General features: G+C 36.4%; 2 protein-coding genes and 1 long non-coding RNA gene across 7 annotated transcripts; 1 reads left to right on the plus strand and 2 right to left on the minus strand.

The window, feature by feature from the left end:
- Nucleotides 1-19,509: 19,509 nt before the first annotated feature.
- On the minus strand, nucleotides 19,510-28,738 carry GJA1 (gap junction protein alpha 1). Its single transcript, XM_014876717.2, has 2 exons — nucleotides 28,580-28,738; nucleotides 19,510-22,612 (listed from the first exon to the last, which is right to left on the minus strand). The coding sequence occupies exon 2, from the start codon at nucleotides 22,594-22,596 to the stop codon at nucleotides 21,451-21,453; it is 1,146 nt and encodes a 381-aa protein (XP_014732203.1). The 5' UTR covers nucleotides 22,597-22,612; nucleotides 28,580-28,738; the 3' UTR covers nucleotides 19,510-21,450.
- A 40,072-nt stretch (nucleotides 28,739-68,810) lies between these two features.
- On the plus strand, nucleotides 68,811-142,928 carry TBC1D32 (TBC1 domain family member 32). Of its 5 annotated transcripts, none has more exons than XM_014876716.2 (34): nucleotides 68,811-68,879; nucleotides 71,039-71,193; nucleotides 74,481-74,642; nucleotides 75,789-75,966; nucleotides 76,598-76,669; nucleotides 77,825-77,950; nucleotides 78,824-78,902; nucleotides 79,069-79,169; nucleotides 79,256-79,317; nucleotides 79,825-79,969; nucleotides 80,670-80,729; nucleotides 82,482-82,581; nucleotides 82,802-82,939; nucleotides 84,261-84,353; nucleotides 84,600-84,742; nucleotides 85,439-85,563; nucleotides 86,515-86,716; nucleotides 89,920-90,002; nucleotides 91,623-91,761; nucleotides 92,271-92,358; nucleotides 93,807-93,925; nucleotides 94,559-94,675; nucleotides 98,017-98,105; nucleotides 108,296-108,418; nucleotides 109,684-109,792; nucleotides 110,634-110,727; nucleotides 119,140-119,265; nucleotides 125,805-125,888; nucleotides 134,345-134,414; nucleotides 135,246-135,361; nucleotides 136,232-136,386; nucleotides 137,824-137,964; nucleotides 139,765-139,953; nucleotides 142,223-142,928. In XM_014876716.2, the coding sequence occupies exons 1-34, from the start codon at nucleotides 68,811-68,813 to the stop codon at nucleotides 142,340-142,342; spliced, it is 3,972 nt and encodes a 1,323-aa protein (XP_014732202.2). In that variant the 3' UTR covers nucleotides 142,343-142,928. The 5 variants fall into 5 exon arrangements, with proteins under 5 accessions (XP_014732202.2, XP_088017997.1, XP_088017996.1 ...); XM_088161871.1 differs by having other exon boundaries at nucleotides 68,821-68,879; nucleotides 139,893-139,953; XM_088161870.1 differs by lacking the exon at nucleotides 68,811-68,879 and adding an exon at nucleotides 69,116-69,270 and having other exon boundaries at nucleotides 139,893-139,953.
- Nucleotides 142,929-159,179: 16,251 nt separating this feature from the next.
- On the minus strand, nucleotides 159,180-195,318 carry LOC148224388 (uncharacterized). Its single transcript, XR_015802507.1, has 3 exons — nucleotides 195,289-195,318; nucleotides 163,943-163,982; nucleotides 159,180-162,022 (listed from the first exon to the last, which is right to left on the minus strand). It is a non-coding gene; the product is annotated as an uncharacterized LOC148224388 (long non-coding RNA).
- Nucleotides 195,319-288,358: the final 93,040 nt, after the last annotated feature.

Genomic DNA, 288,358 nt, shown 5'->3' on the forward strand with positions numbered 1-288,358 from the left:
TCAGCCTTGCCTCAGTCCCTGGGAACATGATGGAGCAGCTGAACCTGGAGACCACTGTTGGGCATTCAAAGGACTAGAAGGTGATCAGGAATAGTCAGCATGGATTAACAAATGGCAAATCATGCTCAAACAACCTGATAGCCTTCTGTGATGAGGTGACTGCCATGGTAGACCAGTAGCTATTTTCTGCCTGGAAAAAGGCTTTTGCCACAGTCTCCCATTCTCCTACCAAATCTGATGAAGTATGGGCTAGCTGAGCAGACAGAGAGGTGAAAAATTCCTAAACTGCCAGACCCAGATGGTCATGACCAGTGGCATAAAGTCCAGTTGGAGGTTGGTAGCTAGTGGGGTACCCCAGGAGCCATGATTGGTTCTGATCCTATTTGACATCTTCATTAATTACCTGGATGATGTAGAAGAGTGTACCCCCAGCAAGTTTTCAGATAACTGGGGGAAATGGCTCATGAATGAGGGTCATAATGTCATCAAGAAGGTCCTCAAAAAGCTGGAAAAATAGATTGACAGGAACCTCTTCATTATTAAGGATCTAGAGCATCTCTGCTATAAGGAAAGGCTAAAGGAACTGGGAATTGTCAGCTTGGAGAATTCTCACAGAGTTCTTAATATATACATAAATATCTAAAGGGAAGATACAGAGAAGATGGAGATGAGTCTTTTCAGTGCTTCCCAGTGACAGAATCAGAGGCAAAGGGCCCACACTGAAACACAGTTTCCCCTGAACATCAGAAAACACTTTTTTCATTGTGAGGGTGACCAAGCACCAACACATGTTGCCCAAGAAAGCTTGTGAAGTTGCTATTAAGATCTAAACCAGTGACACAAGTTAGTTCATCTGTGGTAACAATCACAAGGTAAAATCCCAGGCCACATCTCCATGAAATTGAAAATCCAGTTTTAGGGTTCCTCATACTTGCCACATGGTCCATTGCACTGATTTGATATCAATTCACAATGCCAGATCAACCATGTTAAAAAATAATGACCAGTGAACTTCATGCTGATTCATTTACGATGTGCTGCCCTTCCTGTAGTACTCCGCAGACTTCTTGCTCTGCCTTAATCTGTCCTTTATGTCCAAAGGTCATTGTCCCTAAATGTCCCTACATCAGGTGATGGCTGCCAAGATGTGATTGCTCTTTTTATGCAGTGTCATCATGTGTAAAAGTGAAAACCATCTGTCTCTAATGCATGGCTAAATTACTTCAAACTTCAAAGGAAAGAAAACACCTTTCCTTTTACTATGGACAAGAGTCACAAATACCTTATACTTAAGGAATTCAACTTTTTAAGCATATAGGAATGGACTATTCATATCAAAGTGTATTAGATAAACATACTTGATACCAGAAAAGGGGGAAGATATTGATGAAAGGTCCCCTGCTACTTGTTTTCCACCAAATAAACATTTGGCTAGAACAATCATATGTTGGAAATCCTGGACAAGCAGAACAAAAACCTTTGTAAATAACAAATGTAGGTGGGAAATCTGGGTAACATTAAATGCAACATGGCATTAAAATGATGAATAAAACTAAACACAGACTATCCCTATATGTGGAAGTCAGAACATTAGCCATGTTTAGTTCTGTTCTGAGGACCCCAAATACTACAGCAGAAGAAACCTTGCACTGGAATACAATCATAAGAAGGATGCTTTCGAGACTGTTTGCTTCAGTACATTTTAAATGGATTTTGGAACCACTCCTAGGAAAGTTTTGTGAAGGTGGAACCTGCAGTTCTTGTCATAGCATATAACATATAATAAAAACAGTACTTAGTTACCTTAAATCAAGCTCAAAATACAGAGAATATATTCTAGCTTATTCTGTCTCTACTCTGGTTCCTCATCTCTAAATGGAAATAAATCCAGTTTGTTTCATAGCAGTCTGACAAAGATAAGCACTAATTAATTTTTTAAACTCTCAAATATCACCACAAACACCCCAGCAAAGTCTGTGAGAAAATTTATAATTCGTATTTTAGAAGGGAATGCAGTAAATAAGGCATCCAGCCATCTAGCCACACATTGAACAAGGAGAATGCAGCTTAGCATTGTTTGGCATGTTATGTGAGTGCAGCACATCAGGTACACTGAATCAGGCAAGAATCCTCTTAAAACGGATATATGAGAGCATAAATGGATTATTAGTGAACGTATAATCAAAGATCAAATTATCATGTATAAGTAAGATAAGTAATTCAGCCTTGTATCCTAGCATTAGTATGAAACTTGGCAGTCTTACTCATCTGCTTCTTTTAACATAGGTTTTGTTTTTAGTCGCTGACGCCACCACTCTTCTCCTCCAGAAAGTTCTTATTCCAAGAGTGTCCACCACAGTTCAAGAACTAACAACAAAAGGTAGAATGACCGGTTGAGCCTTACCTTTTACACTGCCAGAGCTCAAAAAGGTTTTAGCAAAGTTATCATAAGTATTTCTAGGAGTAGTAGAAAGGACTAGGCCAAGTTTAATCCCATGTTTTGTCCCTGTCATACCCTCTCTAAGTAACTTGAAAACAGGAGATAAGTTGTGAAAGGTTTCAGACCTTCAACTGAAGGAATCAGGCAGGTGGAAGAAAAGGTTGGGACTGGCTTGGGGAGCATTCATTCATCTACCACTCAGTCAATAATGAAAACCTCCTGATACTCCTCCCCACATATTTTGGGACAGAATGGCATCTGCTTTATTGGGTCAGGTTTCACTCAGTATATATTGGGAGGATTTAATTCCTACCTGTAACAAGAGGAAAAGTCAAGGGATAATAATTTGCAGTCATTTATCACACATGACCAACAGAAGTTGCAGCAGGCTCCAAATTCCTTGCCCTATGTCCCACCTTCCCCTCCTTGCGCCACTCTGTCTCCCCACAGATGGGAATCTCCCAGTTACACCACACCATGTCTTACTCTTGCCATCTTCAACAAGAAGCAGCCTTTGGCCTTCTTAATTTATAACAAGGAGATCTCTACTGTGAAGAATACTTACTAGGCTTCTTCCTATGTGATGATTTTCCACATTGAAATAAAATAGTGTACCATCAATTCACATAATCACTAAACCATGGAATCATGGAATCACAGCATCATGGAATGGTTGGGGTTGGAAAGGACCTTTGGTGATCATCTGGTTCAACTCCCTGCTAAAACAGGCTTACCTAGAACAGGTTTCACAAGGTCACGTCCTGGTGGGTTTTGAATATCTCCAGAGAAGGAGACTCCACAAACTTTCTGGACATCCTGTTCCAGTGCTCTGTCACCCTTGCATTCTTTTAGAAGCTGCCTCATATCTTGCAAATCCAAGCCAAGCCAAAAGCAACCACATGGAGTAGGCTTGGAATGATAAGGAAAGTAAAGAAAACTGGACTTTCCTTTAGAAGAATAGAACTCTTGGACTAATAGGTATTTAAAAAGTGTTTGCCAGCCTTTAGAAGAAGTTCATATGAACACACAGTCCTACCTTATTCTACACATAAAACTATTGTGCTGTTCTATAACTGCTGTCCCTGCTAAACACCAAGATTACAATATGTGTTTCTGTATAAGGTTTTATTTCATTGTGATATTTTCTAGATCATAAATTTTATAACTTAACATTCAACTTTTAAAAAATCAGAATGGCCACATATGTTCTCTTCCAAGGACTTGATCCAACAAAGATCTTTAAACACTTTACTAGTCTCATCATCTAAACTCCAACCTAAGACCAGAACACTTACAAGCATTGTGAAAAATAATGCCTCTGACAGACATGAAAATAAAATAAAAAATATAAATATATCATTGATATTAATACTAAGATAAAATGTCCATAGCAGGGATGGATTAGCCTGTCATGTCCTAGAGACTGGCACCCCTCCACCTGGGGGATCTGTGATGCTCTCTGCCCTTGGGTCAAGCAATGATATTTAAAAAAAAACACTGCAGATGCCTTACTATCCCCTTCATCCCTCTCATCATAGCCATCAAGCATCCTGCCCTGCTATCAGATTCAGTGTGAGTAGATTTTTTTTATCACAGAACAGACAGTGTAACTTCACGTATTAGGGCCAATAACAATGTCTCTGTTTATTTTAAAAGAACTTTGAAGCAGATATGAATACTTTCCTACACTTCAATCATTTAATGGGCTGTTTGGTCAAGATGAAAAACAGTAAAAGTCTGACTAATAATGGTACAATACTGAAAAGAAAGGGAGAAAAAAAAATACAAAGTAAAAATTTTCACAGCCCTTATAGCTTTAGCTATTGATATTTGTTCTCTTGAGTACTACATGTCCTCTAGAAAATACTGTATTTATTTCCATGACACTACAGGTGAAATACAGAGACAGAAGTGAAAAGAAAATCTTGTGAAAGACTTTTTTTTTTTTCAACATAAAAGTATATAACAAACTTGAGGTACAGAAACTGAGCAATTAGTCGCAAATGCTGTCTCAAAACTCTTCAACACCTGCCGGTCACCTGAGAAGCATGGTGTGATCAGGTTTTCTGTCTTGTACTTGACAGAGGTTTTATTGTTTCTTTGATCTGCTCCAGTCTGCAGGGAACAGTGTGATTAAGATATTACCTTTAGTGAACAGCTCTCCAAGTTACATGGCTCACCCTGGAAAAGCGTTCTGAGTGGCAGGAAGAAACAGTAGACTGTTTTGAATTTTTGTTATTGCTCTTTCTGTTTTCATAAGTAAAGCATTGTAAATAGTTAGTTGGCTGAATGGACTAAGTGTCTGCCAAAGGAGACACATGTCATTTATTATACATCCCGGAGACTACCATCTTTTACCACTGAACACACTGAAAATATTATGTATTATTTAAATATCCACATGATAAATAAGAGTGTTAAATTAATCTATTCTTTCACCAGCTCCAGCTCATATCATGGCCGTGTTCTGTGACCTGGGGAGCCAAAATTCATTTCTACTGATCACCATGTGGAAAAAAAAGAGGATAGTATTTTAAAGAGTCTAGGTCACCTAGATTATAGTACATGCATGTTGTACTCCAGAACCCACACTAAATCCTCTCTATACCATCACCTGGTACGCTAATAACAGAAGCAGGACTTGAAAACAGAAAAAAAAAAAGAAAACAAAAAACTATATCCAATACACACATAAATGATATAAAAACCTTCATGCATGTATATACATAGTCAATATAAATAGACGCATTTGCATACTCATGCACACTCTTATGATGAATGATCAGATGCAGATTCAATCACACAACTCAGCAACTTTCTAAAATAGACATATATAATTGTTTTACCTCATTAATATGCAACATTAAATGTTAAATTATATATTTTCCATATGGTCTTCCACAAAATCCCTTACAAATCATGCTGCTGATGTAACATTATCCCTTTCCATCCACTTTATCTCTTTCTATTTAGAGTTATATTTATGGGCATTGCTGATAAAGAGTTTTATGAAGAATGCACAGTGAATAATCTGTGGTAATGATTGTTGCTTGACTTAAAATAAAAAAGTAGCAGCCTTTTAAGGTCAACATCAGTTTCATGTTTGGATTGTTTCTGCTCTTTGGAAAGGTTTGGCATGTTTTAAATTACTAAGTAATGTGAAAATACATTACAAGCACAAGACTGTTGTCTACGTAAATATTTCATGAGTAGAGTCACACATCTTTGGTTAATAAGGTAACACAGATTCAAAGCTATTTATGTTGACTCATATTTTTAACATGAAGAATTTGAAAACAAGAAAATGTGACAAAGTTGATGAGGATCTAAGATACTGGCTTACAGACAGACTGTTTGTGTCTTGCATGACATGAGCAGCTCTTTTAACTTACTGAAAAGAGATGTAACACTGTCCATGTGAAATATATTAAATGTGTAACACAATGAGTCACCTAATGAACCTAAGATAAATAGGTATAATTCTTGGGTTTGCAGAGATGGAAGAAAAAGATCGTGGTAAGTTTTGCTTCCACTGATTCTCCCATGTGTCCATAACATCAAATAGAGAAGACAGCCCATTCGTCATAAAGTGTTCATGAATGTTCTCACTGTGAGGGTTACCAGTCTGACTGGAGAGTGAGTACAACTCATGGGTTCAGCCTGCAACAGCCATCCCCTTGGTACTCCCCAGTCTGCCTTCATTCATGGGCAGCATAAGGGCTTCCACAGTGCACTGCTCAGTTTGGACTAATTTGTTCTCTGCTCCGGTGCAGGTGGTCTTCCTCACTGCTCTTGTCTAATCTTCATTGTGCAAGACCAAACAAATGCAGCTCACACCATTGCACTGGCACTGTAGGAGAGTCCTACAGACCATGAAACCGGGAGATGTGGGATCAGTGATGTTGTTCAGGGGCTGAAATATGATGAGCTCTCTTCTGCAGAGCCCATCAGAGATGCAGCATGACAGCCTGCGGTTGGCAGGCTCCTGGAAGATGCCTTCCTCTGCATGCCTGCATCAAGTGAGATGAATGCTGTACCAGCCTTTCTTCTGGGCAGTGCCTCAGAAGTCTGTCTTGTGCAAGGGACTTGGAGGGTAACAAAACACATACAGACACTGCAGCTGGGTTCACAGAGCTGCCCAACAACAAACTCCTTCGTGTCGCTTCTGTGGAGGACAGTCTCTCAAGTTTATTGTAATGTAAACATTTCCATCAGCTGATCACAGATTTCATCACACCCATGAAGGCTTTGACTTTAAGTATCACCTGAACACTCTGGCCAAACAAATGCATGCCTTTGCTTAAATACTAGATCATATGGCCCAATTAATATGCATTTGAAGTGTTGTAACTCAGCTTGTTCCAGGGAGGTCCTCGGGCAGGATTCAGTTTTATTTTTTAATTGATCTCTTGCAGTTTTATTGCATTTAATAACTTTTTGGACAAAAAACATTTTATGTTCCACATATATTGTACATACTAAAGCAGGGTGAGAGCTGTTCAGAAGAAGCTGGTTCATAGTACTGACTGTTTCAGAGTGGCAAGTGTACAAAGGCAGATAATATTGATGTTTAGAAAAATCTGGCAGTCTGATTTACTAGAATATAAACCACAGGCTATCATGACATCATCCACAGCAGATCTAAAGGTTCCTATTCTTCTACTACTGGAGCCCATCTCTGAGTGTCCTCACTCTTGTACAGCTGGTACAAAACTGATTTGCCAATACTTGTGTGAACCTCAAGTAATTTTCCCAGCATTTCCTTACAGCCACAAAAGCAACTTTTCATGTGTGTGTTGGCATTTTCAAGACATTATCACAGAAATCTAACAGTTAAAACTGTATCTCTGGGGGCCCCTTCTAGCAAGCTCCATAGCTCATCCTCACCAAGACACACAGTGCTATTCTTAGAAGAACAGGAATGTGTGAAGGATGCTCATGGTGAATTTGAAAGAAGGTGGCTGTAAAGTAATGTTTCCATTCTAGAAGATATATCTAAACAAGAGTTATGGAGGGCCAAAAGTTTGGTGCAAATAAAAGACAATAATTTTTGTGAAAGTGTGTATGAGCCTGTAAAAAATGCATTTTCTTGAGAGATTATGGTACACCCTGTACAATATCCCTGTTGACCTGTTCCTAGGTAGATAAATCATACAGGAGTGAGGTATCTCAGTGTGCTGGGTGGCAGTATATGCTGCACAGAGCAGGTCAGAGCTGCCTAAGCAGTGGAACAATTTTCATTAAAGTTTAAGCAGTCAGTCTAAAATTAAGATAGGCATCCTCACACCCTCACCTCACGTGTGACTATTGCACCTGCACAAGACTGAAGGAGTAAGCACCCCCTGCAGCCATTGAAGATGAAGGTTGAAGATGAAAACAAAACAATCCAAACAAAAGCCTCAAGCCTTATGTTCACAGTTTGGTGCTGTTAAACCTCACATGGGAATGATCTGTTTCTGGGCTGCTAAAAAAAATCCCAAGAAATGAAGTTTATGATGTGTGAAATAATGCACATGGACAACACTCTCTTCCTCCAACTCCTCAAAATAACCCCCATGCTCCCCATGTAAACCAAACTGATCTTCCTTTCTGAGGCCACAGCCCAGTGAAGCCTCATACCTCCCACCCTTCATCCCCTCACTTTAATTTATGCAATAAATTATATGCAACCCGTGATATTTGGAAGCCACATCCTGCTGTAGGCAGGGCTGTCTGTACTTCCTAACACAATATTTGGGGATGACTCTGTTTCCAGAAAGTGGAGTCAATGTGCTGGACGTGGTTTAATTGGTGCCAGCGTTTTCTTATTAACAAGTGTCCTCTTTCTTCACTAGATGCACAAATGGTGATGGTCTGCAGGTTATAGCACCCTTATGCACTAAAGCTTTTTGTTTATATTGCTGCCTGATTAGAAAGGAAATAGTGTATGGTACCAGGGGATAATTCACATGAGCAAAGTTTCTTGCATGCATATGCAAAACTAAGGCTCCAGATGCGAAATGCATCTTTTTCTAATCCCTGAGCTATTCTCTGTGCTTATGTCTATATATACATTTCATGCTTACTACTTTTTATTACTTTTAAAACTTAAAAATAAAATTGACTGGAATTAATTTTGAGGATTGGCACCGATCCAGGACAATTCTTGTTTTAACTGAAACAGTTCGCCCACTGCTAATTTTAACACAAGTGATTTATTTTATTAACATGGATGCAACTGGCTAGCACACTCTCCCTTCCTACCAGGAAGTCTTGGAAGCCTAGCACAAAGGATCAGAAGCAGCTATGCCACAGATTTATGGAAATAATTGCTTTGTCTGTGAAAAGGCGTTTTTGAGAGATGACAAATTTTCATACTTGCCTTTGCTATCCGTGCAGGATGGAGGGACCTAAAAAACTTCATACTCCCAGATAACTGCAAGAAACTGACAGACACTGAGTTTAATTATCCCAAGTTCTTCATTCCCTTTAACTTCTGTGAGAATACAGAGGACCTGCCTCAATTACGGCAGATGATGAGAGTAAGCAATACACATTCAACTAGGAGCCAGAGGGAAAAAAGTGACGGTAAATTGCTATGTATATACAGCACAGCCATTGAAAGGCCTTTAACCTGTTTATCTTTCCTTAATAAAGTTTTTGCAATCTGTGAAAGAATGACTTTGTTATTCATCACCAAGCTTCAGCACATGACCCAGCTTTTGCTACCATTCAAGGAATGTAATTTAAACTAGATTTAGAATCCTCTGCATGGCCAAGAGTGATGCCCACTGGAATGTTCAGCTTATGTGGAGTTGTTTGGTTCAGTTTAAATAAATAAATAGCATTAAAATCTAATCATGGAAAATGTAGCTGTTAAAAATAGACTGAGGTAGCACTAACTCAAAGCCTTGAGAAAAGGTATGTGCAGGAGGGAGTCTGAGAGCCGATTCATCAAGTGCAAGAGCAACCAGACGACCAGCGCTGGCGAGCTTTCAGGCACGTAAGCATTGCCACCGACTCTCCCCACCCTGCAGCAGGAGTTCCCAGCTTGAGTTAGACCTGTTTCCTTCTCTTTGCACTTCAGCCACCTGCTTTCCCTCCAATCAGATTCTCCATGGAGATACAAGATTCTCATCGAGCTACCTGTGGTGAGCCTGGCACCCAGCATGAAAACCACCGTGCACAATATTTCTCCACCTCCAAAGCAGCTGTTTAAAAATGAAGCAATACTAGAAAGGATTCTATTTCTTAGTTTTGTTTGTAGCTTTTGATGCTGAGTTTTGTTTTCCCGTGCCAAAGTAAAACCTCAGCAAGCAAAAGATGCCATGAATCCAGATGGCAAAGACAGTTTCTCTCAAGTTGTTTCACCTTGTGTGGCTTTCTACTCACTTTCAGTCATCAGCCTTAAACATGAAACTGTTATCATTCTTGATTAAGACATGTAAATTAATCAGAGCATTTAACAAAAACAAACAAATAAACAAACAAACAAACAAAAGTAAGACATTTTACATATTGGGTTCCATGATCAGTTTGTGTTTCTGAGTATCTGTGAATTTTTACAAATGGAAAAGAATATTCCATCTAGTGCAACTTATTTTGGATTTTCCAAGATGCACCATGAGAACAGACAAGAGGCCTGGCCAAGGTGCATCAAGAGACCTTTAAAGCAGCCTGGAAGCCAACCAGGAGAGCTTATTCCAGACAGCAACTATGGCAAAGACCTAGCGATGCTTTTCTTAATGATTGTGATGTTTTTTCATTGCAACTTTCAGTGCAGCATTCCACTGAATTCCACTTTGATTTTTGCTCCTGAAAAACTAAATGCCTACGGAAAACACAAAACTTTCTGACCAGCTGTACTCAAGCATAGCAGGGCTTTTTGGTAGTTGAATTTCTGTCTCTATGCTTTGGACAGACAAATGATGGTGATTTCACTAAGTATGGCAGGAAAGATGCTCATCTGCCTACTTCACCTGCACTGCACAGAGAAAAGAAGAGAACAACTCATGCATCTGCTCCTAAATCACACGGTTATAGTGAGAGTTGGTTTAAATTATTACTGATTAGAACTGGCTTTATAATGCTGATATGCACATGAAATCTCTGCAGGAACTGACTGCTCAGTGGACCACATCTTCCTGCCCTGAGGACCTGGTGGACAGACCAGGGCAATGACTCTATCTGCTCTTCAAAGGTGAGCCTTCCCTATGTCTAAGATAAGCTTAGTTCTAATTTCCAGTAATCAGTAATCTCCTTTCCCTCAAACCTTATAATTTATCTATACAGGGCAGACAAGGGAAGAGAGCACAATTGACATTTTTTAGAAAGGAAATCCAACAGTAAAGGTCATTCAGTCACAGACTGGAGATTTCCTAAGTATTCTTCTAGTGATCTCTTTGTAGTCACTACTGGCTCAGATAAGTTTCAATTAATATGTTAAATATCATGTGTGACATCAGGTCACTACAACAAATTTTATAAATTTTGAATTTCATTCAAAACTTTAGAAAATGTGTATCAATTTTAAGTTTTTTTAGAAGTGAATACAGGAAGTGAAAAAAAATCTATGAGAAACATGTACATTTGTGATGAATGAATGTTCATTCACTTGTAAATTTATTAAAGAGCACAAGAATACACAGGTGCCAAAGAAATAATTTCTGACACTCTGATTCCAAAAAGCTGCAAAATGAATCCTCCTCCTTTGCCAAAAGCATCTAACCATCAACAATCCAACTACACAGTTTGCATGCTTCTGCAAATGCTCTATTTACATTTGATAGGGAATACATGAAAAGCTCACAGTTTGAAAATCTTCTCAGAATATGGCCCAGAGCAATGGAAAATAGGGCAAGAGGTGGCAGAGGTCAGATGGGATCAAAAAGTGCAATCAAAACCTAAGAGAAGAAACAGTGTGGATGAAAATGCTGGGCAGGTCTGCTGTGCACAGCAGCCTGGTGCTCTTCCCTGAGATTTCCTGTCCTTGAGCCAGCACCAGCCTGGGCCAGTGCCTGCTGGTGACTCAGCGCAGCAGGGTGGGACAGCTCCAGAAGCGTGGCAGCCACACTGCTGTGGTGCTCAGACCTGCTTAGTAACATCACCTTCTCTGTTGGACACACTGGATCAGCCACAGTGTCACTAGGATGTGGAAATACTGCCCCAAGCCCTAGGGCTGGCTGTGCCTCTGAATGGGTGTCCTGTGCTCAGAGATGCGGAGTGTACCTGGCCACTGAGTAGAGGTAAAACACAAGGGAGCAATGTCAGATAAATAATAAAAAAATAGTGCCAAACACAACTTCAACAGGGAATGACAGTGTGAAAGTGTACATATGGCTTTGAAAATGAGAAGTCTGAATCTGTAAAGAAAAAAAAAAAAAAGAAGGAGGATGAGTTTCCTCCTCATACTCTTGAAGTAGACATTTTCCCTACGAGTGGCTGAATACTGCCTGGCAGAATTGTGAAGCAAACCACATTTCTCTGCCAGGATATGTATTCATCATATGTTTCAAAAGAGTGCAGTCAGACCCAGAGAAACTCCATTAATTCCTGGAGACTCTTAAGCTCCGAGTTTCTCACCTCCAACACTTCCAACACTTTCCACACTGTAATCTTGAATTCAAAGTTCCTTTATTGTTGCACACGGGAAGATCACAGAACATCTACTTTAGTGCAACTCTTTCTTTTGAAACATCTATTTTCCGGCTGTCACCTTTTTTCCTACGCCACCTCTCATGTAGCTGTGCCTTGTCACTCCCTTTCCTTCCTCCTGCTCTGAGACCTGCAGCTCTACCACTGTAAAAATAGCTGGTGTGGAAGACTAACTTCTCTTGCTACAGAAATGAAACAGCTGTGATTGCTTGAAATCTGGAAGGACTACCCAAATCATTAATCTCACTGCTCTTCCCCAGCCCTTTTCCTTGTTTTGCTGCTTTTCAAAAATATTATTTCTTGTTTGAGGATTGGTGGATATTATAGTTGTTTTACAGTGGCTGTGTTGATGAAGCTGTACTGATACACCATGCGAGAGAGAAAAGGTAACTTTAGTAAGTACCTCTCATACTCTTGAGGTCATGTGCTGACTTTTCCTTAAGAAGACCAAGAGTAGCTAAAAATAAGCTGAATGTAACATACGCAGAGAATAGATTTCAATTAAAACTAATGGAATAAGCAGTAAAAATAAAAGCAAAGAATCTGAGTCCAAACCATCATTCAACAGTAAAACTCTCATTCTGACATATGGTTATGTTTATGGTTTTGTGTGATATTTAAATATAACAGGGAAGAACACCAAATTTTAAAAAAGAAACAGTGTTCTTTAAATGGAGCAAAAATCAAGGCATGTGAGTGCACGTATCCATTAACTGCATGGGAAGCAGAGCTGCTTCTGCCTGTCTAGTAACTCTGTCTGACCACAGCTTTTGAAAACTAGTCTCAAGATTATTCTTCATTTGACCATTAATATATACAATGATGTAAAATGGTGTCCTTTTGTCCTATGGAACCTTCCATAAGAAAAATGTAGTTGTAAAGGGTAAATAAAGCACATTAGGCAATAAAGTACATTAGGCTTTGTGCTGAGAAAATAAATACTAGGCAGTGTACAAGAGTGAGCAAATAAAAATTAGTAATATTCAGAGATACTGCAAACATCCTTTATACAAAAATGCTCTGTTCCTCTGCATTATTATTCTCACCAGTTTGAATAGACTCTTACTGCTTTTTCTTTTCTTCTCTTTTCTTAATGGTGTAGGTTTGGAAAAGGCTGTTTACAAATTTATTGGATGATAATCTCCAGCAAATGCCAAGCTGATTTAAAGAGCAAATACCTGGACATTGACAAGGACTTGTTGTAAGCTCACCGGAAATACTTTAAAAAATATTACGATATTAAAATTGTACTCAGCTGGACTGTCAATTGCCAATGGCGTACTCTAGAGAAATTGTTCCCCTGGAGTCTCACTGAAGTTTGTAAAAACCTATTTAATGTTATCTTGATTATGTCTGGATTCATCAAATCAAAATTTTTTAAATAAAAAAAATTTATATATTCTAGTTGCATGAAGATTCCATGCAATGAGATAATCTACCTGTGATCTTCTGCCAACTTGACTGAGACATAGTTCAAGGTAAAATGTGTTTAGAATGTGTTTAGAGATCTGAAGTAGTAGATTACCAGCAAAGAAAACATTCCTGTTTTCTTATCATAGGGAGACTGGCTTCCTGCTGGTTGTGGATCCTTCTCCTGTGTGAAGTGTTACAATATACTTGTTCAGCATTTTCAATTTCTTTTAGTAGTGATATGGAGGTTATGTATGGTCTCTGGGACTGTTCAGATTTCCTCTTTGACTCTCACAGTGGGTAGTGCTGGGTTTCATGCAGTATCGTCAGTGATGACTCCAGAGCAAACTAATTACATAGGGTTCTCAAAGGACTTTGAAGATGAAAGGCACTGTATCAGTGCAACTCCAAGTATTATTATTATTATTATTGTTTATATAGCATACATAACCATTAGTGGGAGCCTAGATATGAGTCCCTTTACGACTAAGGTGGGAGGAAGATTTGGACAAATTCCATGTCCTGACACTTTCACTGCACCTGGTTAAGGTAGATAACTAGAATTCTGAGTTCCTCTGCTGTCTTCCTTAATTGTTAAATAGTATGAAAAAGAAAGTGATCAAAATAAATGTGGGCTCCTGTGAGGTGAGATACAAAACTACTTCCTAAGCTGTCAGGCAAAACTTGTAGTAGTTAGCATTCATTCTAAATACATGAAATAGAAGACACACCGGCTTGTTAATGAATTTAATGGAGCATATTATTCTAAGAAATTTGAGTGGTCCCCAGCATATGACACAAGGAAAAAAATACTAATATGGAAAGCTTTTTTAGAACAAAACTCTAAATACCTGTGGCATCTGTGAATGCAGAAAAGAAGTGGGTGGTGAGAGAAGATGGCTTCATGAGAGGAATAAAGAAGATGATAGAAATTAAGACCAAATTACAGCACACAGTTTAAGGCTTTGTCAGAATGCAGGGACCCTTTCATACCTTTGTAGCTTGACTTTTCAGGACAAAGAAGGATGATTTACCAGCTTTCCTTGATTTTACAGGAAATCCTATCGGAAACAATCCAGACCCACTTTCTCTATCTGCATGGCCTTTGCCAGCACCAACTACCCTAGCATTGAGGGACTGAGCATTACAGTCCATTCAAAGTCCACAGAGCTGGAACAGCCAAAATGGAACCAGAAGTTCCTCAGAGATTATCCTAGACCTCAGCAAGTTACACAGGCTCATGGACTCATGGTTGGATCCTCTGTGTGCTTAAAAAAACATCCCTATAGGGACTTGAATAAAAGAAGGAACTAAGTAAAGCTCAGAGAAGAGTTTTCATCTCACATCACTCAACAGAAACTCCTTGTCCTAGAAGTATGCTAGGTCAGGCCAGGTAGGATTCTTGCCTGAGTAATACTTCTTTGCCTCCACACACAAAACCCAGGTGGCAATCTTACAGTTGGCTATATATTCAACTTGGAAACAGCTATGATGAGTCTTCCAAATATATGTCAGAGTACTCCCAGCGAAACACTTTGAAGTAGTGATGCATAGATAATTTTGCATATTCCCTTTGAATAGGGAAATTCAAAGTGTAAGCAGAGCCTGTGTTTTGAAGAAGCCTTCCTGTGGAGAGTGTCCTATTATATGTAAATACTACCGAGAATAGCATGCAAATATGGTCATTAGGGAAGGTCTGAACTTTTCCAGAACAACTTCAATTTTGAGCCAAGGTACTTCAGCCTTCAAAGTCAGCAAACTTTGTGACTCAGCAGAAGGTGAGACTGAAAAGGCCTGTTTCAGCAAGGACCAGTGAATTTCAGATGCTAAACTATCCAGAGGATTTTCTAATACCTTAAACTACTTTCCATGTTGCTCTCCTATTGAGTTAGTTGCAGACATGCAAAAGATAACTACTACCTATTCTCCGATTGCAATGTTTTGTTATCAACTGTGATTGCATTTATTTATGTATTTGGGACCACTTCTGTTTTCCAATATGGAATTTATACTATAAATGGGAAAAGAAGAAGGGGGACAAGGATGAAAAGACCCCACCCAAGCAAAGTTCCCAGAGAAACTGCTCAAGTGTTTGGGATATGAAAAACTTTCTAACAAGGATGAGGAGAAACAAAGTTAAGATTTCACTCCCCCGCTGCCTAACCCAGAAGAGCTATATGCATGTTATATATTACCTTGCACTCCCTTATGTAATCCTGCATAAATTTGACATGGACGTCATATAAATGTATTTAATCACATTTACAGAATTCATGTCTCTTAGTAAAAAACGCAAACATTTAGACTACTTTTCATAAATTTGCCTCTAGACCAAGTTACAGTAAAAAGACAGTGTGAGGAAATAGTATGATTACACATATTTAAATAGTCACCATCCAAGATTTCATAGCTTATACTCATCAGCTTTCCCCCTGCAGTTAAATAAATGAAAATTAAATGTCATAATATATCTTTCTGGGTCCAATCTGTTTATGTTTGATGTTGAAAAGAATTTTAACATTGATTTAAATGACTGAAATCCTGGAACTCATGTGAGCATTTTCTGTCAGTTCTAATGGGAAGCATGTCACTGTGGTCTAAGCTTGTTTCAAGGAGCAATTTAAATGTCTGAACATTTTCCCTTTTATACTGATCTAAGTTAACATGTCTCATTTTGTTGTGCAAATTTCCTCAACGCAGCAGCAGAGACTTTTTTAAGGCAGAGCCTACAATCCCCAAAAAGCCATTACTTTTCACCAATGATTCCCCTGGCTGTGTATTTACTAACCCAGTACAGGCTGTCCCAGATTCTCTGCCTCCAGCTCCCAGCACTCAGCTTCTCCAGCACATACAAGGAGTTAAAACAAGCAAAACAATCACTGTAAAAACATGCCTGCCTTTGTCCAAGGTGCTTTTGCATTTCAAATACCAGAAAGCTAGGAAGCCAGATTCAGCATTTTGGCTACCAGGCACAAAGAGTGATGGCAGCCATTTTAGAGGAGGCTGGTTTTACCACATTACTGACCAACTGGATCTATTTAAACTGTTTATATTCATGGTATCCATTGATAATGCTCAACATGTTTACATCCACATCATCTTCATAGGGTCTTTGGTAGAGCTCCAGGTTAGGAAGTATTTAAGATAAGTTTAAGGCAAGCGTTCTTTTTTTTTTCTTCTTCTTCTGTGTCTATCAAAATACCTTTTAAATAGGAACAGGAACAAATAAGCTCTTCCTGTTTCAATCTAGTGATGTGCTAGCATCATGTAATTTACTTCTGACACACTTTTCCAGGACTGGCAGAGTCTGGGTGTGAATATATCCTTGGGCACAGTCAAAAACACATCACTTAAGTCAGGGAAAGGCAGTCATCCCTTTGCAGAGCCGATTTTACAGCCCCATGTTTCTGGAGCCATTATGCTAGAATGAGTTAAAATAAAATGGAGGACACTCAAATAGTTTCATGCAACTGAGGCAGATAATACATCCAGGCAGTGATTCCTCAGACATGACTTATGTTTCTGACCTTATGGTCTATGTTGACAGTAGAAATGAAAGCAATGTAAGAAGTAGCTCTGTATCCTCAAAGGACTGTGTTTTTGTCAGAGAAACCCTCAAGGGCCATCCACCCCGCCTCTGTCATCTGAGTTCTTTGGTAGATCTAACTGCAAATGGCTGGAGAAGCATGATTTCTCATGAGCAGTATGAGAAGTTATAACATCTTCAAGGAGATTATGGCAAATCTGAGTATTTGATTAATACAGTGCATTAAAAAAATGTTTGTCAAGCTCAGTAGAACTCTCCATCCTGTTAGGTTTAGATTAGGGTTAAACAAAAGGGAAAAATTCTACAGGAGGAAGGTAAATTATTTTCTGCCCTATTTTATTTAAAATCTTGAAAAGGGAGCAGTGATAGTCATGGAGGAATTATAAGAAAAATTAAAAGTAATTCTGTCTCAGCAGAACAGAACAGACACCACCAAAACTGGAGGAGGTTTTGATCTGACATATTCAGAACTCTGGACTAAGTAGTCAAGGTAACTTCAGAACTCCTACAAAACTCCTACAACTGACTTGAAAAACTCTACTTCTTACATCACTTTCTTTTTTTTTTTCCCCTCTGTTTTAATCAATAACAAGCTGTAGAGAAACTTTGAGGGAAAGGCAGCATGGTGGTAGTGCACAGCTGAGCCAGTGTGCTACTGCTGAGTAGCACAGGAGTGCTGCAGACAGATGTGGGAGGTGTGGTTCTGGACCAGTGACACAAGTACATTGCTAAAAAATCATGGATTTCAGTGGGTGAGACAGGTACACTCCCATAATTTGTTCCGGTTCTCAAACTATTACTGCAGTTTCCACTTTAAATATGGAAACAGAATTTCTAAATTAGGAAATAACCTTCAGTGTGTGCTCACTGTATTTAAAACATCTTGAAATTACATGATATGCATATAGATTTTAGGCTGTCTGTAACTTTTCCTTCTAACTTTACTCTTTGAAAAGTTTTCAAATTACTGGCACAGGGTGGAGGCCTTAAGATGATTTGCCTTTTTTGCAAAATACTGCTACACAAAACACAAAACACAATTTTTAAATAATTAACAGGATGTGAATTTAGGTTTTATGTCTTTGTTTTTATTACCTTCAGAGATTGTATTTTTGCATATTTTCCAGTTTGAAGTCAATATCTAACATATCCTTCCACAAGGGCTGAGAAGTGTGCACTAGCATTGTATCACAGCTTATTTTGTGTCATCTGCAGACAAAGCAAATGCTGCTGCAGGGATGCACTGAGAGAAAAAGCATAAAGAGCTAAATGAATGGCATACAAAATTATGATGACTTTGAAGTGTATTTTAAATGCCGTTCACAGCAATAAATCTAAGTGGGAGAAATGTCTCTGGGAAGTCTTTACCCTACACATGCACACACATGCATTACCACCAAAAAAAATCACTGAGAGCCTTGGCACTGAAGCACTAAATTATTTCAGTTGTCCAAGACGCCCCATGAGACATACCTGACAATCAGTCTGTCTAGGAGACACTACATTTTATCTCAGGGTGAGCCCTTCTCTGAATGTTTCAGTGTCCACCTTTCCAAGGGCATGATCCTTACAAAATGATTGGAATGCCCTTCCATTTGTACAGACAAACTAGGACAAGCCAGCTTAAATATGACTCATTGTTATTATTTAAGAAAAACTTCAAGGAGTCATTACTTGTGCTGGTCCTCCTGTAGCATCTCTCAGAGCTGTAAATCCACTACCACTGTACTGCTTTTCCCCCATCTTTACTAATAAGAAGAGAAAGAATTCTGACTTAAAGTAACAAGCGAGTTTGAAAGTAAAAACTTTTATGATAACCACATGACCATTATATTTTGATTTTTCAAATAAAACAAGGATATGAACCACCTTAGATCTAGAGTTCAATCCTGAAAAGCCAAGCACTGTATGACTTTATTAGTGATGGGGATGCAAAGGGTGAAGAAAGAGAGGCAATATGCAAAATCCCAGCCTTATCAAAATCAGTGCATTTGTCGTATTGAGTTTGAAGAAATTAGGTTTTAATTTCAGAAATTGAAACTGACTATTACTTGAGCAATCTGATGGCATGGGGAAACGTAAACTAGATTAAATTATTTCATAATGTTAAACCTAAGCCATATATAAAAATTGCTTGAAAAATTATGTGACAATATTTTAGTACTATCATTTTTATAATAGTTTGCAAATAAATATACATTTTCTGAGACTCCTGGCAAGATTTGTTTATGCTGAACATTACTTTGTTTCAGGAGTGGCAGAGACAATGCTTGTTTTTCCAGTTGTTGTGAGGGTGTCTGAATGTGGCCCTGTGGAATTTCAGTTCAAAGAAAATCCAGATGGATTAAATAAAGAACGCTTCTGAAATGGAGAGTGACTGGGGAAAAAGCGAACAAGGCAGGAATGAGTTTGGATTATCAGACTGAAACTAAAGATATATATGGACATATGAAACAGTAAAAGACAATTAGAAAATGTATTTATACTAAATTAAAACTTTATTGACTAATGTTCTCCAGACAACATGATCTGACAAACTATGGTTGCATACATGCAATGAAGTTGAAGACAACAGTAGTTTAACATGGAATGTCAAACAAATTAATCTAATGTATTAAATGAAACAATTTATCTGTGTTACTGCAAAATGAAACCAAGCTATGTATTTCCTTGGTCAATCTGTGTTCAGCTAAGAGGCTATGCATTTGAAGAAACTGGTAGATTTCTTTAGCATATATTTCAAATAAATTAGTTAGAGTTGTACTCTTTAAAAATTCTTTCAACTTCACTTGCATTTCAAACATAACCTAACTGTAAACACTAAAGTTGCTAGAGCCATCTAGAAAGACCTAACCGTCAAACTCAGTGGACATTGCAGTTCAGTAAATGTGAATATTTAGAACAAGAAAAATACCAGTTACTGCAAAAGCCATTCAGGCATATTTTATTATTAATCCAGCACAAAGCACTTCTTCTAAGTTTCTCACATAAAAGACTAAAGCTTGCTTACAGTACTACATCTTCTATCATTCAAGCATCATTATTACCTATCAGGGAGATTGGCTAGATGACCTAAAGGGTCTTTCCCACTCCTACCTTCTAAAAAAGAAAATCATTCATGCCAGCAAGAACATGGTTCGCTACATTTTGGGCTTGATCCTGCAGATTTGTTGAGGCAAAACTCCCAATAGCTTTAAAGAGAGATTTTCCAGAGCAAGACATCCAGGATTAGGCCCTTTAGTTTTTTTTTTTTATTATTTATTTTTAAAAGAGCATCCATTTAGGATACATGGAAAATATTTTATAGAATTAAAAAAATATAACAACGTGTGCTTCACTTACATTGAAGGAACCAGAGAATGTAAACACCATAGTGGCCCACATCTTCACAACATCCATGAGAAAGTGTCAACTGCAAGTAACCTGTGTGCGTTTATTTCTCAGCCTATGTTTCTGAGGGTGTTTTGTGTATACCTTTGCCTCCACATCCACACACATACGTACACCCTTAGTACACATAAAGGTGTGATAAATTTCACTAAAGGCAGTTTCTTGCTTGTCTTGATGCTTAAATCTGCAAGTGGCAGCAAACTGTGTTTTATATAATACTAAAGAGACTCTATATAAGTAGCAGGACACAAGTATCGCTGTGGGCAACTGTGTCCTTGCTGGTTCCACATGCGTGGAGCCATCCCATTTACGCACATCACACAATACACCTGCATGAAGGGCTGGAAGAGCAGGTGACCAAACTATTTCTTGGTGGGCCATGCCTGAAATTTGAATTGAACGACTCTAAGACTGTAAATTGTCCTCACAGGAGCCTTCCAACAACCCAGAGGACCATGTAGGAAAGTTTACCTTCAAAGTGCACTTTCTAAGAATGGAATGTTCTTGACAGGGAAATGATCAGAGGCAATCCTGGACTTTTTTGCTTGTTGAATAGGAAAAAATGTTTTCATCTTCAGGTAGCACTTCACCCTGACAAATGTGAGTTCAGTTATTATTGGGTTTTAGTATTACAGAAGATTCTTTAGAAACAAACATGATAATACACACATACACATACACTCAGATATTTACAGCCTTTCTAGAAAAACAGCCCTTTACCTTAGTACTACCTTTTTTCCTTTTTTTTTAGCATTTAAATTCTTTAAACCAGCTACATTAAATATCAATGTGTACTGTACCACCCCACACCAACCCCACACCCCCCAAAGAACCAGCAAGTATTTTAAAAGTTTGTTTGCTTGTTTGTTTGCTTGTTTGTTTTGCTTTTTTTTTTTTTTCTTTTTTTAATGATTGTTAAAATCTCCTGCTTGAGACTGTTAAGTACCACCTCCACTGGAACAAGATCAGCACTGACGGCATCTTCCAACGCACGTCGTTTCGTAGTTGAGCAAGTACTGCATCAAGAAGCTTAGATCTCCAGGTCATCAGGTCGAGGCCTGCTGCTGGCTCGGCTGCTGGCTCTGCTGGGAGGCCTCTGGTCCACAATGGTGAGGGGCTGCAGCTCATGTCCTGATGCCAGTTTTTTCGTGTTCTGGTGCTCGTCGGAGAAGTCGAAGGGCTGGGCGTGCGAGTTGGAGATGGTGCTGCCAGCCTGCCCCATTCTGTTCTGCTCCGCACTGTAGTTGGCCCAGTTTTGCTCGCTGGCTTGCTTATTGTAGTTACGACAGGAGGAATTGTTCCTGTCTCCAGTAACAAGCTTGTAGCCTGGGGGAGACATGGGAGACAAGGGGGCGGTCGGTGACGAGCAGCCATTGTAATAAGCATATTTGGGGGAGCCACAGTCCTTGGAAGGGCTCATGGCACCGCTGTGGGAGTAGGGGTCGGTTTTCCCTTTCACACGATCCTTGACACCCTTGAAGAACACGTAAAAGAGCTCAATGATGTTCAAGGCAAGAGACACCAAGGACACCACCAGCATGAAGAGGATGAAGATGGTTTTCTCAGTTGGACGGGAGAGGAAGCAGTCCACTCGGTGAGGGCATGGGTCTCGCTCACAGGTGTAGATGGCATTCAGGCTAAACCCATAAATGTACCACTGTATCAGCAAGAAAGCCACCTCGAAGACAGATTTAAACAGGATGCTGATGATATAAGTACGGAGCAGTCCCCCACGCATCTTCACTTTGCCATGCTCTTCGATACCGTACTTGAATTTCTTAATTTCTATTTGCTTGAGATGCATATCCACATTCACACCATCGTTTGCGACTACCTTAAGCTCTTCTTCTCTTTTGTTCAGTTTCTCTTCTTTCCTCATAACATAGAACACATGTGCCAGGTACAAAAGGGTAGGTACAGACACAAATATGATCTGCAGAACCCAAAAGCGCACATGGGAGATAGGAAAAGACTTGTCATAGCAGACGTTCTCACAACCAGGCTGTTGAGTGTTACACCGGAATGCAGACTGCTCATCTCCCCAGGCAGATTCGACTGCTGTTCCCAATAGCAAGATTCGGAAAATGAAGAGGACAGACAGCCACACTTTCCCTCCTGCAGTAGAATAGGCTTGAACTTTGTCAAGAAGTTTTCCCAAGGCACTCCAATCACCCATCTTCACAGGATGCTAGCTAAACAAGGACACAAAGGAAAAAAATAGCAAAGGTTAGGTCAGAGTTTTAGTACCTTTGATGCACTAAATCACTGATCAATGCTAATAGAGCAGTGGTGTCAGCTTTGTGTAATTAATGTATTTTACACAATCTGAAGAGAAACTGGAGTTTTAGTTAGTCTGCAGTGAAGTGGGAAGTCAGGGAAACTGAAAAGAGAAAGGAACATATAATGTCTCAGAGCACAATTGAAAAAGTTCCAAATTTCACTCCAGTTTTCAGGAAGTCCATAACGCTCAGTGACCACTGTGGCTGACACAGCTTCCTTGATGGTAGCCTCAGTTCAATGACTGACACCAGCCTCAGGTGAAAAAGAGCTGTGACACACAGCTGAAGCAGGGTGTGGAACAAAGTAGTAGCACTGCCTAAATATGCTAGGAATATATGAAAGGTTTCTACATTTCAGTGTGGATTGATCATTCAATGTAATTTTAATGTTCACTCTTTCAGATACTAAAAAAGCAAACTACAGCATAACCTAAATACAATAGGTTACCTTAAATTAATATTAGGGTCACATACCTAAAATTCTACCTTTGCAAAATACACAGTTTTTCCTACTCAGCAATATTAAACTGAGCTCCTGCCTATCACTTCATAGCATGTAATACGTTTAAGAGTATAATTCCTAATGATGCCAAGTCAACTTGACAACTTCAGAAAAAGTGTTTGTCTAAATTGAGCTTATACATTAGTATTTGCATCAAAAAGATCAAAGAAACCATTCTTTACCTATAGTTCTATGAAGGAATGAAAACTAGTAAATACATGAAGCACAGCTAAGATCATGTTACATATTGGAGGAACTGGTTTCCTGTTTATCTGTGATTTGCTTAATTCATTGGAGTTTCAGGTTTGTGTTTGCATCTTTTTGTATTTAAATTCCATCTTTGTTTTGAAAGGAAAAGTTTTAGCAAGAAAAAAAAAGGTAAATATGCTCTGTTTGTAAGGTGACTCCTGGCTTGCAGTTTGCATTCCAAGTGTTGAACACTGCAAGTTTAGTTTCCTGACTTGAGTTTTAAAGCGTGCGTTTCTAGGACACAGACAGCCTCTCAGGATATCTGGAAATACACAGGATGAAAGAAATGAAATAGTTTGCTTGATGTTCTAGATTCCTAGGGAAAACGATTTTCACTATAGATTTTTATCAACTGGAGAATGGCAATCTTATAAAAACTTATATTTTAACTTGCCCGACATGAAAAAGCATGAAACCACATGAAACCAGGAACTTAAAAGGAAAAATAATCACGAAGTTTCCCTTTAAAAGGGAATGCTGCTGGGCATAGATATTTGTTCCATGGATGCTGAGTAATCCCTTCCTGGTATTAACAGTTTTGATAATGTCCAAATGATTTCCTCTCAACTGCATCATGGATATATTCCCTACTGAAGGTCATTTTATGAAGAACATGCACTTTTTGGATAATTCATAAAATAGGAAATTTTAGTACCAAGGAGACTTGCTTTCAAGAAGCAGTGAGTCGCTGGGAACACAAGATTATAAAGCTGGCAAACGCAAACATAACAATAGATGCCAAATAAAAACACACCATTCCTGCCACCGAGTCTGAGAGAGCAATGGGAGACGAGTATTTAAAGCACTCGTTCTGATAGCTCTGAGACACCAATTATCTTTAAAGCCCTGAAAAATATCTCAGGGCCATTTCCTCCATCTGCCTAAACAGCTGGCTCTGAAGTTCAGGCACTGCAGCCTGTTGACCCTTCCTCATGTAATTAGCTCTTCTCATGAATGAAGCCCCATCAAAGGATCAGGGCCATTTTAAAATTTTTAAAACTGGAAGCCTCTGCCGGCAGGAGCAGACAGAGCATATTTGTCTCTGACACATCTCCTCAGCCATCCTCAGCTTTCATCCTTCCCAGGAAAAGTGAATTTGTCTTTTTGGGCTGGAGCAGCAGAGAAGGAGTCAGGCAGAGAAGTGTGGAGGTCCGTGGAAAGGCTGGAATGAAATGTGACCACGTTCCTCCTCAGGCAGGGATTGTTAAAACAGAGAACAGCCTGTAACTATACAACACGTGAAGTTTGTTTTAAAGGCAAGCTATTTGTTCCATGTCCTAAAAGTGCAAGCGGACAGAAGGAGCCTTTTTCAAGTAACAGCTTCTTGATTTAATTAGTCAGTTTTCCAGTGACTAGAAACTATTGGGTTAACAGACTTTCCTCAGACTCAACGTACATTTTTACTGTCTAAATGTTATTTCAGATTGAAAGCCTGATTAAGAAAACAGAGGATATGTTATTTCTAGGCAGTTATGTGTTGTTTGTTTTCTAATTACACTCCTCTCTGGTTCATTAATGCAACATGATTTATTTCAGTTTTGACCTACTTAATCCCACACCTGCAATATTTGGAGAATTTACTACCTATTTTTTAATTTGCTTCAGCATGCAAAATTGCTAGGTTCCATTTGTGTCCGCTGGCAATATAAACTCCAGGAGGAAACATTCCATGCTTGAATTACTCATACATAGTTCTGAAAAGCAACTTTTTAAAAAAGAGATCAGTTACATGCTAGCCTTTGCCAGTGATAAAAAACCCCACATCAATTCAAAACATTGTACTGTTAATCAGATAACCTTGTGGTGGCACAAATATATTATTCCTTTTCTTAAGTGGATTCCATTGCTTTATGAAACACAGTACTTTGCTTTGTTGTAGAGAAAATTCATTCATCGGATCTAACTTGTTTACTTTCAGGGCACTGAAAGACCAGTTTTATTAACTGATTACAAATCTGTTTACCAGGTATAAAAAGAGGTTTTGTATCAAACAGGTACTTAGCTTTGTAAGTAGTTTGAAATGGTTGGCAGACAACCCTTAAAAATAGCTCTTTAGCCTTCTGGACTTTAGCTTGTTTTAAGACTTCCAAATTCTTTAAATGAGCCCACTGAATGACACAGGCTGGCCTATTCAATTGATACAAATTCAGTACTTCAGGAGTTGAAGGATATGGCTGATGATGAGCATGTGCATTCCTTGAGTTCCTATTGATATTAATACTTTACAGGATCATAACCTTCTCTGAGGCAGACTAATGCTGGCCTCGCATTAAAATATAGCAGTCCTTAAAAAATGGATTTCTTGCAGCTCCTACTGTGTGTGGGTAAAGGCAGGGGAAAAAAATACGTAGAGCAGCAGGAGATCTGACAGCATTCATCTTCATGGGTTTGGGATGACCACATATATAAGACATTTGATTTGTAAGCCACAATTAAGAAATTCTAGAACTATTTTTTATGGACAGCATTCATCATGTCATCTGGTTCATATTTTCCACAAAGAATAATGCAAACTCAGTGCTATGGTAATGTCCTAGGTCTGACTACAGTATTAGAAGGTCACATGCTAGAGGATGGAAGAGCAGCAAGGGTTAGAGTGGGTTCTAACATGGGATTGAAGTAATTGGGAAACAGGCCAAAGCTTTGGGTTTTGCAACTTTTTCTATCTTTTTTATTTGTGCTCAGACACACCTGTGCTCTGGACCCTGAACACAAATCAGGTTGAGCATTTCCCAAAAGTAACATCCGTTGCAGACAAAGCAACTGAGATGTCCCAAACTCATTGAATTTGGACTTTTTGGAACAGGAAAGGCTAGCTTTCCAAAATCTTATAAAAATAAGCAAATGCCTTGCAGACATTCCCTTGGGAAGGTATAGTTCATATACAGGTCTGCAGATGAGCTTCAGTTCATTTCATCCACCAGACTAGGGTTACACACAAAATGGTTGCAGTAAGTAGACTCTAAAGTGTCACAACCGTGGTTTTTCCTTTGTCTGCCAGTACTGCTGGTGGTCAGTCACTACCAGATCTACCCCATAGCCTCTGCCTTTCCCTTCTTGTACCCTTCACACCTAATTTAATTTTAAAGCATATTTGCAAAAGCAACTGTTGGCACTTTCTTAGACATTCTCTAGTCGTACAAGTCAGGTCTATCCTCTGTGTTAATGCTCAGATTCATCCCTCTCCTGACTCACTTTGGAATTAAGGGAAGGAACGCTGAATTCCCTGAGGGGCAGCAGGCCCTCTGATGCTCCTGCTTGAGGATCTTGAAATCTGAATGTCTAAATACAATAAATGGCACAAACAACAGCCCAGGTGCCTCTACATGAGACAAGTTCAGTGAGTAACATGGGAAGGAGATACCAGAGATTGGGGGGAAGAGAGCAATGTATCTAATGAAACAGATGCATTGCTCAATGTCCTCTAACCTTCCCCATACCCACAGGAATCCTTGGCCCTGGTTCATTGCAGAGACAAATAAAATTAATCTCTTGGGCTTGCATAATATGAGAGCTGAGATAACTTTAGAGTGTTGAATCTGTCTGTGCTCCTGTGCGTATAAGCATTCAGCTTTATGTTGCAAATCAAATCCCTTGTGCCCATCCCTCTCTTCCCTCTCCTCATCCCAGCCTGCTCCTTGCCTTTCTCCCATTCGAAAGCTTGTTAGGTATCGTGGGTCAGCGCCAATGTTTGGCTTTGAAGTTTCTGAAGGAAACACTTCAGTAAACATCCCAAAGACTAGAGGCTTAAATTCGGCCGCGTAGTGTGCTGTCCAGATGTTAAAAATGGCAGGATGAAAGCTTCATGCAAACTCCTCTAACTCGCTCCCTCTGTGCACACACACACACGCGCATACACGAGGACGTCAGGAAAAAGGTGTTCTTGTCCCATTTTTGTGCTCATTAACAGGCTTTTCGTCATAACTATCACTTACAAAAGTGAAAAAGAAATCCTCAGAGGAAATATGCTGCTGGATGAGGCTTGCTGGTTATCTCAAGGCAAAATATGAGGACACATATAAGGACACAATATTCTTATTCGTGTGTTACTCGATAAGATACTCTCTGCTTTGTCTGTCTTTCAGCTGAAGGCTCTTTTCTCTCCTTCCTCGTGCTGCTTTTTGACTACTGGCGAGCAGCAGGCAACAACTGCTACAAGAAATCACTCCAAGTCTCACAACATGAAAAAGTTTTTAGTTCTCCAAGAGATGCTACTCAAAGTATTTTTTCCTCTGCATTTTGACAATTAGGTCTCTGAGATATTATACAGGGAATGTGTCATATGGAGATTATGTACAGTCATTCCTAGACAACTTTCATTTATATCTACCCAAGACTTCCACAGACATTGCCAACGTGGTAAGGCATATCATGATATCCCACATTCCTTCTCTAAAATCCCTCACTGAGGTTGCTAAAACAGAGTAACTATATACAAACCAGGTTAAAAATCCATAACCCGTGTCTGGATTGTATCACATCTATTTTAAAAGAAAAAGGGAAAAAAACTTATCAGGAAGACCACGTGAAAGTCAGTAGCTCCAGCATTTAACAAGGCATCTAATTAAGAAGCTTGCTCTGCTCAAACTATCAGGCATCAATCAGGATTTCCATATGAAAGCAAAACGTGTGGGGAGGAATGGGACGCATCCAAGGCAAGGTCTCCCTGTTACTAGCTTCTGATGCAATTTTGGTACAGCAGGGGAGAGTGAAGCGCACCTCGGCTTTTTCTTTAAAGGAGCTGAGTTAGCCCAAAAGCTGCGGAGGGGAGAGATCTCTCGCAGCAGCAGCAGCAACAAATCTGCAGCCCGCTCTCAACTTCGCCGCAGTTCCTCCTTCGGCTGAACAAGGGTACAAGTTGTAAAAGTGTAGCACTTCTAGAAATGTATAGAAATGTGACAAAAGCAAGCAAAGAATTCCTCCAAGCTGGAACTCAGCACTTTAAGAGAATCTACGCTGTTTAGAGATGTGTGTTTTTAAACAAGTTCAACCCTCAACGCAATAACAGAATTTTTAAGGGGGGGGGGGGGGGGAGAAAAAGGAAAAAAAGAAAAGAAAAAAGAAGAAGTGTTTTCAGGGGAAAAAAAAAAGATACACAAAATGATGAAAAGGGAAAACTTTCAACTTACCCTTGCTGATCAGCAGTGAAAATGGATCAGAGTACTTCTTTGGAGGGTTAAACTAAAATGGAAGAGCACGTTCAGGCACTCAGACCTGTCTATTTAAACTTTAAAAGTCTACTGCTGCTTTGTATTTTTCATCCTTCCTTCCCCACTAATGAAAGAAAAGTGCTGATACCTCGTAAAAGTTTTTTCTAACTTGGAACACTGGGAGAGCTTTTAAGCTTTTAAGCTTTTTTCTACTCTCTGACTGTGCGAGAGGAGGGGAGAGGGAGGGGAGGCAGCCCGGGAGGAGGGGCGCGCTGCGGGCGGAGAGCGCCGAGCTGGGGGAGGAGGAGGGACAGGATTGAAGGCACAGCAAAAAAAAAAAAAAAAAAAAAAAAAAAAAAAGGACCAGCCCGAGGAAAGTCAGAGAGCATGGAAGCCCGCTCTTGCTGATGCAACAAAACAAATACACGGGCAGTCAGCAGCCGCCCCACAGCCCCCGGTCACTGGGGCACCTGGGTGGCACGGTGACCCGATCTGGGCTCGCCGGAGACAGAGGCAACAAGTTGGCTCCTGGTGTGCGCCAGGAGTTTCGCTGCAGGAAAAGCCAGAAATGCACTGAGAGGCAATGGGTAACCAGCGTGGACCTTCTGGATGCTGGGGCTGCTGTCTCCTAGCCACCACTCAGGAAAGGAAGCCCTCCCAAGCCCTCTCCACTTTTTCGTTGTGAACACCGCCTTGTTTACTGAGGCCAATTTCCTTTACGTGCACACATGAAAGTACACACCAGGAGCAGCGTGTTTATTTCCACGGGAGATACACATCACATATTTTTTTACTATTATTTGTGTGTGCATGTGTGCGTGTGTCTATCCCACGGGAGAAATGAAGAAATGATCTCACATTCCAGGAAACTCTTTCCAGGAAACTTCAGAAAATAAAGCACAGTACAGAGAATCAGGCTTCAATAGTGAGAAATGTTCTCGATAATTTTTGAACACATTCTACAGAATTAAAGCGTGCTTCAAAACTGATCTATGAAATTGGAACAAAACTAGTTTGGCTTTGCTCCTGCCTGGACCCTGGTTAAACACTCCTTGAAAAATGCCTTGTCTGTAGAAAAGAGATTAATTTATTTCTCTGTGTTAAGCTCCTCACACATGGAGCTCAAACATCATTAGGAATTGGTCTTGTCCTTGTTCACGTCATGGAGTATTAGCTGCTCCATGGGACTTCTTAAGAGCTTCTCTAGAAGCGTTCTTGGTCAGATAGCTCTCCGTGAAGTCTCACATTTTGTGTTGTACCAGGCTCACTTGGGTTTCAACTCTTATTATTCTCAAGAGCTATTTCTGGGCTCAGTAGCAGGGATATGTATTTTTTGCTCTTTGAAGGGGAGAAGTTCAGTAATGGGTAGGGAGCTATTCCTAGGTAAAGGTCGTCTTTACAGTTTATTTTTGAAATAATGAAAGTTATACTCTGCAACACAACCTAGGTATTACTGCTTATTTTTCACAGCTCTTCCCTAGTGTTTTTCACCCAGTTAAGTAAGAAAAGATCTTTGTAGAAATATACTCAGCAGGGAGCTTTGAAGTGAGGAGCTACCTCCTGGTTCTTGCTCTGGAGCAGTTAATAGCAGTCCACACTGCCTCCTGTTTGACAAAAAGAGCTAGTACACAACAATGCACACCTTCCATTCCCCTTCTTCCAGCTGCAGACGGAGACAATTGGTTCGCTCAGTTTCCTCTCTTTCCTTTGATAGTGGCTACTAGTTTGTTAGTTTAGACTTTTCTCCCCCTCCCCCTTGTTTTTACAGTTGTCCAAGACATATGGCAGAAAGAAACTTCATGTTTTCTGAAGGTAGTTTTCAGGTTGCCTTTTCTCATGACATTAAGGGAGAATTGGAGCTTTGTGCCTCACAGACCGTGGGTCCTTCTTCTTGAGAATGGATAAATTATAATATAGAAACCATAGCGTTTCACTGTCTTCATGACTGTGCCATTGACAGTGAGCAGAGTACACATAGGGCTCCTGCAATTGTCTGTAAAATACTTGTTATTCTGGAACAAAGTAGAAAACTGTCAATATGGCTATATGTCTCAATGTTGAGATATTGAGGACATCCTGGATGTTGTATATGTTGGTCCTGAAAACGTTGCCGCTTAGGAATGCAGAATTATGCCAGGAACAAACCCTTGAATTATAACATGCAAGAATACAAAGCTATCATTCCCTGTAAAAGCTTGCAGGATTACAAGATCACAGGGTCCAGCTTGCCTGATCTTGCATTTTCCCATTATCTTCCAGTATAAGCTTTGCAATTTTTCAAACATTATGATTTTGAAGGAAGAAGAAGTATTTCTCCACTGAAATAACAACAAAACTCCAGTATTTGTGAGAATCCCAGCAATCTTAAAACCTAGTTTGGAAAACTAAAATGTGTACATTAGCAACAAGGGAAGTACGGTTTTACAGCCATATTAAGCATAGAACTTGGTTTTGCTATGGCATTATCTACCTGCAAAAGGGAAATATTTGAAAGTCTCCACCACTGTATTGTGTATAATTAGGAAAAACTATTACCTGTCCTGGTAAGAATTACTCTGAAATGTCTCTTAGAGTTTGGAAATATATCTCCATGATCACATTTTACAGCCTATAACCAGAACATATTCAGCTTCAATGATCTACCATTTCACAAGGTTATGAGAAAATCTCACATTCGTTTGCCTTGCTATGGAAACAATTGTTTCAGATGGAACAAATATCTTCACACACAACCCCTCTTCAGCAGAAACTGTGTTCAACAGGAAAGCACAGGGGTGTCAGATGTGAAATATTTGCAAATCTGTTCATAATTATGCACTAAGAGAGGGGTAAGAAGATCACAGTTAGGTTTGAAATCATGCATTAACACAAGTGCAGCATTTTATTAAAAAACTTTTTTTTCCTCATATTTTTCCCTGCATAATATTTGAGCAACCTGATTCACTAGAAAAGCCCTAGTGAATATTTCATTTGGAAGGCCATCCAGTCTTTTGACCATTACCAAATCTCCCATGGATACCAGTGGGGTTCATGGTCTACTTCCAATTAAGCATGTCTGTAGTTTGTGGACCTCTTTAAATGAATCACATGCCTTCACTTGTTTTCAATTTGCTCGCAAAATTCCCTCCCCAGCACTTCCATGCACGGCACTGTCCTCGTCCTGTGCGATTTGGGAGAGGAATCCGCAGACCAAGTAACATGAGCTGAATATACAGTAAATGGAGATTAATATGCACAGGCAGTGCAGATTTTCTTGGGTGCTTTCAAGGTAGCTGTGCAATCCCCCACGTCCCTGGATGGCACGTAAGCTTTGGCAGGTTTTCACTGATATCCCTTCTCACACACTTGGCTTTGAAGACAAACTTGTGAATAATGCGTGGCCCTGCTTCATGCTCTATGGATGTAAATCTTTTCAGAACATCCAAGGAACAATAACAGTATTTCATGATTACCTAAGCACATAAATGTGCAGACTAATGCTTTTCTTTTTTTTTTTTTTTTTTTTTTTTACACCCAGTGGGTTTTTTTTTTTGCTTGTTTAAGGAATTTACGTCACGTAGAAATACAACTCAGCTTTGAAGTAGGTGACCACAGTGCTTGCACATTCTTTCAGTTGGGGTGACTGGGTTGGAGCCCATTGATGCACTCAGCACACGCTTGAGTCTGAGAAACACAGCCATACCCACCCCCTGCCCCAAGTTTCAAAGGGTCATTGCTTGTTCAAAACACACAGTTAAAGTTAATTGTCATCCTTCAGGGTGGTATCTTGGGTGGCACAGTGCATAGTCTATAAGCATATTTTCTGATAATTTTAAGGACAGTAATAATAAAAGGAGGACAATCACAAGACTGCCTCTTAGTGAGTTCACCTTCCATTCCTTGTTGAAACAGGTCTCTCAGATTCATGTAATTCAAAGCTAGATATTCCTCAGGGAAAAGGCAGTCTTAGTCAGCATAAGATAGATTCTGCTCTTACTGCCTGCAAAAGGAAATAATTGCTGCTTTAAAAGAGACCCTGCTGGAAAAAACAGCAGACTGAAGCACCCAAAATGAAGTGGGAGGTTCCCTATGATAGAGGCCATTGCATCAGAACCCACCCCAGGTAATGGCCATCATTCGCCAGAAATACATTGCACTGTTGTACAGTCATCTGTCTACAATCTCAGAGTATTTTATAAATATTATCATAGAAGAAGTTACGTTATAGTAACTTTTATGGACTTGGAAAGTTTGTCATGGAAAATATCAGCAGCTCTTCTGAGTCATAGACAGCTCATGTCTCAACCAAAATAAGAAGCAAAATTTCTTAATGCCAGGGTGAATCCTTTAAGCCCCAATTTTTTCTGATTTGTTCTCTAGTTGCATTTTGGAATATCAGCTAGCTGGACAAACAACTAAGTGTGAGTTTCTTTTTAAAATTTATGAGGATCACAGAGAAAGAAAATAAAGTGCTCAGAACTTGGGGTGATTGTTTCCTTTCTGTTTTTTGTGCTGGTCGGTACTTGCCACTTGATACCTCTAAGGTCTCACCACAGCTTCATGGAGATACTCAGCTTGCTCACTTTCACATGCTGTGTTTAGAAATATGAATTCACTCCTTTGTCACTGATGGAGAAAGGGAGAAGGACAATACATGAAGGCTCAGATGCTCTTCAGCTGTGCCAAGAAACTTCTAAACCTCATTAAAGACAGCTTAAACACCAGAAGAGTTGATCTGAAAAGGGTTTATCCCAAGATTGTGACTGATTCCAATCAATATATCCTCTGAACTAATTGCCCCTCCAGAAAGACACTAGAAAAGTATTCAAACAAAGATTGAAGTATGAGTTCAGAGATCCTTATGAATTTGGCTCCACCTTCTGTACACAGCGAAAATAAACATGAATTATATTGGATCTTGAATGCCAGGTAATCTTTGTCTTTATTTAATTTTTCATTGCACATTAAGAAATTCAGCAGTGAGATGGTATTACAGTATTTTGTGAGCTTTTGTTTCTCTCTATTCATGGTAGTGTGGCTTCCAAGCCCTTCAGTCCCAAGGGATGGGAGATTTTAAAAACAAATATGGTCATTTCATGTCTTCAAACCAGAGTAACATAGAGTAAAAGTAACACTGTCTTTCAGAAAACTGTCTTTATATTCTTCAGGAGGTCTGGAAATGATGGAATATATTAACAATCAAATAAAAGAAAATTTCAGGATATGTATTGACATTGTTTGCTATTTAGTCTTATGGGAAATCTCACAGAAGACAATAAATTTGCACACAAAAAATATTATCCAGCAATATAAATAAAGGTTCTACAACCAAACTTCAAAATAGCAATCTTCACAAATGAAAGAAAACCAGAGTAGGTAACCCCCCAAAATTAATACCCAGCTGAAAATACCTTTGTACCTTTATTGATTAAAATAATTCTTTAGCATATTAAAAAAAAATGCTGTGCAATAATCATTGGGCTTTGGATGTTTAGAATAAGTGAGCTGTTTTGACATAATTCTAATGCTTTTTTATCCAGGATTTACAAACAGAAACTGTTCCTTTCTATGGAAGTCTTAGAAATCTGGTAGAGATTGATGAGTTTTCCACATGTGGTTGAACGGAGGGATAGAAAGTTTGGCTACTTTCAGAGGAGCAAAGAGGAAATGGGTGAGCTTACTTCCCCTCAAGAAACCCTGCCTTTTCAATCTTGTTTTCAGAATATCCTCGAGTTTTATCCAATTTTGACTTTTGATCTTATTTAAATAATTCCAGATTCACCACCATTTGAGAAAATTTATTAATGAGAGGCACCGTGCTTTACAATATTTTTACATTTAGCTAGGCAATATCATTGGTTACAGCGAATTAAACTGAGCTGCTGCAGTATTTAAATAAGCATTGAAATCTATCTAAAAGGACTTTTTATCTAGAACATCAAAATGAATATTTTTTATTGCTAGCCTACACATTTATATTTAGAAAAAAAGTCCCTTTTTTGATCAATTCCTACATAGAAGGAAACTAGAATCATTATTTTATACACTTTCTTATTATGTCATGCATTAGAATAAAGTGTATTAATGATATTGTAGTTGTAACTGTTTGGGGTTTTTTTTATTCCTCAAAAGATTAGAGAATGCTTTTGGGAAGTTTTTTCCTGTAGATACAATTTTTTTTAGATTGACATGTGGCTTCATTCACATTTCACTGAGTGACTTTCCTCACTTACCTGAAGACAGATTACAATGGTCATTTATTTTAAATTCTTCTCCCCACATGACTGCCGAGGAAACAGAGGGTTTATCTTTCCTCTCACTTTAAGAGGGTTTTTGTCTGCAGAAAAGAGAAATTTAAAGTCAACTAAGAGAATGGGCCTGAAGCAGACTGTTTCAAAAAAATTCTGAAAATCAGAGGCAGAGTGAGTGAGATGTTCCTGGCTGAAAGGGAGAGGTGCACTCACTGGGTTTCTTGATAGCACCACAAGGGTGTTTGAGGACATGAACATTTCAAGGCTTCCCACTAATTTCTCCTACACCATTCTGTTGCCATTTGCTGTACAGCTGCATATATGTTGGACAGATTCACTTGAGGAGCATAACTGCTTCTTTCTTTTGGCAGCCTGCAGGATTAATGGTGTTGTGGACATGAAAGGGTCTGCAAAGGAATAAACGTCAAGAAATTCTACATAAAAGCAAAGTAAAAATTATTAATAGGGTTGACTGCTGGTAAAAACACAAATTGATTTAGAATATACTACTTATTAAGGGGTTCCCATAAGAACAGCTTTGGGAAAACAACTGGAAAATTAATCTACTAGAATTAGCAGTTTCTGTTATAAGATTTTCCCAGAAGGGGATCTTCTAGTATAATCCATGAGTCATTTTCTTAGGCAGTAAAGAACATGAGGTCCAGAAATCTGCTTTGAATTTAAATGTGTGTACATTCATTAATTTAATTTCTCAGAAACTTTTAGATTAACTGAACTGAAAAAGAAATGTAGTCAAGTTACACAGTATATCACTAATCTAATGGCATGTACAAATGATGCATAAAGAACATAAGAATTCCTGACTCCACAGTTTAGGCTGGGAATCACTCATTAGTTATTGCTAACACTGTTCAGCAAACACGAACATAGGTGCATAAGGGAAAACATCACATAAAAGATAATGATAGCTTTCACCTATTAAATTTCAATACAAAGTACATTGTATCAAAAGTATGCTAAAAGCATGTTCAATAATGTGAGAAAAATGAGTTGTAATGTACTGGGTATTAAACTAAGGGTTTTCTTTTGCATGTCAAATTTGAATAGTAAAACCCATCAGCTTTACAATTTTCTGAGGCTGTATTCAAAATAAACAACTCTCAATTACCTGCCCTAAAAACTGACACTGGCGCATTATCCAAAAACGTAGTTCTTGTATACTTGATCACAATAAAACTCCAAATGGGTACTAATAATCTCAGACTTTTCCATATGTACAAGTTATTTTTAGAAGATGGAAGGTAAGAATTAAATCAGTATTCTCACAACCAAGGTTATATCTGGCAAATTCTGTCTAAAATCTAAGTGAAAAATGGTAGACAACATCTGTAAGATGTTATCTCCCATGAAAAAAAACAGTCCTTATACAATAACATATTAATGGTGACATAGTGTAGTCAGCAGTGAGGATGAGAATGAATACAGAATTTAGGTCCTAGTACAGCCATGGAGAACTGAGGCACACAAGTCCTAATTTCTGGTCCAGCTGCCTTTCTTCCGTGGTTCCCAAGCTCTGGAAAAGCACATATTCCTGTGGTGCTCAACACACCCACAACCACCCCACACTGTGCTTCCCAGAGTGCCCTCCCATCCTTTCTCTGACCAGAAACCCCAAAATACCAGAGTGCTCCCACCTCCCTCCCCAGAAAGGCCCTGCTTCTCCCCATATCATCTGAAGCAGCCCAGGATGAGCTGCCATGTAGGGCTCCTTGCATCATCCTTTTCTTCCTTGGATGAGGCTGACTGTGATTCTGCTTCTGCTGCTGATGAAATTTTTGCTAATTATTTGGTGATCAGAACACTTGCTCCCAAAGTAGTAAACTTACTTATAAGCCCTGTAAAGTTCAAAACCATATCTTTAGCTTTCAAAGCCACTGCTCTAAATATAAAAACTGAGGACAACTGAAGGAAAACCAAGGCAATTCCTTTATTCCTGTTGAGAAAGCTACACTATTTTGCAAAAATATGACACTAGAGCTGTGGTGTAGCATTGGGCTTGCCTGTGCTGGATTTATGGTTGGACTCAATAAAGATCTCTTCCAACCTTAATAATTCTATGATGTTGGAACTAGATGATTTTTATGGTCCCTTCCAGCCCAAACCATTCAATGATTATGTGAAAAAGAATTAAAAATTTTAATAACATGAGAAATAATTGGGAAAAAATACATTTTTTTCTTAACATCTTTTTCAAAAATAGTCCTAAAAATGGGATAAGAATTCATAACACAGCGTTAACAAAAGTAAATTTATTTTGGTCAGTTTCAGGTGATCACAGCACAAAGTGGATAAAATCTACATGAACCTGAGAACCCCTCGGGCCACCCACTGCACACTGTTCTGTGGAAATTGTGAGTGACTACTACATTTTGGATGAACTTCTTTATTTGGATGAGCTTCTTTATTCACTGTTTATACTTCTCTGAGTAAATTCTTAAACCTGGAAAACAATCATGGGTATGAAGCCAGTTAAGCTGATATCTGTAGAAGATACTGCTGAAAATGTTTGCTGATAAAGGAAGATCCTGCTGATTAGCCAAGTGAGCCAGAAAAGAAGGGCTAATCTTGGGTACAGGACAGGGAAACACACTATAAACTGCATGTTAAATGCTAAACCAGAAGTAAAATCTCATTGGATTACTTCATGAATTACTATATAAAACACAGATCCTTTTATGAATTCATGTAAAGTGATACAGATGCACTTGCACAAATTTTTTGCTTTTCCAGGCCACATAAATAGCTCTTCGTTACCTCTTCAGCCTTTGTTCCCTGCCGTCAATACCACTTGATTTCAAGAAGGAATTCTACATCAAGAACAAATAGGGTCTCTACCAGCCTTTGAAATGGAAATGTAAAAGTCTCAGTGTGAAATTGTAAAAGTCCTTGATATGCAATCTGCTTGACCAGCAGACTGCATCTGAGAAGTGCATGTGTTGGGAACCCTGGTGCTATATACACCGCCATAAAACAGCTCACTCCTACCACTGGTCTCTGTTGTAACAACTCACCACGAGCTTTAAAATAAGTGTTCTGCTCTGATGGTGTAGATATGTGTAGATTTATTATAATACAGCCATCTGGGAATGAAGTATTTATTGCCTGTAATTATTCTGAATATTCATGAAATTTAGGTAAACACATTAAGGCAATAATATACACTTAAAAAATATGCATATATACATGTGAAACATCTTTTGGCTCCTTTATGAACTCCCAAGAGAAGGAGTGATAGGGAAAACCATATTACTTATTTTGTCCTATAAATTGTCCTGAGGAAGGTTTACTTCCATAAAACTATGAGTACTTACCAGTGTTTCCAACTTAGGGATGAAAAAAAAAAAAACTACAAAAGCATGAACAAAAATGATAACATCATTGCCTTCTTTTTTTTTTTCCTTGAAGATACTAAACATAGTCAGGAAAGAAGCCTAGGGAGGATCTTTGTGAATTAAATCCATAAAAGGGATCCTTACACTGCAGGACTGGTCAGTATTGGTCACACTGGTGGTCACCACAAACACAACCTATTCAAAGTCCTGCTCCAGCTTAGAAAGGTGCTTTCCTTACACAGGCTGAGGCACCAAGCAGGTTCATGCTCCGAAGACCAGCATGGCCCTCAGCAGTCACAGCAGGAAGCAATTAATGACGTCTCAGAAAATGAGGTGCCTCCAGACGTGGCAGTTGCTGACTTGGAGCTTCCAGGCTATTACAGCAGGAGAGAAAGGCCTAAAACATAATTCAGCATCAGAAACATTTAAACCAAAGATCTTTGACTTAATTCCAAATGTTACGCTGAGACATAATCTTTCTTTCTGTCCCTGTTAATTACCAGTTTTACAAGCAGCTCACGTTTCTAAGCAGCTCTGCAGACCAAGGTTGCAGAGAGATATTAAGACACAATTTTTGCATTGTGCCAAGAAGAATAACTGCTGCAGGGCAAAAAGCCCAAAGGACTGATCTGACATCCCAATCCTGACCAGGGTTTGAAGTTTCAGGGGCTAGAAAGAAGTATAATCTGCCAATACAGCAAATTAGCCCCGAAGACATTGAAGGACATAACATATGAATTTTTACATTCCCCCTATTCAGATTTGCCCTACATCTAAATATAAAAGAAGCTCTATACCTATAAAAAAATATACACAACGAAAGGATCGAATTAAAGAATTTAAAAAAAATTAAAAGGATTTTTTAAATGGCTATTTTGTGATACTGAATAATTTTAAGATGGAAATTTTGATTTATTTTACTTAAAACTCAGGTTTTGAATGAGCCCGCGTTTCCGGCGGGTGCCGCCAGGGGGCGGTGCGAGACAGGGGAGCGCGGCTGGTTTAGGGATGGCTGGGAACGGGGCAGGTTTGACAAACTGGTCAACAATACTTTGTTTGGTTCTGTTTTTCCCGTAAAAGCCAAGATAAGGAGAGCCAAGACAGGATGCTTGCTTGGCTATCTATCAGTTTGGACTATCTGCAACATCAATGCGCTTTCAACAAAGAGAGTACATCTCAGAAAGTTAGTCCTTGTTTTTAACTCGTATGTCAGGATTTCTGCATGTCACAGAATCATAGAATAAACTGAGTTGGAAGGGACCCTCAAGGATCACTGAGTCCAACTCCCGGCCCTATACAGGACATTCCAAGAGTCACCCCATGTGCCTGAGAGCATTGTCCAAACACATTTTTAACTCTGTCAGGCTTGGAGCTGTGAGCACTGCCCTGAGGAGTCTGTGTCAGTGCCCAGCCATCCTCTGGGTGAAAAATAATTTTCTAACATCCAACCTAAACCTCCCCTGACACACCTTGAATCCATTCTCTTCGGTCCTGCCGCTAGTCACCACAGAGAAGAGATCAGTGCCTGCCTTTTCTCTTTCCATCATGAGGAAGTTGCAACTGCAGTGAGGTCTCCAGGCTGAACAGACCAAGTGACCTTACCTTCTCCTCATATAGTTACCCTCAAGGATGCTATCTAATAGTTTAAGCTCTTTTTTACATTGTGGCACCCCAAACTGCACACAGGACTCGAGGTGAGACTGCCCCAGTGCAGAGCAGAGCAGGACAACCTTGCCTGGCTGGTGATGCTGTGCCTGATGCTCCCCACGACACATTTACCATTTACATGGTGTAGTGATTAGGCTACTACCCCAGCGTTTTCAAGGTCTATTAGTACAACTAATTAATTGTCATTAATTGTTTTCTTGGTTCTTTCCTGTCATTCATATTACTCTATTAAAATGTTCTGGTTCTTCTGGGAACAATATGTTGCATACTTTTGTCAATAAACCTACAACGCAAACATTTTTCATTAAAAGTGTCAGCCAGTTGCATAGAAAGTGAGTGATCACTTGTAATTGATTTGGTCAATTCCTTCTGGGAAATATGGTAGAGCAATTGTTTTAACAACAATTTCTATTCCAAAGACTGTATGTCAAGGCTTAATATTTTTCTCTGGAGATTATGTTTACCTGCAGAATAAAAGACTACTTAGATCATTTGAGATCTAATTATCTCTAGAAGCACTAAAATTCCTTTACAGGAAGTTAACAGAAAAAAATGTCAACTGGTAATGATACTTGAGAACATGTTCCCATCTGATGTCACTTCTATAAAGCTTGCTGAATGCATTTGGGAGAAAAAAGCCAAACCAAGCTCTAAGTGGTAATATGTGGAGTCACTGGTGGATGTAAGCAGCAGGAGTTTAAGTGTTTTGTTATTGGTCTTTACAGGATAATCAAAGTACAGGAGGCCCTCCACTTGTACTGTAGATACAAGCTAATGTTGCAGTAAATAAATTAACAAAAAGTCGAGAATTCCATTAAAAAGTTAACACTTCCATTAGTCTTAAGTTGGGGTAGCAGTCATGCAATAGTAAATTATAACCATAGTAAATATAATATCTAATTAATTTAGACAATTCATTTACATGATATTTCCAGGCACAGTTTGATAATTACAAAAGTATCCGTTGCTCAACACTATCCATTTAAATATTTACATTAATATATTTTAGGAATATCTTGGGAATGCTCCTGTAACACTTAAATCCAACTCTTTATTTCCAGCATGAGTTATTTGTAAACTACAGTTTGTGGTTGCTACATTGATTGACTTCTTAAACCCACAAAGGACCTTCCAGAATGTGTACTCTGCTTGTTCACCCCTAAAAAAAAGACATGTACACACCCATATTAATGTGTTTCTAATATCTGATTTTCAGAAAAAACCTTGATAATAAGACTTATCCGGTATGAAGGTCCTGAAGGAAATGTAGAAAACAGCATAAGATAGTAGACAAAACAGTGCAATCTAATCTCCAAGCCAGTAATACAAATAGAAGTTAAGGATAATAGTAAAGTTTGGGATTTTCTTGTTTGCCTGATTATTTGTTTTTCTTTTTTTTTTTTTTTTTTTTTTTTTTCAGGGAGGAAGAGAAAATACAGTATGTGAAAAGAAAAGGTAGAAAGATGGTCTTGAATGAAGGAAAATATTTTCCAACTGCCAGGGAGTGGAAACTTCCTTTTGTTCTCAGTCTTTGTATGGCTTGAGTTGTTTATAACTAACTTGGACACAAACCCTTAAAAGACAATTTTGAAACAGGAAAATCATAGGTGAGAGGACATACGAAAGCTATTTTCAGCTGTAAATCTTCTGATTTTGCATTTCAACTATTGGGGTCTTAATTTTATCAGGGAGACCTGACATGTAGTCATAGGAAAATGAAAGATGTCCTCTTCTTGTGTCCTTTTTGAAGGCTTTGAAGACCAGTCTCAATGAGGTGAATAGTATAAAGAGGTATCACCAAAGGCATGGGTGATTTTTAAATATCAAATCATAGAAGATGAAACTATCTGAAAAAGAAGCATAACACACAGAGATGAAAACTCCTTATTGAAAGCCCTACAGTGCACTATGGATATGCACAAACTTATTCAATATGGCTTCAGACATTTCTAGTAAACAGCCATCTCTTTAGAAAATATATTTGAGGATTTCCAGTAGCTGGAAGGAACCCTCAACATGGAGTTGCTCTTAACAATGGTGCATCCTTCAGAAGTGTGAGAGTTTTTTATGGGAGAAAAATGCATGTAGATCTGTACAAAAATAGTAATGGCACAAAAGAGATAGTGATGTGATTAATGCTTAAATATGGGTTATACTTCTATAAATATAATCTTATTTGTTCTTGAAACAACCAAATTGAGGCATTTGTTTTATTGTGATCATTACACTGACATAGATTTTTAGTTTGCCTTTTCAGTCTGGGTTTTTGTTTCTTGGTCTTTTTACTTTGTTTTCTATTTGCTCTCATAATGAGCAGTGTGCCCTGCTCAGTATTAAAAAAATTTCTGCATTAACAAAGAATTCAAAATCAGATTTAGTACTGAAATAACCTGGACTTTAAATCATGGCTCAGGGTGGAGCAAATAATTGATAAATGTAGGAAATGGGAATTATCTCAGTTGTAAGGGTATATTTGAAAGACAATTTCAAAAAGTACCTCATTTATGTGAGATTTAATATTTGAATAGACTCAGTAAGAAGTGTACCTTCATTATAAATTTTGTGGAAAGTTATGGAATGCACATGTGCAGCGCTGCAGCATTAGTGGTTTTGCTAGACCTTGCTCTAACTCATTTGGTTTTCTTTTTTCACCAGTTTTTGGAAACTGTTCTATCAAGCAGGGTTATATTTGACTCATACCCCCTCTGGCAATGTACTGAAGGAAGACATGGCTATGAAAGAGCCTGTATTAAAAGAAAGATTCAAATTTTTTCAGCATAAAACTTCTGTGGTACTCATTGTATCTAGTATATCAGTGATGGATAGCTAGCCTTAAAACTCACAATTAGAAAAATCAAAATAATTGACAAGCACATGCAAACTTTTATTTGGAGGTGAAAGGCAAATAAAATAACTGTTTGGGGACTGTGATTACTAAACATTACGATTTTCCAGTCTGCAAATCTCAGTGCCTCCTCCCAAAGCTGAAGGTCCACAAGTCTTCTAGTTATCCCCGATGTAACTTATTCTGTAGGTTAGCCCTTCCCGTGCTCCAGATTTATGAACCAGTAATTGTTTCCAAAGCTGCGCTTTTGCTCAGGTGAGTGCACTAATATGATTTGCCTAACAATCCACAGGTTCATATCTTCTTCCCATATCTTAGTACCAACAGTTCAAAATTTTTTTTCCACTTTCTGAGATCAAAATTCCCATTTTTGTGGAAACAGGGTTTTTCCTAGCAGTGATTCTCTATGTGGTTCTAGGATCTGGTTGCTTTACTCTCAACTTTTCCTCCAGTTGTAAAAACAAACACAGGCATATGAATTCCTGTCAGGTGGTTTCCAAAATAGCTTGGCTATTGAAGGATTAGCATTCAGTATATGTTACAGAGTGTTCTTTCATCCAAAACATAATTTGCCAAAAGACTTGAATTTTCTTTCTGTCTTGAATTGGCTGGTTTATGCATGTTTTTAATTTTGGAGTTTAACTACTAAAATTCTCAAGATTTGAATATGCTGAATTATTAAATTATGCTGCAGGGAAATGTAGTTTATTCATGGTCTGTCCATTTAAAAATACAATGTCAATTTTGTCAATGTTTTAAATAATTATTCATAGTGAGACCCAAATAGCCAGCTATTAATGTGAACAATTCTGTCATACTGAAATTAGGATATTGATGGCTGTGTATTTGTCAGAATGCAGAACAAAATTATATGAAACCATTTTTATACAAGGCACCTTCCCCTTCAGCAGGATTTTAGTTGAAGTTTTCTTCTATTATTTATTTGAATAGTGTAATAATCTCTGGCAGTGCAATTAAAAGGACAGATTGGACTGAATTCATATTGGAAGAATAGGATATATCACTTTCTGCTGCTGTAAAAATTCTGTTTAATTAGCACTGAAATTGGCAGCACTTACCTTTCTACCTAAATTACTGTAGCCAACTAAAATACAATGTTTCTATATCTGTAAAATGTTCAGTGTAACCAGGAAAGAGAAAGTTGTGCTTTAGGGTTTTCAGATTCTCCTACAGATGTAGCTGAATGCACTCACAAATAAAATCTTTACCAGTATCAAAGTAGCAGATTATGGAACTGGCAATAGTTTCAGATTTGTTTAAAGACAAGACAGCTATTCAATAATTAAGAGTTGAATCCATTACTTTCTTGTTCTGAAAACAAATCTGTTATTTTAGTGCTTGATGTGCTCAGTCGAGGCAGGCAGTGGTCTGTGTGTGTTTACATAACAGAAAGCAAGAGGAAGGCTCGCTAAGAACAGAAACATTAAGGCTCAAATGTTCCCAGCAGCTGCACAAGCTGGGGAATCGTCAGAAGCTGGGCAATATCAGTCTAGCAATGTCACCTGCCTGAGAGCCCAGGGTGCATGGTTTTAATGTCACAGTCAAATTGCTGCATATGCTGCTGTCTCAATGGTTGTTGTGGAGATGCAGCCTGTTCCACAAGCACCCCCCTTCTTTCAAATCATTTTAGTGAAATGAATAAGAGCTTTCTGCCCAGGAACTCCTACAGTGTTTCACTGGGATGACTCCCAAGACAAGAAACTGATTTGCTGAGAAAGGCTGGCAATCTTTGCAAGAGAGAATTAATTAGGAGAAAAAAGGTGGGGAAAGCTGAGGGATGAGATAATATGTCTTTACAAAAAACAAGTTTATTTATCTTTTAGATAATTTTCCATCATCAAAAGTATAAATTTCTATCTGGACACCAGGAATTTTAGTAAGGGGGAACTGCACTGAAGAAGTTTGCCACCAAAGCACTATGATTTCATATTGGAGATATCCATCTGCTTATCTGATCCTTCCAGCCACCACTAACCCTTCCTGCTGATCCTACCTCTTCCAGCAGCTGCAGGGCATGGATTTATTATTATGGAATATCTCTTGTGGACCACCTTTAACACAGCTCAGGAACCTCAATGGAAGCAGTATGGTGCCCAATTATCAAGCACAAGTAGCTCATTGGTCCTTAGTAACCATCAAATTTACCTCAGTGAAACATGGAATGAGATCAATTTCTAACTTGTCACTACTGTATTATAAAATTGTTTCTACAGACACATTTTAAAGCTCTGGCTCCATTTGTCTTTGGCTCTTCTTGGGGCTGGAAGAATTCTTCAAGGTGACTCAAAGTGTGCAGCTTCAAAATATGTTTTTGTAGTAGGAACCTGACAAGTATCACATTTCCACCTTGTGCATTTTTATTTTAAAATATAACTATAGTCAGATGCTAATATGCCTCTTTCTCCTGCCACCTATGACGAAGTATTTTCCTGATATAGAAAACTAGCTTCTTCCTTTTTTTAAATTTTTTTTTTTTTTTTTTTTTTTTTTTAATTTTCATTTCATTTCTGGAAAACAAAAAATATGGGCTCTATTTACCTGGAAAAACTCAAAATTGATAAGAATAGCAGATTCTAATGAGATGTAACTTGGACAGCAGGGGTCTTTTTCTATTTAAAAAGCATGATAAATAACACACTGCTAGGGCTAAATTGATCCCCCCATCAGAAATCATAGCCACTGCATTTTATTTATAAAATAAAGATAAAGAATTGTCTTTCATTTTCTTTTGTTTAATTTCTGTGTTCACCACTCTCATCCCACACACATTAAGTGCCTCAGTGAAGGGGGATGAGTTAAAAGCAAATAGGCTTAACTAACACGGTAGACCTCAGTGGCAGGTATGATTTTATACACAGGATGTAGGAGCTTACACAGAAATTAAGTAGATGTTAAGGATAAAATGTAGTCTCACATGGTGAGACTGCTTATATTTACAGGTGTCTAGGGCCATTTGGTGCACTTAGGATATTCATGGGACTGTAAGAAAGACAGAACAGAAATATAGGAGATGTTAAATCCTTTGGCAAGACTTTAAGTTCAACTAAAGTTAGTTCCTACTTTAGTTGGCTTAAACCTAGCTTCAATTTAAGCTCACCTGAAAGTGAGCTTAAACTGAAGGATTCATTTAGCAGACTCAAACAGACACCTAGTGCCATTTGGGATGCCTTTGGGCATTTCAGACATGTGCATTTGTTTGGCAGATGTGACACAGGACAAACAGGATGCCTACACTGTTCTGAAGCATCTGGATACCACACACTGGGCCAAGAATATCTCAAACTAAATGCCATTTATAGGTAACTGAATTTGATGCTTATTGTCCCACAAAAGATTTCAAAACAATTACCCACAATAATGTATTGTAATATAACAAAAGAAGGCTACACTTAACTCAGGAATTTTCATGCGAATTGCTCTACAATAAAAAGTGTATTTTGTTAACAGATGGATCATTTTCCCATTGTTATTTTTACGTTGTTCCAAATCATGTTCCCTTCAATTGCAGGGTACTTTACAGTCTTCATTGCCAATGAAAACTCACAAATATCAAGTAACGTGGTTTTGCACTGCCCAGTTCTGCACAGCAGGGTGCTGCACATAGCCAAGAGATCAGCACTTGATCACACGCCACTGCTATTCCGCCAGATATTGATGGAAACAACTTTATGAGATTCCTCTGAGCTCACTAAACAGAATGTTTTAATCAATTATCATTTGTACTTTCATTCTCAGCACTGATGATGTGGAAATTAATGATTCATACACAGACAGAGCTGAAGCAAAGGCTGGTGGTTGCTGCAAGAGCCCCTGAACACTGGAGCACTTGTGTCATTTGCAGTCTGTCAGGGCAATGGGGTAAGCAGTTACAATCCAAAGGGGGCCAGGCAGAAAAGAACTTTAGCATGAAGTCTATGACTCCATGTCTTAACACGGACCTCACCTTAGCTAATTCAGTTTCTGTTTCCTTTGGGCTCCTGTTTATGCGATTGGTACTCTTGGAGATTTTGAATGTAATTTTAGATAGATTCTCCCATCACTTAGAATATTATAAACGGAGCATGACTTCTAATGGACTAACTTGTTGCTACAAAATAAGCAAAAACAGGGAGAGAAATCAAATAATTTTAGATTGCCTGCATGCCTTCTCTCCATTTACCACTATGCCATTAAATCCCTTCTGATTTTGTTTTGTTTATTCTTCTAGTTAGCAGCCTCTCACTTAAAGAATTCATTTTTGCCCTGTTTGTTATTCTTAGGCTCTTGGAATAATCTAAAATAACTGACTTCAGTATTTTATAAACTAACTGGTTTATAATCCAGTGCCACTGAATAATTTTCATTAATGTAAATACTTTAACAAATTAAGTGTTCTTCCCTTATAAGGCTTGAGATTTACAGTTGTAAATTACTTCAGATTTACCCAGCAGGATACTTAATAATAATAATAATAATAATAATAATAATAATAATAATAATAATAATAATAATACAAGAAGAATGCAAATTAATGAGTTTTCAGAGTTAAAATAGGTAAATTAAAGAACTTTGAAGGTTGAAAAAGTAATGGGAAAATATTAAATTGAAAAAATCACTACTAACAGTGTGACACTTTTCAAGAGAGGTCTATGCAAACATTTATAGGGTAAAATATCTACTATGGAGAAGGCTTTATAGCAGTGCCAAGCTGAAAAGCACAGGACAAAGTTTGTGAGTGTATGGAGACAAAGAACTCCTCACTGAAGGAATCCAGTTATGGTGAAGGAAAAAAAAATAGAAAGTATTATAATCTCACTTTTTTAGGAAATACAGCAAAACCTTAAACAGAAAAGATTCCATGTTTCATGTAAGAACCACACTGCTTTGCACTAACACATACTAATCCATGCCACCCATAACCTGTGTTGCAGGAATCTGAAGAAAACAAAAATAAATCAGTAAACCAAATCAAAAGACTCTCAGAAGTTAAAAATCACACAAGCTGAAAAAGAAATATGCTAAAGAAAAGAAAATGCCAGGGACTCTGTATTCCTTTAGGAACTTTGCTGATATTTTTCATCTGAAAGATGACCAGATACTGTGGTAATGAGTTGGAGTATAAAAAATATACTGAGAGTTATTTTCAAAATAATAGCAGTGAGACTGGCTAAACAAAATGCAAATCTGATTATCTGAACTCTCAAAAAAGCTGTCATTTCTGCCACATCAAAAAGAAAACAAAACAAGCAAGCAGGCACTAGGAAACTCTCCTAGCATATCTTGTAGGGGAAAATTCCTCGACAGACTTTAGGACAGAGAGTATGACCTTAAGAGCCAACTTTCAAAGGGCTTTCTGCTTTGGCTCTAAATTGAGTATGTTGCCTGCAGGCACAAACAGGATCTGTGATTATCAGATAAGATTTTGCAATGTTCTCAGATCACTGCTGGGTCAGTCACTCCCATGCAGTAGATCTGCAAGAGACCATTAAGGAATCTTGTAAAGTTGCTATGACAAGTCATTTCCTTCTCTAATTCAAGCATTTCTGCAACAGACCATGCTAATCTATGAACAGATTATAGCATTAACATGTTCAGGAATATTCCACCCTCTACATCCAGCAAGACACTGTTTCCATCAGCAAGAGCAGATGGCATTAAGCAGTGAGCTTATTCCATCAGCAAGCTTTGCACTACTGGGAAAGTAATGTCATTATATATTTCTAATACCAACTGTTATTTCATTGTGGCTCTGTCTTCAACTTACCTCTTTGATTGTAGTTTCTCCAACCCCTTTTTTTCTGCTGGTCTTTCATGCTGCTCCTTCTCTGCCTTTCTGCAAAATCCTAGCTCCTACTCCAGCCAAAAGTATCTGCTCTGAGTCTGCAAGAGGCTGCAGGTTTTACTGTGCTTTCTGCCACCTCTGTGCTGAGGGTTTATTTTTAAAAGTAGTGGAACTGGAAGAATGCAAACTCTTTATTCAACTTTCTTATATAGAAATTTCAAATTTCAATTTCCTACTGTTATGGGCAAGGGCTACAAGATAAACTGGCACACTCACAGAACAGATGCCATTAGATGAGAGGAAGGGTGCACAAACAGAAGTTGGAATGCTTTATTCACAGAGGATATTCTTTCTTGTGATGCTAAAGTGGCTCTTTCGATTAGTTTTGGGAGGCTTCTCCCATCACCTAGAATGGATGCAAGAAGGTAGCCCGAGATTTTCAGCAGTGGCTGGCAGCGATGTGTGCAAAGCAGACACAAAGGAGCTATGAGGAGCATGAATACACAGCATTTCCTAAAAAGCATGTCCCAGCAAAGTTTCCTGAAATAAACACCCCAAAAATCTACTATATTTTCTGAAAAACCTCATCCCTACCTTTTAACATCCTCACAGTGTGTCACTCTGAATAAGCACTCAGAGGGAGTTCTGAATGAGCACTTGGAACTCTGAATGGCCATCCCCTTTCTCCACCTAGGGAAACCTGCTTCCATACCCATTGAAGTTAGTCAAGTCATGCACACTTGCACTGATCAAAGTGTATCCTTTTAATAACTATCTATTTTATTTCTTTTGCTCTGTCTAGTCTCTGTTCCAGGTCAGCCTTTCCAGGCATCAACACAATGATTAAAATTAAAACAAGAGCCCCAGTGTGTTTTGTTGCATTAAAGAAGCTGCCACTATCACTTTAAATAACCAAACTCTGGTGGTGTTTTGTTTCAAGCCTCTAGCAACCACTGCAAAATCCACATGGCAGGAATAACCTCTCACTTCAAGCACACATCTCCAGCTTTCCTGCCTTTCCTTTATCCTTGATGCAACCACTTCTTTCCTGCCACTCAACACATAGATTCTGTTTTCTTTGTATCCAGTCTTGTAATAAAATGCATTGAGAAATCACCATGTAGCTATAATTAATATTTTGTTCTCTTGTCCTCAAAAGACATGCTCAGGGTGCAGTGAGGGCTGAGTGCTCCTGAAGTGCACTAAACAATGCCAAAACCTCAGAATTAAGAGGAAATCTTAGCTAGAAGCACAATGCAAAAATGAGGGAAGTGTAGAGAAGATCATCAAGTATTTATGTTGGAGCAGACCAAATTATGACTACAGTATTTGTACATTTTTTAAATTAGCAAAGAAAAATATTTTTTTCACCTGTCATTTTATTAAACATAATCCAAATATCTAAACGTATCTAAATATGCTAGTGGTTTTTAAAGCAAATGCACAGCTCCATCAATTTTTTAGGTTTCACTTCTTTTTTTTCTTTGTATCATTACAATGGAAGTTGTTCATCAGTAGAGAGAGGGCAAGAAGAGGCTGCTGTGACTATTACTAAATCTCACAGGCACAGCACGCATAGCAAGGTGTACAGGCAGTGTTTTACAAGTATGCAGCACTGGCCAAATACCATCCTCCTCGGTGGAAAAAGTGGGAACTTTATGGCCAGCTCAAATATTCAGTCTCTCTGATCTGTCAGAGGTTCATATGACTCACTGGACCCTGTACAGCTGCCTGCTTCCTTTCGTCATAGTACTGTGGGTTTCTGTTCTTTGTACTAGCCAGACACAGGCTGAATGGTAAATGGCAGGGAAGGTTATATTGTTATACATTAGTGATGTAAGCATTATTTCTGACATGTATAATGCAAAATTAAAGTGCTTGCTGTACACTTATATAGTGTGTGACTAGGAATATGAGGCACTATGGTGATGTGCTGAAGCAAAGGCCTAAGGCAATGGAAACACCTATTTATTCTTTTTCTGCCACCACCATGTCATAGTATTACTAGGTAGAACTGCTGTTGCTCTTGCTGGCAATCTACTCAGTATATGCATAATCAGCATAGATCTAATGACTTCTGTTCGTAGCTAGATCAGTGGCCACAGGCACTGGCATACAGACTGTATGATGTTTCCTGTACTTTGTACAATTTGTTGGCAGAGCTTGTTACCAAAGGAGAAACGCTCCAGCCCTGCAGGGTGGACAGAGATCCTGTTCTGGTTTCCTGGGACCAGCTTTCTATTGCAGGCACTTTGCATCTAGAGAGCACACAGGATTTGGATTTTCAATGGCTTAATTTATCCTCTGAGTAAATAATAAAGTTCCACAGTTTAAAATTCATATTACTGACTCTGGGCTTTTCCCCATTGAAAAAAAATAGTAAGGAAAGGAATTCACTGTGCTTAGACCCATTGACTGGACTGAAATGCAGCTCAGCTAACACTGCAGCACCATCTCCTCAGGTCCATTAGACTTGTTAAGTGCTATCTGAAAGTCTGCTCAGAAACACTGAGAGCAGAAGCCTTTACAACTATTTGGTCTCACTGAAAATAACTGGAAAAGATTTTGCAGCCTAGGGGAAAAAAGAGGGAAATTACATCTGACTTATCCAGTAGTAATTCACTAATTCTAAAGAATAATAATTTCTCTCAAAATTATGCTCCACTGTCCCCCTCAAATCTGACTCAAACATTCATTAGCTAAATAATTGCTTTAGATTTAGAATTTTGTCCTGAAGATCTAGGAAAATTTAGACTCTGATTTTTTGGCCCCTCCAACTTTGTACAGCCTAATTCAGTCCAATGATCTTCAAAATAATTCAAGTAACTCTTAACTGACCACACAGTAAGCTCTATTTTCATGTAAAATTAGTTTCATTTTCCTGTTAATAAAACCATTTAAAGCAACCTTCAGTAATGTAGTGAAAACAGTTCTATTGATTGACTTCCTGCAACACAAGTTATCAATTGTCATACATGTGGAGAGGGAAAAACAGTAAAGCAAAATGCCTGATCAGGAGGAATACATCTAAGATTCAACAAGCAAAGTATGACTTCTACAAAGCACATCCATCCATAATTCTTCAATTGACTGTAAAGAATTAAAAAAAACCTTTTTTTTTTTTTTTTTAAATGCAGTTTCAGCTTTTTAAGAAGGAGTTAGTCAGTGAGATACCTTGCCATTATGCTGCAAGCCTCTTGCTGCTTGGTGCCCGCAGACACATTTTTTTGTCTGATTTAATGCTTTTCTCTTCTCCCTCACTTCAGCAGACCACCAGACCACAACCACAGGCACAATGGGGAAATATTCCTATGATGTGGTTTCTGAAATTTGTCTCAGTTTTTCTTTTCTTGGCAAAGGCTTATTCATTTCCATGCTCTGCGCCAATCCTGCTCCCAGTAAATGATAGCTGTGTGAATACACAGTGCTGAATTTGACTTTTTGTGTTCAGCTGGTTTCACAATGACTTTTTCTGACTCAGTGCTCATTCTGACAAATAAATTTAAATTTTAGTAAGTAGGGTTGCTACTCAGAAAATCTGTTTTTATTAGTAAATAGATTCATTCCTACTACTTTGATTTTGTTTTCTTTTTCTCTGACAATTAAAATCAAATCTTCATTTTTAAGAACCCCATGTAGTCTACACCAGATTAAATTCTCAGGTATAAGTAACATATTGTTCAACCTCAACAGAGCTCAGTTGTGCCTGGTGCCTACTGTAAGCAATTTAATGAGTTACTTACATGATAAGAACAATCTTTCAAAAAGAAAAAAAAAATATAATTTCTAAACATATCCTTTACAGAATGCAGACAATGACAGTTGTGCAAAGGCTATATGATAAAAATGCTTGGGAGGTCCTTGCTGCAGCCCTGCTACAGAAGGCTCAGTGCTGGTGTTGTACTGGGGTGCTCCTGTGATGTTGAACAGAACAGGTCCTAGGGCAGATGCACTGGTGGCACTCCACTGCCACCAGCCTCCAGGTAAACACAGTCCTCTAACTACTCTGTCCTTTGACCCCTACCATCCAACTGCTTTTTAACCAAATACCTGTACACCCATTCACAGTCTAATGACTCAACTTAGTTCCATAAATTTTGAAGGAGGCTCTATTGGAATCCCTGTTAAAGTCAAGGTAAATGACACCCACTGCTGTCAGCTTGGTGAGGTATGACTGATCACTGCCTGGAAAATCCATGCCGTCTGTTGATAATCACTTCCTTCTTCACTTGCCCCAAAATGTTCTTCAAGAGGACTTGTTCCATGGTCTTCCCTGGGATCAGCATTCTGGAGACTACACTAACTGGTAGAAATTGTTCCAAGTTCCATGTAAAATAGATTGTATTTCATGTCCTTCTCTACTATTGGATTTGAAATCTTCAGAGTGGATACAACATTTAATTAATCACTGAACTTCATTTTAAGATGGTGTCCTCAAGACTGAGACTCCTGGCTACAGTGAAAGGGAAGGATCTTCAACATATATCTAGTTGCTAAGTTCTGAGACACTTCTAGGTTATGGGTCACTGCACAAAACAATTTTTCCATAGCTTTATTTCCTTCCTTCCCTTCTCCATACACATGTAGTTTAATATGATGAAATGGGGATTACAATTACCTGGTTTGTCTGGCAGACAATTAACAAGAACTCAGCTTTTCTTCTCCCCACTCCTACTCTGTATGTCATACTTCAGGGAAACACACGAATTTTGGGGGTACTGCAGCAGACTTGGAGATAGATCTAATTCCAGCCTTAGCTGTAAGTTTTGGCATTGCATATTGATTCCATTATAAAAGAATAACTGCTTTTTGCCTTGGCTTCTGAATCAGCCCAGCCACAGAGTTTCACAGTCTGAATATTTCAGCTTGCTATCATAGACTTTTCTTGTGGTCCATGCGTTAAAGAAGGCCAGTGGCAGTATAAGACATTTACATCTCAGCAGAAGCTTATCAGAATTTAACAGGACAAAGAAGAAGTATTTCATCAACTGTAAGTACTCCTCCTCTCAAATCCTCCTGCAAATTATATATATTATATATATATATATATATATATATATGTAAAAAATTACATCAGGCTATCTGCAGAGGTATTAGCCAATAAAAACAAGGATGTGCTGGAAGATCTGTGTCTAGTTTTCAACTCCACAATTCAAAAAAAGACATGCACAGGGCTAGAGTGGGTCCAAATAAGGGCCACAAAGATGATTCAGTTGCTGGAGGACTGGACTTACAAGGAAAACTGAAGGAATTAGGCCTTTTCTCTCATGAGGAGACTCATGTGACCTCATCACAATTTTCTGGTACTTAAAGGGCAGCTAAAAAGCAGACAGAAGGTCACTTCACAAGGACACACATAGAGAGGACAAGGGACAATGGGCTCAAGCTCCATTAGCACATGTTTAATCCTGATATAAGAAATAATTTTTCCACAGCGAGAACAATCAGCCATTGGAAAAATCCCTCAGTTATGTGATAGTCTCCATCATTGTAGGTTTTTAAGATACCGCTGGACAGGGTGCTAGATAATTCATTAGGGCTCCCTTTCACATGAAAGTTTGAACGAGATGAACTTCCTATCTTTTCCAACTTAGGCTGTGTTATTACTCTATGACCCATCTACTACTTTTTGTTAGCATTTGGACATGCATTATTAATTAGTTTACTTTGCTGTTTTCTTTTTTGTTTTAAATTCAGGAATTCCATCCAAGCCTGAAATTTAGAAGCAGATGGGGCAATTTACCATTTGCTTGCCTAAACAAGATAATATCAGAGATCTCTCCAAAATGTTTTATGATCTCCTTTGTCTCATCCTCTTTACAATTCTCCTGGATTCTGAATCAGATTTGATAAATTATTTGAGGATTTGGTTTTGACATGAACAATTGTCTTTTGTTGTGGCTCCAATTCATAGTCAGCATTGAACAAATGGCTTATCTGCCTCACACTATGATTCTTTGGCTGTCTAAAATAAAGAAATTATCAATATTGCAGTGACCTCTTTTTTTCTGTGATGAAGGATCATGCTGATTTTTTGTGATAAACTAAATTACTTTGAACATCTAAGCTGGCAGGGATAAGAAACTAGAAAAAAAGATCTGCAGCTGAGAAATCACAGTAAAATGAGAGGAAATTACTATAAATATCAAACAACAAAATGTAATTTGTGGATCAGCTTGGATAGATTTTGTACTACCTTCATTTGACGTAGCTTTAAAGCACAAATCCAGCACATAAACCCCAAGGATTTAAAAGCACGTGAAATTCTAGTTATCAGAAAAAAATAAAATACTCTAGAGGATATTCTGATTTATTCTTAAAGGCTGGAAAATTGCATCTTGATGTCAAAAGTAACTGTAAAAAAAGAAAAAAATTACAGAGGAAAGATCTTGTGTAACTTAAGCCAAGAACTCATGAATACTTGGACATGCATAGTTAGGATATATGTGGGAAGAAGAAAATTAGGAGTTCCAAGATATGTGAAGCAATTGCTTCAATAGCTCATAAAAAATATTAATACATCATGCCCATGCTGTTAAACAAATTTACCAGTCAGATATTGAAATTTGAATAGGGCAATTTGGCTAAGAGGTCGAGAATTTTAAACTACTTTCAAGAAGCAGAAAAACTACTAAATTAAGAAGTTCAGTGAAGAGTACAAGAAATGTTGGGACTAATTATAAGGGACAATTTAAAGTACTGAATACCTCAAACTTAAGAGGTTGGCTGAAGGGCAACATAACATATTTCATTAAAAATGTTAACCTCAATATGATATGGATGATGTAAAACTGGAAACGATTGGATAAGTATCAGTAAAAATTAAGAATAAGCTTTTTCTGGTTTTCTTTATGAAAAATTAAGGAAATGGCATACCATAGGAATATTTAGTATATGAAGCATCATTGTAAGAGTGCAGATGTATTGAATCACTTGGCTGCTTTCTTTTTTTAAAAAGTTTTTTTTTTTGGTGGAAAGGGAACAAGAATTCATAATATTGCAATCACTGAAAAAGGAGTATTTCCAACAGCTCAAGAAACAAGTCAAGAAAGAGTTTTTCACTGCTGCTGTAGTTACCACTGACTATAACAGTGAACAAATGTTTTGGAGAATGAGGGTGAGCCATGGCGTTCCCCTGGATTCCTGGATAAGGTTGCTACAGAAAGAAATTCTGACTAACACAGTCGCGGTCTCATGGCCAGTACCAAAACTTCCCTGAAATTACTGGAGTCTTTCCATGGACTTAAATAGACTCTGTCATTCTGCCATAGTGAAATGAACTTATGGCTAGCACCCAAAGTTCATGAAAGCCCAGAGGACAAGACCTTTCTATGCCTAACAAGGGGAAAGAGAGAGAGAAAAAAAACAACAACAAAAAAACCCAGAAAAGTAAGGGAGGAAGGCAGGCAGGAGAATGGTGGAGGCATAAAGGAGAATAAGAACTTTGGGCTGTGTACCTCTTGGAGAAACTGACAGGGAAGAGAAGAGAGATGATCAAAGAAGGAGGAAGAAGACCCTGGCACAGCAGAGGGAAATTAATAACACAGTTGGCAGCCCCTTCATGGAGCTCTAATCAGAGCTGCAAAGATTCAACGTCCTCCAAGTACCTCTCCCACTTTCTTATTCCTACTGCAAGTTCCAACAAAACTGAAAGCAAAAGAGCAAAGAAGACAAAGAGGAAAGCTTTTGCATTGGTGGCAAGAAATAAGTTTGCTAGTTATGAGAAAAAGAGAGAATGAAAATCACAGACCAATAAAATACAGTTTATTGCATTCATAAGTTAACACTGAAGAGAAGGTTTTAGCTCAGAAAAACACTTTGTGGTTAAGTGAAAGACAGATAATCCAAAAAGATTATTAGCTATAGGCACGGTAAAAATGGTCCTCTATTACTCATGAGCATGCATGAAGTAGAATGGGTGGCCTTAAAAAGGGATTATGAGAAGAGATGGGGAAAAACCAGAACATTCACATCAGAAAACTGATGAAATCCATAATAACAATAAGCTTGCATTGAAAATATTTTAACCTAAGACTGCACTAAGAGAGCCCTAAAATTCTTTGTCCTGGGAGATGCTGAGCAGACCAGATTTAACTATTGATGAAGACAGTTCCTCACCCAGGCATAGGTCATGGTCCAGATGACAGGTGCTTCTCAGAACTTTCACCAGCAGTGACTTGAATGGAAGAGTTTTGCCTCTCTTCCCCCGCCAGCCAGTCCAAGCACTAATATTTATTCAAATGGGATAAACAATAGAAACAATTTTTGGAAGAAATAGAAATTCAGTTTATTAGGATTATGGAAATTCAATGCCAGATATTTAGAAGTATAATCAAGCCACTTAAGTCTAGTCATAACATTTAGATTCTGTTTAATTCCTAATGTATTTTTGTAACTGATTTTTGATGAATCAGGCTTTTAAAAATTTTATGTAAACAGTTCTTTGGATTTATATGCAAATACTATCCTTTGTAAACTGAAACGTTGGCATATATTCATTCCACAGTGTACAAGTAGCCTAGCTATTTATCCACCAGATTATTCCTAGATTTTTTGATGGTAAATAGCATCCAAAGAAAGGAAAGTGCTACCTTTTGGTATACCACTACAATAAACCCTTAGAGATCACAAAAATTCCTTCTGTTAACATTCTTGCAAGAGTGATAATCTGAACCCGATGAGTTAGCTCAATTTTGTTCCGATTGTTTGCTTAACATATGCATTAAGAACAGTTTGGGAAATTACGTACATTATACATCAGCTACTTCAAAGACTGCTAGAGTTTGTCAAAACATGTCATCTTGCAATGTTCCTAGTTGACCAAAATGGTATTCTTACCTCCAGCTGAAGTGAGACACCTGAATAGAACAAAATTTAAAACAGGCAACAAACTAATCTCTTAAAGACTTGATGATCTCCTGTACGAGGTCTGTTCTAGAAAAAGGGAAAGAACCTTTCATTTTCTTATGTCTACATCCTGCTACAGCAATGTGTGCTTCTGAAACTTCTCAAGACACTTGCTTTTACCCACTCCCATAGAAGCTTTCACACTTACATATTTGCCCTTGTGCTACAGATATTTTCATCCCTGTCCAGTAAACTAGAGTGGTCAAAAAAGTCAGAGATGCTACAGAAAACAAAAGTCACAGTCTGAGTTAACAGGATAAGCAGTGAGACACCAATTTGGCATAGCTAGCTTTAAATATAGTCAAAGGTCCAAAAATGGCCTGTTAGACCAAAAAGTCTTTAACTACACCTTTTAAGAGAAGCAGAGATTCAAACTTTATCTTGCATCACCTCAGATTTCCAAGAGATCTTCCCGCACTCTACATTGTGGGTGACAGTGAAAGCTGTGATTTCAGTGAAACATCGATAATGTTTATTCTGTATTTTGATGCAGTCTAATTACAAGCTCCTACAGAGGCTTTCAGGTCTACTTAACTTCATTTATATATTTCTTATAGTAAATAATCAAAAAACACTCTGAGTAAAACATCCTGCTTAACGTACAGAAATATATAAAACCCCTCCAACAACACATTACTACATTAGGCACAACACTGCAGGTCTAACATCATGTCCCACAATTTTTAGCTAGTACATTCTATATAAAAACCCTCAAACATCACATTTGAAATGCAAACATACAGGGTAAGGCATAATGAAATTATATACTATGTATTTAACATAATGTAACATAAAAACAAAGCCATTTTTTTTTTCTCATCGGCCAATTAAATCTTGGTCAAACAGGCACTATACGTAGTTAGGATTTAAGGAGTGAGACGTTTTGAAGAGTTCAGACAAAGCTCTATACAACTAAAATTTAGATAACAAATGTAACTAGGTTTACCTGGGGACACTTTTAGCTCATTCCCACATGTAATTTAAATGTACTTTGTCCCTTGGTGGTGCAGAAGGAAATTAACAACATGGGAAATCTATTAAGGAAAACAGAAGGTGTACATTAATTTCACACCTAATTATTAACTAATTTGCTCAGGCTCTGCCAGAATAATCAGCACTTGAACAGCTTCACTTGTTCCCAATGAGCCTCTTCAGTGCCTGTATTTAAAATTCCAGGGGGCACAGTCGCAGCAGGATGAATAGTAATGATTGCAGGGAGCCTGAGCTTGGCTTGGGCACTCTTTCCATGGAGCCTCACCACATTCCTTTATAGTACCAAAAATGACAAGGACACTAGTGCAAGAGCAGATAGATGTAATTTCTTTCTGATACATGTGCTACACTAGCATAAAATTGAAGGAGAGGATGGCGCAGGTAGAGTAGCTGTATTGGTTTTGTGTTGCTGTAAAATTATAACAGCATTAAGACAAAGTCTGTACAATTTACACTGGAAAAATTACTCAGGACAAATGAATCTGCATGATGTATTACAAAAAAAGGCATTGGTGCTCTGATACAGACAATATGTAGTGTTGGGAAATGACAGGTTGAACTAACATTAAATAAAGCACAAATCATCTCTGACAGACAGGTGACCTGAAAGTCTGACAGAAATTTTTCTACATGCTGCCTCTTTTGCAGATAAAACTTCTAGATATACAGCACAAGTAATCAGTTCCTTATATGTTTGATCCAGATTGCGTTCCACTTCCTTCTGTACCACATGCAGGTTTTAATTTGTTGTAACAGCTATCTGATAAAAAGTCTTACATTTACACAAAATAAGTGAAAATTCAAAAAAAACCCATTATGCTTATATAAAGATATAGACATCTTCTACAGCCTATCCTTACTATGTTATTCTAGGTAACAGAAATTGATATATAACCTGTCATTGACCTAAAAAAAGAGGCACATGTAAAAAATGGAAGACATTGAAGACCAGATTAAGAAGGTCTGAAACTGAAAATTAGGCTTCAGCCTCCTGTTTGGCTCTGAAGACCCCAAATGCCTACACACCTCTTTGCACTTCAGCCTCACAGTGTCCACTGACAGTATTTAACTCAGCTCTAGAAACTGGGAACCCAAAACAAATCTGTTCCTAGGATAATTTTTTAGTGGCTGAGAAGCAGTCTAGGCTGAGCAGGGCTTTCCTCTTCTGCTGAAGATTTGTGAGGGAAGTCGTAATTTGCCAAAGAGGGAGGGAAAGCCAACAAGTGGAAAATTGACTCTGCAGAGACATTCGGGTAGGAGTGAGTTGTAGGACTGTCTCTGTTGTCAGGACTGATCATCCATTTCATATTAAACAGTGACTGGATTTTAAAAAAAGAATAGTACCAACACTCCCATGTCAGTACTTCACCACAATGCTACACTCAAGCTTCATTGCTGTGCAAAATTTTAAAGAATTTGTAATTCCTTTGGGAAAGGAATGCTTTCCTTCCTTTCTCTGTGGAGTTCACAATACGGAAAGCTAAGGGAAGGAGATTTGCCTAAAAATTTCAGTGGTTCCTTTTGGCTCTTGGGTCCCATTCTAGAATTCAGTCAACAAAATGAGAGCAACATAGTATATTTCTGCAAGGTCAGCTCATCTCACTAAGCTTAGGATCATATAATAGAACAACAGAAAAGTTATTTAGTCACTAAATTTACTCTCTTAGGTAAGTATTTAGTCTTCGATGGATAGGAATTGGAGTGTCGTGGTTAACATGCGAAAAAAAATCTGCATGGTGTAAATAGCAGAAAGAATAAATGGTCCTGGTCTGCAAAGTGAGATTCTTGGCATCCATCGCCTTCAGAAACAATTGAGAATGTGCAATAACACCCAGGAGTGATCTTCAAGTAACCTGTGAGGCAAAGCATTACAAATATAAACTAATTTCAAAAGACAAGTGTAAAAACCATAAAATCCTAGCAGAGCTTATTTACTGTTTTATACCAAGATCTATGCTTCCGTAAAACTTTGTGGAATTGCACCTAATTTACTATGGGTTATTTCTTGAATAAAAACTAGGAAGAAAGGTAATAATAATTTCCCTATAATTTTATATTATTTTCATCACAGTAGGTAACCTACCTATAATAAAAATCCACCAACTTTGTTTTGTAGTACTATGTTTATTGTACTGAGTTATATGCAATATAATACACATCAATACCATATGGTGCATAAGCAGTAAAATAGAGAGTATGAAACACAATGGCATTACAATTATTTAGGGCTATAAACACTATAAAGCATCAGAGTAGCTAGCAAAATTATTCTAAAAACCAAGCACATATTTTTAGTGTTCTGAGAGCTTTACCAAGAACTACTCATCTGTGAGTATATCCTCCTTTCTCCTTAAAACTGGGGTTGAACCTTCCACTGGTGTATTATGATAAATCCATCAGTATAAATCAAGTTAATTAACCTAGAGTCTACATCCACATGGATTCTTCCCTCCAACTACTGCATATTTTCTAATGCAAGCCCAGGAACTTCAGTTAAGCAAAAAAGAGTGCACTCAAAGGGAATTATACTTTAAAATAGTAATTATCACATTCGCAGCATACTTTGCATACTACAGAAGTGCTCCAAGGATTCCAAGCAGAATAATCAGTCTCCAATAAAATCACAAGTTCATAAAACCCATCTGACAGATGACAAAATGATGAAGATTAAACTCAGCTTTATCAAAACAGAATATGCTCCCATTTGCTTTGACTGTAAAGCCAGGTTATGAAGTTCCAACCCCCATTAAGAGTTTTATTCCAGAATCACAGCTCTTTCCCCCTCAGCAGCACTGATTTGCACACTGCAGGTCTAGTGTAGTAAACACAACCATTCACAAGTCCAAGAAAAAGATACCTTCTGAATCAAGAGACCTGAGTCTCATCTTGTGAATTCAAATAAACTTCTAACTCAGGAGAACCAGGACTCAGTGTGTGTTTGCTTTGGCAGTTGCCCCAGTCAGGTGTATAAGTACAATTTCCTGGATGGAGAAGGTGGTTGCCTGAAAAAAAAAGTATTGAAAAGATGAATTCTCTGAACTGAAGAGGAGCTGAGGGATCTGGACAGGGTGGATCAATGGACCAAGGCCAATTGTCTGAGGTTCAACAAGGCTGAGAGCCAAGTTGTGCTCCTGGATCACAACAACACAGCACTACACGCTGTATGATAAAATATGCATTAAGAAATTTGTAACAGTCAGTAGGTGTATCAAGATATAGAAGTATTTGTCTTATTACTCAGTGAAAGGAGTTTCACGGACAAAATCATCTCTCTATTGGAATTTTACTCACATCACGAGGGCACAAAAAAAATATGAGTGAAAATATTAAATATTCTTCTTGTTAGAGATAATTTTTCATGGCAGAGAAATGGATTTGCAGATTCACTGAATCAAATTCATCCTTACCACTAAAATTCACTGGAAGTATTTTCAGATGAAGGTGGCATATTGACTCAAGAATGCAAAACTATAACTTTTTTTTTTCAAAGAAATTAGATTCGTTATCTTAAGGAATGTGTGTAACTAATAAGATTCCATTGTACAACAGACTCTGTTACACAACAATCTTAAAATAATTTTTTATTAAAATACCATACTTTGTGTATTAAAGCATTCAGGACTGATGTTTTTCTTCATCTATTTTTCTTTATTTCAGACACTGAATTTGTTCAGAGAATCTCCAAAAACTTTTCTCAGATGTAAAATTCTGTTAGATCACAGACATTATCTAAGCAAAATAAAAGAAAAAATTAAAACAAGTGTTTTCTGGAATTTAAATAAACACTGTTGTTACTAAGCAATGCTTTTACTATTTCTTTAAAACATAACTTTGAAGAGGAGGTCACAGTTTGCTAGGACACAAAATATCTGAAAAACAAAGCACACAGTTCATGTTGCTGAAAGTACACAAAGGAATAAAGTGTGGCAAAGGATGGGTCAAATTCTGTCTTCCTGAGCCTGTCTTATGAAGAGTACGGCTTCAAATGAGCAGCAAAGAGCACGATTTGCTTACTTTTCAGGCATTTTACAACATCCCAAAAATGAACAGAACAAAGTTATCTGTGCGTCACATCTGGCTAGATTAATCTGTACTTGTAGAAGAGACTCTTACACGAAGACCATAACTTATATTAACAAGAGAATATAAAAGAACAGCTTACATAGCAAATGCCTCCAGTATTTGACTCCCTGCAAATATTAAGATTACAGACAGCACTTGGTTGATGATGCAGGAAGGAAACTGTATTGTGCTTGATGCTGGGATTCAGAACTATAGCAGGATAAGCCATTGAGTAAGGAGAGCAGTAGTTTATCTGGATGGGTACAATTTCCAGAACACAAATGGGAAACAGGAAAGAGAAGGTGTGGTAGCTTAACACTTAAACTGTAAGTAACAAAATTACTTATGCAGGCTTTGTAGTAATAATAGTGTAATAAAGGAAGTGATAGCAATGACACATTTTAGGGAAATCTAAGAGGGAGCAGAAAGGCAAAGAGGAATAGCAGTCAGTGTCTGCAAAAGAATATCACATCAGAAGCTCAGAGGAGCTGATGAATAAATTCTAAAATGTCAATGTGACAAGTGCAGGAATTAATGCTGGTCTTGAGAGAAAATCTGAAGGAAGTTATTTTAGCAATATTTTACTAAGAATGAACATAAAAGGAACAATTTTAAAAATATTCAACTTCAGTATATCAAAGCACTGTTTTGAGAGGTAGCACAGTCATTGGTAAGGACAAGAAGTAAGATGGACGATTCTAAGCACAGGAATACTCACATACAACTACTAAAAAGGTCACCAGGTTTGCTGAACAAACTTCTTAAGAAGCACAGTGTAATAAATTCTGTCAGCTTAATTTAAAATCGTAGCATTTCTGTTCCATGCATATTTAGGAGTGGAGATTACTTTAAAAAAAATACAATTAAAGGATGAGGGAGTCCATTTGGACCAGTGAAGTGAAGACTCACAAGGAAGCCCTTGCCTATGTTTTGCATTTTCTTTAGAAGCATGGCCATTGGCAGCTATGCAACTGACAGAATCACAGAATAGGTAAAGATAGAAGGGACCACTGGAAGTCATCTGGTCTAACCTCCCTGTTCAAGTCAAGTCATCCTACAGCACACAGCACAGGATTGTGTCCAGATGGTTCTTGAACATCTCCAGTGAGGGAGACTCCATAACCTCTCTGGGCGACCTGTTCCAGTGCACAGTCACCTGCACAGTAAAGAAGTTCTTACTCCTATTCAGGTGGAACTTCCTGTGCATCAGTTTCTGCCCATCACCTCTTGTCCTGGTGCTTGGCACCACTGAGCAGTGCTTGAGTCCCTCCTCTTGACACCCTCCTTTCAGATACTGATAGACATTGATAAGGTCCCCTCTCAGCTGTCTCTTCTCGAGGCTGAACAGGCCCAGATTCCTCAGCCTTTCCCTTAAAAGAGATGCTCTAGACTGCTCATCATCTCCATAGCCCTCTGCTGGACTCGCTACAGAAGAGCCATGTCTCTCTTGTACTGAGGAGCCCTGCATCAAAGTGGCATTTCTGGGACAGCAGTACCAGTACTTTTGCCCTTGTCCTGGATGCATTGTGAGAGCAGCCCTGGAGCTGACAACAGAAGACTTGCAGGCAGAAAAATCACTTAACATAATACAATTTTGTTAGTGAAGAAAAAGGGGAGGAAAGCCCTGCTGAAAAGATATCTTCATAGGCTTCCATGATCCTCCATTTAAATTGCAGTGCGATCTGCAACTCCCTGACCAGGCAACAGCTAGCAAAATGAAAGGAGACAAAAGTTCTCTAAATTATTTCATACTTCTAATGTTGATGCAACTGACTTGCCTCAGTAACAGAAGCATTTCACCACAATGCAGTGTACCACATCTGAAGCAAAAGGAGAATTGTTAAAGTTTCTTTTTAATTAAAACCCCGTGATGCTGTGAGATAGTTGGCCTGAGTGGCTCTAGCAGTGATTTAAAATGATTAATATCAAACGGGGGAAGAAGCCCTACAGACAGGCTATAATCTGCCTTCAGTGATCACACATAACATTTTAGTGTCTTGAACTACTAATGTAGTGTCCAAAAACGAGCTTACAGTTCGCTTCAGAAAAGGCATATAATACAGGCTTCAATGAAGACAATGGAATGGATAATTTTAACTTCAAGCAACGGTAATTCATTAATTAAAATATTTAATACTTTAGGAATCCTCCTTTAGTTTACGAATTTTTATCATACAGAAGAAGAAGAAGCAATTCTAACACTCCAGGTCAACATAGTTTCTTCATATTTTCTAGTGATATTATACATCTACAATATGTACAATGTCTACAAGTACAAATCTATGCCATCAAATTTTGATTTAAGCATATTATTAATAATAATAAATAAAAATACATTTACATTGAAAGAAATACTGTATTACAGGTCAATAGGTTCAAAAGTCAGACATTCACGCAACTCCTGAATATTGCTGCCACCTTCAGGAAACACATGACAAAAAGGACCAAAATATTAATTAGAAAAGACTTGGAAAATAAAGTCAAGATCTATGACACCATTTGGTTATTATGTTGTACTTCTGTGAGATTAATTTTCATAATGGCATATAAAGATAATTTTATTATTCTCCATTTCCAATAAAGACCTAAGTCTGGTGCTAAGAGATCTGTCTAAGGCCAGTCAGAGCTAGTAACACATGTCCTTGGCTCCTTGAAGTTTCACCAAAAGAAAAGTTGTGAATCAGAAAATTATTTTATTGGCATTTGGCTATTTATATTGTCATTGAAGCTCATTTTGTCTTTGATTCTTTGAGGTAGTTACTTAGCATTGCAATATAGATTTTATCACCTGAGTTCCAGTAGTTACTTTTACAACCACAAGCAGAGCATCTATTGAAAACTGCATCATAAAATACAGATGGAAAAATCAGTACTTACATGTTCACTAAGTTACATTTTTAATCAATAACATTCCTGATTGGTATTGGACAGGCTGGTTCAGAGCTGGTGCTTTACAATGCTATGCAAGAGTCCTATCGATTTCCTGCCAGTTTCTCACTTTTCAGAAAAAAGAGATCAGAAACAGCAAAGTAAGATCTTCAGTCTTTTTGAAATGTCAGCATAACTGAAGTTTAATAACCAAATAAGCAAACTGACTCAATTTATTTTTTTGATTCCTATAATAGTTTACATGCATCTCATACCAGCTTAGCTCTCAACAGGTATGTACAAAGTCATATGATGTAACTTTAGACCTGTCAGAACACTTTACATTTTCCCTGTTATGGAACTGATATAAGTTCTGTTTCCATGGGTTTTTAATACAAGATTTCTAAGTGCAGCTGACAGCATAAGTGCTCCAGCCTGCAACCCTTGTGACCATTTTTACCCACCAGTTCCTTAGTGTTTGTTTTAACGGAAACATCTATCCAAGGGTTAGTATTTCCCCAGAGTGCACAGGGAGGAAAGGACAGATGGTCTCCAAAACAGAAAATTTCCTTTGGAGATTATTTTAAAAGATTTTCCCATCAGCAGTAATATTTTAAGCAGTTTCCTTTTTGATATTTATGATTAGATTATGATCTAATGATGTCTTAAAACATGTTCATTGTTCCTCCAAATTTGGGAAACTGCCATAAATGTGATGTGAGAGGGCAACAAATGCCACAGCACTCATACAAGGGTTGATGAAGTGTCCCCATATTCTATTTGGAGGCTCGAGAACTGCTTAAGGGATGCCAGTGTGCAGAAAGGTGGTGAAGACTTCTTGTGCTATCTCCAGAACCAGAATTCACACTTATTTCTCCTTTCTTATCATCTTTCTTCCTTTTCATATCTTAGTCCCAGTTCGAGAAACTCTAAAGTGAGAACATCTTGGCTCCCTCTGATCTTGATTTAGGTCTGAAAAGGGAGTTTAGAAAGTTGCTTTTGTTTTGGTTTGGTTGGGTTTGTCTTAGTCTAGTGGAGTTTGCCTTCCGTTTTAGCTCTTTGGTATATACTCCTTTGAAATCTGCATCAGCCAAGAAAAGGCTGATAAACTGGAATTTCAATAGATACTGGCTATGCTAAATTTTTTAATCAGATACTAAACCCCAATTCCTTTAGTAAGTCCTACATACAGAGTTGGTGAAAGTCTTAGCTAAAGAGTCTTAGAGAAACTAACAGTTATGCATTAACTACATAAAATGAAAATTTCTCCAGACTTTTGCGTGTCATCTAGAAAAAGAGTGGTCATGTGGGAAGTTACAGTGAAGGAAAAGAGAAAAGCGAGAAAGAGGGGATGTAATGACACCCCTTGTGCATCAACACAAGCTGTTTCCACTACTACCAGCTGTAAAGAAGATTCCTCTGTTTTCCACATTTTCCTTTTCTTCTGGTCTGCCACACTGAAGACACTGCAGAAACATTTTAAATTTACAGAAAGTTGGCATAAACTGAATAATTCAAATTTTGGGATATGTTCAGGGTATGGGAACCATATGAATTAAATTTAACTTCTCTATAATACTTAAATTACATTCCTATAATGTTACACAGTTTGAAACTCTGCTTACCTTATATGCTACACACTCTAAGAATTTGTGTATTTGTCGTTTCCTTTAAGTTGCTAAAACTATAGAAGTTAGCACTGTGACTGTCTAACAATGCTGAGATCTTATAAAGAGTTATTTGTATCTCATGCCTTCCTGAACCGGGGTTAGGAGCCAGGTTTTCCTGTTTGTACAACCGAGAGACAACATCTGGAATATTTTTACCAAGTAGAAGGAATTCCTAGAGTAAGAGAGAGTGGAATTTTACCAGTGTGAAATCCACATGAACAACTTCACAGTGATTGCACCCTCTTTCACCTGACAGACATCCATCCATGTAAAAATACTGTACTTCAGAACAATGCTGTTCATTCTGGGAGTATCACCCTCAGAGGGTGTCTGCCTGAATGCATCCTAATAATCATGGCCAACAGCATCTGAGGTCTGCTAGCTTTGCTCACAAAAAAGGGCTCCAGGTTCCAATGGCTGCAAAACATGGCTAAAGAAGCTGGATGCAACACAGAAGGTGGGAGAGGGTAGAAAAGAATGGAAGGATTTCAGGAACACCACAGGCATCACAAGGACATCTTTCTGTGATGCCACTACAAGTGCCACTTTTCTTATAAGGTGTGTTATAAGATAGTGAAGGCTTGTTGAAGGTGGAGGGTCTTTCAGTAAGGACTATGAAAGCTGAACACTAAGCACATTGATTTTTTTTTCCCAGCTATGAAACTGAGATGCTGTCACTTGAATCAGTACTTGTGAAGTGATAAAGGAATTAGAAGTGTTGGTATGAGAACAGTAAAGAAGCGAACCTTTCTGTTGCCTCTGAAGGAAGAGCCTGGCATGGATGTGGAATAAGGGGCTATCACTTGTAGCCCAACAGCGCATTTAGAAGCTGGAGAGAGTGCATGGCCAAGCTTTCAGGACTCTGGTCAGTTTGCTGGAGCTCCTTTGCAAGCAGTAGTCAGCAGACAATGTTTCCAATTTTATTTTTGTGGGTGTCTGAGCACACTGACCACATTCAAGCACTGAAGAGCTCACTGCTAAAGGTATCACAAAAACTTTGTTGCAACGGATCAAAATCTGGTTTCTGAGAACCAGAAGAGAGGCTTATGTTGCTCCTGAATCGTCCCTTTTCAATAGAAATACTGCAGTTTACAGGCTTAATTCTGCTGTTCCAGTGGATCTCTGCAACTAAGTAGAGCCCTGCTAACTGAAGGAGCTACAGGTCAGTTAAAGGAACAAGTCCTCATGGAAGAATAGCATTACATGGAAAATAAACATTTAAAGGACACATCATCATGGAAGATTAGCATCACCCAACATCAGAATCATTAGAAAAACGTAGGAGGGAAGGATAATAATGCACTATGTAACACCTTGCATGTAAGCACTGACAAATATCGTTACGAGTGTTTATGGTAACCAGATTCTGGTTTATTATAGCTGACCAAATAGAAATTATTTCATAACAAACTGCTTTTGCTGGTTTTGTGTTACAGATTAATTTGCTGGAGAGAAAAAATATTATTTCATATTTTCGCAATATTTCCTTCATCACAGGAGGGAATGGAGAGTTAAAGAGGACTATTTTATTTACTGAGACAACCAGCTCCCCTGACGATGTAAATTGGGAATAACGCATGACTGTACACCTTTGGGAAACCTGGGGGCCACTACAGCGGGCTGAACAGAGAGGAGCTCGAAGGCAGGGAGCGCTGCGTGTTCCCGAGCTCTGCCGGGGTTGCCCTCACCGCCGAGCCCATCCCGCTGCCCAGGGAGCGGCTCCGCCCGCAGCGGAGCCCTCACGTCGGCCCGAGCCCTCAGGGCGGCCGGCACCGCCACAGCGCCGCCAACCCGCGCGGGAGGGGCGCGCGCGGCCCACGCGACCTCTCGCGATGTTTCCAAGGCCCGGCGAGATTCGGCGGCGGCGGCGCCGCGGTTGCCAAGGGCCGCGGCCGCCCAAGGTGAATCCCGGCGGTCCGCGGCAGGGAGCCACCCTGGGGCTGGGTGGGACGGGGAAATGCGGGCGGGGAACTGCCCTGGGGCTCGGCTCGGCTTAGCTGGGCGGGACGGGACGGAGAATGCGGGGCTCCCGGGGCGGGGGCGATCGTGGCGCCGCTGAGCGGGTGCGTGGGGCGAGAGCATCCGTGGTGCCCGGGCAGAGCTGGCCCGCGCTGTCAGCGGTAGCTGAGGGAAGCACTGGGCAGGCATTGCCTGTCCCGACGCTTGGGAAGAGACCGGCTGCTCTCCTCGTGCGGGTCTGTCCCGGGAATGCTGCCTGCTGCCCAGCCCTGGTGCGCGCCAGAAGGGGCAGGGATTCTCGCACTGCTCGCATTCTGGGAGCTGCTCTCCTCGGTTTGTTGTTAAAATTGCTTCCTTGCCCAAGCAGGGCTTGTGTAAGGATAAATGCTGGCGACAACAGGCCGCGTCTGAATCGTTGCATGAGTTGTAGGGCAGGATTTGCATTTGGGATAGTGCCGGGACCTTGAAAAGACTGCCCAAACTGGGCTTTGGGTAAAGTTGTAATTTAGGGAGAAAACGACCATTTAAATGTTGCCTGGAAACTGAATGGAGGATATGATGCTGGGAAATAACTCCCAAAGCAACAACCACCAAAAAACCAAGCACAACAAAACCCAGAAATGTTTACAAATGAAATGTAAGATATGTATCTTTGTTGGTCATTACATAAGTCAGGTAAGACTTTTCAAGGTGAACTGGAGGTGAAGCTGCAATATTCTCATGATTTCCCTCTATGAATAACCTGAGCAGGGCTTTGCACTGACTGCCAGCCACTATCTGGATTCCTTGCACTTCTAAAAATGACTAGTTATACCAAAATACTTTGTGATTTTTTTCCCCCAGGGGATTAGGATATTGTCTGATATTTATATAGACCTAAAAGTGCATTGACTTTGATTAAGAATCTTGAGATTCTATAAGAAAAAGAGGGCTGCAAATCAGTGAGTTAAGATTACTGCGAGGGATTTGGGATGTTTTGTTTGCTTGCTCTGAGTTTAGTTTAATGAAATTTCTGGTAAGATGATTGAGTTAATATTGGATAATGATAGATCAAAGTAAAATGTTCAGCAACTGTGCTACTTCCACAGAAAAGTGCTTTCTTGATGAACCTTTGATAACTCTTCCAGCTGGTGGAATATGGTGATTTTTTTTTTTCCTGTCCTGGTTGATACTATTTGATACTTAAACAGTAATTTACTATATTGTCTCTTCTAAGTCTGTGTGCATTGCTTATTCACAGGTGCTTAGAGAGTTTCTTAGTTTTTAATTAAAAAAAGTAAACTATCTCTATGTAATTTTTACTTAAATAGGCTAGAAATATATAAGCTAAAACTGCCACTGAGTTTTGAAAGTATGCCATGACATACAAAGATTTTTTTAAGCCATTGATTAATCAAGATCAAAAATGAGCTTGTATATTTTTTTTGCAGCTCTTGAAAATTTAGCTGACATCTGTCTTCTAGACTTGACAGATGTTTCCAGTTTCTCACTGCTTCCTCTCCTGCCAGTTTTTTCCAGCAGTTTCCGTTTAATTTGACAGCACTCTGTCATGTCACTGCTGTTGATTAGCACAGGACAATTAAACTGTTCTGATAATTCCACCTGGCCCTTGCAAAAGCTGACAACACTTTCAGTCATGGACACAGCAACAGCTCTGAGTAGAGGGATTCCAAAGTCAGAACAGGGTAGTAATAGGGGATGAGAAGCAGGTGAGAGATTTTTTATAAAGTTTTCTTATCAAGATACAGTCATTAGATCTGTAAAACCTTCCTTTTATTTTTTTAGCTTATCGTGTGGTCCTGTGCCTCTGTGATGGACAAGTATAAATAGGAATATTCAAGCTTTTCTTAATGTAATACCTCCTTAGGAATATTATTCTACCATATCAGGAGTTTTAGTGAAATTGATTTGATTGTTTTATTTTCAGTTTGTCTGAAGATAAACTCTAGAAAATATTTCCTGTCTGTGATTGTGTCTTTTGATAGAAAATCCTGTTGATAACAGTAAAAAAATGGTGATTTAAGGCATTTGTGCTTTTCTTAGCATCTTGGGGAAAAACAAAACTATGAGAGTTTCTCATTCTTCTATTTGTTTTCTACAGATGTCTCACTTTACAAGTGAAGATGAAGCTCTATTACAGTCTATGCTTAGACAGTTGCTGCAGAGTGTGAAGGAAAAAATCACTGGAGCCCCATCAGTAGAATGTGCAGAGGAAATTCTCTTGCATTTGGAGGAAACGGATGAGAATTTTCACAAGTAAAAATATTTTTTGCTATTTTTAGTCTTTTGAAGAAGTTGGTATATGTTAAACTGTATTATTCCTGAGAAATGTCTACACTTTATATTGCATTGTAAATGTGTATTTATACACGTATAGATATTCCTGTCACTAATCAACTCTCAGATGATGCTAATTTAAGAATAAAATTAATGTTGCCATTTTCTAGGTTTGCTTTCTTACTAATACATTTTTACTGTAGTAGGAATTCATGAGCTGCTTGTGAGAGAGGAATTTACAAAGCTCTGATGCACGTGCAGGCGTAATGTACTAAATGCACATGTGAAAAGGAGGTAGCAGAAGTAGTCACTGAAGACTATATTTGACACCTGCTAGATAACATAATCTTGTTTTTCAAAATAAAGCACTTTTTCAGAATGCCATTTGGCTTCCATTTTTGATCGTTCTCTCTGGCCTATATTACTGAACATGTCTATCTTATGTATCTATTCCAATCATTCTTTTAATTTGTTATAAGTAAAACAGGAATGTATCCCCATTACACTTCTGTTAAATCAGATTTGATAGTGTGACTTCAATGCAGTCTAGATATCCATATCCCACGCTCCTCTTCCCTTTCCATGATGTTACAACTTGATTATTTTTTTACTGCATGGGAGATTTTTAGTATACGTTTTATGACAAGCCAAGAGAATATCAGGCTGAAATGACCTGAAGACATTTTAATAAGAAACAGAGCTCTGTGACCTGACTTCTTCTGAGAAAGCTGATTCTTGATCAGTTTTTCAGAAGTGGCACTAGTTGCATTCTCTTAAATTTACCTAGGTATTACCATTCCTTTGTCAGTGGCAGGGTTAGGTAAAAGTAAATAAGTGAAATAGAACTACGATTTATCTAAAATTTCATTGTAATTTTAAAATCTGCATGCTTGCATATGTTCTGAATATTGTTTAACAGGTATTTTAGCTCAGTTTTAGTTTTTGTTACAAATTGTATTGGATTACACTGTTGCTTGTACTCTTGCGAATTTTGAGTAGTAGGTTGCTTGGTGGCAAGCATGAGAGTAAAATAATTTGGTTGTAAACATGTCAGAGTAGAAAGACATAATTTTGAAAGGAAAAAATATTTAGAGAAGATATATACAATAAAGCTCAAATAAAAAAACCCCTGAAAATATTTGTGTCATTTTTTTTCTGAGGACCTATTAGAATCCCAAGGGTGAAGGGAGTCAAGTCTGTAAGTGGTTGAAGCAATCCCTATATAGCTTTTCCTTTTACAGCAGGGAAACCTTGACATCCATTACTCATTCTTGTATGTTATGAAATTGATGATGCTAAAGATACTTTCTTTTCATGAGAATAGTTTTAATTTACGTTTAATGGAAAATCTAGTGATCTTTAAATGCAGAACATGAGGATTACTATCTGGTGCTGCAGTATTTCTGGAGGTATTCTTGTCTTATTTATGACCCATGGCAGTGCAAACTGGTTTTTATGGAAAGTCAAAAGAGGTCATGTGGTCATTTATAAAAGCGCGGCCATTAAGAAACTTTCTCCTTAGCCTATCCATCCAGATTGCAAACTCTGTTATTAGCAGTGTGTGCTTTTGGACTGTCCAGTGCTCTAGTTCAGCTCAGCATTTTGAGTAGTACTGTTTCTGCCTCATGCTTATTTTGATGCAGTAATTCTACCAGACTTTGAGGCTTTACTTTACCCTTTGTTCCCACTTTGATGTAGAAAAGACAGAAATGCAGGATCCTCAGAAGGCTAATAAAAAGGAAAATTGAATCAAGTACAAAACTTTTCTGCAGTGGTAGACATCAGGATTTTAAACTATATAAGTAGCTTGTTTTCTGTTTCATTAGAGGTATTTTTAACCCCACCCCAAGTGTGATTCCTTTGTAAATCCTACCATATCAGTCTGAATTGATTCTGCTTGTGAAAAAGTAGTACTATCATTGCTGAAACACATAATTGTAACAAAACATGTCTAAGGTGGAAGAATAATGCAGAAGATGAAGACTAGAACCTCAGGTAGTAGTGGTGTGAATAGTGATGTGGTTACTGTATATTTCAGAGTGAAGGAGTCACTGCAAAAACTGGTACCCTGGAAGTTTTGCCCTTATAACACAAAGGGGAGACAGTTACATGAAAGTTTTCATGCAGTGGAGAGCTGTGTGCAATTTCACAAATGAAAACAGAAATAAACATTCTTGCATCTTTCTTGAGATATATTTCTGTTACTTTCACTGAGAACAAAAATGGAAAGGTAGGGTGAAAAATATACTGACATACTTGATGAAACCTGAGGCAGGTTCTATCCTACCTCATTCAATCCAGTGAGGAAGTATATGTCATGATACAATTTTGTGTGCTTTGTTGTTTATTTTTGTTTTTTTTTTAATCCAAGTTAACATGAAGTAATTGCACATCTACTGCATGTAAATAAAAATTATGCATCTACTGTTACTATATGATTACTTTTCTGGGTATTTCTGTTTGCCTTGCCTTTTATGCAAATCACAAAACTAGCCAAAAAGAAAAGTTGATTTATTTTGAGTTGACTTATTCTCTTTAGCAATTTCTATAGCTAAAATAAAGTTGGAGGACCCAGGGAGAGTCTTCAGTTTGAGATCTCCCTCTGATTATTCTATTTTTTTAGCAAATATCTGTGGGTATCTGATCATAAGACTGCAAAGTGATGAATCCTTGAATTTGATGTGTTTGTGTAATGACAGACACTGTTTTGTCAGTTTGACTGAGATCTGTGTATTGTCATGACATATAGAATTCCATGGGCCATAGGTGTTCTCATGTTCTAATTTATAAACTGTGTCTTTTGTGTATCTTCTAATTTTTGTATGTATAATGCATAAATAGTATTACCAGGCAGTTTATACTCTCTGGCAGTGTTAGTTTATACTCTAAGACATGTTCACAGTGCTACAAGGAATGTTTCTTGATACTTTTTTTTGTCTACAAAACCTTAACCTTTTGCCTGATTTTTACTTTTAGAAGAAGCACAGAGTGAAATGGTGCTATTTGGTAAACTAACTGTTGGTTTTGTTTCTTCTGTTTGGTATTGTTTCTTCCTACAATATGCTAATAATGGCCATATTGAAGAAAATCAAACTGTAATGTGTTATTTTACACTCCTGAAGTTTATTTCTATGCAAGTCATAAACTCTTATCTCAGGGTAACAGATCTACTGGGAGAGAAGATAGTGGTTGTTGTTGTAATGTTGAAAATGTTTCATGGTGACTTAAAGGAGATTTTACATTTTAATTTTGCATATTTCTTGCAGCTATGAGTTTGTGAAATACCTTAGACAATACATAAAAAATACTGTGGGACCTGTGATTGAAGAAGAAGCAGAAAAATGTACCTCTGCTCAAAATCAGGGTGAAATATCTGGCTATGACACACTTGTCCAACATCTCACTAAGAAGGCCCGTGAATCGAAAGAGTGAGTATATACCTGTAATCCACATCTCTATTTCTTCCTTGTTTTAGTCTTCCTTTCACTTTTCCATAACATGTTCTGAGTAAATAAGATGTGAATCAATAACAATTCTGAACCTGTAACCAAAGCCAGTGCTAAGAAATTCAGATATTGCCACCCTAAATTGCAATTTGTCATACTTTGTCTCACCCTAGAATTGAGAATAATTGCATAAAAAAGATATGTGACATTTTTGAGGTATTTAGGATTTTAGCATCAGTGGTCATTTTTATGTGTTGCAAAATAAGAAAACAGGAAAATAGATGTTAAGATGACCATTTTTCAGATTATGTTGCTTGTATAATTTTGTTTCAAGGACCAGAATCTTAGGGTTTTGTGCTTATTAAAATTAGTAGAAGAAACTCCGATGAACTAAATATGTATCTTATATTTTTAATTTGACATGTAGGAGGATATTAAAGCATAATATGATAATTTGTATATTTGTATCTTTTATTTTTATGTAAAATAAATGATTGTAGCATTAAAGTAAAAATTAAATAAAATATCAACTTTTTAATAGGATGCTTTTCTGAAGCGTTTTTTATTTTGAATTGCTTCCCTGTGGATATTATTTTTTGACTTATGGAAATTATAAAACCCCTGGTTTTATTGAAATAAAATTATTCTGTGTGCATGATCTGTACTCAAGATCTTGAATCAGGATGATGTGTTCACTTCTACTGGTTCTGTCAAGGCTTATTGCAAAAGAAAAACTGGATGTTGAACTACAAGAAACAAACAGTAACAAGGATGAGAACTGGCCTGTTTTGTCAGGGACAGATACTCCTTTTTAGTGGACTCATGTTCTTTCTTAAGAACATCCCAAAATAGAATAATGATGGTAGTATTTCTTTGAATGGATCTGGAAGGGAAAAAAAAAGGGGTTTATTTTAGTTTTAAATTAACTGAACATTAATTGAAACATGTAAGGTACATACATCTTTCCTTGCTCAGTTTGGATTTGGTATTCATTAATTTCTGTAAATTCAGTGAGCTCAATACCAGTTTGCATTATGTCATATTCAGTTATTCATGATGTAGTGATTTTTTTTTTTTTAAATAGTGATTTTTGTGTTCTTATATATTAAAATCGTCTTTATTTTGAAGATACAGAGAAATGATGAATGCCTTGAAGAATGTCATGATGGTTGTGGTCGAATCTTTGATTAACAAGTTTGAAGAAGATCGGATGCACGATAAGGAGATGGCTAGTAAAGCAAAGAAAGAACTTCAGAGTGGCTATTACACAGACAACTGTTCTGACAGTGACTCCTCCTTCAACCAAGTACAATGAGTTTTCTATGTTATGAAATAAGCATGATACTGCAAAACTGTTGAATTTCTGTCAGTGGAGTTGCCCTGGAGAAAGATTAATTTTTCCCATCTTTGTTATACCTTAAATCCAAATTATTTGCTTTTCTTTTAGTTTTAAGTACTAAGCTTATACTAGCTAAATTAGGCATCATATGCTAGATGAGATCAATATGATGCCTATATGCTCCAAAGTACCTATCCAAGTATGGTATAGAAATCTAAAATCAGTACATCATCTAACTATTGTGATTTTACTTTAGAAGCCAAGTAACGTGCAATTTGTTTCCAGACTATTGTACTATGCCACATTTCTTGCTAAATAAAATATTATAAGGGATTTTTTGAAGACATAGAAAACTTTAAAGTAAAGCAAACAAAATATGTGATTTATATGTGTGATATAGTGATTTCATTATCTTAAGTTTAACTTTGGGTAAACAGCAGAAAGCATTTGGAAGGTTGACTTTATAGTAAAATTAGTAAAAATGTTGAAGTCCTAATTATTAAAAGTAAATTAGGTATCAGAAAGACTGATGATTTTAATCTTCTGCTGTTCAGTTTAATAAAATATACTGATGGTCATTTTATAATGTGTATTACAGAGTTATGCATTCATGAGTCAAGAACAATTGCAGCTGCTTGCAGAAAGGCTTGACCCTAGTCAGCCCAAGGAAGTAAGTTTAAAAGCAGAAATGAAATGTTAATACAAATGAATGCTTCTGGCATATTAGAGAGCAGCCTGTATGTACATAAGAGAGTTCTTATGTACCTAAGTGGAAACTTGTCTTTGTTGGTTCATCTATCTTACCTTCAGTGCAGACACTGCTCTGTAGTGCAATATTTCATTGTTTGTAACCATCTGGTTCAAAAACTAGTGTTGCAGCAAGTATCTATTTTTTGTTTTTGAGATCTATGTGCTATAGATTGGCATTTTTAGTTTGAAAAAGATTTTCCATGATAAATAAAGTTACTAAACATTTGTCCTGTGTACATGTCCCTTGCCCTTCTTGGTAACTTCTGTGTTGCCTTTTGAGTTACCCCTGTCAGAAGAGAGAGATGCCTGCTGATTTGCCAACAACCTGCTTCCAAATGAAAAATAGAAATCCAAGTTAGATTTGCTGTCGTGTCAGTGGCAGTATTAATTTATCTCTCTCACCAACAGTCAGCACCAGCTGTTGGTATTTTTGAATCTTGGAGAAATACCAGTTTGAGTGTGCTGTCTCGATAACACTTGGGGCTTGTCTGGCAGTTGAAAAAGGTATAGTAGGTAGAAGCTGGTACAAACATTGTGATGGAGTTCTTTTAGAAAACCAAGTAAAAAAGTCTGATGCTACTAAGTTTTATTAAAATGTCGTGCAGTTTCTTTCAGTAAGATGAAATAAATTGCTAGAGATCGCAGTTTATGAACTGAAAAAAAAAGTTACTTGAAATTATTTGGAATGCTGATGAAAATTTAGCAGTATAACACAATGTCTAATAACTGGGTCTTCTTCTCCTAGATGAGAGTTTTACAGAGCTGTATTCCCCAATAGCAAAATACTTGATTATAGGCAGAAAGTAGAACATAAACCTTGCATCCAGTATTGAAAACCCATTTAAAATGGTTTTATTGCTTCTTCGAATGCATGCATTTTCCCCACTGTGATGTAGTGTTTTGTCTAAATAGCCATAAAAAATATAGCAGAAGATAAGTATTTGTTATTCCTTATCTGTTCTGCAGCCAGGTTCTGTTCCTTCCTGTCCTCCCTCCCTCCCTCTGACTTGTAAATTGCGTATTTCAGAGGCTGCTGTGAATGGATTTTTGGTGTTTATCTTTTTGTCTGCTCCAGGTTCGCCAAGAAGCTTTGCAGACGCTGTGCTTGGCCCCTGCCTCTGATATCCTGAGCTCTGAGAGCTGGCCAAGCCTGCGTAAGCATCTGACGATCTCTCTGGCAGATCCTGATGCAACATTCAGTGTAAGGGAATGTTTTGTATCTAATTACTAGATTTGTATCCAAAGATACAAAAGACACCAAAGAGGTGTAAGAAATTAGATACATATTATAAATAGTCCAGCCGGGTTCAAGACATTTTATTATTTGTGTATGAATCACATAAACTATTTTTTGAAGTAACAGAAATAGAGGATTCTAGTGCATTTTGATTTAAAGGACTGCAACAGGCTTTCAAAAGGATTTTTAGACACCAAAGTACTCATTTGCATTTCTTTTAATGGCAGCAAAGATGTCTGAATTTCTTTTAGCAAAAACGCACGTTAAAAAATGGACAAAACTGCTCTGTAAAATAGGTCATGTTAATATTTCCTGCTCAAGTCAGGTTTATGCTCCATGATAATGAGAAAATGATACATAGCAATATTACACAGGCAGTGATGAGGAAAAGAAATGACAGCTGCTTAAAAGGCTTTTAGATTATTTATTATGTCAATTAAACTTCTTTACTTCTTCAAATTTTAAAGTGATTACCCAATAAATAGGAAAGTTGTCCCAGCTGCTATCATATATTTCTCTTTCACCTGAGAAATTTCTTTTAAAACAGTGATAATTACGAGTCACTGATTCTTAATGGAAAAGTAATGTTCCTTGGTCTACTTTGTAACTCAGTGAGGCTTTGCATTGGTGCTGTAGTTCAAGTATTTGAATAAAATTTCCTTTGAACTGGAGATTTCTGTGATCATAAACTATATTTCTGTAAAAAATGCTTAACATATGCACAGATGTTCAGATGAATAATAGACAATATTAAGAATAATGATATAGCGATTGTTTTGGAATTATAATACACAGTTAATGACTATTTAATACATTGCTTGTTTTTTTCACCCTTAGGAGAAAATTCTTAGGTTCTATGCAAAATCCTTTTCTTCTTCTCCATTTAATATGACAAAAGAAGTCTATACAAGTTTAGGTATGTGCATTTAATTGCATTTCAAACTTCATGAGTCCTGTACTTTTTGAAAAGTTAAATTTTATAATGAAGACTGTATAAGACAGTCTGTTTTGTCACTGTTGTCATGGAGGTGAACTGATTTTTTGTTGTTGGGTTTCTCTGTTGTGTTTTGTTTTTTTTTTAGCAAGACATTTGGAGTTGTACTTTCTTTCTGGAGAATATTCTCTTCATATTTCAGCTGGTCTGGATGTATCCAACTCAGATGTAAATAGTTTACTTAAAAAGGTATCAATGAACCTTTTATACCTTCTCTGTCAGTACTGAAACATTGTACGTTAACTATTTTTAAATTTTAATAACTATGTTTTCAGGTTCGCCTTTTAAATGAGTACCAAAAGGAAGCACCATCTTCCTGGATTCGACATCCAGAAAAGTATGTCACCTTCAAAACTCTGTAACTGTTTCTTAATTTAATTGTTATTGACATAAAATAAGATGCATGTGATTTTAGCAAAGGCTTGATTATAATGGATGCACAGTGGCTGGTCAGTGACAACAGGGCAGATAAAAGTAGAGGATAGGAAAAGTAAGATGGGGAAGTTGCAGAGGAGTAATCGTATTAGGCTGCTTGCTTAGCTTTTGAAGTGTTCTAAGTACTTTTGAACAAAAAATAATTTGGATGCAAGTGTAGCAAGTGCAATATTCAGCACTTGAAAGATGTAATAACTTAGGAAAATATTAGCTTTATTAGCATATTAGTTTTATTTGCAGTATTACAGAGAATTAATCCCCATACAAGATCAAGTTAAAGATAATGCTGTTGGTACTTATGATTTATCTGAACAAGGTTTTATGAGAAGTTTGTTCTTGAGTATTACTGGTGGAAGGACTTCAGTGATTTTTTTGTTTTCTATCCATTTTTTCCCATTTGTGTCATAAGGTACATGGAAGAAGTAGTGGAGAGTACCTTGTCACTTTTATCATTAAAACACAAGCCTAATCATCCTGCCTGTCCAGATTTCTTGAGTCCAGTGCACTTCTTGGCTCTGCTAGATATCAAAGCAGTGTGGTTTAGGAAGTGGACGGTAAGCAAATAATCCTCAACCCGACAACACAGAACTTACTCATGTCAGACATTCATTTGGAAAAGTTACAGCTCTCGCATCACAGGCCTATTGTATCTTATAACAACTTATACTGAGAACTATGGTTAAGGAAGTGCAGGATTTTTTTTTTTTACTTTTATGTCCACTGCTTTTCAATATTCTCCACCTCAGTTTCTGTTTAGTTACTTGTTTTCTGTCCTTTGTGTCTTCACTCCCTTTGGTAGAATTGACTGACAGCCATTGAAAGATGCAAGTATTTTTTTGGAAGAAGTGATGAGCATGAAAGGACAGTTATATATTACATACTACACACAACTTGCTAATTTCAGTGGACATTAGAGCTTTTTCCAGCCTACCATATATAAACTTATAATTTAGGATTTACTTGGCAATTTCAAAATGTGTAGGTTAGCATTTCAGTGTACTTACTGGTTTTCTGTTTTAACTACGTGTTCTACTACACTTTTTTGTAATGATGTAGGGTTTTTTTGTCATAAATGTACTGCAGACAAGTCTCAGTTGAGTATAATACTGGCTTACTCAAGCTGGAGTTCAATACAGTGAATATGTACTGTATATAGGATTCCTGCTAGAACAGAATCAGAGATAGTTTCTACTTTTTAGTTAAAAACCAGAACATGTCTTTGCAGTTGACATTACATCTTCTTTGTCATTCAAGCATGCATATTACAGCAGAAGAGTGGTATTTAGGCTTCTGGAAAGAAAATATAAATCGTTGGTAAGTACTTCTATTAATATACTTTACTGATTATATATTCAATAATAGTCTGTAAATAAAATTTATTGATAGCACACAGGGTAATGGCTTAAAACTGAAACAGGGTAGATTTAGATCAGATATTAGCAGGAACTTCTTTTTCTGTGAGGGTGGTGAGACATTGGAAAAGATTGCCCGGAGAAGTTGTGGATGCCCCTTCCCTGGAAGCCTGGAAGTGGCCTGGCTTCAAGGCCAGGTTGGATGGGGGTGCAGTGTCCCTGCCCATGGCATTGTTTGGAACTAGATGATCTTTAAGGTTCCTTTCAGACCAGACTATTCTACAATTCTGTGAATTACTGAGGCAAGATTACTTGCATGTTAGTCTTGTCATGCACATAATGGACAATTTTTTTTCCTTTTTTTCCTTTTTTTTTTTTCTTTTTTTTGTTGGAGCTGTTCCATGTTCTTCATCTGGATAAGCCCTTTTGGATTTTTATTTTTTTTTTTCAATTTTTCTTTGCTTAAATGTATCATTGATAAATTTGAAGAAATGTATATGGCCAGATCTGACTAAGGAGAATTTGGATATTTTATTGCAGCTGTTTACTTAGGATTATAATTTATTATTTTGTTATGTTTCATTCTTATTTAGAATTATTTCCAAAAAAACCATAAAAATGACAAGTGGTGCATGATAAATACCATAAATACACTGTTCTAAATTTGGATTTTTGATGAAAAGAGGCTAAAAAAACTGCCATTGTATTCCCGGAAGCATTAGGGGTTCAAAGTCAGCAAGATAAATCAAACTGGGAAAATATATTTAGTAATATAACTGTTAGCCCTATCATATATTTTTTATGGGCAGATCTCTTTATTGGGGTGGAATTTTTATTGTTTTTAATAAGACCACTGTAGATGTGAGATTCATTCATATAAACAGGAACAGACAACTATAAGAGACCTTTATCTCTTCTATCTATGCGCATAGAACAGGCCATGGAATAAAGCATGGTCCATGCAACAAAGAGTTTATAATAGAAAGTCCATGAGCAGGGTAGTCTAATCTAATTTATAAGCACAGGGTAAACACCCGATTAAGGTTGGGGTTTTTTTATTGTAGGTCTGTATATGTACACTTGTGAATAAACTTGGAAGCTCCAAGCTGTAATAAATCTAACTATTCTTCTCAGATCATAAGAAGGTAGAAACAATTAACTCTATGCCAGCTGAAACGAGGACAATATGCTTTGGGTTTCCTTGCTACAACCATTCTTAGAATTTTTAAACTTTTATATATCTTGATTAGATTATAATGCTATGACAGTGATGCACTACCAAGAACAGTAATAGCACTGACAGCACTTGGCAGCCAAACCTACAGTTTAGTAAGTGTACTCGAGACAAAGTTTTTCACATGTGGAAATTAAAAATCTTCCACAGTAATGATAATAGGGCATTCACAGAGTGCTATTGACTTCTCAAAACACTTCCATGTTCTCTGTGCTCTTTTTCATAGACTGTCTTTATGTGTGTAGAGCTGGTTATGTGATAATGTAGTAATAATGGTGATATATTTTATTATTCCTGTAAAATTTTTCCTCCTCTTGGTTAATCCATCCAAAGAGCTGAAAAATGAAGTCATTGAAGTGAAGTGGATATTTAAGTATTGTGTTAAAAGACAGTGCTTGGATACAAGAGAAAATGAAAATTCTGTGAATTGTGAAGTTATAAAATACAAGATACTTTATTATTTTGTGTGTTATTCCACAGATTAATGCAGCAGTCCAGCAGTGTCTTGATTATTTTGAATTTTGCAAGGAAGCAGTTAATAAAAATGCCAAAGTCAGTGACTTTTCCCAGCAGCACTGTAGTGAGTATCTTTGCATGTCTCACGTTATATGTGCATACATGCACATTCTTTGGGTTTTTGAACGTGCAGAGGAAGACATTCTATCTATTCTATTTCTTCCCTGAATGTTGTATTACTGTCTTTGAAAAGAAAACTAATAGCAGAGGTTATTAGAAGTAGTTAAGTACTGTAAAGTAAACTACAAGAGCAAAGTTCTAATTTTTTTGATTTATTGTTACAGGTGATATGCAGAATTTTTCTTACACTGGGCCAGAATTGCAGTACATCTATTTTGTTCATTCATTGTGCCTCTTAGGAAGATTGTTGATCTATAAGCAAGGCCAGAATCTCTTTCCAGTACAGCTGAAAAATAAAAAAGGTAGGGGGAGAGTTGAGGAAAATGGAACCTGTTGAGAAAAACTGTATTCCTTCTTGATACATATTTATATATTTTCACTGCAATATTGTGGACAAAGTATTGAAGAACAACACTTTCTTCACCAATTCTGGGCCTGGAAACTTTCATAAAGGTGGTGTGTGTGTCTGTATATATCTATATATGAGTATCTACACACAGTTTTTTATTCTTTTCTTTGATGGATATGGTTGAATGGATCGCTTATGTATTTTAATACATTAATTTCGTGTTGAAGAACAGTTGTGTAAGTATCAGTGTGTAAATGATTCAGTTTTTCTAGGTGTGAGTAATGGCTTCTGTCAAACCATTTGATGTAATTAGTTGGAAGAGACACATGTTCAGGGACCAAAACTGTTTTTCAGGTGTGAAAGAAAGATCAGTATTTCAAGCTAATTGCAAATTGAAAACAAGTACTCTGAGTTTAATTTGTTAATTAAGATAAAATAAAAGTAGAAGAAAAGTTCTGTACCTGTGGAACAGAGGTGTTAATAGGGACACCAGATATGAGATAGAAAAGCTCTTGGACAGCCAGAGAAATCTACAATGGTGCAGGGTTGGCAAACAAGTGTGTGATGGGAATTGTAGCATTTCATTCCTTTAGTGTCTCTATTAACTCAGTGTAGAATTCCAAACATGACTGGATACTAGTTCTGGGACTTTTCTTTTGTCCTTTTGGTTGGAGGATCAAGACTTGATAGATCCAGTGTAGAGCAGTTGTGGGTAAAAACACCTACTAATGAAGTGCTTTTGTCATTTATGCATTACCTGTGTAACACTCGTCCAGCAGAGATCCAGGGATGGTGGTTTCTTTTTTCTTTCCTGTAAAATGTAACAACCTTGCCATTTCTCTTCTTTATAGTATCCTTCTCAACTTCATAAATGGCAACTCTTTCCTCACAAATTGGCTGATTTATTAACATAATTACATTAAATTTGGAGCAATTGTTCCCATATTGCATTTAGCTACACTTGTTTTTGTTTCAGACCTGAAAAAGAATTGTGTGACAGCCTCTCTCTTTTCCAGTTGTTCCACTTAATCTAATAGTAAGGTAATGCTTTTTTTTCTGCAGCCATGTATATTCAGTGTTTTCAAATGTTGGCTGCCATTTGTTGTAGTGAATGACATTGTAAAATTTCAACTGGCTAAATTTGAGAGCAAGATCAAGTCTTATAAGTTGATCATGAAATACCTTAGTCAAGTCCCAAGGACATGTATGTCCTTTGGTTTATCATTTGTACATAACTGATTTCCTCTACTTTCTTTTTTTTTTTTCTTTAATAGATAGTGTATCCATAACTGATGTGCTGGTATTATTTGCTCAACTTATTTATTACTCTCCAAGTTACTCAAAGACAGCTTTGGTAGCAGATACAGGTAAATGCTTTCTTTTCCTTATATGCTAATATATTTGGGTTTAATGAGGCATATGATAACTTCTTTTGCAATTTTTGTGTCTGTTTTTAGTGCATTTTTTCTCTTCCTTTCCATCCTTACTCTTTCTCCCTTCCTCTATGTTGAATCAGTACTTAACAAAATTAATAATTCAGAAGCAACTATGTAAGTCATATAGGGTTATTTGTGCAAGTTAAAATATAAATAAATATTTCTTGTGTTCACCAGACAATTATTCTCCAGAAAGTCTTGTTATGGAGATTCTTCAAGTTTTTTGTGATCAAACAGGATGTGCTGCTGAATGTTTGTACAAGGATGCAGTGATAGATGCCCTGCTTCATCCTGTTCAAAGTTTGCTGAGTGGAACAGAGGTTTGTAATAATCTTCCAAATGATTTTTACATGTATAGAATATTATACTTTTTCCATATTTTCTACATAGAAATTTTATTTACTCACATAATATGGTAGCTTTTCTGGTATTTTATACATTAACTGTCGCAGTGTGCATTGAATTGTTTAGTCTGTTGCTGTGATTAGTCTGACATGGAAGTCTTGTGAATAATAGCAAAAATTGTGCTGTAGTGAGACTGTTTCCTTGGAAAAAACACACTGCTTAATTTTTTTTCATTGGTTTTGGCTTTTTTCTGATGTGTTTTGGATATTTCTTGGATGAATATTTTCTCTACCTTCTATTTGAAAAGCAACCTACTTTTATTTTTAAATTCAGTTGGTTAGGTGTTCTCAATAACTCATGTAAGTAAAATATATAACTCTCCATGGGAAACTATTATTTTCTGGATTGATAAAAGAAAAAGGGTTTTTTGATTTTTTTTTAATGAACATTTCTATAAGGATTATGAAAATATTGGGAATTAGTGCCCTTTGTAAAGAAGATTTCTGTGTGATGACATTTGAACATAGGCTGTTAACTTACTGTGTTTAAGACATTTAGAAATCATCAGAAAGGTGACTTTTAGGTTCTGCATACCTATTACAGACTTGAAAAAACAGTTTTCACAAAAGCATTGAATTTAAAACTTCCTTTTTTTTTCCTCTTCCAAATAGCTGTATATAAACTGTCTTGAAACCACTTTACTTGATGTTGCTGATATTTTGGCAAGGATTGCTGCTTCAGAAGATGGTCTTTCTCTTCTTCTTTATGGAGAAAATGAAAAGAATGCCAAAGACACGTAAGAGAGCATTAATGGATGGCATTAGTGAGCGCTTCAATGAATTACATTGTTGTTATAAGATTCATTTGCTCATCTTTCATTTATCTATAATGTGATACATTTTGGTTTTGTTTGAGTAAAATACCTGATTATAAATTAATGTAGTAAGTGTTTTATAGAATGTATGAGAGAGATATTTATGTTAGAACGAGATGAAATGACAATGTAAAGAAATGCTTATAATAAGGGAGATTTTTATGTTGTTCTTCTTTTTCTAATTCATGTGAGAGCTTTCCTTTCTTTGAATATAGTTCCATTATATTCATAGCATTACTTTTCAGACCAAAGGCCTCTCCTTCAATTTTCTTTGTTTTTAGAATACGTATTAAAACCAACCAAATTTGTTGAAAGAATAGGTTTAATGTAGCATTCATATATCAATACATTCAATAGAGACATATCTTGTATAAGAAGCTGCCATGTGTAACACAGTACCTAACTTAGGATCAGTGTGTTCCTATGGGTGGAATATAGTTTGCTGATGCTAAAACTAGTAACAGCAGTAAAACTGAGATGAGCCTTTGAAAATAGCTAAGCTGCACGTCATGAAAATGTTTGTTTGGAATGTATGTCTTCTAAATGGAAAAATCTCAGAATTGTCTTCCCAGCTGGACTCCTATAAAACATAGAGTCTGTGTAGTTCATGGTCCTGTGGGCAGTGTGGAAGGTGATGGGTATTTTTGCGTTGCACAGAACTATTTGCCAAAGTGACATCACTAACTGTACGTTTCTTCTGACTGGTGTTGCAAGTTACAGTATAGTTTGTCCCTCCATAATGGGTCATAGTCCCACTATGTCAGCTCTTTCCATAGTTTATTTTCCCCTAAAAAATTTAAATAAGTTTAGTCAGAGGATTTGTTTCAAGGCTTACTACAAAACAAAATTTTAAATGTATTATTTTATTTCTAGTCCTACAGCTGCTCATGTACTTGTTCAGTTCACAAAGAAACTTCTTCATGACAACATTTCCCTTTTATCTGGATCTGAGCTTATGCCAGTTATTAAAGGAGCTTTCATTTTCGTATGCCGTCAAATGTACAGAACTTGTGAAGGCCTACAGATGCTAATTCCTTATGGCTTGCATGAATCTATTGCAGAGGCCTGGAGAAAGGTAAATCTTGCTTTTGGATTGGGAAAAATCTTACTGTGAGAGGTTCGGCTTGTGTAATAGTTCTTATAGATTAACTATTTTAAGCAGTTAAATAGTACTTGAAAATGTTGTAAAAATGAAGTTCTACTTGCAAATTTTCCTTCTGAATGTGAACCTAGCATAAGTTTAATATGAGACTTCTATGCCTAAGATTAAAACAGGAACTCTTGCTGCATTAATGCACCTGTCATTCATTGTACTTGATGGTAGAAGTCATTTGATGTCATGATAACCATGGTCCACCACAGATCTTTCCTTCATTCTTGGCTTGGGATATTTTGAAAGAAAATACTCCTGAGTTGTGCTCTTACTAATTTTTAGTTTAACTAGTTTGTGTCAAGAGGAAGATACAGAGAAAAAAAGCAGATGGCAATTATTTGTTAAATAGTTAGATGACATTGAAATATTCTCATGAGACCATAGTGAAAAGTTCCAGGCAGGAGTTTTTGTCTTACCTGTGTACATGGATTTATTACGAAGTTTAGACTCTGTACTTCAATTTGATTGCTAGTCCATTGTTTTTTCTCTATGAAAGAAAGAGCTTGGATCCAACAGTTCTGTGCATTTTTCTTTCTGTTATCACAGAATCACAGAATGGGTAAGATGGGAAGGGACCATAGTGGGTCAACTGGTCCAACCTCCCTGCTTTTAAGCAGGGTAATCCTATAGCACATGGCACAGGATGGTGTCCAGAAGGTTTTTTGTATCTCTAGTGGGGAAGACTCCACAGCCTCTCTGGGCAACCTGTTCCAGTGCACATTCACCGGTACAGTAAAGAAGTTCTTCCTTGTGTTCAGGTGGAACTTTTTGTGCATCAGTTTCTGTCCATTGCCTCTTGTCCTATTGCTTGGCACCACCCAGCAGTGCCTGGCTCCATCCTCTTGACACCCTCCTTTCAGATACTGGCAGACCCCTCCCAGTCATCTCTTCTTGAGGCTGAACAACTCTCTCAGCCTTGCTTCATAAATAATGGTGTTCCAGTCCCCTCATCATTGCCAGTTCTGTTTTCATTTTTCTGATAGTCACATGCAGCGTGAAAATTCTTGTGTATTGTAAAAAAATGCTTAAGGTGGAGAAATGATGGCAGATTCTGCAAACACAATTTTCAAAAAGTTCACTGGGAAGCAAATTCTAACATTTAAATCTTTAAAATAACATTGGCACAATTTAGGTAAAGGTAGCAAACAAATCTTCAGCTTTGGCGTCCAGCTTAACTGAAAGCATTTTTGAAGTGTGGATGTTAGGACTCATAATGGAAAACCAAAGTCTAGCTGTGTTATTCACTTCACACTGAAAAATCTTTTTATATCTTAGAGAGGGTCAGATAAAGCTGGAACAAAGAATGGACTACAAGACTAAATTTGTTTTTTTCTGGAGGTGAGGCAGTGGGAGGGAAAATGAATGCAAGGGAAAAGGAATGGAACAGCTGTTCTTCCTTCTTCTTGTATGCTTCTACTGTATGCTTTTATTATGATGAGATATTTAAAAAATTGTCACAATGTAAACTGAGACAGAAAATATCAGAAAGGTAGAACATGAATAGACGATACTTAAATGACCAATTTATGGGTATTTCTCACTGTTTCTTATGTTAATATTGCCATGAAGGCATACATTGTCTTGAAAATAAAATATAATATTACCTAAAGTCATAATTATATCACAGTAAATTCTTTTTCTCATCAAGGAATGTTGGTTTTGAAACTTATGTTCTTCCTTGCATTGAAAACTTGAGGACTTTTATTGAATTAAGGAGCTTAGTTCACTTGATTCATGCTGTAATTTACGTAACTGAGCAATCTTTTTGATGTTTTCCTATTGTGTAACTCATCAGTCTTACTCAAACCAGTCTATTACTCTATTTAACTTTTATCACAAACTGTTAAAAGCTTTTGATGGACATTTCCGCTTATTTCCTCTAATAAAACCACAGCATTTACACTTCGTACAAAAGACTTCTTTCCACATTAAAAACCCTTATTATGGTATAGAACATAATTTAGACAAATTGTCTTGACATGTACAAGAGAACTAGACTGAATGTGTTGAATAAAAACAAAGTTTACACTCCAAAATTCTATTTCTTCACTTCACTTTGGTAGTCAAATACAAACTGAACTAAAATCGACGCATTCTTGACTTTAAGAATCAAGAAGTTATTACAGGAAAGTCAACTCCATCATCCTACTGCTTTTAAAATTATTTTCTGTAATTTTTCAATTTTAAAACACCTGAAGTTTATAAAATATCTTCACTGTTTTTGCTACACAATGAATGGTAACTATAATGCATTCTTTCCAAGCAGTAATGTAAATTTTTTAATGGCTGGACTGGTAATTGGTATCCTTTTCTTTTACATGTCTCCTGGAGTTTTAAGACTGATGGAGAAAGAAATTGTTTTTTTCTTGGCAGATTCTGTTGAAATTCTGAGACTGTATTTATAGAGATAATAATAAAAGGGGGACAATACAACCAGTACATTTGACTAGTTTAATAGAAGAATCTTGTTGATTTTGTACATCATATAAGGCAGTAAATTAACAACTGCTCACTTTTATTTCAATGGTTTAATTTGCTTTTTATCATACAAACATAAAACAAATAATTACTTTTAAATATGCAGTGTTTCATGCCAGTTATTTTCAAATATAATTTAAATTATCAAATATAAAAATATGTATCTATATTTATGTCTGTAACTCTAATGATATCTATATCAATATAGATATATTTATATAATTTCTAAATAAAAAGAAAAAGTGGCAGAATTAATAAAAAGTTTGATATAGTGACTCCAGAGGCTGTTAGTTCCATTACCTATGACAGAAATGGAGTTAAGAGTCATCTAACAATTTTTCCTTTTTTCCTTTTAAATGCTGATTTTTGATTTGGGAGTATCCAGTTGGAAAGTAAAGAGGTTTATTTAAGAGTTCTAATAAAAAACATTTTAAATGTGTTAGGTTTAAAATTGTTCATACCCAAGGAAAAAGTAAAAAATAAGTTTTTCTGAAATGAAAACAATGTAGTGGAAGAGTGTATTCTGTGCCAAAGACTAGACTACAACCTGATCACTGTATTTTTTTTCTTTTGTATATACAAGATCTGGAGTTTAAACATGGTGTAAATAAACATTTAGGAGGTGTTTATTTATTTTCATTTTACAGACAAAATTGCTTTCAGAAAGAGTACCTACTACTGTAACTGATGCAGACTCCACTTCATCAATAAGTCAAGACTTAAAAACCAGGTAACTTGTTATTTAATTTATGCACGTGTGTTAGTGTGAACACACACTGCTGCTTTAACTTCAACTGAGACATCTTGTAACCCCATTGTTGTAGTTTGATTCCAGCTAGCAACTAAATACCACCCAGCCATTTGCATCCCAATGTCATGGGGAAGAGAATCAGGAAAAAAAAATTGAGTTGTGATATGAACAGTCTAATAATTGAAACAAAATACAGTAAAACTGATAATAGTAATACTACTAATGGTAATAATAACATTAATAATAATGAAAAGGAAAGAGAGAAGTAACACGTAAGAGAAACAAGTGACACACAACTCAATTGCTCATCATCGTCTGACCGATGCCCAGCTCATCCCTTAACAGCAATTTTTGGCCAGTTTTCTGGGAAACTCCCTGCATTTTATGTACTAAGCATGACTTCCCTGTTATGGAATATCCCTTTGGCCAGTTTGGCTCAACTCTCCTGACTGTGCTCTCTCATGGTTTCTTGTGTAGCCACTCACTTGCAGAGCATGGGAAATTAGAAAGTTCTTGACTGTGCTAAGAGCTGCTTGGCAACAACCAAAATATCAGTGTGTTACCAGCATTATTATCATCCTAAATCCAAAAAACAGCACTTTACTGGCTACTTAGAAGAAAACGCAGTCTATCCCAGCCAAACCCAGGACAGTCTTTTTGCCAAAAGTATAGTGGTAGGTAGAGAAACTATCCTAGCATAGATCTCAATAGAGCTACAAAAGTCTTCCTGACCTTTGAGAACTTTCTTGGCTTAGAAAGTGGTGTCTGATCTATGTAAAATTGACTTATAGTTGATTCTCCTTGACTAAAGAATTTGGTTTGAGGAAAATGTGAATTAGAAAGCACAGAACAAAATAGCTCTGTTTATCTTACGCCTTTGATGTGGTGCTAATTTTAAATGCTGTTCTGCTGAATCATATTTACACCTTGAAAATATTATGTAGCAAGATTGGCAGCATTTTGGCTGAAAGCCTAATACTTACCAAGTGAAAGGTGTCCTTCCTTTTATACTGAAACTTAATGTCCCTTTATAGAAGTTTGTATTCATTAAGATAAGAAATACAAAAGTATTTGGGAATCTGAAAATTCTGGGCAATGTTGATTTTCCATTTACTGCTCTTAGTATGTGAAGCTATTGTGTAAATATGGCACCTTTCTTCATAATTCTGTACCAATTTCTTGCAGGAACCTTTAACTCCTCTAATGTGAGTTCCTCATAGTGTTTTTACATTGCTGAGAAATTCTGTGCCTGTTTTGCCAACATGTAACTGTATTATCTTAAGACTGTATAGAGTCAGATTGTAATTGATACATATATTTAAGGATAGCATGGGTCTTTTGGTTTCCCATTACATCATCTCTCTCTTCTGTGTTCCTACCTAACCCTAGTTTTGCCACACTGAGTTTGAATGTTCACAGAAAATGCAGTCTAGTATATTATATTTTTTCCCAAATGCTTTTTTAATCTAACATAAACATATAAATTAAGCATAGAGTCCAGTGAGTACTGTTATTTTTCAAAGTTAGGAATTGTACTTTTTCTTTTTTCGCATGCTTTTTTACATATAGTTTTTAATTACTATTTTATTACTCTTGCAGTCTGTTATGGGAGGAGACTTTGTTAGATGCCTTGCTAAGTTTTTGTACCACACCCAAAGGACTATTTCTGCTGCATAGTACAGGTGCCATGGATGACTGTGTGGACTTTATGTTTAACAGTTTATCAAAAAAAATCCAGGTAAGCATTGCAGAGTCTTTATAGTTTACTTTTTACTGTAAAGTCTGAAATGCTAGAAAATTTTTTTTCTGTACTTCTAAGTGCAAATGTTTTTAGACGGTGTTGGTAGGTCATGTTGAAATCTAAATATGCTAGACAAAGCTTGTAATATAAATAGATTATCAGATAATGTGCATTTTTAGGAAAAAAAAAGTAATTCCAAAGGTATCCTACTGAATGAGTACAAAAGCATTATAATACTAATGGTTTTATTTGCTCATACTGCATTTCTCAACCACAGTATTTTGTGTTTAAATTTTTATAAGATACTTGATAAAGATGTTTGGTTGGGAATCTGACCCTGGTAAGTCTGTAGAGGATAATATCTATGAACTGTTCAAGTCTAAACATAAAGTGGATTAAATTCTATAAACAAGTTTAAGGAAGATCAATATTTAAGTAAGAGATCACTTGAGAGTTTCATGTCTTCTGAATAACTAACCCTGTACTTTTATACTTCTTATCAACAGACAAATGAATATGAAGACTTTGGTAATAGAATCATTGTTGCACAAATGGCAACAACACCAATGGCTGCAGTAGCTCTGCGGAATTCAGGTAAATTGAAGAATGATGTTATTATGAATAATTGCATGCTGTAGTCTTGCATTTTGGAAAAAGACAGTGAGAAAGATGTTAAAAAACTATCAACTGTGTAAAATAATTACATAGTATTAACAAAAACTCCTAAATGTTTGTTAATCTCTTCTTGATGGAAATTAATTATCTCCAGATTTCAAGTTATTCATTAATCTTGATGCAGCATTTTAGAGTTTATTTTTTCTTCTGATATTATGCAAAATCTTCACTTCACTAGTTTGGATTTCCAGAAATTTCCTGTTGGTGTGTCTGTTTAAAAATAAGTTTGCAGGTGCTTCTTATTGATCTACAGATTAGAATGAATAACCCTTGATGTTTGTAATTTGTATGTACATTTCCATGGTTACTGGCTGCTCAAAGGGTGAGGAACTGCAAGGGCCCGAATGTCATTGGTGCAGTTACACATTAGCAAGATGTAAATGAGATTGTGCTACGAGAAGAATTGTCAATTCAGACAAAGTCTCTTCAGAGTCAATCTCAGATAACCCAACTGTTAACATATCATATCATTAATAGTCCAAGTAGCCATTATATTAAAACTATAATCTCATCAATAAAATGAAGGTAATGTCTTCAGTTGCTAAGGAAGTCCATGAGGTACAAAAGTTTCAAATCATCTCTTTGAGTATCTAGAAGTGGCTGGTGTTGACTAAAAGACTGTCAGAAAGGCAGGCAAATTCTGCCAGTCAGAGAAACTGATTCGTTTCTTATTTATGCCTCTGGGATTTTTCACAAAGCAGGGAGCAAATCTACTGAGGAGTTACCCATCTGCCCTGTTTTAAGATTTTCAGCCAAATTGCTTCTTATGGCCCTTTTATGCCCTTTGGCATCAGAGATAAATGATATACCAAAAATAATCAGCATTGATTTTCAACCCTTACATTTGTAGATTTCAGAGTTAGATGGCTCTTTCCTCTTCTATTTAAACATTTAACAATTTAAATTCAGCTAGTAATGTTTCTCTTAAAGTTGGGATTTTTCTAGCTCTTTTCACTGTGGTATATTTCAATTCATTAATGAGTTATTGTAAATCTGTATTTTTAGAACCACAGAGACAATGATAGCTAAACCTTGATCCATTGCAGTTAACTTTTTAAAGAAGGTCAGAAGCATATATACATAGAAGATATATAAACATAATCCTACTCTAGTGTAATAGTCTTTGGAAACCATTGCTGCAGATTGTAGATAGAACGTAAGCAGACTGCTCTAGAAAGGTAAAGTAGAAAGGTAAAGGAAGAAAGTTTTGACTAAAGGATTGAGAATAGCAGGGATAGTAACCCTAAGGCAATCTGTGTTGTGAAATTTCAGCCTTCAGTATAGAGAATTTTGTGAATCTTAGTTAGAATTGTGGTGAAACGTATTTCTAATATGTAACTCATGATTAGAACAAACATTTGTTTTAGGCTTTATAAAGGCACTTCTGACTGAATTATGGGCTCTTTTGGAGTGTGGAAAAGATGATTTGAGGATAACCCAACCCAGACCTACTCCAGTTGACCCTATTGACCAAAGTTGTCAGAAGGTGAGAAATTATTTAATCTTATGTTTTTGTATGGAAATATATAATGCTGTAGTTCAGATAGGATGATGCATATCTTTCTGTAATTTTTCATTACAACTATACCTGCTTCTTGGCACACGTGTTAAAATTGGTATAATACACTAGTTACATGATGGCTGATAAAGGATACTTGTGTTGCATGGCAGTTGACAATGCCAAGGATTTATGAAATATGAATCATAGGATCTATGAAATAATTAATAACAGTCATGACAAAACTAAGTCTTAAATGCTGGCCATCAGTTTATGTCCAGATTACTGAAATAAAATCAGAAAGAATGATGTGTTTTAGAGTATTCTTTGTCTCCAGATTTTAGAATTATGTGTCAATGAAATACTGTAATTTTCAAAATTAACTTGATACATAATAGATATTAGATAGATAATAGTGTATCAGACACTACTGCCTTTTTAGATTACATAGATGCCTACCAGGGTATGCAGCCTTATTTTGGGCAGATCTATTTATGTTAAGCTCAGCCTGTAAAAGATAAGGACAAAGTTAATGTAAATGGCAAATACTTGCTAACACTTATTTGGATGCACTTAACTGATCAATATTCCCTGTTGTCCCTTCTTTTTTTCTTTCTCTAGTCTTTTTTGTTTCTGGTAAATGTGCTCACTTACCCAGCAGTTTTTGAGCTCCTGAGTAAACAAGATATACCAAATAAACCCATGTACTCATTCCGTGAAGTACCCACAGATATAATTGTAAGTGTTTTGAAAGGAAAATACTTCTGTGAAGACATGTTTTCCTAAGAAAATGTTATGGTTATAAAAGAGTAAGTTTTTTTCTTATTGAAAGATTTTGAATTTTTCTGCATTTTGTATTACATACAGCATGAGGGCAGTATATGCACATATCACTTCATATTAACCTAAATTTTCATTTTGAAATCTTAAAGGTAATATAAACTTTGTTGCCTAACTTAAAGATCATCTTTCCTGACTTATGTTAGAATTGTGTTTTTCCACAGATAAAAGTAGCATAAATAGACATGGTTGTATGTGCATACAGTTACGTATGGGAAAATGTTGAAAAATATGTATACTTGTATTTTATTCAGCATTGCTCTCTCATACTATCTATGGATTTAGAAAGAATAACAGAAAAAAATAAAACAAAATGAAAACACAAAAGCCCCATACCTCAGGCTATTTTTTAATAGGACATATGATTCACACAAAGGAAAAAATCAGTAATTGGAAAGCTACTGATTAAGATATGCTTCAGAAAAAATAGTTTCACCATTTCCATATTTAGTATTATTTTGTATTCAGTCATTCTACTGCAGTCAATTACTGCTTTTTTCTCATTTACAAAGCACAGGCAAGTAATTTGTGACCTTGTGTGGCAGTTAAAATCAGGGGTTTTTTTCTAATGAGTTAACACTTTAAATTGCTATTATGTTGAAGTGTTTGTTTAGCACGGGCTCTGGATTGGTGATATTTTAAGTTGTTTAGAAAGAGTTTATGGTAATAGTATGTGTTATGTTTGGAAGGGATTTTTGAGTTATTTTTTTGCAATATTGTTTTGATGATTTCAGGAGGAAATTGCATGATAAATTTCATTTTTCCAATTTACTCAATGCTAGTGTGTTCACCAATGGATAGCTTTGTTCAGTTACTAAGATTTTTAAAGAACTGGGAGTGAGATCGGTGTATGCTGAAGATGATAAGTATTTGAGAGCTTTCAAATTGTGGTAGGTTTTGGGAATGATTTTTGTAACTTTTGAAAGCCAGTGTTATTTTAGCTTTCGAGGTCCTTGAGTATTTTTTTGGAATGCCATAGGTTTCTAGAAATGCCAATACTGATACAATTGTTCAAAGTTCCCCGGGGAGATAAAGATGTTTTGGATGAGGCTTGTTTCAGTTAACTGCAATGCAGCAGTGGATTATAGACATCCAAGGTTATAACAGAAAGGAAATAGTCAGATCCTCTGATGAGTCTAAAGTACTCAGAAAACTTCTGAAGTTAAGAAGGTATATAGGTTTGTTGCAACCATGTTTTTGAGCAGTGATTGAAGAAAGCAAAAGATAAAAGATTTTGACCAGATATAACTACAGGAAGCAAAGTAAAAGCCACTTCTGTGCCACTAGAAGATTTTATTTGAAATTGCTAACTACTTTGTGTGTGTTATTTTTGATTTATTTCTGAATTGTGTCACATTGCCACAGAATGTGACTTGTTTATGCTAAACTGCATTTGCTAATGCGCAGAACTTAATCATTTTTGTATATCTTTATTTCTTGAATTCCCAGGATTTAAACATTTTTACCTCCTTTGTATTTTTATCTGACTATCTGTATCGTTGACTGAACAGATTATCAGTTGAGTTTTTGAAACTTTTAACTGTAGACTAATCAGATTTTTATTTGTGCCCTTAGGAAAATTTTTCTTAATACATGCAAGATTTCTGTTTAGCATGTAAAATTATTTTGGAAAATGGAACACATAAATGAGGGTTCTTCTGCCTGCCTTCAGTCTTTGAGGGCTTCTGCAGTAGATACAAATTCAGGGGAAACTAGTTTGGACTCTAGACTTCTGGCTTTGAAAGACATTAGAACAGATGATTGTCTTCAGTGATTAGATGGTTTGTCTTAGGTATTCAACATAGATGACATCTGACCTGTAATATTTAAGCTATGGTCTGCAGCTGAGCAGTGCAGATCTATCCACACATTTTTTGGATGTAATCCTGTGTTAGACCTTGTTAATTATCTTCCTTCCTAAAATCCCAAATCAGAGCTTAGTCTCCTTTCTCAGTAGTCCTCTCTCTGTGCCTGCTCTTTGTACTCATTTGCAGCTCCAAGCTTTAATTTATAAATGAGAGAAGGAGGTTGATGCCAGACAAATATCCCTTGGCATTTGACTCTTTGTATGCACAAATATCTAAAAAAATCTTAAATCCCAAACAAATTGCTTGCATTATCAATTTTATGAACAGCCTTGAAGTCTAAGTTGAGTTTTTTAATCGAGAATTTTATTGTAAATATACAATGTGGAAAAAGCTGTCTTCCCCACCGCCCCAAAAATCTAATAGGAAAAATATATTTCTAAAACTGCATTTTAAATAATAGTACATTCTATGAAGACAATTTGCTCTGAAAAATTCTAGATTTTTTTCTACTATTGTGAGTTTTACTTATGATTTTTCTTTTCTCAGTTGAAAACCAGAGCTTTTGTTGATTTCATGAAAGTATGGGTTTTAACTTTCCCTTCATATCTTATTGAAATGACTCATTGATCTAATTAGGGGAATAATAACTCCCTCTGCTGTCTCTCTGCTGTCTCTGAAACTGTACTTCTAAAATGTGGAGAAAATAAAACTTCGTGTTTAGTCGAGATTAAATAAAACTCATAAGGATTTTGTAAATCTGCTTCTTCTGACCATAGCACAGGAATCTGTCTCTGACATGATAACATCACTGAATATTTCTGTTAATTCCTTAGCTTTTTTAACAAAATAATTTCTTCAGAAGCAGTTTGCATATGCAGTGAGCCAAAGGGGAAGATAATTAGGTTGGCTTTGTGGAAGAAGTGGGAAGCAGCCACAAGTCATTGTCTGTTACATGAGATGCTCCAAGATGGAAGGTGTAAGCCTCAACATCTGAGCCAAGCCTTGCTAAACTGAGCCTAAGTGGCTGTGTCTTCAAGCATGTAGTACTAATCAGTGTGAGAAAGAGTTATTATATTAAAGGAGTTGCTGTTCTCTTCATTAAAATAGATATGTACACACTTCAAACATACAAAAAACATTTTAATTTTATGGTTGAGTACTAAAGAAGAACTAGGATAATTGATACTTAAGGATATTTTTGTATGTTTATATTTTTTAACAGAGTTTTTTTACTAACCTTCTACATGGTTAGGAAATTTTTGCCTTCATTTTTTGCCTTTGACTTTTGTGTGGAAAACTCCTATTACAGAAATAATTTCAGTGTGTGTTTCAATAATAGCTTTCATTCAATAGTAAATATCCCTATGAAACTATGATGTGCATAAATTATAAAAGCATCCATGTTTTTTTACATTTCTTTTCCTTTGACAGGATATCATTGACAGGCTTATAATTTTGAACTCAGAAGCTAAAATTCATTCCTTATTCAATTATGAACAATCCCATATATTTGGTCTGAGGTAAGATGCATGTTTTTTATTCTCTGGTCACATTAACTAAATAGGATATAATATGCTTGGATGTGTTACTTCTGAAAAGATAACATTGTTTGGGTTTTATTATGTATGAAGGTGAAATTCCCCCTTCTTTTACCATAAGAAGATTAAATGAAAAATGGCCTACAAACTGAGAACAATGATGAATCTAATCTTATTATCTGTAAATGGATGTATTGTAATATGAGAAGCAGTGATAGAAACTGCATGTTATTTTGCCTACTTGACTGTAAAAAACAAGTTGTACATCCACTGTACACCAAAATACTAAAATTATTTTTGTGATGTTTATGTCAGTTTGTTTTTTGTGGTCTCCTTGTACTTATTATAGTTTTTTGAAGTATTTGTTTAATTATCACCTATTTCACAAAATCTTAGTTTGAGGAGTGTAGCATTTGATTCCAAATATTTCTAGAACCTGACTGAAGAACCCTTTTAATCTTAAAAGATGCTCACACTGTAATCTCATGTATTTTAATATTTAGTGCTTAATAATTTTAACATAGAAATTAGTTTCTGCATTTTTATTCTGTTTTCCAAGGATGAATATATAAATCCTTGAATTCACATTTTTGTTAGGAATTTATTTTAGACAGTTGAAATAAAAATCTATTGGATTGTACTTCATGATATGGAAAACTTTGATAGCCTTGCTTGAACAAGATACAGTCTAACTGATTAAGTTCTGAAACATTAGCTTTTTTGCATCCATATTGGTTCTTTGATATCACAGTAAAATTATTTCATACTATATATGAATAACCATAAGATACAGCATAATTTTTTGATAAGGATGAGTACAGAGGATTTGAACAATGGCAGAGATTGAAGTTGGGAGATATATGATTTTGACATATAAACAGAAGTTATAAATGCTCCTTTGGAGGAAATCACTAGTTTATACAGGAATGAGAAGTCTTAAGATGAAATTTGGAAAATAAAATACTGTTCTTCATTTAGGATTAGACTGACTCCATAGAAAACTTGACAGAACTTCCATTGATTTAATTAGGACCAAGAGAAAATGAGATGTTTTACAGTTTAAAATAAAGAGTGGTTGGGCACTGGAACAGACTCCCGAGGGAAGTGGTCAAAGAACCAAGCCTGACAGAGTTCAAAAAAGCATTTGGACAACACTCTCAGGCACGTGGTGTGATTCTTTGGGTGTCCTCGTGCTGCAGGGCCAGGAGTTGGACTAGATCCTGATGGATCCCTTCTAACTCATAATTTACAGTTTTTAGAGTATTTATTTAGAGTATTAAGTCTTGCAAGTAACTGTGGCCTGTGTTACCTGAACATGAGAGGTATACAGTTAATTTTTAAGTTCTGTGATTTTTCCTGTGTATGCTACTGACATCCATGTTCTGTAAAATGAACCTTGCCTTGTGTGCCAAGGTTTGCTCCTTGATCAAATTCCATCAAGAGTTCTAAGTTCAGCAGTAGATAGACCAAATAATATTAGATGTTTAACAGATCTGAAAATGTGGAAACTAGAGCAAAAGATCTACATTTCTCTTTGCTGTTATGTAGAAATTAAATATTTAGGTGTTTGTGATAATTGCAGCATCGAAAAACAGTATGATTTTGCGAAGCATTTGTCTAGAAACATTTCTGCTAGACTTAATACCGATAGTACAGCCAAACCCACATTCTTTTAATTGTTCACAGATCTACACAGCCATACGCTATATTTATATATGTGGCCCACCCAGAGCTGTGTGCTGAACTTGAGATCTGTTTAACTTGCAGGTTATACTCTAAGGTCCTGCTTTTGTTGTTCAAAACAGTTACACATTTATTTACATGATTGTTAACAATTTCTGCAATTTAGAACTAAACTACACTTTCCTTTGTATGTATACTGAGCTTCAGTGTCTTCAATTATTTTGGTTATTAGCTGTGTAATTGAATATAAGACATATATAACATATACATATAATATAATACATAGATATTTCCACAGTCTGTTTAATCCAAAATGCACAGGTGTATATATATTAATGTTTGTAGTGTTATTCTTGCTTTCTCTGGTGGATAGTTTCCTTCATTTTGAATAAGTATGAATTCTGAATTATAATTTTGTAGGACAGTCTGGTAGAGGCTCTACTGTCAATTTCCCTTTTCAAGGTTAATTACTGTCTAAAGTGGTGTGCATGCAGTAAAAATCAAAGGGAAAACATATCTAGCTTTTAGGGAAGTGAATAGCCAATATTTCTTAGTCTTCAAAGATACTCCCTATGGTGCATTCATATAGATTGGGGTTTGTGTGGTCAAGGGTGAAGTACTCAGTTCCACCACAAGATGTAGTCTATTTCGAATCTGTAGTTCTTTTGGTTTTCTTGTTGTTATTATTTGGTTTTGTTAGGGTTTTTGTTTGTTTGTTTGGGGTTTTTAGTTTTTGTTTGTTTTTTGTTTGGTTTTTTTTTAAAGTTCTTGGAAGTATCTTAGGCTAGGATGGTTCTTCAGTAGTGTCAGAGACAGTGATCTGGTATTCCATTAATTGAATCTATTGATGAGATTTGTTCACTTGAAGGTCCTTTTAAGCTTACTGGAAAATATGTTTTTAGCATTATTATTATTACTTATTTATTAAAGGGAAACCTTAGGCTAGAAGTTGAAGATACGAATAGAAACGTGTAAGTATATAGACAGTTCCTGATTTGTGTATAGAAAGATTTTCAAACTGTCAGTTCAGTTTTCAGCTTCAAAGCAGATTTACACTTTATTTAGAATCGAGAATCTCCCAGTTGGCCAATATCAGTTGATAAAAGAACACTGAAGCCTGTCTCAGGCACTCTTTTGTACAGGCTGAAAATATGGACACACAGGAACTAATGCAGAAATTCTCAGTGGTCTTTCAGTTTTAGAAGATTCTGAACTTGCCATCAGAGCACAAATCCTACAGAAAGGAAATTCGGAGCAGTGATTAAAGCAATATGTTTTTAACATATTAAACACAGAGTATTTTCTCAATTTAATGATCAGCTTTATTTCTCTGATGCAAGTGTGCCCATCGATCTGATTTTAAAAGATACTGCATATAAGAAATAAATTTTCTTAAAATGTGACACTGCAAGTCTTCCACGCTACCACCTCCCTTTTAAGGCCAAGCTCTTTGAATCTCTAACTTATAGTAATAAAGGAATCTTTCAGAGTAATGATTTTATATATTATCAACACAATTTGTCTCGTATTCCAGTACAGTAAATACATTCATGGGTTTTGAGTCTTTACAGTGTGCCAAGAAAAGATATGCATAATATATATATTTTCAAAGTCTTTGCCTGAAGCATTATTCAGGCATTTACATATTGCTGTTCTCTCTATTCAGAAAATAAGTTTTCTGTGAATGTTAGTGACACTGTTTTTTTAGCTGGATTAAAGTGTGGCAGAGTAAAAATTTCTACCTTTGATAATCAGGTTCCTGTCCCTAAACAGTATCAATACCTCAAAATTAATTCAAAGATACTCAATTAGTGTTGGCTTGAGTAAAAAACAGAAAGAGAAACAGCATTACAGGAATACGCATAGATTGTGGGCAGTTGGAGGGGATAAGAGTTGTTTTACAGGCAGCTTTTCTAACATTCCCATTACTTAATAGAGTATTTTTGTAACACATTGTTGCTGGACTCTCTTTTTGTGGATATGTGATAATATGGCAGGGATTCAAAATATTCAAAATATTATTTTATAAAAAAAATAATTTTTATAAAAATTAATTAAAAATTAAAATTTATAAAGGTTCAAAATATTATTTTGACCATAAGTCAATAAAACTCTTAAATACTGTGAAGTCAAAAGATCTTTTGTATGTACATTCTGAATCAGAAGAACCTTTGTTAGCTCCACACTTGTTCACTGAGGTGCCTTCTGCTAGTAAGCATCAAGTGACAAGGAGAGCACTCTGTTAAAGAGTTTGGCCTGCAGGGAAATACCTGGAAAATTGGAGGATAAACCCTTTTTCTTCAGATATGCAAATTGTGACTGTCTAATTTTAAAGACACAATGTGCTTGCCTATCATTAGAGATACCTGAAGATAACCCATTTTGTAGAAGTGTAATTTGAACTGCAATGAAAAATAGATTTATTTTAAGCTTCTGTAAGGCAAGACTGAAAACCCAGTGTTTATAACAATCCTCTGTGTAAATAAATGCATTTCTGTTTCTGTGGAATTATAGAAAATTGTAAATATTAGTCTAAGTTATATGCTCATGTGTATCAGCCTCAGGATTGTAAAGCTCCTGTCTTCTGCAAATAGAAAAAGAATATTGGCTTGTTATTTTCAGGTTTGTGGAATAAAGATTTTGATATTGTTAAGTTGCATTTTCTTTATCATATAAAATATCATGGTAAATATGCTTTTTATTTATATTTCCTTGCTTACCAAATGAGTGCAGAAAAGGATAAAAATGCATTGTATCTATTTCTGTTGCTCTAAAAAACTACCAGAGAAAGATTTGGGAGAGAAAATTTAAATGTCTTATACTATACTGAAATCAAAATCAATCAGTGTCTTGAAATTTGTCTTAAAGCAATATGTATCTATCAAAATTTCATCCAGAGCACTCCAGTGAAATCCAGGTGAATGAATTAAATGAAAAAAGAAATGTGATAGGCAAATGATAACTTTGGGAGTTTAGGAAATACAAATAATAAACACCCCTGCATTCTTCTCCATTACCTTTTTCAACTGCATTGTAAAATTGCATTTTAATAGTGAGATAGCCTCAGCATAAGAAATAGGTCATTCCTTAATTTTACTTGCATTATGTGTATTGTTAATTAAGAGAATGTAAAACTTCAGTGATTGCAACACAATGCTCTTCGTATTTAGTCTCTTTTTTCCTTTCTCTTTATTAAAAAAGCATTATGAATAGAAGAATGCAAAAATAAAAGAGGATAGGGTCTGGATTAGCGGTGTCTGCTAGTGGTGGGGATTTGCAACAGAATTATGTGAGAAATCTTCCTTATTATCTGTCATCATGTAGTTACACAGTTAATTCAATTTTTCACTAATTTATATGTTAATAGAAGTTTGTTAGGTTTATTCATTTAAAACAATTATTAATAAAATATGAACAGTAGATTATGTGATCAGATGTCACTTGTTGGTTTAATTTTTTTTCTTTACTTAACTGAGGGAAATTAAAACCCTTCACTTCTAGGTCCTCTAGGCTGGCAAGTGATGCTCATGAAAAGCGTTTTTGTTTAGCTAGGGAAACTTTTTATCATTATCAACCACATTACATGTCATTTTTGGTACATGAGGTAGCTGAAGTAGTGTAGGTGCTCTTTTGAAAATCTTTTCATGTGAAAAAACTTGTAAGGAATACATTAGTCCCTGAGTTTTCTTCCTGGGAGAAACATGACTGCTCTGAGCTTCCAGCGCCCCAGGCACAAAAGGTGTAACGTTTGTATCCAGAAACTCATGTTTTTTTTTTCAAAAACATACATTGCCCTCAGTGGAACAATTAGCAGCCTCGATCCTTTAGCTAGACTAAGTGCAGAGGCATCCTCTATCTGCTTATTACTAATGCCTTTTGTTCAGTTTGCAAAGGTAGTGTTCAAGGCTTTGCTTGGCTGAAGCTTCCAAACGCCCTTTGTGTTCCAGCACTGACTGAGTGACTTTTGACTTCTTTAGGGTTTTTTTGCTAGCCAGTGCCTTTTGTCTACTGATCTGGCACTTGATAATAATTGCCGCTCACTGTTTGGATCCACGTTCTCATTGACGTTTGGCTCTTACTCAAAGCGTAATAAAGAATAAGTCAAATTGTTAATATAAGCTGTGGTCTTAAATGTTTTGAGGCTGTCCTCTATGATGATTACCCTGGAACTGTTTAATGCAAGTTTGGCTTTGGATTTAGCTTTTGTTGTACATACTCATTTAGTGAAAGGGAGGTCCTACTACTGGAGAGTGGTTCCAGTCTTGTTTTATTGCTCTTCAGTTTTCAATATTTGTTCATGAGAGATAAAAAAAAGCACCTTACCTTGTCCCACAGCTGAGCTCTCTACAGATATCATGCTATGAATTTTGCTCTGGCGTGATTCAGCCATGCCTGTATCTGTAGAAGGCAGTAACTACAAGCCAAAAGAAAATCTTTTACTAAAGACCGGTTTAGTCCTCTATTTCAGCATCATGTCACTGTCTATAGTAGAGATGTAAGCATTTTGTGTTTAGCTGGCCATTTTATGCTGCATTCACACATCTATTACTGAGATTGTATATAGTTTATTTTGGATGAAACTGCTTTCTTTTTTCTATATGGTGGAAATTTCATGCTGCTTATAGCATAAAATTCTATCTTGTTTCACTTGGCTATATAGAGACTGGGGTTAAGTTTTTTAATAGCACCCCACATGGGTGCTGTGTTTTGAATTTAGGACTAAAAGAGTATTGATTACACAGCGTGTTTCCACTGACACTGGGCAAGCAACTGCTCAGCAACAAGACTTTCTTTTTTATCAACCCAACAAGTAGTCTGGGAATGTGCAAGAGGTTGGGAATGAAAACAGCTGGGACAGCTGACCTGAACTGACCAGAGGAATGTTTTATACCATATAGCATCCCTTTCATTAATAAAAACTGAGAGGCATGGAGGTTGGTCTTGCAGATCTCATTGGTCAGAGACTGGCCAGGCACGGCTGGCAAGGGAGTGAGAAGCAAGGGGGTGCTTAGTCACTGACTGGTGTCAGCCCACCACAGACTCTTACAGCTGCTGTGTTCAAGAATAGTGTCTTGCATCTTTCAGCACCAGCTGAGCATTAGCAGATATGCCTGAAGTGAGGATGGAACATCAAAGTGGCTTTAGAAAGAACATATATTATGAAAGTAGGGAAGACTAGTGTATGGTGATGTAGTGGGAACTGTAGAAAAATAGAATTGGGTTTACCATAATAAAGGTTCTGTTTGAGAGAAATGTGGTTTGACATTGGGAAAAAGAGCAAAGGACATACTGTTTTGTGTTCTTGAAAAGAACTCATAGAAAAAATATTGAGATGTTAATAAGCTATCTTCATAATATGCATTTTTAGCAACTCAGAGTAAATCAAGGGCAGTTTAATTATATTATTTTCAGGCAAAAAAAAATATAGAGAGACAGCATAAAAATTATCAAGGTTTATTTACTAGCTGATTTATATTTCACAAAGGACCTTTTGTTCTGTCATAATTAAAGAAGTCATTATGATTCCACATACCAAAACCAAGGAGATAGCCTGTGGAACAAAATACTAGTTAAAATGCTTTTTTTTAGATTAGGGATTTCTACAGTGAAATATTAGTTGTGAAATTGTCGTTGAAGGGGTAGAATCCAGGGAGGACCTTTTAAGAAAGATGGATAGGGCAGGAAATGCTGAATTCAGAAAAAAAATTACTTATTCCTAGCATATTTTCACAACTATGATATGTATTTTGATATTTCTGATTTTATTTAAAATTACTCTTCTATAAAGGACTGCCTTCAGATAATCTTTTATTTTATATGCATTTCAATTTATTCCTGGGTGAATGGTATATCTCATTAGTAATGATCATAGAATTATATAATCAGAATTGAAAGGGAGATGGAAGATTCTATAGTACAAGTGCTCTGCTCAAAGTGGGTTCAACTACAGAGCATTACTCAGGGCTGTGTCCCGTCTGGTTTAGAATATTGTCAGGGTTGATGATCCTGCAGCATCTCTGGGCAATTTGTTCCACTGTTTTACTACCGTCACAGTATATTAAAATGGAATTTCTTGTCTTTCAATTCATGCTCTTTGCATCTAGTCCTTTCACTGGGTATCAGTGAGAAGAGTCTAACTCAATTTTCAAAGCTTCCTGTTCGATATTTATATACACTGACAGGATCTCCCCTGAGGATCCTCTTTTCCAGGCTGAGCAGTCACAGCTCTCTCAGCTTTTTCCAATGTCAGATGGCCCAAGCCTTAATCATCTTCTTGGCCTTTTGATGCACCTGCTCCAGTGCACCTATATCGTGCTGTCACTGGGGAGCCCAGAACTAGACCCAGCATTCCAGGTATGACTATACCAGAACCAGTAGAGGGGCAGGGTCACCTCCCCAAAAAGTGACTTTTGGCAGCACTCTTCATTATACAGCACAGGGTGGTGTTGGCCCTCAGTGGTCCTCAGTGGCTCGTGTTCAACCTCTTGACCACCAGGACCCCCAGGTCCTTGTTTGCAGAGCTGCTTTATGACTGCTTTCCCCAGCCTGGACTGTTGCATTGGGTATACTTCCCAGGTATAAGGACTTCATCAAAGTGTATATTCCAATTTTCAGCAGTATTCAGGTTGGGAATTCTGTCTTCTGCTTTCCAAAGAAAAATTTGTAAACATACATCAAAAATACATGCTTTAATCTTATTGTGTTATATCTCTAAAGTTTTATGCATTTTCATAAGCATGCACTTCTTATAGATATTGAGATGGAAGTCTGATCCAATTCTTATGTCCCAAAAACAAACAAAAAAGAAAAAACTCCATAGCTGTATTCAAGCATGGTTACAAATATACTCACTGAAAAAGTCTTTGTTTGTTTTTTTTAATTGTAAACTTTAGTCTATACATTTTTGACTTTGGAAGGTAATTAATGGAATATTACATTTAACCAAATAACCTGTACTTCAATAATAGCATTTTTAAATGTATTTTTCTATATACGTGAAATTTTCATTTGAATGCCCAAGCAACAGGTGCTCACACTAGATCTTGTATATTTCGTCACTTATTCTACCACTATTCCAGAGGAGATGTTATAAAGCATTCTCAGCTCTAGTCTTCTCTTAAGTGGTTTTTAACTGCTGGAAACATGTCTTTGCCATTATTGTACTCAACAGAAAAAATTCCCCATCTTCGTAATGGTTTCAATGCTCTTTTCTGTTTTTTTTTCTTTTAAAAAATAATGAAAATTATAGTTGAGCTGTCCTTTCTTCTTCTGTGATTTAGAAAAGTACTGAAAACAAATTGTTGTCTTGAAATAGTTAACATAAAAGAAAAGCTGAAGAGTACTGAAACTGAACAGATTAAGTTGTTTAAAAAACAACAGGAAAAAACAGACATATTCTCATTTTGACTGTTTAATCCTTGACCACAACTGTATGAATTTGCAGGTGTTAAATTATTGAGAAAATGGCTGATGAATTTTTGCTTTTGTCAATAGAAACATATTAGGAATTGCAGGGAAGAAAGTAAGCTTTGACTGATAGACTATGAATTTAAAACAGTGTATTGTCTAGTTCATATCAAATCTTATGTGAAAACAAAATATATGCTGATCAGCCTTAATTTATATTGCATTTTATGACTGCGTTAAAACAGGAAATAAAACCAGTACCAAGAACGTTTAGTTACATTGTTTTCCTTGAACTGGAAGCCCTCAATGAAATTATTCTGTTGTGGTCTTAGAGTGAATAGATTCGTTACAAGAAAGGTAATATGATTTGGATTGCTTTATTTCAGATTTATATGAAAATATTTTGGAGTACTTCCCCTGTTAATTTGCCCCAAAGTTATGAAAGAAAATTGTATCTAATGTACTGTCTTGTGCACTTGTTATTATTCATTTCATTTACAATTTGTGTTTCTCTGAAAAAACCCCAACCCAGCAGATTTGTTGGTTTTGTTAGGTGTTGAATCTTTTATTGCTTTTGAACTGTGTTAAATTTGATTATACAGAAGCACTTAACAGGCTCTTTTCTAAAGGAAAGATTTTTTTACTTCCCTGCCTTCCTCCTCCTTCAGACAACCCAATTCTGAGTTGCTTTACCAGCCTATTATTGTATAATTTCTTTGCATTTCACATGGAATGTCTCACTTAGCCTGTATCATTTTTGTTACACTGTGATGTAAACTCAAAAGCAGACTAAGCTGACCAGTGGGTATTTTCTCTAGTTGTTCAGTGCATACAAAAAACCTGTTGGGAAGCATTCTCTATTTGTTTAAGGTTGTGCCACTTGAGTGGTTAAAAAGGATATAAAAGAGTGTTCCTGACCTAGTTGTGTCTGGTTTTTTTTCAGACACTTCAAGTGGGTTTTTTTGTTGTTTCTTCCTCCCCTCCCTTTTCATTGGAAGACCTCATAAATAAGTTCACCCTTGTTTTTCTGTGTTACTGGAGTCTTGACTGATGTGCTACCATTTCAATGTGTCCTCCTGCAGGCTGTTAAATGTGCTGTGCTGTGAGCTCAATACCCTTTTACTCTTGGAGACTCAGTATAAAGTGTCACAAGTTTTACTAACTGCTCAGGAGGAAAATGTCACAGAAACTTCAGAAGGACCAGGGTAAGAAGTGATTTATGTAAATGTTATTTTAACTGTCAAACACTTCTTCTGAGAGCAAATACACCTATGCCTTAGTAGCTTTAAACATATGAATGCTTTCACTTAAGCTGGCTTCTAATGTCCATGAGTTCCCTTATGTGCAGGTTTGTCAGCAGTTTTAAATTACGAAAAGATTGAATGGCCTTCTCTTTCTCCCACGTTCACCCCAAAAGTATAAGAAATAAAAAGTATAAGAAATAAAAAATGAAACTTTTTAGTTGTATTGCTCTTGTTTCTTAAAAAAAAAAGTGTTTAAAACTTGTGAATGTAAGTATGCCTTTTAATTTTACTTTTTTTTTTTACCATTATATATTTAATATAAAATCAGGGTATTGTTTTAATGTTCATGAATTAAAGGCGTCATCAGTACTTTGGGGTTTTCATGGGGGAGTGTTGTTATTGTTTGGTTTGTAGCTTTGTCAACTCATCAATAGTTTATTTGTAGCTTAGTCAACTCTCCAGCTTCTGTGACTTTCCACTGCTCTCTTCTAAATAAAATCGCACAGCACATCCTTTCAAAAGGAAAAAAGTGTGTTTGGGACAGATGTGGACAGTCATTTAGTTACTGACATTTTTTCCTTTCTCATGGCATGCTGAGTTTAAAGTATGCTCCTCTTACTATTTGTTATATGCTACCATTACAGAATGTAAGTCAAACAGTGTGGGTGATGATGATAGTTATTTACTATTTAAAAATTCTACCTGCTATTTCCCTATTAGGGCAAAACTTTTATTAAAAACTTGGTGAATAAAAACGGATCTTTACTGCCTTCAAAAATTTTGTACCTTGGTCTGCACAGTGACTTCACACAGCAGCTTGCCTGTGTTTCAAATAATGAATCACTCTGCTCATTTGTGACAGCAGAAGTATACTGGTAGGCCAAATAAGGAGCAAATTTTCATAGTCCATTAACTGTCACTGCCCTAATTATATAATTTTTATGTGACATAAGAAAATTTTCTACTCTTTTGGGTCCAGTAATTGCTCAAATTTTCTAATCTGCAGTAGGTAGGGAAGCACAAAGTTAGAACAATGCTTGGAGACATCTCAAAATGCTTCATGTTTCTGTTTATTTTTACCTATATGTATTCCAGGCTGTGTTTTAACTCCGATATGTTTCTCAAAATATTCTTGCTTCTTAAAGTTTTCTGAATTAAACAGTCAGTAAATCAAAGTTTCTAATTTTTGGAGGTTAGTTATGTTTTGTTTGGGCTTTTTTCCACAGAGATTTTATAATTGATGGTCTGTCAGTGGAGAGAAACCATGTTCTTGTAAGGATAAATCTGATCGGAGGACCACAGGAAAGGATTTTACCTTTGAGAGAATTAGATAAGGTTAGAACCTAAAGTTTACCAGTTTCTCTTTCTATAACCTCTGCCTTCATTAACTGAACATTTTTGCTGATAGTTCAACATGTAAAAAATTATTTAACACCAGAACACCTTTAGTTTTATGAAGTGTTAACATTTTAAACAAGTGGTACACTGAGTAAATACATTGCTCCCACTATCTGGGGATTGTCATGTACCTAGGGCATACCGTGTTCAGACAACATCTTTATTTTGCTCCATTTTAATGCTATTTTTAAGCAAATACAATTTATTTGGGTTTTTTTTTTATTTCTGTGTTTTCTTTACTAGCTTTCCGTTTATCTTTGTATTATTTGATTTTTTTCCATTCTTGGGTTTTCTAGATATTCAATATCTAATATGTGGATCTTTCATCGATGTTCTAACAATGGAGTGTTTGTTAAGGAACTTATTTAAATGTTCTACTTCTCACTGTCCGTCAGTCTCATAAAGATGAAATGCAGATTATTGTCAGCACAACAAAGACACCTAAATCAATGTATAAAGTTGGAGATGAAGTTTAGTAGGTTGTTGGGTTTTTTAAAAATAATTTTAATAAAATTTGCAACTTCCTTTGTGGTTGAAAAAAGGAATTGTAAAATAAAAACTGTCAGTGGTATATACACCATAAAAAATTACATTCTCAAATGCTTTTTTGGATTTTCTATCCTTTTTTTTAGTTACAGCACATCTCATTGGAAATTTTAGTATCAAGCATAATTTTGGTGCATAGACAGCAATTCTGGGAACTGTACCTTTGTGTGTTAATTGATAAAAAGCTATTAATTTTTCTGCTGAATTAATTTATTTCTGGTCCTATTTCTAGGGAAGTGGTCTATATCCTTGGCCAATGTTTTCATCGTTGCCTGTGCCAAAGCGCTATGTTGCAGAAATTCCTAGGAAAGCTGAATACAGACAAGGTACGTAGAAAGCATGCAAGCAGTGTAGATTTCATGCAAGCATCTCAGTCAATTTAAAAAATTTCTTTTTCCTTTCTCCCTGCACCTTGCTCCCCACCCTCACATCCCACAGATTATAATCTCGTTAAGTATTGAAGGTTATTTCAGTGTTGACTGCAATTGTAGCTAAATAAGTTGGTTTGGTTTTGCTTGTCTGGCTTTGTGCAACTGTCAATCTGCAAAGCTCTGTTTGGTAATCTAATTCTTATGCACACTTCAAGATTAACCTCCTGGCTCGTCTCTGGTGGGTGACTCATAAGGTACATTTATATCATCTCTCTAGTAACTGAAGCAAGACAGTTTGCTTAAACTGCAGAGTTTTTTGTACACTATTTTCGTGATTCACATCCCTGTGTTTACAGAGCTTGGTGGTGTGTGAAATAGACAGTGTTTAGGATAGTTGGTTTCCACACTGAACATCAATTTGGAATGTGAGCAGACTGAAGAATTCTTTGAAGAACTACCTAGGCACAGCAGTTTAATTCTCACAGAGAAACTGTTTTAAGGTTTTGGTTTGCATAGACAATGCAAGAGAATCTGGTGAATGTTTTAGCAAATAAATAATTCATTGTATTTGTTCATGTTTCCTATATCCCTGAGATGAACTTACTAGAAATTGTGAATTTCTTTAACAGAGACAGATGGACAGAAGTGATAGAAATTCTACATTAACTGTGAATTATAAAATAGTCTGTTCGTATATATCTGGGGGGGGAAAAATTAAAAGGTGATTTCCTGCTTTGACAGAGGAAAGGCCATATAGTTATAAAAGAAGGGATTTTTCTGTATCTTAGCTTTTGTAGTACTGTTCCAGGCTTCCCAAGCCAAGTTTCATAAGACAACAATCAGATAATGGTAAAGTGGATGTATTCAAGGAGGCAGTAGTATCACTCTTGGGTTGGAAAAGCATATTGTATCACTCTTATTATTCTCAGAATGTGTTCAAAGGATCCCTCTGTTCTCTTGTTCAGAATAATTCTGTTGCTCATCATTACCCAGGGAGATAATGAAATAGATATTACAGTTGTCATGTTTGTGGATGAGAGTCAGCTAAAAAAACTTGGTAAAACTTTGGATAACAGAAATTTGCTGAAATGAATTTTCAAAGATTTGCAAATTAGGTTAATGAAGAATTGAAATCAAATAAATATTTTAATTTAGAATGGCATTTTTGATGTTCAAGGTAACTGAAGTAAAAGGTTGTATAACTACAAAATGAACAGAACGTTTGACAGTGGAGTTAAAATATTTTCTGTTTGTTTTTTAAAAATAAAAGAGAAATAAACCATTGAAAGTGTTCTATTTCAGTACTAGGTTAAAAAAAACCAACAAACCACCAAAATGTGAACATGATTTGCCAGACTGAAGCTTTCAGGTTAAGTTAGTTTGAAATAAAATATTAGAATAAATAGATCAAAAATTAAAATAATGAAATTCATAAATTGCTATTGTAGTGCTTGCAAAAAAATAAATCAAGAGCATGAATAGAAAATGGAGACTATCTGAACTGTGGTTTTCAGCACTATAATATGGCAGTGATAGACGTTTTCTTTCACAAGAAAGGTTAAAAATATGATTACAATATGGATCCATGAGTTACATTTATACAAGACTTTACAACATCTTTGTTTTGAATATTCAGAATTCATGCTGTGTGTTACTTAGATTGCTTGGAGTTTTGAAAAATACTTGTTAAATTTTCATTCTGCTTTAGTGCAAGGAGATGGACAGGGTTCACACAGATTTTTGACTGGCAAGAGTTCTTCAGTCATGGTTTGAGTGGGAATGCATGGCTGCTCCATTGTATCTGCTGATAAGGATGGAAGGCCAGCACAAGTCTCTGGTTCCCTGTACCTGTGTTCAGCTTTCATGCTGTTGTGGTGTTTCATTATTTAACCTGTGAGGTATCGTTCTGGTCCTCTTATTTTGGGTGTTTCTATGACATGAATAATTAAGACTAGTAGATTCTTAGTATTGTTTAAGAATGTATAGTTTCTTAGGCTGAAAAAGATGTAACTATAGATTTTATTCTGTCTGTCCTGACCTCTTATTTGTGTCCTCTTTATTGCTCGAGATATGGACACCTCAAAGAGAAGCTTACCTTTTCTTTATACTTTGAAAATGTATCCTATATCCATCACACAATTGTGATGGCAGGTGTAAAAACATAACCTGGGTTGATTTTTAATATATTTATATATATTTATATTAATATATTTAATATATATATTATATATAAATATAAAATATTTATATAATAATAGAAAAAATTTATTTACAGATGTGTTCTTGAATATGATACTGCTAATACTTCTGTTTCTAACCTTCCCTTCAGATGTAGTTGAATGACAGATGCCATAACAGAAGGTTTTGGAACTAGTGTGGCCAAACTGAGGTCAGGGAAAAGGAAGCTTCATTTCCAGATCCCTGGACTTCATTTATCCTATGACTTTATCTGGTATAATGGAAATCATGGATAAAACTGAAAGTAGCTTATGAGGAGTGGTTACTTAAAAGGACTTGTTCACGTTGAGTTTTCTAGCATGAAAACCCAAGAAGTGGGTAAGGTTTTTTATTCTATAAATTCTTTTGAAGGATAGGGCTAAACGTGCAACATTGACACTTTATGGTTCAGTTTGGGTTGCAGAGGGAGGTGAATTAATGAGCTGTAATAAAAACCAGAGCAGTGGTAACTCTGGCAGTGTATGGAACATGTTTCCCAGCACTGAGGCCTGAAGGCTGTATGTAACAGAACTCTTTTTTAACATTCTTGTTTTTATTCCATGCTATTATAGTGATCACAGACACTGGCAATATTTTGACCCACTGAATAAAAATGGACTGTATTGTAATTTATGTTGGTACATTTAGTAACTGCATTGGAGTAGTGGGATATCTCTTCTGTTTTATGAGGACACTTTGATTAAGCAGACTTGCCCAAAAATATATATTTGTATTTGAGGAAAACTTGTAGTGCATCAGTTTTTTCAAATATTTGTCCTGGTTTTGCAGATGTTAGGTATTTGTCTGTGTGGTGTATGGGTCTGCAGGAAAGGATTTATGGAAAAATAAATTTTGTTGATTGTATATTAATATGCTGTAATCATTTCAGCCAGTAGTTAGAGTTTGAAAACTATTGGATAGAAGTATATTAACAAACAATTCACTTCTGTCAAAGATAATTTATAGTGAAATTTCAAATTATTATGTGCATCATTATTTATATGTGAAAATTAATTATGCCATTTCTACCTGTTTACACTGCAGCAAGATACCCTGTTGCTTTTCTTTTTTTAATTCAGTTATTATTTCATTAAGGTAATTTGAAGAATTAAGAATTAAGTGGTTTTCAAAGAGTGATATTAGTCCTTTTATATTCAGGATACAAGTGTGAAAAGATTTTTTTTTTACTTGTAATATTAACTATTGTGTATATTATTAAAAGATAAACTCTTTAGAAGGTTATTAAACTGTAATATTCACTCTTCTATTTGCACAGAATATGTTTTTCTTTTCTAGTTGTAGCTCTGCAGTTGTGACAATTGGTAATGACTGTGGCTGAAGAATATTGTCCGTAAATGTCCTTCAATGATGCATTCACTGCTTAGCATTTCCCTAAACTTGGGTACCCCACCATTCATTAATATTATTTTCTTCTGAACTCAAACAGTCCAGAATTGGAACCAAAAATCTGTAGTTATTTCTTATCAAAAGTATTTTTCTAATTTATCTCAACCACTGTTCTCTGAGTTCTTTGCTTTATACTTCTAACTTGAATGGGAACTTACTGCCATGTTTCATTGAGGGGGTTTCGTTTGTTTGCTTGTTTGTTTTGTTTAGTTTTGCTTTCTAAATCTGATTTCATTCTTCTTTTTGTAATACCTGGTATTAGCAGTGTTTTTAATTATTTTTCTAAACTTTATCTGTCAAAAAATCAGCTGTATTATTTTTCCTGCTATACCTTATAATGTAACATAAATGCCTTTGTCACCTACATTTCTTTGACTTGTCCTCCTTTTTCTATTCGTATTGGTATTCATGTATGAATCTGTTGCCTTTTGCTTTTAAGTCCATTCAATTAAAAAAAGATAAAAGAGTAGTAAGGTCTATGAGAAATACACATGAGGTTTCCTAAATTATATATCTCTGTATGGATTTGTTTCTATGTACTAGTCAAATAAATTGTAGTCAGGTTATTAATCTTTCAGTTTACATTTTGAATAAGATATGCATGGATTTACTCATTTTACTTATTAATCACAGAAAAATACTTCTGCCACAAAGCACAGTCACATGAGAAGAGGCTTGTTTATTTCTTATGTTTTATAAAACATTGATGAATTTTTCTGAGTCTTACTTGCTTTAGAAGAGCTAAACAAGCTAGCTGAAGAATTATTTGAAGAATTATAAAGCAGCATCTTTTAGAAAAGGAGATCAATTTAAAATTGCTATTTTGATGTAGTGATTCAGATTTCATACATGCATGTAAGTGTAGCTTATTTATAGTCCAATTTCATGGCTTCATAAACTAGTAAATGTAGGGGTTTTGTTTTTTTTTCATGAGATTGCACAGAACAATCAATGCTAGCACAAAGTTAGTACAAGTAAGGGATGGGATGGCAAAATATGACCACATATGAAGAAGAGAGCAGGAGTGCAGCAGATTGATTAAATTGGCATTAGCTTTTTTTCAATCATGACCATATTTAAAAGCTTGCTAGCATCAGTAGAAGAAGGTCTTAGTGATTTTCTTCCTCATATTTTCTCTTATTTCTATTTTTTTCTCCCCCTGTTCCCTCACCTTCTATCCTTCATGTCATTCAGCAGGTCTAGTATTTTTCCAGAAAAAAAAATCAAGTAATTAATTAAAGATAAATAATGAACTCCTTTAGTGACAAATCTGAAATGAGAAGAAATAAAAGCAGGACTTCTGTCTCTTGGTGTTGGTTCATTTAGAATACCTCTAGTGGTAGTGTGACAGCCTGCCCTCAGTAACACGTAATATGTATAGCCCAGAACTGTGTTGTTGCTTCAGTTTCAGCTACAGAGCAATACTGTTGGGCAAGGTATAGTTGCCTACTAAATTGTGAAAGTAAGTTGGTTTTTTTTTTATATCAAGATTTTCTGTAAGCAACTGTCATTCCAAAAAACCCCCAAGGTTCTGTCTTTGTAATTTTTTTGTACTGTGGTGACCTGCTGGCAGAAGTGATAGTCCACATTTAATGGCAAGTTAAGGGAAGCAAGTGGTTTACCTGGAAGAAAATAAGCTGCAGTAAGTTTCCACAATATGATACCATACATACTGTGGATACAATTTGTACTGGATATATTTAATACATGACTGCACCACACTATGTTGATTGCCTGGGTCTCTGGTACATTGACTGATTAAATCTCAGCTTGTAGTCTCTGATCCTTGTCTGCCAAACTGAATTACTACAATCCTTGAGGAAGTATAATAACTGTTTAACTTGCATTGAAGAGTATTTCTTTGCAGTTCTAGAATTTTCCTCAATACTCATCTGTTTCAGAAATAACAAAAAAGGACAGAGAAAGAATAGAAATCATATTGATAGTACTGTAAGAGTTAAATCCTTCTTCACATTAAATTTTCATAAGTAAGCTGTTCTAAGCATCGCTGCATGCTATTTGGGAAGATACTGAGGACTTATTTATTTGAGGGTAGCAAAGAAATTTTAGGTTAATTTGGGATCATTATTAATGATAATAATTAGGTTACTATAATAAGATTGTTTTGAAAATTTTTGTATTGTATAGTAAATTCCAATGACAGGGATACAATCTACTAATTAGAAATCATTAAGGTCTTTAGATGAACTTAAATTACATGCAAAATCATAATTCTGTTGAAAATATTCTAATAATCTTAAAATAATAAGATCGTTTGAAGAGTGTTTTGAAATAGGAATCCTATAAAGAAGTAAAATTAGTAGCAGATATTCTCAATATCCATAGACTGGCTCAAGCAATTGTTGACACTTGTCCTGGTTTAGGGCAAATTTAGGGAGAAAACCTCTGAAGGGGTCCCTCTAGAAAGCAGATTCAAGCAGCCCCTCCCCCCACCAGTTCAGGAGAAAACAATCTCCTTCAAGAAAAGTGGAAAAAACTGTTTATTTAACAAGCAAATTACTCACAAATATGAAAAAATAATAACATTAAACAATGGAACCTCTCGCTGTTTGGAAGAGATGGCAAAATCAGAAGTCCCTGCCGTGGGGGGTAGCTCGGCTCGCTCAGTCTCTCTCAGTCCCTCCTGTGCTGGAAAATGCCGTGTCCCGGCCCTGGTGAGCCACAGGTGTGAGCTCCTGGTGTTCTTCTGGGTTTTCAGTACAGAGCAGGGCTGATCAGCTCCAAGAAAAAAAAAAGCCACAGAACCCAAGGAACTTCCCTAACTCAGCTAGCTGAAAATAAGCCAAATAAGCCAAGGAGAGCTCTGTCCCACTGTCTGTGTGGGCTGCAGACAGCACAGGCCAGGAGAAGGATGCAGAGGAGCAGGCGCAGTCTCTGATAACAAACTGAGCGCTTCTTCTCCCCTCTTCGCTCTCAGGACCTGCCTTAAAGCTGCAGAACTTAATATCCAGCTTAAACAGAACATATGATTGGGGATACAAGTCACCCTAGGACAATGCTTTAATGAGAAGTCACCTTTCATGGCAGCATTCATTTCTATCATGTCAAAAATGTAGAAACAGAATAAAGGAGATCTTGTGAGGTATTAAGAATGTTTATCACTCTGGTGAATACTTAGTGTAGATTGCAATCCTTTCATATGATAGGAACTACGTGGTCCAACAGCAGAGGGATTGTACACACCTTGAGTGAATGAATGCATTTGCATTTGCCTTGTCTCAGGTATACCATCTTTATTTTTCCCCTCAAGATGGCCAGAAACTATTTCATAGCAGCATCAAGTACTTTGGGAGCCAAGTTACCTAGTAGTTGCCAAGTGCTCTTGCAGACAGGAGGGCCAACCTTGTCCTGGGAGGCATCGGTCACAGGCAAGGAGGGGGTTGTCCCTCTCTGCTTTGCACTGGGGCGGCCTCACCACAAGTGTTGGGGGCAGTTTTGGTCACCACAACAGAAAAAAGACGGTATGCTATTAGAGAGTGTCCAAAAGAGGGCAGCGAGGATGGTGAAGATCTGAAGGGGAGGCCTAATGTGAAGGGGTTGAGGTCACTTGATTTGTTAAGCCTGGAGAAGAGGAGACTGAGGGGAGAACCTCACAGTGGTCTTCAACATCTTTACAAGTAGAAGTGGAGGAGCAGGCACTGATCTTTTCACACTTATGATCAATGACAGGACTTGAGGAAATGGTATGATACTGATTCAGGGGGGTTTTAGATTAGATATCAGGAAAGCACTGTTCATCCAGAGAGTGGTTGACTGGTACAGGCTTCCCAGGGAAGTGGTAACAGCAACAAGCCTTTATGAGTTCAGGAAGTTTTGGACAACACTCTCAGGTGTGACTTTTGGGGTGCCCTTCATACGCCCAGGAGTTGATGATCCTGATGGGTTCCTTCCAACTCAGCTTATTCTATGATTGTATAATAGAAATGCAAAAGCCATGCACACAGACAAAGCAAAACAAGGAATTAATCCACTGCATCCTGGTGACAGGCAGGTGTTCAGCCTTTGGCAGGAGAGCAGGACCCCATCACCTGTAATGGTTACTTAGGGAGACAAATGCAATCACAGAATCCATTAGGTTTGAAAAGACTTCAGGTATCGTTGAGTCCAACCTTTGACTGAACACCACCATGTTGACTGTCATCATGTCAACATCATTTAGAATGTTCCTCCATTTCCTCTTTCTTCCCTCCTGCTTTATATACTGAGCATATCATATGGTGTAAAATATCACTTTGGTCAGTTTGAGTCACCTGCCCTGGATGTGTCTCCTTCCAGTTTCCCACACACCCTCAACCTCCTTGCCAGGGTAGCAGTATGGAAGCAGAAAAGGCCAGATCTATGTAAGCCATGCTTATGCAGATCTCTAGAACATCTCTAGATTATCAGCTCTGTGTTCAGCACAAATCCAAAACATAGCCCCATAGCAGCTACTGTGAAGAAAATAAATTCTACCTCAGCCAAAGCAAGTACAAAGCCTCATCAGTAAGTGGAATGAATATTCCTGTTTTGTATAAAGCAGAATGTCATCAGCTTTAGGACTGCCTCTCCAGTTTAAGTATCTTAGGAAAAGACATATTTTTGTAGTCTTTTCTTATGAAGTCTGCCGAAAATACATGTGACAATGGAGTTGGGGCTGTGTGATCTTTGGGGTCCCTTTCAACTCAAACTATTTTGTCAGTGTATGATCATTATAGAATAACACTAATTTTTCATTTCTTCTAGATAAAGATCTTGACAAGCTCTTAAGACTCCTAAAAAGTCCAGACAAGCCAATTGGGTGGGCAGAAATTTGTAGAAAACAGTTCTGCAAAGTCATGAAAACCAGACCAGATAGCATCAGTGGACCAAGTGAGTATGACTTAAGAAGTTTAACAAAGAAAGCAGGCAAAAGATCACTAGTAAGCAACTCTTCATATTTTCATTGAGGAGTACATTATCTATACAATACGTTCCATAATTTTGTGTTGATTATGAAAACTATTTCAGTGGGATTTTCACAAGAAAACAAGTTTTATGCTTTTATGTCCTTTTTTCTCTTTACAACTGTTATCCCTCTGTGTTGTCAGTGAAATTTCACAGAGAAAGAGGGCTCAAATACAAGTCTTGTTCCAGATCTCGTAAGAGTCCAATACTGAGATACTGAGAAAATGAAAAAGAAAGCCTGAAAGTAAGCAGATCTTTCTCAGAGATTAGTGAATGAGGTAACATGGGTTGGGAAATTATATTAATGGGCAATTTTAGTAAAAAATGTCAGAATTTAGCCATATTAAACATCAAAGAACCTGTTCATTCAGGTTTTTCTTAATTGTCATATGCATTTCTAATGGACAGTGTGATCATGCAGGAGCATTGCTATAGCTCAGTTAAAAAACCAAAGCAGCCAAAGAAAAACACAGATCCTCCATATGACATAAATCATCAGAAGTAAGATATAATAATTTCCGTATGATATAATATAAGCTTGTGTAGCCATAAACATAAAGGTGTTCTCAGAAATTGCTGGCTTCCATTCCCGTAAGGATTCTGATTATGATCAGATGGTCAGTATGTAGTCTGACTTGTTATTTACAGATGCCCAAGGCTTCTCTTTATATTATTTAGATAAGCAGTTAATACAACTGGCTGTTGCAAAGTTGTTCAGATGTTCTGTATCTGCTTGGAGATATTTCAGAAGCAGCAAAATATCTGCAACTCTGTGGTTTGAGACACCATCTTGTTCACTGAATCCATTTTATAAGAGACAGCTTGTGCTGCTGTGTATCTTTTGCAGCATGCAAAAGTCTCCCAAATTTCAGAGGAATGAGAGACTTCAGTCCAGATGCCCAGAAATCAAAGCTTTCTCTGTAGTTACAGATGGAGAAATCTCCCTGGTTTACAGAACAAAGCACACTTGTGCTTTCTGTACTGGGCGCATACTAAGGGGAACTGACATTAACAGGAGTTCAACAAGAGTATAATGAGCAAGGACAACATTAGATTCAAAGTCTGTATAGTGTAATAATGTGTATTGATTTGTTAAAAATATTGTGTGATCTGGTGTCAGGATTACCAGATACTGAATCTATAGAACCTACTTGAACTCCATCAAAAAATTCTAGAGCAAAATGTACACTATCAATATCTCTAATTCACCCTTCCCATGTTGATTACTCTATCATCGACTTGGTCAATACTTTTGTGCTAAATGCTCTGGCAATGCATTACTTTTGGGATGCCCTTAGACTGGTGTTTTCTCTGCTAAAGCATCACCTCTGACTGTAGCTTTTAAGTAATTTCTGTGCTCAAACATCAAGATCCAATTTTGAAAGCTAATTGAACTTTATTTAGAAGCTTTATTGAACTGCTAAAAGGAGATGCAAACCTTCCTCAGGCTTGCGTGTCTTTTAATGCATCATGACTGAAAAGCTGGGATTTTTCTTGGTCTCCTAAAAGCAAAACATACTGTAGACAACCAGCAGTTGTCCTACAGTCTGTTGTTCTAAAAAGCTATGACAAAGACATTTTTCTGGTCATTCCTTCCATTAAGGTGCCACAGATTTTGGGTGTTAGGGTGCATAGCTCCTTGTTTTCTTGGGGTCACTTTTCAGCTAGAGAACCGTGGGGAGAGCCTTTGGTCCGGTTATGTCCTTCAAGTATGGCAGAAAACATTTCTATTGTTTTCCGTTCCAGCAAATTCTTTTTTAATCTGTTCCCAGTAAATATTGTATCAGCAGCTGACTTCTGGGCAGATTGAAAATCCTTATTCCTCTCCCCTTTTAGGAGACTTTAAACCCAAAGCAAAATTAAAGGTGTTGCAGAGATCATATCAATTGTATGCTGATATTCTTCCCTTCATAATGAGATATTCCTTCACAAATGCTATTCTTCTCAAGCTTTATATTTATATGTGATGTGGATAGGGATAGTAAATTCAGCTAAAACTACTTGCTACATAGAGTCTTTCAGATTTTCCATCATCTATCTCCCTGAGGATCTGGATTTAGATCTCCAGCATTCTTTAGGGCCTATTAATTTACCTCCAAATCGTTTTTTTCTTAATAAAAACTAACCAGTGAAGAAAATAAAAGATAGTAGCTCTTGAACTTGCATGTGAGAACTTACGGTAAATCAGGAATTTTCTTCAGCTTTTGTAAGTGAAATGTTTGATGGAAGCAGAGTGGTTACAGTTAACACTGGAGTCCTTCAATATTTTGTAAGCTCTGCATCATCTGAGATAGCGCTATCAAAACATGTTGGCAAAAAATACAGTGAGCCTTTGAGGCAGTGTCATTGTTTGTGATGTGTGTGTGCTGCAGCTTTTAGCAATTGCAACAAAAAGTTGAAACTAACAGCAGGACTTTCCCCATAGGATAAGAACCTGTGACTGTTGTGCTGTAGTAGTGTTTTTAGTACAGGATTACAAATTGCTGATATTGTATTTGCAAAATAAGTTTTTAGAATAATACAAAATAGATGTATACCTTTTTATGTCCTTGATTTGCCAAGGAAGTTTGTGTCAGAATTCAAATGGAACAGTGGGTCTTTATGTTATGCAGAAATAGCAATTGCAGATCAGAAATTCATTCTTCTGTCCCCCAAATCGCCAAAGTTTGGAGCCACTGTAAGAAGTGTGAGTGCACATGAATGTGCATGCAGGTGTGTAATGATTTGGTTTGGATTTGAAGGGCTGTTTTTTCCATTAATAAAGAAAATAATTGTATATTGATGTAACATATGCAATGTTCATCTCTAGTGGAAGCATTTTTGAGCATTTGTCAGAATTTTTATTATCTTGTTTTCTTCTTTTCAGAGAAAATGTAGGTTGTTCATTTCTCATTTTAATGTACAGTAATTGAAAGTCATCCTTGTTGTTGCCATCAACAATGGAATTGCTAACTCTGTTTTTCATATACTTATTAAACTGAAGTATGGTTCATGGAGTTAAACATTTCTGACACTACTCTTGCAAAAAAGTAATCTGTCCAAGATTTTCACTGTTGAATTTCTAGACTCTAACAGAATCAGCTGAGCTGGAAGAGACTGTCAATGACCAGAGTCCAACTCCTGGCCTTGCACAGGACCATCCCCAATAGTCACACCTTGTGCCTGAGAGCAGAACTACTCTTAAGGGAATCCTTTGCATTTTCTTTTAAACTCGTCTGAAACATCTGGATCATAAAATATGATCCAGTAACATTAGTTATAGTATAGGGTTTAAAAACATCTGATGCTTTTTGCATTTTTGACCTTTTTTGGCTTAAAAGGTGTAGGAATTAGGTTAGTGCTCATGGTTGTTACTTATTAAAACAGTTTTAACCATATGCTTTTTTAAAAGCAGTATTCTAATGCAGTTTTGAAGCTTTTTCAATTTCCTTCCTTTTGTACACTACTTCTTCAAGGAAAAAGAAAACTCTTCAAGAAATTAGGTGTTTTATGAGCATACTGCAGTAATTTAAGAAATTTCAAAACCTTTCCATTTATTTCATACATGATTACACATACCTAAATTAAATTTCTATTTATTTTGTGTGTAAGAATTAAATTTCCATGAGATGATTGCTAGACTCTTAAAAACTTCAATACTAATACAGCCAAGCTACCATAATTTAAGAAAATCAACATTTTCACTGTGTTGGTAGGCCACATAAACTTTATTTGAAAATTTTGGCTTTTACAGCAATACTGACTACTGTACAATGAACCTGCCTAAATGTCTTTTGTCTAGTTTTCCAGTTAAATGAAGAATCACTGAACCAGTTTCTACAGTGATGTCCAAATGGCAGCTAAATGATGTGGTATTAAAAGACAAAAATTAAAATAGCTATAGCTACTTGTTAATTCACATGGACATTCCTTTGGAAAAGGCAGTGTTCTGTGAAAACCCTCTATTTTATCTATTAACCACATGTGTTTTGAGACACATTGTTGTGTGTTGTCTCTCAAATTGGATTAAAATATTTTCAAAGATCCTGATAGGCATTTAGATAAATAATTTCAAATGGTGGAAATCAATTTAGTGCTTGAGTTTCAAAATATTGCTTAGTAGTTGAACTGGCACTTCTCCTGTTAACTCAAGCACTGAATTGAAGTATTCACCTGCTAGGTCAAGCATGTGGATGCCTTATGACAAAAAGGGAAGAAATCTACACTGTCCCAACTTGGTATTAAATTTTCTGAATTATGGGCTATTTTAGTCTTAACAGACTAATTTCAATTTATTATTATAGTATGGCATATTTCAGTAATCACCATGCTAATAGTCATATAGTAAATATATACCTAGTTACAAATTTAAAGTCTGATTTCTGCTTTTTGCTGTCTACAGTTTCAGGAATAGACACATTTGCTCGTTTTACACAAATATTTGTTATATTGTTTGTGTGCCAAAATGCACTAAGCATATTAGTGAGGATTAGTGAGTTTGTGTATTCTTCAAAAAAGAATAAATTACTACTCTTCTGTAAAGTAAATTGGTTTTTTTTAACCCCATGTGTTTTATTAACTATGATTAAAGGTAGCTACGTTGTATTTAATTAGAAGTTTCTTTTCACTGTAAGAGTGCATAAGAATATAAATTGCACATATAGGTTTTTAGTTTTAATTTAGTAGTCCTTTGCAATGCAAAATTAATTTTGTTACTGTTGGAGTTGAAATTCTAGCAGTAAATTCATGTTTAGCTGTTGTAGTGAAACTTTTTTAGCATTACCAAAACTCAACCTTTTAAAACCTTTCTTTGGACTCACTCAGTGTAAATTAATTTCTGTAAATGTTTTAGGCAATTAATCAAGACCAAAAAAAATAGTGATTTAATGTATGTTCACTTAAGGTAATTGGAAGAAGAATTAATTGTCTTTATCTTTTTCTTCATTGTTTTTCTGGCATAATAAGCATCAGACTGTGGGTGGAGGTTCTGTCTTTCTCCTTCTCCTCATTCCCAAAAGAGTTTGCACTGCTTTTTAACTGCTTGTGTCAGTTTTCCTGTCATCATGGCTAGTTCAAGAGGCCTCTAGCTTTCTCCATTGCCACCTCCAGCATGTGTTGTTGCTCTACCTTACTTGTGCTGCTGCAGCTGCTCCTGCCACTGTCTGCTTAAACGGTGTAGTGGTACCAAGTGTTCTTTATGTCCCTTCCAACCTATGCCATTCTATGATTCTGTGATCTATTTAGTTTAAAATCAGCACACCCACCTGGGCAGTGGGTGCCTGGAGTTATGTGCAAGAATGGGGGAATAGGAGCTGAAGCTTCATTGCTATTAAATGGAATTGCTGCCAGGGAAATGGTAACATGGTCTTTAAATAGGAAATCCCATAGGTAGCAGTGGTTGTTACTCTCAAAATACACTCCCTTGCTTTGCATTCTTGTGAGAAGAAGTATCTGTATATATATCTGTATGCTTTATATCCTATTTATGAAGCCAACAGCAGCTGTTTTAGGATAGCATTTACTTAGAAAAAAAGTTCATTGTTGCTATCCTAAATTTCTAATATGGCTTATGTCATATGGGTCTCCTCCATGCAGTTTGTGTAAAAGGCTTCCTCATAACCTTTGTTTAAACTTGTATGGTGTCATGTGTTTAGTTGCCATAGCCTCAGACTTGCAGAACTGAGGAATCAGGGACAGTTTGGATAACGATTTGTCATTGAGAGCTCTTGCTAACTTCCTGGCTAACATCCTATCAAAGTGAGAGATAAGATTTCCCTCCATGATGAACACATGTCAGTATCAGACTTAGCTGTGCAGTATTTGCAGACTCAAAGTTCCATAGCAAGAACTGAAGAAGAATACTGTGGTCGTCATTAAATACAGAATTTCCCAAATGAAATACTCCTATTGCATAAATTTAAGTGAATAATTTTTATCATGTGATGGCATAGCTGATTTTATATTGAAGTTTTTTTGGAAACAGCCCTTAAACTTCATGTGCTCTTGTTAGCATAATTTTGGAATGGTGTCAGGTCTTTATTCTATGTGGGTTGTTTCGGTTTTTTGGGTTTTTTGGTTGGTTGGTTTTGTGGTGTGTTTGTTTTATTGCTTTCCTTTCCTATCTCCATACACAGACAAACGGGGCAAAATATTATAGTTTAATTATAGTTAATTTTCATTTCATATTGAAACTATGTAACAAATTCTGAAGTAATCCTTGGAGAATATAGAGATAATATGAGATTCTCTTTCTGTTTACAGAATATATTCTCAGTAAAGCTATTAAAATTTAATTTAAGTTGGGAATGGTGTTAGGAATGTAAAAGTTCAGTGAATGTTTTGAGTCGTTCCCCCATATAAATATGAATAAATATGCAGGAATTTAAATAGCTTTACTTTCACACATATTGTCATTTAGTTAGATGACGTAGTTCCATATTTTGTTGGTTGCCTCTAATATTTTAATGGGTTTTTACTTCTTGCAGTTTTGGCAGAATTAATTGAAAAGTTCGTGTCACATCTTTCTGAAAGCAGAACAGATTGTTATTTCAGCACGGGAAGCTATAAAGGTCAGTCTCCTAATAATTTATTGTCATGCAGCCTCTTCATATTTAAATTGCCTTTCTTCTAAATGTATCTGTATCATTTTGGGGGTTGTTTAAAATGTTCTTTAACAGCTCAGAAATTCGTTAGTTCACTGGTGGGAAATACCTCACTTTGGAGAAGAAAATGATGTGCTAGAGTGAACAGAAGAGATTAGTGATAGGCTTTCACATTTGGAAATGGAAAAGATGAAGATGCAGAATAGGTGAAGGTGTGATTCACAGTATTTGTTGACTCCTATTATAGATGATTTTCAAAGCTGGTGGCATAAATATTTAAGATGGTGTAAGCAATCTGGCTCACCTTTTGAAAGCCCCACAAAGGTATACACTTTATATTGTATTAAAGGATATGTATTAAAGAACTGTTATTGTTCTCAGAGTAATCTGAGTGGCAGTTTTGTACAGATGTTGTGCTTATAGCCAAGAATAAAAGATGAATGGTAAAGCTGATTTATTCTGAGTGTAAAGTAATGTGTTTTAATACTTTGAAGCACTGGTAAAATTAGAAGACTTAGACTAATATCTGCTGGAGAATGCACTTTCATTCTTCACTGTTTGTCCACAACTCTTCTCTCAGGTTGTAGTTGAGGCATTTAAAGTACTTTTTATGTTACTAACTGTGGAGAATCAAGCCTGCTTTAGGGAGAGTCTATTATTTATACTGATATTTTACTCTCTTATCCATTGGATGCAAATATAGTATCCTCGGAGGCTTGGGGCCTGCCTTTGAAGTTTCAAAACATAAAACCCCTTTAGAAATTTTAGAAGCTCTCTTTCTTTTTATGTAGTGTCTTTTACCTTCCAAAAGCTTGCTAACAGGATACCATTAATTTCATTTGAGAATCTGTCTCTTTGCTTTATGAAGAGAGTTGTTGATGGGACAGTTATTTCTATCACAATTTAATTTTTTCGTAAAAGATACTGAAAGTGTTTTGTGTTGTCCTGTATTATTTTTCAACTTCCCATGAGGCATAATGAGCAATAAAATAATTCCATGGATTCACAAGGCTTGCTGATTACATATTTCTGAGAATTCCTAATTCAAATAATAATTTTGGTTGTTCCTTTAAAAACTCAAACTGCAAAAACAAACTAGAGGAAGAACAAATATCTGAATGTGCATCCTCCAAATAGATGCCTTGCCCAGCAAAGGAAGCAATCCTGTTCTTCCTTAATTATGATAGCTAAGTGCTTCCATCCAGTGTGAAAGATCCCTAAAGAAAAGCAGTAGGCCTTACTCCATTGACTTAGTAATCAAGTACCTTACTTTTAATCCACTGCTCTCAACTTTCTGGTGAAAGCTGGGATTTAAAATACATTCATGAAGTTTGAAACTAGATCTTCTATTTAACTTATTTCACCATGAACCACTGATTAGATGGAGGTGTCATCAACACTACATTATTTATCTAAAATTTAATGTCAACTTTGAAGAAAGACCAAGTTTGAAAATCCTGTGACAGTTGCATATATTCAATTAATTATCTAGAATGAGAAATATAAAAGAATAGATACAGAAACAAAGATAACATAATGAAAACCTCGGTTCTTGGTTTTCTTGAGCCTTAAAGATTTTCCTTTAATAATAAACCAACTCAGTCTGTCTAATATTTCGTTTTGTATTTTCTGAATGAGAGGGGTTTTTTGGGTCTTATACAGGCACTATTGGATATTAATTCTGGATAAGTTTGCCTGTTCAGTCATCAGATAAAGGCTCCAACATTTAAAGGATTGTCTAATGAACAGTTTTCATGTGCAAATGCTTTTGATATTCCATGTGCTTTAGTGAAGACAAGCTTTGAAATGGGAGAATAAGAAGTCTTCTCAAGGATACTCAGTAATCTGGTGGTAAGAGATAGGCAAAGGACTGGTGGTGAGTTTACTGAGTTCTTTCCCTGTCAGCAACTACACTATCATAGACTTCTTTTGTAAAGAGTTCTCCAGCCCCGGAAAGAGTGTTGCTCAGGCAATCAGCACATTTCATCACCAGTTTCTTTTAACTTTTACAGGAAAATAGTTATTAAAACTTCATAGCACCTTTTTCAGACCGGTACAGCAACAAGGGTTAATCACGGAAGTTACTTTAGGCCAATAAATTCATGCTAATTGAGATGAAACAGAAGTCTGACTCTAAAACTGGATCTGTGATCATATTTTAATTCTACTCTGAAAGAGTAAAAGGTCATGATTTGGAGAATTGGTCACATAACTAAATTTGCATTCATTTTGGGTTATTTTTTACATCATAAAATAAACATTATGGCCTTCCTATGAAGGGATGTTAATGCACTTTGAGAAGCCAGGTTTGCATTATGCTTCCTATGTTTGTACCAAAGGGACAACAAAACACACTCAAATCTTTATCAGAGCTTATTTCTCACTGATTGAATAACAATTGGCCAATTCTGTACATTTCCCAAGGTTTTCTGATAGTCTTTATGAAGCATTGCAATTTCTTCAAGAATTATTGAATGCCACGTTATTTCACAGTATCTTTTTCATATACTTCTGTAAGAGCCATCTAACCTAAATCCTAAAACTAGTTACAGTAGAGACATTTTTCTGTATTAGGTAAAGCTAATGAGTTGTTAGAAGTTAACATCTTTCTGGCCCCACTCCTAAGTATGCCAACATGAACTTGGCAATTTTGTATATCCACCATTCTCTTCAATAAATTTGGGTCTGAGGAACTGAAAACCAGTTTCTTATAGTTGTTTCATTTCGATGAAGAAAAGTCACATTTTTCATGAATGTGGATTCAGTACAGTACACAGATACTCAGCATTTATCATGTTTCCTGAAATGAGAATTTGATTATCTTAAAAGAATGACAGCTTTTTAAACCTGTAGCTAGTTGTAATTAGAATAACACAGTCATCCATCTGCTGAGGAACCCCTCAGGATTTCAGTCTCTTATAAAATTTGCAAATATGGAAAAAATTAAATTAGATTGGGTTGTTACCATTTTCAAGATAAGAGAGAAGGAAAAAATATCTGATAAAACACTATGCAGTTGCAATGTTCAATTATAAACAGTAACACAAATTTTACATGATGTTTACTTTCTGCTAGCAGCAATGATACTGCTGTGATGTTTATTCAGATGACTGAATCTGTGTATATGTTAATTGTCTCTGTCTGTCCCCTTTCCTAGAATTAATAATTTCTAAGTTGCTATTTTTCTTTCTCCTTTATAAACCCGAAAACATTGAAGACCAAATCGTTGGTGTCTTGCTGTAATAGGTAATAAAATGACAAGAAACTGAAATTTACTGTAGTAGTAAAGTACCATGCATTCGTATGATACTCGTATGAAGTTCCTAAAATAGCATTTTGCTCTTTCTGTTAGCAAATTCCAGTTCAATGTAACAGAAATGGTTTGTGGAAATGTCATTATTTTGTTTAGGTTTCAACAAACCCATTTATCAGAGAAAGGGAGTGTCATCTAATGTATTAGTGTCTGTGCTTCTTAATTGATCTCAATGATGTTTTGCAGACTCCCCAAACGTGGGACTGCTGCAGCGTTTTGTGATCAGCAGGGGTTTTTTTGGGATCTCTGCTTTTGCAGATAACCTTGTAGTCAAGTCCTCTGTTTCCACTGGACTTTGTCTCTGAAACAGCTCTGCCGTGTACTGCCAAAGGGACAGAACCTAAGGGATTTCAGGTCTTGGCCATAAAACTCAAATGTCATGGTGTGTTCCTTCTCCTAGACGAGCCTTAGTTCTTTGAACAAAATCTCATAGGAGCTTTCTGCCATTTAATGAGCTCTTAATCTTTGGAGGGTCAGATGGGTCCGGTAACAAGTGAGAAATTTTAAAAACACCAGTGGGAAGGTATCAGTATAGAGCTGTTCAGAAGGAGCAGCAAATGAGAAATATATTACAACCTGAAGTTGGGCTGAAAGGGAAGAAGGAGGAAGGTAATTCTTCCATTCTTTCTGCATCATTTGGTAAATGCACTTCTTCAAACTATCCACCATTTTAAAGATGCTGTTATCAGAAAGCATTTTACCCTTGGTCAGTTTAGGTAACTGCACGGAAATATGGTTCATTCTTAATGAAGCTGTTGCCAGAAACAAATTCGGTATTTGTGATGATCATAATGAAGTTCTAGAAATGAATATTTTGATCTTGTATTGGTATGTCTAGAGTACTGATGACATAACAGATATTTTTGATAATCAAGGTAGAATTGCACAAGATTACCTCGGAGAAGCCATCAACATTCTCCAGCAATTACTCTTGGATCTTGTTTACATTGTCTCCATTCCCAGTTCAAATCCAACAAAAGAAATACTTTTCTTTAAAAAAAGATTTTTTTAATAGACAATTCCAGTAATGAATATGAGGTCAGACTGTCAAGTGTTCTAGGTGAGTAGCCTGGTGGAGGTGACATCATGAAGAAACAGTAGCAGAATGGCAGAACAGAATGTGGAGAGAAACTTATAAATTTTGCTTTGCCACAAGTCCAAATAATGTTTAAAATAGAAAACTTCCGTAAGAACATCAAAATGAGAAAGGATGGTTACTGACAAAACATAAAGATTAATATTGACTGCTTGGGTATCTGCCAATGGACAGAGTCAGTGTTTAGGTACTTGTTGAAGAATAACTGAAAACCTGCTGGTTTGTTAACAAAAATAATAAATCATAGAGGAAAAAAAATATGAGTTCCACAATATCAGTTCATATGGACAAAGCCATGGACTAGAAATCTGATAACAAATATACCTATATACTTCTATGTATTTTAAAGCATTTGTGGGAATTATACAGGTGACTCTGGCTATCATGGTATTTTCAGTAGTTTGCAGAATCTTTACTTAAATATTTTGTTTGAATCAAAAGTCTTTTTCATCCATAGCAAGAAACCTAATCTTTCTTATTGTCACTGAAATTAAAATTTAGCATCCATTAACATATTATAATATATTATTTATACTATTTATATAGACATAAAACCATTTGGCCTTGGCACCAGGAAGTGAAAGAGCTAAACCAATAATGTGAGTGACAGCTCTAGTAATATTCTTTGCTTAACACAAAAAGGAAGCCAGTAGTGTCTTTGGTGTAACAGAAATTTAAACCGGGAAATAAATTAAATATTATCCAAAGACCATACAAGTTACATGAAATATGCTGTAAAGCTGTTTCAGCTTGACATTGTGTCATTTCAGTATAAATGCAATGTAGCCCATTTTCTGACTTAAACACGTAAAAGATTTGTCATGGTAAGAGGGAAAATGAATAAGAAAGCAGTCTTTCATATAAATTGTAAAGTTAATTGGAGTGTAGGCTGATCATAAAGAATGCCACAGGACTACACAGGGTAGTTAACTTACACTGGCGTGTTTATAGTTATAGAGTGAGCTTAATAATAATACATAGTTGCCTTTGGAAATCATGCTTCATGGGAGTCTCTTTTTGTGCTCCTGAATGCTACAAAACATTTTGGAAAGTGCTGTCCATTGAGGTGCTTTCTAAGAATTTTCTTAAATTGTAAATCAGCTCCTAGAGAATTCCGATATCCTTCAAGTCACTAGTTTAATTTTGGTTTCTGTTTTTCAGTGTTTTTCATTTTTGAAAAAAGAAGTGTGAAATATCTGTTTAACATAGATTTTTTTGCTTTAAGATAAATAAAAAGGAAGCTGCCAAAGTATGTTGTTCATTCCATTTAATAATAGTCAGAGTGCTGTATCATATTATTAATTCACAGTTCAGAAAGGTGGTCTGGCCTTTGATGATGAATGGCATTCTTATTTAGACAACTGATTTTTCTCCATGCCTTTTTGTTATGGAACCTTTCGTGTTTCAAGACAATTATATCATGTGTATTGAAAAATATTTGTCAAAAAAGTTTTGTATAAAATTAACTCAGTGCATTAAATCAGATGTATGAGCATCATCACAATAGTACAGTCACAACAAGCAAATCTGATAACAAATGTGTTTGTCTGTGGATTGCATACGCGTTATGCAATTGCACTTGTTTTTCATAGCATTTTTCTAAGTTTAATGGAGCATTTAAGTTTCTAGGTCCAGTTTTTAATCAGTGGGAAGTAGTACTTTGTGTATTCTAAATTACTTTACAGTGTTCTTAAGCCTAGTCTTCCCAGTTTGTTAAATGATAAACAAAGGGAAAAATAAGAACTTTTGACCCAGGACAAAGAAATACAATTTGTGGATTAGCATAGTACAGAGCTGTGATTATGCCAAATACAGTGGTGTCTGAAAGGAAGAGGTTTTGCCTTGGTAAGGTACTGTGTGATAGAGAATTATTATTCAATCCAGACTTCAAGTTCATTTTATCTTCCTTTGCAATACAGAGGAAAATATCAGAAGGAAGTGTGCTGGGGGAAAAAATCCCTTTCCAGACACTAAGAAATTGTTACACCAGAGAAGAAAAGTCAATGAAAATCAGTGAAATTAGTTATGTTCTTTTAATGTTAATGGACAATGAGCATTCAGTACTTACTGTAAACTGTTACAGAATAGACAGTGGGCTTACACAGCAAGTTGTGATACAGCTTTTCCTCATTACTCCCCTGCCAGAATGGGATACCTGCCTTGCCACCCACGAGAGGATCCACCTCAAAATGGAAGCAGGACTGCATTGGAGCTCTGAGGTCATTGCTCTCCTTGCCTCTGCTGCCATTAAACATGGTGGTGTTAGGACTGAATTAGTCATTAGCCATGGCTAACTCATTTAAATTCCCCCTATTTTCTAAGATGTATCTATGCCTCTTATCTTCCCACTTGCACACACGAATTTGGAAGTGAATTGACTTAGTATGGCAATTGCAGCCTGAGTAAACAGGGAACTTGGAGCAGGAGCTGTCAAAAATTATGAATATTTCAGTCATCTCTGTGGGGTTTTAACTGAAATGTCCTGTGAATTTATATCTATTATTTCAAAGATTGCACTACTGGTATGCTATGCAAAAGATATTTGAACTTCTGTTCTTTGGATTGCAAAAAACCTCTCTGATGTGGGTTTACTGTTTCAGCCCCTTCAGATTATTGAATAAGATTCTTTTACTCAAAGACCAGTTGATTTTTGTTATGTATATGTATATTGTCAAAGGTACAAGGTTAATTTCTCACAACTGTAACATTTAAATTATTGCTCTCTGTGAAAGTTATAAAGCAGAGTGGGGTTTTATTCTTGCCATCCTTCCTCTGCTGAATTTTATTGCTTCATTGTCGAATTTAATTTTGCTGTATTATTTTCTTCATAAAAATTTTAACCTACCTCATCTCATATGAGCAGACAGAGTCTTCTTTTTGGTCTTATTTTTTTGTCTTTTTTTTTCCCATTCGAGTCATTTCCTCCTTGAACTTGGAACTGTTTCATCTTTAATACCTTAGTCCCTGTTTGTGCCAGAAACATAGAGTGTTTACCTATATAAATAGCCAGGTAATCCTTTACTTTCTCTGACAGATTTCTCTGTCTGTCTGAGGATATACAAAAAATACATAAGAAGTTATTGTGTGATCTTCTTGATTAGATTTTTACATTTATCATTTAAATGAATGTACTTCTAACTTCTGCTGCCATATCTATTATTTACATTTTTAACAAATGTTGTCAGTTAATAAGGTATTTTATTTGTTTTATTTCTTTCTGGTTTTAAGTAGCATTTTCAAAATATATTAAAGGTTTATTCCCTCAGCTTTGTAACTCATAATATTATTAGATTGCAATTTTTTATCTATGGTATGGTATAGTTATCTTAAATTATAACATGTACCTGATAGGGAAAATGTCCATTTAAAATTTAATTTAGAATTTGAAATTTTGAGGAAATTCTACAGCAGTGGTTGCTTTAAATGTAATTTACATTTAATTTTTGCTTTTAATTTTTCTAACTTAGATTTTTAATATAAACAACTGCAGAAAATGGAGTATATTTTACTGTGTGAAAATATGCATGTAAATACAGGATTTAATTAATTTATAAATCCATCAGTTTTAAAGTTTTCTGTGATTCATATCAAAATAGAATTTTTGTTAATAAAGTTAACAAGTTGGAATTACAGCTAGAAAATTTTAAGGCCTCTGGAATGGAAGAAGGTGGATGAGAATAGGCTGCCTTATCTGATTTCTAGGCTGAAAAGGATAAAGTTCTACTAAGATATGGGGCTGAAAAAGATGTCACTTGCTGTAAATCTAATGATAACCATCATGATAACCATACTAATCATGAAGATTTCCTTATAAAGAGGGTGATTTCATTTTCAAAAAAGTCTGTGAAGAATGCGAATTCTTATGAATCCTTTCCAAACACTTACCAAAATAATTTTGAATAGGAGACAGTTCTCCAGAATTGGTATTCATACACAGAAAGAGCTTTACATTAGCATTCAGTTTATATCATATTTCTTATAATACTTTATTTCATTTATTTTCTTTTGTTTTAGCCATGGACGCAGATGTGAAGAAAGAAAACCTTTCAGCTGTGCAGCAGCTTGGTGTTGAAATGACAGTCAGGTAGATGGTACTAAAATATTTCCCTAGAGTATTTCTAGGATTTATTTGATTTTCATGGAATGACTTTAATAATACTTAATCCATCAACTCATTGCTTTATACCATTTAAATCTAAGATAAACTTTAAGAAAATTAATTCTAACTGGAATTGAAAAAAGGTATTAGTACATCATTAAATTATCTTTACAGTTTATGTATGTTATTATCCTCTATTTTTGTAAAGACTAATTGTAATGTTTTAGTAAGATTTACCATAAAATTGCATTATCCTGAATTATGTGTCTTTTTTTCCCTCGCATTGCTTCTCTAAATGGTTCTGTTTAGCTAAGCTTAGTTATATGCCATTTAAACATTTTATTTGGCTAGTAATTTGCAGAGCTGGGATGAAGGAAAAGAAGGATGTTAGATGTCTGTACTTCCACTGATTGTTGTCTTTAGCATTAATGTTTGAATTCTGATTATAATAATTACATGTATAATAATTATATCCAATTCTAAATATTGTATGTGAAGAAACTGAGTCATATGTGTTAGAATACTTGCTCCTCCCCACCACTGTCTCTAAAATTGAACTATAGGGTATTTGGATGAGGATTTGTGACAATGAGCAACAGATGTTTGCTGTGTATCCTTTCTAGATAGACCATAGAAGGTTTTTCTTAATCATTTATGTGTATATCTACAGCATAGTTTTAGTGATGAACAACTTTATGACACTTTAACGTTTCAATAAAGGTTTATTAAATGAGTTATTCCTTTTTAGGAATTAAAAAAAATTAATCTTTAAAGAGGTTGTTGGTTTGTTTGTTTTTTTTTAATTCTTTGAAATAGATATGGAAAGTATTTAAACTTGCTAAAAGAAGATGCTGAAAATGGGCTGTGTTTCGTGTTAATGAATTGTGAGGAGTTTCTGAAACAACAGCAAAGAACTGTGGCATCTTCTCTTTGTATCCTTTCCTGATGGTATAAGTTCTACAGTCTAAAAATTTCAGTGGAATTTGAACTGATTTGTACTTTTAATAGAGGTGTAGGTGTGAAATATTTATGGAAAGAAAAAAAATTAAAAGAGCACTTTTTGAAATTTTATTAAGTTAAATGCATACCCAATGCATTCAAGAAAATGTTCACCTTTTGTTCTCATACTTTGTTAGAAGTGCAAATCTCATTCACATTTATCATCAACTGTTTTGGAGTGAGATCACATCTTTGAGTGTGATAAGGAGCCTGCATTAATGCCCCTTTGAACATTAATGAGTATTTGTGGTACTCCCACAATACCAACACTGTTAATGATACTGTCCATGTAGTGATAAGTGTGATAAGTAGATCCAGTCTGATCAACAGGAGTGGCTAGACTTTTGGTTCTTTTGGATCAACTCTGAAACTTCCTGTAAAAAAAAAAAATAAAACAGATAACAGCTTTTCAACAAGCTTTGCTACGTTCTTTTCTGTTAGATTTGCATACCACTATTAAATTATACTTCAGATGTATTATTCGGAATGTGCCGAATCTCATTTTTAAGACTTTTCTTTTACGATTTTTTTTTTCAGTAATTGTAACTCTTGTTTTGCTCCTCCACTATTCTCTCTTTTTGCGCTTTATAAGCATACTTGTTTTGGTGCAGGTTGTTTTGCATTTACTTGCTTTTTGTTTACTTTTACTGCCTTCTGTGCAGCTCTGTTCTCCTTGGCCATGTCTAACAAGCCAGCTCCTGGCTCCGTGTGTGTGAGCCTGAGAAGGAGAGCTGTGGTTGCTGAAGGAGAATAGGAGAGAGAGAAGGAAACCTCTGCCCAAGTTCCTTAACCTTCCCATTCAGGCTGCTTGCAGAAGCACTATGCTGGTTATGACTGGTTTGCATCTTCCATCTTCCTCATAATGTCTGGGGACAGGGAGAGGACACTGACGTTTCTTCAGCAATTTTCACGTCTTCTTGTTTCAGCATTTCTCTGGCTACCAAGACTGCATTTATCCGTAAGAATTTGTAACCTGTTTCTTTCTGAAAGGCTTCTTCGAAAGTTTACAAATGAGACTTTATTAATCGTATTCATCTCCTTAGTTGGGGTTATTTCTTGGGGTTTTTTGTTGTTGTTGGTTTTTTTTTGATTTTTTGTTTGTATCTTTCTTTTTTTCCTAGTGCAATATATTTTTCTCAAGGCCCGCTAGCTAAATACATGACCTTGAAAAATTCATGGAAAAATCTAGATCTGATATTTGCTTAAATATTTTTTTTAAAAGGAGAGAAGTAGCAGATGGACTGATAGTGAAGACAATGTTAATGAATTTGAGAACTAACAGTAAAACAAACTTTGTTAGTGGCATTAAATTCTGTGTGAAGGTTGTGATACTGCTGAATGACCTTTACAGAGCAAGTCCATCCATCTGGGTTTTTTTAGTGACAGTTTTGAAATTTACTTAATACATTTGAGTATATTTAGTAAATTTTAAAAATTATTACTGTACACATACTAGATGATTGATAATTTTAAATTGTCAGTATCCTGGATTGAGGTTGTAGTATAGGAAGCATAATTTCTATCTTGCATTATGGGTGTTCCCAGCTATTTAAAATAAAACCCCTTTGTCCATTGTAATGTTGTTTTGAATGTTTTGAACATAAACTCTAAACTGTAGTCTCTACCAGAGAACTCTGTAGTACAAGAAGCACAGATTAGATTCTGTACTTCTTCTACATGGCAACTTCTGTAGCAATACCAAGTGATCTGTCTTGTCACCAGAAGGGATAATGGTATCAGTCCATTCAGCACTGAGTCTGGCCTGAGGTTGTTCCAGCATAATGAAATTTGTGCTGAAATTTGCTCCATTATATGAGTGCTAAAAAACCACTGGTGCCAAGGATTCATTAACTGGAACTGGGCATTGATATCCAGAGCCTTCCGTAGTGATAAAACCTCTGCTCCTTTTGCTGCTCATAATAGAATTTCACTCACACCCTCCACACAGACTGCAAAGATATGTGCACACAAAAAACAACTTCAAATATAATGGAAGTTCTACTCCACCACAAAATGGAGGAAAAAAATACAGCAGAAATCATTCTTTTTCCTTCTGTTCTCCTGTTTAAAATAGAGCAACAGTTTCTCCATCCCTGTTTTGACAGTTAAAGCCTGTGTACAATAAGGAACTAGACTGCTAATGCACAACAACAATCAGGATATATTTATTAACACTTTTCTTTTTTTACCTACATGTTTTTCTTCATGGAAGTACAACCTATTTTGTTTATCCTGTTTCCTGTCTCTAAAATAATCAGAATTACTTATCTTACATATAAAAGTGTATGTTTTTATATATTGTTCTCAGCAAGGCATTAAAAAACAACACATTTCTGTAGTCTTTAATCCTACTCCTCAATTCATTGTTGATGATGTTGTTGTTGTTGTTAACCAGGTACACCTGCCTGTTACAACAGTGGAATATGGCATCCATCCAGTCTATTTTTGCAGTGCTCACCATGTTGAAATGTTGCTGAAAGCAGAGTTGCCCCTTGTCTGTTCAGCCTTCCACATGTCTGGTTTCACTCCATCCCAGGTAACTGATCAAAGTGTATTAAAGTATCATCAACCTGTCCATTTAACTCTACAAAATCAAGGACACTGGTGAACTACTGGCAGTTTTTTCTAAGTGGCATTGTGTGGGGGTTATAAAACTGAGGGTAAGAGATAAGAACACATAGTGACTCAGAGCATCTAAAAATAGAAAGTAAGTGACTCATAAAATAATACCAGTGTACTGGAGCTGATGACCTTTTATTACATGTTCATACAGAAAAATTATACAAATAATATATACTAAATCCTCAGATTTAGCATTTAAACAGAATATCTTACTCCCTGGATCAATTATCTAGATTTTCCATCGGAGAGAAATGGGTAATTTGCAGTACTTATACTGGGAAGCAGTTCCTGTGATATCAGAAAAAAATTAATTTTGTATGCGCTACTATAACTATTACAATCAGGTAAAACACACTTCTTTCATATTAAAGAGGTGTTACAACAGAAGAATAATTATCTATAACACCAGCTTTCATTTTGCTACTTACAACAATTTTTAGTAGAATGGGAAGCTATGGATGAAGCATTGTAAAGATTGCAATCATGATGAAGGGTAAAGAGCTCCATGCAATTAGATTGTCCATGCAAAGGACGTCTTGCCAAAGTGAGAAAGCATATTGCTGTGCCAAGGCAAGAAAAATACTTTTTCATTTTATGCCTTCAAAATTCCTTTTTGCTAAAAGATTTGCAGCTAAAGAGACTTATTAATGGGGGCAGATGCCAGTGTGGTACAAACATTGCTTAAAGTAGTCAGATAGGGGTTTGGTTTTTGGGGAGAGAAGAGTAGCAGATGAAGGAATTTATCTCAGCATAGTAATAAGCTGCTTGTAATGAGGTTCCTGTTTTGGGATGAGGAAAACACATGGGGACAGTCACTCCTTCAGCTATTCTTGTGCAAGTTACATTATTGTCTTTTTTTAATTGTGTGCACTCAGTAATAGACTAGATTCTGTTCTAAACTGTTAGCAAGGATATTTTCATTCATGTAATGACTTACTGAAAGGCAACTTATAGGTGCCACTGTATCTTCTGTGTGATTTTGCAGTTCTACTGCAGTATTAAAAACAAACTCTGACCTGTGGAAACAGTTCTGATGTATTTAAGTGTTTGTGTGCTTCAATAAGTACCTCAAAACAGATTTACTGCCAGACTATGGTTCTTGTCATCTAATTAGAATCATGGTAATTCCGCTGCATATTTTTAAACACTTTAAGGAATGATTAGCAGAAGATTTGTGGTCTACAACCAAATGAAATGTGCATTATATCTCTTAATGCATTGCAATTTAGAGCAGGACTAAGGAGTCACTGTGTTCATACTCACTTCATTAAATGGAAACATGTCCTAGGGAGGGCATAATATTCATTTATAATGCATAGAACTACTTTAATTGAAAGGAAGACCCACACTGAACATGCCGTCATCACTGTCATTACCCTTTAGGCCACATTTAAAACAAAACCTTGAAAAAAATAACTGTTGCTTTCATTGGACTTAGAAGCTCAACCTGAGGAGGTGCCAGAATATACTCGAACAAGTGAGATGCATGGATACAGTGTTAGGTTTAGTCACCAAATTCACTAGGAGTCTATTCAGAGGCTGTGCATTAAAAAATGGTGAATCTTGGCTTCTTTTGTACTTTATCCTTTTTATTTTCACAACTGGGGTAGTGTTATAGGGAAAAGGTTCTGTAGTATAGAAAAGAGATAAAGCTGAACAATTATGACTGAATCTATAGAATTATTTAATTATATATAATTTCATTCTCATCTAGATCTGTCTGCAATGGATAACTCAGTGTTTCTGGAATTACATGGACTGGAGTGAGATCTGTCATTACATTGCCATATGTATTTTCCTTGGTCCTGATTATCAAATATATATGTGTATTTCTGTGTTCAGACACCTACAGCAAGACATCCTGAAGCATACAGAAGCCCGAGATCTTCAGGTTTTTCTGAAAGTAAGGGTTTCTTAATTTTTCAACTGCTGAGGAGAAGTGAAGCTCTGAATACTGAGGATATATATATTACTTAATCTGAAATTCTTACTAATTTCACTCAGTCATTTTAAATGAGTGAAATAATAATTTAATTTTATTTGTTATCTGGCAGGAAATCGTGTATCATGTATTTTCCAGAAAATAGCTTTCCTGCATTTTGTACTGAGAAATTTCCTTCATGAGCAAAGAAAATAAGCACATTAAGTCATGAGAGCATTTGATTCAGTTCTCTGTATGTGTATTCAATCTCACTGAATGAGATGCTATCCAGAAAGGTGGGTTTGCACAGTGGTCTCTTGCTGAAGCTTGTAGAGATGTGGCGCAAAGCTGAGTAAGCTGGTAGTTTGAAGAAATGCCAATTATTATACAACCAGCCTTGCAATTTCATATTATTTCCCAATTATAAATTATGTTTGGGTTTTTTGCAGGGTAGTACATAGCTATAGCTGCAGTCATAAATAGATGCAGTATCTTACTCTTCTTCACAAGGACATTTTTCTTTATTTCTCTAGTCTTTTCATCTGTCAAAAAATTTTTGACAAATAGATATCTGCATCTCAGTCTGTCCTAAGTATAATAGTTTTCTGACTGGTTTACATCCAACTTAGATATTCTTAAATATGGAAAAATATCTCAGCCCCATCATCTTCCTTGAAAATGTTTGGTACACAGTCTAATGAATGTGTTGTATTGTTTTCTCTGGTTTAAGACATGTCTTAAAAACTGTATCTTGGTGGCATTATTGGATAGAATATGTAAAATAGAGAAGAGAGAATTTCTACGTTGCCACATGCAGTATAAACAGGCTAAAGATTTGGCATGTTACTGTTAAATTAACGGGAAAAGAATGTAAATTAATGCAGTACTGTAATATCTGCAATTTATTGAGTGACCACTGAAGAAAAAAAGGAGCATACTTAACTTTTACTCCTGCTATTGATAAGTCTTAATTAATTGAAACTAAAACAAATTGAACTGCAGAATGGTTTGAGTTGGAAGGAACCTTAAACATTATCTAGTTCCAATCCATCTTCCACTGCACCATTGAACCTGGCCTTCAACCCTTCCAGTGTTCCACAACTTCTTTTCAATACCTCACCATCCTCACAGTAAAGCTCTTCCTCATAGCTAACCTAAACCTACCCTCTTTGAGTTTGAAGCCCTTCCCCATTGTTCTGTTGATACATGCCATTTTAGTTCCATTTAGTGTGTGAATAGAATAGAATAGAATAGAATAGAATAGAATAATATTTTTATATAAATTTATATTCCACCATAGTCAGCCTTCTCACAATGCATGAGGAGCAGCTTGGAAGGTAAAATCTTACTTTTGCTTTGCTTCTGTGTAGAGGAAAAGAAATATAAAGACTATTTGAATTCCTGTTCAGATGCTGAAATGCAGTTTTCCAAGCCTGAGTAGATGTTCTCAGGAGAATTCTGCTTAGCAGAGATTCACAGTTAATGTGCCAGAGGTACAGCATATATCCACAGAGGCTGGCTCCAGAGAGATTTTTGCAGCACATGCTGCCAACAGTGGTAATACTGATTAGTAGATGATGAGCACACAACAACAACAAATTAACCCTTTTTACCTAACTCTTCTTCAGGATCCTGTGTTCTGTGATGCATCTTCCTTATCCCTCCAATATAGTAACCATGAGAAGAACATTATCTGTTCATTTCCTGAGGGCATTGTTTTTTACTCTGTGTTTTGGAATTAGTAAGAATTATTCACTTGAAGTGGTGAAGAACAGTTGATTCTGTTTTTATTTAAGCACTTCTTAAAGGTCTTCTTTTATCATTGATTTAAAAATATGCATCTACTGTTTTTCTTTAGAGTCTAGCTAGATATAAAAGTAACATTTATAAACTTATGCCGTGTGCTGGTGTAAAACCTTCTTTCAAAAAATATTTTAATACCTGGTTTTCCCTTTTTTAAGCTTACTTTTCTTTTCTTAAAAATCTTCAATGAAATATTCTTCAAAAATGAGGTAAACAATGTCCTCATTAAATAAAATTCTCTGATACCAAGTGTGTAATTAGAAAAGAAACTGTCTGGAAACAGACATTGCCAAATCTGTATTTCTAAATAAAACATAAAATCTATTTTAAACAGGCAGGCTCTGGCAATCAGAACAAAATGAGCTATCTTTAGAAGCTTGGAATTCATTAAATTTGAGTTGTACATTTTTTTATAGCTAAATACTGCTTTCTATGTGTATTTGTGCAGGAGGAAGCACTGCATGGATTTCGAGTGAGTGATTATTTAGACTACATGGAAAGCTTGGAGGAGATCTACAGACCGATGCTGCTGAAAGACATGAGGACCATAAGAGCAGAGAATGCATAGATGAAGCAAACAAGCACTTTATTTTACAGTTTTGATTACATCCTTTAAAAGGATGATGATTGATTTATTGATTGATACATCAGTCACCTAAAATGAGCCAGGCTGTTGAAATGTACATACTGTAAAATACATAAGAAGGGTTTTCGGAATATAGTTTTTCAATAAGACATAACCTACTTTTGATAACCAGACTTTCCCAGGCAGGTTATGTGCACAGCCTCATTTTCAGTTAGCAGAAGGCAGCTTCAGAAGCCACCTGTAGGATGCTGAAGTGTCTTCCTTATAAAGCCTTGAACCTGTTCTCATTCTCTCTTTGTCATCTCCTTGTAACATCATCCTAAAGCCTTACTCGGGTCTGACAAAGGGATTTTTTTTTTTTTTTTAATTTAGAAACAACTGCTATTGTGTATTCATGTGCATGAAAAGTCAGCAAATGAAAAAAAAAATTCTCAGTTGCAACTTTGTGGATAATGTTGAGAAAACGGGATGTTTGAATACGTGCAATGTAAAAAGACTTGATATTACTGTCTTTGAAAAATAATAATTTTATGTAATAAAGCATTAATAGCCTTTGTGCTGAATGAAATTAGAATCTTTGAAAATTATTACTTGGCTAAAGAAAAAGGAAAAATGCTATGTTTTTTCAATACATGCAATAACGTCAATCTCAAAATCTCAAAATATGTTTATTAGAAATTAATGATCTAGTAAGTATTTTGGAATTCCAGTGGAAACCGCAAATGTTGAATTTAGATTTAGCCAATATTGTTACCACATTCCTGGGAGACAAACTAAACATTACTACAAAGTTCCTGAAAAATAACTTTGCTAGATAAAATGGATATATATATACATGAATTGAGTACATACTCAAATTCAAATTATAAAACACATTAGAACCTCCAATGAAATTTCTGAAATTATATGCAACCTAAGAGTGAACATTGACAAAGGTTTTGCCACTAACTTCTTCTTTCCTGACTGTGCACTTCATAAGTTCACAAGTTAACCTTTATTCCTGCCTAGCAAAGACATGTTTTAAATATTTTTGCACTTTTGTGAACTGTGTTAGCTCACCTACACGAATAAAAGAGGCTGGCAAGTATGAGGAAGGAATTACGACACGAACTGATAGAACCAAGTGTTTGCCTGACACTGAGGCCAGTGGATGTTATGATTCACATGTTATCTGTTCATTTAACCTTAATAGCAGTTTCTCTTTACTTGAATAACCTTATTTTGGCATATATCTCAAACCAAGAAATAACAAATAACAAACACCCAGGTGGTGAATAACACTTGAACACTAATATATACATGTTTCTAGACAGACCATGGTTGATTAAATATCCATTATGAAGTAAGGCATCAGTTCCTTTAGCAGCAGCAGAAATTTTTCAGGAAAATAGGCCCTTGTGATAGGCATATGAGTAACCCAGGGACTCTTGCCATATAAATAGCTGTCATTTTGTATTCCTTGTCCCCCAACAAAGAAGAGAAAGGTATTGCAGAGCTGACCCTTAATATTAACAATTTTCATCACTATTGCATCAAATTAATTCAAAGAGACCCTGTACACAATAACCAGAAAGAAAACTCAAATACAAATAGTAGAAAGCAAACAGCCTGACTACTAAGCAGTGCTACTGATAAAAGCAATTTTTGCATTGCTTGCAGCAATTCAATCAAGTGCAGTTTTCCCATCTGCAAAACAGGTACATTTTCATACAGTCCATATATGGTGAGATGATGAATTAGAGAACATCCATAAAACAGTGCATGAAAAGCTTTTTTAATGTAAATTCTAAATCTTAATACCTGGTAATAATTTAAAAGTCCGTTGTGCCCTATGAGAGAAACAGGACATTGACACCTATTACAAGTAGAGTGAAATAAAGCTTGAAGTGATGGGGAAACCAGTGGCATCTTCTCTAGATCAACGACAGTCTGAAAACAAATGACCATTTTAGCAATAGATACCTGAAGACATTCTCACATACTATATTACCTCCAGTCTGAAGACTCAACCAGCTTTTCTGGTTTATATATAAATTTCTCCATTCAGCTCCTTATTTTCTTTTAGGGAGCTATTCTACTGAGATGTAGACAGTTTCTATCTCAAAATCTATTTGTGTTTTTCTGGTTTCCTCTTCCAGCTGCTTCTTCCTTGCTTTCCATCATAATTGTATTTACTTTTGTCAGGCTTTTTCTATCTGTTATTTTCATCTTTCTCATTGTTCCCAATCCCCCGTGACAGCACAGGCACTAAAGGATAAGAAGTATTTCCTTCCTTGTACCTAAAATATATAACTAAACTTGATTTAAAATTAACATAGTGGTGCAACACTCCCAAAACAAGACACTAAATAAATCCCCAGCTTGGAAAAACTGAGAAGCCAGTTGTAGGAAGACATGATCCTCCCAAATATGCTGTCAGCAGTCCTGACCCAGGCTCCTACTAGAGGCAACTGAGCCTTGCTGCTTCTACCTGTCTGTCATATCCCCTTGACCATCAGCTGGGATGCCATGCTGGATAGAAACATCTGTGTTATTTCTAAAATATGCACAGTTTCCAAAATACCTCCTTTAGTCTCTGCAGCATGAGTCAGCCTTTTGGGATAAAAACCAGTAATATTCAAAAATAATTTTCACCTCTTCATGTCTGCCCAGTTGGCTTTTGTCAAATTATTTTATTTTAGGAAACTTTGAATACCTTTCTAAAAAAAATTCAATTTTTTTTTTTAATTACAGTTCTACGGGTGGAAATAGTTTCTCCATTACCATATAAAGTGTTCATTCCACAAGAGAAGTACTGACAGTGAAAGCAGCTAGAAACTTTAAAACAAATATTTTAGATGTGGTAGAAAAAAAATAGATCAATGGTAAATCATGCAAAACTCTGGGTTTGATTGTTTAAATATGTCCAGCTCAATCAGTGGGACAAGAGGTTAAAAGTGTCAGCTTTTCTAAACCATTTTGTGTTGTTGTCAAGTACTTTTTAGCTAATCCATAGCAATTGTCCATAGATTCAAGAATAGATGGTAATTTCAGCGTATATTTTCCCTTTCAAATGATAATATCTACCTATATATCAAACTGGACTAGAACTGAAGATAAAATTTTACCTAGTTTGAGCAGATAAAAATTAAAAACTTGTTTGCAATGTAACAGTGTATTTATGCCAGGAGAAGTAACTATCATTTATTTCCCCTTTGGAGAGCTGCAGTGTTTGTAGTGTTTCTGTAAATCTATGGACTATATTTATGACACTTCTTCTGGCATTTTGTTTATTAACTGATCATACATAAGTAGTCAGAGATATGACTCTTCCAAAATAGATTACTCAAGGTAGTTTCCAGTAATTTAAAATGTCATTTCCATATACACAGATCTTGCCCTTTTAAAGTTCATTTTTATTCAACATCTAAGCTAAGGGAGAACAATTCTTTACATTTCAGATCGTGAACAAGGTACCAGTTTTATTACTTCACCTAGCAAGAATTGATTCAAAAATTTTGTATGGTCAGCAGTGTATCCGGGCAAAAACATCTTCCCTGTTTCTCTGATACCAAAACGCCAGTAAATTAAAAAATCCCCACAGCTCCAGAGCATAATGTTGTTTGTTCCATCACAAAAAACAAAAGGCCTTAAAGCATAATATACAGAGCAGTGGTGCATAGGGAGGTTTCAACATGGTTTGAAAAATTAGTTTAGATGGTATTAAATCAGGAACTGACACCTGACTAATACTTCATAAGGTCAGTTTCCTGCTCAGAAATAGAACAAGACAAGGAGAATACATGAAATTCACTTAAAATTATGAATGAGGAAAGCAGCCTGTTTGGGAGTAGGTTTTTAAGGAAACAAACACCACAGGAATAAAAACTCCAAGGGAAATTAACCGTTTACAAGAAATTAGTGTTTACTCTCTCAGAAGATTTAATCTGCTCTTGGTATTTTCTCTGCTCTAACTGAAAGCCTATCTTGGAATCAGATTCATCCATGTTGTGGGAATTAACTCCTTTAAAATTTGACTCACCTTTTAAAATGTTGCTTTAGTTTTAAAACAGACATTCACAAGTGCAACCATCCAATTAAACTTCCCTCTCAAAATTTTTGATGGCTTAGATATGGTATATTTTTTGCGTTATCTAGGCTATCTACTGCCACACAATTTTCACTTAGGAGGCAATTTACAAGTGATTTTTTTTCAGATCAACCTTTTCTTGATTTTTAAAACCCACTGTTGTGAGCAATGCTATAATGTGTATACTGTCACAATTTCTGTCATGGATTTTCTAGGTAAAGATTTCTTCTCCAGAAGAGCTTATTCCCCATGTTGATTCAGGATGGTGTTTGGTTATAATGCCCTTTTTCCTCTAGCTATAAATCAACAGAGAAAAGCATCCTGTTAGAAAATAGGATACCAAAGTTTGGAACAAATAAAATTTTGGCAAGGATTTCCTTCTGAGGGAAACTGTAGACCCATGAAGCCAGTTAGACCATCTGTCTAAATCACTTTGGAGTCATTCAGATATTTGTAGGAAATTAATTTTGTATAGAACCTGGAAGTGAAAGGAAGCTATGGTCTCTAGATATCCCAACCCTTTCAGACTCCCATGAAAATTAAATTTGATGAATTTTCAGCCAAGTCACTTGGAGGCATGCAACTTTGTCCCTTAGAGAAACTAATTTTATATCCTGAATAATTGCCTTGACCTTCAACATGCAGTAGACTTGAAGCTTCCAAAACATCCTGAACTGAAGGAGTGGGAGCATATCAGTGTAGTGCTTAACAACTATTGTTTTGTTTTTAGCCTGCAACACTGCTGCAGCTATCACTGGCTATTCTTAGTGCCAGCTGTTTCACACAGCTATGGACAACATCATGCAATACTAACACACTATGCTGAGGAAAAAAGGGATATCTTCCACCCTGAATCAGCTAGCTCATCCTCTGTGGTGAATAATAACGGGACAAAATTCTCAACAGAATTTTGACAACAGATTTCATCAAATATTTTCCAAAAGCACAGTGACTCTTTTCAGAGTGGCAAATCATTTTAAATGTCTCTTATGAAAAAAGTAGTCCCCCTCTCCACCAGCACTGCCCTCCAGAATGACAAGGAATTATTTAAAATGTAATACTCATTACAGAAAAAGGGTAATGAAGAACTCCTGGAATGTGCTGTTTCGAGCAGCTAAAACAACTTAACAAGCTGCTACCTTCTGTATTCCCTGTCTCTGTGATACTCTCACTGCTTCTTAACAGATCCTTCCACTAGCTGGTTTATATAATTAAAGCAGCATAAGCAGATCATCTTATTTTGTGAGGGTTGTTTTCTAGATACTAAGGCTGGTGTGAGAGCCCCATCTGAGTTTCAAGGTGAACCTGTAACATGACTAATAGTGTGCACATGGAAAAATGTCTCCTTCGCTTGTGTCACAAGCACTTAAGCTGTCATTTGTTACATTAGAGAAGATGAAAGTGTCAAAATCCCAAAGTAAGAATAGTTTGTTTCCCCCATCATGAACTTATTTCTACTGTAAATTTCAGCCACTGAAGTTTGAAAGATTTAAAGAAATACATTAACATTCCTTATGGTACATAATGGTCTGGATTGTGAGCAGCCAGTTTGACTTGACTTTGAAGAGCAGAGGGGGTAAATGTCAGAACTGATCTTCCAAATGACCCTTTCAGAAGATAAAAATGGGCAATAAACTAGAAACATGACAGCAAACCCAAATGTTATCTCTGAGTCTAACTAAGAAAACAAACTCAGCACCTAAAACAAAAGTTTTCCTTTGGGAAAAGCCCTGCTAAGACCCACAGCAGATCTTCTTTGGCACATAGCTTTTATTTCAGATTGCTGATTGATCTGTCCTTTTCCTCCACTGTCTACCACACCTGCCAGTGTCTATCCCTAAGGACCATGTCACTCACACATTTTTAATAAACAACAGTGGAGTTACAAGACAATTGCATTAGTAGAAGATAACAAACTCATCTTAGGAGTACTTAGGGGTACAAACTCTAAAGGGGTACTTGAACCATTACTTGCAAATTCCAGGTTGATGACAATACAGTCAATCTAAATTGATTTTGGACTCTCACAATGTGGTTTTGGATCAGCCAAGTTTAGCTTTTCTCTAGCCTCTCTGACACTAGCCACAGCCTCTTCACACAAGGGTTTGTTCAACTTGCTACTCTTTAAAAGTTGTCACAGGTCCTAGCAGAAGTCTGTCTGGAACCTTGTCATAAATTGAATACTCTGAGTGTTACTTAAAAGTATGAGCAGTATGGAGAACTCCACATATATATCTTCAAATGTCTTTTTCCAGGAAAGAGTTGTGCTTACTTCCTCATTCCACATCCCTCCTTATGGACAATGGCATGCAAATCAAGTTCTGCGTGCTGCAGATCCACAGCTGTAGAACATGGAGAAGAATGCTTGGTCCCTCTCCACCTTAGCTCATGCAAGATCTTCAGGAAAGAGCCTTCTCCTCAGTATTTGTACCAGCAATTTCTGATGCAATTTCCAAAAATGTCAGGACATGGTACAGAATGCATGAAGAATTCCTTGAAATACAGTAACAATCTCATGGTTTGTGTTCATGAAAAAGTCATTCACAAAAAGAATGTGCTGCTCACAAAGACCAAGGGACTTAACTGCGCTTTATCACTGTAGCAAAACATTCAACTCTGCCATGTAGTAAAGGCCAATGTTGACACATTTTTGTTTTATTTAATCCTGATGACAATTACACTAAGATATTATTTGCAAATTCTACCACAAAAGTTTAATCTGTGAATAGATAAAGCAATGCTAACACTTACTAAATCTTTTTCACAAAAAAAGGTAAATTAAGCAATTTAAGCTAGATGTGGTGGGTAAATTAATATGTAGCTTTAGACATATTTAATATGTCTGAAGAAATTAAAGCTTTGTATGTTCTGCTTCCAAATAAAATTTTAGTTTTGTAAGCTCAGTGCACAAGGCAAAGCACTCAGTTTGAAACTATAGCTTGGAACAGTAAATGCTTTTCTCTCTTGGCCTCAAACTAACATTATACTAAGATACATCATTACCTATACAAAGAACAGAATTGGAATTTCTTTTAGAAATATCTTTTATTAACTCCAAAGCAACTGACCTAATAAGATCCCAGTTTTTGTTCTGATGGAGCTGAATGTTAGGAAAGTTTTCAGCTGGGTGTCGATATGTAGAGTGAGAGCTCATAAATTTCAGCAGAACTTTGAGCAAACATACTTTGATCATTTGTGAGGTGACATTGCAGTTTGATAGATTGCAATTATTATCAGTTAAAAGTTCAATTCTTTCCACAAAGTAATCAGCCAACAAAGATTAGCTCATTATGCAAATGCAGGCAAGTGAACACTGTGTGCACAGTGGTGTAGCAAAGAAGCTGCACTGGCAGCAAGCTACTTAAGGTACAGAGAGAAACCAGAGCTTAAAACAGTAAATGTAATAATAAAAAACAATTTGAAGGAGCGTAAAGATTAGGTCTGAGACTAAGAAATTAGAAAAGAAATAACTATCAAATTAGTATGCCAGCATGGAGCTGGAAAGCAAAGCTGTTCATAAAATAATCAGAGCACAACAGAGACCATCTGAATTTAAAATTGCGGTTTCAATGGATATGAAAGCATCATCTGCCTGCAACAACAATCAGCCCCTAGGGGTACATGAGCTCTTACCCTACTGTAGGATGGTGTTTTCTGTGCAATGCCTTGCTATGTTTACACAACCAAAAATTTCTTGACAGAACTTTTTTTTTTTAATAGCACCAGTGTATTGACCTGAGGTAGCTCTTTTGAAACATCTTACAGTGAAAGTTTTCTATAAACACATGGACAATATTTGGAAAACTCTCCTTGCCTTACCCAAGATCAAGCTCTTCCTACCCTCCCGGTCTGGCTGTTCTGAACTGAAAGTGGTAGCAACTATACCAAGAGCAAACTTTCAGTCAAGAGTGATCAACTTTGAAGTAGCATGTCTTTTCCCATCTCCATGTCAGCCTAGACAGTTCAAATCTCACTGAAAAACTGCAAACTCTGAACAGTTTCTTATAAAATGGGAGTGCTCAAATAATTCCAGGTTTTTCAATCACACACACACAAAAAAAAATCTACTGGAAGTCCCAATTCTACATATTTGCTTAGATATAGTTATTCCAATAGCACTACAACAGATTCTTGGAAATTCTTGGAAAGTAGCTCAAAGAAACATACTTGTTTCCAAGTTTGGGGCACCACTCAACAGCTGGCATCCAATTCCTTGGGCAGGCATTAAAACTACCATATGTATTCAGATCCGTCTGAATGTACTGTTCATAACTGTTCATATCTTCAGAAGGATCAAAGCCTTTAAAAATGGTGTTTGGATGTTTCACTGCCAACCATGGGTGTGTGCCGTAAGAATTTATTCAGTTTTGCTTCACAGTATTTTGATCATTCAGTCAGTTCAAACATACATCACTGATACATTACCCTTCGGTATCTAGCTGCAAATTGTTCACTGCTTTGCAATGTGATCTTCTTCAGACTTTATCCACAAGCCACCAATAATCCATATCTCAACTGCTTTTTGCAAAGCAGGAAGCAATAATGGATTTTAATTAGCCACATACAGTATGAAAGCATGCATTCAGGAGACTGCTTTCTTTCTCACTCTCTTCCAATTGTGACTAACCACACATCATTCTGCAAAAGCTATTCATTTCTTTGTGAAGAGAGAATGCTCTTAAAGAGAATCTGTTCAGAAATGCAGCATTGCAGCACTTCACCTGGTCTAGGGAGATGAAAGGTACAAAAGCTTTTAAGGAGGAAAGGCTGCTCATCAAAGAGGAGCTCATACTGGAAAAAAAAAATAATGCCCTTCACTAACAAAAATGTAGGGATTAAACACATGCACAGTTTGATAGAAAACACATTCCTTACTGTTATGTTAGACTGAGTGAAACACGATTATTAGAACCTGATATAGATGAGAAGTTTGCAAAAGAGGAATGACAGAGGAATTACTGACAAAATATTTTGATATTTCAAACTTCCAAATAAACACCAAAAGTTAACTGGAGAAGGAAGAAGTGAAAGAAAAAAGCCAAAAAAAATCCTCAAACCACTACAAATAAATAAAAATGGGGCTAGGTAGTGATCTTTTGCTGATTATCTTGCTAGTACAACTTAGCATTTCAGTTCCATGCAGCTTTCTAATGCCAATAGGAGAAATGTATTTATAAGTTAAGATCTTGATGAAATTATGATACAGGCTGCATCCCATAACAGCAAAAGAATTAAGAGCCAGCTGCTGAAGAATATTTTGGTTAATCTACCTTTGTTCTGTTAAGATTCACTGCTGTTCTCTGATCTAACTCTGTAGACATTTCAGACTGTGAAACTTCAGGCAGGGAGATCTCCAAACCAAAAATCAAACTTTAAAATTTACACCTGGCTCTTCTATAATTCCTAGATCTATACAATATAATACCTAAATCTTGAGTATAATCTCAGCCTGCCTGCCTGTACACCAAAGAGGTCAGTAAAATAAATTTATACCAGCTATTACTGCTACGTGTATAACATTTCTAAAGAAACTGTAAGGATCTGTAATTTCACAACCCAAGGCCTCTGTATTTACTAGGAACATTTTTTCAGCTTCACCTCTTTTTCTGTACTGCTCATGCACATGACAGCAATCCTTATTTGTACTGCTTCAGTTTATCTCGAGTCCAGTTTGCCATGACACCAGAGCTGCAGCAGGTTCACAAACAGCTGTGGATTAAAGCAGCAGAGATTAATGAATTACAGGCCAGAGTTCTCCAACATAAGTTTTATAGCTAATGACCCACCCCAAATTATATCAGCACTTAGACAAACACTTATTTGTATATCATTTCTCCTCTTTCTCTTTCTGCTTTATCTCCAGGAGCCAGGCAGGAGCACACGGGGCCACAAGCTGTGTGATGCCCAGTTTGTCCATGGCTCCATGATGACAGGTACCACTTCCAACATGGGTTTAAGCCTGCTGAGTTCCCAGAAGGTCATTTGAAACACAGAAGTCTTTAGCTTTTTTTGATAAAATGTCTTTCTGAACCTTTGCTAAAAACTGAGCTTGGTATTTTGCATTCAAAGCTAATATTCTAAAAATTGGAAGAGCAACAGGGCAGGTGCTCCAGCAGCCTGGTGTGGGAACCACACCAAGAACAAATCAGTAAGAATACTTTGGCCATCTTTTCCACGTGTCTGGATAAATTATTGCTACAGTTTCTTCCTTCATTTTTCCCTCCACTCTTCTACAACATATGATAAAAATTCTTATTTTCTTCCTTGTTTTTGTTTGTTTGTTTGTTTGTTTTGTTTTGTTTTTTGTGTTCCTGTGGATATCCCTTTTGTGCCAGAGTGAAACAGTGGCAACTTGATGGTCTGGCAGCTGGCCAATGTCAACCTCTCACAATCTGGTTTCTTTTGATATTGTTATTCTGTTTTCTGCACTTTAAGGGAAAGCAAATATATTGTCTCCAATTTTTACAGCTTCAACTATTTCTTGTATTTTCCACATTTTTGTAACACTGGAGTAAATAATGTAACTCTTTTGGTCCTGTTGCCTTTTTTTTTTTTTTTAAACATTCCCATCCTTTCAGATATTACTTTCCCAGTATACCAATGAATGGTGTCATGCAACTTTCACCATTTTCACAGCATCAACAATAGCCAAGTTCAGCTTAAGGCAATTTGAGAATTCAGCTGTGGAAAATCTCATTTATTCTAACCCACTTGAAAGGATAAACCAAATCGTAATATGCGTGATACACTGAACAGATAGTAGGATTTGCTACAGTGGCTGTATTAAGAGGGCATTATTTCCAAATGCAGAGAGAAAAATATGTCTCTGACAGTGAATACAAACTGAAATTTTGAAGCCCTTCCCAAAGTCCTGTTGCATTCATGTTTAATATCCAGTTTTCAAAGGCATATAACCAAAGAAATTGATCAAAACATAATCAAACAAACCTTAACCAAATACCTGAGTAGAATTTTCTTTAGTGATGATACTTGTGTGTACATCAGAGGATATCACAGTGATCAATTCTGCATGTTCTTTTCTGAAGTATAGAAACAGTTAACTCTGATTTGCCTTGCAGACTTGCAAAAACAATCCAAAGACACCTGCATAATAAGTTATAGTCAATTTTCACAGGCTGATGCACAATTCTATTTATGATTAAGCCACCTGAACCCTGCATACACTACTTGGCAAAAGAATTAACAGAAATTCGCTGATTTTTCTTACCACTTTTCTCAATATACAGATTCTTCTAGCAGAAGATTCTTGGTTTTAACACTGTTCAGGATACACACCTCAGTTCCACTATGACCTCTTCAGTGAGCACTGGTAAGCCAAACAATATTTCTTATTATACACCAAAACGAGTTTCTCTCCAGGTTGCATCCAGACTGATCAACAACTACTCGTTTGTGCTTATGGTCATAAGGTCCCTCATGGTCTTGTGCTTAAACTGTCAAGACTTTTGTTACCATCTCAGGATTGTCATTTGACTGCCTTAATGGTTCTAAATTATCTTTGCCCTTTTGAGGTGCAAACTCAACAGACCTTATTTCTGACTGGTACATACATTTATTACAAGGCACCTGAAAATTTGTTCTTTATAGGCATGTTTCACTAACAGCATTTATCAGTACAAAGCATCCATTTATTATCCTTTATTATCCTAAAATTATCCTTTTTGCCATGAAAAAATATAGATTCCCAAAGAAAAAAACTTTCCCAGCCCATGAACAGTTAATGACTTTGAGCAACATTTGATGTTCCTGACCAAGAAAATACTTGGAAAGATGTGCCATTGTTATTTCTCTTTCACACAACACCCAGCAAAACACCCTGTCCTTTTCTTGAACCAAAAGGTTTTCAGGTTTTCAGCCTGTCCAGATGAGGGGAGGAGTTATAAAGAAGTTTTGGTGGGTACTTGGTATCCAGCTGGGTCAATGCAAACATACTGGTCTGGAAAAAAGAGAAGTATCTTACAAACCTTGTCACATTGTCACATAAAACAAATTATTCTGTTTTAAAGGTATTTTACTGGTGAAAACTCTTTTGTCTTAAGCAGAGCAATATTGGGTACACCATAGCAGACCTGAATGCTGTCTACAAACAGCACCAGGGGAGCCATTACCACTGGCCATTGCCAATGGCCAGTGATTGCAGTTCAGGAAGATTCTTTTCCTCTTGATGCATCATGCCACGTATTGAAATAAGACTGAGCAGAAGCAAATTGATCTATATGCTAGAATGGGGGGAATTTTAATGAAACTCCTTTTCCATCAGCAATATTCCCAGCAAATTTTCTCTTTTTCCATGGGTGTCACAGCAGTAGAAAAATTTCTCCAGTTATATTCTTTAATAGATAGGTTTTCTTTTAGACTTCATAAGTAGTGTACCGTCATCCATTAAGCAGTACATTTCTCCTTCCCCCTTGGAAAAAGAAAATTCAGACAGTTTAGATTCTTCCCTTTTAAATTCTTCTTTCCCTTCCCCACTGTCCCCACACAAAGAGTAAATGAGTGGGATGTACATCCTCTGGAACAGACCCTACCCAAGCTCATTACCCTTCCACCACCATCACCTGAGCCCTGACTGCAGGTTGGAGGCAAGTGAATGGGCACTGGTGCAAGGCTGAGGTGTATCAACCAGCCAGCTTTCATACTTTCAGTGCCTACTGCCAGAACTGAACTTTCAGTCACTTAAGAGTTCATTTTTAGTTCACACTGGTCTCTGATGAACTCAGGGTAATTTTCCCATCTGCAGTCTTGATAACACATTTCTTGTTCTTCCATCTTTATTTGTATGTAAAAGGGAAGATTTGGTGGCGTATCTTTCACATGCTCAGCAGTACTTGCTATGGGGATAGCACTGAGAAAATTACAAAAAGGGACAATTATCTTACTGTTATCACCTTGCTGTTTTAGCAGCATGCTAAGAGGTACACATGTAAAAAGATTATAGAGTGCATTACAAAGCTCTAACATTTAATTTTGCTTCAAAATATCCAAGCAATCTTTACTAATTGTGCTGAAGGTTACAAAAACTATATTGCTAAATTAACAATGTATTATTACCAACATTTTCCCACTTTTCCAAGAAAAGCAAAGCAGTTGTTCCAAAAGACTTAATTAAAGATACATTAAGCCAGAAGCATCAGAAGGAAATACTTGCACTATTAACAGTCCAGTTCCACTTTAATGGTACTGGCCTTAGCAGCAGGTCAGTAAGAAACTCAAATTTTTCATTACAAGGTAATAATAAAGAAACTCAGCCAATTATTCTATTCATTCCTTCCTTCCTTAGCACAATTTTATTTTGCTCTATTTGTATGTCACTATTCTTTCTGTCCTGCTATGCTATCTGCAGTGATTAGAATAGCTCTAATTCAGTCCTAAGCTCTGAACCAGAGCTTAACATGCCATACCTGCACCTACCTGGGGCAAGGTCAGCTCTGCCAGCAGTTGGATTTCTGAAGGTCCCAGATGGTTAGCTCATTCCAGGCTTTTTAATGTCATCCTACCTATGTTTTCTAACACACCATGATGTGACATAAAATGGTCCATTTTTTTCTGTGAGAATGCTTGTTAATCTAATAGCAGCTGTGAGAAAGAAGGGAGACTTTGTGAGCAGGTGTCAATTTTGTGTGTGCAGTGTGTCAGGAAAAACTGACATTTGGTTCTTGTTGTCAAGAATTGATCACTCTTCAACTCATAGAGAGTGACTCGGTGTCTGAGCCTCTTTGAGGTATTTAGGATCATCCTCTGGGCTCTCAGAAATATCAGAAACATAATCCCTTCTAAGGAAGTAACAGCCACCATCAGAAATTCATACTTTGAGAAAGGAGGGAAATATATGTCCATTTTGCCTGGCACTGCAGTCTTGAGCCATAGCTTTCTTTGATAGGCACTGAGACACTTCTTACAGAATGCCATTGCTGATGAATTGATGCAAAACTAACACAGACAGATAAAGAGGTAGATGAGGAAAACAAGGAACTGTTCATATTGCTTTCCCTGTAAGAACTGATACCATGTTTCTGGGACCATTCATTTACAAGATGTCACTTATTTACTGTCAACATAACTGACACTCATTTGATCACTCAACCCTCCTTATCCTCACTCAGAATCAAATTGGTATAGGAAGATTACATTTCTGTAAATAGAAGCTATGATTCATGATCAGTGTATGCAGAAATCATTACAATATAGGGACAAAGATATCAAAAATTTAAAAATTTTCCACTCTCCTCAATTCTAACAGAAGTTCGAAGGCAAAAATTCTATACATTTTTTTTGTATTTTAGGAAGAATGAGAAATCATAACTTTTTCATTATTGTTAAATTCTGATTTATTTTTTTAATAACAATGAGGCTTATTTATGGCTTCGTGTTTATCTCATTACAAGAGCTGATTCTATGCAAACTTATAAAAGACTCTCAGGCACTTAAAAATTTTTTACGAATCATCATTTAAGGATCCAACTTTCACAGCTGAGAAATTTCCTGACTTTTCAGCAATGCTCACATCACTCATGCAAAAGTGATATTCCACAGTAACACAAAAGGAGACTGTGGGTTTCAAATGTTAGGTTGCTGTACTCTTAAAAACTAGTCAGACATATAAATGGACCTAATGAAAAAAGGCCCCAGCCAATGCTTCTACCAAGAAACTGTGAAGATTTCTGCATACCTCATGTGATTCTGTAACTTTTTTGATCTCTAACTAAAGTATACAAAGCTGTTTCTCTTCCACATTTTATTACTTATTTCTGCATGCATTCCAACTTACAGTGTTGATCCCCTCACTATTCATTCAGCAGAGACTGGAGAGTAAGACATATATAACATCCTGTCAAAGATCTATACTGAGAAAATATTTCCTTTAAATTTTTTCTTTCCTTACTTTAGCTTCAGTAAAATCAAGAGAAACCCTCAAAACAGAGCCTGCTGGGTATCCTGGAGTCCATTTAAAAGCCTTCCCTGAGGCTGTTCAGGTTGTTGATTCCTGCTATAGGCATTAGAGTATGAGGCTACCATCAAGAGCTCCTTTCAGCAAATATTACTGTACTAAAACATCTCCTACTTCCTCAGATAAGTATGAAAAAATAAAAAAGAAAAAAAAGAAAAAAAAATAAATTTTTGGTTCACCGATCTCCAAGTACCACAACTTTTCATAGAGGCTCAAAGTTCTATTTCAACAGAGCCTTTTGGGACAATGTAATTTCTATTCCACAGCAGCACACAAGGAATGATGTGTCTATGCTGTCTCCTGGCAGCGCTGATTATGCTACATCTTTTAAACCTGTTATCAGCTCAGACTGAATACTGATGCCTTTCTGTACAGGTTGGCACAATTTGATGAGAAAATCACATTTTCCTGACTTTAATTCGACCCAATGGCATTTTCTAGTGCACTGAGCTCTCAGTGTCCCCTTAGGGGCACATTTGGGGACAGAATATTTGTGGCAGACAGTGCAACTCCTCCTCACAGTTTCTTCACCCACTGCAATACCTGCAGGCTGGACATGTACAAACTCTTACAGATGCCACCTTTGTGTGAGAAAGATCTTTCCTGAAAGAAGAAATGTATGGTACTGCACTGCAAAAAGTTCCCATTTTGTCTGCCTGTTATGACCAAATATCTTACCTCTTATACCTTTATACCATTGTCTCCCCATCTCATCCTCCCTCCAAAATCAATCCTACAATGATTTACAGTTGCAGAGGATATTGTCTCTTTCCTATAAATCCATTTTTCCTTCAAGAAGAGATGAGAAAACTCCCAGCAGGATGAATGAAATATTAAACCTGAGCAGAGACAATGCTCTCCTGACAAAGTGGTCAGTACTTCATCAAAATATCTGGCAACTACAGAAATTAACTCATATGAGGTTCTGCTACTAAAGCTGCAAAATGAGGACTAAATTTGAACATGGTTTTAGCAATAAGAAATGTGAAAATACAAAAACAAGTACATGCCATGGTACTCTAACAAAAAATGTCAAGCCTTAGGTAAAAAAAAATAAACAACAAAGCAAAACAGGTATTTCATTTGCCTTCCCCTAAAACATAGATATATGGAGTCTCTGGCTATCACAATGCAGGAGTGGAGTAAAAGCAGAAGTGCTAGATAAAAGCTGAAATAGGATGCAACTCTTTTCTGTTCTTAGCCTCACTAAAGGCTTTGTTAGTAAAAGCCTAATATCCATTCTAGAATCAAAAATTGAATTCATCTGAAAAGATGTAATGCATTTGGCCTCTAGTTCCCTTACACTCAATAAATAGACACTTCAACTGCTATGAAAATTGTTTCAGGCCACATCTAGAAAGCACAGCCTACACTACAATAGACATTTCATTATAAAAGCAAGTGATTTTCTCCAATTTTTTAGGGGAAGCAAAGTCATGACTTCAGACTTATGCAACATTTCTGATTTAGCTAGCAAGAGCACTATAAACCCAGATGTTGCTACCATTGCAAGGAAGTGAAGCTGACTTATTTATTGCATCTGGTTTCCTTTGGAACTGATATTCTACCTCAGGAGGTGTAATGATCAGATCTGCAAGGAATTAATCTGACTAGGGTGAGTAAAGATGGCACAGACTGTTTAGTCCTTAGCACTTCAAAAATCTTTCTTCCCTGCTGGGTTTTCAGTCAGAAAAGAAGTGAGCAACTTTCTTCTATTTGAAGTGCAATTAAAAGATTTCCACATTGGAATGAAAACTAGCCAAATCCCTTCATTGGAAGCTAAATTAAATTATTATAGAGACTATGCTAGATGAAATTAAATGATGATAGAGACTTTTGCTGCCACTAAATCTATGACCTACCAAGCCCACAATGACTCCATAGATGGCCAGACACATACTGTATAAAAAAAAATTGGCAATGTCCTTGATAAGATGAAGTCCTCAGTACTGGATATAAAACAAACCCACCTCCACAGAAAACTTTGTCTGCAGTCACCTTTTTTGTTGTTGTAGTTGAGTAATAAATAAATCAGTTAAAGAATAAGGCTTTGTCACTGAAAAGGAAACTGTATAATCCGTATGGACAAAACATAGCATATGAGGAAAAATCTGTGTTAGCATTCCTTGTCAGTCCATATGCCCTGCATGGTGATTCCATATGGGTTACCATCCACAAAGCTCCCATTCTATTCCATGCTGATTGCACAGAGGTGGACTACGATGCCTGTGGCCAACAAGCATGTATAGTAAGAAGAGATCTACTTACTGCTAAGATCCAAGATCCAAATAGCAGGTATGACATCAAAGAGCTTGGCAGCAAACATTTGCTCAGGGAAAATGTACTGCTTCTGGACATCCAGTCAACCCTTTACTTGCCTCTTTATTGCTGTGTGAGGGCCCTTCTTTGTTTCTGCCCCAAAACCCAAACCACCACATAGTCAAAGAGCCATGCAACTTGATCCCAAATCCATCCCAGCTCCAGCTCCAGCAATGCACAGAATATAGTCTTACCTTCAAAACTGCCAAGAAGATGGATGGATGATTTTGAGGGAATTAGAATGTACGTGTTCAGGCATTCCTAAAAAGCATAAATTCTCTAAACGAACCTAGCTGTAGGTAAATTTAGGATTAAGAGACCTTTGGCAGTATGGATTAAAGCACCAGTAAGAAAACAGCTTTTAAAGAAAAGCCACAAATCTTCAGGCTAAACAAGTGATTTGTGATCACGTACTTGACCATAACAGGCCACACACCTCACCTGATGATCCAAACTTGCTCTATTTGATCTATAAATCTTAACATAAGGCTTGAGCATTAAGGGGCTTTCATGTTTCTCGATGGCCATGTTTAATTGCCTGCCTTAAGGAAACTGAAAAGCAGCAGTATATTCCCTGTTACGGAAACACATTTGCTTGGACTCTGCCTTTCTGCAGAGTAGCACACATTTTTCTGCTACTTTAAGCTACTTACTTTCAGAAATCTCAGTTGCTAAGTGCCTCTGTATTTCAGACAATTTACCTTTAAATTTGCTTTAAATTAAAATAAATACCAAATTGACTGGATATCTTAGATCTCTCACTAAAGTGGAAAAAAGTTTAGGGTTTTTTTTAATATTGTTGAGGTTTTATTTTTTCCCCCCTCTTTCTCTAAGAGCTAAAATGTTCTTATTTCTTTATTAAACCAAGTTTTCGTTGTGCTCCATTGTAGCCATTTAACTTCTTCGTTGATACATCCCTGCCTTGCACCTACAGAGTATGTTCTAGCACAGGAAAGTACCAATAGCTCATTAGTGTACGGATAACCTACCACGACTCATTCTCATCCTCAAATGCATTTTGCAGAAGTAACCTGTTTTTTTGATAATTTTTTTTCGAATTTATTTATAAATGCATGAATTTACCAGAGGAGAACTTGAACATGCAACTGTTAAATGTAATAGCATAAAATGAAAAAAACTGTCCAAACCGTAATCCTTTTTTTTAATACAAAAAAGAACACAATTCTCCTTAAGAGTATTAATTTTACACATACTTTTTTTCTTATTCCTACTCATGTGTCAGAAAGGTTGGCCTATACTTCTGGGTTTGTTCTTTTTCTTTTTTTTTTTTTTTTTTTTCCCAAAATGGTCTTTTTTCCATGAAAACAAGACTTTCATATGAATTATCACTGGTTTTAATTAGTCATAGGATTCCTGCTATACCAAACATCTTGTTTGGTAGTTCTAAAGGACAAAAATATCATCTTCTTCCTTTCAACCTTCACAATGAAGCAAAATGCCCCACTGGATACATATTTTTCATAATTTCATCTACTACTTATGAGATGACAAACCTTCCCACTGATATACTGATCTCTGTGATCTCTGGGGACAATACAGTCTGTATGTGAGAATAGGACCAATAAATAAAAGGAGATATTCATCAATCTTGCATCATAGTGACACTGCAGTGAGTCCATTATGACCTGATAGAAGTTACTTAATGGCTGCACTTAGCCCACTTCTCCTGTCCATTCCTGTCCATGACAGAAGGCTAACACTCTTCTGCCTTATAAGAGAGTTATGATACTAAAGTAATGTAAACACCTTTCAGATAAATACAAAGGTATAATCTCCAGGAGAAAAAAAAAAAAGGGAACCATACTTGTTATTTCATGTTAGATGACAGTATGGATTTGTTTCTAAAAAAAAAAAGATTCCTAGCAGCTTACCAGAAAGAGGCATTTTATGTAGTGTAGTCAAGGTTTTCTTTTTACAAAACCTTTTGGTCTGTTGAAATATATATTGAAATTCTCCCTAGAACATTTCTTGCACCAGAGAGGAGTAATAGCTAATATTTTACTTCTCTAAGTAAAAAAGAGTTGCTACTCTCCTCCACATTTTAAGAGGTGGAAAACAGATAAATAGCTAGTTGGATTGAAGAAATAATGCATGAGCAGATGAACATTTTCTAATATTTTTTTACTACAGGCTTGTTCTTTCTGTGCAGTAGTTCCAAAGGTATATTCCACTGTAAGAGGTAAGTCCAAGGCTTAAGCACAAAACATACTACCTGCATTCAAATGAAATATAAATGACTATGTTCTGATTCATTCTGCGTCCTTGCACAGTTATTGGGAAAGGCCTGAAAGAGAAGATAAAAAGAAAGTCATAACCTTTCTTTTGTATTCAAATGATATCCCACGTAGATTACAGGTACCCTTTTTAGTTTTCATGACCCTCCAACCTACAAAACTGAATTAGATCCAAGATTCTTTGAAGGCACATCAAGGTTTCTGCAGGACCCTATCTATTTCATATCATTATAATATGAACTCACTCTGTCATGTTTTCTGAGTAGTATTTTAATTACATCCCATTTCTTTCATCACTAAGATCTCTAGTAAAAACTTCTTACTAAAACTCAATACTCCTGAACTTCAGGGCACAGGAATCATTTATACAGCACCAGCCTTATTTTAAAGGCTGTCTCATGTCATATAGATGAACATCTGTGTACTAAAAAAGTTTTAGTATTTCCAATCCAAGAAGGCCCACAAAATGCATGTTCAGTCAGCTTCTGTGAATGCAAGAAGAGTTTTAAAGTTCTACATCATCACTACTCATCTAATTAAAATATGTAGAGGGGGAAAAGAAACAAAAACATCTTCAGGAAAAACTCAAACAAATGACCAACAAAAACCACAAAAGAGGTCAACAGTGTTTCACTTATAATACTAATACCTTCTGAAAAGCAAGTACATCGTCCATACTTAAAAACCTGAGTGATTTAAGAAGGTAGGTTTTCTCCCTGTGAGATTAGTTCTCACTTGCTGCAGTGGGGAGCTCTAGTGTGGTGCACATGGGTGTTTCCTGGTCTAGGGGAATGTCAGAAGAGCAGAGACTCCTGCCAGGAGCTCACAGCTTGTGCCACAGTGGTAAATAAGACCTGGGTGAGGCCAGAAGCCATGGAAACAAGCTCCCCAGTCCTATAAAAGAAGTCCTTGGGGAGTGCCCGTAGCCAGGGTGTGGTGTGTCAGCAAGGGCATGGAATGACACCTGGAGCAGCAAGGGGCACAGGAAGGGCACTGAAGCCCAGACAGCTCAACCAAGGAGCCCTGTTACCCACTGAGCAGAAAGCTGCTGCCTCACCAAGATCTGCACCCACCATGACTGATCCAGATGCCTAGACACTGCTCCAGTGGGAACACACTATCACCCAGGTTTATATTTGATATTGTGAAAAATTTATTTATCAAAAGGGTTATCAAGCTGCACAGAGAAATGATGGAGTCACCATCCCTTCATGTATTTAAAAAGTGCATGGATGTGGCACTTAGGGACATGGTTTAGTGATGGATTGAGAGAGCTAGGTTAACAGCTGGACTTGATGATCTTAAAGGTCTTTTCCAACCTAAGTGATTCTATTCTTTGTAACCTATTGAAATGCAAGATTTCTCAGCAGCTAATAAATTATCTTTCAAAATATTCTCTGCCCTCAGATTTTGCAGGTTAGCATGTAAATCTTCAGGGATGAAATCAGAGTAGTTTGATATATCAGTTCAAATCTGCATAGCCTGTACTGAAATGACATCTCTTCCATGGACCTGTAAAAAACCAGTTCATTGTAGCATCCGAGCATTTTTCACAGTCCCTGCATAAACAGTGTCCAGTCTTTCACTCATGTTCCACAGGAATGGCTACAGAATGTTTTCTTTTAATGGGGCCTGGGTTTGGATTTTCTTTAGTGAGTGGTACTGAACTTTAAGCCCTGCTCATGGCTAGTTCAGAATATTCCTTCACTGCATTGGGCCAGAGCCAATGAGCTCTCTCTTCCTCCTCTGCTCTCCTGTAGAAACCTCTGTTTTACCTGAACCAAATTTTGGGACAAGGTTTCCACCTTGATACACCACGTATCAAGGAATGGCTTTGAAAATACAGTCTGGAACAGTGCTGAATCCCCAGCTTTGTCTTGACATTCTATGGGAAGCCAATAAGCACATATAAAAGCTGGTCTGATGTGCACTTTGAGGGCTAACTCCTTCACAAACATAAATGCTATTACCTCAGCTGGTATTCCTCTGGATGGGAACAGGTGGGGGCCCCTGCAAGAGACTCAGGACAGAAAACATTGAACGCTATTTTACAGCATCTGCAGAGCCACAAATGTGTCTGCTACCAGATTCAATTACAGCAATCATCCTGAAACATCCCGTACTGGAAAAACTGAACACACCATCTCTCCTGTTCAAATGAGGCAGGGAAGAGAGATATGCTGCTCTCACTGTGCCTGTTGTCTATCCATCCTCTCATAAGTAATTTATCAAGAGCATTTTATGTGTCCTGGGATAAGGGCCAAGCACTATGAATGTCAGTGTCTACTGACAAGGTAGATAATGCAATATCTTTTATTGGGCAGACAAATAAAAGATTATGCTTTAGCTTTCAGGTCAAAAAAGCTCTGTCTTTTGGATGTTGTCAGTATTTCCAGAATATGGCATTTAAATGAGGCAGCTGATTTAAGGCATTTCAGCGGTACAGCATCTATCACATCTTAGGGCTACGTCAAAAAGAAAAGCCTTCTAGGAGAAAAAGACAGACAAGATGTCTATAGGTCCTATTTCCTGTTTCAGAGAACCTGTTCTGATGTCTCTAACCTAAAATTATTCTATGCTTTTATTCGAAAGTGCTATACAGCCTGTGTAAAAATTGCAAAAATAAAAATCAGGTGTGGAGAAATTACACAAGGAGAAATTACACTGTCTAATTACTTTGAAAATGTCTCAGGAAACCTGAAAAAGAAGCAGAAGATTCTTATAACATCTTCTGATTAAACTGATGAACCTTGAGAGGAACAAAGTGAGACAGAAAGAAGCATTAGAAAATTAACAAATTTCTTATGATGCATAATGAGCTTTTTTGGTGAAGGTTCATTAAAATCAGATCACATTTCAGTAAAGATTCAAGGATGGGAAAGGCAAGAGTAAAATTTTTAAATTTCCAAAATGGTGCTAAAAGTATCTTGCTTTCTGCCTTTGAAACTTGGAAAACTGTAATTGTCACAAGTGCAGATGAAGTTTTCACCTGTCTTATTCAGAAGAGTAATATAAAATGTTAATTTTCTGAAACAGTATATAAGAATGGCAGAACCTGAGAATAGAGGCATTCTCAGTTCTAAGCCTCTGTCAAGGATCAGAACCTGGCAAAGAAGTCTAGACAAAATTCTGACTAGGGCCCCTCTGTAACCTCTCAGCAAAGCTGCAGCTGGCCAGGGAAACTAGAGCAAGGGTATACATTCCTCCTTCATCTGAAATCCCTCAGCCTGTGAATAAACAAGTTTCCTTAGGAAAGGATTGCTCTTAGGCCTTCAGCCAGTAAGATGTCTCTGGCTGTTTTTCAGATAATTTCTTTCACTGATGCATCTTTGGGGAGATATGGCACCATTTTTTTTATTAATAACTCCTGATGCTACATGTGAAAATAACAGATTATTCTCATCCTAGTTAATAGTGACCACCAAGCCTCATATAATTTCCATTGCTTTATGATCCATTTAATGCTTTTATACCTCTTCTGGTATTGTCCCCAAATCCCTTTCTCTTCTCGCAAGACTTAATTTGACTGCAAACCCCAAGATGATGACAAATCACTGCACTTTTTAATCTTTTTTTCAATGGCAAATTAGTACTCTCTCTGCTAAAAGATGGCAGTAAGCATTCTTTAAACAAGCTCCTTTAGTTAGCAGTGTAATAGAAGAATCACAGCTAGCAATATGCAGTAGCTTTAAAACAATCATATAAGGACACTGGCTCACCAGTACCTTGGCTTAAAAGATTTATGGAACCCTCAAAATTGGGAAACTGCTTAACCTATGCTATACAAATGGAAATTTTATATCTTGAATGCACAAAAAAATTCTGTTTCTTTACAATGAAAGCAGAAGATGTAGTTGTCTAACATCTTAGACTCAAAAACCTGTCACTAAATTAGAACAAATTAAGAAACATAATGCACCTGAGAAACAGTCAGTACCTTGGATTTTGTAGTTTGCAGATTAAACCTTCCTATTATTTGAAATAAGTGACAAAGTACTTTCCAACAAACCAGCAGACATTTTTTCTCACATTCTTATAATAATCCCTCTGATATTACCTAAACATTTTCTAATATATTACTTATGTGTTCAAAGTGTTGATAACAATTAGCAAAGCAGCATTATAACCAGTATTATTTGTTTTGGTGTTTGTTTGATAGATTTTTTCCCCAGAGGTCCTGAAACTTTTAAAAGATAAGTAAAAATCGTAATCTGATAGAATGGAAGTCTCAAAAGAAGAAAAAGAAACATCATCTTCAGGTTAGAAATTCAGATTTTCAAATAGAACAGCTAACTCTTTAGGAGATCAGATGGTCACAATAATTTTGGTAAGGTTGCCCTTGACCTAACTGAGAATCTGCCCCACTTTTTAACACTGGGAAAAACATCAGGACATAAAATATTCTGCTGTTACTAGAGGCAAAATATTTCTTAGTCGACATAGAAAAGGTGTATCTACATTGCAAGAAAAAGGATTTCCAATGTACTGTGTTCTAAAGATGGCATAAAAACATTTCTAAACTTCTTCATAAAACAACATGATTATGATTATGCATGATTATGAACAAGGGTTTGGTGCGAGAATTTACAATCAAGTTTAGAAGCTCTGCAAAGATACTGTAACACCCCTGCAGACACAGCTCTTAAGATTTCTCAGCCTTATCCAAATATCCAACTCTCTTTTTTTCTGGGGATGACTTTTAGAAAGATCATCCTTTACTTCCTCAGCACTTCAAGCATTCAGCGTTGATATAATCTTGAAGTACATATGAAAGTATTCCAATTTAGAAGTAAGCATCTTTTAAATCAGACATGGATAGGACTTGAAACAAGCTAAACAAATAAGTGGCAAATGCTGATTTCTTAGCATTTTCACTTTAATATTTTATGCCTTCTTGGTCAGACATGTCTGTCAAATACTGATTACAGAGTTTAGTGAATTTCTGTCAGTCACTGACCTGTGAAATGCGAATGAACAGATGGGATCCTGTCATCTGATGCTACACACCATGAATCTCACTATCAGTTATGTTTCTAGTCCTAACTTTACATGTCTACAAATGTGGGTTCAAGGCTTAACTTCAGGATCCGTGTTTGAACCTTTTTCAGTATACATGAAAATATTAGCTGTGTTCAGTTGCCCTTCCTGAAAGTCTGACTTTTCTTTCATTGTTAACAGTGAAGCACTGAAGTTTTGAAAACAGCAGAGACAAAGCCAGTGTGAAAGTCTTCAAGGAACAATAGGGTTTTGCACCAAATGCTGTACTTGCTTAAATTGAAACCCATTTTATTTTGGAAAAGAAAGGTTTTCCTATTAAGTGGTTTATATTAAGATTACACCAGTCTTTAAAATTCAACAGGTTTTACTATTTCCTGGTAAGTTATTTTAAAAACAATTTCAATCTGCTCCAACTACTCAGATAAAGTGGCAAAAGTCTGCATTTCTTAAAATAAATTGTACAAATACTCAGCTTCACTGAAAGCTTTATCTGTCATAAAAGCAACAGTTTTCTACAAGATATTTGACCGTTTATTAAAGTTACTGAAACTCCCCTTGAAGACATAGATTTTTTTAACTTTTATATGACTGTTCAGTCCTTGCTGGTAAAACACTTGAAAAATAATGGATGTTCCAATCTGCTGAAGGGCTCAGATTTGGCTGATGACCTGATCTGAAACTTAGCATTGTCTTCTTCTGAACAGTCCTTCTCTCTGGTTTATGATTAATTTATATGCTTCCATACACAGATCCCAAAGGTCTTCCAAAATTACTTTTACCTGTACAGTATTCCAAATCCTCTGTCTATACCATGTGCCTGCCACTCACACTTCTGAACTTTACTTAACTTAGCACCTGGTGAACATAAAAATCTGTTTGATGAAAGTAGAGACACAGCTCTTGACATTCATGAATGTGTGACAGCAGCTTTCAAGACAATGCAACACAGCTCACTTGACAGACTTCAGAGTTTTAGCACTCACATTAAAAAGTGATTTAATTTCCACATCTTCAGAGAGCAAACATATGCTTCCAGTCTGAACAAAATCAAGTTTGCGTTAAGAGAAACATTTAACAAGAGTGAAGATCCCAGCGTTTATCCAATTCCTCTTGTGACAGTGCAGGGGTGCTGGAAAGAGAGAGGAGAGAAGGAAATACTCTGCCCTGTAGTATCAGCTGTGCCACTTGGCTCTTCCTGAGACAAGAAAGTCTTTTCAATGTTTTAGAGACATAATTGGAAATAAAGCTCTCTCTCTTATGCAACTAAGTATCCTACCTAAGAGGAGTCTGGAGATCTCTCATCCATGCAATGTTAATAGAAAAAAAAAATGGGGGTGCCATGTGTTTCAAGACTCCATTTGTCAATACTGAGAATAAGTAAAAATCCAAAATAGCTGGAATAGTGGAAAATATTTATCGGCTTCGTTAATAAGCTGTATCTCCACGGAGGAGATTTATGGTTGTTTAAACAAATAGACTACTAGTTTTATTCTGTGGAGACTTAAGTAATAGGACATGCATACCAAGTCCACTTCACAGGCTGAAGGCTATTTTAAAAGCCAGACTATACACACATTTCTGAAATGTCCCTCAAGACAGCACTGCAGTCACAAGTCTCAGAGCACAGTAACTCTTCTTAAAGTAGCATTCTTCTACAACATGTTAAAAAGAATTAATATTAACAAATAGAATCTAAAAATGCAATATTTATTAATATTTGCTTTTTATATGTCCAAATACACTATTTTATGCCTTATCTGTTAGGTACATTTCTGTATTCTCTCTCAAATTTTGTTGAGTTCACATTCTCAATATTAAGTAGCACTCAATGCACAAAGTGCATGAAGTAGAACAATGCAAGGCAATAAGATGAATGAAGAGGCAATACAAATAGAATGAGCATGCCAGGAAGTTTTCTGCCTGCTTCAGACACAGTTGTTTACTGTTCAATGTGCTCAGCAGCAGTGTGGGTGTTTGTCAGCTGTGACATAAAAGCAAAATCTTGATTACTTTGTTCTACTGGTAACAAATGCAACATGCAATAATTACTAAACTCACCTTAAATTTTCTACTACTTGACTATCCAGTGAGCAGATCAATAAGTTAAATATGTTTGGAAAAATTTGCAGTGCTATAAATACCCAGGATTATGTATTTTAACTGTTGCATGTCTATGCAAATGGATATACTGCTGGATAATTTTCTGTTTTTCAAATTTAAATGGATTCTGGTTTGTTTGGTTTTTTAAAACCTTAATATTTTTTGAGATTAAAATGTTTACACATATTTAGTACTCTGTTAGGAGCTTTTAGAACAGAGAAAAGTTGGCTGCAGGTATCAAATTGTTTCAAAGATGCAACTATTAATCAATCAATTTAACACAGCCTGAGAATATACAGAGGCTTGTGAATTATTGTGCAGAGGCTCAAAAGAATTATACATTTGGTGATGATACTCAGTAGTACTATACAGAAATGAAAAAACGACATATGTTTTTTAACTCTAAAATTGATTTTTAAAAAATATTGTATGGAAAACTGAAATTTCTTTATACTACAAAAGAAAATTTGACTCCTAATTGAAGGAAATATGTTCCCTTAATCACAACATGCAGAAATTTAACATTGATTAAATTGTTTTGTTTTTACACTACAAATAAAGGGTACGCATTTATGCATAGCATGAGCATTTTTAAACTGTCTCTAAAGCAGATGAATAATATTAATTTTCACCTATGGAGCCAGCAGTAAAGTTTCCACTTAGATAGCCATGACCCAAAAAACATAAAAGCACAGATCCATTCTAGCCAAAGAAGAGATCACTGCAATTCCCCATTCTGCCTTTTTAAAAGGGAGAAATAGTATTGAAACTACTTGTGGCTGAGAAGCAAATTTTTAAATTAAAAAAAATCTGAAGAGTTGATTCTGTAGCACGATGAATTTCTGCCATGTTTAACTTAGAAAAATCCTTCACATGCAAGTGTTTTGCACATAAAAGGTGATTATAAAATATGTGATAAAATAATAATTTACTTATTTTAAACTAGGACAATCACAGTAGAATTTGAACTATATAAACATATAGTGTTTATAAACATATAATAGTGTTACATTAGCCAGCTGAGTATTTTTTATTATTTAATAGTTATGGGAGCTCACAGATATTAGGTTACCTCTAGGGAGATAAATTATTTTTCCATGATTTCAATAGAAACGGATTAAAAATTGTAAAGGAATACTAATAAAGATGTTGAATATCAATGTTTGTATATTTTAAAGACAGTATTTTCACAATTTTTTTCCTTTAACCAGATTTTTAGATGTCCCAGGGATTTGTTATCAGATACCTTGCACTTCTCACAAATAGAAGTAGAAATAGAAAGAGTAAATTAAGGTTAAAGAATCAGCTTTGTAAACACATTCTGCATAAATTAGATTAACTAGGTTTATGTAAGAAAAAAAAGGTAAAATGTTTAATCTATCTGTTATTATTGTCTGGATAGTACTGCAGCTTTTCTTACATATAGCCTGATAGCAATTATCTTGAAGGTAAATATCAAAATTCACATTGATTTCAAGGAAAAATAAGAAATCATTTTGCAATCTGCCTTAGAATTATCATCAAGACATTGAATATATGCATGGAAATGAAAGAGGATAAAATATGCTTTGACTTTTAGACCAATGAAAACTGGCAACAGCTAATTCAAACCACAATCACGATGTCTTAAAAGTCTACAACTAATGGAGAAAACCTGATGAAAGTGAGACTTTGATTCATCTGGAAAGTAAAAGGAAATAGGCATCTTTTTCTTTTTGTGTTTTCTTATATCTCTGTTAGTTTCTGACACTGAAAGACAAGATTTTAAACACCCAAATAGAATATTAATGAGCATAAGAGGCTTTTTTAATTTAAAAATAAAAATTTGGAATTGGTGAGTCAGCAACTGGAGTGGTGTTGATGCCTAGAGAGTCTGACCTGGAACAGAGACTAAAAAGAGCTAAAAGAATAAAGTAGATATCTATTGAAAGACCTTCAAAGGATACTCCTTGGACAGTACAAGAGCCTGGCCAGGGTTACATCCAGGATGGATCCAAGATGGATCCTGGTTACGAGCTTTTACACTTTTATAAGTTTTGGTGCATTTCCATATTGGGGTTAATTGTCCAATTACAGCTTCAGGTCATGAAGTCCCATCCTCCTTGTTTGCTCTCTTCAGTTCCCTGTTGTTTATGCTTTTTGGGCCTGAAGCTTGTAACAGTTGTCCTTGGTCTCCAGCTGGAAAAGGATTGTTTGGTCTACCTACCCTGTGAAGAGAACTTGCTAACAATTAATATGAAGCTCAGAGCTACATACCTAGGCAGCACAGAATCTGAAAAACATGAAAGCTAAAACTTAAGCCATCAGTATGTTAGTCACCAGCTCTGTTGTAGCTCCTGCCTTCCCTGCTAAGTCTTCTGATAAGGGAAAAAACAAGCTATTAAAATTCACTACCACCTCAGATCATCATCACCACCATAAGGAAAACAGTCATCACCTAACCTCAAATCTTTCCCTTCTAACAAGTGCTGAAAGAAAGTATAGTGCCTATTCTTTAATCCCACACAGTTCTACTTCTCAAAATCCCAGTCTATATTTTTGTCTGAGAGTGGCATCCAAGTCAAAATCTCTTCCTATCTTTCTCTCCCCAGAGTCTGAGATATCTTCTGTTCAAGCATTTCATTCTCAAGATCTAAATATGCAATCTCATTTGTATCTATGTCTGACAGGAGTTTGTCAGAAACCGAATTTCATGTCCCATCCATCTCAAAGTTTTAAAATCTCAAACTCTCATCTGAGCACTGTCATCAGAGATTGCATCAGCAAATGAAATTTAGGAGAATTTAAAACTTCATCATTGTTTTAAATTACTTCCTTCTTCAACGTTAACAAGCATATTTTAAATCCATGGGTAGGATTGCTTGTCTTCCCTCAGTTTTGAAATACATATTGTAAAGAAGATTTCTTTCACATACTCATCCAAGCAATGACGCCTGAATGTAAATTGAGGTCTTTTGTATGTAACTGCTTTTATCTTCCAAATCGTACTTGCCTTCTGCAAAGCAACAGAATGTGATGATTCCTTTTCAAAGAAAACTTTGTGACAAAATGGCTCATACACCTGCCAGGGTAATAAAGGATGTTTGTTGTTAAACAAAACCAGAACTCTTTCCCCCCTCCCCCGCATTATCACTGTTAATTGCCGTATTGTTTCAAGAAACAAAAATTCACAGAGAAAATAGCAAGTGCATATACAGCACTGTGAATCAACAAACTGCTGGAAGCTAATTGGAAGAAGCTTAAGCCAGTTGTTCCAGCACTTGTATTTCACAGTGCAGAAGATTCAGGAAAACAAATTCATCTTTCTGGCTTTTGAAACCTTGATTTTCTTATCAGTTTACTTCACATGCAGTCTGTTGATTTTCAGTAACTACTGCAGCAAAAACTGTTATTTGAATTAGAAGAGTCACTGATTCAGGCAGAAATAAATTTCTTGGAGAAATGCCAGAGTTTCAACACCCACACCCCTGTGGCTTCACACCAGGTGTGCTGCAAGGCACCAGGTGCAGTAGTTTCCCTTCTAACTCTTCCTTCATACCATAACCCCTCTTGCTTGTGATTTTTAGAAGCGACTGAAATAAGCTTCTGTTCAGTTATGATTGAATACATCAGGGGAAAGGTGGGACAAAATAGAAGACAGGAAAAAGACACATAACCATAGCAAAAAAGCACAAAAAAACCCCCTAGGTTAGTATTCTGGGAGACCACACTCATTAGCAGAAAGGCAAAGTGTTAACATCTCTTTTATCTGCAAATAATGTTATTGCTGCAAATTAAGAATAATCTCTATAAAAATTGGAATACCACTGTAGTTTTATTGCCTGCTTAATTCCAAATCCCATGTTTTCAAATCAAAAAAATAGAACTGAATTGCGAATTTAAAATAACTCCATAAGGTCGAAGACACTTCTAATTTCTCAATGTAACAGAAAAGGGGGTTTTATGGGTTTTTAGTAAAACACACTAATCATCAGTGCTGGCCCACCAACCGGAACTAGCAATCATTGCCAAGAATCATGCAACCCTAACGTAAAGAACTCACAGAAGCACTACCTGTTCCACAAGAACTTCTTCCTACAAGAATATCTGTGGTAAAGCCCCATCAACTTGAACAGGCCCAAAACTTAATTCACAGATCCATTCTCAAACAGTACTCCAGCTATGTCTCCCAAATTCAGAACTTAACTTTGACCTTAACTGCAACAGATTTGTTACACAAATCTTTCTGGATCCAGCCTACAGAGAGGAGGTTGAGTGGAATTTTTCTCTTTTTTTAATTTTAAAAAGCAAACAACAGCTCGTAATTGGCTGTAGATATATATGTTTGACTAAATATCAGTATTTGAATCACTGAACACAGACAACCTTTTGAGTCAGAAGTGAGCAAGTCAGGGTTAACTCCATCTCAAAGCAAATGTTCAGCAACATTAAGATCAGCTGAATTGAAAACCCTCCTTAGGCATCCAGTTCTTTCCACATGATAAAGAACAGAAAAGTTATACTCTCACAGATCGAGAATTTTATCTTGGAAACTCTTAGCCCATATTTAAAGAAAAGGAATGCCCTTAAATCTGCATTTCAAAATCAGGTTCCATCTCAAATTTTCATAGATCATATCAAATTCAATGAGCTTTCTTAAAAAGTAAAAATCAAGAGATTATACTTTCACTGTCCCCTCAATGGGTTTACTTCATTCACATTTGAAAGGCGACAAGTTTTTAAGTATATTAAAGTATTAATTTCCCTTGTTTCCCCATTAGAAACTTACTTATAGGAAGAAAACACTATTTATTCTTTAGTAATGGAAAATCACAACCAATCGGCCCAAATCTTTTCCAAAGGGCAGGAGCCAACATATAGGAATAAAAATAAAACTCCTTTAGCAGGTTCACAGCTCCAGACAAGCTACACTCCTGTGGTGGTTGCATACAAGTGTGGGCTGGTGTGCAAGAATTGGTGACAATAGGAAAGCAAGTTTCATTAGTTCTACTACTAATGGAACAGTTTGTTTTAGCTTATAAATGTTCTAGAAAAATTTAACGGCTATTAAAACCTTTGAAGTTTACATTTGATCATTAAAGTGTGAAATAGAGAAATTTATGTCTGTTTTAATTGAAAAGCTTAATACAACCTTTATGGAATAGTTACCATCTGATATAGCTTCAAATGTCTTCAGAAGTTTCTTCTGCTATGCATATTTTACGTATGCCAGGAGATTCTAACTAGGAGAGATAGACAGTGAGGACAGGGAAAAAGTAATGGAGGTTCAATTAAGATGTTCATAATTAACACTTGAGAATGATCACTTTGTCCTTTTTACCTTTTCTAGCTGTATAAAACAAAAAGAGGGAAAAAATCGTGCAATCCTAAAGAGGTCATTTTAGCACTTCTCAGGGGAATACCTCTCCATATAATATATACTCAAACTAGTGTGTAGGTGAACTCCTCAAAACTTCACCTGCAGCACTCTAGACAGAATTCTTCTATTGCAACTAGTCAAGTTTGTACTTATGTGAGACAGCCAAAGCTAATGAAGCTGCAAATCCTCAAGCATTAAAAAGACAATTCTGCTCTTTGATGCATCTAATGTCGTATAAACCTTGTGCACAAATCACCTTGCCCGTGGATGCTGTCAGGTATAGGTTCAACACAAGAGCTTAAAACTATTGTCTCTCGTCCTGTGACTCCAGGCCTTGGAAAAATGTCTCTCTCCAAGTATTAAAAGACCACAGTTAGGTGTCCCAGAGCCTTCTCTTCTTCAGGCTGAATAACTTTCTCAGCCTGTCACCAAAGAAATGCTCCAGTCCTCTGAGCATCTTCATGGACATGCTCTGAACTCACTTCAGCAGGTCTGCATCCTTCTTATGTTGAAGAGCTGGACACAAAATTCCAGGTCGGATCTCACCAGAGCAGAGCAGAGGGGCAGAATCCTCTCCCTGGCCCTGCTGGCCTCACTGCTTTGGATGCAGGCTAGGATTTGGATGCAGCAAGTGGATTTCTGGGCTGTGAGTGTTCACGGCTGGGTCATGTGAAGCCTCTATCCACTGAGTCCTTCCCCTTAGCATTGCTCCCAATCCCTTCATCCCTGAGCCTGTTTTTGTGCTTGAGATTGCCCCGACCCAGGTGCAGGACCTACCAATGTTAATCTGTATAGATATAGATATAGATATAGATATAGATTAGATATAGATATAGATATAGATATAGATATAGATATAGATATAGATATAGATATAGATATAGATATAGATATAGATATAGATTAGATATAGATATAGATATGCATATATAGAGTGACCAGTGTATGTCTGACCATCATCACACTGAGACCCTGTACAACTCACTGGGAGCATATTGTGAGCCAGACATCTCTGTCACCATTTGCATGGGAGAATTTACATTCCCTTCTCCTCAGATTCAAGGTGCAGTCAGGAGCAGCTTATCAAGTTTCAGCAAAAGCTCTTGCCTTGAGTTTGATGGCACAAGTCGATCAGAAAGCCATCAATTACCAGCTTTATTTAGAACAAAAATATTTTTAAGAAATAACATAGGAAACCTCTCTTCATTACAAAATATCTATTTGCACTATCTAATGGATAATTGCTAGCTACTTTACTGAAGCATTTTCAAACATCACTGTTCTTGGATTGCCTGTCTTCCACAAGTTTCCCTTACATCATAATATTTCTTCTTATTTCAGTTATCTGGAGCTTCTCTTGTACATATTTCCAAACTTAAAATTTTTATACAGAGTTAACTTTTTCCATCCACAAGATAAGAGAATGAAATGATATTTTAAAAACTCAATAATATTATTAGAACTGGGAAATACTTTGAATTGTTTTGATGGAAAATTAAATTTATGAAATTCAAGTTGCAGTCAAATTTACTGTGAAATCATTTACTATTTTACAAGTAAAATAACCCACTTAAACTGGAAAGTGGATTGAAAATTAAAAACAGACACTTTCTCTTCTGGCATTCTCAGAATACCTTGGTTTCATAACAAGTAATCTCCCTCCTCATGGATTATGATTTTAAAAATAAAATTTATTTCAGAAATATATTGGGATAAAATGGTATAATTTCCCATCAGAAACACATTGAATACTTAATACATTTTAAATGATCATGCATTTTTTGTATTGAAGATTTTTGTGCATTTTTGGATAGCTTTTCCACTCTCTTCATAATTTACACCAATTCCATTCTTCTGGTTTGAAGTTTAAAGATTCTACATAGCAAAGCAGTGACTCTCAGTATGTGAATCACAGACGAGCTTTTCCAGACTTCTGATCCTGATAATAGAATTATGCATCTTTATTTAGTGATTTTTTTTTTTTTACTGGTTTTGGTGACATTTAAGGTCTTACAAGTGATCCAGAAACCGCTATGAAGGTCAAACTTTCTGCTATATAACGTTTAATTAACTATTTAAAGAACCTTTTTCTCAAAGAGCCTGAAACCTAAGATAAGCTGGTTCCAGTTGGTCAGACTTATTTCCTTTTTCATCACTGTCAAATTGATTCTTGAACCATTTAGGCCTCCGAGGTTTCTGTCGAGGCATTCTGTAGAAAGTCAAATGCAGGGTTAAATGTCTAACACAGAGAGATCTCATAGAATTCATAGATTTAAGCAAATGAGAAAATCAGAGTCTTTCCTGTCAGTAAGATACAATCTAGACAGCAGTGCTGTCACATGTGGGTCAAACAACTCTCTTAAGATGCCTGATCTGTTGAGGGCCATCCAGTAGGCATAGCCTGAGGAATAACTCTGGGATTTGCTTAGTACTCTTTGCATCTGAAAGCCACAGAAGTATGTTGAAAAGGGAGAGCTACTCTAGAAGCAAATGTATAAATGAGAAATATCTTAGGCAAATGCCCTAACAAATAGAATATAGACTCAGGCAGCCAGCTGCTGCTGCTTTTCTCACTTCCAAGATGTTCTACATTTTTTTGCATAGTGGTCAAATGCTGGCAAATATGGGTCTATAACTTATCCAAATGCTCTGGCAACCAGATTGATGCTTATCAGCCAAGCATCTTCAAGTCCATATAGTCACATGAAAGTTTCTCTTTGAATCTAGGATAATTATATTATAGGACACCAGGTCCTATGTAGCACTTTTTCCTTCCAAATCCCGAATATATACATAAGAGTAAAGCAAGTTAGATTATTTGAAATATGAACATGTAGATGGCAATCTAAAGATATCTTTATCTATGTTTATTCAGGGCTCAAGCCATTATTTACAAACCTATAATTAGCTGAACCAATACTAATACTTAGGAGACAACAAAAGAATACATTCTTCCACAGGAGATGATGTTTTTGAAGGCAAATTTTCCCCATGTTATTCTTTTCTCTCTGACCAAAAGCTACCTTTGGGTCATTAAGATTAAGAACTTTCCTTTTAAATCAATTAAGGTTTCAATTCTGATTTCTGTTTGGGAATGGTGACAGCTTGTGAATTACAGGTTCCTGTACACTTCTCTGACTCAGATTTACCAGCGAGGTTAGGGACAGCAGTGCAGGAATAGCATTGTAAATACAAAGGTGGTTGTTCTGCCAGCTAGGTGTAAATTGTCCCAGCAGTGCACAGTGAAACCTTTCTTTTATGTGCAAATTAATTGCAGCAAATATCAAACTACAGCTGGTAAGGCAGCCAGCTGGGCATAAATGGAAATTCCAGACTGCCAGGGTCTTCCTGCTGGAAAAACAGCATCTTCACAACGTGAGTCTTCAGCTGTTTGAGATAACATACAGAAAGGAAAAATGCCACCTCACACACCTGACTGGAAAGTGAGCAGCTGAACAGCTGATACTCTAGATAGACCCAAAAGCAGAACACAGAAAAATCCTTCATGGCTGGTTATATGATACAGCACAAGATCAAATGTTTGAGATTTCATGGTTTTTCTTGCAAACTGGATTCAAACTACATTGCCTCTAAAAAGAACTGCTAGTTTCTGTAGTTTTTATTCTTATTTCCCTTCAACCACTTTTTTTTTGTCTTTTGCATATGGAGATGAGCACCAGTTGAAAGAAAACAATTATACAACATAGTGGCATCCCCATGATACATCTTCAACAACACTAGAAGGAATTTTGAGATTTTTCCTCTTCATACATACTCTTGCACCTCAGTGACACAACCATCTTTTGAACTGGCTCACTGAACATGCATGAATGAAAAAAAATCCTGAGAAAAAAAGTAATTATAGTGAAAATATGAAGCTGAGGTAAGAACCTCAATCAAACATCCTCCTTTTCCAAAAAGCTAATAAAATATAATTCTACTAGTGTCAAAAATATATTTACATTTTATGGTCTTAGTGAATTTCAAAATTGTGTTTTTACTGCAGTCATTGACTGAACACTTAAGTATTCAGAAAGATACCAAGAAGGCCAGTTATAGAAATAATGAATAATGATAAAAAATCTCTTCAGCTTCAGAAAAAAAAAATCAGAGTTAAGTTTCATTTACTTCTACACAACAAAACAAACAATGGACTTCCCTTGTTGTTTGTTTTAAGTTTCTCATTCCAGCAAAGCTGACACAGGGAAGTGTAAACCTCTAAATCTCTGCATAGACTACAGGTGTGGATGGACTCAGAGCTTAAACCAAGGTGCATAGACCAAAAACCAGAAGCTCATTTATGTCCTGTCTGCTTGTGAAGAAGGGATTGTTCCTGGTTGAAAATACACTGATGAGAACATCTGTGCTGGACACTTATGCCCCTTTCCCTTTTCTTTTAAAGCCTGAAAGTTCATTTGTATGGGCTCTAGTTGTAGAGAAAGCTGATTTGGTAAAGCATTTTCTAGGCTATGCTGATCATCCAAGGTATTAATAACAAATTGAGAATAACCTTTCCTGGAATAAAGCTTTCATCAATCAAAACAAGGAGGAAACACATCCACTCATTTACAAACACAGAGCACATAATCTATTTTTACCTCTTTGCACCTGCTCACTTGACAATCTGTCATCAAACAGGGAAGAATGCAGTTGTGGTTAGGAATTAAGAGCACAGATTTCATACTGTTGAAAATCCCCAATGGGCTCGTCCACTTCTAAAAAATTGCATTAATTAAGAAAAATTATGTCAATATGTCTGACACAAGATTGTGCTTGCCTGTGTCAGCTACTCCTATACCAAGCCCAGAGATCACTAATTAAAGTTTTCAGGACCATATATAATCATGCCCACAAGCATAGCTGCAATTACACAATAACAACACAGCCGCTAGGATTTCTACTAGGACCATATTTCCAAGATATAATCCCTACCCTTAGAAAAAAATGTTGGCCTACTTGAAAACAACCAAAAAGATGATCTCTTCAAATAACTTATGAAGAAAATGAAAATAAAAGGAGAAAAAGTCAAGGCCAGAAGAGAATAGTGAGGGATTAGAGGCCTTGGAGACTGAAAGAGGAGGCCTAAGCATTCAAACTGCTGGTAAGTCACAGCTTTAGCTTCCTAAAGCTATTTTGTGTTATTTTAGATGCATGACAAGAAGTAATTTTTTGTGCTTGAATTAAAAATATCTCCAAAATATCTGCCCTTTTTTCTTAACACTGAATATGTGTTTTGACCATAGAGAAAGAGCATATTCTTTAAGAAAGCTCAATGACAAATATAAAAAAAAAAAAAAAAAAAGCAATCAAACAAAAACAAACCCCTAAATAAAATAGAAATTATTATCCAGAATGGATTCTGTGATTCATATACCCCTCTAAGCTCAATTAGATCTCACAAGATGCATTCCTCAGTTGCAAGATAAAATGTAGTGGAATATATCCTTGGGAGATTAAGCCAATTTTAATCACTTTAGTTGTTGCATGGACAAAAGACAACAGGCATGAAATTTTTAACTTAATCAAAATAGCACTTTTCCATTACAATCAGTTTTGAGAGAAAGTGATTGATTATCTAAAATTAAAAAGCAGAAATGCAAAGGCATAGTTATTTGTGCATTGCAAACATCAAACAAAACAACCACTTGGTAATCCTTCCTGATATACAAATTCTTTAGTTAAAAATATAAACAAGGTTGAAATATGCTTCCAGCAAAAGTGTCACTAGCTACTATTGTCTACTCAACGTTTGCCTTCTTCTTTTACCTAGTAAAAGGTATTTCATAGAGCATTCATCAGAAACAACAGCGTTCTTGGATTTTGCTTTTAAAAAAAACCAAACCACACATAGCTATTCTTAAACAACTACTCATGTTCTGATTCTTCCTATTTAAATAGTGTTATTCAAGGAACTAAGTGGCCAGAGATCAGACTAAACCAGTCCTTGATGTGCACTTTAATAAACATTTAAATCACTAGAAGATGTAGGACAGAGTTCACTGCCAAAAAAGACCCCGATGGAAATCAGCACCTTCTTCAAAATTAGTACCTGAGATATCTTAAAGTGGTATAGATCTCCTTATTAACTATGTTAGTTTGACAATTTGCTTGTATATGTACTTACAGATAAAGCATTTACTCATAGAATCACATGGTAAAAGAGAAGTTTCTCTCTACACATATATTTATATGCATATTTTGTATGTATATTTACATGCATTGTATATACACATATCTACCTTTAGACAGGGGCAGCAGCAATTCCTAATTATGTTGCATGAACATTATAGTGCACTCAAAATATAATTGAGTTTTCAGTGCATCATTCCAATCCAAAAAGCTGAAAAAACCCAGAAGAAGAGATAATATTCCCCTTGTGAGAAAAGTTATATAATTTCTACAATATTAAAAATCTTTTGACAATGTGCATGTTACATATGATTTTTAGAACAGACATTTAATTTACCAAATGTATTTGAATAACTATTGGGAAAACGAATTTAACTTCTGAATGATCAAAACATCTTTGTGACATTATATTACCCAGGAAACGAGATTAACAATTAAAAAAAAAAATTCACATATGAAATCACTACTGACAGTCCAAAAGCTAAGTAGTATCAACAGCTATCAAGTAGCTGCCATCAAAGAGGGCATTTTGATCATTATACATTTTTATAATTTTTTTATTATAATAAAGATATGTATCTGTCTTGACTCTTAAAAGAATCCCACAAGGGAAGTTCTTAGAAAAATATTTTGCTCATTCTGGCCACACAGCACCAATGTACCACTTTCCATTTCTCCCAGAGAAGACAATACATAAGGGAGAAACAAAACAAAGTAAATTAAAAAAAACCCAAAACCAAACAAACAAAAAAACCCCTGCAAATGATGTAGTAAATAAGAGAACTCAAAGTATAAAGAAAAAAAAAAACCAAAATATCCCCCTCAGAACTTTGTCTTTTTCAATGAACCTCAAGTCAGTTTTACTACGGTTCTTTGGGTGTTTCTGTGAATAGGAGCTTTAGCAATGAATTCCACCCTCCCACCCTCCTTCCAGGAATCAAATCACATCACTTTCTTAACATTACTTGAAGAGCATTTCTTACTGCAGCATTCACTGCATCCTCCCACACCATTACCTCAGGAAAATTGTCATATGTACATGATAATTGACAATTATATGAATGACAATGATATGAAAACAATTATCTGTATGTAATAGTAATATTATACTATTATTATAGTATAATATTATTAGCATAATAGTAATTATACTATTATATTATATGTATATTATATATATTTTATGAAAACAAACAAACAACAACAGTGGTTTTATAGGTTGGCACAGCAACAAACCTCTTACAGGAATTACCAGTGATTCTACTCTAAAGAAGAACATTTTTGGAGGGGGCAGTTCATTAGCAGGCAGGTCAACTTGGCCAAATGACCAAACTGCTTTGAAGCTTGCATGTTACACTTTGAAGAAGTCATGAAACACAGATTTTTTTTTTTAATTATGATCAGTGAACAAACAAGGGCTAACCAGCCTACTGCTAGAGAGAGACTATCCAAGAAAGCTGTACTACTAACCCAAAATAATGTTTCAGAGTCTGAACGAGTAGACGAGTGCTGCTGTACACATTTGCTTGGACTTGACTCTGCAGCTAACCAGGATCCTAAAAATGCACTAATCTCCCAGAGAGCAGTCATTCATTGTTGCTTTCTCAGTCCAAATGCATACAGTCTGTGGTGATAAATACATTAGCAAATAATTTATTTAATTTAGCCTTCAATATAACCAGGTGTTTCTCAGTATGGGCCTTGTGATGGTTTTATGACTGAAAATACATTTGTTTGCATTTACAATATATTAATGCCCAGGGTGCTCTTCTGCAATGAATTGTATTGTTCCAAAGGGAACAAACTTTGGAAGAGAATCACAAGAAATAACCAGTTAATGAGGAACATGTCACCAAAAAGAAACTTCTTTAGATGAAACTAAACTTCTTCAAGATCTCAGATGAAACTGAACTTCTTCAAGATCTCTTAGATGAAAGACTAATGACTGATCAAATCAATTGTACTGCAAACCATTTTATCCAATAATGTGGCTGAATAAGCAGCCATTTTAAAGAGGAAACAGACATTAAATTAACTTGCAGATGGCCTCGTTCCCGCTAATAAAGGGGCTGTTGAGGATGGTTTGAACAAACTTTTGTCCTACAGGAAGGAGTCCCAAAGAGGGCTCCAGGCTCTATGTTTCAACTTCATAAGAAAGTTACTTGGAAGAACTGTAAGACAAGGAGCTGATGATAGCAACATCTGTAGATATATACTCTGGTATGTGTTCTTTTTCAATCCAATAACACTTGACAATCTAATTTCTTTTTTTTCAGATTGTCTCAGGATTAAGATTGATTAAATCAACTTTGTTCATTCCAAATGAAGTAGGAGTGACATCTATTGTCATGGGAAGGGATAGAGTGGTGTCTCTGAAAATCTTTTGGTAGATGACACAATTTCTTGCTAAATTGGTTCAGAGGCATCAGAGCCCTTTGGGCTTTGAAAAAACGGGTTTGGATTCTCAAAGAGCAGCACATACTTGAACCACTTATTTCTCATTACTGATCTGAGAGAAAAAGTAATGAGCTTTCTACCTTGTATTTGACCAGATCACTTAAGCTTGCAAGAACTGTCTTACCCCACAGTGGACAACATTGAGCTAGTAAGAGTGAGCACAGTCATTCCAACTATAAGCAGATTTATTAATGCAAACTTCTGGTAGACATTTGCGCCCAAATGTACTGAACGAGAGCTTTCCACAGGCAAAATTGTGTCTTACTTCCTGGTTTACTACAGCCCTAGGACACAACAGTATTGTTATTTACAGGCATAGTAAGTCACCTGGGAATTGAAAATGGATGAAACAATTTTCAGAAACATAGGTATGCTTTAGTAAGCTACGTTTGCAACAGCAGACTGGTTGTTCTCTCTTTTCTTCATCTTCTGGATATTTAGATGAAATATGACTTCTTGAGAGAACAAGACCAAAAAATTGAAGGTGATTCTTAGACCTAAACAGTGTGCCTTTCCTCATGCTGCAGCAGCAGTTCGGCATTTTCTATCAGTCATGCAGAGCTTTGCTTACCTGTGTGGCGTTTCACACGGCGCTTTGAAAACCATAAAAGCTAACACTGAATTCTGTACATGCAAAATACTATTGTGTATTTACTTAATCTTTTTTTTTTCCTACAGATACTGTGTTCCTCTCCATCTATCTGATTCACAAAGGACTTTGAAATGCCTGCCTCATAAAATCTCAAGAAGGAAAGATTTTTTTAAGAAACAAGGCAGCAACAGAATAAAATCTGAATGGAAGACACAGCTTTTCCCTTTTGCCATTTTGAAGAGTCAGAACCCCAGGAGAGGGGCCACATGATGAAAGTCAATCCTATGAAAGGAAGATGATCCTCTTAAGATGTTATTATTTACTAATAAGATGATCATCTCTTCTACAGGATATCCTTTTTAACACTCACTACGTATTTGAAGATATGTCTTCTATGAACACATTTTATTCTGCCATGTCTAGTCAGACAACTGAATGATTAAATATGTATTTGTCCCCAAACACCTTAAAAGATCATAAAACAACTCCACAATGTATTATCATCCAGCATCCCTGAGGCAAGAAAAATGAGAAGCACAAATATTCATTTTTCTTCTATATGTTGAAAAATGGGCTGCCACATTAAGAAAACCCTCTTTTTACCCAGTAGAGATATGAGTTTTCAAGACAAACAATAAAAGATTTCATATGCCTGCTTTTCATCAGCAAAATCAAATATATTTTTGTTTGTAATGATTTCTGAAAGTTAGTTATAGATTTAGATTTTTTAAAAGCCCATATTATTAACAAACGGAAATTAGAAGCCTCTCCCTGTTCACAAAAACTCTGAATAATATAATTTTAGATTTCAGATTGAGGGTATGAATCATAATTAAGAACTCTAGGGACAGGTTGTCTTCTAACAGCTACCCTGGGGAAAGTGGGAGAATACTGAGGAAAGACCAATTTCCATGCATGTGAAGCCAGCAGACTTTTAAGCTCCCCATTTCCTTCTTGATAAAGTTCAAGCATTCTTGCATTAGCTCCCAAGCAAAAATACCCACTCTTTTCTGCTTATTCATACCTCATTAGCATCCTGTCAATTGTTTAAGAGGACATTCTTTTTCATTGTATATTCTCTTTCAAACCATACTGCCCCCCACTTTCCTTCCCTTCGAGGACCTTTAATTGTGCAGACTACAGACATTTGACAAGCATGACAGCTACTTTGATTTAATGCCACAAGATTATTTATGTGCTGCCCTAATTTTAAAGAGCAAACCTGATTAAAACCAAAACCTTGAGTTCCAGGATTCAATAAATAAGCTGCAGACGCAGCAGCGCAAAGTGGACATTTCCAGCAAAGAACTGTTTTACTTAGACATTTCAAAGAAAAATGGCAAAAAAAATACTTTTCCTATATCTATAGAAATATGCATACACACTCTCTAGTCATAAATTAAAATCTTCTCAAAATCTGGATCCCTGAAATGCATGTGTTTAATATAGTCAAGAGAAAGGAAATAATTTTAGTTAAAGAAACCTGTCTGCTCTACAGCTGTGCCCAATTTATACTGCAATGATTATGCAGGTAAAGCAATTAAATTTCAAACTGAAATCACAGTATTTTTCTTTTGTTTTGACTGTAATTATATGCCTATCAGAACACAATCTCAAAAAAGAGAAGTTCTTGGGGTAATTTAAGAGAGGTTGTTATTTTACAGCAGTGAGCATGAACAAACATTATTGTGAGGAGTTGGGGAAAGATTTCCCTCAGTGCTAATGACTGCAGTTTCGTTTTATTTCCATAATGCTGTTTTTGAAGTGTACAAGCACTTGACTTGAAGCCTGTGACCATGAAATCCCTTATCTTCCTTACTGAATTGGAACACAAAATAGTAGTTGTTAACTTTTTTCTTAAGTAGTCCTGAACATCTAAAGAAGAGGCAATGTAGAGGTGAGTTTTACAGTACTTTTAGGACTCCAAAATGTTTTATGAGCACATGCAAATTATTACAGTACCACAGACACATTTTAGAGGGAGAAATGGAATTAGTTAATACCACACTCTATCTCAGTACATTTGCTTAGGTAATTAAAAATAGTTTCATTAAAATGAAAAAATATGAAATTATTAAGAGATGGATAATTTAACTGAAAACTGCTTGAGAAACTTGTTAACCTTGCTAATCCTTTAGGCAGTGAACCAGCACCTGATCAGCAGCCCTGTTAGGATGAGTATAAAAAGCTGGTTTCTCCAGGCATGAAGGAGTAGAACAGCCCAGAGCTGTGAGGGAGGGAACCCTGACCACCTAGTCAGGGACATCAGTCCCTGCTCTAGGACATCCGTGCCTTAGGACATCCCAGGAAGGTTTCTGCCCCAAGGACTGGGAGTGACATCAATTTCTGAGTCATCAGGATACCCTGTCTGAGATCACCTACAGACTACAGTGTCACTGCTGGGGGATATGTATATATTTCCCAATAATGAACTTTTATCCTGGTCAGACAGGGAGAGGAGTTCTCAGTGGACGCCCTCAGTGCTGTTTGTGGGAGTGCTGAGTGTCTGCACTAATCTCTGCTATGTTTTGTGTAAATACACACTGGAGGTACATGCTCAATCTCCCTGCTGGCTGGACCTGGGACATGGAGCTAGGGCAGCATTGCAGATTGGCTCTATGTACTGCTGGATCCAGCAAGCCCTCCAAGGCCAAAACCCCATCCAGCACAAGGAGTACTTGTTAGGTGCCCAAAGATTTATTTATAGAAATGGCCAAATTATTTTTGGCCAGGTCAAAAGTAAACTGTATTTCTCAGTGTGTGGGTAACACACAATTATCTTCCTTTTCCTTATTCTTTAAGTAGTTTTGAGTCTATTAGTGAATCTATGGAATCTAATCTATTGAATCTAATCTTTGAATCTATTCTATAGTCTTCCTATTCTCATACACTCCACTTGCTTAGGAGGTGACAAAATTAAGATGTAGTGAAATCTAGAAGGCAAATGTCCTAAAAATGGAAATGAACTCACCCTCCGAATCAGTCTGTAACAGGGCACAATTTTATTTCTGTAAATGCACACACACACAGAATATATATACACATATATACACATACATAAACTCTCAAATTAACATAGGTATATGTACGCGTACAATATATGTGTCTATATAAAGAAACTAAATAAGAAAGAAAAGACAATGTTGGCTGTGTATCTTCACCACAGACAAGGAGTTTTCAGGTTTTGGATCAAGGACAGTTTGTGATAAGAAAGCAAGCCCAACACTGAGACCAAAACAAAGAAGATTAGCATAAACTATATTCTATTTTCAGTTGTTTAGTACAATTCTATTTTTCAGTCTGAGAAGGGTTTCAGTGTGTCAGACCAGATCATCTCCCAGCATGATGTGACCTTCCTTCAGGCTGGTCACTCAAGTGAAGTCACAAAGTTTCTAGGGCACTTCATTTTAACTGCAGTAGTTTGAGGCTATTTTAGACTCATATTAGCAACTTTCTCTAATATGGGTTGCATAAGCATTTCCCATTGTGCTGTTCTCTTGAGTTTACTCTGAATCAAAGTTGCATGTAAGTGCAATCAAACATGCTCATCTGAGAATCACAGCAAACCAGTAAAATAGAGAAAAAACAAGTGTAAAGGACTTGTATGTGAGTCCCCAGGTATTCAGTGAAACAAAGTCCTTTTTTTCTGAAGTTAAGATGGAATCTTGCTTGGATTCCCACTGAAATAGGGAGATATAAGAGACCCTGATCTTTCAGTCAGGACCAAAGGCCATCACTGGAAATCGTGGCCCACCACACCCAGTGAAACCCGGAGCAGAGTCAATGGGCACCTGGCCAGGTGAATCTGCCTGCATGCCTACTTCATTACCAGTGGAACATTAATACAAACAAATCACGTAAATCCTTTACACATATGCATTTGCTCAGCTACAAATGGATTTTATCTTAGATGTCTAATATCTGTAATTTGTGAGAGGGACAGGGACTTCTCAAAACCAGAGCACATCCATGCATTTTTGCTTGTTTTTTTTTTTTTTGTCCTCTGAGAATGAAAGTTTCTCACCCTTGCAGTCTAACCATGATGACAAATGCTGAGATTTAAAATGAGCAGTAAGTAAAACTGGGTAATACAGATTAAATGAATGACCCCCATCATTTTTTAAGGCAGCCTTGTTTTTGTCAATCAGAAGGAATTTAAATAAACTGAGCACTATTTAAAAAGCAAACAAAGGAGTTGTGTTTAAACTAGAGCACAGGGAAGAAATGAGGCATGTCATTCTCATTAAGTTATGTTCAGCATACACAAACAGAGAGAGTACTTGCTACGTTTTTTTAGCAAATATTCTCTGATGCTTTTGCTTGTGTATGCTGTACAGATACCCCCTATAAATTTATATGATTAATAATCATATATAAGGTATTAATCATCTATTAGGTAAAAATCCCACCTGCAAGACAATTCATTTTTTTCAACACAACTTGCACTTACCTAATAGGCCTATTATGTTTTGTTTTTTTTTTTTTTTTCAAATCTCATCATCTCCCTACTATCCTACCCTTCCATTATACCTATACATATATCTATATCTATACATATATCTATAGATACACTGCAACATAATCTGTATGGGTAGCTACTGAAATTATCAAGAACATAGTCAGCAATGGTTTACCTTTACAAAACAAGAAATTTTTTTTTCAGGTGGAGTCTTGGATTCATATTAGCATTTAATTAGGACAACTTGGTATGTCTGATCATTCCACTTTTCAATACTGAACTGCATTCTTAAAATGCCCATGAAAAATTTCCAAACTTCCATATGAAGTTCTTTGGGAAATTTCTTTAAGAATGACTGAAAATATGAGTCTGATTTATTTAGAAAAGATAAATCTATCCTGCATGAAGATTCAACAAGTTTATAAACTTCCACTATTCTTAGACAGAATCTGGTTAAAGTATCAGAAGAAAAGGGTTTTATGAGAGGCCCTAAAGGACATCAGGAACTCAGCCCTCAATTCACAACTACTGAACTTGCCAATAAAAATGGGCAATTCTATCTCCACAGTTAAATTTCTCAATAAGCAAATGATAATTAATTTCAAATAGTACCCAGAGAACAATGGTGAAAGGTGCTAAATTATGCAGTTATTCAAGTAATATTAAACAACAAATTTGCCATCAAGGTTCATTTTGATTCACAGAACAACTTAAATCCTATAAATCCTATATTTCAGAGAAAACAGCCCTCAGAAATTCAAAGCAAAGGTGCAAGAATCACAGTGCATTTGCAGGGACCCACAAGGTCTATTGAGTCCAGCTCCTGAGTAAATGGCCTGTATAGGGATCAAACCCATGACTTTGGTGATTTTAGCACCATGCTCTGACCAGCTGCACTAATCGAAGTCCAACAGCCCTGGGCATTACCATAGTTCAGGCTTCACCATGAAAACAAGCCAGCAAACACCGATAATGATTCTCCATGATAGCAAAAATACTTTCTCTCCCCTACCCTTCTCACTCACAAGAACTAAGTAACCATTTCGAGAGGACAACATTAGGCAAGCTTCCTCCTTTTCCCCACCTGGCCATTGCTCAGGCACAAAGTTCTCAATTCTAAGTACTCTCTGCCAGCCATACTACACTCTCACAGCTCCACCTCAGGTGGATCACTTGGCTTTCTCTTTCTCTCAACCCCAGTATTTCTGTCCTATTTTTTCAATATGATTAAACCAAATAGTATTTTATGAGGCTACCCCTAAATTTGGAGACTAGAGAGAGGTAAGAAGTAACCAGTAGGCAAACTAAGAGGAAGATACTTCCTGAACCAAAATTCATTTGAACAGAAGGCAAAGTCAAAAGTCTTTTATAAATCTATTTTATGTGCCATGGTGAGGGCTTAAGAAAGCGCTTTTGGGCTTCCAAATGGAATGGCTAATTTTCCAAATCTTTCCCTGTTCCACAATGTACAGAAAGTCTTGCCCAGTTTAGCTTGCTATCAAAAAGCAATAAAAATTATATCTCTGGCAATAACACATTTTTAACTGGTTCCGAGCCTTAGCCCATTAAGCATCAAATCATTCTGAGGTGTTTCAGTGCTTCAGCTCATGAAATTTTTAATTTGGGCAAAATAAGAAGAAATGGGTGCATATGTTTTATACATATGGACACACAGAGGAAAATTAAACATTAACTTCCTTTTTCTCCTCTAAGCGCACTGTTTATTTAGACTCTAGCTGGACTTCTATCTCAATTTCATCTTATTTTTATTAACATTAGTAAGTATTAATTATTAAACATATTAATATAAATAATAATATGAAAATGACAACTCCCTCTATATAATTAAATAAAGATTTTTAAGCTTTTGGTGAATCCCTGATCTTACTCATATTTTAAGGTTCCTCATAAAACTGTAAGAGAGAAATTTGTTTTTGCAAGAGTGAAAACCCCAGACTGCTATATACTGCTGAAAAGGAGGAATACATCGGTGGCAAAAGCCAGGTCTAGACAAACTCAGACAGCGACAGGCTTAAAAAAAATAAATTGTGAATCTCCAAAAGCTGACATGTAGCCTGGCAATGTGAGGCATGTGATAAAAGATGTTTTCTAAGCAGCCTTGTAGTGGAGATCCAACAAGACTGATGTGTGGAGATTTTGGCCTTTAAAATAAGCTGTTACAGAAAATCGCTCGCAGTTAATTGGTAAAACTGTGTCAGGGGGAAGGCAGTCAAGAAAAGAACAAGCTCAAGAAGTAGTCCTTGAAGTGCTAGGGAGAGAAAATCTTCAGCCCTTTGTACACATCTGCCAGAGCAGCAGTAGCTGCTTCCAAATGACTGCACTCTTTGGCTTTGCAGAGCAAGGGCCCAGTAATTTCTATTATCAAAATATTTCTTTTGAGAACACAAATTAAGAACTACTTGGACAGCTTTTCAGGGTCCAGGTTGAATAGATAAGACTGGCAGCTAGAAGGCATATAAAAAGATAAAAATGCAAACCCACTATATTTGGGTTTGAATTGATTTGGTAATTTGAAAATATTTTATCTGATTTGATAATTCTTCAGAAGGAATAAATATGGGAATTCACAGGACCATTTGTACTACAACATTTTCAAAGCTAGAAATACACACAAAAGATTTTGCAGACAAGTGCTGAATCCACTTTCTGAACGACTGAACACGGCATAGAAGCAATATTTCCCTTTATTTTGAACTGACTTCCTGGCACATTTGACTGTCTTCTTTTCAAACCACCACTGCAAAAGAGGACAAAGAGTCAGGAAAGGAAGGGCAGAGCTTTTGCTGTGCACTCACAGCATCAGCAGACTTCTCCTGTATCTTTCACAGGAAGAGGTGTCCTGTGACACAATGTTATGGAATGGGCCAGGTGGGATGTGGTTCCATTGCTCTCAGCAGCATCACTGCAGTATTCATCTGTGTTGGTTTTGCTCTACATACTGCCCTGTCTCATTACAGGGAATCACAGCTCACCAATGCAAGGAACTGCTTGTTGTCCTCAGGAGGAATTGGCAAAAACTGGATGATGGAGCTGGTAATATCGTTTACACATTTGTTCAACTGCACAGTGTTGCTCAGACAGAATTAGATGAAACACAAAGTAGGTCTCAGCCGACCTGACATTCTTCAGTGTTTTATGGATAGCAGAAAGAACCCTGTTAGTGATTTCCTGAAGCTGGACCAAATGGAATGGAGGAAAAAATGTTATGGTTCCTAGCAGACCCCAACCTAATTCTAATATGGTTTTCGGTCTCCTAACAGACTTTCCATATGTTATTTGTTAGATTTTGGAATAATAACAGATACCAGACTCCTACAAGAATAATCAAAGTCTCCAGATGAATGAAAGAATTGAAGTTTTGGGACAAATATAAAGATATTCTATTCCTAAGATTTTCCTGAGATTGCCATTTGGAGTATTTCTGTACCAAAAAGCCCCCAAGATACCTATCTACATATTATTGCCTTTTTCAAAATACTTTTCCTCTGTTTTGACAGACCTTCCTTTTTTCCATTTCTTATATTCACATTACTTAAATTGAGTTCCTTCCTTTTCCCAGGAAAACCTCTGAAAAGGAAGGTAAGCCACCTAAAACTGCAAACCAACCCTGCCATTACATGCTGTCATTAACTATTCATAACTTGGCTCCCAATGTGGCAGGAACTGCCTGTTCTTTTTCCATAATTCAGGATTATGCACGCTGTCTCACGGTGAGGAAGAAGGATCATTTCAACTCAAAACCATATGTTTCTGGCTATGTGTCTCTCTCTCTAAGGATAGGTTACTGTTTGCACTTTCAGTCATAATTCTTCAAACATCTTGGTGAATATATCAGAATAATTTTATTATTTACAGATATTTACAAGCAGCTGGCAGCAAATCATATTAAAACACATAGCTGTGAGGCTGTAAGGCTCTTCTCTGGGTTTTGAGCAAAAAAAATCAGTATCCACTGACAAGATAAACATGAGGATTTTCTGAACATAACTATTTTGTGCTTGTTTAAAATGTGGTGATGAACAGATAGACACAGAATACAATATCATAATTTAGTTGGAAGGAACTGAAAATCACCTAGTCCAGCATAATTCTAAAATCTATATGGTCTAAACATCATCTAATCAAAAGGAACAGTACAAATGTATTTTCTTTACAAAAAAAAACCAAAAACTACAACAAAAAAAACCCAAAACAGAAAAAAAAAAAAAAAAACGAAAACCAAAAGAACAAGCAAAAAAACCCCCAAAAGAACCTAAAGTGGACAAAAAGTACAGTCAATTAAAAAAAGTCACTTGCTCCTACCATTAACTAACTCCCACTAAATTGACATCTTAGTTGTTCATGATTTTCCTGTTGTCCTTTATTTTGCTTATTGTTCTTATTTTCATAGCAGCTGACACAGGGCTATGTTTTGGTTTTGTGAACAAAACGCTTGATAATTTGGTGCTTTAGTTATTACTGAGCAGTGCATACACAAAGTGAAGCCTTTTTCTGCCTCTCACCCCACCCATCATAACAACACGTGTGCAGATCCTAATGTGTTGACTCTCTCTGCATCCATCATTATCTATTCCATTTAAGATCACAGAGTGATTTGAGTTGGCAAGGACATTAAAGATCATCCAATTCTCATCCCTTCACCACAAGCAGGGACACCTGCCAGTGGACCAGGTTGCTCAGAGCCTCATCCAACCTGGCCTTGAGCACTCTCAGGGTGGGGTATCCACACCTTCTCTGAAAACCAAAAGTGTAGTATTAAATCTCATCACAAGCCCAAAACCTCGCACACCTTCATCTTTTACAGTCTCATCTCATAATTATGTTGATGACATCCTGTGGACTTTTCTCTCCTGAGAAAAGCTGGTATCTAAGGTCCTGCTATTCTCATTACTGCAGTCAATATCACTTGTACATGCTGCTTTTAGAAGTGATTTGTGGCTGTGTGCTTTAAAATACAAACTGTATCTTGGGCAAGTCATTTAACCACCCTGTACCATAGCATCCATACACAGGAGAAAGTGGTGCAATCTTAAAATTAATGGGGACTCTGCCTCAGCCCTCATTTGCCAAGCCCATCCTTAAAACACAGGTCTATTTCCTGAAGCATAGCCCAAAGACCCTGTGAATATATATTAGCCAAAATACTTATAAATTACAAAACCAGATAAAACTTACATGACCCCACAGGGGAAAAAAGAAATCTAGGAAACCACTAAAGCACAGATAATGCAGGGTTTGTGCTCCTCTCATTTGTAAGTGTACCAGCAGCCAGAACACTGCTGTGTACAGGGCATCGTGTTTCCTCCCTGCTCCTGGGGCAAAACTCAGACTTTTTTTCTTAGCAGGATGTCAGGTTAGGGAAGCAGTGTTACTCAAGCTTCCAGCCTCAAGGACAAGAAGTTAAAGAAGAACATAAATGTCACTCTACAGGGATCCTGTATGTTTTCCAAGCTGGAATTAAAACTGAAAGGCTCTAGGAAGCAGACCCCCATCAAGACCAAAGATTAAAATATAATCACTCCTGTACATGCTCTGAGTATAATATTGCAGTAATGGTCTGGCATGAATTTACCTCTAAAATGAGATTTCTCAATTAGTGAAATAGCCTTTCCTGGCAAGCTAAGGATTACTGTATGCTTTCAGAAGCTTCTTAGTATTAGCAAAATGATACATTATCAAAGTAAATTCTTTATTCATTAACTCCAAACTGAAAATTTCTCATAGTGCAGCTTTTCAGAGGACTATATGACAGATTATGCAACAGAAATACTCTGCTTCCGGACTGTGTCAGACCAGCAGCCTGTGAACAAGTTTGAGTTATTGCCAGACAGGGGACAACAGCCACAGTCTGAAACACAAGAAGTTCCATCTGAATGCAAGGAAAAACTTCTTTACTGTGTGGATGACAGGGCACTGGAACAGGCTGCACAGAGAGGCTATGGAGCCTCTTTCTCTGGAGAAATTCAAGACCTGCCAGGATGTGAATATGTGCTGTCTGCTCCAAGTGAACCTTCTTTAAGAAGGGGTTAAACTTGAAGATCTCCAGAGATCCTTTCTGACCCCAAACATTCTGTGAGCACTCAAATTCTCCACAGACTCCAACACTTATCTGCAGCCAAAAATCAAAAAAATCATATCTCTGTAGGATCTGTAATTTCATCAGTAATGAACTCTTCCCACATTGAAAGTTAGTCTTCCTGACCTTCTTCACCTTTACCCCTAGTCTCCAAAAACTGGCCTGATAAAGTTTCCTGAACAGTTCTAAAGTAGTCCCGTAAAGATCAGCTCCTATTATCTGGTAATGATTTGCATCACCTTTTTGTGAAAAAGCTCTCTTTGCTCACCCTTAATTTCCATTTTCTTACTTGCTTCCTTCTAATGAAGCCTTCTCTATGTTCAGTGTCAGCCATTCACATCCTCTGAATTCCCCTCACATATCTCTTTCTGCTCTCTTAATTCCTCACAGCATATTTTTTGTGACTTCTCTTCATCATGAATATTTCAGCAGACTTGTCTGCGTTACTATGTGATGCATTAGTTGAACTATTCCATTTTCATTAGTTTATTGTTTACCATATCATTCTTCTCTTATGCTTTCCAGAGAAATCTTTGCCTTTTCCACCCCTTCCTATACATTGCACTCATAACACAAGAGCAGAGGCTAGAGAGACTGTCACATTAATTTCTTTTCATACCATTTTTCATTTTACCAGGAAAACCCTCATCATACCATCAATACAACAAAACAATCTGATTTTACTCATGTATTATTTAAAACTTGAAGTGATATATCGCAAAATAATGCAGGATGGAAATGTTTAAGTGAGACCTCATAGAATCCTAGAGCAAAGCTAAGTTTCAGCAAATGAAATAGAAAACTCTAAAGCTGTTTTGCTGCTGGCCCCTGTGGATAGCAGCATCTCTTCTGTGCAAATTCAGTGTCTTGGTACAGGAGTTACTCTGTGCAGCACAAGCTTCAATCCTACTGCTTGTGCAGGTGTTGTAGTTTATAGATGGGGAGCTCTCCTTCCTCATTTGCTCATCTGGTTCCATGTCTACCACCGTGCTTTCTTGCTTGATACAACTGAAATTTCCCCACTTAATTCAGAAAATCTAACAGCTGCAATTCAGAAAGCAGGCTCATCTTAAGGAAGCAGCTGAACTAAGCAGAACTGTAAACAGGTATTCATTTCAATCTTACCATCACCTGCAGTGTGAGGTAATCTTCTCATTTTCTTTCTCAGAAGGAAGGAAAAAGATCTCTATTTTCACAATATTTTTGTTTCTGTTACCATAATAAATCTTCCAGAAGAGTAAATATTGTACTGATGGATTTGAGAGTGGCTGATTATGATGATCTCACTTTTCAAAAAAAAAAAAAAAAAGGTGATATCTTTCAAGTATGAATCCATTGGTGAAGAGAAGGTAGGAAAGGAACGGTTCTATACTTCCAACTTTCACAAGCTAATAGGAAAAAGGATTATATAACCTCAATGCTACGCTTGACCCAATTGCCTCAGTCAAAATGCCCGTGGCTTCTTAATTGGCATTCACATATGGTCACCCCACTGACTGCAAGGCAAAAGGTCAGGGATATTTCTATAGAGGCTCAACTGTTGAGCTCAATTACTCTGATCCCAGGAGGTTCCTGAGGAACAGGATGTGTCAATAACCTAATGGAGCCTGAATACCAGCATCCTGCTGTGTGTGTGCTGGACAGAGGTGCAGAGTGTAACAGTGGTCAGGGCAAAAGAAAAGTGATAACTGTGGGTAAAGGGCTGATTTCTTCCTATTTCAGTACCAGAATGAGCTCATCATCTTTCTCAGCAGCGTTTGCTACTGTGCAAGTGGCAAAGAGGCCAAACAACTGTTCTTTATTTCATAGCCAGTTTTCATTGGTGAAATGAGAACAAAATATTACTAAATATTACTAAAATTATCAACTGCTGCTGATGTGAAATAGAGGTATTGATGTCTTTAAAAAAAAAAAGCTTTACAGGACCTTCCTTAGGTTTTTTTGGTTTTTTGGTTTTGTTTTTTTTTTTTTAATAGGGGAACAAGGAAATGGATGTAATTCAAAGACCAAATGAAGGCTTTCCTACTATCTATTTTGTGGATGGGGCACTGGGACAGAACACTGAGGTTTCTTGTCCATAGTGAGATACTGCTAATATCATTAATGGAATCTAGATTCCTTAGCATTGTCATTGTCCTTCCACCCTTCAAGTCAACATTGAGCCTGAGGAGGAATAATTGTGCTGCCAATAGCAACCAAGCTATAGAAACCCCACAATGATTTGCCACTGAAAAAGGGAGAGGATCTTCACCATGAATTTTTAAGTCTGTTACATTATGCAGGTTGTCCAGATGGCTTGTCAGCAGCATTTTGTTTCATCTCTTTTGCAATTAGAAATCCTGAGAGCTGGTAAGTCTGACAGACCGCAGATATTTCACAAAAATCAATTTATCTTAGAAAGCTCACAGTTTGCTTTTGTGTTCAGAGATCTCTCAGGTAAAATTGTTATTTTTGAAAGCTTGGTAACAAACCATGAATACTATATTTCTTTTACAAGTCAGAAAGCAAAAGTCAAGAGATTTGGTCTCTTATAAACTCCTGGCAACAAGTGTGACTTTTTCTAATTTTATGTGTTATCTATTCCCTTGTCTTCCTCCCCTCACATAATCCCTGCTAACAAATTCCAGGTTAATTAAATGCACATGCTTCCTTATTGATGTGTAAGGATTATCTACCTGGGATCCCATCAGTAGAGAACAGAAGAGAAAACCCAGTTCTCCTCTCAGAAGACAAAGATGTGCTGAAAAATCAAGTTTTTTACACTGCCTGTAGAGTAAGACTGGTGTAATAGTGAGGCTAAACCTCTTGACAGTTTATCTTATCTTAAAATGTTCATGACTCTTGTTGCAACAAGGGAGTTCATATTACTGCAGAAACATGAAACTAATAAGAGTAAGAAAGAAACCTTAATTTTGTCTCCGAAAGGCTTACAGATACATAGCCAGAAATAACATATTTGTCACCTGAATCACAGAAGATTTAAGGTTGAGCAAGACCTCTTGAGATCATCTAGTTCTAGCCCTTGCTCAGAGAAACACCATCCAAAATGCCACTGTACAATATTCAGTCGGGATTTGAATACTTTCAGGGATGGAGACTTCTTAACCTATCTTGGCAACTTGCCCTAGAGTCAGATCACTGTGATCACTGTAAAAAAAATGAATTTTCTTATATTTCAATTTGAATCTACTGCCTCTTGTCCTTTGGCTGGGTACTGATGAGAAGAATCTGGCTCCATCTTCTTTACTACCCCCATCAAATATTTATGTGCACTGATCACATCACCCTGAACCTTCCCTTTTTCAGACTTAACACCTGCTCTGTCAGCTACTCCTCACACATCAGGCAATCCAAGCCCTTCGTAGTCCTCATGGTGTGTTGCTGGGTTCACTCCAGTACATCTCCCTCTCTTGTGCTGGGAAGTCAAGCACTGGACCCAGCACACCATAGCTGAGCAGAGGGGAAGGGGTCACTGCCCTCAACCTGCTGGTGCTGCTGTTGGTCTTCTTTGCTGTGAGGGCACATTGCTGGCTCAGGATCAACACCAGAACTCCACCTGTTCTATTCTACAAAGTTGTTCTGTAGTCTATCAGACAAAGCATGGATCACCACAGAGCTATTAATTTTTCTTGTGTGTCCTTTTCTTTTCCTCTTTTTGTAAATCACCTGGGTTTTTGAGATATCCACTCTGAAATAAGAACCTATCTTCCTCTCATCAGCCTTTGCAGTCATGTGTCATTCCTAGTCAACCACTAATCAGGGCTGTAAGGTGTAACAGAGCTAATTCTTTAGGTATCGATTGTTTCAAAATATTAGTCATGATTCTTGGTTTGATACATTTTTGAGAAGACTGAGAACTCATTGCCAAGACCCCATCTTAAGAAGACTGCTCATGCACCACTGCACACTGCAGGGTTATATTACATGACATATAGTGTGCTTTTAGAAGAACAGGGATATCTTACCTTGCCTTCTTTGCTTTCCCAGCCATGAAAACTCCAGCACATATTTTTTTGTACAGATGTTTTCCCACAAGCAATTATATCAAGAACTTCCACATCTAATAACAGGATACAGAATAGAAAGAAAATCCCTGGAAGCATAAAAATAACTACATTCTTGGTGAAAACAAGCTTCTCCATTTGGTGTATTATTTTTTATCTGGTCTGGAGGCACTCATGATGATGGTGTGCAGTTCAACTATTCCCTCTTTGCTATGAGAACTTTGGGATAATTCTATTACTATCTATTTTTTCATTGACCCAGTATCTCATGGCTTCAGTTTTTGGTTCCATGATACCACTGGTACGTTCCAGGGGAAAAAAACCCACACACTTTTATTGGTCTTTGCAATTCTTGGAAAAAATTGGTATCTATAAAAGGGTCTCAAGTCCATAGAAATGTGATGTGCAGTCTGGGATTTGATTAATAACACAAAAAAGGTGTCTTTCTTGACATCATGTCAGTGTACCCCATAAATAAAACAAGGCTACATCATCATATGTATTACAGTCTGAAAAAAATAGCTTATTAGACACTAGTAGCAGGAATGAAAAACAATACATCAGAAATTTCATTCTGGTGCAGGTGGCAGAATTATTTACTGCCCCTGGGCCCTGTTAATCCTAGGTTCCTTAAATTCGTACTGAGGGAATATACCTTTCCAGCTTTAACACAGAAAAGAAAATTACTCCAAAGGAAATATGTTATAGATGGCTACAGGGTGATAGGTAAACAATTTGCCCACTGCTCAAATGCAGTACAAGTAGGAGATGGTGGGACAATTTCACAAGACAAACATATGTTTATTTAAATAATTTCATCTGTTATTTCTTTTTAAATGTTGAATATTTTGACACCCCCTTCCAAGAAAAAAATAATTTCCATTTAAGTCCTACAAATACTCATTTCTTTTTCCTCAACATTTAATTTGTCTCTGCACTCAATGCAGGATAATTTTCCTGTATTAGAGCTGGTTACTAAATTCCCCATATTTTACATTAGATACTTGATATCAAGAATTCTGTGGCCAGTTGATGCTGCAGGAAGAAGAGGTTAAAGAATATATGTAACCTTCAGTTCTTTTCAATGGATCCCCATATCTGTGTGGAAACAAACCAAGCAGAAGTGCTTTGCAAACATTGCCTAAGCCAGGGAAGCATGCTGTATTCCTAAGTACAAAATATACAACACCAGCATGAGCCTAGAGGATACCAACAACTTGAAATCAGCCCTTCAGAATTTGGCTCACAAGATAATTTTCCACACAAATTCCTATAAACTAGGCTACAGGTTTACCATACAAAAATACAGAGAAGGATGGTTTTCTGGAAGTCAGGTGCTTCTCTATTTGTGATATGGATGCTCTGCTAATTTATGTTGTCTGTAGGACATATGGAAGTTCAAGTTCAGACAGATAGCACAACTTTTCAGGGTATCTTTGACATGAAAATTACCTCTGTAAGAAGTATCTATACACAATTTACCAGCTGCACAAAATTTAAATTGTCAACAGTTTTTAATAACTATAAAAGTTTACAGAATGAGCATCAACTTAACTGCAGTGAAAAAAGCAAGGAAGGCACCAGGGAATTGATGTCAGCCCTAGCTTTCCCTTTCATCCTAACTCAGAATTGTATATTGTTATATAAAGATCCTTTTGTTGACAGCTGAAGTAAAAATGAAGAGTCAAAGGAATAGCAAATGACATCTATCTAGTTAGTTTAAAGTACTGGACTTCTTCAGGTACAAAGGAGTAATTTATGATGCAGGTCAGTATCCAAATTGCAGTGTTGGCAGGGAGAGGATAGAGCTGGATGAAGTCTTGGCTACTTCACACTTAAAGAAAAATTACAGCAGGGACTAAAATAAACCTTCACTCAGAGGTTACAGGATTCCAGTGCTGCAAATGTAATCATCCCAAAACAATATTTTGCTTTAATTTCTTAATTTAAATATTTTCAACTTTGAAATGGAGGGTGTTTTGTGTTTGGTTTTTTTTTTGTTTGTTTGTTTGTTTGTTTATTTTATTTTTTTTAACGGAAAAACCTTTATAAGTTTGTGGTCTTTAGCAAAACAGTTAATATGTTATTCATATAATCTGTGGAAAATTCTTCTGGAACAGCTCTTCCTAAGATCTCTTCAAATTGTAAACCTTTTGGTTTAAAAATTCTCTTGCATGAATCACATTAGAGAAGATTGCTGCTAAACTAACAAATGTACCTATGCTCACAAACCTTTTGGTTACCTTGTCTACTATTAATAAAAAGACAATTACATAGCTATACAACTAAGATCTTATTAAAAACATTTGTATCTCAGATTTGTGTCCTCTGTCCAAAAAGTAACTCTCCACAAAGAATCCCCAATTAGAGGGTGGTGGCCACGGGAGATAAGTCCATTAACATTTCATATTTTAATGAGGCATCTGTAAAGAATCATAAACCCCCTAAACATTTGTGAAGCATAAAGAGTGGTGAAACAGTAAATAGCTACAATAAAAGGTCAGTCACAATATGAAATATTGTGTCATGGTACTTTGCAGGTCAGGTGGGAACCCAGACCTACACACCCTGTCCCTCATTAGGCTTCTGTAATTAGTGCTTGGGACATGGTGATGCAAATAAATTACATGGTGCAACCTCAGCTAGTACCAGCAGTAGCTTGTCAATGTTGTATATATACACAACCTTTGTTCTAAATAGTTCCAGTCTGTTAAAAAGGGATTTTACTGGTGACAAACTTGAAGCAGCCCTTAGCAAAATTATATCATGGCTGTACAATCAAAGGGCTGCTGCGGGGTGGAGGCTGTCACACAAAGATTTAAACCATTCATCATGACAGAAGTCTCAGCCCAGTGCTATGATCAGGGAGCCCAAGAAATTTTGGGAGGTCTAAAGAGGAACAAAGGCAGAGAAAGTAGGGAGGAAATTGTACTGCTGTCTGCAATGTTGTTTTGTGGAGTTTACATGCCAAGGTTTGGGTGTCACAGGGCTGCAAGGGAGAATATTCCAGGAGAGTGGTGAGTTCTGAGTCTTTCTGTATATGCGGGTAGGCTGAGGCTGTTTTCTGATAAACATGCTTTAGGCATATCTACCATATGCTTCAGTGAAACCAAAGCTATAAGCCCCAATATGAACAAATTTAAGGGTTTGTAATGCAGAGATCAATTTGAATGATACAATAGAATTTTGATCTTAAAATAAATGTTAAGAAATGCCAAAGTATAGTAGATTAATAAAAGTCAGAGCAGAAGACCTTCTGCAAAATGCTTCTCATTGGCAAGATGAAGAAAATTCACAGCATTTATATGATGTCCAGAAACATATAAAAGAAATTAATGCTTAATTTAGTGTGAACCTCCGCACAGTATGCATTAAAATGCAAAAATTCTGGGATTGACAATTTTTTTTCAGAAAAACGTGTAAAATTACATTAATATTTCTCTCTCAAAATTTATAAGTGAGGGAGAATGAATACAGGAAGGAAATTACTCTCAGTAGGAGAAAATTATTTGACTGTTACTGGATTGAAAGGAATCAGGAGTGCTGTATGAATTAAGCATAATATAACTCTACAGCCTGAAAGAAACACCCTAATTATAAATTTGCAAGTTAAAAAGACAGTTAAGGGTTAACAAGAACAAGACTTAAGATAGCAGTAGTAGTGAGATCTGCTTGTTTCAACCTGATCAACAAGCAAACCAGAAATCATCAGCAAAGTTTCAAGGCTTCTTTTGAAGAAATCAAAGTGAATTCTGCCATGCTACTCAGCAAGATCTCTTTTTTTTTTTTTTTTCCTGATCACCCTCTCCACTATTTTTCCATGTGTAATTCAAAGGTTCAACTCACTACATTTCTGAATAACGTTGATACTCCTGTTACTGAGGTTTTCCATTACATAATGGAATGGCCTTCACTACATGCCTTTTGCATACTGCTCACCAAATTTCTAACCTGTAACCTAGCAATTGCTTTAGTGGAATTATGAATTTAACCTGCATGCTAACCCAGTTGTGTGAAAGGAAGAGCTGGCACTGGGTGGCGTAATTCTGGATTGAAGTTTTGCAATTCTATACTTCAAGCAGGGATTTAAACAAACAAGGCTGTATAGCTACATAAAACTCAAACCACCCCTAAAGCTGAATAGACTTATTTTCCTACTATTAGTTACGTATACAGAAGGAATTCATTACAGAAAAGAAAGTCAGGAAGAGATTGTGTCTTCTGGTGTTCAATATCAGCTATAACTACAGATGTCCTAGGAGGAGAAGTAAAATGTTGCATTGATTCTGAAAGGGCAGTAAGAAGGCACGAAAAAGCAGAGTATCTCAGAAATTTAAAGAGAATGTGCAACAGGGTGTCTGTTGAAACCAGCTGCTCTTTCTCAGCATGTCCTTCAAATTTCTTCTTTTTTAAACTGTTCACAAGAGAAAACAAGCTTTGTTAGATGAAACTCACTCCTGTCCTCAGGTATTAGACAGTGTAAAATAACTTTATAGCTGCAGAAGCTGCACATAATCATGTTTATTTTTTAGGTTCCAGGCAGCTGATACTTTTTTTTTCCTATTGGGAATCCAAACCTGTTTAGAAACTGTGTTTAGTGTTAATCAACCCTCTTTCTCACTGGCCACACCCTGTCGTTTACACTTGGTTCTGGTAAAAACCTGCATTCCCTCAAGATATTTGACCTTTAAGGGATGTCTGGAGAAAGTACTACCTTCACATAGCCAAAATTCCCAAAAACCTTTACATCAGAAAATATACAAGATGATATTCTGTGTGTATGAAAAACGAACCTTGGGAGACACCATGATTATCTGATGTATAAACATTAGTTTGAAAATTTTTGCTGAAGAGCAATGCAGAAATGATTCTGTAGGAAGCAGTGCAAAAAACCCTTTTGCTGAAACTACCAAGAGCAGACAGAAATTGAGTGTAGGAGAGGGCAGGAGAATTGCCACTCAGTAGACATTTATTCTATTCAGCCTTTGCTCCCATAATTGTAAAAGAGTGTGAGTCTGAGAGCCATGTGGTATAGTGGAAGAACTAGAATAACACTGGTGAACAACCGTCTTAAAAAAAGTAAGAAAATACTGACAGCAGTTGTGGTTCAAACACATGACTTTTGTACTCATTGACAGTAACTCATGGGAAGCATGTAAGAGATGAGAATGAAGGAATCATGTGGCACTACTCATCTTCTTGTCCATTCATATTCACTTAAGGGAACAGAAGCACAAAATTCCAAATTCCAAATTCCAGCCTTTTAAAAACTTATACTTCTATAAAGTAGTATCTCCCACATCAGTATTGCTGCTCTCTTCTCCCAATGTCATGTCCAATTCCCTTGTTTGCAACTGGGTTTTCAGTTCAGGCTCAGCAGACATGGATGTGCATATATTGCCTACTAAAGGCATCTCGAAACAGGAGGGCTGTCCCAGAATTTAGGAATTTTATCAATAGCTTTTGCTACTAGACGACACACCGTGACCCCTGTCTGAGTCAGATCTGTTTGGTTGCTGACAATGCCCTGAGGAAAGATGTGATAATCTAAAAAACATCAAGAGCTAGAAAATTTGATGGGGGGGAAGGGGGAAGACAGTACTTATCAGGAAAATATATTACCAGCAAAAGTATTGGTTATTATTAAAATAAAAATTATCTCGCATGAATCACATTAGAGAAGATTGCTGCTGAACTAACACGTGTACTTATACTCACAAACATTGTGATCCATCTGCAGGCAAATGTCATTTTTCTCCCTTAAAATCTATTTTCATATTTATTTTAAGCTTCATTTTGTAAAAGAAAGTTCACAGATGTACTTAGCTGATAACTTCATTAAAGTACCTCCAAACAATAATTAACAGCCTCTCCGGTCTCCCTCAACTGTATTAACAATCATGGTTGATAAAAGAGCTGTTCCCATCAAAGAGAGAACAGACTTCTCCCCGAGAGGATTCCATTAATGCCCAGCAACTGTTGATTGTACTGTGAGGAATGATGTACTTGAACAGTGTAAATGAACATCTGCTGTGGAAATCTTCTTATATTGTTAAAGAAAAAGCTGTTTATAATAGTATATATTCAATAAACACTAAAAAGATGTTGTGCTTTCTTCTGTTTGCTTCAAATACGAAACTTTTCAAGCAAGCAGTAAACTGTAAACACAGTAAACTATGTCTACTACAAATTACTCTTATCCCTCTTGCTTTCTCTATCTACACAAAAAAATAGGTAAAATATAGTTATAATTCGCATGTGCAGCAGGTAGAATAGAAAACCCTTTTGTATAGCAAAACAAGTTAGCTGTCTGTAACCCACAACCTGGTTCCCACCAATTATTAATAAAAGACAAAATTAAATACTACTGCAATTAGTAAGAACTAAAATGTCTGGTATTAAATCATATTTTATTGGTAACTGGAGTGTTTTCCTCTGAAGAAGCTTTTCAAATCTACCTGATCATAGAAAATACTATGAAATTGCAACCATTTTACATTCCTGCTACTAGACATCTTTTGAACAAGAAACCAGGAGGTTGCTTATTAGAGAGCCCTGTCCACAGGTGATCTTGGAGAAAAAAAAAAAGGACTTTGCTTTCTCCAAACAAAAAAACATTATAAACTTTGTCAACATAACCTTGAGAATATAAAGAAATTCAAGCCTCTTCTCAAAAACAGAGCAGTTTTAGTTCATCAGTTTTTAAAGGCGGTTTCCCCAGTTTTGAGAAAATCTGTGTGTCCACTTACTCTTGTCCTGTGCTGGGGGGCTGGCCATGCTCTGACCACAGAGCCCAGAGCCAGCCCTCTCCTGCCAGGCCTGTGAGACACAGGCACCTTGGCAAAGAGAAACACTCAGCTTCCAGAAATTTCTGCAGAATCACAGAGCCAAGAGATTTATGTTGAGAAGTGGAAATTACATTTAAATTGGTGTATAAAAATAAGAAAAAAGGAGTAATTTGAGAAGAAGAAAGATAATTTTCTTTGTCTACTTTATTCAGGGAAAACCAGTGTGAGTCAGTGATGGTGTTAAACAGCTGCAAAACACAGTATTTTATGCTGTTATTGCTATAGCAATACAAAGGACATGCCACTGTCAGAAGAGATAATAGCATTTAAATAGCATAGTAAGTGCTGTTATAAAATACTCTGAGTAAGTGCAAGGTCATGTCAGTCCCTCAGAGAATTCTTTCTTCATGTAGGTTTCCATGCTTCAGGAGAGTTTTGCATGTTTCTGACAAATCTATTTCTAACTCATTCTCTTTAACTATTCCTGACATATTCTGATAATAGCTGTGATGGGTTTGTGTTGCAGCCCACCTTCTTTACCTCCTGCACCTTGCACCGAATTTGTAATGACCCTAAATTCCTTATACCACAGTTTCCTCTGTCTCAAACATGTGATTACCAAACAGAGGGACTGGGCAGAAGGAGAGGGTGGGTAAAAAGTAGACATTGCCTTTTGTTGCACAGCACTTGTGTAAAAGCAGAGGAATGTTAAGTGCCAGTATTGTGTGCTGTCCCCCTTCCTGTACCAAACTACCACCAGATGATCACACAGTGATTCTACCAGCAATAAACATAAGCTAAGAAATTGTAACTGCACGATTAAGGTTGGATAGGCCACTCCAAGGCTCCATATCCCAAGCCAGAAGGAACAGATTTTTTCCCTTTGAGAGCTTGGCCTCAACTTCATCCTTTAGAAGCAATTCATCTCACTTTAAACCTGAACATTAAGAGACACTTCCTGCTATTGCAGACAAACTAAATGCATGTCAGTGATCTGCTGGAAGTATATCTAGCCTTCAACCAAAGAATTCTGTCTTCTCTTTCAGTGCAGAAGTCTAACAATAAGATATTATATGCACTCAGTGGTTTAAAGAGACAAGAACACGTGCTCTGTTAATTAAGCTTTTTTGTGTCTCATTCTGAATCATCCAAGAATGTCCAAAAAGCCATTTTTAATTATGACACACTTCAACTCATCTTTTGGATTTAGCATTTGGTTATCCTTTTAGAGGATTCAGCACTGCTATTGACCATACCTCTGAGCTGGCTTTGCCAAAACAGCTCTTCAGTGTCTTCATCTGTGCCTGATAAAGGAGATTTACACCATCACAACAAGCTACAACAGGCTTTAATTGAAAACACAATAAATGGTTCAATAAATGTGTAGTCAGTTGAAAGCAAACATGCATGAAAGGGGTGATTTTTTTTTATATTCTGCTTTAAAATTAAGGGAGAGGCTGTTAAATATTGTGCCCCTGCCTTTTCTTTTGCAAAACAATACTGAGAACCAAGCCACTACACATACATAATAACTTTTTCCTGTGTTTTCATTTCATCTACTCTGTGCTGATCCACACTCTAGCATGCTACAGAAATAAAATTTAATATTTTTGCATAGCAAGTAATAAAGGAAAATAATTTTTTTTGGAAGATGCTTTTATGGGGTGGAGAGAGACAAGCAAGTTCTCATTGGGCATCATTATAATGAAATATATGCCCATTAACTTAGAATTAATTAGCCCAAAAAATGCCATGTCTAATTCATTGTTCCATTTTAAAATATTTTACAACTTAAAGAAAATATGAAAACAAATGTAGGCTGTTTAAGACAAGGATCTGGACATCTAAGTGTCCAGATCATAAAAATATTTAGAAAATTGTAGCTTTAATCACAAAAATATTTACAGTGGTAAGTCTGCAACATGACAACGTCATTGAAAAATGCAGAATGATACGCATAGTGAATTATGCAGAAATAATCTGAATTTCTAATAAGGTGCATGGTTGGAAAATTTGAAGCTTTAACACAAAATATTCATGCACAACAGAAGTTCTTTAACACCATACACCAATCAGACAACAATGTTACTGGATATAAAAATTAGCAATATACTAAAATAGAGCAATTCAGGGGGGAATATAGGAGCAAATGTCTTAGCTTCAAAATTAATATTTTTTCCTTCTCTTATGATTATTGCCATTCCTCATTTCATTTCTGTATAGTTTCAGAACAAATTTTGAGGTTTTAAATTTTACTAGTTTTCCAGTCTCTTGTGCTTTCCATTTTATTTCTTTTCTAATGTGTGAGCACGTGACTACAAAAGTTATCTTTTTCTTGCTAAAAGGTCATAAAGCCTCCAGAGTTTTTATTTTACTTTAAGCTACGCAATTTAGGAAGTGATGTATGCCTAAGATTAAGATCTTACACATGTAGAGATGATGCAATAGTTTTATAATTATAAAAAGTGTTCTTGTGAGAGTAACCTTATTTCACGTGAAGGGTCAGGGAGAGGAGAAAAAGGCTTTTTACCACTGTTAATGTTCACAATTTTTCTTGTTTTGCATTCCATCACAACAATATGAACAAAAGAGAATAAAATAATAAAAATCAAAACATCTGCCTGTAACCTTAATTTATAAAGCTGTACTTGAAAAACGGATACACTGTTTCCACTGCATACCTAGTTACATATTTCAGACAATAATAAGAGTCATTAAGTTCAAAAAGGGTAAAACAACACTATATTCTGATGAAAGGAACAGCATTACTTGGACACACTGTAGAACTTGGATAGCAAAAGCCATTTTTCAGAATGTCACAAGGAGATGAAAGTCAAGAGATAAATGGTCCCAGCATTCACTGGAATATTTTGCAGCAACTCTGTTAATTAAAATATAAACTGTTCCATTACCAACATCAAGAACATTCAAAGTAGTCAGCGAGGCTCTCAACAGAATAAGAAACATGAAAAAGAAAAATAAAAACCAATTGAAAGAAGTTTGGAAACAGACACTGCTCTATTCAAAGGATTACAATTGTTTGGTTTAGATGTGCACACATTAAATGTTGTGAGTGTAGAAGAAAAACAAGAAAGCTGACCCTTGAAAAGCAAGCTCACTCTCTCTCCTGGCTCTCCTTCCAAAAGCAAAGGTAGATTTCCCCTACTTGAGAAGCAAAGATGACTGATCCTTTGAGTTGGGCGTGTGTGGGTTTTTTGTTTGTGGTTTTGAGCTTTTTCAAGTCTGCTTGGAACAGCATTGTTCCACTCAGAAAAACAGGATTTAAGGTGCAATTAGTGAGCATGTGAAAATGACTGAATTCAGGAACTATGAAAGGCTTTTGAAGCCTTAAAATATTCACAGTCACGCTGAAATTTCCGTTCCATGTGCACACATGTTGCTGGAAAAAAAAAATCACTCGCCACTAGATGCCCAACAACAGTGTTTTGACACGTGTTTCTCCTTGGAACAAGTGTTCTCCAACAGCCAGTCAGGCTGTGCCCTGTTCTTCAGCCATATAGTTTCTAACACCTAGTCCAAGGACAAAATTGTTTTCTCAATATTTAATAGTTATGGGCATGGTTGATCCAAGACTAATAACTTTAATAACACCTGTGACAAGAATCATGCTTTATAATATACACAAAATAAATATTCTTCATTTCCCAGATTTTTTATAGACCAGACACCTTAGAATCAATAGATTGCATAGTTTTATGTGTCAGTTCTGATTTACTAAACCCAAGACAGGTAGAATACAACTATTTGCTAAAACAAAACCAGAATTTTTCCTGAAGTATAACTGCAGAACATTTTGGAGTTTACTGGATGCAACATATCGCTGCTACCCTGTGCTTTTCCCAAACCCCACAACATAGTTCAGTCTTCTTCAGAGCTCCCAAATCATCAAAATACAGGAAGTGTAGCTCCTTTCATAGCCTCTGAACATCACTGGACGTCTCAAGAGAAAATATTTTATTCTGGGAGTTTTGAGTCAGATTTCTTTATCAAAGAGATTAGGATATAAAAACTCAAGTGAACTCCCAAACCTTTTGATTTTCACATGTCAGTTTTCCTGGAAACACACAAACACCATCCTCTGCTTCATCAGCAGCACAACAAAACTCAGACTGAACCAATGGTTTGAACCTGCATTGTCCCTTCTATATAATTATTCCTGGTCAGGAAGTACGAAGAAAACAAACCATAATACCAGCTGTGGAACCATTGAAAGTTTTCTGAGTTTTCTATTGTTTTTATAGAAATGTCCAACTGAACAATATGGTAAGTCACAAAAATTTATTTTAGCTGATGTAAGAAGAATCCCGCTTCATTAGTGTATAGTGGCTTTTATGTGGCTGTCTGTGACCTGCTAATAACTGAATGTCTCATTCTAGGTCACAGTAATAGGACAAGGTATATGCCCAATAAAAAAAAACAAAACAAAACAAGAAAACAATTATTCCATCCTTCAGGCTTGAGGCTGTCACAGGTGGCTCAACTCTAAAATTGTGCACACCAACCTAACACATATGTTGGAGAGTGAAAAAAGAAGGAAAAAGATGAAATATACCTTAGGGAGTACTATTTTCTCCAAAACTGTTGAAAAACAGTTCTGATGAGCCAACTTGAATGCCATTCTGTGAACTGCATCCTTTGAATTACACAATTCAGCATTACACAAAAGGTGACCTTTTCAGTATGCTTTATGCGAGCTTCAGTATTCTTTATGCGACTTCCCTGGATGTTCAGACCCTTTCCCCCAAAGGTTAGTCTGGTTATAATCAGAAAAGAAAAAAGACAGCAAGCTATTCTACAAAAGTTAAAGTGTTCCCATCTATTTAGTGTCTTTTTTAGTTATTCCTTAAATTTTGATTTAGAACAGGGCCTGTTTCCAAGAAGGAGAAAATGCTCTGTTTTATTGGAAAAAGCTCTGCCTAGAAGAAATCACATCAGACTGATATGCATTTAATTATGTGCTTTTGAGAGCAAGAACTCAAGTTTGCAACAGGTAGGGCAACCTACTTCTGGGCACAGTCTGTCACAAGCTTCTGGAAAAAATACTCAAGAAGTTCTGTATTTAGCAGAGCTAAAAATCCATACTGTGCATATCTGTGTCTCATGGTATCATGGCTAGATATCTAACAAGGTACAAGTCTTCAGTTCCTTTGGAGGCAACTGAGGAATTCTGTGATACTTGAGGGCAAAGCACACATTTCTTCTGTGTTTATCCACACCAAAAACTAGGCCTGATTTTTGATTTTTCCTTTTTATTGGAGCTCACTCATGGTTCATTTTGATTCTCTGCATGTTCCAGTTTCTTTCATCAGGATTTTTATTTATATGCTCAACAGATGATCTTTCAGCTGTATATAATTTTAAAATTACACAAATTTGCTTTTACTAGACCCTTTAGACCCTCACATTTCCAAAACATGAGCAAGCCATAACGCAATCCAGAGAAGACACATCAAAGTGCTATAAACCTTTTAGTTCTGGGTATTTTATATATTTCTCCTTTCCTTCTAGCTTTCCTCCTACCCCCAATGAAATATGTATTATTCTCACAGGTTTTTGTCAGCAACCAGAACACATCGATCAATTTAACACTTCAGAAAAATTCATATCTACCTTTCCCAGCAATCCCTGGCCTACAGATCCAGGTCTTGTCCAAAGGATTGAACTGAATTTCTAAATAAATACAAAAAAGACCCAAGGGGCTCTCATTTAATACTTTTTTTTTTTTCAAAGGTGATCTTTGTTTTCCTTCATTTCTCTGTTTTCACAGTTGTGAAGAATACCTTAAATCTCTAAGATATTTCATTTGCCATACGCTAACCTCCATCAATCAATTTTTTCTCAGACTCCAGTTGCTACAAGTCCTACTTAACATTCCTTATTTACTTAAACACTATCAATAATCACCGTTTATTTAGTCTCTTTTTTGCTTTTTTTTTTTTTTTCCTCACAGTATAACAGCCAAAACATTCCAAATTACTTTTGTTAGCTCTGAAGTTGCAGATGAGGCACATGGCACGACTCTTGGGGGTAGCCTGTGCAGGGCTAAGAGTTGGGCTCAATGATCCTTCTGGGTCCCTTCAAACTCAAGATATTCTGCAATTCTGTGAGCTTGTAATCTGTCTTTTACTTTTCCCAGTTTCTTCTTCTCAGTAATGTCTGGGATAGCGTGCGACACAAAACTCAACTTACAACTTTACCAGCAAAAATGATTGGTCCTCCAGTCACAAAAATACAAGAACTTCCACTCATTCAAACATTGAAAAAGAGATGAAGACCTCATTTTCCAGCTGTATAGGAACCATAAAATCAGTGGAGTCTTATACTATTTACAACCAGTTTATACTAACATGAGAGGGCGTTCAGACTCTCACATTCCCATACCTTTTCTCTCCCTGTGCCCCACCTCATCCCAGAACTAGAAATACATTTAAAAATTCCATCTTCACTGGCCACCTAAGAAACTAAATACCAAATTTCACAAGAATAATGCATATCTTAAAAACTTGGAGCAAAACTGTGAGTCATTCTCTTAAAAAAAGACAAGCAACTGCTTCTAAGATGCTTTAATATGTACCCTCACACACCCTTTGGTGCTGTACAGTTCTGCATCCCCCTCACAGATAGTGGTGCTCTAGAGAGAGCTCTCAGCTGTTTCATCCCCTTTTACCCCTTCTCTTTCAGGACTATGTGCAGGGAGAGCACTTATGAATGACATTAATTGCATCGTTGCCCTGAGGTCAATCAACATTTAATAGCCTCACCTGACAACACAGTCACCACAGGTGAGTATTATCAGTATTTCAAATATCCTGTGATCTCCAGCTGTGAGATCTCTGTTTAAAGAAATACTCTGTTTTCCTATCTAGTTCTGAAATTCTTTTCAATATGGCACGATAACTGGTAGGAAAACTGAATATAAAGATTAATGTAAAAAGCAGCATCCCATCTGTCTTATCTTTAAGACTTTAAGAGAGTAGATTCTCATGTGTTTATAATGAATTGTTATGAAGTTCAAACCTTCTTGCTTAGGCAAATAGCAAATATTAATTATGGTCGCTTTCAGTGACCACTAGGGAGTCACTACCTTGTGAATGCAGAAAAACCTTGACCTGTTTAACTGCAAAGAGAAAGGTACTTGTAAACATAATCTGAAATAGCACACTGGTCAAAAAGGAGAGGAGATTGCTGTAACTTCATAAAGGGCAATGCTGTCCACTGACATCATTAAATCTTGGAATACTAAAAAGCCTGTGTCTGCGTAAAAAATTATTCTGAGACTGATAACTAAATATTGTCTCTCTAGCCATGGTTTTTAGCTCCCTAGTGAAAACCACAACGGTAGGAAGATTAAACAGCAAATATAAGAGACTGTTGAAGTACAAAATATTAAAAGGATTAAGAAACAGTTGGTGAAGTATTGAATTAGGGGAAAAAAAATCCACCTATGGCTGTTAGATATAATAATGCAGATAAAACTTTCATTTCAAAAGTCTTCTCCTAACAGGAAATGCTAAAGTATCTCACCACATTCCTAGCTAATAGCTACTGTTCAGCAGTATATCAAGTTTGTTGCATTTCTGCTGCTTCTCAGTATTCCTCCTGGGCCTCCTGGCCTTCATTGACTTAGAGTCAATGAATTGGTTCCAAGAGAAAAATGAAGCAGCTTTCCCTCCCACAGATACTTAAAACACTTTATATCAGTACAGCAAAAGACACACTCAAAAGAAATACAGGTTGGAGGAAATCTGTTTATCATCCCAAGAAGGTTCCACATCTCAAGAACCAGAAGCAGAAACACAAAGTTAGACAGGAGCTGAATGAGGGAAGAAAAGCACATACACAACAGCACAGTTTCTTTTACCTGTTTGCAATCCTGGGGATACGATTAAACAGCAAGAACTAACAATGAGAGACAATTAATTCCCTCTTCAGCTTCAGGAAAGAGCTGTCAATTGCATTCAGCAATTAAACTTGGTTCTATATCACCTATTCTAGCATGAATGTGAAGGCAAATTAGCAGCTTTATTTGCATCATAATGTACTGTACTACCAGACTGGCAGGATTCCAAACAGACATTTACTAAAATATTTTATTAGTTTTGCATCTGAAATACTTACAGTAAAAGTGTAAAGCCTTCATGATGGAAAACTACCATTTCAAACTAGTCCACTTTAGACTTAAGCTATCCAATATAGCCTGGAGGAGAACTAAGACTGAATGCCAGCAGACCTTTTGAAGGTACCTAGGTATTTATGAAAATTTAATAAAAAGGGCTTCATGCTGAATGTAAGCTCTTGTCACTTCTTTTTATTTTCCTTTTTATTTTTTTTTCTTTTTTTTTTAAACATTGAAATGAGGAAGGCTACAGAGTTTAAATCATGGAAAATGACTGGTAAAAAGCTTTCATCCTTTGAGATAAGGAGCATACTCCATATATTAGAGGTCACAAGCTTCAGAATAAATATTCCTGGTGGGATTTCAGTTTATTAAGTTCTAAATTAGAAAAAGGGCAAGAAATAAGATTAGCTGAGGCATGACAATATCACTACTGCCAGCAATCACTCAACATTTCCTTGCTACCTTGTAAGAAAGAAGAGGTAACCAGGAGAAAAAGGATGCTATACTACAGGAAATATTACAGTATTTTTATAGCGGTTACTGTTTATTTACACATTTTGCTCCATCACCCAAATTGTTCATTACCACAGAATTTCTTCATCAGTTCTACATGTTCCTTCAACGCTTGAGGTCACTGGGGGGAGTGTGGGGGATGGTGGCAAGCAATCCCTAAATATACTAAGTAATATCTCTTTCACTGTTAAGGTGACATACTATATAGCTGGCACCTACGAATTGCTACAGAATTACACAAACATAATTTTTTTTCATTATAAAGAAAAATTATATTAGTTTGTACAGTTTAAGAGAAAAAAAAACCCTACCCAACCAACCAACCAACCAACCAACCAACCAACAACTCCTAATATTTATTTAGATTTAGTTTACATCCTGTAATCTGGATTTAGTCTAGAGAGTTTACATCTAGATTCCCAGCTTCTGTCCTCACAGGTGAAGATTTCACAAGGCCTGCTTCCAGCTGAGGACCAAAAAGGGCTTAGAATTGGAAATGCAGAAAGACTGCAAAGTACCGGCATGGAACAAAGCGAAGAGTTCTGTGGGGAGAATGCTGAAAGCAACACAACAGGAGATGAGCATTAGTTCTGTTGATGTGTAGTGTCAGTTGTCAGGCTTATTTCTACATTGCACTGCATCAAAGAAAAAAGTTTTGTACCCAGCTGAGTGGCAAATAAGATGGGAAACCAGTATACAAACCACCCTTTTAAGGTGCAGTTCTGCTTTGAGCAAGAGAGAATAAGAGAGGATTTTTCTTTCTCCCTCAAGATCAAAACAAAGATTTTAATTGCTGAAGCTGATTATCAAATATTTTTGACCTTTACTACTGCCATCTAATCTGAAATAAATAGCTCAAAGGACAGCTGGTGAAAGCATGCTGAAATTCATGAACTTTAGTACATACCCACTGATTTTTTCCCCCCAGCAGTTGCTGGTTCTTTAATCAAGACATAATGCTAAGTGTCAGAGGTACACATACTAATACCAATAACCACCCCATATGACTGGAGGTTTTGTTTTTTTGGTTCTTTTTCTTGGAGTTTTTTTTGGTTTGTTTGTTTGGTTTTTTTTCAGATATAACACATCGTTGGTGTGATTTTTCACTGAGTATGCAGGTATCCTCCAAGTTGTGATTTTCATTCAAATGCAGTCTCATGAGCTGCTACATATGACGATAATGGTACACGTCACTGTACTCAGCCTCTGGAACAGTGGGTCCTGCAGAGCAAAAGCACACAGCAGCTATTCAGAGAACAAAGATTTTAAAGATGAAAATGATTGTCAGTTTGAAAGGATACTGCAAGCAGAGGTGGCAGGTGCTTGGCAGGTGAAGGCAAGAAAAATCCTCCTCTATTATAGGGCAGAACATGATCAAGAAGGAAGAGTTGAAGAGGGGATGCAAGTATTAACCAAAAAATTTAAAAGAAGCAAAATATGTTAAAATCTGGGAAGGCTAATTTTAATAACTACGGACATGAAAACAAAGCCAAACATCTCCAATTGCATCCATTCCAATGGGAGAAATACCAAATCTGCCTAGCTCATAGAACAATACTTGCATGCTGGATCACGTTGCATGCATATCACAGCCCTCACAGCTCCTTGAGACAAGGGATTCCTTCAAGACACAAAGGCTGCAAGAAGCAGCACAGCTCAACTCACCCCAGATGTCTGACACACTCAGTCACTCCAAATGGCTTGTATTGTTCTCCTGGTGATCTGAAGCTCCTCAGGGCAGGAACTTTAAAGCTTAGATGAAGGTAAAACCTATGTGTAGAATTTTAGATGTTCTATATTAGGGGGTTTTGTTATTTGTTTTGATTTTGTTTGTTTTTTTGGGGGGTTTTAAAATTTATTTCCTTTCTCAAGTCTTTGGGCAAGAAATTAGAGAAAATCAATTCCAGTTAAGCTATACTAATATTTATGTATCAGACGAAATCCTACTGTGCTTGAAGGGACCAAAAGAAAGTATTTTTCTTTCAAGAAAGTAGGAAAGATGCAGAGAAAAGTCCTCTCCTCTCTGCTCAGCTCCCTTATGGGTACAAGCCCATTATGAGTTGTTACAGTTTTGCTCTTCATTATGTGTAGAGATACAACAGAGAAAACATAGAAAGAGATGCCAGAATATGCACTGAGTGTTGATGAACCTAGTAGGACATAACAAAAGGAACAATACCTGCTCAAGAGGTATAGAGCTGGAGCTCAGTTAATATGTGCTGCACAATTTTTTTGTTCACAATTGGAAAGACTCCCCAGATAAATGGAATCTTATACATGCTAAACTTCTTAACTGTAATCTTTGGTCTTTGGAAGCTTTTTTCAATCACCTACACAAGTTGTATTAATGTATTTCTCCAGTAAATCTCTGGGGCAAACCTGAACACCTACTGAAACTCAAGGAGGATTACACTTTACTGATAAAATTAAAAAAATAATTCAGACACCACATCCCTGCCCACTAAGTTTTCACTCTGCCAGCTTGCAGCATCAAGGAGATGAGGATACAGGTTTCAAGAAAGAACTGTTGGTCTGGACGTAAACACTTCAATACCACACATGGCACCTGTCATAAGAGATAGGAGCTCCTTCAAATATTAGAAATATCTCTAAATTTCAATGAAAGAAGAGCAGTAGCAGTTTCAGTTTTCAGTTTCTACTCTGGCTAAATTCCCATTCTGATAATTACTTTCTTAAAACTTCAATCTCCATTGCCATTTTTACTGACTGTAATATATGTCATGTTCATATATTTTATATCATCTTACTACCTAAACAACTGAAGTGTTTCTTTACACTCTTAAACTTTTCCTGTGAAGACACAGGTCCTCCTTGGAGGCATTGGTTTTTGTCTTGTTCACTGGAATGGGATCTGGGAGAGGAACTCCAAGATATGCTACTTAGAGCTATTGTCCTCATTTAAACTAGTTCTAGTGATCATTCTGTGACAAGAGACATTATAATTACTAGGTTCAGTTGATTTGGGACATACATGCTCCTAAGTCTCTAAATCAGTTTGTGATAAAAGCTTCTACCTTTTTCATTAATTGACAGAAGACACAAACATGAAAAGCTTTTCACCTGGTGTCAGCCTCAGTTTCACTGCTGCAACCAATACATACAATTTTTCTTGGGGCATATATTATGGCTAAAAGATGTCTCAAGTTTGTATTAGGTCTGCATGGTCAGGTTTTGGTAGCAGGGCGGCCACAGGGGTGGTTTCTCTGTGAAGCTGCCAGAAGCTTCCTCCATATCCATCAGAGCCAATGCCAGGCATCTCCAGGATGGACCTGTCACTGGCCAAGGCTGGGCCCTCAGAAATGGGGGTAACGTGGTATGTTTATTCTAAAAGAATGATGTAACTTCAAAAGCAGCATCCTTGTGATCACACACGGTTGTACTGGTGCTCACAGAGCAATCATTTTTCTGCTTTGATATCGTGGTATACATAATTTCACTGTGCACTCTGAACCAAATGGTGAGGGTCATCATTAATTCAGAAATCAAGATTTGTTTTCTTTAGCTAGTCTGTTTGGCACAATGGAAATATGATTGCTTCTAGTCCCTACATCAGGTTTTGATAAGGGTTTGATTTTGTTTTGTTTCTGCACAGAGAAACAGACTGGAATATTGCAAATAATAAATGACATTCAATTGTTATTGTGCTATTTTCCCATTCACACAGTTTTGAGGTCTTCAGTGTAAGATATCAAGCTCATTTCAATCCTTGATCTCATAAAATATTCAGCAGTGTTTAAGAATCTGCAGGTAAACTTACCCTGCTCTGCCTAGACATTTCTTGCATTGTTAAAATGAAGTGTATCCATCAGAAAAGTTAATGGTTAATCAAAAAAGCATTGGAAACACCATATGGGAACAGCAGAAAATGCAGAAACCCAAGAAAAAAACTAAAATATCTGACACAACTAGTAGAGGAGGAGAGCTTCTAAGTCCCATTCATTAGTTTGATTTGTGCCCCGAAGCATGATCACTGATGTTTCTTTTGAAAAAAGAGACTCTTTTGAAAAAATATTTTATACAGATAACAATATGCAGAGGCCCATAAAACTGTATCTGTACTGATGTATTACAGTGAGTTTTATGGCTTAATTATGCACTGATGTAAAGTAGTTCCTTTTAAACATAATGCCTTTCAGTTTCAGTGAATGTTCCCAAGTTATTTTCTTCTAAAATGATGCAAAAAGTAATATTTTTGACCCTTCCCCCCACCAAATCTTTACTTGTGGAAGAAAAGGAGACTATCAGTGGGATTTTTTTAGTTTTGGGTTTTTAAAATAAAATTATTATTTTGTTTTTTATTTTTATTGTGTTGCACACTCCAATTACCACTTTTAATCAAACAGGTTTTAATGTTTTCTTTACTATTTCCTTCTTACATGGATGTCACTCTGCATCTCTCATTTTCCTTATCTCTGTACAACTTTTATGGACTGTTTTTCCTGCTTGGTTTGTGGAAGTGGTAGAGAGCCCTGGCAGAAGAAAAATAGGCATTACTTTTTCATATACTATTTGTATAGCACTTAATTCTAGTATTTCTCGTTTTCTAGAAGGATTCAGTTTAAAACCTGCACATATATGTATCTATAAGCTGGCATTGCTGAGTAGCAGACTGGCCAAGAGTAGTTAAATTTCTATTATCATCTGTACTTCAAATTATTTAAGTGGGCAGGAGGAGGAAAAAAAGAAAGGAAGAGTGTGAAAGGGAGTGATTTCTGTTCCCCCATCTCACTGCTAGAACAGAACTAATGCAGTCTAAGAACTAAAAGCAGCATCTTGACAAAAACATCTTGTGATAATACCTTACCAACAAAAGCTCTTGTGCTCAAGCCAAGCACAGACTACTTGTTCAACTTTGAAGTAAAATACCTCTTCACTTCTCAAGTTCTCTCCTTCAGAAAGCGTTCAGAAGTTCTGAGGAAAGTAATGTCCAAATGTAACCAAGTTACTCTCTATCACATATGAATAATTCAGCTTTATCCTTACTTTTATTCCTATTCTCAACTATGCAAGGAATAAGCTCTACTTTTTTTTTTTTAAACTGAAAAATGCTGTATAAATTCACTCTGATGAAGAAGGTGTCATCCCACAAGGATTAAGACACAGTGAATAAGTACTATGTATGTTTCAGGGAGAAAAATATACCAGGATATATGGGACCTCAGCTCCCTTTCAGCCTCAAAATCCGTCATTGCATAACAAGCTTGTTCTGGGACCTAAAATCAATCTCAATATTGTCTTTGAGCAAACCCAACTCAGAAGTCTAATATTTTTAAATAAAATTTTGTTCTCTTAATACTATGTTTCTTTTCTAACTATTTTAGCCATAAACAATAGATATAATATGGAAATATTGAACAGAACTTGTTTATTCTTGCCTATAGACATGCTTGGGATGAGAGGTCCAAAATAACCCCTATACAATAAATAGGGATCCACAATAGCTGTCTACTTACTGTATAATACATGTACAGGATTTGTAAGATGGCATGGATTTAATACACGGAATTGGATAGTGAAGAAAATGGTTTCCATCTCTACTGAGATAACATTAAGAAAACAGGAACAAATAGTCTGTAATTGATAGTTTACAGAGAAAAAAAAAATAAATTATTCTTATTTTTCTAAATATTAAAAAGTACCATTGGAGAGGTACTTTTTATAGTCTCATGTTTTATGTGCCATTTGAGCCATCTGGCTTGCAGTCAGAGCAACTAAACTGTCATTCCCTTCATCTCCACAAGAGAGGAATATAACCTGATTTTTCTACCATAATGTGTACTGATGGAACAAGACATAAAAGCTTTTACCTGGAACAGAGCCTGGGAAGACCCCAGTGACAGCTTTTATGGCATTTCAACTCAGTTTCTGATGGGAGCAGTTGGCCAGCCCAGGGCTGGTGACAGCTCTTTGCTGCTTGTCAGAGAGGAACCTGACAAGCAAGGGCAGATGAGAAGGTTCAGCTACAAGGTTTTAACTGAACCTAAGCCAAGATTTCTGAACTGACACGATGCCTTATCTGGTCAGAACAGTTAGTTCAAGATTTCAACTTATAAAACACTGCAGATAAAACTCATGTTCATCCTTCCTACTTCTCCATCAACAGGATTGTGCTCCTATACAGATATCTGGGAAAGGTTATCATTTGCTTTAGACACCCTTATAAGTAGACAACAGTCTCTGTCATGTTCATTCCTTAAGACTATACTTTGATTCATCCTACACAGAAAATATTTACCTGGAGAATACTGAGCAAAATGTATTCTAATCATTGAGACTAAAGTGTTTGCCTCATTGTTTTCTGTGTTGCACAGGTTGTCCTGCAAATATAATTTAACTCTTGAGATCATTTTCTTCCTTTCCTATTTTTCCCTGCCGATGAGTTGCAGTTATAGGTTGCAAACTCTGTGCAGTGAAGTTCCAGAGTGGTGCTGAGCATCAGTGGATTTATTTCAATCTCTGAGTTGTAATCCAGATAGATATCTAAGAAAGATGATCAATTGTAACCTTCAGGCCATTGCAATGACATTTAAATAAATTATGAATCTCTGTCCAAACCATTTATTTCAGTTCTGTAGGTTTTAAGGTAAAGATCACCACAGAAATATACACGCTGAGGTTCTTCTTGTATTTTGAATGGAAATCCTTGCTGTGACAAAGATGAGATTTCAATTCCATCATCAGCACACCTTCAACATTGTTTCTTGTGAACACATGTTCTTGTGAACACAGACTCCAGGTCAGAGCCAGGACTGAGGGAGAAGATCATGTTTCACAAAAGTGTGTCTCTGCTGACATGGATGCAAAAGTGATGTGTGTGGAAGTGTCTGTGATAAGCCTGCTAAATGATTTAAATACAGAAATGTGTCTTTCATCTTATGGCTAAAGGATACACTCTACACTTTTACACATATACCCCTTGCACTGTTGTACTGAGTATCATCTGCTCAGCCCTGTTCTAGTCAGCAGCCAAATCTCTTTTTTTCCCCTTAAGACAGTGGTGGATCACAGGTATGTGCACACAGCAGCTTCCACTGCTGGCCTCATTTTATGGCTGACTTGCAGAAGGACAGTACCCTCATATTTATCCCATACGTTTTCACTCTTGCAGAGGGCTTCTCCAGCTTCAGACAGAGGAAGACACAACTGTCTCCAAAACACTTCTCCACCAAGAGTTGTGTCTAATTTTGAATATTCAGAAATTTAAAGAAAACTATAGTAAATATCTTATACTACTGTATAGTTTATAATTTCAAGTCCATTCTCAAAAAAACTCAAAACCCTATCTCTGCCCATGACATTGCAGCTCTCACAGGAAAACAGATTTTCTATTCATTAGTCCCCCACGCCCTCCTCCTGGAAGGTTCTAGTCATCAAAGCATTATATCCACATTTCTTTTTAAGGAGGAACAAGAGGATGCAGAATGTAATCTCCTTTATTTGAAATTCTGCCATCTTATATACTGGCTACACAAAACCTGGTTTGAAAGGCAGCACTGGGAACAATTACTGGTGCTTGCAGGTGTGAAATCAAATATTTCAGACTGATGAATACCAACACCACATGGGCAGTGGATGCTGACTTGCTGTATATAGAATTTGGTTTTCTTAATATATTCAGTATTGTGCATTTGCACTCTCAGCACCAAGGGTTTGTAAAAAGCTTAGGATAGCTTTAAATCAAAATGAGAAAATATTCACAGTCTAAAGATGCAGCCTGCATAAGAAAGAAATCTTCTTTCATTATTTCTTTCCTTTCTCTCTACTGCCTTTATCCTGCTATCCAAGATCTCTATTTCTGAGCCCTTATGTTCACTTCAGACTCACATCTTCGCTTCCCTGGAGCAATTAATTTTGAGCATTTATCCCTTCATTGGTGGCTAAGCAACACTTAGTTGTGTATGAGACATAGTTCATTTATATCTAAGTGATCTATCCAATCAATCAACATATGACAATAGGAATATTGTCAAAACAAAAAACTTCATTACTTTAATCCATATGAAATCTAATTAATAAGTAAACTAGTAAGTCACCAGTGCTAAACAAATATCAAATATTCATAAAGAATATTCAATATTTAAAGCCCAAAGTATGAGGGAAACCCAAAATATATACAAATATGTGACCACTACGGTGCTCAAGGTAGTATTCTTTGAATGAGATTGTTTGTCCATTTAGCAAGTCTAAAGTCTAAAGCAAGTCTTGTTATTTTTGTCAGAGAAAAAAACCCCAAAGTTTCCTTAAAGTAACATCTCTGGCATGTTGTTGTAGATTAACTAGAATTAAATGGCAATACAATAGTACCCCCTTAGTTACTATTCTTTAGAAGTTTTTAGTCGACTGTTGAACACCCATACTTTATTTGCAGAGTTTCTGCCACTGTACGCTTTTTTTTGAATATTTGAAATAAAATTAATAACACAGAATTAAAGACTTACCCCACAGTTCTATTTCCATAGGCAAGTCCATTATAAAGCTCCAGTCTTGTCAAAGCCATAGTGCTGTTAGAAGCTGAGTGACTGGAACACATCAGTTATCACCTCCATCACAGCTCAGCCACTGCTTTTATGCTCTTGTCCATTGAACCTCTTCATCAACGTCAGTCTCCTCCAACAAAGAAACTTTCCATTCCTTTAGCATTAGAAATAATCAGGATCATTTTATAGTAACACTGAGTAGTAATCACCACCTAGCCCAGGTCTGACTGCAGAAACACCCAGCAGTCTTGGCCCCTGATGCCCAGGCTGGGTTCCAACTTGTTATAACCTATCTTTATGAGAAAACTGAGAATATCATCTCTGTCTCCTGAATAACATGACATGCATCTGTTTCTTCAGTTTCTCTTTGCCATTTACTTAATCTGCCACACTGTCAGATTACAGAGTATTTTCTGAAGGATGTTTCTGAGTCAAGATGATTCACTTGTGTTAATGATGCTCAGTATGATAACTGCCAAATGTTCTAAAATATTTATTAACTATTTCCTCACAGAATATATGCTGTGTTTCTCAATTTGCATGGAAGGTCTGTGTTTTACTAAAATGCTCCTGCAAACAGAATGCAATGCTCCTGTAAACAGTAAAGAAAATTATGTGTACAATAGCTAGATATTAGCAATAAGTAATTGTGCACGGGCCTCACATTTCTTTATGGATTATAAACCCTAACCTTTTTACCTTCTTTAACTAGTAGGATCAACTGCTTCACTTTCAAAGAGAAAAGAAGCTGGCTTAGCAGGCAGTTCTGAGACACTGGAATATTTCTTACAATCACATTAGTAACTATAAAAAGAAAGACTAAGAAATCTTTTAAAACCTTGAGAACAAAGTTCATATCATCAAAACTTAGACTGTATTACGTGGGTAAATTTACAGAGGCAGTCTTAATCATTGAAACCAAGGAATGTTCCTCAGAGGACTTAAAAAGACTTTAATTGGATTCTTCCTGGCACTGCCTACAGAGAGGAAAAACCAGAGCCTATGAGAGATGCTCACTGAGGAGAAGGCCTGAATCATTACAGCTATGAAGAGAAGAAAACGTAGTAAAAATAATTTTTAAAAAATACAAGAGACATAGAAAAAGAGTTAGCAGTTAGATGTGGAATGCAAAAGATAGTTTTGCTCACTGCTCAAAATATACAGAATTATGATTTCATTAAAATTCAGGCGGCAAAAAATTCTGCAGATTTAAAACTCCTCATGAAAGCACACAGAGCTACCAGCAATAGTGTCACAGTCCTGAAGCCCACAGCTTGGAGCCAGCATGACAGCTTGGCTGCTCAGAACAGGACTCTGGAATTAGGGGCCTAAACAAGGACCTGAAAAAGAAACCACATTCCTGCCAGAAAAGATTATTTATTACAGGAAACCTGTCTGGTACTCACTGAACTGCTGAAATTAGAATCAAATAGTTTAATGGAAATTTTTCAAACAACTACAATCCACTTTTTTCCCCACTAACTCTAACCATGTTTCTAGCACTGTACTAGAAAAGAAATAATATTAATCAGATATACAAGTTTTCAACAGGAAAATGAATAAATCTGAAGACTATAATATCCTAGTAACATAGGGCTAGTAAACTGGAACATATCTGTAACTCATGGGTTTCCTGCAGTTGCACCATTGTCCCTCTAGGAACACCTAGGATCTGATAAGTCATGTAAGAGAAGTTACCCAACAAGTTTACAGAAATTCACTCCCTGGGAGCAACAGTGGGTGCTTCTGGCTTTCAGCCTGTCTCCCTTGGTCTCCTTGTTTTCCCTACCCCTCTTGTTTGTGGTGTGCTGAAACCTGAGCATGGTGGTGAACAGCAAAGGATGATGGCAATGGAGCATTACCAGGCCTTACAGGGAGCACAGCCAGGACATATTCTCTTCAGCCTGACTCCTTGTATTTAGCTATTTTCTCAGCTCGTCCTTCCTGTACCAACAATGTAAAATCCACATGGTGCAGAAGCCACCAGATTAACTTTACTGTTAATATTTTTTTAAGAAAGCAGAGGAGAACTTTCACAGCTCCTGGCTGTGTGTATTTGATCTCTTTTGAGATTTTCCCACTTCTACTCCAGGAATATCTGAAGACAATTGTGTGAAGAACTTTTTTTGTATCTCTCAGTTTCTTTAATAAACCATTCCGGAAGCCTCAAACCTCTGGTTTATATCTTACTCATTGAGAGAAAGACAAAGTTGAATTGAGCACAGGTCTTGCAGTCAGATATCTGGATCAGATATGTATTTTATTAACAGCCGGCACAGGACTGTAAGACTATATTTAGAGAAACAGTTTCTACCCAGGTATAAAGGTAACACTGTTTGCTTTTACAGAAGTGAGCTCACTTCTGTTCCGTTTATACCCATAGCTGGCAATTAACTCCCACTTTCTGCTCGTCATACATCAAAAGCATCAAAGTGGTAGTTAGGATCAGAGGAAGAAAGACAGCAGACAGCTCAGTAGGGGCAGGTGGACTCCAAAATGCAAACGATTTCCCTGTCAGAGTGTGACAATTTGGGGCTTTGCTACAGTTTCCATTTTACTGCAGCAACCACGGGAGCAAAGCAGCCAAAGAGGTCTGGGCAAGTGGAGACACAGCTCAAGAACAGTGAGTGATGTGCCAGGAGACACAGCTCAAGAAGAGAGTGATGTGCCAGGAGACTGCTCCTCAAGGGGAGCCTGTAGAGGGGACAAGCAGTGCCAGAGCTTGGCTCCAGCCTGAACAAGAGCACCCTGGAGGGGAAAGGAAAAATGTGCATCAGCTGTGATCCATCATGACGCCATTATCCTCTTCTCTTAGTGTCAGGGAAAACTTGTTCAGTCCCCCTTTTGTTGTGGGTTTTTTTTGTTTTTTGTTTTTTTTTTTTTCCCACTGTCTTGTTGCCACATGCCAGCTCCATGGCTGTATCCCAGCTGGCTCTGTGGGGACTGATGCCACAAGCAAAGTGCAGCCCTGTGCCCTGGGCTCACTCAGCACAGTCAGCACAGGTCTTACAAAGGTCAGGCACCAAGATTAGTAACCTTCCATTTATCATTGATTAGGAGTAATTTTATTTATCTCTTGTTTGCATGTGGAGGGAAGAGAGACAAAGGGTAGGAATGAGTTGATCTTCTCTCTTTTGGCAAATTAAACGGTGTTTCAAAACAAAACCTAATTTGTGTCTTGTTATCAAAATCAGACAATAATTTCCATGCCTGTGGTAGATCCTGCAGCCTAAATTCATTTATCTCAAAATAAGAATATAGTTCCTGAAATAAGAAAATGCAAATTCGATAAAATATTATATGTTGAATTATGTGGGTCATCCCATGGTTAGCACTAAAATGTTGCCTTAACTTTATTTAAGATTAAGTTGTCCCAAACAAACAAAAAAAATCTGTGTCATTGCTAAGGTAAGAATTTTGTGCCTTGATTTATTTGCAACCAGACTACATAGAAGCAAGAGCTCAGATGACAAGCCCAAGTGAATAGCCAGGTATATAGAAAAGCACAAGGACGTACCTTAAGACAAATGAGAATTGAGATTCAGGGCACCTTCATTTATGCTTAAAATAAAATTTTGATGAAATTATGGTGAATAAGTACCAAAAAAAAAAAAAAATCTACCTGGAAAACACAGTCATTTGCAGTCACCTTCTCCCTGACCCACTTAAAGTTCCTGAGGCATTTGCCTGTCAGCATGAGATTTGTCTGGGCAGCCAGCTTCAATGCCTGAGCACAAGCAAACACATCAAGTTGTAAGGCATTATCTGCAGCGTGCCCGACACAAAAGAACATGTGCAAAGGCAGACAGAGTCAGTCCTGAAATGGTGCTGCTGTGTTCATTAAAGGAGTCAGACACAGGATGGAAGTGCTCTGTTCAATTCCTGTCTTACCTTCAGGACATTCAAAATACTTCCAGCTACTGCCTTGTCTCTCTTCACCCTGTGTACTGAAGCCTGATTGCTTTGCAGACAAGGAACAAAACAGTCCTGCACAAGAAGGAGAGCAGGAAAGAGGAGGCTGCCTCTCTACCAACCACTGCTTCTGTGACAAATTCAATCCATGGCTATTTAATAAAAAAATGTGTCGAAAAAAATCTTAGGAGCTAGCTGTTGAAACTTTTGAGTGACAAATACCTATTTTTCAGGAATGCAGCACTGGTGTGTGGGGTGACCCAATATCTACTCCTTGGCCTAGACCACCTGAAGTAACAAACTGGAAAAAATACAGAAAGGATCATACTCATTCTTCTCTACTCTTTTTCCCCACCAGGTATGAAGTGTCACCAGCTTAGAACAGTCCCAAGTCAGACTTAAAATGCAATCAAAGTCTAGATGGATACATATCATCTCTGCAGAGTAAAATAAAACTATGACTTGTCAATCCCGATTATTTATGTTTCAACAATAAAGGAAGAGAAAATAAATTTCTCCGAAAAGTTTTCAAAGTATAATAAGTGTCTGAATGTCTGCCAGAATAACTTCTTGACAGCTAGTTATAGAATTTTTCCTGAGTAGTATCAGAGGGTGATGGACTATACAATTAAGTGTACATATTTACTTATCTACTCTCAAACATTCTTGTTAGTGTACATGAATATTTATGTTTATCTTTGAAATTATCTCTTGCCTGAAGTTTCTTGCCACAGCTGTAATGGTGTACAAGCTTTCCTGCTTCAGAGTCTTGCATGTATAAACTCAGTGATACTTTTTAAAGTGATATGGTTTTCATACCATACTACATATGTATGTACTGCTTATGCCATTTACATCTATCCATATGTATATCTTTATGAAAGCAGGCATCTGTCTCTGAAAATCCTCTATGGTACATTCAGCACAAGAACTGTGACTCCTTAGTTATAAATAAACCTATGAATGGGCCTAAGAATATGCCTATCCATTGTTGTTGTTGTTTTTTTTTTTTTTTTAAATTCTCAATTGATTTACCTAGTCACCAGTAGCTTATTATATGCTGTAGTCTAGATAATTTTCCTTTATTTTTTTTGTAGCTTTTGTCTCATAAAGAGAATTGGTGAATTGGTAATTACAAATACAGTAAACCAATCTTATGATCTTTCATTCAGTCTTAAGGTGACCTTGCACTAGACCTTGTTGAATTTAATGATGTTCATATTGTCCAACTCCTCAAGCCTGTCAAGGTCTCTCTGGATAGCATCCTCAACTGCACTGCTCAGCTTGATGCTGTCTTCAGACTTGCTTCTCAATCCCACAGTCTATGTCATTAATAAAGATACTGGTCCCAGTACAGAACCTTGAGGGATATCCCATGTCACTGATCTTTGTTGGGACATTGAGTGACTGACTGCAATGCCTTGGATTGTGCCATTCAGCCAATTCCTTGTTCATCTAACAGTCTATCCATCAAACCCGTATCTCTCCAATTTAGAGACAAAGGTGTTGTATGGAAGTATGTCAAACATTTAACAGAGGTCAAGGCAAATGAATGATTTTGCTGCTACAACAACAGAAAGAAAATTTCCTCTTATGAATTTCTTTTTTCCTCCATTGGTTCATTATTATGTACATATTTAAGCTTTTCTCTCAGTTTATTGAGCTGCCTATGTAAAGTTGTAAACAATGAGAAAAACCCCCAAGAAATGTACATCAGTATATAATCACCAAATGCTCCTCCTTAGTGAATGTGTGCAGAGCAGAAGCTTGACTGAGATTTAACAGTCCCACTACAAATACGTCAGTTTACAGAAAGTGGGGCAGTTACCACTGAATTTGGTAGTACTGATTAGAGATGGTCCAGTTCTGGCTACCAGTTGACCAATTCATTCATGTCTCTTTGGTTAATGAGTAAAATGATCTGTCTAAAAAGGTTGCACTAAGCACTGGCACGATTCTCACATTCACCTGCAGATTTCACTTTTAAACACCTGCATTTAATTAACTTACTGGTGAAATGTGTTTGCTTAAGCACAGTAATTATCCTCTTCATACAGGCAGTCTTATTACCTTTGCTGGGAGTGCTCAAATACTGTTTCAAAACTAAGAAATATGTTATGTTGTCATATATGTAGCCTGTGAATCTCAGAATTAAGTGCCTCAGTTCTCCTTAACATGACAGGAATTCAATGACATGAGTCCAACAAGACTCTATGAAGAACTGAGCATTAGAGTAAAAACCTCAGCTTGGAAATCAGATTGTCATGATGCCAGGACAGTTTATTTCTAAATGCCTTGTGGTCATCTTTCTGGAGAAAAAGAAAGGTGCTTAGAGGCTGTATTATGAATTTTTTAATAATCTTTAAAAATCATGAAGTGATTTGAAAACCCAGTAAAATTTTCTTGTAGTATAGAAGATGGAAACTAAAATTGTAAAAAATTAACAAAACCCCATATTGAGATGTGAAAAGGGACACACCTGGACTGGACTTCACTAGATTAAGGAACTATCTGTTCACATATAAAATTGCTTCTTTACTTAAAGTCACACAAAGCAGGTACTGTCTCAGCTATGAGTTACTAGGGAATATTTCAGAATTACGTAGTTCATAAACTTAGTAAGATTGAAATGTTTAATAAAAGTAACACTTGTTCTAAAATAGCACAGTTCTTTTTATAATTCCTTGAATTTCCTGGTGTATTTTGTCTTTTTATAAAATAACCTAAAATTGTTTCACATTCACCAAAATCATATAATTGATTGAAGTGTGCCTCTTCTTACTTATATAATGAGAATCCATATTTTATTTATAGTAGGAGTAAGAAGGCACAAGTAACAGGACTAAATTTTTGCCTTAGGGAAAATATGCAGAACACCAAGGAAAATGGTCATTTCTACACAGTATTAAACAAACTGATGTTAGCAGTTTCTTAAAAAGTTATGAATTTCAGTTATTAAAACAATACTAAAGACACATTTTAAACAATCAAAACTTGCAAAAAAGTTTGCTTCCGATATGAAAACTCTTTTGTGTTACAAGTCAAGAATTAAGGTTTCAAAAGAAATCTTATCTCTTAGCATCTCAAGATCCTTCTTAGAGACATTCATTCATTTAAATAACAGATACTATGAATGCAAAAGAGAATTATATGTTGGAGTAAGAAGCATTCAAAACAAAATCAGGTCAAGAACAAAAAGCATAGAAGCATCTCTTAGTTACCTCAGAACAGTCTGAACAAAAAGATCTCACCTATAGAAAATGAAAAAAAAATGTTATGTTGACCTTGTACTTGCTAACAACTCTATGTTCTAGCCAAAATTCCCAAGTGTTTGGGTTTCTGCTTGACACTACTTTTTTCACAAGGGAGAAGTTTGTGTCTTTTGCTGGTAAGATAAATTTATTCTCCTGTTTGCTTACCTTGCTTTAAAACTGATGTGTCTTCCTCAGTGGTGATTCACATCGATAACTGGAGGGACTCTGAAGCCCTTAGTCCTAGTGGTATCACAAACATTTAAGTCCTTCAAATTTTTCATTATGAAAGTGTATGAAGCAAATGTATGGCAATGTATGAAGCAAAATCAGAAAGGGATCATTTTTGCTTTTGAATTTTCAGAAGGCTTCAAGAGAAAACAAACTTTATTTTCTCTTTTACTGTTGGAATAATGAAACAGAAAGGAAATATCTTGGGGATCACTTGATATTGACTGGATTTTCATGGAATATTTTAACAGCCATAAAATCATTATTAGTGACATAATGAAGAGTAGTAAGAGAAGTTCTATTAATTGTACAACAACAAAAATGGTTCTTGTCTGTCATTGATAACAACCATGTAACATGGGACAATTATTATCATAGGGTCTATTGAAAAACATTAAAGTGTGAAGTCTCTAAGTATCTAATATCTTTCATTAGAGAAAATTTACACACATGTCAAAGGTATTTCTGATAAAGTATTCGAATTTCTAGCATGTAAAGCCATACTCTTGACATACAATAAACTTTTAGTGATGCTACACTGTCATATACAAAGTAAGCCTAAAAAGTCTCCTTTTGTGAAGTGGCTGAAAAGACACTTATGGTCAGATCTCATCTGCCTAAAATAGCCGTGGCAAATATCTTCAGGAGCCTACATCAGCCCATTAATCTTCTGCCCATTTTAATTAGTCAGTGCAGGGAAATATGTTCATGAAGAAAATTCAATGGAGAGGTCTAATATAAAAGAACCCTAAGGTGGCACTTTCAGGGAGGTGAACAACTTTCCATTGATTTTCAAGAGAAACAGGGAAAACATTCCAGTTAACCTACACAGCTAAGTTCAGCTGTCAGTGGCATGAACACCTTCAAAACTTTCTTCATTTGTTCTTACAGCTACAATAGTTCTGCAAGTTAGGGTATGTTGTGCATGACTTCCAGTCACCTGAAGTCTGATGCACACTTCTATCAGTCTGCTTGATGCAGAAAAGATGAAAGTTCCTCCTGGAAACTCAGCCATACAAGCACCCTTGTTATCACAAGTAGCCTAAAATCATGGTAGCAGTGGCAGAAAATTTTAGCTAAAGAAAATAACCTCTGTCTATTTCTTGAAATGGTTCTCAGTCTCCATAGCTCTTTGTACATACTAGAGCACAGCTTAGATGTATTTCTTTCAAAGAACCGTAAATCTATATCTAAATGGCTTATTAACTTATCTAATAGAATTAATATCCTCCTTCAGTTTCAGCTTATTTTATTAAAAAAATAAGTGCTATTCTAGTCTGTCAAAGGAGATAAAACATAGCTAGCTTCCAAAATTGAATAGCAATGATCATATTTTACAATGTCAAGCTGGATTCAGCTTTGGTCAGTGATATCACACTTTTCCTGTTCATTGCTGACTATTTTTTTTTTCCTTTTTTAATAGGGTACAGTCTTTTTATGGCACTACCAAGATCTAATGTTTAAGTATTACATGATTGGATTACGTAGCTCCAGGTCACAGCTTATTATTCTGTGGTGGGTGGGTGAGTAAAGAGGGTCTTTGGCACTCTCTGTGCCTCTCATTACCATTTCTAACTGCTCAACACAGCCTGGAACAGCTGAGCAGTGTGATTGTGAGCCACGCTGCCTTTTGATCACTGCTTGGACTCTCACTGCATTCATTGTCTGAGCGTGACTTTCTTTGCAAGAAGTGATTTATCACAGCTGCTCTCTCACACAGAGAGATGTGCAGCAGCCTCTCTAAGTCAGGCTTAAGCTGTTCCAAGAGATACTTTGAATCTGAAGAGATTTAGGAAATGGATGCAAAATCTCTGATGTATTACATGTGCAGGTTTTGTCCTTTTTTGGATTACAGTAGATTTGGGAAAAGTTTGAAAAAAATAAAATGTCTGATCTAGGTGTGTCCCATTTCCACAGGAATTTTCAGAGTTCTGTAGTATACACGGGCCAGTATTCTCAAGATTTGCTCATGAATTGATTTTATGTATGAAAAATTGAAGGGGGCATAAACTAGGGCAAAAACCAAAACAAATCAAAACAAAAATCAGACCAGAGTCATGTTTTATTTAAAAGGAGCTTTTGAAAATTTGTTTTCCTAAGAAATGTAGCTAAATGAAATTAAATTCCTCAAAGTTCCTGCTTAGTTATGGAGAGCAAGATTTTCAGATGTATGGGAATTTTAATTTACACATTTTAATTGTAAAACTGTATTGTGCTCATGGATGCTGAAACTATAGTATATTTTCAATGGCCCATGAGATAACAAGTTTATGCAGCAGTTGAAATATCCTTGTTATAAATAAAATAATAGGAAACCCAGTGCTTAAAAAACCCCACAGTCATTTAATATCAGATTGAAATGTAAAGGAACCTGATTATTCAGTATCAATTCTGAAAAATTCTCAGACTTGACCCTTTTTTTTGCACACAAGCAATAGCTTGCACTAACACCTTCAGGTACAACCCATCATACCAACATACAGGAAATTCACCCAACCTAACAAAGTTTGCATGTACAAGTCCTAAAGCAGAAACACACGTTAGCTTAAAAATCTTGAGCTAAAACATGCATGCATTCTTGGAAAATTCCGACCAAAAGGTTTTTTCACTTTGACAGGTGTAAATGTATGCTAGAGAGATATTTGTCATCTGTATTTAGGAAATATATTTGCATTTGCTTGAGGTAATAAAGAGAAGTTTGATTTCCTGTGTATAGTACTCATGCCACTGATGACTCTAGTTTAGACATTTCTCAGAACAGTTAAGTTACCAATATGGTCCTCCCTCACAGCTGGCTTTTCATATTCCTAGCATTCAGAAAATAGAAAAAGCAGCAAAAATGAAGCTACCAGAGATGTTTCAGAGGCATGAGTTTTGAAGGTTAAAATTATTATTAATTTAGAAATACATTGAGCATACATTGAAGGGAGAAGGATGTTGCAGTTAAATTTTTTTTGCATTCAAAGCTAGGCAACAAGTAATGTGTAACAATGGTTGGATATTCAACAATGATAATATAATTATTAATGCTCTTATAAATTTTTATTCCCTCTCTATACAGCATATAAAGCTAAAGACCTTAAATATTTTTACTGAGTAATTAGCTAATAAAGTGGTTATCCCTCATAAATTATGTAAATTAAAATATAAATATAAAATATTTATATTTTGGATTATGTTTTATTAGCTACTTGTTTAACTCCTTCAGAAACAATTATAAGCATTCTTATAGTAAACTGCATTAACTGAAATAATGTATCTTCTTCATGCAATCACATTGAGAGTTACAGTATGACTTTGGATTGCTCTGATATGCAAGGATGTAAGAATATATATTTGTAATGTCCTTATAGCACAAGTAAAAATATTCTCTCAATGTCAAATAAAAGGAAACTGATTTAAAGTAATTATAATTTGATTGGAATATGAACTTTTCTGTGCTTTGTGGCTCTTCCTTAGAAAGCATTTTGTTTTTCATATTTCAGAAGGAAAAAAACAACAAAAGCCAAATTTATCTTTGTTAGCCTAAGAATAATTTGAAATCTATTATTGTATGCCAAGGTCCTAAATATAGCATTTTGTTGTCTGTGAAGTCAGTAATCTGACTTAGTAACAGAGTAAATTTGCATAGATATGTAAACCAAGAATTATGTGGGAGGACTGAAGGAAGCAGATTTTATTTTAAAATTGTTTATGTTCTGCTAAAGAGACATTAATTTGACAAATGCAGTCAGTTCTTTGGATGCAAGCAGTGAGACTTGGCACTTGTTTCCTGCTATGAAATATTTACACTCAATTGCTATCTAAATATGCTTTATGTTGCACCTTATACACATTTCAAACAAACTGTCTGATTATGTAGACTACACTGATCAGCACGAGATGTGAATGTTTAATGAGTTTTTAATGTCCATAAATCAACTGATCAAAGGAAAGAGCTAGAGAAGATAATATTTTAACTCAAAATATAGTGATTATATCAGATAAAATACAAAGAGATAAAATACAGAGCAGTACAATCAGTGCTTCAGCACAGCAATATATAAAGGGACATGGAAAAATGACAACTCAAGTACAAATGAATATTTCATGGATTGCCTGGGCGTCCTCTCTTGAAGCCTAATGCTCCAGAGGGTGCAAATGTCCTTTAGTACAACCATTTTGCCTCAGCCTGTATACATCCATGTCTTGTTGGTACTGATGTGTCAGACACCAAAGCTAGCAAAAAGAAGTCAATGATGACTAGCCTTGCACATAACTCCTGGCAACAGGAACAGAAAAGTTTAAGTATAGGCGTCAGGGATTGAATGATGTGTCATAATGAGCTAGCTGGCATGTTTATCAACACTATGGAAAGGATATTGTTACAGCATCTGAGGGTCTGGAGTATAGAGCTCAAAACTGCAGAAAGGCCATTGCAGAAAAAGATGCAGCATACAATATCATTTAATGACTGGGTTGCTCAGGAAGGAGATAAAATAATTTACAAACTAGCTCATCAATGCATTCCTTCAAAAAATAATCTTTTTTGCTTCTCAGAAATACAGACCTGTGAGGTCTGACAGACATCATTAGCTCTTCAAAACCAGGTAAGGTGGTCAGATGGGTAAGTAGTAAAGGCTGTTTGAAGAACTGATAAATGCCAGAAGCCAAGTACAAGCAGACAGCTAAAAGAGGGCTGTAAGGCATTGATCAGAAATTCTCTTTGCTCTTTTTATCAGTGGCAAGGTTAACAATGATATCTGACTACAGTGTACGCACTCAGTAGGAATAATTGCTCCATAAGCTCTTCTTAGAGAAATCTAATTAGGAACAGTACTAATATGTAGTGAGTTTGTCTTTATGAGGTCATAAGTACAGATCATATGGGTTTTGAATATTGACACTGACTCTTTCCCAGCAAAACAAAGAAATACCTTATTAGATATAGGGATCTAAAAACATAGCTGGGAGGCAAGGTTCCGTTTAAGAAATAGCTTGTAGTTAATTTATGTTGTTTTATACCTATTTATTCCTTATCTGAAATCACAGGATTTGAACCTATGTAATTTATGTTGATGCCTGCCTTTCACTTGGCTTTTTTTCAACTCAGGAAGCAAATATTCCTGGACAACTTTAATTTTGACTTTGCCAAAATTAAAACCTTTTTTATTTGTGTCCCCAAAAATGTCCTGGGACTGTAAAATTATTTGAGAACTGAAAGAATATATTTTAATCTGCAATATATATTTTTTACTAAACTCCTGATTCTGAAAAATCTTGAAATAAGGCTGTGAATTCAGATTTAAACTTTGCAAAGTGACCTTTTCATTAAACCAAGCAAAATGAAAACCTCATATCAGACTGCTAAACTCCACTTCTTGGCGTTCCTGAAGACTGCATCTAAATGTCATGGTTTGAGGCCATGTCTTGTTTTCCTTTCATGGTATAATATGGAGTAAATCTGATAACTCTAAATCACAACCCTTAGAGTTCACCTTCAGACTGACTGGCAATGCCTGTTTAAAAACTAGCTAAAATCAAATTGCCATAGTGACCATAAATCACTAGAAAATATGTCCAGTAAGTCATAAACAGAAATTTGGTGGAAGAGACTCAGTTATATCAATAGAAGTAAAATATAAAAGCCAAATATATGCATGTACTCAGTTGTGCACCTTAAAGTTTTTTCAAAAAACATTAATCACATTCACTTCTGATGCTCAAACAACTCAGCAGTGCCCTCAAAATACTTCATTGCTCTTTTTCTTTGTTTATTTAAATACAATATTTCTATTGTATATTTATGTCACTCAGGCATTTCTTTCCAAGTTCTAAGTTGATTTCTACAATATTTAGTTTACCAAAATATGGTTAAGAGAACAACCTGCATGTTTTTTGTGAAATGAGACTCCTTTTTTCAACAGGCCAAATTTTGTGCTGAATTTAATAATATAATACTAAAATCACTTTAAGGTTTTCACTGGCTTCAAATCAAAACTATATTAATCTTTAGAAGCAGAGGTCCAGACTCCTATTATGCTGAACACGTAGCTGCAGTTTAACAAACACATAATAAATGTTTTTTCCCCACCTAGTATAAACAAGGTCACTTCAAAATGAAATGTCTGAGGTAGATTTAACCACTACATAAAGTCATTCTGAAAAATATTTGCCTTTCTGTGACAGAAGGATAGTACTGCATTAAAGAAATTAAACCATAAACCATATACTCAATAGAATTAAGAGTGCAAGATATTTCAGGCTGCCCTTGAAGAGTGTACACTAAATACAACTGAATGCTTTGGCCTAATTGGGACTGCAGTCAATCATTGTGAAGCTCAGAAATGGATAGTGTCTCATCTTAGTCCCTTAGGGATAAATTTGCATCTGTCAATGGCACACAGCTAATCAGGGTACAAAATCCTTTTTCTGACTAAAACTACTTCTGGAAAATCCAGTCCCCCGCTGTTGGGAATGGATGTGAAATGTCCTCTAAAAGGAACACTGGCTGAGGAAGGTAAACACAGGTGAGCCAAGTGCAGTGGATAAAGATGAACACAGAAGGATGGATTCAGGCTGCTAATTACGACTGGGAATTATAGCCCCAGTGCCCTTAGTATAATTCTGAGAACTAGCCCACTGAAATCATCCCAGTCTAATAACTTCAAGCTCACAGCACAGACCACTCTGATATCCTGATATCTACACATGCCCTTCCCACTGATAGCCTCGACTTCTGCACTGATGTCACTGCACCAGCACGTTAAAAAAAGCTCATTAGTAAGCTCTGAAGTACGAGTAGGAGCACGACCTTCTACAGGGGCCTCGGGGAGTCTCAAGGAAAAGCTCCACTGCCAATGACAGGACCATGATGATACCACCACAGGAAAAATCAGCTCTAAATAAGGGACACAGAGGTGTATCAATCTGCCTGTAGCAACAAGAGAACACAACTGCATTGTTGGAGGCAAACATTTGTTTTTTCTTCCTCAAACTCGTTCTGAACATACCTCATCAGCATCAGAAACTGCCCTGGCCTCCAGAGGCTCAGGCCGTGACTTTAGGTGTGAATGCTCCAGGCTTTTACACGTTAAGATGGCAGAACTAATAAAAATAAACAGCAGAAATTCTCCAAAGGGTGTTTTATTCCAATAAATATTACAGTTTTTGGTAAATAATAAAATATTTTCATAATACAGAAATGCTTTCAAAATGCAGCACTTTCCTGGAAGCAGTATGTTATTGGACAAAAAGCTCACCAGTGGGTCTACATAGTTTAGCTCCTAGAATTTTAACCTATATGTAGGTTTCCTCAATCAACTCTGTTGAATTTGTCTAAGTATTAGGATAATGTGGTAAATTCTGAGACCGAGTTTTTGGTAATTGTTTGGATATTGTTTGCTAGGAGTTCAAAGCAATAATACAGTTGCTAGTACAGCATGGTACTAATAATGGGAACACCAGTGTTCATCATGCTTCTCTAGAAAATAGACTTGGAATAATCAGTTTGGTTTCTTTTCTTCCTGAGTATACAGGTTTTACAACAGTTTCCAAAATCAATAGCTATTTTTTAAGATATCCCAAAACTTTCTAGGAGGGTTCTCTTAACCTGAAAAGCACCTTAAGAATGTAAGATTGATAGAAGTATTCATTGCTAAAGTAATTTCTGAGTTCTTCTGTGGATACAGGTTATTAAAAAGGCTCAATCCGCAGCAAATGAGCATTGTAGACACAAACGAGATTAAAACTTGATTGACTGATATGCTTCAAGATGCAAGTATAAAGAGAAATCTTCTCAGAGAGTGAACATCCTGCTGTGCTCTCCAAGGCTGAGCTCTTGGCTGTATTCTGCACAGCATTTTGTTTTCTCTCAAACAGTGACAAAAAAGTTATAATTAATGTTCTTTATAGATGCCACAAAGATTACAAAAAATGGAAAAAACTAGAAGAGTATTAAAGGTGCATAACGAACATTTGCTCCTATTCCAAAAGAAACAACGCATTCCTCTGCTGCATAAATACGATTGGATCAGAAAGTTTATATTTCCTTTACTCTTGGTAGCAAGATCAGATGAATTGCCTAGTAACACACTTTTTTCCAGTGTCCACAGTCCCAAAACCATGTTTATAAGTTGAAGGATACAGAGAAGATGCATGGAATAACTTAAATTTTGTTAAATAAACATAATTTTCTCCAAGAATTATTATTCAGAAATGTTTAGCTTGATAATAAAGAAGACCAAGGGTTATTTAAGCAGCTGCATGAAAAACAGCAAATGCATAAGGGCTCTTTATTCAGATTGACAAATGCCTAAAATTCAACCACTAGCTAAAATGAAAAAAAACCAAACAAACAAAAAAAACCCAACTGCCTAAAAATATTATACCAAAGAATAGGATATATATGCCTAGCAGGGAGACTAATCCAATCAAGCGTCACTCAACCAAAGACTTTTGAATTTCCCTTGAACTAGCTGTTTTTCAGTCCAAACTGGACAATTGGAAAAAAAAAAAAATAAACTGTGTTCTTCCTCAAAGAAATTAATTCACAGATGAAGAGCACGGATTGATTCCAGGGTTTCTCAGGTGGCTGAGTAGAAGTACCTGCAAAGTACAAGTGCTCTACAGGGTAGCTTACTATGCCTTCAATAGTCATGCACTACTTTAAAATAGTGATGCAAATAGATAGCAAATGAGGACTTTCAGCAGTTATTTTCCAGGAAAGAAAATGTGATCTGAATTAGCTGAGTAGCATCTCTATTCACTTTTGCAATTCATTTCTGAGGACTTGTTCTTTGTTCAGCCGGGTGAAGAGAATATTTTGCACTACTTCTTTTACCATTCAGGCAAGGCAAGTGGTGTTTAGTTGTTAAAGAGCACAAAGCCATTTTATCTAATACTTGGTGAAGAAAACTCCCTGGGCCTAGAACAGAAAAAAGTCACTAGATGTTTTTGACACCTTTTGGACATTTGATAGTTTTGACACCTTTTCATTGCCTACAGATGCAGCCAAATTGTTTTTGATCTCAGTGGAATGAAATGCAGAATGTAAGGGGGCAAAGCCTGTGCTGAAAATGAACTCTGCAGTGGTTTTCTTTTCCTGTTTATAGGGCTCTCTGTCTCACTCTTTGGGCTCACATCCTTTATTAACTGCCTCCACATCCTTAGACCCCAGGTCCTCATAATTCATAAAGACCACTGGAGAAATAAAAGATTTGTGACTGTTTCTGTACTTTTCTCTAACACATCAAAACAAAAAGAAGTTTTAGATTGTTTTATCAGCTCGTCTCAAAATCAACTTAAAGCTATTCAATCATTTGACTTAAAGGCCTGATCCAATCACTGCAAGCACCACTGTCAAAAGAATAGTACGTCTGTAAGATTGCTACTTGCAATTTTTGATTAATTTAAAAGAAAAATCAGGAATTTTAAAATCTAAAACAGAATAAGCATTGCAAGGAAGAGTTTTCTCTCATTTCTTCTTATGAACTGCCTCAATAAATCAATATGCAGAGCATCATTTGAAATTTAGCTTTGATCACAATTGCAACATACTCATTGATTAGTATTTAATGATACAAAACCAAGTGTTTAAGGGTATATTTACTCAGAAATCTATACAGCAGTATCTCAGCCTCTGCATGGAAAAAACACCAAAGAAGGATGAAGTCAAACTATGAGACTGGTTAGGAGGAAGTGAAACTTGAAAAAGCCATGATCAACATATCTTCAAACAACTTAAATTTCTGATAGGCATTATATGAGTTTGTTCCTGTAAAAAAAAGAGTCAACTTGGTGACCCTGGACCCTTCCTCTCTTCCTTGCGATATCTGATGTTCGTAGGGCAATTTCAATATTCAATAAAATAATCTGTTCCATTTCTCAGTTGCCAAGGGCAGACTTACTAGAGCTGACAGAGGAAAGTCTAAGTAGCTCAGTCTTTTCCTCATTCTTTGTTGCTATGTTTCCTTCTACATCAAGTAATGGAAGAGGACTCTCCTTAACCCTCCTTTGATCACTAATGCTTTTATGGAAAAGTTTTTCATTGTCTTTTATATCAGTAGGTAGTTTAAGTTCTATGTGGCCTTGGTTTATACTAATTTTCTCCCTGCCTAATGGCATCTTCCAAAAGTTATAAGCTCTCTTTTTTCCCCCCTGAGTTTCAGCCAAACCTCCTAGGCTGTTTCCTCTTTACTGTAATCTATTATCAGCAGTCATCTGGCAAGTGAAGTACTCCACAAAAACATGAGCTAGTGATTTTGAGATTTCTCACAAGTGTTATAGAAGATTTCATCTCCCTCTTCATCCTGGTTGAGTGGTCCATAACAGACTTCACCTGCCTCATTGGCCTTCCCCCAATTCATAAACACTCAACTCTGCCATCACCATCATTAATCTCTAGGCAGCCAAAATACTCCCTGATGTATGGGACTAACCCACGACTTCTCCTTCCTTGCCTGTCCTTCTGCAGAATTTACATCATTCATTGCAGCACTTTGGTTGTGCAGGTCATCCCACCAAGTCTCCATGATGACAACAATCCCCTGCTGCACAGTGGTTTCCAGCTCCTCCTGTCTGCTGCCCTTCCTGTGTTCATTGGTGTAAATGTACTTTAGTAGGGCTGCTGGACCTGCCACCATTTTGGGAGGAGAAGCCCTGGTTCCTGTGTAGCTGTTCTCAGATGTTTCTGTGGTTTCTATAACAGACTAATAATCCTCATGCCACTGTTGTCTCCTTGGCTCTTCATCCCTTACCTCCACTGAGACAGCAGACTGAAGGATCTTGCTTTCACACAGTCCCCTAAAATATTGTCAAGCTGCAAATCAGTCTTATCTCTAGCAAACCTGGTGTTATCCCTTCCCCCCTTTCAATCGAGTTTAGAGTTCTTGCCATGAGCCCTGCTGACTCCTGCACAAAGATCCTTTTCCCCCTTGAGACAGGTGCTCCTGCCACCATCAGACCTGTAGAGTAACTCATGATCAAACCCTCCAGAATTCTGCTGATAACACAAGGCTTGGAGCCAAGTTATCAATCTGCTGCACCTTTCTGTTTCTTCTTTCATTGCTCCCTGCAACTGAAAGCACAGAGGAGAGCAATACTTGAGCTCTTCTGCAGATTGTGCCAACATGGAAGCTGCTCACCTCGGCAGCTAAGCCACCTAATGAATCAGTCACAGATATTTCTGTTAACAGCAATACATTAAAAATAATTCCTCCAAGCCTTACATTATCTCACAGATCTCTATGTCCTGTCAGTGCAGGTGGTCAATTAAGACCAATCATGAATCCATGGGAGGGTTCTCTCATCATCTCCTGAAACTTCTTTGCTCAGAGCATGTCTAGCTAGATGAGACTATTCAGGGCAGTTCCCAGTTGACTTTTAAGAGTCCTCAGGACAGGAAATCTTGTAACCTCTCTGGGAAACCTGTTCCAGTGTTTAAACATAGCCACAGTGTTGTTTTCCCTTCTACCAAGTCAAAATTTCCTATATCTCAGTTTGTGTCCATTGCCCATCCCTATGACAATCTCCATCTGTGGGTCTTTCATCAGGTGATCATAGACCACTACAAAATTTTTTTTTTCCAGATGCAAGACTGCACTGCTAATCATGTATATTTTTTGTCAATCAGGAGTGTTGGTCATTTGTTATAAAATCACTTTCTAGCTAGACTGTTTTGCTGCCTTGGATCCCAGGAGCAGAACTTTTCCTTGCTAAATTTCCTGAAATACAATTCAGTCAATTTTTTACAGCTTGACCAGCTCCTTCTGAACATGAGCTCTGATCTGCAATCTAGTGACATCCTCCAAGTGTTCTGACCATCTGTCCTATTACCCATACCATTTATTGCAGCAGATCTCTCATTGGGGTAGAAATGAGCCAAGACACAGACTCTCATTTAACAACATGAAAAGAGTCCCAGTTTATTCTTCTTTACAGCTTTGCCATCTTGACTCTGACTACAGCAAGCTCCTACTGTAGGGTCCAGCTGCAGACTCTGACTGTGGCTATTTCCTGCTGGGCTATGGCTGCAAGCATTGGTTTGCAGACTCTGAACACAACTTTCACCTGGCTCAGCTATGACTGCAGGCTCTGACTCCATCAGACCCACACTGACCCCACAGAAGATCTTTTACTGCAGCAACTCTCTTCCTTGTTTTGGTCTTCTTCGTGTCTCTCTTCCTCCCCAAGGCCCCTCAAAGTCTTCTTCCTCAAGAGTCCCCTCTAACTAGCCAGCCCACCCCTTTTATCACACTTATCTTTATTAGTCACAGCTGCAACCCATTAAGGGCAAGGCTCTTCTTTGGTAATTAGCACAACTGTGACTTATCAGGGGTGAGGTCACCTGTAATCTCTTCTACATCTACACCATTAACAGACATAAGGCAGGACTGACCCCTGAGAAGTACCACTAGTCATTGGCTACTAGTTGGATTTCAATATTTTACTTTTTAAATATATGTTAGCTATAATATCCAAGAACGATCGAAAATGTGCAGCAAAATTTGTCTTAAATGTGGAACAGCTGAGATCCCCAGTGTCCCATTTCTCTTTAATATTTATATTGCTTTTATATTGCTCTATCATTCCTTATCTAAGAGCTGTCCCATCCCTTCCTGCACCCTCATCTTCCTTGGGCTCTGCAAGAGTGTGACTAAATGTTACCAAAGTGTTTGAAATTGCTTAAAAAATCATGGTGAAATTTTTGGTGGAGAAACACCAATGCAGTGGAGAGCAATTTTCAGAACTCTAGTTTGTAAAACTTTTAGGAATTTGCAAAGAAAATGAATTGTTTTAATTTTTGCCACTGTGAGGTCTTTTTTATTGCTTACTTAAATGAATGCTTTTCTGAAAGACAGGCTTAATCTGTATTTGTTATTTTTTTTCATCACAATTACCTGTACTCTGGGGTTTTTAACTTACATCACTCCCTATTATGGTATAAGTTCACTTTGCCTAATACTGATATTATTTGAAGTGTTACTTTTTTGTACTTTAGAATAAAGAGGAATTTAGTTTAATGGCAGTTTGACAGCTTTTCCTCCAAGCAACAAACTAAAATTGATCAAATCTACATTAAAACTTTTATCTGTGAATCATGTGGTATCCTGTAGGGAATGTAGCTGGAATGAGTTATGGTATATGAAAAACGCTGCATTCATAACTAGATCATTCGCACTAAACTTCCAGTTATCTCCTTTTATCTGTTTGACTGCTTCACTGGCTTTAAAAGCAGTGTCCAGGACAAGTATAAAAGTTTCAGAATAAATATCCTTTAAGTGCTTTGGCACAGTTCTGTTGTGTAGTCAAAACCCAGGTACTATGGATCAGGTATTCAACTAGTATTGCTAAGGCAGTACTAGTAAAGGCCTGGATTTCTTGTATGTAAGGAGGAAGGGCATTTAAGCTGAAAATGGATTAAAAAAAAAAAAAGAAAAAACCCCCATCAGACCATCAGAATGAGGTTTATTACCTGTTTGTTTAATAAAGTTGGGAATTATATTAGTGTCAGTCATGGTGTTGAAAAGTGAAAAAAAAAAAATTTCTCTTTAAAATTTTAATTTGATTGATTCACTGCTTAGACTGACACTGACTGAGGATCATCAAAGAACACATCAAATCATGTTCAGCAATGTATAATACCATTAAAAAGTATTTAGTTATATTTTCCTGATGCTAGTTGTAAATGCAAATATAGCAAATGCTGGCAGGTACCTTGAGCAGGGAGGTGTTTCTAACCATGGTGAAGTATAAACAGCCATATATAAACTCTTTCCCTTAAGTCTATCCAGTGAAATTACAAGGTGTCTTATATATATTCACTCTAGATTGATACCTACATTCAGCAAATCGCCTTGTTCTAGAAATCCAGAGATATTTCTTTGTCTAAAACATAAAATGTCCTTTGAAACCTATGAAGTCTCATATCTCAACAATTTGACATATTATCAGTATTATCACGTTATTTCTTTACTTCTCTGAGTTTTAAACTTTCCTAATTTTTATAGACTGTGGTTTTTTCACAGTCGGAAATAAGAAAAAGTTTTATGTCAACAAACTGTGAATAAATAAAATAAGTTTATATCTTGACAAATCAGTCCTTTTCTACAAGGTTCTCCGATATAGAATATGGTACTTCCATCTACAGCTCTGACAGATGCACTTTCCTGATATTTAAATGAATTATTATTTCTCTTTCACTACTGTAGCAATATGAGCATCTACTTGAGAGTTAAAACCTTGTAGAGTCCTTGATTTGAGGCAGGTCTAAAGATGACACTGTATCAGCTGTCAGGGTTTTCCTGCTGCCTCACTTCTTTTTTTAATCTCTCTGGAAGAGTAGTACTGGAGGGATATAATATTAAAATGATTCTTATGCCTAATTCACTGTCTGCTGCGAGAAAGTTTCCTGCAATTACAAACCCAGTGTGCTGTGTAAATGTTCCCTCCTGCAAGTACAGGAAGCTTGCTTTCTGTATCCAGGCATTGAGAATATGCCACTTGATCATGTAATAAAGGACTGTCTCCTTGTGCAGTTCAGGGGAAAAATTACTTACCTTAAAAAATCCTTCTCCAAAGCTAGAAAGCAGAACAGAAAGCTGGTGGAAAATGATGAATGCTAGGGGCATTGAAGGAAAATATCTGTGTTAAATCCAGTCTCTCTGGCTGTTGGGTGCCTTAGTCACATGTGCCATCATTTCATGCCTAAACCCTTTTCTGTACTTAGGGTAATATAGGTCCTTCTTTTCAAGGCAAGACTTAATTGCAGAGGAAATGTATATCTAAAAAGTGTTTGGGGTTTGTGGTATTTTTCAGGAGTCAGCATACCTAAGTGAGCTAGCTACCTTTGATGAGAGTGATGGAAAGTTTAGAAATAGTTGTGTGTTTATATCACTACTCTGAGATCTATTACACTTGACTTTAGGTACAAGTGTGCTACTGCCAAATTGTGTACTAAAGGAAAACCAGTGACATATTGATCCTGCAGTAGGCCCTGTGTGGTTAAACAAAATCTGCATCTGAACTCAGCAGAAGTTTACACAGGAACAAGACGTCTTTTTCCAAGGATTTGAGGTCTAAGTGTCATCTTCCAAGATTTATCACATACTAAAGGGGATTCCTTCTCCTGCATACTTTACCTTCTTTGATTTTCCAGGGTGTGCATCTTTTAAGTCATGGATTGTCTCTCCTGGTTTTCCTGCCAGGCACCTATCAATACAGAGTCTTCATATTCAGCTGAGGCCTCCCGAAGCTGGTTAAACATAAGATAAAGAATATCATGTAAGTGAGGGGTAAATATAATACTCCCAGTTCTAATGTTCCTGGGGTTTTGAGGAGGGTTTCTGTATGGGTCTTTTTCAGTTGTTGTTGTTTTGGGATTTTTTTTAGTTTGTTGGTTGGTTAGTAGGTAGGTTGGTTTTAGTACTTAGGAAGATAACAATTTGGTATTAGAATCAATAGGCTGAGCCTGATTTGAATCTAGGATGGAAACAGACAATCTTATCACTTACTTATGCTGGTTTAATACAAAATGTTTGCAGGTTTCCATGATATTTCATTTTATTTTCCGGTACACTTCCTCATCTGAGTTTGCTCTTAAGGAAAACAATGCAAATTGCAATGAATCTTACCCTTTTGGTCCCTACCTGATATGAAGATGATGCAGTTTAATTTAAAAATACTACAATTCTTCAGGTAAAATTTAAATCCAATTAAATGTATGTTTTAGTAGATCCCTAAATTCTTCTCCCCCCCCCAAAAAAAAGCCCCTAACAAATCAAAACACAAAAAAACCCACCAAATCCCAAAACTAGATGTTCTTTAAAGACTTCTTATATTAAAATCTTAATAATTACATTCTCTGTTATAAAATAAATTAGTTTTATTTTTAAACCTTATGTAGGCATCTAAAATAATTCTGGGGGTTTTTTTTATATATATTTTTTTCATCTCTTACTACATATTTTTACATCTGAAGATGAATAAAAAGCCTGGAAGCATGTTTATGAAAATACTTGAAACAAGTTTGTATGTTAAATCCATGGAAATAAGCTTCACTTGGAGCTGGTAACATTTCAGAGTTTTTCTGATGGGACATAAATTCTCCTTTATTGACATGTTCTGATTCACATCAGTTCCAGAGGCAGCAAAGACATCAAGAAATCAACTTGATTTGCAATCACAAATCAAAATAAAAAAGCAAGAACGTGAACATGAGGAGTAATGCATGTTCCAAGATTACCAACAACACTATGATTAATTAATTCAGTGCTTGAAAACATTTTAAGTGCATTACTGTTGCTCTTTTGATAGGTATTATATCCTATAAAAATTAATCTCAGCAATGTGCATTATAAACAATATAACTATAACATTGAGATGAAAGAATAAATTAGTTTCACCTCGTACATTCCAAGAAACATGTACACTCATCCAATTTATGATTTTAACTCCCCAGTTACCCATGTATCAACGAAACCTTTGACATTAAGATCGTATGGGTATTACACCTATCAATGCTTATCTATTTACTAGGTTAATTTTGCATCCCACATTCTCTTTTGTACACCTTTGCACTAGAAAAAGCTTTCTTTAAGTGTTCTTGGTTATTATTTTCCTTTTTCTTCCTCATTCTACCAATGATAACAGAACAGACCTGAAGAATTTGGGTATATCATAGCTATGTCAATTAGGCATGGGAGACGGGGTATTAAAAGCACCTGTCACACAGACTTGCCTTCTTCAGTAAGTCTTAGCTGCACTTGCCCTAAGTGAAAAAGTCAAGCTTGGCTCAATGAGGTGTCAAAAGGAGCTTGAGAAAAAATAGAAAGTGTCAGCAAGTAGAATCAACTTGGCAAACTAAATATACTAAAATGCAGTTATCTTTTCCAATTGGTCTCCCTCTCAAAACAGCAGGATATAGGAAGATAGAAAAGTATTCATGGGTCTGAAAGATATATGAAAACCTAATATAAGATAAATTAAAATTAGTTTGATTGTAAAGGTCTGTTACTTAATAAAGAAAAATCTAATTTGCCTTTATCAGATGAAGAAAATGATATGGTAGAGTTTGAGATTTAAATTTTAGGAAAAGGTTAAGGACTTAAAAAGTTCATAAAAATAGCTGAGTTGTCAGTTAAAATTATTACTGTTGTCTTTCATGGCTTAATGAAATATTAGAAATTGTGGACATTTATGGAAAAGGTTCAAGGCTAACTTCAGTGTACCTCAGCATACACAAAAAAGTGCTACCCTATCAACTTGAGATTTTACAATGAGATTAAAACAAAAGTACTGACAAGTCAAACTCTGCCAGTAAAAGGGGACACAGAAAAAGAGTTATGAGACCAAAGATGGATGGCTTTAATTTTATCACTGGAAAACAAACAAATAGAACACACCCCCCAAATTTAAACTCTGCTTTGTCCTTGCTGCATGGAAGGTAAGCATGTTTGAAATATAAAAAAAAAACTTTCTCTGCTTAAAGGATAAGATAAAAGCCTTCATTACAGCAGTGAAAAAAAGAAAATAGAAAAGGAGGGGAAGGGAAGGCCAAACAGAAGAGGAAAGAGAAAACAAGGCAAGAGAATAAGTAGTTCTGTTCATAGATGTGAGGGGTAAATCTGCTTTTCTTTGCAGCTTCATATTTTCTCCATCATTTTGGAAAAGGAACAGCTACAGAAGACATTCTTTTGGTATATTTTTTTTTTGTGTGTCTCCATGTACAGATGCCCTCAGGGTCCTTGTGGTATCATTTTTGAAGCAACAAAGAACAAGATTCAGAGATACACTCAGGACACTCAGCGTGGTCCATTGATCTGACATGTCCCGAGCCTAAGGCTCGTAAAAGTCTGGCAGCTCTGCGTTGCCTGCTCTTGAAGTAGATCCTAGAGTGGTGTCCTGGTTTAGGGCAAATTTTGGGAGGAAACTTCTGAAGTGGTCTCATCTAAAAAACAGATTTCAGCAGCAGATTTCAGATTTCCTAACCAGTTCAGGAGAATAATCTCCTTGGAGAAAAGTGAAAAAAACTGTTTATTTAACAAGCAAAGTATTCACAAACACGGATGTTGGGAAGGACAAGAATTTAACGGAGGAGTTGTGCAGATATACAGAGGTTCTATAGGAATGAAAGCAAGTTTTGATATAGAAGAAAAGAATTGCTAAGCCAGTCTTACTGGGTAACTAGAAGGCAGAGAGCAAGTGTGTTGGAAGGGACTTTTATGGCTTAGAGCAAAGGATAAATCCACCTCAAACAAAAGACGTTTTTACCAAACAAAAGGATTTTTACAGGCAAACAAGAAAACCAATGTTGCAAATAGAGAAAAGATCTCAGAATTTTCCACTGCAAGAAAACTGAAAAACAACTTCTAGCTTAAACTGTAACATACTAACCTTTTGTGATTGGAAATAGTAGCATGAATATGGTAATGTTAGTAGTTAGGATAGGCTATAGGTAATAGTAGAAGTATTGATTGGTAGTCATGTATTAAGATGCTCTGTAATGAAGAGTATATAATGCATTGTAACCAGAACTAGAGAGGCTTCAGGACACACGGCTTGCCTACAGCCAGCACCCATAGGCTCTCCCACGGCTCTCAATGCTGTAACCTTGGCTATGCAATAAACAGCATTTCAGGAGCCCGCTGAAAGCCTCCGTCTCTGCGTCAGGCTCTTACACATGGGGAAATTAATAATATTAAACAATGGAACCTCTCGCTGTTTGGAAGAGATGGCAAATTCAGAAGTCCCTGCCGTGGGGTGTAGCTCGACTCCCTCAGTCTCTCTCAGTCCCTCCTGTGCTGGAAAATGCCGTGTCCAAGCCCTGGTGAGCCACAGGTGTGAGCTCCTGGTGTTCTTCTGGGTTTTCAGTCCAGAGCGGGGCTGATCAGTTCCAAGAAAAAGAAAAGCCACAGAAGCCGGGGGACTTCTCTGCCTCAGCTAGCTAAAAAAACCAGACAAAGAGCAGAGGAGAGCTGTGTCCCGCTGTCTGTCCGTGCTGCAGACAGCGCTCACAGAGAGCGGCAGGAATTCCGCGGAGCCAGAGCGAAGTTTCTGCACGCACAAACTGCGCGGCACCGCTTCCCCCCTCCCTGCGCTCTCGGGTCTGGTTTTAAAGGTGAGGAACTTATTTCTGGGCTAAACAGACGCTTGGGGATGCAATTCAGCGTCATAAAGTCACTCTAGGACAGGTGGTATTGGTTCCTAAGAGAATATGCTTTTGTTTCCTTAGCTTGTCCAATATTCCTTTGCCAAATTAGTGGAGAATGTAATTATGGCCATCTCTCAATCTCAATTGAACCTTGTTCTCAGAATTCAAGGATCGTTTTTAAACTATTCATTGACATTTGAAAGTAAAAAGTATGCAAACCTTTTTTTTTTTTTTTTTTTTTTTTTTTTTTTTTTTTTTTTCAGTGATATGCATAAAAATAAAGCTTTTCTTCACCATATTCCTTTGCTGGATTTAAAAAGAAATTAAAATAAGATTACCAGAGGTTTCACAAGACTCTCTTTCTCAGCCCTTAACAAAAAATTCTGTCTCTCTTTTCTTCCCTTAACACTGTTCTTCTCATTTAAAGCTTCTAAGAAACATTCTACAGGAAATTTTCGAAGCATTTATTCAGGGAAAGCTCTCAGTACTTTCAATGGATATTTACCCAAAGGTTATCTAAACCAGAAAATTATTAATAAACCTGTTCCCTTTTATATTATTATTTCATATCTTTCACTTTTTGCTTGTATTCTATGAAATTGTATTTTTTTCACAAAGATTAGTCAAAATTATGCAGTAAGGGATTTCCATGTGTTATTCATTATACTTTTTTTTCAATCTGTTAATAAGTTTATCTCAAAGCATTGTTTAATATTTTTCAGTCCAAAGCAGGATTTTTAATCTTAAATATTAAATACTCTGAAAGATTAAACCAGCAAATTTAGAAGTCATGTATAGATATGAAGAATATGTTCTTATGACTGAAGTGCTTTCATTAAAACCTGCTGTATTCTGAACAGATAAATTCCTTGTTTGAAAACTGTCTGAACAATACAAGTTTCATCTGGATATGCAATTTGACTAAAACGTCCCCATATAACAAGGTTAAAAAATTAGAGTTCCATAGAATAGTTCATGTAGGGGAGCAACTCAAAAGATCATGTTCCCCAAACACCAGTTCAGAAAAGGACTAAATTCAGTGCTAGACAGGGGACATTATCTAAGTAAATTGTGAATATCTTCAGTCACAGAGACTGCAAAACCTCTTTGGTTTACTGGTTGTATTACACTTCTCAATTAGAAGTATTGCAAGATAACTTGTCAAGGGGCAGGTTATCAAGACTTTTAACTGACTCTGAATTTATTGTGTCCACTCAAATTCTGCACATGGTATTTAAAGCAATATTTGTCAACTACCTGGAAAAAAATATAAGGAAAGTCAAAATATTATTTTTTTAAAAAGGTAGTAGTTTTTTCAAAAATATGCTTAATTTCTTATAGCAGTGTTATGTTAAGAACAACCAAATAATCAAATCTGATTACATATCAGGATTAAAAAACTTGTGATACATGGCTCCTTCATTGAAGAGAAATAGACTGGCACAGTTTTCTCAGCAGAGAAAATGAAATGATGGTGAGTGATCTGTCAAGAAATGGCATTACATTAGGAAAAAGAGAAATTATTGTAAATACAGAAATCTAATAACCGGAGAAAGAAATTATCAGCCATTGGAACAAGCTTGGCTGCTTTACAAGTTTTACATAGCTGCAAACAAATTATTATATGAAGGTTGAATTTGCATAGAAGATACACTCATTATGTTTTTACCCTTATTTTACCCTTGCTGATTTTCCTCCCATAAATGGTTTCAGTAACATCTGGAGATAACCTGGTGGAAGAATGTACTCTTCTAGCATAAGAAATTTTGTTAGAAACTGGCTACTGTTGTCCTAACAATATTAGTAAGATTTTCATTGTGTACTAAAAGTATTTGTAAAGTATTCGTTGTATATCACTTGTGGATAGTCTGAAGGGTGAGTCCAGCATGACTCACTTTGAGCAGGAACTGTAGAAGATCTATGATGCAAATTACTTTTATTTCATTCAGTTCAGTTAAGAAACTGAAGTTCCATTCACAGTCTGAGAGACCAAATTCCCTTCAGATGTGCAGAGCAGTCTTCCACAGTGAAATAAATTCTGCCTCCAAACCAGAGAAAATTCTGTTAAGACTCCTAAAAAGGATGCAATCGTAACACATAAAAGTTGTATTTTAAAGTTGGGAGCTTTAAAGCTTTGCAAGGCACAAAATGTGCATATATAATTTAGGTCACTACTCTGTGCCTTTTTCTTGTCTCTTACCTCCCTCTAAATCTAATGGCCTGATTTACTGTTTTCATGTTTGATTCTGTGTACATATTTCAATATGTTTCACAAATCATCTACTAACATGGAAGAGAAAAAAAGAATTCTGGGTTGGTGGAGTAGATATGAAACATCCATACATATGGTGATGCTCCTGACTGGATAGTAAGTAACCTTACTAGTGCCATATTATGTCATTACCAATCATGCAGATGGTATGATTGGTAATCATTTTTGGGAGGAGAATTAAAAAAACCCAAACGTTTGAAGTTGTTTGAAGATAATTTGAGTCAGAAATTTCCATCAGAGAACAACTGCAAATAAATTTGAAGTGTGGTAAAAATACAGTAAAAAACCCAGCAGTTCATAAAAGTAGCAAAGATATCTTAGCTTTTTAGTCATGTACACCGGATCAATAATGATCAGAAGTTATGATGGTTTCACAGTATCTGTCAGACAGATTAGTTTAGACAGTGTTAAATTCACTGTTCAAAGCCAAAGCATGTGTTTCAAAAGCCCAGTACTTCAAACAGTAGTGCTGTTTTATGGAAGTTTTAGTTGAAATATTTGGAAATAACTAACAATAGAAACATAAATTCCAAGACAAGACTTAAATGCAATAATATGGTCAGGCAAAGTAAACTTGCACAGATTTGTCCTTCACTGTATTGCACCTTCTGAAGTTGTATGCAACTTTCTGAAGTTCTAATTCTTTATCATGGTTCACATGTATACTTATATCCAAAAGGAAACATATTTTTTATCTTAACCAGAATTTTAGAATAAAATTCTGCCCAGAAAAGGCAGTACCATGACTGCAATACACATACAGCGCTGATGGATCAGTAAGCCTAGAGAACAATATTAATTGATAATTATTAATAAGATTGTAAGCTCTATTGACTTTCTAAGAAAACTATCCCTCTCTAAGAAAATTACCCCTCACTACCCATCATTGACCTTTGATGTTTTGCAAGACACAGCTCCATTTTCTAAAATTCCTATAGCTCATTATATGGCAATAGCAGAGCATAAATGCTCACCTAAGAGACAATATAGCTCTTCTTCCTTTGGGTATGAATTGAGTAATTTATTTTCAGTCCAGGTTTAACAATCCAAGCAGAATGGTTTTCTATAATTTTAGAATTACTTACAGCAAGATTTTCCTTAATCCAATAAGCTTTCAATCAAACCTAAGATCATTTTATTTCCTCATTATATTATTATTTCTTCAAAAAACAAATTCTGATTTGTGTTTTCAGCTTCAGTGGTAGTTTGTCAGAAAATAAGAGACTTTCTAAGATAGTCAGTGGTAAATATATCATGAAGTAATTTTTTTCACTGAAATTAATAAGACCAGATAATAGGATAAGTGTCCAGCTGTTATTTATTTCAGGAAAATACATGGCACTGTATTATTCCACACTACCCTCTATTTCCAGTCACATCTCATATGGAATATTTGATAACACTTCATATTTTGAAAAATATCAAAGGATATGATTTGAAGTTCTTCATAGTACATGGAAATACAGTTTTCTCTCAAAAAAGCCAAACTTCTGCAACTATGAGGAAATGAGCAAGAATTAATGAGAAGTCCACAGAACACTTCTGGCAGTCTCATTCATTCAACAAACATCCAGGAGTAAATAAATACTGCTAGTATATGTTTTCTACCTCCTATTTGGAAGATTGATGTACTTTCATTTAGATACACTCTGCTAATATCTTTGAAAGATTCTTTGACACAGTTCGGCCGTGGACTCTAGAAAAGACTTATTCAAGCAGAATGTTCATAAGGCTTTTATTGACATCTTCAAAGAAAATAATTTTCACATCATCTGACACAGCGTGGTGGGTTGTGTGATATGGCAATAGCAGGGCAGATCTGTACCTCCTCTCTTCTGTTATTGCTTAATCCTTATCACTTTTATGTCCAGCCCTTATGTATTTTTCGTGACAGTACTGTAGTTTGTGATCATGCAACATGCAACCTGCAGCAAATGCAATTCATTCTACAAACTAGTTTCTTGAACCAGATAGGAATTTTTTATTTTTAGCATGACTCTGAATTGTTTAGTCTTAAATTTTGTTTATTTATTTATTTGTTTGTTTATCTCTGCCAAAGAGATGGATTTGGCACTGCAACAATGATCACGGCTCAGCTATGGTCCAGTAGTCCTGTGGTAGTTGACGGACACCTTGAGTTGCTTCTCTTTATTATGGCTAAACAAACTAGTGTAATGACTAGTAGTGTCAATTCACTGAAATTCGAAATTATAATCAAATGAATTAGAACAACAGCTAAAGGTTAGTTTTCAAGAAAATATGGGGAAAAAATCTTATGGGGAGGGATATTGCAATCTCAGGCTGACTTAGGATGAGGAAACAAGTATAAATGTTAGCTGAAGGCTCCTGATCACTGAACTGGTTTAAAAGTTCAAGTCATTCTCTTAATTAACATTTAACAACACATTTTAGCATAATGATGAACTTGCAAAGAACTTTCTAGTCAAAAGGAGGATTAGACAAGAGCAGAGAAAATAAGCAAGTGCCACTAGATAACATTCCAATGTCCTTTTCACCAGTTCTGTGTGTTTTGTGCTCCTTACACTCTGGCTAAGAATTAAGAGGAATGTCCACAATGAATGTGAGAAATTATGGGCTCACTATGTTCATAGCACACAAGAATGTGTGGAAATTTTTCTTATGCATAACAGGCAGGAGAAGCACTGATCATTTCTCACACAGCATCATAGCCATTACAATGTGCACTATTACAGTGATTTAAACCCCCTAGGCTTTTAAGGGACATCATATTTAATATCATCTACCTGAGCTAAACCATACTTCATTTTATTTTTGTGCTGCATTACAAAATAAGGATGAGGGCTTTTGGTTTGCTTTTATATTATCATTTTGCAATGTGATAAAGTATCCCTGATAGACCTTAAGGCTCTGAGTAACTCAGTATGGCAAAGCAGCATTAAACAAATTCAGGAATGCCCCTAATCTTATTCTGAAAAGCCATGAGTGAGCCACATGTCACCATAAATTACCAAATAATTCAAAGAGAGAAAATCACTAAATGATATTTGATTATAATTTAATTTTTTCAAGAGTTTATTATTGTTATTATCATTTTTAAATAGATTATTTCAACATTAAAAATGTCACCCTACCCCTTTTTCTGGAAGATCATATTTTCTCCATTTCTCTATTAATTCTTCATGGCTGAAGATTCAAAAATTTCTGTGCATGTGTGCTTCATTCTACCTATATGTTCTCCTTAACACATTTTTAACCTGTTACCTAATTTCAGTTTTAGTTAATAAAGAAACATAATTACAAATAATAAATAACTAAAATAAATTATTTATTAAATAATTAATAATTGATTTAAAAGTTAAATTTTACATGTATTATAATAATTTTTACATTTTTTTAAAGTCTCATGGAAACTTGTGTGCACGAAGATGACTCTATAAACATCCTTGTTGAGGAAAACCAGCCCAAACCTTTTCAAACTACATGGGATCTCCCTAGGAGATGAAGACCTTTCAAATTGAAAAAAGTAGATCATGGGACATGATGAAGGGGAGGTGCTGAAAATACAATATAGAGAACTGAGTGACTGTATCAAGTAGAACTAATGAAAAAGTGTCTGGAGAGAAAAGTCAGTCAGACAAAATAATTAGTTCATATGGAAATAGAGTGCCTATACAGAATTCCCTTGGCTTTTCAAGAAGTGTAAAGACATAACACAGCTTCAAATAAATCCTCTTTGCCTTCTCACTCTGTGGGGAGCAGAAGAGAGAATGGAGACTTGGGGAGTTCCTCAAGTCTTTTTTTGAAGCAGTTGTTGCTTAATAGCTTGGGGCAAGAGAATTCACCCATCTTGCCACAGAAATGCTGCTGAGGCATTTGGACAGCACATGGTTCTTAAGAAAAGAAAGCTGTTGCAGATTTCTTACTGCTAAAATACTTGAATTATCCATGCTGGTTTCAAAAGTCCTGTGACACTCTCAGAAAATACATGGGTCACTGTGTCAATCCATTCTGCATCTTCAGAAAAGTACTCCTCCCCAATGCACATTGTTGCTTTAGACAGCAGAATCCTTGGGATTAAATTCAAAGCATAATACATTGCACTGCAGGCAAAAAAAAGAAAGCACAAAATCTGTGTGTACCAAAAGGCTTTTAATGTTTGTAATTTTCTTTTCATGCTGGGAGGAAACCAGTAGAGACAGCACTTTTAAAATACATGAGACAGCTGTTGTTTCAGGCTGTAGACAGGCTGTACTAGCTCAAGGCATTCCAAACAATATTTTTTGCAATGTCTTTAAAGATACTCAGAACAGAGACACATTACAAAGCACCCTGGCATCATCCACAGGCAGTCTCTTATCCAAACTCTTAGAAAAGCAGTAACAAGGGAAGCTGATTGCTGAGCTGCATTGAGGTAGTTGCACCCAGTTGTGCTGGAGATGCCTTCCTGCACTGTATGTGTCTCATAGCCTTTGTATACATCAAATCTCATGCAATTATTTCTAAGATAAAACATATGAATGAATGTGAATGCTTCAAAAGCCTTAGTAAAAATGTAAATAACTTGTTAAATACCTTTAGACGGTATCCAGAATAATTTTCTTTGGAAATGGATTTATTTGTGCAGTTAAGTGGAGGATAAAGTTCTAAATTGTTCTAGGACAGCTGTTTCCATTTTGGCTGTTGTAAATGGATAATCATGCAATCTTGTGCACACTAACAGGTGGAACCATTAAATGCCTCCTTTTTCTCTTCCAATGCCTCCGCTGCTCCCCATGAATATAGCCACTAAAAGCTGTACGAAACTTTCCTAATGAAATCTCGGGGAAACTGCTGGTCCATTTGGGATTTCAAAACTAATTAAAAAACCAGTCAAGATTAGTCCCAGCTCCATTCCACAAGTTGTCCTAGAAGCTGAAGATAAGAGCAAACACACTTCCACGGAAGAATGGGAAAAGTTCTAGGAGGGGACAAGATTAGCTGATGGCTTTGCCAACATTTTATACAATTCATTTTTATCTTATCAGTGATTTCATTATGCACAGGTGATGGTAGTAGAAAGGACCTGAATCCTTTCTGGGCAGTCCTTGCAAAACCAAGTACCCCTATTCCATTTTGGTTTCATGTTTAGTTTTCCTCTAGGTTGCAAAATCAATGAAATAAATTTACCAACAGGGCATGCTGAAGGCAGTACAGGTGCAGATCAGCTTCTGGAGAGTCCAGCTGTTAACTCATAAATGAATGCTTCCCATAAAGACAGCTGAACTAATCAACTCCCATTGACTAAGAATATGCCTCAGTGCTGTTTTCCAACAGCTTTGGAAAACCAACTGCATTTTCAGTGGGATTATTGCAGTGATGATATCTTACTAAAATATGCAATCAAACTGAAGTTCAAAAAATATACTCAGTGTGTTAAAACTCACCTGATTTATTCATTCAGTTAATACACAAATTAAAAGATAGCTCTGGTGGTTTTAAATTGTCTTCATATTCACCATAGCACTCCTTTGTGTCCTGGGACATAACATAACAAGCTCCATGGATTGCACATTTTTTACCAGTAAGAAAAAATTAGTCAGAAGTTTGCCTATTTACTGACAATAGAACAAGTCCCTCCAAAATCCAGGGCAGATGTGAAAATACAAGCATATTTAATCAGGTACATCCCCTGAACTCATGTTTTCTTCACAAGGGAATTAGTTTTAGAAAGATGAGAATGACTTGCTTGCTAGCACAATGCTGACTCAGTTGGAAGTTGATAGATTCATGAATAAAGGCCCCAAGTTTCATTTGCCAAGTTTTGCAGCAGGTTTTGCTACTTACAATATATTTTCTAGATAGTTCTTAAAGTGTGTATACATCCCAGTGTTTAAGACAAATGATGATTTTTTCTTTCATTTTTACTATTTACTATTTGACTGTTTTAAAATGCTGACATGCAATGACAGATCAAATCAAAAACTGAGACACCTATCTCTATAACCAGGGGGAACTTTTTGCTTATTAATTCATGCATTGTTATTCTCTGTGGCTGGCATGATGTCAGCTTGACAATTGAACTCTTTATTACATTTGCCAACTGATTTCAAAGGCTTCATCTTTTGGTATGATGCTTATTTATGGCAACTTTTCAAAACCAGGTCTGTAAAAATCAAAGATCTGAAATTATATGTATTGAATCTTCCTTGTGATATTGTAGAATAGTAAACCAGTTATTTTTAAAGCAGTCATAACACATCTGACAGTAGACCTGTTGCAGAATTTAGTTGAATTTTTTTTAAAAAAGAGATTCTTTCTGCTAATATCTTTTTAAAATTATGATAGTGGCTAGTTCTGATGAAGGATTTGACAAAAAATATTTAAGAGCTCATAAGGCCATGATAAATGAAGTTGGTGAGAACAAAATAATGAAGAAAATTATTAAAGATATTAATGAGGAAAACACAAGGAAAGAATGACTTAAAACAATGGAAACTGTGAGTAACTGAGTCCCAAAACCAAGTAACAGACGCAGAACTTGGAAAACGTATTAAAAAATAGAGTCAGAGAATCATATATGTCATTATCATCAGCCTGGTAAGTAGGTGAAAATAATTTCCATAGGCACATAGAATGGAACATAATATGGGAACACTGCCATAAAATAGAGTAAATTATGCCAGAATTTTTAAGAAAACTTATGAACCAAAGCATAGCCACGCAGTTGCAGACCAGGAGTTCAGTTAGGCCAATATCCTGTTTTTTACACGGATTATAAGAAGTCCAAGTAGGAGTAAGACTAGAAAAACTATACCTGTATTTTATATATATATATATCTCCAGAAAAGGAGATGTGTGTGTATGTGTGTGTGTGTTATAAGTATTTCTTTATGTACTTTTGTCACTGTGTCCTCCAAGTGTCTGATTTTTTTTTCATTTTATTGGATAAGCTTACTCATTCATTGTAGAAATCACCAGGCAATTACAATAGACCTACAGGTTAAAGCAGTTAAAGAAAGCATTACTGAATCTGAATGAGCTAAGCACTTATCTAACCTATATAATCAGGTACTCATAATTGCTAATCCTGTCTCTGTCTTGTTCTGTATTCTTCCTGGTTCAAGGAAGTCTCTTTGCACCTCTGCCTCCCACTAATGTCAGTGAAAGATCTCATTTAAATTAAAAGTATGTCAGTAGCTGAGTCAGCAGGTCGTCAGAAAGTAAAGAAAATTATGTAAGTAATAAAAATGAAAGCTAAGAGGAATGAAGGGGAGAGATAGGGTAGATTGTAGCAGTTCTTCAGTAAACTTCAAATTCACATTTGATTAATATTTAAATTTGCCCTGAATTAAATTATTTCTTTCATAAACCTGAAATATTTAAAACATTGAATCTAAGTTAAGAATAAATACCAATCTGTTTAATGTCAATGAGCTTGAACTCTCTATGCCTAATTTTAAAAGCAATATTGTTAGGAGTAAAGTAAGGTAATGAAGTAGCATAATAGAGAAATAAAAGGCTGGATTCAGGGAATCTCTATGATATCCAGTACTTATGCTTTTAGCCCACAGAGCCCAGCAGAGGAAGCTGGGTATTAAAAAAGAAATAGTAATATTTTCAAATTATTGGTGCAGTGATACAATGACAAATTTTACATCATAACACCGTGATAAAGTTTACTAGCAATTCTGACTCCCAGCTGGAAGACATTCCCTTCATCACAGCATGACATGTAAAAACTCATTTAAGTGTCTATGCATAATTTGCCATCTGAAAGTTTTAACCAGCTGCTCATAGATACACTTATATTCTCTTACTTCTGTAATGCAAATAGAATTTCTTCAGCTGTTTTGGCAGATATAATTAGGGAAATTATGTCTGTTTTCCCCTTCTGATGTGATTGTATTAGTGTGAAAATGGCCATTAAATCTTTCATTCAAAATACCCTCAGATATTTAAAGCACAGTTCTTTAAGGATCTTTTATCTCCAGCAGATGTGATACTATAGACCTTTATCCTTGCAATCCACAGGCAATTAGGATGTCATTTCAACCAAACTACAGAACCAGTCATTCACTCTGCAGTCCAGTTAATTGTTTTGGGGACTTACATAGGTGCGGGGTGGGGGTTTTTCCCGTTTAAAAATAGAGTATTTTTGAAAAAGCGTTCATAAAATTGAAGGTGTAGCATTTGTTGTTACTTCAATTAATTTGTAATTGGCTGATTTTGGCAGTTTTTAGCTGAGAAGCAAAGTACCTTAAGCCATCACCCGAATTCCTCTCCTCTCTGTGCCCTAGAATTTTTAGAGACAGTGACAAAAGCCCAAGAAATGCCAGACCTCTGAAAAAGGAGTATGTACTGAGGCTATACATAAGTTTGGATCAGGAGGGAGTACAAGGGAACATTTTTCTCCTGCTCCAAAATAATCTAGGGTTTTAACATTTATATTATGCTTCAGCGTGTAAATTAACATGTAAAAATGGCTTGCTTGTCTAACGTGCTCCACCAAGAGTAATGTCTCTGGAAGTCTTGCCCCCGCAAAATATTCTGCAATCTGATTACTTTTAGGCCATAGATCAAAACCTGCCACCATCTGACAAATATGCTCTATAATCTGTATATCGATGGAACACAGCATTCAGAACAGACTTTCTACCAGAGGGTCTGAAAAGTGCCTTGCCAACAGTAACTCAGCAAGCCTCCCAATTTGTGTTAGCTGGGCGAGTGTTTTGTCCCAGCTGGGAGAGAAACAGGGAGTGGATCCATTGCTAGTGCACAGCAAACTACAATGGTGTCATAATCAGCATCTCTGAGTCCAAATGGCTGCTTTCCTGGTGCTTCTGAGCAGGTTTTCATGTTACACAGATTATATGGTTTGCTTAATGTCTTGTGGTGCAGAGGTGGATGGTCACTGGCATATAAAATATTTGTTTGCAAAACGCTATGGGTAACTCAGAATTTCAGAGTTTATGAACAGAAGGCATGATTTGGAGTCTGAAAGATATTACTTCAAACACACACTAATGCTTCACTAGGAATTGTGCTTAAATTTCGGTTGGAAATTTAACCCATTTAGGGTGGTTTTCGTGACTTCATTTTGTTTGTTTGTTTGTTTGTTTGTTTGTTTTGTTGGTTGGTTTTTTGTTTGTTTGTTTGGTTTTTGTGGTTTTTTTTTGTTTTTTTCTCACTTTGCTCTACAGCCCAGTTATATAGAAGGCCAAGAAACTCCAAATTCCCTCTCAAGCTTTTTTGGGAAAAAACATGTCTCTTCAATAGATTTTGTTTTCTTCTTTTCAATTTTTTAGAAGGACTTGACTTTTTTTTTAAAGGGCTCTGTTGAAAAATGGAGAACTTGTTTACAAAACACTCAGATCAAACATACTAGTTATCCAATTTAGTACAATGTGAATCCATTATCAGCTCTCTGGTTACAATTCTGATACTCATCCTTCATTTTTGATGGGAAATTACCTAATGCTCATGACAAATCTGGATTTTAAATGAATATATGTTGTTTGAGTCTAATTCTGTTATCCCTGAGACAGCATAAAACCAGTTCTTAATGGCAACGTCATAGTCTGAACAACTCTGCATCTGAACTTTTCCCATTGTCATAAATACTTTTTTTTAGAAATATGTTAAGCTAAGCAACCCCTAACAGGATCTCTTCTAAAACTAAGCAATTTTTCAAAACCTTAATGTCAAATACATGCAGGATTCTGTTAAAATCACTTATGAATTGGACTTTTTTATACTGCAACCTTGCTTAAAGCTAGAGACCATTTTTGAATACCAGAAAGTACAAGCACCACCTAAGAGAGGCTTTCATGGGGAGCTCGGTAGCTAGTAACTTTGGAAAGTCCTACTTAGGACTTGGTTGTTTCTTTGTCTGTGCTTAATTACTTTGAAATATATACCCTTACATGCATTTCTTTAGAACTCATGCTCTTGACATGTCAAGCTTGACACGTTATCAAGCTGAAAAAATAAGTGGAAAGTCAAATCAGATATTTAGGGGAGTAAAGAGGATGGAAGTTGATATATGCATGTACTTTATACTGAAATATGGCTATAAGTAAAAAGCATTACATTATCTATGCTACGTAATTTTGTGAAGGCTACTTTAGAAATACCACAGTCTTATCCTTTTATGTCCTTTGTGAAGCAGTGGACATGCATTGCTCCATCTTTCCCTCTCCTACCTCTGTGCAGCTCCAGTACAAAGCTACGGTTACGTAGCCAAAGTGGCTCAGGGTTTAGACTCCCACGACAGCTCCAAGGTCCAATGCATACACTGTGTAAACATTACAGCCAGCCAGACACCTGTCCAACCTCTGAAACTGAAACAGGAGGGAGAATAAAGTGTGAAACAGTCTGGACTCCCACGATTTCTATGTCACACAGTATTATCAGCTACAGCCTTCCTTGGACACAATTACAAAGATATAAGGCAGTCTTATGTCTGTGAGTTGTCAACATGTCAAATTTCCTTCTAGCATCTCCTTCTCAGTCCATCAGGGGACTTAGGGAAGGATTTTTCTTGTCAAATGTTTAATATGTTTAATATCTTTTCCTGTATGATTTGTCACATTCCTTATGACTATCAAAAATGTGAAATTACATAGTATAGAAAACCCTCTAAGGTTGGCTGATGTGTCTTGGTCACAAAGTTATACTGAATGCTGGATTTGATGTACAGAGAAATTTTCTCTCTGAGGAGATTGACAAGGCTCCCAGATAGACTGGTACTATGTCTGATTTCCCCTGCTTCATACAGCAAAACTTAGCTAATTAATTCTCTGCAAAATACTGCAAGGTAGACTGATGCTGCAAACTCTTTGGTCTGTCTGGTCTTTCCTGTTCCTTATCTTATATGATGGACTTATTCTGATCTAATTTAAGCAGGCCCTTTTGGGTTTACTTCTTAAACTGTCTGAACCTTTAAAAATATTAGTAGCATGTTCTCTATAGCATGCATCTCAGACGATCTGGAGACAGAATTCCCTGAACACAGGAAAATGGTGCATTCTTCAAAGAAAGGCACAAAAATGATAAAATAATTCAACCAATTGTAGATGAGCAGTCTTTTTGAAGAAGATAACAATACACAAACATGAGTGTGTTCCCTTTTCCTTCATCCTACAAAATTGTGTTTCTCTTGTGTTCTTATAATGAATAATCTGAATCTATAAAATTGAATCTCTGTGGATAGAATACCATGGGTGCTCTCAGTTCTTTTCCCTTGGGACATTAAGCCTGATCCCACAAGAAGAACTTGTCCTAATTCAGATTCTTGATTATCAGCATTGTTAATTTTACCTAAACACAAGAAAACTTTCTTTTACTGTGAGGATGGTGGAATACCAGAACAGGTTGGCCATAAAAGTCATGGACTCTCCATCTGTGGACATATTGAAAGGCTGTACACTGTCCCAGGCAACCTGCCACAGCTGACCCTCCTTAAGCAGACCTTGGAATAGTTGACTTTCTCGAGATGTCAATAATTTTTATCTCGCTCTAGAAAGTTCTTGTTTTCTTCTTCATCTATCCCTCATTCTTGCAGTACACAAAGAAACTGTGAGAAGATACCTTCAAACTCTCTAACATGTCATTCTTCTACAACCTTTTTGCTGATTATCTTGTAAGGGATAGAAAATATTCCCTGGATTGTTTTTTTTTCTCTTTTTTGCTTTCCTTTATACAATAAATTGTATCTTGTCATCTTTAAATCCGTAAGATTATATTCAATTTTTTGCAACAATGCATATTCAATAAATATTGAATGTTTCCATTTCTACTCAAGTAGGTTTTTCATTGGCTCTCAGGTGTCTCCTCCACAAATCTGTCCACTTTTATCTGCTCTCAAGCCTGATCTGAACATATTTTTTTCAATAAAAAGTCAGTCACACTGTATGCCTTTGACAGATTATTGATTTTTTTAGATTACTCTGACATTATAAGTAAAGGTTCAGTTTATCAAGATTTTTTTAGAGTTGCAGTACATAATAGTACATTATCCTTTAAATTATTTTCCATCTCATCCAATTTCTGAGCTACTCTTCTAACACAGATACTTGTCAGCACTGAAATGCCTTCACATCAAGACATGCTAAACCCTCCTCTTCCCACTGAAGTTAAAAAATCCTGTGGTAGCCTTTCTCTGAGTAATTCCCTTGTAGACTTCAAGCCGAAGGTTTTATGCAGTTTGTCTCCCATTCTGTGGGTGATTTGAAAGTCTTGATAAGATGGAAGTATTCCTAAAAGCATCATCAATGAATCTGAATAAAATGTATAATCACAGTTCCCAATGCAGTGTGTTTTTCTTGGCTGTCCTCCTCTGCCACTACTGTCCTTCATTCCTATTATTCTTTGGAAGAAATGTAAACGAGACTGATCTCCTTTTGCTCTGGGTTAGTCATATGCCTAAAATATCTCTATATGTCCATTTTTTTTCTGTCACATTGGCTTCTTATTCAATCATTTGTTTCTAAATAACTTTTAAAAGAGTTTATGCATTCTGACAGGGTGCATCTGAAATATGAAATTAATATAAAGGGAAAATAGAAGTGGATGAAAGAATCAAACGAATGAATGCAAGTCATAAATCCATTGCACAGAGAAACCGAATGGCTTTTTTAAATGGAAGCAATGTTTGTGAGCTCATACTTTAAAGTATCTGCTAAGACTACATTGTTTTATATGGGTAAAATTATTTCAGTGGATGATGATATTAAAATAGGAACTTTAGTGTAGATCTGGCCATCTTTGGATAGAAATGTTTGTATGTGTAGAGTATAAAAATATATGTAAAATTTACATGGATAGATTTTTTACTCTCAGGTATGAATTAATATGCAAGTATTTCTATGAAAATGGCATACAATGCTTTAACTGTTCAAGACTAATTGAACCCCTATTTTTCTGCTACTAAAAAGTTCCAGGTTGAGTATAATTTGCTCCAAGCTTGTGATGTTCTTTTGTATCTAAAATAATAACAGTTAATTCTAAAATTACTTTGTTTAAAAAATGTTTGCATTTAAGACAGCTGCATTTTTTCTTCTTTCTAGGCCCTTGTTTCCATCTTCTCATACTTCTTGAGAAACAACTTGGCTGAATATTAGAACAGTGAAATTTTCATTTCCTGAGAAAGGTAATTTGATGACAATCCTGTATAATTTTAGAACAGAGCTGAAAACCTTAGTTTCATAGGCTAAAATTGAGTGTGAATACTTTATGGATAATTAATAATGAATTTAGCCACACAGAACTCCACGCTGTTAAATAATTTCGGCCCCATCTCCGGTTGGCTGTAGTTGATGCTGTAAGTGGCCTCTGATCCACTTGGTACATTGACTGAATCATAATACAGGTCTGATGAATTGAAAGAAAACTTTAATAGTTTTCTCAATATAAAACATTGAAATTAAAATCATTATATTTACTGGATTATGAATGCAGGTTCTTTGTTCAAAAAGCCATTACATTTTCATAACAAGAAAAGAGCTGTGAGCAAAGGAGAAGAGAGAATGAAGTGAGGAAATGCCTGGTCTGGTTGTCAGGCATCTGTGATGCCTGCTGCTCTCATTGAGTCCAGCAGAATTTGTACATGCTTTACACTTCACAAAAATCAGGCTATTTGGTATTAAAAGCCAAAAGACTCCAGGCACTTTCTTATTTTGCCTATACTAATCAAAATGACCTTTCAAAGCAGAGCTGGAGGGTCAGGCTTATCGCATTTGCAGGCTTGAATAAAATTTCCCTATTTGACAGGACAATTTGCTGAAAAATGCTGCTCTAAGAATTATGTCAATTCACCTTCCTATGTGTAGTATACAGGGCTTGATCAGAGGTGATAACTGAGGACAGCAGCTCATCACCCATTACATTTATTAAAGCAAAACCCCTAAAACCTGTTCATTCATTGCTGTCTTCTAAAATGTATTTAGGGGAGGAAATAAGAACTCACATTTTTTGCATTAGGTAAATGTTTCAAGAAATAGAAAGAAACTTTAGTGCCTACATGCCTGAGGGTAAAGGAAGGTGTAATAGCATTTCTTCTGCTTTTCTGGGATCATTTTCTCTTTAAGGCCTTCTGCCTCTTAGAATTTTGATTAAGAAAGCGAGTTGAATTAATGGTATATGAAGTCCAAGAATCTGAGCAGCATTAAGGTAACACCACTACAAATAAATAATGCAGACATGGGCAATTCCATCACACTCTCTTTTGCATTAGAAATCAAATTATTTGGATATATCTCCAGAAATTTACAGAGCTGAACAATCAATTGCAATTCAAACAGTGAAAAAAAGCATTCTGATATAAGTGATAGGTATGGGAAGTGGGAAACCACAGAAGAAACCATAAATGTATTATTTGTAAGAGCTGAAAGATATGACCGCCATCATCCAAAAGTAATATTTATTTGTTCCTCAGAATAACCCTGCCTTCCTAAAATATTTCTATATATTTCCTGAACTACAAGTGGGACCTTAACTTTCCAAGGAACAAATATTAAAAAAAACCCAGTTATCTACAGAAAGGATTGGTTCAACCTTGATGATTCTTAATATGATTTTGATATAATGAAATGAAAGTAGGAAAAGTGCTTCCTGGTCCTAGATATTTCAGTATATAGAAAAACATTCACAACTTCAGATCTTGTAAGTGGAGAAATAGAGGGGAAAATGACAATTATGTTGTGGACAAAACATTAAGTTATAATTTTGTGCAAGTTAGATTTTATACATCTGTCTTGCAGTGGACTGTCATATGTGACTAAGAGAAAGCTCCATGAGGAGTAACAGTGCAAGATTTTAGTACAATTTACCACCTGGTTCTGAGGACAAGGAGAGATGACGTTCAAAACTGATTTCTTAGAATATATTGAAATTTAAGGCTTGAATGCAAAATTCCATAATATCCAGTTTAGATATGGCTTTTGGGGTCTCACTGGAGTCTGGTGGATAGGAGACCTTTTATGATCCTGAAAGACAAATGGACATATAGCATGGCTGAACACAAGCACTGTGAGGTTGAATGGTTAAGTGTTCATGAACTTCTTCCCAGTGGGCTTGGCCTAGGGCAGAGCAGTGGCTCAGAAAATGTCACACCTACATGCTCAGGCAGCAAGGAGCAGATTGGGAAAGTTTAATGTCTGCCCCCTCACATTGTAGAACTGGTGTGTCTACAGGAAAGGAATCCATTCTCACAACACAGGCTACAGTTCATGGGCCAGCACTGACATCTTGTTTTCAGGTGACTTATTTACTGTAAATTCCATTCATGTGGATGGCTGGCAGCCTGGTCTAACCTATAATATTTAGGAAACACAGCCTGCAAGTTAACAGTGGCAGAAGATTCCTCTACTTTAGAATATCTTAAAGATGAAAAGCAGAACATTTGTGCTTTAAAAATGTACAAATACTTACCTTTATTTAACACTACAGCAGCAGGTAAAGGTTCTACCCTGATGTCACGGTTTCATTTCCATGTAGTGGTTTCGGTTTGCCAATTTTAAATTTCCCAGAAAATATACCAATTTATGTCGCAGGTTTTCTTTGTACCCTTTAAAGCTGGAGCCTGTTTTGCCTTCTTCTTAATCCCATCTCACAGCAAAAAAATGAGTAAATAACTCTAGTGGGTGCACTGGTGATTTGGCCAATGCTAAACCTGTGACACCTACCTATCATGCTGGGTGCTCAGAGAATGTCTAATGATCACAGACTCACAGAATAAGCTGAGTTTGAAGGGACTCACAAGGATCATTGACTCCAGCTCCCAATCCTGCACAGCACCATCCCCTACAGTCACACTGTGTTCCTGAGGGTGCTGTCCAAATGCTTTCTTGAACTCTGTCAGGCTCGGTGCTGTGACCACTTCCCTGAAGAGCTTGTCCCAGCCACCCTCTGGGTGAAGAAACTTTTCCTAATATTCAACCTAAACCCTCCCCAGCACAACTTTAGGCCATTCTCTCAGGTCCTCTCACTGGTCACAACAGAGAACGATCAGTGCCTGCCCTTATTCCCTCACAAAGAAGTTGTAACAGCAATGAGCTCTCCCTTCTCCTCTTCTCCAGACTGAACAGGCCAAGTGACCTCAGTCTCCCTCCCCATATCAGACGACTCTCCAGACCCCCTTCACTATCTTTATTGCCCTCCTTTGGACACTCTCTAATAGTTCAATGTCTTTTTTACATTGTGGCACCCAAACCCACCCCCAGCACTGGAGGTGAGGCTGCCCCAGCTCAGAGCAGAGCAGGACAATCCCCTCCCTTGCCCAGCTGTGATGCCTGATGTCCCCAGGACAGGGTTGGCCCTCCAGGCTGCCAAGGCACTGCTGGCTCATGTTCAGCTTGCCATTGACCAGGACCCTTTTCCATGAGGCTGATCTCCAGCCTCTCATTCCCCAGTCTGGATGTATGAGCAGAGTTGCCCCAACCCAGATGCAGAAACATATAAAATATATAATATAAAATCTCTAATTTATAAACTATGACATATAAATGTCTAAGGGCTACATCCTTTTCCACAGGTTTTATAAAACATTTTCCATGAACTAAATTATTTGCTTGGCTTTATTAGCTATAATCCTTCTGGAATAAAACCTTTTCTTTCATTTTATCATGAGATGATTCCACACCTTTATTGCCTTATTTGTATGAAAACTGACAATACTCTTTCTATGCAGGAAAAAAAAAAATGTCCTGGGGAGAGCAGTTATAACTTACTGTATAGAAATGCAAGGGAAAAAAAACCAACTCTATTTTATATGAAAACAAGATTAGATATTAGGAAATGTTTTGTGTTTCTAACTCTTCTGGATAGACTAATGGATCTCTTGTGTGTTGTATCACCAATGCAGGCTAGTTAAGATCTGCCAAAGATAGCTTAGTTCTAGTAATTTCTGCTCAACATGAGGACACAGGATGGAAAATCGGTTGGATGACCTCTTGCTCTTGTAAAAAAAAAAAAGAAAAAAAAGAAGTCTTGCAATGCAAGAATGAAAGTCAAGTTCTCATTCATGCTGAATCAGATATTAAAATGGTCAAAGAGAAAGAGGGTAGATAGGATTTTCATAAGTTCCATGCATTTTTCACTACCACTTTGGAACACCATGTTTGCAATGACCAAATGCCAAGCTGATGGGCTTTTGTCTCTCAGGCATAAATTGCAGCAAAGTGTTGAAAGAATAGTGATGGGAGAAAAAAGTTTCAAGATAAATTATCTACTTAAATATTATCTGAGATGTTTAGGGAATGATGAGAGGTTTTTATTTCTTTTAGTGTGCTTTCAAGAAATAAACACTTGTTGAGTCAGCAAACTTAAAGCTAAATGAAGTAATATCCTTAAAAATTAGCTGGGGGATTTTTTTTAACATATCTTCCTTGGAAAGTTATATTTCCTGAGTGTTGCAAAAAACCAAATGTAATTTTACTATCGTTTCTTCTTAGGACAACTACTTAAATGCAGTCTAACAAAATCACTCAGTTCTGGAGACAAAGTAGAAACATAAAGCTACTTATACAACAATATTAAACTTTATATGAAAGAGAAACATATACTAAATACTTTATTTGGAGTGAAACCTATAAGTTTATAGAAATTTTGTAAGGAAGAAAAAAGATATTTGTCTTTATGTTCTTGGTTTTTTGCCACTTCATTTATCTTGCTTTTAGAAATCCAATTTTCAACATTTTGAAAATTGCCCATGTTTTCTCTGAGGATCAGAGTGTCCTGAAGCAATTCTAAACAAAATACAGGATTATTTTTTTGTCAGATTTGATGAATGTAGGTTGAATTTTGTAGCAGGTAGTTTCTTGAGATCAGCTTCTTGAACAATATCCTAGAAGTGCAGATGACATCCCAAAGTGATAGCTAGATAATCTAAGTTAAGGTGATCGCTCCACCATTTCAAAATTTTTATTTTAATATGGTCTAAGTCAGCTTGCCACAACATTTCTAGGAATTCTAATTTCAAAGAATAAAAAAGTGATGATGGTGCCTCCATGGTTGTAAGGTGTATGTTAAAAGCCCAATAAGGAGCATATGCGTCTTGAGAGGAAGAAAGTCATGTATGTAAAATTAATGGAATAAATGGAATAAATGGAAGACAGGGGCTCAAATACATGAAGATTATGAAGGGTTAAATAGGAAATAACAGGGGAAGAAGACAGGTAAGGTCAGAGAGAGGAGAATTAAGAAGAGCTGCAAATAAGGGAAAAGTTAGGGAGATGGTGACATGTTGTAATAAAGGGAAGAGAAGGTGAGAAAAATAACCCAAAATCTTTATTAGATATATAATTCATTTGTGGATGGCAGGTGCCAGAAAATAAGAGCAAAACTACTAGCAAAACTATAAAAGACAGACACGTGGCTTCGGGGTTTTTTCTTTATCAACAGTGGACTGAACTTGGTGTTCTGTCATTGAATCTTAGAAGCATTGAATGGTTTGGGTTTTTGGCTAAATATAATTTAGTTCAAACCTCCATGCCATGGACAGGGACACATTCCACTACAACAGGCAGCTCAGGGTCCTATACAACCTCCCCTTGGACACTTCCAGGGATTGGGGCACCCAGAACGTCTCTGGGAAACTTGTTCCAGTGTCCCACCACTCTCACATGAAACAATTTCTTCCTAATATCTAATCCAAAGCCACCCTCTTTAATTCTGAAGATATTCCCCCTAGTCTTGTCACTGCCTGCCCTTTTAAAAAGACTCTCTCCATCTCTCTGTAGGCCCCTTTTAGGTATGGCAAGGCTGCTACAGGGTCTCTCAGAGCCTTCTCTTTTCCAGGCTGAATAACTCAAATTCTCTCCACCAGTCTTCATAGAAATTCTCCAGCCCTCTGATCATCTTCATGGCTCTCCCCTGGACTTGTTTCATCAGGTTCACATCCTTCCTGTGCTGGGGGCCACAGAGCAGGACGCAGTGTGCCAGGTGGGGTCTGATGAGAGCGGAGCAGAGGAAGTGCCCTGCTGGCCATGCTGGTTTTGATGCAGCCCAGGCCACAGGTATCTTTCTGCTCTGCAAGTGCACATTGACAATTCATGTTGATCTTCTTCTCAACAAATACTCCTAAGTTTTTCGCCTCAAAGCTGCTCTTGATCCACTCTCTGCTCAGCCTGTACTTGTGCTTGGGATAGTCCTGAGCCAGGTGTAAGACCTTGCTCTTGGCCTGCTGAACTCTATGAGGTTTGCACAGTCCCACCTGCCAAGGTCCCTCTGGGTGGCATCCCTTCCCTCCAGCGAGTCCACTGTACCACACAGCTTGGTGTGATCAGTGAACTCGCTGAGGGTGCAAGAAATCCCTCCCTCCATGTCACCAGCAAAGAGGGCAAACAGAGCTGGTGCCAGCCCTGACCCCTGAGGAACACAACCCACCACAGCCCCTAGAAAAAGTGTGAAAAACATGGTGTCCAAGGCACTCCAGCTGTCTGCTTCTGCCATCTCCTGCCACGAGGACCTCCATGAGTTCCAGCTCTCGATCCAGAGAACACCAGTTGCCTTCCTCAATGGAGCTCCAGCTGCAGGGGAGATAAGGAAGCAGGTGATGGGGAAGGTTGGTACCATTTTCACTTTGTCATTCAAGCCAAATGCTCAGCTGTGAAACACCGTCTTGTGTGTGGAAGGGATTGCTAAACCATTTTGGGTCTCTTTTTTTTCCTGTGGGGTTTGTTAGATTTAGTAATTTTGTATCTAGTGATTATTTACTGGGTTTTTTGCCCCTTAGTGTTCCAGTCGTTAGAGAACTCATATTTTTTCCACTTATGCTTACTAGTATTTATTCTTTATTGGTAGAAAGGGATTGGTTGAAACTAAGAGGAGGTAGTTCATTTTAGGGTTTCCACCTCTTAAATGGTCTTAAACTAAGACAATCTCCAACGCTGGTGGCTTATAACCAGTGACTGAGTAGGTTAGAATTCAGGAGGTCAGGTTTATGACACAGCATCTTGTTTAAGGAGACATGATTTTCTAACCACCTGAGGCCTAATTTTCAAATTTTCTTATTTTAAAATATATTATAAAATAAAATAAATAATACTGAAATGTTATTTTTAGCCTTTATTGCTTTGGGCAAAGCAGACCTAATCATTAGTGACAGTGGTAGAATCAGAAAGATGGCTTTTGTTTATAAGCACATTTCTCTGAAGAGAAATTGGACTCAGAACATAAGCAATGCAATTAATTCTAAATTAAAATAAATAACTATTTTACCTAAGAAAGGGGGATATAAAGTATAAACAACTTGTTTCTGCCAGCAAATTTTTCTTGAGGGATTCTTAGTACAGATTTTGCATAATTAAGAATGCTTTATGTAGTGTAATGAGAGCTCAGAAGACAACTGATGATGATGTTCTTTGGTTGTTGTTTTGTCTCAGACACATTATAATATTTTTTACTATAAGTAATTATGCAGTAAGTAATTACTCACAATTGGTTTGCTTATGTTGTGGGTAAAAATTTTTTAAACATTTTTCCATAAATCCCCAAAGCCTGAACAAAGGGTTAAATTTACTATAACAAAAGCATGAAGTTCCGTGATTTTTTTTTTTTGTTTAAAATTCCACACAAAGGATCTAATACAGAATTCTTATAAACAAATTTTCCACTTCCTTCATTTTTACATTTCCCTTTCTTTCTATTACAAAAACAAAAATTTAAAAAAGAATAGTTGAAAATAAGAACTAAAAGTATACATTGCTCAGTCATGTATATAGCATGGGGTTTATTTATTATGATGTGAGGTGTGTAAAGCTGAAATATCCAGCCTACTGCTGTTGTCTACCTGGCCTTTTGTAATCTTGAGATTATGAGACAGTAGCACTTGTGGAACGCATCTCATACGTCCTAAGCTATGTGCCTTAGGTGTATGAGTTAAAATAGAATACAATAGAAGAAAGAACAACAGAGTAGAATAGAATAGAATAGTTCAGTTGGAAAGGACCTATGCGATCATCTAGTCCAACTATGACCATTTCAAGGTTGACTGAATCAAGATTCTGGATAGTCTTTTTTTTTACCTTTAGGTATAAGGGGAAGGTGGTGAACAAGCGAAATCAGACTTCTACTTAATGTTTATCCCATACCCTAGTGAGAAAATTCTGTTGACGTGCTCTTTCCAAGGGTGGGAATAATTAAACATTTACAATGCTATCTAATAAATCAAGTGAGAGGATTTCATTGGTTGGTTGGTTCTTTCTACAAAATATCACTCTCAAGTATATTTCTTAGCACCCTGTGAGACATTATGCACGTACCAACCTTAGGCATAGAAAAGTATCATTACTAGAAATAGAAGATTGTGACAAACTCAGCAATGAATGATTACTGGAAAAATGGAGATCATGCTGGATTAACACTTTCCCCTACACTCTCTCTGCCCCAGGAAACTCATCTGTGTGACAGTCACATGCATCAAAAAAATCTCAGAGCCTGGACTTAAACATTAAAGGATTGTTTTCCCATATGGAAATATTTGTCATATTTTCCATTTCCAGATATGGTTAGTGGGAGAGTTTCTTCATTGTGTCAAAACAGTTTCTATCGACATTAAGAAGGCAAGTTTTTAAAGTTCTAAGGCTCTGCAAAGTATTTTACAGTCAGGGCAGGTATCACAGTAGCTCACAATAATGGAGCAAAGGATCTCATTTCAAAGTCGTTTTTTATGGGCTCCCTTTTAGGGATTACAGAGCAAGAGTAACTACTGACATTACAAAGCCTGTCTTCTGGGGATAAAAGCAGATTTTTTGCATCAGGTAATGATGAGCCTGCATCAGAATTTTCCTTATTCTTATTGTTCATTAGCTTATACAGTGCTACTCTCAGCAGGAAAAGATCAGCACCTTTACGATTTCAGACAGGTACTATTAAAATTAGACAGTATTGCTTCCTCATGGTAGTCACTGGTTCCCACTTCCTCCCCTATGTAAATGCAAAATGCTGGTTTTGAAGTATAAAACATATAGCCCATCTTTAGGTTTTGATGCTATGTATTCTTATACACATATAATAATGAATAAATATGATTCAAGTTCTGATTCTTCACAGACTAGCAGAAGTAGGAAAAATATTTTAAATTATTTCTGAGACATCTTCTGGTCACTCATGCTCCAGAAAATTGAACTCAAGTCTGACAAGATTCAGAAAGCACTATTATATATATAAGGGAACAGAGATTTTGCATGTATTTATGTAGAAACACTAAAGTGGAACAAGTATTATTTAAGTTCTCATAGTAATATGTAAAAAAAAGGGAATGAATCAACACTAAGTTTGTATAAACTGGAAATTAGAAAAGCACTCTCCAGTTAGAAATAGACCTGGAAAAGAGGAGGGGAAGTGAATGAGGAAGCTGCAAAGAAGGATATGGGTTGAGACAAGGCTAGCAACTGCAGGTCTTTTCATTTGCTTCAACATATTGTGTCAATTTTGAAATATCTTTGACCTGGAAAAAACCAAACAGATGCAGAGACAGAGTATAGATGACATTGAACCAAGGTATAAATTATTGGTTGGTGACTTTAAAAGAACTATGTACGGTTATGTTATTTTCTGGACTTAATAAATAAGTATTCAAAGAATAAGAGCAGTTCACATTAACAAGAAGACTGATCTATGTATGTATCAGGCAAAGAACCAAAAATCATTGTTTTGTTAAATTGTTGTATGTGGATTCCTACCAATGCTCTGACCATCTGGGAGACATGGGGTTTTGCAAAAGATGGAGAAGTATCTCATCCATCAGCTGAGGATCCATGGAGCAAAGCACAGTGTCAGCAGAAGTGTGCATTCACTCTTCTAAAATAATAAAAGGTAATCATATTTTATTTGAGGTGCTTTGAAAAGGAAACTTGGCAAATAGCACAGAAGATTTTATAGAGTGAGTAGGACTTATGCTGTTCTCTGTTCCATGAGAAATAAACTGGCACAAACACTGAAATATTTTCCTGACAGAAGAGCAAGGCAGCAAAAATAGTCTCCCTCATCCCTGTTCTGCACCTTTTCACCTCTGCTCATTTCTCTTGCTAATCAGTTCATTGAGCAAATGTTGTCCTGAAAATGACATTACTGAGGCATTCATTACTTTACTCTAAATTAAAAAAGCAACTAAAGTCTTAGCCCCATACGCTTGTTTTTATTTTTAATTCCATGTTAGTTAAGTGCATTATACAATCTAAGGCAAGGTGACTCTGTCAGGATTTCCCACATGGGCCTTTGTTTTTATAGCAGAATCACTTAAAAAACAAAACACATATTCCATTACTGCTGACTGCTTAATGGAGAAAGAGGTGTCTTGTGTTTGGTACTTAAAAAAAAAACACTCAAAAATCCAGTGAAAAAGATGTCTGTGTGTCAGATCAGATGGGTAGTGTTTTGTTAATGAAGATTCATTTCATTTTGACCTTATTAATTTTTACAATGCTCATGCCTTTTATCAAAATATAATTGAGAATTTGAAGAAGAGTGAACAAACCGCATTTAGTGACTTTTTAAAAGTTTGTCTCCTACACATCCAAGCTAATGAAAATCTACAAATATAAGAGCAAAACAGTGATAATATTGGTTTAGGACTCAGCTGATGAGATGAAAGGGTCTGTGGTGTGTTGTCTAATCTCCATATATTAAACTAGATACAGTCCTTCAAAGAAATGCTGGTGATAAGCCTTCAAGTGAGTTAGACAATGCTGGAATAAAGATCAACATGCCCCAAAAGACTGGACAGTATATGATGGCTGGAGACCTAAAAGCTAATGAAAGATAAATCCTCAACACAGAGGCCATCAAATAAAGTGAAAGGTTGAAAGAAAAAGTCTAGGAAGGAGCAACTCATATTATGCACTAATTGTGAGGAAAAGATTGGAAGAATGAGGTTATGAAATCCAGCCTAATCTGATTTCTAATAAAGTGTCTCCTATAACCAGCCTTTTAAAACAAAACAGTTTATTTCTTCTTTCCAGTCAATAATAGAAAATCTTTAGAAGTAACTTTAATCCTTCACCATGTGTTTTTCAGATATATTATTATTTAACCAGTACATGCATCACAATATATTCCCTTCTGAATTCAGAAGACCATGGCTGAGTCTCAGGACTTTTGGCTTATGTGCCACATGCTGCATTTAGGTGTGTGTTGGCTGTGACCCACCACAGCCCTGGTCCGAATCAATGAATAGCTAAACTAGGGAACCAAACAAACCAGCAAACCAGACTTAAACAGTAGTATTTCCAGTCCATATTTTCACAGGGAAAATAGTTCAAAAGTCCTGATACATACATGTTCTCCTCTAGAATGCTTGTAGTAATTTTTGCCACTTTGCATACTTTACAGTATAAGCCCATAGAAAAAATAAAATTAATAATAAAATAATAAAAAACTCCAAACAAAAAAAACGAGGGAAAACTGCATCTCAAGAACACAATCCAACAGCTGAGAAGAAAACAAACCCTTATTTTGGCTTTGTGACACTACTGAATGCTCTCAGAAAATTCGCCAAGGTGAATAATATAACTAGTCCATAAATTCAGAATTACTGGCATATCCAAAATTCCTCCATGCCAAGATTCTCTGAGGCATACAAATACCATCACAAATCTACTCTGTGCCTAAAAGGGTTTCGAAAACTCAGGCTATATAGCTAATTTTTTGCTTTACCTTTTACCTGTGAATTCTATGTGAAATATACATTAAATATTCTATTAAATGCAAGCAAGAATTACAGACTTGGCTGGCATAAATCACCTCTTTAAAATTTGCATAAAAACAATCACTCTGCACTACATAAATTTATCCATTCTCTGCTTTCTCTAGCAAATCAGACCGATTACTCTTTTTTTAAAGAAGATGGCTCTTAACTTTAAGAATCTCAAGGGAAGGGAAGAAATTTTTCTTAACTTTTTGATCATTCCTGGAACCTAGAAATTAGAACAGTTTATATGTTTATATATTAAATGAAAAATATAGATTAAATTGGCAGAAGAATTGTTAAACCCTATCTTATAACTGTTGGTATATTGACAGTTAATGTTGTATTTTACTAAAACATGCCTTGTTATTAAGAATAAAGTGACCTTTTAATTTTTAACATGGAAATCAAAGCGTTTAAATGAGGCATGGCATATTTCAGCTCAGTCTGTGACAGTGGATCCTTAGATTACAGTTGATTTTTCTTTCATGTGGTATATCAAAATGGTAAGCAGTTTCACGTTCTTTTATTTCAAGAATCTGTGCCTTGTGTGTTAATGAGCTATCCAATATAGATAAGGGGCAGGGAAAAAGAGCAGCCTTTTCCACACAGAAAATGTACTTTACAAAAATAACATATTTTTGCACAAACTACGATATATACATATATATATATATATATATATATATATATATATATATATATATATATTCTTTTATGACAGATTACTTAGCTTATATAAGGGAGCAGCTACATTCATTGTCCCTAAAAATCAGAATTGTAACTTCTGAATATGTATTGAAATGTTCCTTTTAGGCAATATGCTATGAATGAGAAGGATAACAAAAAGATATAAAAAATTAATACAAAATACAGACTGCAGAATTGGCTCTAGCTGCTCATCAGCCTCTGAAAGTTAGATGGATGAAAGCATCAATCAGCAGGAAACACAGTTGCATAGAATTTCTTTTTTTAATTCCTATCCACTGCTTGTAGAAAAGAACGCTTTAGGAATCCTAGGGCTTTATGTAATATGTGGTAGAGGTGTCTCCAAGAATGACAGTAGTTTAGGTCTATGACCTGATAGATGCTTAGGAACTAAGGACAGAAAGAGGAATATTTGGAAGGGGTTCAAGAAGTTCATGAAACATGAGGAGAAAACCCAACAATCTCAAATTCTTGCTGATATCCTACAAACTTCACTTTTAAATATGTCACTGTAAATAGCATATTAGATACAAGGTAATTTAGAGTTCAATTAGTTTGTCTGAGAAGAGAAGTTTTGACAAGTGAAAACAAATCTGATGGGCAGTCATGATCTCTGCTTATGGCAAAGCAGCCCTAAAATTTTAGATAGAATTGGGTCAAAAGCATATAAAAAGCCATGACTGTAATTCCTGTAAATCCTAATGGTTGGCTTTGCAGAGAATAAAGCTTCACCCTAGCAGTCCTAAGTGCAGTCAACAGCATGCTAAGTGTTTATTTTCAATCTGTCTAAACAACAAATTATAGGGCAAAGAAGGAGAAAATATAGTTGAGTTTGTAATGAGACAAACCTACATCAGTCCCAAATGGAGATGTTAAATTTCTACATGATGAAAGCTGTGTTCATGCTGTGTTATAGTCTGACACACAGAAGGGTTGAAGGGAGCACTGAAAATATAAAAAGTAGAGATAGTTGTTAAAACTTAGCCTGTAGATTTCTGTTGGATTGAGATTCACAAATTGTTTTGGAATATTTTGGAGAAAGGGAGGGCTTCGGTTTGCTATACCATGGTACAGATGAGCAGCTGGGAAAGAGGCAGCAGCTTTTTTTTCTAATATGGCTTGTGTTTTTTTTCTAATATGGCTTGTGTTTTTTTTTCTAATATGGCTTGTGGTTTTTTCAGCAAATTATCTTTTTTACACTCCAGTCTGCAAGGTTTGTTTTGGCCACAAAGTGCAGTGTAAGTGGTTAGGAATTGAAAATTCTCACTAGACCATGCTGAGCACTCATTAGAAAAACCCACATTTTCTTGCAGGAGTGAAGCTGGTACAGCATAACCTTTATTTAACCCCCTAGTCACAGACACCCTCTTCGCCCCACAAAGATACATAGGATTCAATTACATTTTTTGCCTCCAGTTATGTCAAGTATAAAAAGGAAAATAAGATCTTAACAAGACTGGTTTTAAAATAGCTGCAGGTCATAACTTTTAAATGTTGGAAATTACTGTGCAATGTTCCAGACATCTTAAGTGAATAGTCCAAATGACTCAATACTAGGAACATTTCCAAAATAAACCTTCATTGTGTTTTAGGTGAGATGATTTGCAATTAAACCCCAAAGGATTCTATTCAAATTTTAAAGGAATCCCCTATTTTCTCTTGGAATAAGATTGACATATTTTTTTAATGTTTCCCACATCCTCAGTAATTGAATTGCCTCCTCTTCATTTTTAAAGTCTCAATTCATTATTCTAATGTCTTAATTTATAAAAATCCCTTGTATTTTCTTGTTTAGAAAATTTAGCAAAAGAGTGGTTTTGAGAGTCTACTGTGCCTTACTTCGCTGTAAATCCCTAGCAGTTCTGGTGGGATCTTTTGGGTTTTTTGGGGGGTTGAGGTTCCTGTTTGTTTGGTTGGTTGGTTGGTTAGTTGGATTTTGTTTTTTGTTTGTTTGTTTGTTGTTTGGGTTTTTTATGTTGTTTTGTTTGGGTTTTTTAATCTGGTTTGGTTTTCTTTCCCCATTTGTTTAGAAGTAGATGGTTAGATCCTTAAAATACAAGCTAAATTCTATGCTGAGAATCACAAAATGATGCCTTTTCACCAGAACTTATACCAAACACACAGCCTGTCTTGTAAGGTCTCTATCGTCAGAAAGAATGTTTCTTTTACACTGAATCTTAATTTCCCTTTTTTCCCTGATTTTAAGTCAAACATTCCATGGGGAAAATCAATATTTTTAGACAACCTCCCATATCTGAAACACCCCCCACAAAAAAAAACACTCTGACCGGTTCAAAACTTCAAAAATTTATTGTGTTAACACCTATTTATATGCTATTACATGCTTGTCACAGCTGTGGAACCTTGGGTACTTACACTGTCCACCTACAGGAGCTCATAATACATGAGCAAGGGGGAAAAAGGACGTGGAGATTTCTCAAAGTCAGCTTTTTGCCTTTGAGGAGAAGGAGACAAGGTTACCCTTAAACTCTTAAGGATTGCTGTAGTCTTACAACCTGACTTTGCTTTGATCTCTGACACGTACCAGTAGCACCCTGTGATGAGGAGAGATGCAGGGAGCCACACAGTACCAGGTACTCGAGGGATCTTGTACAACTACTGACTCAATCTGAATACACTCACAGTCCCTGGCTGGAGAGAGACAGTAGCACCTGAATAGCAACAGCAAAACTCTCTTCTCAGTCTGATAAGTCTCACCTTATATGTTTAGGACTGCACAGTATTAATATATTTTTCTGGTTTTGGGATCAGACCAATGATTTAATGACATAAACCTACCAATTTTAATTATTGCTACCTTCAATATTACTGAAAATGTAGACTTCTGTAAAATGATCTTGCTAATTTGATAAGATGCTGTAGAGACCTTAGCTCAAAATGTCTGAAATGCACCACTGTTGCTTAACTGCAGTTCTTCAGCAATTATGTGGATTATACTTTGGATTATGCAGACAGGTTTGAAAATTCCAAAGCAAAATGTGAAACAAGTCAATGTCACTGTTCAGTCCATTTATATTGCTAGAACAGCATTCAAATGAGGGGTAGATGCGTCCATCACACATAAATAGGAAAAGAGGAGAACTGATTTCCAAGTAGATTCCATCAAACACAACAGCTGTTCATTGACCAGGAAAAATTAGTTATTAGACTTACAGCAATTATCTTCATGTCTTAACTCACAGTGATTTTATACTGATATGACAGAATACAACTAGAGATGCAGTCATTTATTCTGAGTTCTGCAATCAAAGATGAAAACAGGATAAAAACTCATTATCCCTGTTCTCTTCCCTATCATATACACAGCAAAGTCATAACAAAGCTAAAGCCAAATCCAGCATTATGATCCAATTCCCATTCATTAGATTTACTGTCAGGCACGACTGTCAAGACTGGCTTTGTTGTACATTGTGCATGAACTTTTTTCTGAAGTCCACTAAAAAATTCACATTTCATCTCTGTAGACTTGCTATGTTTTCTAATGACTGTAAAATTCAACTTGTTCTGCTCTGCTGATGCCTTGCCTAAAATATAGCCTTTGTGCAAATTAATATTTACTTTGCTATCACTGAATAATGCAATCCTTCATGCACTTAGCAGTGGCTCAAAGCATAAACTAGGCTCTTGATTTAGAAATGTGCATTTTATTTTAAAGACACAAGATGAAGCAAACCTTATACAACATCCAGGTTCCTGTTTGTTTAAAATTCTTTGTTTCAGCTTCCACTTGCCTTTCCCAGAAAGGAAATATGTTTCTCACTGTTAAATCTGCTCAGTATAACCTTGGATTCTTTGCTTGTTTCCACACTAGACCGATACATTTTGATTTCATTTTTACAGAGATTATTGGAATACTGTGCAGAAGCTCCTCCGTGAAGCTCATAAGTAGGAAACATCAGAGAATGAGTGCTTAAAAGCTTGAAAATTAGCTTCATAGCATTTATGTCTAAGTTATGCAAAGTCATTAAGAAATAATGCTTTATATTAGGAATAATCATTGTGTAATATACATCAAAGAGCTCCTCTGAATGCTTCTCTGATAAAGAAAACAGTTTAAGGATTAGCCCCATATCACTGATTTTTGAACGTGTGATCACTGTGATCTCTCAGAAGATGATATATTCTACTAAAATAGTCCATATACTAACATAAGGATTTGTGTATCTGCTTAGAAAATTACATCCAAAACACAGAACTGAATTAATTTGAAGAAATGCTTTATTACTACCATAATTAAAGTGGAAAAGGGAAGTGGACAAAAACTCATCCTTAACCTATGACAAGTAATAAATAAAACAGTGAAGTCTGCCAAACTGCCTATGAAACCCCACGATTAGATGAGCATGCAGCATGCTCAGGGGGTAAGGAAGAAATTGGTTGTTAACGAAAAGTGTTATCACTTTGTTATTGCTTCTGGAAAGAACAGAAGTAATTTGTCTTTGCAAACACAATCTCTATAAATAATGAAAGATGTTTTGTAACGGGGGTAATAAAACGACAGTTGCATTTTTACAGCAGCAAGACATACCAGGATTGGCCTTGTGGAAATATAACTATGTAGAACAGCAATAAATATTGTTCCACAAGTTTTTGTGATATATGATTGTTAGTTTTAATTGTTACAAACAACTACGACACGGAACAGAAGGAGAACTTTGACATTCAGAGTGCTTCAGAGAAGTCTGTGCTTTCCAAGCATTAGGTTGCAGGATTTTTACAACCTCGTGCAAAAGCACTTTAGTTTTTTCTCAGGGACTGGTCCTTTCCTTTTCCTGGGAAGCTGATTGTTTTGTCTCCCTGCCTATACAAATACTACCCTGTAGCCTTTGTCAGGCACTATTGCATTTCTTACTGTGGCACCACAGGAAGGCAGTCATTACCTGACATATAGTTTTGCAATGAAAAAATTTGCTTTCATTTGCCACACAGGGATAAAACTGTTCAAAAAACTTTCTAAGTAGACTCTGAGACATGATGTAGACTTTCTGAGCCATTTGGTCCTTTATCTTGGTCATAATTAGAATCTCCACAATCCAAAAGGGCAATAGCAATTGCCAATTCCATTGCACTTTCCATATATATATAATTATATATATATAAAATTATATATAATATATATATATAATTTTTCCCTCTGTCTTCAAATACACTCTGTAGGCTCATCAGGCAAACAGACTATAGACTGGAAGTAGGCATTTAAATTACACTCAAAGCTCTGTAAGGTGAACAAGAGAACCATTTATCATATATGTTAATCTGATGGGAAGAAGCAGCGGCAAGCAGCTGAAAATGTCCGGATACATCCCTTATATTGACACTCTTGTAGTTTAAAACTGTTCCCCTTGTCCAATCACAACAGGTGCTGATAAGATGCTTGTCGTCATCATTTTAATAAGCCCCCTTTGACTACTGAAAGCTGCCATAAAGTCTCCTCAGAGCTTTCTCTTCTCCAGGCTGAAAACACCCAACTCTTTCAACCTATCGTCATAGGAGAGGTGCTCCTGCCCTCTGATCACTCCAGCAGATCCATGCTTTTCTTGCACTGAAGATGCCAGAGCTGGATGCAGGACTTCTGATGGGGTCTCACCAGAGAGAACCAGGGAGATAGATACAGACCTCCATAAAAATGAAAATTAAATATTGCTATAATTAATGGAAGATTCTACCCATCTTCCATGTGGGGTAATTTAAATCAGAATGTTATGCACATGCATTTCAGGAAATAATCAGCGAAAGCACTGATTTTAAATATTTTATGTTAGCATGTGCATATAATACACAGGGAAAATGTATCTTGTCTAACAACTGTATCAAAAAATTCCTAAAGAATCAGTGAATTATTTTTTTAATGTATCTATTCCCTATCTCCCAGTAGACCTCTCTACTTCTCCCTAAATCAGTTGCTGATGCTGTAACCTGACTCTAATAAATTAACTTCTCTTGGTTCAAAAGAACTTCCTTTCTACCCTACATATCCACATTTTGCAAGTAGGCATTGTGAAGAACATATATTCAGGACATATCCCTGGGAAAAAATTATGTTAAGCAGAGTGAAAAGGAAACAGCAGTAAGGAAACATAGTTTTTCTGATCAATCAGTTATATTTGAACCTTACTGTGGTGCCAGGACATCATCCTGAGCTCATGATTCAGGTTTTGCTATATAAATGTCTTGAACCAAAGCTGCATGGGTCTCCATTAAGATATTGAAATTTTTCTGCTGTGTGAATTTTTTTCTCCTGTTTTACATCAACACACTTGACTCCTAAGAGTCTGCAATTAAAATGAAAGACAGCCTACTTATAGCAGAGAAACACACTATTATTTTGAGATATATTGTTCTCAAAGACTGGGAGAGGAGGGTGCCTCTTAAGAGAGCAGACATCTTCCATGATGCCTAGCCTGTCTCTTCACCCATCCAGCTTTTTCTACCAGGTAGAAAATGCTCTAATTTCAAATGCTTCTCTGTGTTGCATTCAGACCTTTAACATTAAGAGGAATGCATGCTGTTTGCCTGTGGATGCTCCATCAAGGCTGTACCAATTGCTGGGTTACACTGACATATCATTATATTGATTTACCGGTGGGTGGATCATGCTGCACTCAAGGGGCTACTGTAGTTTGGTTGCTGAAATTTCCACCTTTGTGAAGAGAAAAACCCAGGCCTTTGAGAGCTATGAAGAAATAAATTTTTGCAAAAATGAGGTCATGAGAAAAGAGACTCTGGAGTAGGCTTTTTTTTTGTTTTTTAAAGGTGAATTCCATCTAGTCAGTGCTGCCACAAGGAATAGTGATGCATGAGAAGTAGCTGGAGTCTGCTGAAAGACCAAACTAAATCTCAGTTCTTACTTACCTACTGCTAAATGTGAGAAGCTAATATAGGAAAAGGTTGGGAAAGACACTCTATGTTCATCAGGACATTTATTAATTTGCCTCTGGAGAGACATCTGATGAACAGTATATATGTTATTTATTAAAACTCTAACCTGCTTTGTGTCATCACTTTTCTAGGCCATCTTTTACTTCTGATAACCAGCTTTGATTTCTAATAATGTTAGAAACTGCATCACAAATTGTCACTAATTTTGAATCATGACACAAGTCTGTATGGTAAAAGTCCTTTTTCCATGCACATTAAGTGAAAAAAAAAAGGCATAGGAGTGGAACAAATTTTAAGGTTGCAAAATCAAGTACTCGGATATTAAGAAATGACAAAAATTAAAGCTGCCTGAGCCGGATTGCCTACACTCCCTTGTATTTCTGCATCATTAAACAATCTGTAATTGCTTCATCATTTAGCACATGCGATGCAGCCCTCACTTTGTTAACAGAGATTCATTATTTCTGTTTATCAACATTTTTCAATGAGGGCTTTGTACATCTTTGTACATATTATTATGTCAGGGACAATATGATTAATTTCTTTAGGGTCTTTCCTCAGGTAATGTCTTTAGAAAATTTTTATACTTTCTACATATTGAAAAAATCAGGTTTCAGAACACTTATGGACGATAAGATAAGATGTGTTTCTATTAATAGATACTTGTTGGCCTAGCCAGAACTATCCCTGAAACTTATTTGTCCTATGTAAATATGGCTTTTTTTCCTGTGTAGGAAAAAAAAAATTAATAGATTTTAGGATTCTATAATTAATGTCAGGAGAATTAATTAGATATGCACAGGCTACAGTCAGAATGTTCCATATTCTAAGTTTTAAGATTGTGATTTAATGAGACTAACACTTTTGGAAATAATTTCTTCCTTTTTTTTTTTTAATTAAAAATCTCAGAACTAATATCTTGTAGGGTTATATTTACTAATATATGAGTCATCTTCAAGGAATGGGATCTTTAGATCTATAGCATAACCCTCTAGTCATTTGAAAGTTGAATGATTAAAAAATGGAAAAGGATTCAATTGCTGACAGCATTTTTCTTTTGAACTATTTTTAAATTATGAAGACCTGTCACTAAAGGGGGTAGAGATACTTGCTTTATCAGAATTTTAACAATTTTTAAATAAAAACGTTGAGACTAGATTCAGAGTTTTCTCTTGTAAAGGGTTACAGAGGCATAGTTAAACAATTTTGTCTAGATTTGCTAGATGATTTTGCCTTTTCCCCCACTTCTAAATGGTTCTCTGTGTATCTGTGTGTACAAATAAATGTGTGATTTTCCACAGAAAGGATCTTATTTAAAAAATAGTTTTGAAAATGGAAGAAGCCAAAGGTCTGGGATCCTAAGTTCTATGACGATGGAGGAAGAGTTCTGCCAAGGTGAGCTGAGACAAAAGGGCTGATGGGATCTTGAGTGAATGGGAAAAATTAATAAGTAGTATGACTTTAGCTATTTTTTACTTTTGTTTTCTTTCCCCTTAGCTTGTGTTCCTAAACTTTTCCTTTTGCTCTTCTTCTGATTCTGTCACTGCTTATTTTCTTAGACCTATAACATGACTTCCATCTTTTGACAATTTCTGTCTATTGCCTCAGTGAAGGTTAAAGAATTATAGCTAGATTATGAAAAAACCACCAACCATATCAACAAAAGAATGAAAAGGAGATGCTCAGCTTCTGCAAGGGACATGCACACCAGAACACTCTTGGAATCAGTGAACTAGGTGCTCTTTAGTTTCACTTGATACAGCACCTTTATGTTCTAATGAAATTTCAGCTTGCCTCTTTTTAAGCGCAGCAAAACAGATCCTTGCCCTCAGGATCTCAGAACACATTTTGAACCCTTGACCCCCGATAATGCATTAAAATATTACACCTTAGTAATAGAGCCAAATAATCCCTTCATTACAGTTTTTCTATGTCTGGTAGAATCTACCACCTCTGACATCAGTTTGCCATTATAAATTGATATCTTTCCACTCGTAAAAACTTCTGTTATTATTTCAAACTATCACTACCAGAGTAGCAGATGACAAGTCTCAAGACTTCCCAACCATTTCAACACTGTAATCTCTCTCCCTGTCTGAACTCAACAGCGTATTGCATTACAGAAAGCCAAGGAGCAAGCATCAGTAGGAAATGTCTGTGTGGAATGCTTAGAAAAGTGTGCAAATCCCACGGGTGCTCTGCAGGGTGGAGAGCAATCAGGCTAGAAGGCTTAAAGATGTCAGGAATCCTTTCAGGATCCTGAAAAGAATTGTGTATGTCTTTAACTTGATGCACTCTGAGTAGCTCCAGCTGCTCAAAACCAAACAAGCACAAGCCCTCAGCAGCACACAGAGCTCAGGCCCCAAGCTGCAAACAGTGCAAAAAGCTCAAGGATGTTGTATAGCTTATGCCCTTTATTAGAAAAACCTCCTTAAACTCCAGATTCAAACAGTGTTATTAAAGATGATAGTCTTTCTGCCATGTCTCCACTGGACAACAACCACTCATGGAATGGCAGTTTGTGCAGAAAAAATATTAAATAACTCATTAATGGAAAGACCAAATTTCCTAGCTGTAGGAGGTATTAGGATGTGTAAACAATCTAATCTGCTGGACTTTAGGTGGTTTCAAAGCTTCAAAGCTGCAGGAGTGTGAGGAAGATGCTTCCCAGTGAGCAAAAGAACAGTTTTCCAGACAAAAAATTAGGAAAAGGATGGTTGTTTTTCACATTTATTTCTTTATTTAAACAGGCAAACACTGCAAATCAGCAAGTATAGGCCAGGCTCAAAAACAATTTCAAAGCAATGTGTGACCATGCAATAATCTCACTTAACCTTATATAAATTTATGAAGTAAATAGGTAGACCTGCTAGAGGCAAATACTGAAGGAAACCCAGCCTGTGTGCTGAGAACTCTAGAAATACCTTTATGGGTTAAAAGCCTGCTAATGCTCATTTTTAGTGACATGTGAGTGTTTCAGGAAAGCATAAAACTTAGGTTAAGCATGTTGCTGATTAAGATGTAGCTGCACAAGTGCGGGCTGGGTAGAAAACAGATTGAGAGCAGCCCTGAGGAGAAAGACTTGGGGCTGTTGGTGGATGAGAAGCTCAACATGACAATCAGTGTGCACTCACAGCCCAGATATCCAGCTCCATCCTGGGCTACATCAAAAGCAGGGTAAGGAAGGGGATTCTGCCCCTCTACCCTGCTCTTGCTGTGGACAGCTCTGGGTCCCCAACATAAGGACATGGACCTGTTGGAGAAAGTCCAGAGGAGGCCACCAAGAAAATCAGAGGGCTGGATCACCTCTCCTATGCAGACAGGCTGAGAGAATTGGTTTTATTCAGCCTGGAGAAGAGAAGGCTACAGGGAGAAACTTAAAGCACCTTCCAGTACCTAAAGGGGGTCTACAAAAGAGCTGGGCAGGGACTTTTTTTGAGGGCATAGCGTGATAAAAGAAGTGGGAATATCTTTAAACTGAAAAGTTTAGAGTTGAAATGAAGAAGATATTTCTTTCCTGTGAGAGTGGTGAGGCACTGGAACAGGTGGCCCAGAGAAGCTGTGGGTACCCCACCTCCAGAAGTGCTCAAGGGGAGGTTGTATGGGGCTCTGAGCAATTTGAGCTAGTAAAAATGTCCCTGTCTATAGAAGGTGGCTGGAACTAGATGATCTTTAAGATCCTATTCAACTCAAATCATTCTATGATTCTATGGCTCTGTAAATTTATTTCCGAATGTGCAGAAGGGGGCACTGTTTACTGCCACAGAAGAAGCTGGATAGGTCTCAAACTGGTGTAAGGAAACCATTCAAACCAAAAAGCACTCTCAGGCCCCAGTGGGAGTAAATAAACAAAGACAGCCAAATTATATATCATATTCCATTTCACATTGCTAGACTTTGTATTAGTCATTTACTCAAACAACTCTAGTTATAATGGTAGTATTTTACTCCACATCTAAAATTTTGACCTTTCCATATCATCACTAAGAAAATAATATCTAATCATTTACTGTGACTACAGGAATATGATCACATACATCCGTTGACATCTGAGTTTTTCTACACCAAATATCTCAGCTCAGGAAAAATAAACTGAAGAGAGAATGAAGAATTCCAGCTATATGGAAGAGAGAATATAAAGAACACAGATGACTTAGAAATACTGTTACAGAAGCAGCAATGTAAAAAAAAATAGTTCTTTAAACATGAATATTTGATTTAAAAAATGATATTGTACCTCAATTGATCATTATAAAATAAGTGATTTATCATGTTGACAAAGCACTATCCAGGATTTTATTTTACCCATGGAAGAATTATAGGTTCAGATGTGCAAATTTAGAATGTCCTCAAATATGAGATTTCAGAGTCAATACTGAAAAATGCACTGCTACTACACAGTACATATTTCACACGGTCTTAAATAGCAACTAAAATAAAAGAATTTTCATCACTCAGGGTATTTTTATGATATGAGTCCAAATGAATTTTCAATATTTTGGAACAAAAAGAGTCAAAATGTTTTCCATTACAGATGTCCATAGCCCAGACTAGGACCAGTGAGATCTAGCTTTGAAAGATTTCTATGAAATTCAACATTAGAAAGGAAAGTACTGAAGACATTTCCTGATATATCAAATCACAAAATGTGACTGCAATTTCAGTTTCAGTCTCTGTTGAGGTACTACACACAAGAGATTAGTCTTGTGGAATTCTCATTTGTAATTTCTCTATGAACTTAAAAAGTAAAAAACTTTCTTTCCAGTAATGATTTTATGGATTTCTTTTGCAATTGTTTTTAGAGCTCAATGGAAATTTTAGTTACATATACATTATATTTCATAATCAGCATACTTGATCTAAAAACATGCTTGTCTAGTATCAGAAAATGAATCAGTCAGATTGGTGTGAAGATATGACAAGTGTGAGCTAATCAAGTCCTTTGAAATTTGAAGACTAAAAAAAGGGGTGAGCTCACAAAATATTGGCAAGGATTCTCTCTAAGCTAGAGACACTTTGGTACTGAACATACCAAGGCCATCAATCCCCCAAGGAAATGTGAACCCATGTACTTATGGAAAAGACTATGACATAAAAGGGTTGGTGCAACTGGAAATGCAAAAGCTGGTAAAAGTACTTAGAACATGAATTTTAAGTGCTACGACACAATATGTTTTTGGTTTGGGTTTGGATTTTTTTTTTG

This window comes from Sturnus vulgaris, chromosome 3, assembly GCF_052056855.1.
Source record: "Sturnus vulgaris isolate bStuVul1 chromosome 3, bStuVul1.hap1, whole genome shotgun sequence".
Classification (NCBI taxonomy): Eukaryota; Metazoa; Chordata; class Aves; order Passeriformes; family Sturnidae; genus Sturnus; species Sturnus vulgaris.

Excerpts from the sequence above, each read along its gene's own strand:
- GJA1 (XM_014876717.2), bottom strand. The coding sequence starts at position 22,596 with ATGGGTGATTGGAGTGCCTTGGGAAAACTTCTTGACAAAGTTCAAGCC.
- TBC1D32 (XM_088161867.1), top strand. The coding sequence starts at position 69,187 with ATGCTGCCTGCTGCCCAGCCCTGGTGCGCGCCAGAAGGGGCAGGGATT. Across the intron at positions 110,728-119,139 it reads GAAAGCTGAATACAGACAAG|ATAAAGATCTTGACAAGCTC; the intron begins GTACGTAGAAAG and ends CATTTCTTCTAG. Across the intron at positions 125,889-134,344 it reads CAGCACGGGAAGCTATAAAG|CCATGGACGCAGATGTGAAG; the intron begins GTCAGTCTCCTA and ends CTTTTGTTTTAG.